Below are 288,358 nucleotides of genomic sequence, written 5' to 3'. Positions count from 1 at the left end.
ATTCATTCATTCATACATTCATACATCTTTTTCACACACTGCTTTTTGAGCATGTGCACCTCTGCTTTTCCAAACTCTTGGGATATCAGAATGAAGATTAATGAAAGGTCTGCCATTATCATTCAGTTATCAGTGCTGTGGGACCTATGTGTCCACCCACACATGCACTCATGCACAGACTGACATCAGGAGAGCTTCTTTCTAACATGGGAACGTTGGCACTCAAACCAAATTACTGTGGTCGACGCCTGCAGTGCGATTGAACTGAAAATGTCAGGTGATGTCATGTTAGATATGAAACTGCCCCGAGGAGAGTGGATGGAGTGATTTATCTGTCATTCACCTGTATATGGTGCTTCTCTCATACATACATACATGTCCACTTATCTTGTAGCCCTCAACACACGTACTCATGTGTCATTAGTGCTGATGGGACGTGGAGAGGGTCGTGAGGTAGCCGTGTGCTCGGACTAACAGGCACACTGTAGTATACGTATTAAACACAAGCGCAGATTGCTTTGCTACAAAAAACTGTAACCCAACGCTGGTTTTTCTTGGCAGGGCATCAAAGAGCAGGCTGGTAGGTATAGTGTTGGTTTGGGACAAAGGGGGTATTGTTGCAGAGTGAGCGCTGCTCTCCCACCATTGCTATGCTTTGAGCTTTCAGCCACTCTGTGCAACATTATCTAGTCAGCCGGAAAAGAGGCGAGCATGGTTAAAAACAACCTCTTTTCCCAGTTCAGTCTGATTGACTTTACTGAAGCTGAGCTTAGTGGAGCTTTTGTTGTTTGGTTTTTTCAGTTTTATTCATTCGCTCTTACATGTACTTGATGCAAGTGGCGGACAGTTGTCTGGTGCACTGCGGTTCTGTTGTGTGTTCAAGCCTCAGCTGGGGGGAGAAATTTATTATGCTGACTATAACTTTCTGCTCTGAATCCAGGCCGAGACAACCTTGAAATTAGGAGTCTCTGTGAAACCAAAATAGCTTTTACATCAGGTCAGAACTATCTTACATTACTGTCCTGCAGCCAGATGATATCCCGTTGCAATGTTTCATGATTGCAAAATTCTTGGGCTTGTTCAGATTTATATGAAAGTTGCCAGATCTTGGGGAACTATACCTGGACCTACAAAAAACACTCAGGATCTGACAAGTGAATGCCAATTTAGATACGTGCTAAAAGAGATGAATAAGCACAGTATGTGTCTGAGCGTAATGTGATGAGTGAAGTTGTTGGTGCTTTCACATTCAAAGTTACACACTGTTCTGTTACTATTTCAAGTCTGTGGTTCTGTTTGAAATGGGCCAATCCAAGGCCTCTTCAGGGGGTGCATTACAAAAGACTACTGAATGAAGTCCCAAAAGCTGTATATGTGGTAGTCGCTCCTTTTGTTAAAGCCGACGGGGCATGACTGGGGAAGCAAAATGCTTCCATATGCTGAAGGACACAGTGATGGCGGTTTTTGCCAGCTGGGCCTGGTTCCCTCTTCTGTCTCTGGTAATTTGCTTTTCAGTTATACCAGGCCAAAGAAAATGATGTGCCTCCTCTTATTCAGATCAATTATCACATACAGTACTTACTGTGCTCTCTATATAATATCAGATATTAATATCTATTGCTGAACTTTTAGTTGAGCAGTTAAGCACAAAATGTTCTATAATTTTGATAATTGTTTCATCACTTAAGTCACAAGCAGCACGGTGACTTAGTGCTTAACAAGGTTGCCTCACAGCGAGAAGGTCTTAGGTTTGCTTCCAACCTGGAATAAGTGGGTTCAGAGGAGGAACAGATGATCCAGCGCTCTGTGACCAGCCAGCATCACTTCTTACATTATTTAACAGACAAATGTTTCCAGTACTTTGACCCCCTGTCACACACAGCCAGAATCACGCAGAATGACGTCAGAATGACGAATCGACGCGCATCCGAAAAGTGTCGGATTTCAACTCAACTTTTCTCAACTTTTTTCTTATATAGCGCCAAATCACAACAAACAGTTGCCCCAAGGCGCTCCATATTGTAAGGCAAGGCCATACAATAATTATGAAAAACCCCAACGGTCAAAACGACCCCCTATGAGCAAGCACTTGGCAACAGTGGGAAGGAAAAACTCCCTTTTAACAGGAAGAAACCTCCAGCAGAACCAGGCTCAGGGAGGGGCAGTCTTCTGCTGAGACTGGTTGGGGCTGAGGGAAAAAACCAGGAAAAAGACATGCCGTGAAGGGGGGGCAGAGATCGATCACTAATGATTAAATGCAGAGTGATGCATACGGAGCAAAAGAGAAAGAAACAGTGCATCATGGGAACCCCCACACAATCTACGTCTAAAGCAGCATAACCAAGGGATGGTCCAGGGTCACCCGATCCAGCCCTAACTATAAGCCTTAGCGAAAAGGAAAGTTTTAAGCCTAATCTTAAAAGTAGAGAGGGTATCTGTCTCCCTGATCTGAATTGGGAGCTGGTTCCACAGGAGAGGAGCCTGAAAGCTGAAGGCTCTGCCTCCCATTCTACTCTTACAAACCCTAGGAACTACAAGTAAGCCCGCAGTCTGAGAGCGAAGCGCTCTAATGGGGTAATATGGTACTACGAGGTCCCTAAGATAAGATGGGACCTGATTATTCAAAACCTTATAAGTAAGAAGAAGAATTTTAAATTCTATTCTAGAATTAACAGGAAGCCAATGAAGAGAGGCCAATATGGGTGAGATATGCTCTCTCCTGCTAGTCCCCGTCAGTACTCTAGCTGCAGCATTCTGAACCAACTGAAGGCTTTTTAGGGAACTTTTAGGACAACCTGATAATAATGAATTACAATAGTCCAGCCTAGAGGAAATAAATGCATGAATTAGTTTTTCAGCATCACTCTGAGACAAGACCTTTCTGATTTTAGAGATATTGCGTAAATGCAAAAAGGCAGTCCTACATATTTGTTTAATATGCGCTTTGAATGACATATCCTGATCAAAAATGACTCCAAGATTTCTCACAGTATTACTAGAGATCAGGGAAATGCCATCCAGAGTAATGATCTGGTTAGACACCATGCTTCTAAGATTTGTGGGGCCAAGTACAATAACTTCAGCTTTATCTGAGTTTAAAAGCAGGAAATTAGAGGTCATCCATGTCTTTATGTCTGTAAGACAATCCTGCAGTTTAGCTAATTGGTGTGTATCCTCTGGCTTCATGATAGATAAGCTGGGTATCATCTGCGTAACAATGAAAATTTAAGCAATACCGTCTAATAATACTGCCTAAGGGAAGCATGTATAAAGTGGAATAAAATTGGTCCTAGCACAGAACCTTGTGGAACTCCATAATTACTTTAGTCTGTGAAGAAGATTCCCCATTTACATGAACAAACTGTAATCTATTAGACAAATATGATTCAAACCACCGCAGCGCAGTGCCTTTAATACCTATGACATGCTCTAATCTCTGTAATAAAATTTTATGGTCAACAGTATCAAAAGCAGCACTGAGGTCCAACAGAACAAGCACAGAGATAAGTCCACTGTCCGAAGCCATAAGAAGATCATTTGTAACCTTCACTAATGCTGTTTCTGTACTATGATGAATTCTAAAACCTGACTGAAACTCTTCAAATAGACCATTCCTCTGCAGGTGATCAGTTAGCTGTTTTACAACTACCCTCTCAAGAATCTTTGAGAGAAAAGGAAGGTTGGAAATTGGCCTATAATTAGCTAAGATAGCTGGGTCAAGTGATGGCTTTTTAAGTAATGGTTTAATTACTGCCACCTTAAAGGCCTGTGGTACATAACCAACTAACAAAGATAGATTGATCATATTTAAGATTGAAGCATTAAATAATGGTAGGACTTCCTTGAGCAGCCTGGCAGGAATGGGGTCCAATAAACATGCCGATGGTTTGGACGAAGCAACCAATGAAAATAACTCAGACAGAACAACCGGAGAGAAAGAGTCTAACCAAATACCGGCATCACTGAAAGCAGCCAAAGATAACGATACATCTTTGGGATGGTTATGAGTAATTTTTTCTCTTATAGTCAAAATTTTGTTAGCAAAGAAAGTCATGAAGTCATTACTAGTTAAAGTTAATGGAATACTCAGCTCAATAGAGCTCTGACTCTTTGTCAGCCTAGCTACAGTGCTGAAAAGAAACCTGAGGTTATTCTTATTTTCTTCAATTAGTGATGAGTAGAAAGATGTCCTAGCTTTACGGAGGGCTTTTTTATAGAGCAACAAACTCTTTTTCCAGGCTAAGTGAAGATCTTCTAAATTAGTGAGACGCCATTTCCTCTCCAACTTACGGGTTATCTGCTTTAAGCTACGAGTTTGTGAGTTATACCACGGAGTCAGACACTTCTGATTTAAAGCTCTCTTTTTCAGAGGAGCTACAGCATCCAAAGTTGTCTTCAAAGAGGATGTAAAACTATTGACGAGATACTCTAACTCCCTTACAGAGTTTAGGTAGCTACTCTGCTCTGTGTTGGTATATGACATTAGAGAACATAACGAAGGAATCATATCCTTAAACCTAGTTACAGCGCTTTCTGAAAGACTTCTAGTGTAATGAAACTTATTCCCCACTGCAGGGTAGTCCATCAGGGTAAATGTAAATGTTATTAAGAAATGATCAGACAGAAGGGAGTTTTCAGGGAATACTGTTAAGTCTTCTATTTCCATACCATAAGTCAGAACAAGATCTAAGATATGATTAAAGTGGTGGGTGGACTCATTTACTTTTTGAGCAAAGCCAATAGAGTCAAATAATAGATTAAATGCAGTGTTGAGGCTGTCATTCTCAGCATCTGTGTGGATATTAAAATCGCCCACTATAATTATCTTATCTGAGCTAAGCACTAAGTCAGACAAAAGGTCTGAAAATTCACAGAGAAACTCACAGTAACGACCAGGTGGACGATAGATAATAACAAATAAAACTGGTTTTTGGGGGCTTCCAATTTGGATGGACAAGACTAAGAGACAAGCTTTCAAATGAATTAAAGCTCTGTCTAGGTTTTTGATTAATTAATAAGCTGGAATGGAAGATTGCTGCTAATCCTCCGCCCCGGCCCGTGCTACGAGCATTCTGACAGTTAGTGTGACTCGGGGGTGTTGACTCATTTAAACTAACATATTCATCCTGCTGTAACCAGGTTTCTGTAAGGCAGAATAAATCAATACGTTGATCAATTATTATATCATTTACCAACAGGGACTTAGAAGAGAGAGACCTAATGTTTAATAGACCACATTTAACTGTTTTAGTCTGTGGTGCAGTAGAAGGTGCTATATTATTTTTCTTTTGAATTTTTATGCTTAAATAGATTTTTGCTGGTTATTGGTGGTCTGGGAGCAGGCACCGTCTCTACGGGGATGGGGCAACGAGGGGATGGCAGGGGGAGAGAAGCTGCAGAGAGGTGTATAAGACCACAGCTCTGCCTCCTGGTCCCAACGCTGGACAGTCACAGTTTGGAGGATCCAAGAAAATTGGCCAGATTTCTAGAAATGAGAGCTGCTCCATCTAAAGTGGGATGGATGCCGTCTCTCCTAACAAGACCAGGTTTTCCCCAGAAGCTTTGCCAATTATCAATGAAGCCCACCTCATTTTTTGGACACCACTCAGACAGCCAGCAATTCAAGGAGAACATGCGGCTAAACATGTCACTCCCGGTCTGATTGGGGAGGGGCCCAGAGAAAACAACAGAGTCCGACATTGTTTTTGCAAAGTTACACACCGATTTAATGTTAGTTTTAGTGACCTCCGATTGGCGTAACCGAGTGTCATTACTGCCGACGTGAATTACAATCTTACCAAATTTACGCTTAGCCTTAGCCAGCAATTTCAAATGTCCTTCGATGTCGCCTGCTCTGGCCCCCGGAAGACAATTGACAATGGTTGCTGGTGTCGCTAACTTCACATTTCTCAAAACAGAGTCGCCAATAACCAGAGTTTGATCCTCGGCGAGTGTGTCGCCGAGTGGGGAAAAACGGTTAGAGATGTGAACGGGTTGACGGTGTACACAGGGCTTCTGTTTAGGGCTACGCTTCCTCCTCACAGTCACCCAGTCAGCCTGCTTTCCCGACTGCCCGGGATCTGCCAGGGGGGAACTAGCAGCGGCTAAGCTACCTTGGTCCGCACCGACTACAGGGGCCTGGCTAGCTGTAGAATTTTCCACGGTGCGGAGCCGAGTCTCCAGTTCGCCCAGCCTGGCCTCCAAAGCTACGAATAAGCTGCACTTATTACAAGTACCATTACTGCTAAAGGAGGCCGAGGAATAACTAAACATTTCACACCCAGAGCAGAAAAGTACGGGAGAGACAGGAGAAGCCGCCATGCTAAATCGGCTAAGAGCTAGTAGCTACGCAACCTAGCGGATTCCTAAAAACACACAAAGTGAATAATGTGTAAATAATTTAAAGGTGATTCAGCAGAAGGAGTGCCCCAATCAAGGCACCAGACAGGCCATGAAGCAGCACAGGCAACGCACGACAACAGCGAACGCACGACAACGGTGCTAAAATAAAATAAAAATCAACTAAACACGCTGTGGAGCAGCACAGATAACGCACGACAACAGTGCTAAAAGAGAAAAAAAAATAAAATAAAAAAAATAAAAACGAAAGCGTTAGCAAGCTAGTTAGCTTGCCAACGCTGATGAAAGTTAGCTGATAAAAGTGCTCCGTCGCGATGTTTCGACCGTTAGAGGTCTTCCTTAGGCGTTGGAGCACAGTAAAAAAGTAAAAAAAAAAGTAAAAAAGTCTTGAAAAAGACTGTTAATTCAAGTCCAAAGCAGCAGGTAGCAGTCTCTGTGTAAACAGTCCCAACAGAGAGCCAAAATTCTGATGCCAACTGCACCTCATGTGCACTATCACTATAGTGAGAAGTGCTCACTCCCGGAGATGTCCTGGTGGGATCCGCGGCTTCGGTGAGAGACGTCAGCGAGCCGTTTTCGGCCTTGGAGAGCCGTCGGTGCGTGTTTTTGCCGATCTCAAAAACGTTCCAAAACGTTCTGACAGCCATCTGCAGATGTCCACACAGTGGTCAAAATCAGCTGGCGGCCTCGAGTGTGATGCACATGTTCAAAACCCTCCAGGCGCCGTCGAGATGGGACACCTATCCAACGGCGATCCATGTGGAATCTGAGGACCATCTGACCGTAATTTACATATTCTGATGGCGGCAAAACAGGTTCCGAAATGACTTGAGCTCTTTACGAGGGAGCCTCGAGATGGATCTGGCACCACGAAGCCTGCTGCTATGACCTGCCACGTATAATAATGCAGCACACAAGCCAAGTTCTTCTCAAACAGGTGAGTTTAGGCTCTGGCTGCTGACACATCACTTACTTTGATATTAATAATTGTATGAATGTTACAGAATTTTCATGCAATAGACATTTTTCCCGTAGCCAGGTATCATAGTAGTGATTAACATGTCCGTCTGTCCGTCCATTTTTGCTTGTTTGCGTGATTTCTCAAGAACCAGTTGACCACATTCATTTATATTTACCAAAAGTGTTGGGCTTCAGTTCTGTGAGGCGTCTCTGTGTTTTTTATGTATTTACTGTCTCCTGTCAGGTCTGAGTCCCCATCGTCACCTGTCTGTATCCCATTGTTTGTGGGTGTGTGTGAGAGTATGTGTGTGAATGCGTGTGTGGTTGAGTCCAGTGTGTGTGTGTGTATATATATGTATATGCGTGGATGTGTTTCTAGTTTTGTGTCCTCCTGCGTGTCCCAGTCCTGGTATGTGTGCGTGTGTTCTTGTTCTCTGGCTGTCAGCATGTGAGTGTGTGCGTGTGTGTGTTCTCCCCTGTCAGCCACTCGTGTGGTTCCTCCTGGTAGTTTTTCTGTTCTTTGTTATGTGATCAGTCCTCTGTGTGAGTTGTCATTATGTTCATCACGTCTCATGTTTGCGACATCTTCACCACAGGTGGGAATCGATCCCATGACCTTTTTGCTGTGAAGCAACAGTGCCAACCACTAATCCGCTGTACTTTTCGAATTCCATGTTGGTTTTGGTATCTTGTACTTGGATTTATATGTTGGTTTTGTTACTTCCTGTGTGTGTTTTGCTATCTTGTGTTTTATTTCCACTTACCCCTTAGATGTCTGTTTAAGCTCATTTCCTCTTTTGGTTGGTTCGTGACCTTTGACCCCATCACACACCTGCCCTCCAGTTTGGTTCATCAGTTGAGTTGGTATTTAAGTAACACCTGGTTCACTGTTCATTTGCTGGCTCTTTTGCATTGACCTTCTACTCATGTTGTGCACACTGTTTGTAAGTACATGGACTCTTGTGGTAACACCTTTTGTGGTTGTAGTTAGTTTTTGTGTTACTCTTTGTTACTACTAGCAATATCCCATTTCTCTCTTTTTTTTTCTTCCTCTTTTTGTTGTTGACTCCTGATACACGTCCTTTAGTATTGAGTGTTGTCTGATACGTAGTCTCGTAGTGATACTTTGAAAGCAAGCATTGGTGGCCTTAGTGATCATAAAGACCTAAGCTATAGAAATTTAAATAACTGACAAGCTCATTTCAAGCAGGAAGAAACCATGTGTATACTGAGAGCCTGAGACAGAGAGAAGCCTGCTTTAGCTACATTCACACACAATACTTGAGCCTCGGTCCCACCGAATAATGAGCCACACATGGGTGTGTCAGCGATTATTTGAAGAATGATCCACATTTTAAGCTGTCATGTATCCACTACTAAGGCACCTCTCTGTACCTCACATGTGCCACATATCAGCCTCTAGTGAGCCACGACTGACCTGTCATTTGAGCCCCGCCCAGCCTCAAATGACTCATGTCGCCACATATGATTCACGTCAAGCCAGATATGATCCATGTAGCGCCATGTAACGTGATGTTAGTACACGTTTAGGCATGGGTTTGGGCCAAACCTCCAGGCCTCCCACACTTGGTCCCTTTTTAAAGTGTGGGTTTTCAATTCACAGCATCCACTCAAGTTGCTGTCACATTTTTTAAACGCAGTCCAAAAAAGACGCTCCTGCACAGTCCAGCCAGTCTGCACAGGAGCCTGTGTGCCAGGCTCCAGTTCACCTGTGTTCCAGAGTAATTAAATGCGCTTCTTCTCACTGGCTTTATTTCTTCCACGGCTCACCGGTGATCCAACTTTTAACTTTGTGTTTGTCCATCACTGTCTCCAAAATCGCTCTTTTGCGAGCTGGCGTGTTGTGTAAATGCTTGGCTTAATTTTGACACTGTGATCCAACTTTTAACTTTGTGTTCGTCGGTTATATTGTCTGCAAAATCACTCTTTTGCAAGCTGGCGTTTTGTGTAAATGCTCGTCCTGAGCACAAGTCATTGCATCAGTGCACACACAACGGAGCTCGTCTGATCTATAACAAGATGTTAAATCTATCATGAACATACTTTTACAGCTGCTTATAAAGAAGGAATGAACATGCAACTGTTTTACCAGGCTACGAGGTCTGTTAGAAAAGTATCCGACCTTTTTATTTTTTTCAAAAACCTGATGGATTTGAATCACGTGTGCTTGCATGAGCCAACCTTGAACCTTCATGCACATGCGTGAATTTTTTCACGCCTGTCGATTGCATCATTTCCTGGTAAGCAGCCTTTGTGTGAGGTGTGTGTTGTGTGCTCGGCATTTTTTCATTCCAAGGAAAAAGATGGAACAACTGGAGCAGCGGGACTGCATCAAATTTTGCCAGAAACTGGACGACAGCCAGGTAGAAACCATTCGGATTATTCAGACAGCTTTTGGTGACGATGCTATGGGCATCACACAGATTAAGGAGCGGTACAACCGGTTTAAAGATGGGCGCACAACGGCGGAGAGCGAGCCGAGCTCCGGTTGGCCATCAACACGCTGAAATGACCAGATCATTTCCAAAGTGAACGCTGTGGTGATGTGGGACCGTCGTGTGACTATCCGAGAAATTGCGGAAGAGGTGGACATCAGCACTTTTTGGGCACATTCCACTGTGACAGAAGATTTTGCCATGAAAAGAGTTGCAGCGAAATTCATGCTACTGGCTTCGGCACGAAGCTGACGGAGCAAAAGCACCTTCGTGTTGAAGCCTCACAGGACATGTTGTGACATGCCCACCTCTTCACCTTTTCCACAATTTCTCGGATAGTCACACGACTGAAAAGCCACCGAAAGCCGTCTGAATCTTCCGAATGGTGGAAGAGGTGGGCATCATTTTTCGGAGTCCAACATTATATTGCAAATTATAGCAGAAAGCTGTGTTTGAATTGATGCATTCATGTAAGGGAGTAATTAACTCTGCTAAGTAAGATAATGTTTTCAGTGCTGTTTCACTGTTATCAGGATTATGCAAAATCTACAAAAGTGATTTCTTGGACCTTTGTGAAAGTGTGTGGCATAATCCCAGGAGGAAACCGTTCACTTTTTAAGCAGATATGATTAAGGGAGGGATTTGTGTTTTTTGTTTGTTTGTTTGTTTTTGTTTTCTTTATCATTATAAGATAGGACAATGTAGTGGGTTTTCATCAATTTCTCAGAAATTACATACATACAAGTGCAGATCAAAAAATGTGTATCGTGTTTTCCGGACTATAAGTCGCACCAGCCACTTTATTCATTATAAAGAAAAATAAACCATAAATAAGTCGCACTGGACTATAAGTCGCATGGACATACAGGTATATTAACATGAAAAGTTCAGATGATAATATTGTGACGGCTACCGTTTTCAGATGCATATTTCACCAGTCGTAACTTGTAATCTGCAGAGTATGATTTTCTTTTTGGTGGCATTTTTTCGGGCCTTCTCCGTTGTCTTGTTAAGTTATCAGTAATGTTGAAATTTTTATTTTTCTATGGCAGTCAGAAGTTGCAGGAACAGTCACACAAGCCTTGAGCGCCCTCTCGTGAGCTGCATTTTACCTACGGATGTGTTTGTATTTTGCGGACCACATTGCGAGCTGAACCATAACCCGCACCATTGCTGAACGGTTCTTTTCTAACATATTACCCGCTGTGGACCATAGTACACACCAGCTGCTGATGTTCGTGCAGCACCTACCTGCGTAGCTCATGACCTCCCCGTGGTGTCGACGCCAGCTCCTTCCAAGTGCAGACGCTAATCCTCCGCCGTCGCTCACCCAGTGCTCCCACGCAGCTCTCAGCGTCAACTTAAACACTCTGCTCACACTGAGATCCAAGGGTTGAAGCTGTTTTATTAGCCCTCCAGGAATAACAGCAAACACCGTGTTCGTCTGCTTCACACACTGTTTCACAATCATTGTCTGGGTGAGGTGAGGAATACGTGTCCAATGTTCTGTTCTCTGATTGGTTATCGCGACCAGCGTGAGCTATATGGGGCGGCCACCATACTACAGTGCCCATGATGCATTGCATTTCCGTTTCCGGTGGCCATTTTAAAACATAGAGCGACTCTGTTACGTAAAATTGTTTTATTACGGTAAATTAACTGAGAATCTACTGGTATATTTTTCATTTATAAGTCGCTCTGGAGTATAGGTCGCACCCCCGGCCAAAACATGTAAAAGTGCAAGTGCGACTTATAGTAGTCTGAAAAATACGGTATATTGTGCAAAAAGTTCAATATTTTTGTCACTTATTTCAGAAAGTGGAAATGTTGCATGTTCTAGACTCATTACATATAAACTAAAATGTTTCAAGCATTTTTTAAATTTTAATTTTATTAATTATGGCCTACACTAAAAAAAAAGAAAGAAGGAAAAAGAAAGTATCTCAAAATATTAGAATGTTTCATTTCAAATTTGAGTAAATCACTATTTATGCAGTATACGATGTCTATTAGAAAAGTATCCGACCTTATTATTTTTTTTAAAAACTATATGGATTTGAATCACGTGTGATTGCGTCAGACAAGCTTGAACCCTCGTGTGCATGTGTGAGTTTTTTCATGCCTGTCGGTTGCATCATTTGCCTGTGAGCAGGCTTTGTGTGAGCACTGGTCCACCCCTCTCGGCGGATTTTTATTGCAAATAAATGTCTGAACGATTTGGAGCTTTGCTGCATCAAATTTTTTCCACAAACTGTGAGAGACCTCCAGGTGGACACCGTTCGAAAAATTAATATGGCTTTCAGGGACGATTTTATGGGGATTAAAGAGATTACGGAGTGTTACTGCTGCTTTAAGGACGGCCCACAACTCCTGAGAGCGCGGCGCGCTCCCAGCCCCCATCGACAGGCTGACACCCCGCTGAAACAACCAGATCATTTCCAACGTGAAGACTTTGTTGATCCGGGACCTCGTCTGACTTTCACAAAAAGGCAGAAGATGTGGACATCAGCACTTTTTCGGCACATTCCACCGTTACAGGAGTTTTTTCATGGAAAGAAAAGCGGAGGGACGCGCCACGGCTCCGTTCATTACGCGGGACAAAACCACCTCGGTGTTGGTCTCACAGGACGGCTTTCAGGTGGATTTCAGACAGATTCCGGTTGCTTTCCAGTCGTGTGAATATCCGATTGTGATTTTGCATGAGCTGGACATGCCAGAACATGTCCCATGAGGCTTCATCACTGCGTTTCTTTGCGCCGAGCGGTTGCACCGCGACGTGCCGCTTCTCTTTCCATGACAAAAACTCCTGTAACATTGAAATGTGCCGTTCATTTTTAAACTGGACGCTGTCTTGATCCGGTATGTCATCTGACTAGCACAGGAATTGTGAAAAGATGTGGACATCAGCACTTTTTCGGCGCATTAAGACAGACGTGCGGAGGAGTTCCGCGTAAAGCCTCACGGGACATGTTCTGGCGTGTCTGGCATGTGTGTACACCTTCCAGAAATCTTTTGACTTTGCACGGGATTTTAAGCAGGGCTTCTTTTCAGTCTTGTGGTCAACATAACTTGCATTTAAATGGACCATCGGGCACTGATTATCCTGACCAAGTGGGCATGCCCTCAGAACTGTGTCACTACGTATTAATTGGCTGCACCTGTCTCTTGTCATTGGTCATAACTCAATGCTTTCTCTGGGAGATGTTACTGGGATTAAGAAGGCATTCAGCACTGTTTTTGTGCAAAAACCTGCTTGAGATAATCCAGTTTTTGGCAGCAGGATTGTGTATGTTTTTGGGCTGCCAGGTTTACGCATCTCTGGCTCACTGTAGCATGGAGTGTTTGCTGACTGGAAAATATTCCAGACAGCAATGCATGTCTAGAATGGTTTTTTTTGGGGGGGGGGGATACATTTGTGAAAACGAATGAAAAACCAGTAGAACCTCACCCAGGCTCTGATAAATGGGAATATTTGACACATTGCATGTTTGCTGTGTATTTTACTCTCAGACAGGCAGGCGCAAAAATAAATAGGTTGAATAGGAAAACTTTCAACAAAATATAAACTATTTCAGTATGAAGGCTGATATATACTTGATATTCTAGAAGACTCTTTGTTTTCTCCGATCATAAGTAACTGATAACAGCCCAAAGAATGTCTGTAATATTTGCAAATAAATGACGCCTGTTGAAAGAGGAACCTTGGTCCACTGTGGGGTAGCGTGTTCAGATCGGTCCAGATCACTCTTGCAAAGTCATGCAAATTCCTGAGTTGAGGTTGGATTCTTCCCTTCCAGCTCACAGTTCTCCTTGGCTATTGACCAAACCATTGAGCACCCCCTGAGGGAAGCTCACCCAGCCATTTTGCTATTCTAGAACATTCATCCACATCACTTGCTCAGTCATTAGTGTGGTTAGTGTGTGCAACCCTTGTGGTGTACTTATATATATATATATATATATATATATATATATATATATATATATATATATATATATATATATATATATATATATATATATAAAACACAGTTTATACCATCATGATGTTGTTTTCTTTCGATTTAAAGCATTTTAAATTCTCAATAAATACAACAAAAAAAAAATACATTTCAAATGAACATGTTTAAATTGGTCAATAAATACATATCTCCAGTCTGGTAAAAGCAAAAATATGTATGCAACAAGACATCCAAAAATTGAACTTAAGTCTTTTGTATGTTTTGGAAAATGGTAGAAGTTTTGATGAACATGCAGCTATTATTGGGCTGTTTTAAGATCGTGGAGTTATTGTTTCAGCTTCAGACTCCTGCTAGACCCTCTGGTATTAAAATTTCAAGTTCTGAATTATGAACGGGTTCTTGGTCTGCTGCCAATCTCTTCATATGCTTTCTTTATGAAAAGTCAATCATCCACAGCTCTCTGGGTTTCACTTTTATTTTTTTAATTTTCCAAGAGAGTGACAGTAAGCTGGCAGCCTCAAATAGACCAAAGCTACATACCCTTCTGGGGAGTCACTAAAAAGATTCATAATTTATGAAACAGCACCCCCGTTTTTGCTTTGTTTGTCTGGTAGCTAACAATAACACTGGAGTCCCATTTCCTTCTCTGCTTGGCACCAGCTTTGTTTTAAAATTAGTGGCAACGTCCTCTCCTGCTGGGAGGTAAAACATCTTTTTTTAAACTCATTTCACACTTTAGCAGAAAGCCATATATCCTCTTATAGGGTCCTGTTGTACACCTGGTGCAAAGCAGTGGAAAGTCCAGCACCTCATCGTTGGTTTCCCTCTGACGCAGCCATTTTTATGCCCAGGGCCTGCGTCCTCTAAATAATAACACCATTAGCGCTCCTGTAGGTGTGTTGGTTAAAAAGGGGTGTGGTCGGGCACAGAGCTGACTAATTAATTTAATATGATCCATCTTCAGAAAGTGTGTCTGAGTCCATCAAAAGACCATCACTGTCTAGCGCTCTACAAAGACCACAACACACACACATACAAAAACTCATCTCACTGCTGCATTGCTTCACCTCAGGGAGCTTTGGTGGCCGCTGTCTACTGTGAACTCTGATAGGTCAGAGTTAATCCATTAAGAAACCACAAATCCTTTCACTTGTACCAACTTTGTCCATACCACAGTGCTGTGCGCCGGGTAGAGTGCAGTTTAAATGGAAGGACACGTTTCACACTGGTTGACACCATGTTTGAACTACAAAACGCCAATCAAAAATCGACACAGTAAACCCAGCTCTTTTGAGCACAGCACCCATCATTGGGTCTGTATTTCCCACCCCTGAGATAGCAAAATGCAACTGGGCCACACTCCAAATGGACCTGTGCCCATTGTGAAAGTTTGTTTAGGAAATAGTGCCCCTAATGTTCCATTCTGTGTGTGTGGATAAAAGGTGACGTGACTGATACATCAACATTGATTTGTGTTGCTGTGTACTCCCGGCCCTCTAAAAATGAGATGGATGATTTCCATAGTGTTTGACATTGTAACGTCATAGAAAGTTAAAGTGCATTTTGAACCAATATCTTTTTCAGAGCTTAAGTTGCTGTTCTTTCTCTTTCTCCCCCTCTCCTCTCTTTGTATCCATTTTAAAGCAAAAAAATGTGCAGTCTTACTGAATTCATCAGACATTTCTTCATAGACATTTGCCATGTGACAGTTTTTATTTTATCTATTGCTCCGTCAGGACCGTAAGGAGAACTTGCAGGAAACCCGAGGACAATGTGGAGACTTTTCGTGATTTGGCGCTATATAAATTAATAAATTGGATTTTAATTTGACAAATCAGACAGGGTAAAGCTCCAGGTTTCATTTGAAATGTTTCATTGTAATTCTGAGCGACTCACGGTATTAAGTGGCTCTTAAAGTGGCAAAACTGTCTACTCTTCCTGTTTAATATCTCAACATCATCCTAAATTCCTCTTTAGCACCATTAGCATTGTCATTTGTTCTCCCCCTTGATGAAACCCATACACCTCGCCACTTAAATGTGAAGAATTTTTAATATTCTTCACTGGAAAAGTGGAAAACATCAAAAGGAATTTATCATTCCCCATGAGAGACATCTGTCTCCAATGTTTCCCCTGCCGAACTCTGCTACTTCAATCAATTACTTTAATCACCCTCAGTGAAATTGTTTCTGGCTTGAAGACTGTTGTATGAATGTCATTCTGGCTTGCTTTTTGAAAGAGACCCTTGACACAATTGGTCCTAGTATTCTTTCCATTATAAACAGCTCCCTGGTCACCTGTTAGTGTTGTATCTTGATTTAAGCATGCAGCTGTCCAGCAGGTCAGGTCTGGGAGCGTGCGCTGGTGCTACATCCACTGCTGCAGAACTGCCTCAGGCCTTAGATGGCAATAACTCAGGCAGGTGACCAGCTCATCCCCACATCTTGAAGATAACCACCTGTATGCTGCAGCCAGGTGAAAATGTGTTTGTCCCGTTGGCCTTCTCCAGCCACTGGGGCTGGAGAAATTGTTCAGAATAGTTCCAGTGTTAAAGTGATGAAGATCAGTGCCCATTTCAAATGTCCATCAGTATGTGTTTTCACTGTGTAATAGGACAGGATAAAAATACCTGAAAAACTCTGGGAATAATTGCTTTACCCCACCTCTGTGCATAAAATCAATTCCACTCGAATAGGGCTGTAGACTCTCATGTGCTTCATGCTATTGTGTGTCAGGATCATCACTGGCCCAATGGGCCTCATCACAGATATAGGACTCAGTAATAGGAAAATTACTTTAATTGATAGTGATTTTAAATTGCTCACAAAAAAATGGGTCAGGTTAGGTCTGGGATCATGCACTGGAGCTTTGCATCGGTGGTATCACGTTTAGCCTGACACCACATTTTTTAAACATTTTGCTTAATATTATAATCTAAATCAAACTACAATACAATACAAATGGGGCGAATCATGGCGGAACAGCTCATATGAGCAAATCACACAAACATCGAGCCAACGTGAGGCATGCACGATCCCACTGCAACGGTATTGTGCACACGACAGTGTCGGGCAAGCAGGAACACAGTGCGAGCAGCTGCACCACATCGCACCACTGATGTGGAGAACAATAATATAAAAACCAGCTGTACAATTAGTGAATATCATTGGGTTGATATAAATAATACATAAAAGGGGAAGCAATACAGAACCCTGGTTAAATTTTTAAAAATGCCACCCACGGGATTCAAACCTGTAAGCTCTGATTACCAGGCAGAAACTTTACCACTGTGTTACAATCACTGGCTTATAACAGGAGCGTGAAATGGCTAAAATCAACAACCAGATAAACATATGTTTTAAAAAAGAAAAAAAAAAGCAGTGATAACTGACCAAACGGTGTTTGTTACGGTTTATTTCAGCAGATATGTGACTGAAAGTGGCGTATTTGTCACACTGTTTGCTTGTCATATAGTCCTGCGCTGCTCACAGGACACATGTCGTGACGTTCAGATCACTTGCTGCGTGTCCACATGAACTGACCAGCTGGAACAGCCTGTCAATGTGCCTTCGCCAGACCGTCGCAAAAGTGATATATGATTTTATGTATTTTGACGTGAGGACAGCAAGCACACACACTCGCGTGTCCGTCAAAACACTGTGCATGTTCTGCAGCTGTGACATCCAGGACCAGAGTTGTCAACAGCTGCCACACCCCCGTCCGTTCAGCGCACAGACCAAGGTGTCACTCTGTGAGCAGATGAAAGACGCCTCACCTGCAGGGGGGGGGCATGAACCACATGGATGCACATGTTGGGGGGGGGACCGGGGGGAGCACGCAAAACATTCTCGGACACTCTAGCACGCCACATGTGCACTTGGCAATTTCACAGTTGTGGGGGCACTTAAACAGATTTCACTGCCAGCTCGACAGTGATTGTTTGCTGACTGTTGTCATGCTAAAAGTATGAATGGCCACACATTTTCTAAGTGCCAAGCGAGCGGTGTTAGATGTTCGTGTGGAATTCGGATGACACCTGCTGCAAGAGGGTTCAATGGGCTCGCACAGCGCACACTCTGTCTCTCAGCTGCTGGTGTGCGCAAATAGTGGTAGCAACAGGTGTATGAGGTGTTAGAGGCAGCTCCGATTTTACATGTAATGCATACGATTCCTGCTTCATGCACACTTCATACGCAATTCAACCAAATTCACACTATGTGTGAAGGTGCCCTAACACTTGAATCTGTAATGAACATGATTATTGTAGCATGATACCATCACATGTGGAAAGGTTTTAATTCAGTCAGACACCACTTGCAGCTAATAACTCTAATCAGTTAAAAAAAGGAAAAGTATCTCACATTTGTTGAAACAGAATAATTCCTAGTGTTAGGATTTTTGGGTTTTTACAGGAATTTGCTGGGCCTAAAGGTGCGTCTTAACAGGTGGTGTGTTTTTTTTTTCTGTACTTTTTGGTTTCTTTTCCTTTATTGGCGCTCGCACCATGGGGCCAATTGTTTCCATGTTGCTGGGATACTTTTCTTGTTTTCCCAGTGGCAACATGTCAAGGCAGGTGGATATGATCACTCAGTCCAAAGTGTTCCTGGCTGTAAAATATATGTATCAGATCTGAACACACTGTTCTGAAGAAGATTCTGCACTTTTATAACAGCAGTGCTTCTTTTTAATTGTGTGCATTTGGCTCTTTGAAGTGGACCGCTAGATGAAGGAACAGTAGAATATATGGATGTATTTACTTTACGTAAAGTAGGTGTCAAATGCAAGAAACATACAGTCTATAAAAAGACAACCTTACAGTAGTGTTCAGAATAATAGTAGTACTATGTGACTAAAAAGATGAATCCATGTTTTGAGTATATTTCTTATTGTTACATGGGAAACAAGGTACCAGTAGATTCAGTAGATTCTCACAAATCCAACAAGACCAAGCATTCATGATATGCACACTCTTAAGGCTATGAAATTGGGCTATTAGTAAAAAAAAAAAGTAGAAAAGGGGGTGTTCACAATAATAGTAGTGTGGCATTCAGTCAGTGAGTTCGTCAATTTTGTGGAACAAACAGATGTGAATCAGGTGTGATCTCCAATGCTTTAAAATGGACAAAAAAGAAAACCAGAGATGCGTGGAAGAAAACAGAAAACAACCATCAAAATGGATAGAATAATAACCAGAATGGCAAAGGCTCACCCATTGATCAGCTCCAGGATGATCAAAGACAGTCTGGAGTTACCCATCTATATCTGGCCCTGTGATTGACTGGCATCTTGTCCAGAGTGTACCCCACCTCTTGCAAGTACAGAAAATGAATGAATGAATAAATATCTATGTTTGTTGTTTGGTTGGCTGGTTAACACCTAGAATTTGAGAACTATTGGGCCTAGAAAAAAAATTCACAGCTTTGGAATCAGTACATCAGTGCTGTGGTTTTAGGCTATAAAGAAACTACGGCACTCACAGAATGCATAACACCGCCAAGGAAAAATACTTAAAACCTGGTAACTACAGGGCACAGAAAAAAAAATTTAAGCGCACGGTGGTTAAAGGCAATAAAATCAGATTCAATTACATTAGATTAGATAGAACTTTATTAATCCTTTGGGAAGACTCCCTCAGGGTAATTGAAGTTCCAGCAGTATTGTATGGCAGCACACAGGGTGAGAAGCACACAGAGTATCAGAAGTAGAAGTAGGAAATAATTTGCAAAATATAAATACAAGAAATACTGCTCACCTTCTGGTTTACTGGCTCCTACTGTTGCTCTCCTTCCTGTCCTCTGTCTTCCTGTTCCTCCTCCTCCCCCTGAGTGAGGAGTTGTACAGTCTGATGACGTGAGGACAAAGGAGTTTCTCAGTCTGTTGGTCCTGCACTTGGGAAAGCGCAGTCTGTTGCTGAAGAGGCTCCTCTGGTTGCTGATGATGGTGTGCAGAGGCTGACTGGCATTATCCGTAATGTCCAGCAGTTTGTCCAGTGGTCTCTTCTCTGCCACCGTCACCAGAGAGTCCAGCTTCATGCCAACCACAGAGCCAGCCCGCCTGATCAGTTTGTCCAGCCTGCCGATGTTCGACTGCAGATGAAGACTACTCCATGGCTGCTGTAGCTTATCTGTAAAACTACTGTGTTGATGCACTAATTCCAACATTGTGCTCACATTGTTTTTATTTTATTTTGTTTAATTTTACTGTTTTACAAAAAATAAAACATGGTAACTGTTCTTCACCCAGGTGAAGATGCTGCTAGTGTAATGTCAATCAGTGTTATCATGAAGCACTTATTTGTGGAGGAAATTTCAGGAGTTATTTCAGGTCATGGTGCTGTGAAGAAAAGATTCAGTGATGTTCCTCTTTGCTAATTTTCTTCTGTGTGGAGTTGCTGGGAGGATGCATCAGTGTTTTTGAACATGAAGCCCACCTGTGGTTTGTCACATCTGAATCATGTTAACTCTGTATAAATACATGGGTCTCAGAGAAGAGGTTTGTTGTCATTGCTTCTAAACAGTGCTGAGCAGACAGCGTCTTCACCCAAGCCCAGTCTGACAACGCCAACCACTTCTGCCCTTGGCACATCATGTGGAATTCCACTATGGGATTTCTTTTCTTCTCTTTTGGGGAAAACAGTGCTGACCAGCTGTATGTCTGACCGATTCCTCATGTGTGTCCTCGGGGGCTGCATTGAGGTGAACGTGGAAGACACATGGCATATTTGCCACAGCATTTATCACTCCATTTGACACCCCAGTGCTTTGCCGCAGGCGGTGCGGGAGAGCGAAACAAAGCGAACATGACTTTAAGAAAGCAGAAAACAAGGAGGCTTCAGATTGAAGGAAAGAAAAGGATCTAATGAATGTCAGCGGAGAGGCAGATGTAAGAAACAAAGGCAGTCATTGTTTGGTCTGGAGATGCCTCGTGTGTTTCTAGGCCACAGGCCCAGACTTTGCAGCTTACCTGTGCTTTGTGGCTTCACAAGAGAATACAACAAAAACATTGCTGTCAGGCAGCACAAAAATATTATCATTTCGTAACATAAGTGCTCTGCAACTGGCAGTTGTCTCAATATAAAGCAACAAAAGTCAGCACTGCTGGCTCTGATTCAGACTGGCCTTGGGGCTATCAGCCACAAAGGTTACAAGCTCAGGCCAGGAAAGGTGGAACAGGAACTATGGAGTATGTTTTTTTTTTTTTTTTTTTCGTCATTCTTTCTGTTACAGATAAGTATCTGTTTATCTATAATTGCCCATTCTCCTTGTGATGTAGAGTTGCATCAGGAAGGACATCCGGTGTAAAACTTGTGCCAAATCAGTATGCAGATCCAATTTGTATCTGCTGTGGTGACCCCGAGTGAAACAAGAGAGAAGCCAAAGGGACTTAACTTACTGGATGTTTATGAAATTGAAGGTCATTTACGTGCTATAATTCTGTTATAATGATATTTATTTATGTGGCACTTTCCATTCAAACATACTGTTCTTAGCAAAATAATATTGGCAAAAGGACAGATTAAAAGGAAACAATAGAATGAAAAAATTAAAATAGAAACCACATAAAAGACAAATAACACATTAAAATAAAATTTTATGACATTTCTGATTGGAGAGCAGGTAGATCAGTGGTGTAAGGATTAATTTATGCTTAAAAAAAAAAGTGCCACGCCAAAAGAATATTTACATATTATAATCATTTTAGAGAAGCAAAAAGAAAGGTCTTTTGGGGGATAATTTATGGCAAAAACAAATTTGGGATTAAAAAAGAACAGACCCATTCATGCAAATCCATCAACATTGTTCAGAGATATAGGAAAATGGAATTTTGGGTAGAAATTTGGTGGCCGTATTGGATTTTCACTGGTCTTATCACAAAATTTGAAGAATATCTCAGTGTGAATGTTTCATGCATGTCTCATCATTTGAACAATAATAATCAGAATTACTGGTCAAAACAGTTTTGTGCTCAGTTTAAAGGTCTTAAACACCCACGTCCAAACAGATTTGTAAAAATGCACCTTGGTTGTGCAATTGTAATCATGACAGCGTTTTAACAGGCTCAAAATTGCAATCTCATCTAGGGTTGGATCTCTTTGTACTGAAACACTAACAATTACTCATCTCATAACAGGAAACACATTGGTGTTTTTCATTCTTTGCATTTGTCAGACCTCAACACCCCATTTAAAGTCTGCAGACGGCGGCTACGTGACGAAGGCTCCATCAAATTTATTAGAGTGCACGAGCGTTTAATGTGCATTCCTCATTCTAGCACTTATGAAGTGTTTTATGTGCTTACGTTACTGTTCGTGTGCTCTATCCTTTAAGATGATCAGAGCAGCTATTCTTTGTTAATCAAGGTCAGCAGCAATAGGTGCACTTTTACTAAAATGTCAACTGAAGTACAATTTATGACAGGAAATTCAATAAGCTTGTCATGATTTTAAGTTTCTGACCTTCTCTGGCTCTGCAGTTTTGTCCCAGGAATGTCTAATTTGTCTTACAACTATAATGTGTGTTGGTGCCAGGTTTAAAATGTCACACCTTATTTCTGCCCGCACAGTGATGAATTACGTAAAGAAGTACGACAGTTGAAGAAGGAGCTACAGGCCATAAAACAAAGGAAAGAAGAAAGTTTGAAACCTGCTGTTGATGACGTAACAGAAGGTATGTGATTTATTGGTATTTCATCTTGTACTTGTGCCTTACCAGAACGAGCAGCTTTTAAGGTAGATTACTGAGGGCCCCTTCATACATAGTGCAAATTTGGTCGAATTGTGCATGAAGTGCACATGAAGCAGGAATCGTATGCAAAACGTGTAAAATTGTAGCTTCCTCGAACGCCTCTTACATCTGTTGCTACAACTATTTGCACACACCAGCGTCTGAAAGACAGAGTGTGCACTCCCTTACCAAAAAGTAGTATATGCAAGTATGTTTCAAGTATACTTCCAGTTTACTTTTTATATACTTATCAGTACTATTTTTTGGTAAGGGCTGTGAGAGCCCATCAAACCCTCTCACAGCAGGTGTCGGCCAAATTCCAGCTGACACACACGAACAAGTAACACTGCTTGCATGGCACTTAGAAAATGTGTGGCCATTCGCACTGTTAGCAGAAAAACAGTCAGCAGACAAATCACCATCGAGCTGGGTGTGAAATTTGTCTAGGTGCCCTACGAGTGTGGAGTTGCAAAAAGCCACAGTGCATGTGTCTCACACACATATCAGCAACATATCTGGCATGCCTGGGGAGCACACTTGCATAAAATGCTTATATGTATGTACACATCTGATCACATGGGGCTGGACAGCGAGGTCTGATCGCACACAGCACAGGGAGGGGCCTGTCAGCTGATCACAGCACACTGGCAGCTGGATGACGGCTCAGTGCTCACATTACAAACACAGACGTCACCCCCAGGACAGTTATATAAATTACAACAATACCTACATACGCATTTACATAGCAAATAATGAAAATGAATGATCACATAACACAGAGTGACACGTTGGTCTGGGCGCTGAACGGACAAGGGGGAGCATGTCCGCTCACAGCCGCGGCTGTAAAGATCTCTGCTCTTGAGCGTCCCAGCTTGAGAACACGTTCCGTGTTTGAAAGGACATGAACATACAACATTCTTCCGTGAGGTGCATGTCTCTGTCTGCTGTCCTCATGTGGAAATATATCAAACATCTTTCGCCTTTGCGCCGGGCTGCAGTGGCTGTACACAGCGTACCTCCTTCATGTCCTTGTTGATGTCAGGCATTTTTCCGCTCTGATTACAGGCCTTCAGTGGTAGCGCAATCAGAGCTTACAGGTTCGAATCCCATGAGTGCCATTTTTTTTATTTAATCTGGGTTATTTAACCACAATGTTCTGTATTGCGTCCCCTTTTATGTATTATTTATATCACCCCAATGATATTCACTATTTATATAGCTGGTTTTTATTTTATTTTCCTCCACATCAGCAGTGTGATGTGGTGCAGCTTGTCCCAGCCGCTCACACTGTGTTCCTGCTCGCACAACACCTTCGCTTGCACAACACTGTCGCACCAGGATCTTGCACACCTGCCTGTCGGCTCAGTGTTTTCGTGGTTCGCTCATACGAGCTGTTCCGCCGTAAATCGCCCAGATTTGTACTTAATCCTACTATGTGTGAAGGAGGCCTAATATTTGAAAAAGGTTGGTTGGTTGTTTGTTTTTTGTGACTAAGTGATTTTTGTCAGTTAGCCGCAGACATTGTTTTTTGGTTGTCCCAAGATTTTTAATTTTTTATTGCCATTTTCATAAATTTACATGACTAATTTATTTGCACAAGATTTTGGCCACATTCACATGCACCCCTAGATATGATACATACTGTAGCTGATCTCTGACAGTGATTAGTTACTGTTATGGTTCAGGCCCAAACCGCCTCAGGGCATTTGATGAAAATTGAGTCATTAGTTCCAGCAGACACATACCCCCCCCCAAAAAAACCCTTTCCCTGGGGAGGTGAAAGGATTAGCTAACATTTGTTGGTGTCTCTGAGTTAATGTGCTGCTGTTAGTGATATCTGTGTAGTGTTAAGCTGTTTTTCCAAAACATCCTAAGTAGCAAAAGGTGTACACTATCTCTAAGTTTGATCCAGTTCCACACACAAATAAAGAAGCACTAATGGCACAGCAGTTGGAATGAGCCTAAAGTCCCTCTGAGGATTTAAACTCTGCCAGGAACCTTTGTTTTGTGCTTTTCTTGCAGCTTGTCCAGAGGCAGGAGTTTCTCTTAAGAGTTCCTCATTATGTCTCTGTGTTGAAAGCAAAAGTTAATTCCATTAGATGGAATTCTTAGATGTCATGTGCCAGTGACCACTGCAGGGGAGAAGAATGTTTGTTCAGATGTTGCAAATCTTGAAACATGGCCCAGCCTGAGACGAGCACGGTGGTGAGGACTTGTTCCGTCTCATCCCATTGGACACGCTGTACAACAGTTAGAGTGACACACACACATACACACTGAATCTCACTTGGACACCATAGTCCTTTAAAGCTTAAATCATCCTCCAAGTTCTGCTCTGACCTCTTCATGAAGGCCAATCTGTGATCTTATTTCACTCACCCGCTGGGCATTCAGCAGGCTGGTGGCTCACCAACTGAAAAAGAGGAAGGGGCACCTACCTTTCACTGGTGGGTGATGGTTACTTTTGAGAGTTGGGGATGGCCTTGTTGTCTACCTGAGCGGTTGCCATCCAGGGTCTGTTGTTTCATTATGGTCCTTCATGTGATCACATCAACTCAGCAGCTCTTTTGGGGCCAAACAAGCAGCTGAAGGCGCTGTGTGTGAGGATGCCAGATGCAAAAAACAAGATGGTCCATGGCAACTCCCAGGCTCCTCCCATTATTCTTATAGTTTCAAAGTGTACGTTTTGAAATATTTCATTGCACAGATTTTATGTTTTGTAAGTAGTGCCTGTGTGTCCAGGAGAAAAAAAGCCCATCAGCACGGCTGTGGAAGAGTACCTGGAGGGACGAAAGAAGTATGAAGAGGTCAGAAAACAAAAACTGAAGAAGGGCACAAGCAGAGAGCAACAGGTCACATAAATCAATACATCAAATAATTTGATAATGGAGGCTCTTGTATTAAAAAAATGGCATATGCATTAACGATGTCTAATGATTGTTTTGTAGACGTTAGCTCTACTCGATCGTTTCAAATCCAAATTGTCGACAGCTATCACGGATACACCTGAAGAAGAAGAAGAGGTGGAGGAGTTGGCAGAGGATGATGACAAAGGATGGTGAGTATGTGTGCTGTGTCTTTAAGGATGCAGTTTGTTTCACAGCCATGGGTCATACAGAAACCTTCAGCTTATATGAAGCAAAGTTGTCAAATGTTAAAATCAAGTCCATCATCACAGTAGATCAGTTTATGATTATGTGCTTGGCCCTGTGGATGCACTGCTATGGTGGCACGCTCACCGAATTACGTAGCAGCTGTGGGTCAGTCCAGATGTGTGCTTGAATTGATCACAGCCAGCATATCTACTATCAGGAGGAAAATGTTTTTTGCAGTCAAAATACTGTCAGAAAAGGCAAAAACATCAAGCCAGAATCACATTTACCTCCTCCTTCCAGATACAGTAGTGTTCAGAATAATAGTAGTGCTATGTGACTAAAAAGATTAATCCAGGTTTTGAGTATATTTCTTATTGTTACATGGGAAACAAGGTACCAGTAGATTCAGTAGATTCTCACAAATCCAACAAGACCAAGCATTCATGATATGCACACTCTTAAGGCTATGAAATTGGGCTATTAGTTAAAAAAAAAAGTAGTAAAGGGGGTGTTCACAATAATAGTAGTGTGGCATTCAGTCAGTGAGTTTGTCAATTTTGTGGAACAAACAGGTGTGAATCAGGTGTCCTCTATTTAAGGATGAAGCCAGCACCTGTTGAACATGCTTTTCTCTTTGAAAGCCTGAGGAAAATGGGACGTTCAAGACATTGTTCAGAAGAACAGCGTAGTTTGATTAAAAAGTTGATTGGAGAGGGGAAAACTTATACGCAGGTGCAAAAAATTATAGGCTGTTCATCTACAATGATCTCCAATGCTTTAAAATGGACAAAAAAAAAAACAGAGACGCATGGAAGAAAATGGAAAACAACCATCAAAATGGATAGAAGAATAACTAGAATGGCAAAGGCTCACCCATTGATCAGCTCCAGAATGATCAAAGACAGTCTGGAGTTACCTGTAAGTGCTGTGACAGTTAGAAGACGCCTGTGTGAAGCTAATTTATTTACAAGAATCCCCCACAAAGTCCCTCTGTTAAATAAAAGATGTGGAAAAGAGGTTACAATTTGCCAAAGAACACATCAACTGGCCTAAAGAGAAATGGAGGAATATTTTGTGGACTGATGAGAGTAAAATTGTTCTTTTTGGGTCCAAGGGCCGCAGACAGTTTGTGAGACGACCCCCAAACTCTGAATTCAAGCCACAATTCACAGTGAAGACAGTGAAGCATGGTGGTGCAAGCATCATGATATGGGCATGTTTCTCCTACTATGGTGTTGGGCCTATATATCGCATACCAGGTATCATGGATCAGTTTGGATATGTCAAAATACTTGAAGAGGTCATGTTGCCTTATGCTGAAGAGGACATGCCCTTGAAATGGGTGTTTCAACAAGACAATGACCCCAAGCACACTAGTAAACAAGCAAAAGCTTGGTTCCAAACCAACAAAATTAATGCCTCGCAGATGTGAAGAAATCATGAAAAACTGTGGTTATACAACTAAATACTAGTTTAGTGATTCACAGGATTGCTAAAAAAGCAGTTTGAACATAATAGTTTTGAGTTTGTAGCGTCAACAGCAGATGCTACTATTATTGTGAACACCCCCTTTTCTACTTTCTTTACTAACAGCCCAATTTCATAGCCTTAAGAGTGTGCATATCATGAATGCTTGGTCTTGTTGGATTTGTGAGAATCTACTGAATCTACTGCTACCTTGTTTCCCATGTAACAATAAGAAATATACTCAAAACCTGGATTAATCTTTTTAGTCACATAGCACTACTATTATTCTGAACACTACTGTATGAGCAAAGCCTTCGATACAATGAGCCGTTCCGAACTACTTAAAGACCTCAATAAAATTCTACCAGATGATGAGTTGCACATGATGTCCATACTCATAAAAGATGTCAACCTCAAAGTGAAAGTAGGAGAAAACATCAACACTGAAATCAGCATTACTCAAGGAGACTGTCTCAGCACAGTACTTTTCATTCTCTGTCTGGCACAGTCATTAAACCCTTCACCACCAGAAAGGGAGCACAACTATGCATCCCAAGAAAAGCCAACGTTACCTACAGAACATGAAGATTATAACTTCTGTCTACCAGTCATTCATTCATTTTCTATACGTACTGTCAATTAAAGTGTCCACTTGATCTAATTTGCATGTGTTTTGTAGTGGGAGGAAGCCAGAGCACCTGAAGTGAGCAAACGCGAACGTCAGAAAAACATGCAAACTCCATAGAGAAAGGACCAGTTGGGAAGCGAACTTGCAGCCTTCTTGCTGTGAGGCAACAGTGCAAACAACTGAACCACCAACTCTCAAGAAAAGAAATTTCACCATCAATAAAACCAAAACAAAAGAATTTAAAATCACAAGAAATGGCTAAGAAGAATATACAAATCCTGAAAACTCTTAGGTGACCTACTGGACACAGAAAAAGACAAACAGAAGAAAAATTCTTGCCATCGACTCTTACCAGCCTTTCAGACATCTTTAACAGCCACGAAATCAGTAACGCCTTCAAACTGAGAGCCGTCAGTGCAAATGTTTCAAGCATTTTCTTCTACAAAAATGAGATTTGGACCCTGACATGAAACATTTACAAAACACCAGTGGTGGGCACACTTCCACTAATCACAAATTATTGAAGCTAAAGTTTTCATTAGCGGATTACCTTTCCAGATAACTTTGAAAACCATCAGCGGACCAATTAGCTTCCAATAAATTTAGTTCCAGTAACTTTTAGACCACTAACATATTTTTGTAGGCATAGTGGATAAAGCTTAACAGTTAAAAACATTTGTAAGGTCTGAAATCAAAGATTTTAGCACCTGTCTGTTACATGTTTTGTAGCAGACAGACAGCCATGAATAGTAGAGCTCTATCCTCTGCAGGCAGAAGAGAGCTGACTACCAGAGAGAAAGGAAGGAAGAGGGGGAAGAGGAAAAAAAAAAAAGAAATTTAATTTCTCTTCACACCATACAGACCTGCCAGTCATTTCACTGGAGTCTTACATAGGCAGACAGTTTTGACTTATGGTTATAATTTTAAACAAACTAATTCTGGAGAAGTTATTGAAATTAACATGTCTGTCCTTTTACAAAGTGAAAATATCAGCTATAAGGTTTAGTTTTAAAGTAATGCACTAATTTTGAAGGTTTTAGCGTCTAGACACACATGCCGCATTGCATTACGGGTACATTAGTTTCCTGACGTCAGTGGTTGGCTGGTCGGTACAACACACCGTTACTGAAATGTGTGGTGGGTTTTACAAATGAAGCGGTTGGAGAAGTCCTTGGGTCCTCTTGTGGTCTGCCTTGCCCCTGGCACAGATGGTACAGGTCTGGACGTATTCCCGGACGTCGGCCTCCATGAACGCCCACCAGAAGCGCTGCCGGACCAGTGCGACGGTTCTTTGCACCCCTGGGTGACAGGAGAGCTTGGAACCATGACAGAAGTCCAGGACTGCAGCCCTGGCTTCTGGTGGGACGTACAGCCGGTTCTTCGGGCCGTTTCCCGGGTCCGGGTTCCGTGCCAGGGTCTCCCAGACGGTCTTCTCCACGTCCCAGGTGAGGGTGGCCACGATAGTGGACTCGGGTAGGATGGGTTCCGGTGGATTTGACAGCTCGGTCTTGACTTCCTCTTCGTGAACCCGGGACAAGGCGTCAGATCTTTGATTCTTGGTCCCCTGGCGGTAGGTGATCCGGAAGTCAAAACGCCCGAAGAACAGTGACCAGCAGGCTTGCCTGGGGTTCATTCGCTTGGCGGTCCTGATATACTCCAGATTCTGATGGTCTGTGAAAACCGTAAATGGTACCGCAGCTCCCTCCAACAGATGTCTCCACTCCTCAAAAGCCTCTTTCACCGTGAGGAGTTCCCGATTGCCCACGTCATAGTTCCGTTCAGCCGGGGTCAACCTGCGTGAAAAATAGGCACATGGATGGAGAACCTTGTCGGACTCTCCGCTCTGGGACAACACGGCTCCTATCCCTGAGTCAGAGGCGTCCACTGGCTGTCCACAAACTGGCTGCTAGGATCGGGCTGCACCAGAACAGGTGCAGTCGAGAACCGGCGTTTCAAATCCCTAAACATGGCCTTGCACCGATCCGACCAGGTGAAGGGGACTTTGGAGGAGGTCAGGGCTGTCAAGGGGCTAACCACCTGACTGTACCCCTTGATGAACCTCCTGTAGAAATTTGCAAAGCCGAGGAACTGTTGCAGCTTCCTACAGCTTGTTGGTTGGGGCCAATCTTTCACCGCCGCAACCTTGGCCGGATCAGGGGTGACGGAGTTGGAGGAGATGATAAACCCCAGGAAGGACAAAGAAGTGCGGTGGAACTCGCACTTCTCGCCCTTCACAAACAGCCGGTTCTCCAACAACCGCTGCAGGACCTGACGTACATGCTGAACATGGGTCTCAGGATCCGGGGAAAAGATGAGTATATCGTCCAGATATACGAAGACGAATCAGTGCAGGAAGTCCTGCATGACGTCATTTACCAAAGCTTGGAACGTCGCAAGGGCGTTAGTGAGGCCGAACGGCATGACCAGGTACTCAAAGTGACCTAACGGGGTGTTAAATGCCGTCTTCCATTCGTCTCCCTTCTGGATCCGAACCAGGTGGTACGCATTCCTAAGATCCAGCTTTGTGAAGGTTTTGGCTCCATGCATGGGCGTGAACACTGAATCTAACAGGGGTAACGGGTATCGATTGCGAACCGTAATCTCGTTCAGCCCTCTCTAATCAGTGAATGGACGGAGTCCGCCGTCTTTCTTGCCCACAAAAAATAAACCAGTACCCATCGGGGAGGTGGAGTTTTGGATCAGCCCGGCAGCTAATGAGTCCCGGATGTAGGTTTCCTTTGATTCGCGCTCTGGACGTGAGAGGTTGTACAGCCTGCTGGACGGGTACTCAACGCCCGGGATCAAATCAATGGCGCAATCATACGGACGGTGTGGGGGAAGAGTGAGTGCCAGATCTTTGCTGAAGACGTCAACAAGATCGTGGTACTCCTTGGGCACCGCCGTCAGATTGGGGGGGACTTTAACCTCCTCATTAACCTCCATCATTACCAGTCAAACCTGGGGGAACCGAGGATCCTAAACACTCCCGGTGGCAGGTTTCGCTCCACTGAGCCACAACCCCAGACGGCCAATCAATCTGGGGATTGTGTTTTATCATCCACGGGAAGCCCAAAATCACGCGGGAGGTAGAAGGAGTCACATAAAACTCAATCTCCTCCCGATGATTCCCAGACACTACCAGAGTTACAGGCAGTGTCTTATGTGTGATTAAAGGGAGAAGGGTGCCATCTAGTGCCTGCACCTTCACTGGTGAAGGGAGTGCCACTAGAGGGAGCCCTACTTCCCTTGCCCATCTGCTGTCCAGCAGATTCCCTTCTGACCCCATGTCCACCAGTGCTGGGGCTTGAAGAGTTAAATCCCCACTCAGGATTGTAACTGGGAGATGTGCAGAAATGCATGTATGTCCCACGTGAATGTCTTGGCCCACCCTTAGCCCAGTTTCTAAGGGCGGGCATTGGTGTTTAACCGCTTGGGGCAGTCTCTCTGCTGATGCTTGCTTGAGCCGCAGACAAACCACGCCCTGCGGGCCAGTCTCCTCTGTCTGTTAGAAGTTCTTAATTTGGCCCTGCTCGTGTCCATAGCATCGTCAGCAGGGCGAGCTGTTGCCACACGGAGCGCTGAGGCCGTGGAGCGTGTGGAGGGCGGAACCTTTTTGTACCCGGAAGGGAGAGGGACGGCGCGTGCCCGGCCACGTCCTTCGTCTCGCTCCCGACGGCGTTCCTCTAACCGATTGTCTAATGGTCTAACTAGATCAATAAGCCCGTCCAAATCCCGCGGCTCATCCTTAGCCACCAGGTGCTCCTTCAGGACCGACGACAGTCCGTTTACGAAGGCAGCGCGGAGCGCTGCAGCATTCCAGCCGGACCTCGCAGCCGCGATGCGGAAGTCGACTGCATACTCAGTTGCGCTCCGACGCCCCTGTCTCATAGCACTGTTGAAGCGGTCTCGCCTCTATTTGGGTGATCAAAGACTGTTCTGAACTCCCTCACAAACCCAGTATATGTTGTTAGGAGCTGTGAATTTTGCTCCCAAAGCGCCGTAGCCCAGGCGCGTGCCTCACCTTGAAGCAAATTAACCACATAAGCCACCCGGCTAGAGTCTGACGCGTACATTACCGGACGTTGTGCAAAGACGAGCGAACACTGCATCAAGAAGTCTGCGCACGTCTCGACACAGCCTCCGTACGGCTCCGGGGGACTTATGTATGCTTCAGGGGATGGTTGGGGGGTTCGTTGAATGACCATTGGAACATCTATATTCGGCACCAGGACAGCAGGAGGAGGAGTTGCAGCAGCGCCCTGTGTGCACGCTTCCACCTGTGCGGTGAGAGCCTCCATCCTGCAATTGAGAATGATATTCTGCTCGGTCATTAGATCCAACCAACCAGTGAAGGCGGTGAGGATTTGCTGGAACTCACCTACCACGCCTCCCGCTGGCGCCTGTGCACCCTGCTCTTCTATTGGTTGTCCAACAGATGGTTGACGCCCCTCGGAATCCATGACGCTGGCCGAGATATCCTGTTGGGAAAGTGTAGTGACACGGACCCACAACAGGGGGCGTAAATGAACGGACAATGGATGAGTCAAAAAGTACAACACTTTACTGTTGTGAAACATGCACAACGGAATACAGACAGATGCAGAATTTGGATTACAGTCAAATATACGAAGGTGACGTGTGGGCAGGTTTGAGGATAGGAGACAACCGTCCAGAGAAGAGCCGGGCCCCACCTGATTTCCACTGCCACCGGATCTGGAACATGCCGGAGCCGCCAAGTCCCGAATCCCCAGGTGGCCACCATCTCCAGCTGTCAGATCTGGTACTGCTAGCAGGGCAGAAAACAGTTAATGGTGAGTGTGAGAAAACACACCCAGTAAACAGTCAGCAAATGTCCTCTTCTGTTGGTAGGTGGGCAACACACCTCCACCTCCCGATCACAGTCACATGCAGTGTGTTACTTATCCGGTGAGGAGCGAAAACCGTCGTCTCCTCCTCGGTTCCACCGACTCAGCCTCCAGCTGCGGATAATCTCACACACGCCTGCAAACAATTTCAAGAACAACATGTATCCGTGGTAATACAATTGTGCGGCTGAGAATTTACCTATAAGGTAGTCGATATCTCGGCAGCGAGGTGGAGTTGCTGCCCGGCTTTTAAGGTGATGGTGATGATGAGTGACAGCTGGTGCTTGTTGATGAGTGACAGCTGTCACTCCCGGTTGCTGCGGCGCCCTCTCGTGCCTGAAGCCTGCACTTCAGGCAGGGCACCCTCTGGTGGTGGGCCAGCAGTACCTCCTCTTCATCGGCCCACACAACAATCGGTTTAGCTTTATAAAAGTTAACTTTTTAGTTAGCGGTTAATGGTTATCAAAGCTAACATTTTTGTTACCTGTGCCCACCACTGCAAAACACCATGAAGACCTTTTAATGCAGACACCTAAGAAAAGTATTAGGATACAATGACTGAAGAAAATCACCAACAACAAACTCTATAAATACAAAACATAGAATTGTGGAGCAAAACCATCCAAAGAAGAAGATTACACTGACTTGGACATTTGATGAGAGTACACCCAGGCACACCTGCCAGAAAATCACAAGAAGAAGTCTTAAGAACAACTAAGAAACCACAAGGCAGGCCTCAGCACACATGGTTACAACAAATAAAACAAAATCTCATTAAAATAGATGTGAGAAAACCAGTAGAGCTGGTAGCTCAGTGGAGACGGAACAAGTCTGCTTGTATGAAGACCTGGATTTGAGCTTAATGTGTGTAACTGTGTTGAGGTTATTGGTGACTGGATGGCGGCCAACTATTTGTCCTTAAATATAGCAAAGACTGAGGTCCTTGTTTGTGCCCCTGACGAGTTTGTTCCCACTGTGGTTGGGAATCTTGGTTCTCTGGCCCCTTTTGTTCGCTCAGCAGTGAGGAACTTGGGTGTTACGTTCGATCACTCCCTCAATTTTGACGTGTATGTTACCCGCCTGGCACAGTCTTGTTTTTTGCATTTGCGCAATATTGCCCGTCTGCACAGCATTGTGTCTCGGGCGGAGATGGAGATGATCATTCATGCATTTGTGTCATCACGTTTGGATTACTGTAACTCTCTATTTTTTAGCCTTAGCAAGTCCTCTTTGGACCGCTTACAAACGGTTCAGAATGCGGCTGCGAGGCTGCTGACGAGGTCATCAAAGAGGTCACATATAACCCCAATCCTCTCCTCCTTGGACTGGCTCCCCATCCATTTCAGACTCCAATTTAAAATTCTAGTACTGACTTTTAGAGCTCTGCATGGTCAAATGCCATCTTATATCACCGAGCTATTACATCCATATGTGACAAGTAGGTCTCTGAGGTCTTCGGACCTGGGCCTATTGGTTGTGCCTAGGACAAGACTGAAGACCAGGGGAGACTGTGCTTTTGAGGTGGTGGCACCTAAAATGTGGAATGCACTGCCTTTGGACCTACGCTCCGTGGACTCTGTTGAAACATTTAAAGTGAAGCTAAAGACCCTTTTGTATAGGCTGGCTTTTACCTAGTTTTTATGGTTTTATGTTTCTGCTGTTTTTAATTTCTCTTTTCTTATGTGAAGCACTTTGTGATTTCTATCTTGAAAGGTGCTATATAAATAAACCTTACTTACTTACTTAATATATAAAGAATTATAAAAATGTTAATGTAATCTGTTTTATTGTTGGGAAAATATGCCCTGAGAAATTAAGTTAGAAACATTGGGAAATTAGTATGATTTAGTCTGTCACTGATAAACGCTTAGAGACGTGATCCTGTCAGAAGAGTTGACTTTCATTACATCATGTGAGGCACCACCCACTCGGTGACATTAATGTAACAAATCAAAAATATCTAAATTTTTTCCCAGCTTGAATGAAGTCTGTTTTTTTTTTGTTTTTTTTGTGGACTTTGTCGCTGAAGACATCGACATGGTGACCAGGTGTGTTTTGGGAGGGTCCGTCGTGGTGGTGATGGTGATTTTTGGATCGTATTTAGACGTATTTAACATGAGGTTTTTCTGAATACAAAAAAAGCAACCCAGGTTGACATGCTGTCATAAATCTGAGCACGAAACTAAGCGGCCGCAGTTGCAGGTGTGTGACCTTCAGCTAGCTAAATGTCAGACCCCAAGTTTACATAATGTTTATGGATAAAAATGACTATGACTTTGTCATGCATTTTTCTGACAAGGTTTAGTTTTATCAGTGCCCACACAAGTTAAAGACTTGGAATAAATGATTTATAATCTGGTATGTCATTTTTAAAAGATAGCATTGAGTGGAATGAGATGTGCCCTTTAAAATCAACACTACAAGCACATTTTGATTGTTTCTTTCAGTTCCATTCTGGGGGTGTACAGATGCAAAATTATTCAAATTGGGTCACTGTCCAACTGCCATACATACAGTAGTGTTCAGAATAATAGTAGTGCTATGTGACTAAAAAGATTAATCCAGGTTTTGAGTATATTTCTTATTGTTACATGGGAAACAAGGTACCAGTAGATTCAGTAGATTCTCACAAATCCAACAAGACCAAGCATTCATGATATGCACACTCTTAAGGCTATGAAATTGGGCTATTAGTAAAAAAAAAAAAAGTAGAAAAGGGGGTGTTCACAATAATAGTAGCATCTGCTGTTGACGCTACAAACTCAAAACTATTATGTTCAAATTGCTTTTTATCAATCCTGTGAATCACTAAACTAGTATTTAGTTGTATAACCACAGTTTTTCATGATTTCTTCACATCTGCGAGGCATTAATTTTGTTGGTTTGGAACAAAGATTTTGCTGGTTTACTAGTGTGCTTGGGGTCATTGTCTTGTTGAAACACCCATTTCAAGGGCATGTCCTCTTCAGCATAAGGCAACATGACCTCTTCAAGTATTTTGACATATCAAATCAATTTTATTTATATAGCGCCAAATCACAACAAACAGTTGCCCCAAAGATGCTTTATATTGTAAGGCAAAAGCCATACAATAATTACAGAAAAACCCCAACGGTCAAAACGACCCCCTGTGAGCAAGCACTTGGCGACAGTGGGAAGGAAAATATCATATCACATATCCAAACTGATCCATGATACCTGGTATGTGATATATAGGCCCAACACCATAGTAGGAGAAACATGCCCATATCATGATGCTTGCACCACCATGCTTCACTGTCTTCACTGTGAACTGTGGCTTGAATTCAGAGTTTGGGGTCGTCTCACAAACTGTCTGCGGCCCTTGGACCCAAAAAGAACAATTTTACTCTCATCAGTCCACAAAATATTCCTCCATTTCTCTTTAGGCCAGTTGATGTGTTCTTTGGCAAATTGTAACCTCTTCTGCACATGTCTTTTATTTAACAGAGGGACTTTGCGGGGGATTCTTGCAAATAAATTAGCTTCACACAGGTGTCTTCTAACTGTCACAGCACTTACAGGTAACTCCAGACTGTCTTTGATTATCCTGGAGCTGATCAATGGGTGAGCCTTTGCCATTCTGGTTATTCTTCTATCCATTTTGATGGTTGCTTTCCGTTTTCTTCCACGCGTCTTTTTTTTTTTGTCCATTTTAAAGCATTTGAGATCATTGTAGATGAACAACCTATCATTTTTTGCACCTGTGTATAAGTTTTCCCCTCTCCAATCAACTTTTTAATCAAACTATGCTGTTCTTCTGAACAATGTCTTGAACGTCCCATTTTCCTCAGGCTTTCAAAGAGAAAAGCATGTTCAACAGGTGCTGGCTTCATCCTTAAATAGGGGACACCTGATTCACACCTGTTTGTTCCACAAAATTGACAAACTCACTGACTGAATGCCACACTACTATTATTGTGAACACCCCCTTTTCTACTTTTTTTTTTTACTAATAGCCCAATTTCATAGCCTTAAGAGTGTGTATATCATGAATGCTTGGTCTTGTTGGATTTGTGAGAATCTACTGAATCTACTGGTACCTTGTTTCCCATGTAACAATAAGAAATATACTCAAAACCTGGATTAATCTTTTTAGTCACATAGCACTTCTGTTATTCTGAACACTACTGTATGGGGACCTAACTGTAGAATGTCTCTGAGAAAAGACCTTCAGCTGATTACCAAAAGGAAGCTGCTGGCATGGCAGTGGTCCTGCAGAGCTTTAAACCACCGACTCTATTTACTTTAGCAAAGAATACTGGCAGCACTCAGTAGCATGTGAGCGCACCGGAGTCATGCCGGCTCCTGGAGAGTTCAAAAAGCACTGTGCCGAATGGGGAAGTCCAGCATGAGGATGCCTGTTTCATTAGCTGGTTTTACATTGTGATTTGCAGGGATACGTGGGTAGAACACTGGGAGCACAAAACCATTTCTTAATGTATTAGCTGCAGCTTTTAATTATACGGTAAACTTCTAACACACTGCTGACATCCCCATTTTGTAATGGAGTAAGAAACACGACCTTTATCAGATCCAATGCTTGCTTCATATTCTGATAATGTGTGTGAAAGTTCAAACTGTGTGTGTGTGTGTGTGTGTGTGTGTGTGTGTGTGTGTGTGTGTGTGTGTGTGTGTGTGTGTGTGTGTGTGTGTGTGTGTGTGTGTGTGTGTGTGTGTATTTGGGTAAAGTTGGGATTTCAACCCGCAGCTACCAGATTGGCCATCAGGAAATCAGACTTGACGCTGTGTTTTCCTCTCATATTCTCTTTTTTTTTTCTTCTTCACCAGAGATCTCAAAGAAACAGGGCAGAGGTTTGAAATGAATACCATGTGTTTAAATTTGAGCAAAGTGTCTGTGTGAGAGAAATTTAGAATAACAAAATCTGTAGTTGCTATTAGTCTCCAGAAGCCCCCTTGAAGTTGTGTGTGTGTGTGTGTGTGTGTGTGTGTGTGTGTGTGTGTGTGTGTGTGTGTGTGTGTGTGTGTGTGTGTGTGTGTGTGTGTGTGTGTGTGTGTGTGTGTGTGTGTGTGTGTGTGTGTGTTGGGGGGTATTTGAGGAAGCCCTTGGCTGGCGTATGAAGCCATAGCCACCTCAGTGTGCCGCCCCCACCAGGTATAGTAAGAAGGGGGAGACAGGCAGGAGCATAGCAGTCCTAGAAAAACACCAGTGGGAAGTCTGTACCACTGTACGAGCACAGCGAACAGAATGTGGGTTGCAACAGGTCAGACATTGGAAGTCAAGTCTGGGCCAGAGGAGGTAAACTATTCCATCTGTGTCTGTGTCTACAAGTTCTGACTCTCACTTCAGCCCCCCAGCCCCCTCCCCAGGCTCACCGAGGCCCCACTCTCAGTACGACTTCACTCTCACCATCCCATCTGTAATTCTCACCCATTAACCAAAAAAAAAAAAAAAAAAAAAATGCAAGAAAAGCAAATAAAAGAAAGGCTTCTGTAGGCTCATGTTATGGCAGCACTGAGTGGTTCCGATAGGCAGCGAGCCCCAAATGCCTGGCTCCTTCTGCACATTTCAGACTGCAGAGCCGCGTCGCAATACGGCCGGCGGGCTGTCATCACCGAGACTGCTAGACAAATTATCAGAGGCAGCCCGCTAACGCAGCACGACTCCTCAGGGTCTGCCAGAGTCTAGCCATGACATTCTAGATGAGCTGTCACAACTCCTGCCGATTTCAAGTGAATGCAGAGGGAGAGCGCACGCACACACACACACACGTATAATTATATGAACACACATGCACAAATTCATATAACGCAGTCAGAGAAAAACAGACATCACATAACATAAAATTACATTTTTTAACATGTACCATACAAAGCAGAACGTACAGTTTCTTCTTAGAATTCCCACATCCAAAATTTACACATAAATACAGCACAGTGTCATCAGAATCAGAGTCGAATTTATTGCCAAGTAAGTTCTCACATACAGGGAATTTGATCTGGTGTCACAGGTGCATAAACAAGAATAAAAGAAAAGGAAAAAGAAAAAATATTTCTCTAAGACGTAAAAAGAGTCAGCGAGACAAATGGGCAAAACTATGTTTACTTTCAAATAAATAAATACAGTGGAATGGGGCTGTGCAGGCATGCAGATGTACAGCACCTTTCAGTCTGTACTTTGTGGGAGTGGGGGGGCAGGGTAAGTGGGGGTGTCTGGCATTATTTTTAAGTCTATGTAAAAGCATTTTAAAATTTATCTGGCAGAATAAAAACTTTAAATGACAGGTTCGTTTGTTCGAGTGTGTATGTGTGTGTGCAGTTGTGGTCAAATGTGTACATACACTCATCGTAGACGTAAATGTCATGGCAATATTGGGCTTTCAAGAATTTTTTGGAAGGGTTGTTCTTCTGGGGTAGAATGTGTGATCAGTGTACATCTGAGAGAAAATAAAGAAGTTGGTGCACAAGTTTTTATTGTGGGTTTTCTGAGCTCAACATAGGGTAAAAATTCTACAGGTCCATCTCAAAAAAATTGAATATTATGAAAAAGGTCAATTTTTTCAGATATTTCAAAAAAGTGAAAATTGTATATATTCTGGAGTCGTAATAAAAACAAAGTCCTTGCGGTTGCTCTCTTGTTTGTTTGTTTCCCCCCCCCCACTGGAGGTCACCACAGCAGATCCAAGGGGGGTCTGCATGTTGATTTGGCACAAGTTGTACACCAGATGCCCTTCTTGATGGAACTCCACATTACATGGAGAAATGTGGCAGGGGTGGGATTTGAACCAGGAACCATCTGCACTGAAATCAAGCACACGAACCACTTGCCTGTCACAGGTTCTGGTGCTGTTAGATCTCAGTGCTGCGTTTGATACAGTGGATCATCATATTCTACTCAGTAGGCTGGAAAATCACTTTGGGATTACTGGGAGTCCTCTTGCGTGGTTGACGTCATACTTGACCAGACGTTCTCGCTGTGTTTTGTACAGTAACACTACCTCTAACCTTACTGACATGAAATTTGGGGTTCCACAGGGGTCCGTCTTAAGCCCCCTGCTTTTCTCCCTTTATATAGAACCCCTTGGGCACATATTACGGTGTTGTGGGATTACCTTTCATTGGTATGCTGATGATACTCATTTATATATGCCGATAACTGCTGGTATTCCCATCCACATAAAATCCTTAGAAGATTGCTTTGTATCATTGAGAAGCTGGATATATAGCAACTTACTACTTTTTACTCTGACAAGATTAAAATGATGGTTCTTGGTCCAGTGAGACATCGGCATCAATTTGACCAGCTAATGCTTAGCCTAGGTTCATGTGTCTAAATCACACTGACAAAATGAGGAACCTTGGGGTAATTTTTGATCCTACATTGTCCTTTGACCTCCACATTAGAGACATTACGAGGACTGCTTTCTTCCACCTGCAAAATATAGCGAAGATTTGTCCCATCCTGTCTACCTTGAACATTAACACACAGGTGCTCAAAGAGAACCATGCCGACAGAGCAAATATTGCCATAATCCGATGCATTTGGGAGGAAAAGAGGTGCAGTCAGCCGTGTCAGAACACATCTACATTACCTCGTCCACACCTGCAGGATGGCATCCAAAGCGTATGTGGACAACAGGTAGGTGACACAGAGTGCTGTCAGACGCCATAAAAGGCGCTGCACACTGCCCGATGTCCAAACATCTGGATGACAAACACAGGACCAGAGTGGGAGGAAGTGCTGTGTTTGTCACGCACATGTGCGCACAAGTGCGCAGCACGCATGTATGTGATGCCCGTGTGCCCCGCATACACATGTGGGGCTGAAATGATCACTCATCTCTGTGTGTGTGTGTGTGTGTGTCTGTGTGTGTGTGTGTGTGTGTGTGTGTGTGTGTGTGTGTGTGTGTGTGTGTGTGTGTGTGTGTGTGTGTGTGTGTGTGTGTGTGTGTGTGCATAACGCTGCATGAGCCACTAAGTGCACATGCGTGCTACTGGACAGCTTTGCTGAAAGTTTGCTGGCAGTGGACCATGCTGCCCCATGCGTCAAATGCAGCCTTTCCAGGGAACTTTAATTCCTTTTTTTGTGTGTGTTTTTTGGCTCACTTCAGCAGCACAGTGCAACTCTTGACACCACGATGGTTGGTTATCACATGGGATCTATTTTTGCCGTGGCTGATTCCAGCACACAGCAGCGGGGTGAGACAATTTCAACCACAGGCTGCGGTCCTGGTTCCATGTACACAATGCACTCCTGGACTGCTGTTGGAGGTGAGATTCATGTTTATTAATACTGTCACGGCCTGGCACAACAGTTCCATGTCATATCTCCTACAGAGTTCAAAGTTGATCATGTATTACAGTGTGAGATCCGTTCAGCTCCGAGACTGACACATGCAATGACGCGTTACTGTGCACTTCAGAGAGGCGCAGCTGCCCGTGTTATATACAGTTATGACGGAGACAGTAGTTCACATTATTTACGCTGTCCATGGGAAGGAATGGACAAGTATCTGTACTGTAAGGTCTTTTGTGGATTTAACAGCCTGTTCAGATTCGCAGCGGCGTGCGCACAGTAGTGCACGGTGCTGCTTTTGGTTCAGTAGCTGCTGTTCACATTCACTGTACATGATAATAATTATGAATTATTATCATGATGAAGCGTGCCACATACATTTCAACAATTTATTTGCACTCTGTGGGGGGGGTGGACATTATTCTACATGGCATGTGCAGGTCATACGGGCAGGCTTTGCCGTGCCAGATCCATCTCGAGGTTTCCTCGTATGCGCTCAAGTCGTTTTGGATCCTGCTTTGCCCCCATCAGAATACGTAAAGTGCAGTCAGATGGTCCTTAGATTGCACATGGACTGCCGTCAGATAGGTGTCCCATCTCGATGCCTGGAGGGTTTTGAACATGTGCAACACACTCGGGGCCACTGACTGATTTTGGCCAATTGTGTGGACTCTCGCAGATGGCTGTCAGAACATTTTGAACTGAAATCCAACACTTTACGCATGTGTGCCAATTCATCATTCTGACGCCATTCTGCGTGACTGTGGCTGTGTGACGGGGGTGTTACAGGAGCACACAACAGTCACAAAGATTTTATTGCACTCAATAGATTTAAATGCCTTGATATGTGTCTGTCATACCCACGTTGTTCATTGGTCAAATTATTCAGAAGGTGCTTGGACCCCGTCAGTCGCTGCTTTTGGTGGGTTGAGGGTTAGCACTTTATCCACAAAGTGTCTGACACTGACACCTCCTGTGAGGAATGTCCCGATCCTTTAATATGTCTTCAGGGGAAGAGAAACTGACGGCGGAAATGAAAGACACGAGTGTCTTTTCCCTGGAGGCCAGAGGCCTCATTTATAAAACTGTGCATGGAGTCCACACTAAAATTTTACCAACACACAAAGCACAGTAAAGAATATGTGCCAAGAAATAATCAGATTTATAATGCTGTGTGTGTACATTTTGCTCACAATTTCTCCTTCATAAATCTCACTTGTGGCTGATTGTGTAAGAAATGTGTTTGGAAAATCCTGCTTCATTTCACAGCTCCACCATCTCCACTTTTCTATCATCTCCAAAACCTACACACACACACGGAGCTCAGAGTTTCCATACAGGTGCACACGCTCTCCTGTCAAGGTTGCTTCAATAAATCTGTTCTCTTTAAGGGACGAGTCAAATATTTCAAGTTGGGGGGGGGAGTTGGCCTGTAGTGGTGATACGATACAAACACATTCACTGGTCATTGTGGCTATCTGTGATGAGCTTTACATGTTCTGACATAACATGCCACCTTTCATTCCATCCTGCACCTTAAATCATGTTTTCAGACTGTGTTCAAAGTGCGGTCAGGCCTGGCTGACATTTTGACAAACTGTACTAATTGATTAGTAAATGGACTTTATTTTTATCGCACTTTTCAACCTGATGCAGGCACTTAGAGTGCTTTACAGTGATGCCCCACATTCAGCCACTGAGTGATGAGCCGTCAGGGACAGAAAGGCTTTCTTTGCCGGCGTAGATCGTGTCAGAATGACAAAATTTTTTTTTATAATTTTTTTTTTTCCGTTCATGTTATATGTGTCTTACAAAAATCTTTCCGATCATTTATTTACAGCAGTGAAATAATTTAATTGTTTCTGTGCTTGAACTTTGCTGATTCCAGAGCAGCTCATATTGAAGGGAGTTACAATTTATCCAATCAGATTTCTCCCTTTTGTCTCCAGGTGAAAAATCTTCTCTGAAGCCTGCAGCATTTCAAATGAATCCCTCTAATGTTAAAACCGAATGGTGATGATGTCGATCCCCATGGCTGAGATGTAAAATGTGTGACCCATTCAATTCCTCGCTCTCTCTCTCTCTCTCACACACACACACACTCACACACACACATGCACACGATAGCGTGCCGCCATGCAAGGTGTCCAGCTGTGTCCACCTTAATGACGATGCACCTTAGTGACTTCCCTGAACTGAGGATCCTTTCTTCCCAAGCTCATCTCTCTAACCTCCAAGTCTGAAGTTGGTCTGACCTGTCTGTGCGTCTCTTGATCACTTATGCTGGGTCCATGATACACAATCACACGTGGTGTCCCTCAGGATTCACTCCTGGTTTGCCTCATTTCCACATCCATAATAAAGCCACTCTCTCTGTGCTTCCGCAACCATAATGCACACTGTGCATGTGTGTGTGTGTGTCTGTGTGCATGTGTGAGTGAAACAGAAAGTTTGCACAATCCTCAAACTTTTCTCTAGTTTTCAACAGACAAACCACTCAGTCAGCAGACCACCAGGTTTTTATGTTTCCTTGATCCTTATGACAGTTTCTGTGGTGACCCCCCACCCACCACCACCACCAAAAAAAAAAAAAAAAATCCTGAGGACGGCTCCATCTACAAATAAAATCTACACAAATCTATATGATTCTTATTCTGTGTCACACCCTCTCCACTTATGTGTGTGTGAAGAGAATATATTAACAGTGGAGTCAGTACCTGTGCCTCTGTGACAGTAATGCATATTTGTAACCGGCAGTTTCAGGCGACACGGAGAGAGTTCCGCGACAGTTATACTGAGTCCGGGCTTGTGCCACACACCATGCACCTGACATGACATAACAGACAAACCACTACAAAGGCACATTTATTTTTGATTTGGTAAATGTTCAGTAAATAAATTTTCAGTTGAAATATGTTAGTTTTATTTTGTACAAAGCTGCAAGTGGCTGATTGAATTTAATTTTATGCACATGGGAGGAGGGGAGGAAATCAGTAAATCACCTGCAAAATTTTGCAAAACGCAACTTTCAAAATTTTTGTACTCATTATATGGGATGTCAGCATATCAGGCCCTTGGTGACTCATATTAGCTTTCTCACCAGGTGTATATCATAAAATGACCTCTTTAAATGGATGTGAAAAATGTTGCAAATTTCATCCAGTCTTATTTGATTCTTATTTTTCCATTTTTGCTTGTTTCTCTAGATGTAACGTTATGTTATGTAATGTAAGTTTGCTTAAGATGCACACATTCTCAGCATATGTTCCCATTTTTAAAATATTAGATTCTTTGTGGGAAATGGCATTTGCACGTTTTTTTGTTTGTTTTTGCATATGGTATATACAGCACATCTGGCCCAGAGGATGAGAATAATAACTCAGATTTCTCACATTTTAGAATTTTGGCCACTTTGATAATAATGCCATATTGAAACTGCTCAAAGCCAAAAGAGCCTTTGAGCAGAACATCTTCAGAGCAGAACTCTTCCCATCTGATTTAGGATGACCCATGTTCTGCAGTTTGACGAGCAAACCAGAAAAGTCAAGGATGCCAACATGCAGGATGAGGACACATTTGAGATCTATGACCCACGCAACCCCGTCAACAAACGAAGGCGTGAGGAGAGCAAGAAGATCATGAAGGAGAAGAAGGCCAGGAGGTGAGGGCAGAAGGTCAAAGGTCACCTTGTGCCCACAAGTATGAGTGAAGTATTGGTAACGAGACACTCAGTATTTTTCCTGTCCGCTTGTCCAGTGCATCACATTAATCTTATGGATATAATCGTGGTTATCATGTTCATATAAATGTATGTAATCTGTTAACTTTAAAAAAAAAATCAATTTATGCCTTTTGTTTCAGTGTGGATGTTTAGTTCTTTAAAATAAATAATAAAGGCTTCAAGTATTCTACATCCTCGTGTAAAAGATGTGCGTGTTTGAGGTACCTAAGACTGTCCACCGCAAAGTTAAGCAAACTTCATTTTGCTGCTACTTTTGTTTGACTGGTTTTATTTTAAAAGATAATCTAGATCATGCTAGTAAATAGATTTTAATCAATCCCAGCTTTTGAGATCAAAGCATTTTCAGAACACAAATCAATTTCTTCTTTTTGCCACTTCATGGGCGAGAAGCAGCAAGATACTTTATTTTCGAGTTTTGTCATTTTAAAATAGCAGTACTGATGCTGCAAACCTATAAATGACTGGAATCCTAATTTTTTTTAGGATCAGACACACACAAACACGTGCTTCACCTTCTCTCCAGCTGATTCACTCTGGATGAATGCATTCAGTGTTTGGATGTGTTGTCGTGCATGCACACAAAAGGACTGCCTCGTACATGATTTAGCGACTCAAACGGTCAAACGAGGGGAGGTGATGGTCTAGTGGTTAAAGCGTTGGGCTTGAGACCTTGGTTCAAATCCCAGCCTGACCAGAAAATCACTAAGGGCCATTGGGCAAGGTCCTTAATCCTCTAGTTGCTCCCGGTGTGTAGTGAGCGGCTTGTGAGGCGGCATCCTGACATCAGGGTGAATGTGGAAAGCGCTTTTAGCATCTGATGCAGATCAAATCAATTTTATTTATATAGCGCCAAATCACAACAAACAGTTGCCCGAAGGCGCTTTATATTGTAAGGCAAGGCCATACAATAATTACAGAAAAACCCCAACGGTCAAAACGACCCCCTGTGAGCAAGCACTTGGTGACAGTGGGAAGGAAAAACTCCCTTTTAACAGGAAGAAACCTCCAGCAGAACCAGGCTCAGGGAGGGGCAGTCTTCTGCTGGGACTGGTTGGGGCTAATTCCATCTGGGGCAGATGGAAAAGTTCTATATAAATGCAGTCCATTTACCATTTAAACGACTCAGACACTGGATTTTCTGTTTTCATATGTCACACCTCTGTGGATCAAAGCTGTTCACACGCAAATTTTCGCTCTTGCTGGAACTTTTTTCCATACTTGATGTTCAAGGTCACGCTTCTGTAAACTGCCGCCTGGTTTGCACAAATGGAAGCGCAGTTTGCTCTGATCACAGCAGACGACACAAAATAGCTCCACAGAAACAAACGAGGCTGATCGCGCTCCTGCTGCAAACAAATACACAGTAATCAAGGATCACTTCCACAAAACCTTTGAACTGTCAGATGCTGAAAGGGCCAGCAGGCTCTTCTCTCTGCACAGGATGGAGGACAGCAAGCCCTTCAGATTTCATGGGCAGAATGCTGTAGCTCTGGCCAGACTGTTTGTGCAGCAACTCTCTCTTCTGGTGTGCACAGCGCTGGAACAACACCACGATCACAGACTGCCGTGCGCTGGCAGAGAGGCCAACAAATTCTTCCTGGCGGGGCAGCACCACCACATGACCGTGGCAGCACTCGCCACATCACACCCAGCGGCATAAGCCACACACCAGCACCACCGCAGAGGAGTGGTAGCTCCTCCACAAAAGCGCTCACAAACCGGCTTCTGTACTGTGTGAAAATATTCAGCTGGTCAAATGAAATCAAACTAAATGCTAACATTAAAAGAACCATCAAGAACAACAGCAAAATGGAATACGGACAAATTGAGGTTTGGTGGCATTCGTTCAAATTTTTCAACAGTTTAAAAATCCAGAAGAAGCGGCAGCTGCAGAAACGAAGCTGGGTTAAACGATGCCAATGAAAGTTCAGATTTCTTGTTTCATTTGGACTTCATTGCCCTTCCTTAAGTGCTGTGTGACCGGGCCTTAAGATAACACAATCCCCTCCAAAAGTGTTGGAATAACAAGACAAATTCCTTATACCCCCGATAAACAAAAACAAGAGTTCATATATAGGAATCACTCTGTCCATCTATGTGAACGGCTCCAAATTGTCAGAATTTGTACGTTTCCAGATGCTCCACACAAATTTAATGCCCTTTGCACAAAACTCCTATAGAAAGGAAACCAAAAGAACAACCTGAAGAAACCTGTAAAAATGCTTCCATAGGGATAGGTGTAGGATAAATGCAGTATAAAACAGCAATATCCGAACCATGTTTCATCAAGAATGTTGAACATTCAGTCATTCATTAATTTTCTGCCTCTTATCCAGGTCATAGTTGTGGTGGCGGGCTGTGCCATGGCTTAGCAAGAAGGTCATGGGATCGATTTCCACCTGTGGCCATTCTGTGTGGAGTTTGCGTGTTCTCCATGTGTTTGTGTGGGTTTCCTCCAGGTACTCTGGCTTCCTCCCACATCCACAGACATGCAGGTTAGGTGGACTGGAAACTTGAAATTGCCCATAGGTGTGGGTGCAGGTGTTTCTTTGTCTATATGTGGCCCTGCGACAGACTGGCGTCCTGTCCCATCTCACGCCCTGTGACTACTGGCATAGGCTCCATCCCCTCCCGTGACCCTTGGAGTAAGCGGTTAAAGGTGAGTGAGTGAGTGAGTGAGTGAGTGAGTGAGTGAGTTGCTGTGGCAGCAGAATAAGCAATTCACCCCACACCTATATTGGCTGAGCCCTCAAACTCTTCCTTTGGATCCCGAGGTGTTCCCAAGCCAGCCTGGAATATAACTGCTGCAGCGAGTCAATTTTTCAATTTCAATTTATTTCCTTTATATAGCGCCAAATCACAACAGAGTTGCCTCAAGGCACTTCACACAGGTAAGGTCTCACCTTACCAACCCCCAGAGCAACAGTGGTAAGGAAAAACTCCCTCTGAGGAAGAAACCTCAAGCAGACCAGATTCAAAGGGGTGACCCTCTGCTTGGGCCATGATACAGACATAAATTACAGAACAATTCACGGACGAATATACAAGAATTGCTGTTGGTGCACAGGACAGGAGGATCACAAACACAACAACCATCTCTGGATGGAGCTGCACCTTAAACAGAAAAAAACAGAATCAGGCATCAGAAAGAAAAAATACTGTATAATTTGCCAGCATTAAGCAACAAGAAAAACAGAAGAAATACTAAGGTGATCGCCGGCCGCTAGACCTAAACTTCACTAAAAGACCCAGAATTTAGGTGAAGTTGAGGCCGCGGCACACTTCAATTACTAATAACATGAAATAAAAGAGTAAAAAGCATAAAACAAACTGCACCAGTATGCTAGCCATATGAAAGGGAAAATAAGTGCATCTTAAGTCTGGACTTGAAAGTCTCCACAGAATATGATTGTTTTATTGATGCAGGGAGATCATTCCACAGAACAGGGGCACGATAAGAGAAAGCTCTATGACCCGCAGATTTCTTATTCACCTTAGGGACACAAAGTAGTCCTGCACCCTGACAATGTAAAGCCCGGGCCGGTACGTAAGGTTTAATTAGGTCAGCTAGGTAGGGAAGTGCCAGTCCATGAATAATTTTATAGGTTAGTAGCAGAACCTTAAAGTCCTGCATCTAACCCCCTGCGGCCACGTCCCAGTTGGATGTGCTGAAAGAGGAATGGACCAAACTGCCCAAAGATAGGTGCACCAAGCTTGTGGCATCATATTCAAGAAGACTTGAGGCTGTAATTGCTGCCAAAGGTGCATCAACAAAGTAATGAACAAAGGCCGTGAATACTTATGGACATGGACATCTATCTGTGGTGCAAATTTTGTCAAAATCAGTTAAGTTTTAACGTAATCCTGCTAACAGGCAGACAGACAAATAAATAAACACAGATGATTTGATTACGTCCTTGGCGGATGTAATAATCCATTTATACCTCAAATGTTGTGGTTTTGGCTGAATGATTTGTCGCTGCCATGGACGTGTGTGTGACCAGGAGCAGTATTTGGCTTGCATACTGTTTCTTTAAACTGCACTTCTGGGATTGTTCCTTAAATTTTTACATGGAACAGGAAGGAAATTTAACATTATTTTATGAGTTCAGGTCAGCTTGTACTCATGCAAATGTAAAACAGCTGGTACAGTGACCGACCTCCTGGCAGTAGGTGCAGTATCTGGGTGCAGGGCCAGCTGGAATGCACCATCAAATGCATAAAAAAACTGAAATGAATTTTGCCAGATGTGTATTTCCATGAAAATGCACAGAGATGCTGGTCCAGTTGATTTTGACGAGGATGTAAGGGCATCTTAGTGGCAGATGTATTTCTGTGACGGTTTTCTATCTGACGCAGCTGCTGCAAGTGCTTTACACAGATGCCTCACATTCACCTTTTCACACATACTCGCACATGGATGTCAGCATACTGTCATGCAAGGCACTTAAATGGACACGGGGAACAGTTTGGGGTTTTAAGGACACGGACCAAGGATCCTCTGGTCACAACTGTATTATTAAAAGAGAAAATGAAGGGGAGAAGTAATTCTTCTGCAGCACCTCCAGGAGAACAGTTCTGTGTTTTCCTGTGTCCAGATCCACGCAACAGGAAAATACTGTTCTTTGCTGTTGGTGACCTGACTGCTGAGGATGGTGTGAAAAAGTAATTGGATTATCACTTTCTTGTGTCAAAACTATCTCTCTTTGTCCTTGTGGGTGAAGGCTAAATAGAGCCAGCTAATCCATCCTGTGTCTTAGCAGTTAAGTTTTTTTTTTGTTTGTTTTGTTTTTTTTAACAACAGCTTTCCAAGGTTGCCTTAAATTATTTGCACGTCACCTCCAAATGTTTATTTTTCTCTCACCTGTACGCTAATCAGTGACATGTTGTAGTAGTGGCCATGTGTCGAGTCTGCAGGTCGTTCCAGGGCTAAATGTCCGTGGTGTGATGGACAGTTTGTGTGTTAGAGGAGAGTGAGATAATGGCTTGGACAGGCACGGTACATTTTGATGGTTATTGGCTTGTTCATTTATGGATGTCCAAGGATGGAGCAGAGCGCTCAGTCGTCTCCGCTGTCTCCCAGCTTTCTGCCTCCAGTGAGCCAACAGACACTGAATCAGGTCTGAACCTTTAAGATAGTTTTATGTGGATGAATGTCTTTATAGTACATCATTGATTCTGTTTTAGAAGATTCATTCTTCCATTTTTGCCATATTCTAACCCCTCACCAATAAATAAATACAATGTGTTTTTCTTGCACTGCACCAGTTTAATATGGGCAAGCCATATATATATATATATATATATATATATATATATATATATATATATATATATATATATATATATATATATATATATATATATATATATATACGAGGTCTGTCAATAAAGCAACGGTCCTTTTTATTTTTTTCAAAAACTATATGGATTTCATTCATATGTTTTTACGTCAGACATGCTTGAACCCTCGTGCGCATGCGTGAGTTTTTCCACGCCTGTCGGTGACGTCATTCGCCCGCGAGCACCCCTCGTGGGAGGAGTCATCCAGCCCCTCGTCGGAATTCCTTTGTCTGAGAAGTTGCTGAGAGACTGGCGCGTTGTTTGATCAAAATTTTTTCTAAACCTGTGAGACACATCGAAGTGGACACGGTTCGAAAAATTAAGCTGGTTTTCAGTGAAAATTTTAACGGCTGATGAGAGATTTTGAGGTGATTCTGTCGCTTTAAGGACTTTTCATGGTGCGAGACGTCGCTCAGCGCTCTCAGCCGCCGTCATCAGCCTGTTCAAGCTGAAAACCTCCACATTTCAGGCTCTATTGATCCAGGACGTCGTGAGAGAACAGAGAAGTTTCAGAAGAAGTCGGTTTCAGCATTTTATCCGGATATTCCACTGTTAAAGGAGATTTTTTTAATGAAAGACGTGCGGACGGGTCCGCGCGTCGGGACGCAGCCGACGCGGTGCGGCGGCACAGGAAAAACACCTCCGTGTTGATAACCATTTGTAAAATCCAGGCGGATTTTGATGGCTTTCAGTGGAGTGAGTATATGAGAAATTGTTTAACAGCTGGACATGTTCCAACTTGTCCTTAAGGCTTTCAACAGAGGTGTTTTTCCTGTGGCGGACCCGTCCGCACGTCTTTCATTAAAAAAATCTCCTTTAACAGTGGAATATCCGGATAAAATGCTGAAACCGACTTCTTCTGAAACTTCTCTGTTCTCTCACGACGTCCTGGATCAATAGAGCCTGAAATGTGGAGGTTTTCAGCTTGAAACAGGCTGATGACGGCACCTGAGAGCGCTGCGCAACGTCTCGCACCGTGGGAAGTCCTTAAAGCGACAGTGTCACCTCAAAATCTCTCATCAGCCGTTAAAATTTTCACCGAAAACCAGCTTAATTTTTTGAACCGTGTCCACTTCGATGTGTCTCACAGGTTTAGAAAAAATTTTGATCAAACAACGCGCCAGTCTCTCAGCAACTTCTCAGACAAAGGAATTCCGACGAGGGGCTGGACGACTCCTCCCACAAGGAGTGCTCACAGGCGAATGACGTCACCGACAGGCGTGGAAAAACTCACGCATGCGCACGAGGGTTCAAGCATGTCTGACATAAAAACATATGAATGAAATCCATATAGTTTTTGAAAAAAATAAAAAGGACCGTTACTTTATTGACAGCCCTCGTATATATATATATATATATATATATATTCCATTACATTAATTTAGTTGGTGCTTTTATTTAACACGAGGATTCGCCATCAAACAGCATTTCAAAAGGGAACTTCAGCAAAACAATCAATACTATGTTTACAATTTAAATGAGACTTTGGCATAATGATAAATACAACCCCAATTTCAATGAAGTTGGGACGTTGTGTGAAATGTAAATAAAAACAGAATCCAATGATTTTCACATCCTCTTCCACCTATATTCAGTTGAATACACCACAAAGACAAGATATTTAATGTTCAAACTGATAAACTTTATTGTTTTTGTGCAAATATTTGCTCATTTTGAAATGGACGCCTGCAACATGTTTCAAAAAAGCTGGGACAGTGGCAACAAAAGACTGGGAAAGTTGATGAATGCTCAAAGAACACCTAACTAGAAACAGGTGAGTGTCATGATTGGGTATAAAAGGAGCATCCCCAAAAGCTCAGCCGTTCACAAGCAAAGATTGGACAAGGACCACTTTGTGAACAACTGCATGAAAAAATAGTCCAACAGTTTAAGAACAATGTTTCTCAATGTTCAATTGCAAGGAATTTAGGGATTCCATCATCTACAATCCATAATATAATCAGAAGATTCAGAGAATCTGGAGAACTTTCTACATGTAAGCGGCAAGGCTGAAAACCAACACTGAATGCCCATGACCTTCGATCCCTCAGGTGGCACTGCATTAAAAACTGACATCACTGTGTAAAGGATCTTACTGCGTGGGCTCAGGAACACTTCAGAAAACCATTGTCAGTTAACACAGTTCGTCACTACATCTACAAGTGCAAGTTAAAACTCTACCATGCAAAGTGAAAGCCAAACATCAACAACATCCAGAAACACTGCCACCTTCTCTGGGCCCGAGCTCATTTGAAATGGACAGACACAAAGTGGAAAAGTGTGCTGTGGTCTGATGAGTCCACATTTGTTTTTGGAAATCATGAACGTCGTGTCCTCCGGACAAAAGAGGAAAAAGACCACCCAGATTGTTACCAGTGCTAAGGTCAAAAGCCAGCATCTGTGATGTATGGGGGTGTGTTAGTGCCCATGGCATGGACAACTTACACATCTGTGATGGCACCATCAATGCTGAAAGGTACATCCAGGTTTTGGAGCTACACATGCTGCCATCCAAGCAACGTCTTTTTCAGGGACGTCCCTGCTTATTTCAGCAAGACAATGCCAAGCCACATTCTGCACGTGTTCCAACAGCGTGGCTTTGTAGGAAAAAGTGCGGGTACTAGACTGGCCTGCCTGCAGTCCAGACCTGTCGCCCATTGAAAATGTGTGGTGCATTATGAAGCGCAAAATACGACAACGGAGACCCCGGACTGTTGAACAACTGAAGTCGTACATCAAGCAAGAATGGGAAAGAATTCCACCTACAAAGCTTCAACAATTAGTGTCCTCAGTTCCCAAACGCTTATTGAGTGTTGTTAGAAGGAAAGGTGATGTAACAATTGAATATAGGTTGAAGAGGATTTGAAAATCATTGTATTCTGTTTTTATTTACAGTTTACACAACGTCCAACTTCATTGGAAATGGGGTTGTACTTATACAATCCACCAAGTGATGGTGCAAAAAATAAAAGGAGGAGAGAGAAAAGAAGTAGATGGTAAATGTGTGTTAGGCATGTTGGGGTTGCTGGAGATATTAGCAGAAGAAGAGTTGGGTTTTCAAGAAGTTCTTGAAGGTAGAGAGGAACAAGCTCCCCACTGTGATAACATTTGGGAGCTTGTTCCTCTGTCACCAGACTACAAACAAGAATAGTCTGAATTACTTTGTGTATATAGGGAGGCAGGGCCGGAGTGGGACTCATTTTCAGCCCTGGAGGCCTCAGACCGGCCCACGTTAGATCACCACTGTAACTAGAGACCCTCTGCAGTTTCATGCTGCTTCTTGCTGTCTTTAAATGCTGTTGTAGGCAAATTTCGTCTCCACTCAAAAGTAGAATCAACTCTAAGGCCTTGTTATGATGAGCAGAGGCCACATTTGCCAATAACCTTAATAACTGTTGTGTGGGCCGCCAGAAGAGGAGGTACTGCTGGCCCACCACCAGAGGGCGCCCTGTCTGGAGTGCGGGCTCCAGGCACCAGAGGGCGCAGCCGCCTCACAGGAGCAGCCAGGGTGACAGCTGTCACGCATCACCTGCAACAGCTGTTACCAATCATCTGATCGGCAGGGGTATATCAGCAGGACGACGTCTCCACCTCTTTGCCGAGATATCGTTCTACCTGGAAGGTAACGTACCTCAGCTGACTGATTGACAGTGCTATTTTTGTGACTTTGTGCGTTGTAGTGTGGACTACTTTTCCAACGAGAGGTGGAGGTAGTTTTTCCTGCCGTACGGATTCCTGGGTGCAAACGCGCCCTCCTTTAATTGCTTTTTGTTCCTCGCCAGCAGTACCAGGTCCGACACGCGGAGGCAGTGGCCACCTGGGAGTTCGGGACTTGGCGGCTCCAGTATTCCCGGGGTCTGGTGGCGGAGGAAATCGTGTGTGGTTCCGGTTCTGCTTTGGACAGGCGTCTCCTATCTTCGAGCCTGCCCACACGACACCTTTGTGAATTGACACCTGTCTATTGTTGTAATCTGTTGTATTTGTTGTGCACATTCACAACAGTAAAGTGTTGTTATTTGACCTACTCCATTGTCCATTCATTTGCGCCCCCTGTTGTGGGTCCGTGTACCTACACTTTACCAACAGGATATCTCGGCCAGCGTCATGGATCCCGAGGGGCGTCAACCGGCTGTTGAACGGCCAATGGAAGAACAGGGCGCACAGGCGTCCGCAGGAGGAATGATCGGTGAGTTGCAGCGGATCCTCACCGTTTTCACGGCTCGGTTGGATTTAATGACCGAGCAGAACGTCCTCCTTAACCGCAGGGTGGAGGCTCTCGCCGCGCAGGTGGAAGCGCGCCCTCAGGGCGCTGCTGCGGCTCTCCCTCCTGTCGACCCTGTGCGTAACTGACGTTCCACAGGTCGTTCAACGACCCCTCCCACCTTCCCCGGAAGCATACATAAGCCCTCCAGAGCCATACGGAGGTTGTGTGGAGACGTGCGCGGGCTTCCTTATGCAGTGTTCGCTCGTCTTCGCACAACGTCCTGTCATGTACGCAACTGATGCCAGCAAGATAGCTTATGTAATAAACCGGTGAGGCACGCGCTTGGGCTACAGCGCTCTGGGAGCAGAATTCACGGCTCCTTCAGACATATGATGGGTTTGTGAGGGAGTTCAGAACAGTGTTCGATCACCCAAATAGAGGAGAGACCGCTTCAGCCGTGCTGCTGTCAATGAGACAGGGGCGCCGGAGCGCAGCTGCCTATGCAGTCGACTTCCGCATCGCGGCTGCGAGGTCCGGCTGGAATAGCACTGCCCTCCGCACCGCCTTTGTAAACGGACTGTCGTTGGTTCTAAAGGAGCACCTGGTGGCTAAGGACGAACCGCGGGATTTAGATGGGCTTATCGATCTCGTTATACGATTAGACAATCGGTTAGAAGAACGCCGTCGGGAACGAGACGAAGGGCGTGGCCGGGCACGCGCCGTCCCTCTCCCTTCCGGTTCCGACCGCGTTCCGCCCTCCCCACGCTCCAGGGCCCCTACGCTCCGTGTGGTTACAGCTCCCCCTGCTGACGAAGCTATGGACACGAGCAGGGCCACATTTAGGGCACCAGATAGACAGAGGAGGCTGGCCCGCGGAGCGTGTTTTGTTTGTGGCTCAAAAGAGCATCAGGTAAGAGACTGCCCCGAGCGGTTAAACACCAACGCCCGCCCCTAGAAACTGGGCTAGGGGTGGGCCGAGACATTCACGTGGGACACACCCACATTGCCACACGACTCCCAGTTACAATCCTTTATGAGGATTTAACCCTGAAGGCCCCAGCACTGGTGGACACGGGCTCTGAAGGGAATCTGTTAGACAGCAGATGGGCCAGGGAGATAGGGCTCCCTCTGGTGGCGCTTACCTCGCCTGTGCAGGTGCGGGCACTAGATGGCTCCCTACTCCCTCCAATCACACATAAGACACCACCTGTAACTCTGGTGGTGTCAGGAAATCACCGGGAGGAGATCGAGTTTTTTGTGACTCCTGCTACCTCCCGTGTGATTTTAGGATTTCCCTGGATGTTAAAACACAATCCCCGGATCGATTGGCCGTCTGGGGTAGTGGTGCAGTGGAGCGAGACCTGCCATCGGGTATGCTTAGGTTCCTCGGTTCCTCCCGGTTCCAGGCTAAGGAGGAGGTCAGAGTCCCGCCCAATCTAGGGACGGTGCCGGTGGAGTACCATGACCTTGTGGATGTGTTCAGTAAGGATCTGGCGCTCACCCTTCCCCCCCACCGTCCGTATGATTGTGCCATTGATTTGGTTCCAGGCGTTGAGTTCCCGTCCAGCAGGCTGTACAACCTCTCACGACCTGAGCGCGAATCAATGGAGACCTACATCCGGGACTCTTTAGCTGCCGGGTTGATCCGGAATTCCACTTCCCCAATGGGTGCAGGTTTCTTTTTTGTGGGGAAAAAGGATGGCGGACTACGTCCATGCATCGATTACAGGGGGCTGAACGAAATCACGGTTCGCAACCGATACCCATTGCCCTTGTTGGATTCAGTGTTCACGCCCCTGCATGGAGCCCAAATTTTCACCAAGCTCGATCTCAGGAATGCGTATCACCTGGTTCGGATCCGGAAGGGAGACGAGTGGAAGACGGCATTTAACACCCCGTTAGGTCACTTTGAGTACCTGGTCATGCCGTTCGGTCTTACAAACGCCCCCGCGACGTTCCAAGCATTGGTTAATGATGTCTTGCGGGATTTCCTGCACCGATTCGTCTTCGTATATCTGGACGACATACTCATCTTTTCTCCGGATCCTGAGACCCATGTCCGGCATGTACGTCAGGTCCTGCAGCGGTTATTAGAGAACCGGCTGTTTGTGAAGGGCGAGAAGTGCGAGTTTCACCGCACTTCTTTGTCCTTCCTGGGGTTTATCATCTCCCCTAACTCTGTCGCTCCTGATCCAGCCAAGGTCGCGGCGGTGAGAGACTGGCCCCAACCCACCAGCCGTAGGAAGCTGCAACAGTTCCTCGGCTTTGCTAATTTTTACAGGAGGTTCATTAAGGGCTACAGTCAGGTAGTTAGCCCCCTGACAGCCCTGACCTCACCAAAAGTCCCCTTCACCTGGTCGGATCGTTGCGATGCCGCGTTCAAGGAGTTGAAACGGCGTTTCTCGTCTGCACCCGTTCTGGTGCAGCCCGATCCTAGCCGCCAGTTAGTGGTTGAAGTGGACGCCTCGGACTCAGGGATAGGAGCTGTGCTTTCCCAGAGCGGGAAGACCGATAAGGTCCTTCACCCGTGTGCCTATTTTTCCCGCAGGTTGACCCCGGCCGAACGGAACTATGACGTCGGCAATCGAGAACTCCTTGCGGTGAAAGAGGCTCTTGAAGAGTGGAGACATCTGTTGGAGGGAACGTCCATGCCATTCACGGTTTTCACTGACCACCGGAACCTGGAGTATATCAGGACCGCCAAGCGGCTGAACCCCAGGCAAGCCCGCTGGTCACTGTTCTTCGGCCGTTTTGACTTCCGGATCACCTACCGTCCCGGGACCAAAAACCAGAGATTGGATGCCTTGTCCCGGGTACATGAAGAAGAAGTCAAAGCGGAGTTGTCGGATCCACCGGAACCCATCATCCCGGAGTCCACTATCGTGGCCACCCTTACCTGGGACGTAGAGAGAACCGTCCGGGAGGCCCTGGCACGAAGCCCGGACCCCGGAACTGGGCCGAAGAACAGACTCTACGTCCCACCAGAAGCTAGGGCTGCAGTCCTGGACTTCTGTCACGGCTCTAAGCTCTCCTGTCATCCAGGAGTGCGAAGAACCGTGGCAGTTGTCCGGCAGCGCTTCTGGTGGGCGTCCCTAGAGGCCGACGTCCGGGATTATATCCAGGCCTGCACCACCTGTGCTAGGGGCAAGGCTGATCATCGCAGGGCTTCGGGACTGCTCCAGCCGCTGCCCGTGCCCCATCGCCCCTGGTCCCACATCGGCCTGGATTTTGTCACGGGCCTCCCGCCGTCCCAGGGCAACACCACCATCCTCACGATAGTGGACCGATTCTCCAAGGCGGCCCACTTCGTGGCCCTCCCGAAGCTCCCGACGGCCCAGGAGACAGCGGACCTCCTGGTCCACCACGTCGTCCGGCTGCATGGGATCCCAACAGACATCGTCTCCGATCGCGGTCCCCAGTTCTCCTCGCAAGTCTGGAAGAGCTTCTGCCGGGAACTGGGGGCCATGGTGAGTCTCTCATCCGGGTATCATCCCCAGACCAACGGGCAAGCAGAACGGGCCAATCAGGAGGTGGAGCAGGCCCTGCGTTACGTGACAGCCGCGCACCCGGCAGCCTGGAGTACCCATCTGGCCTGGATCGAGTATGCCCATAACAGCCAGGTGTCGTCAGCCACCGGCCTCTCCCCTTTCGAGGTGTGTTTGGGGTACCAACCTCCTTTGTTTCCGGTGGTTGAGGGAGAGGTCGGTGTGCCCTCGGTCCAGGCCCACCTACGGAAGTGCCGTCGGGTGTGGCGTGCCGCCCGTTCTGCCTTGCTGAGGGCCCGGATGAGGACGAAGGCCCATGCAGACCGTCGGCGGACCCCGGCCCCTACGTACCGGCCAGGGCAGGCAGTGTGGCTGTCTACTAAGGACATACCCCTTCAAGTGGACTCCCCTAAACTGCAGGACCGGTATATCGGTCCGTTCAAGATCATCAAGGTCATCAGTCCAGCCGCAGTGAGGCTTCAGCTTCCGGCCTCACTGCGGATCCATCCCGTTTTCCACGTGTCCCGGATCAAGCCCCATCACACCTCACCCCTCTGTACTCCCGGTCCGGCACCACCTTCTGCCCGGATCATCGATGGCGAGCCGTCTTGGACTGTGTGCCGGCTCTTAGATGTCCGTAGGATGGGCCGGGGCTTCCAGTATTTGGTGGACTGGGAGGGGTACGGACCTGAAGAACGCTCCTGGGTGAAGAGGAGCTTCATCCTGGACCCGGCCCTCCTGGCCGATTTCTACCGCCGCCACCCGGACAAGCCTGGTCGGGCGCCAGGAGGCGCCCGTTGAGGGGGGGGTCCTGTTGTGTGGGCCGCCAGAAGAGGAGGTACTGCTGGCCCACCACCAGAGGGCGCCCTGTCTGGAGTGCGGGCTCCAGGCACCAGAGGGCGCAGCCGCCTCACAGGAGCAGCCAGGGTGACAGCTGTCACGCATCACCTGCAACAGCTGTTACCAATCATCTGATCGGCAGGGGTATATCAGCAGGACGACGTCTCCACCTCTTTGCCGAGATATCGTTCTACCTGGAAGGTAACGTACCTCAGCTGACTGATTGACAGTGCTATTTTTGTGACTTTGTGCGTTGTAGTGTGGACTACTTTTCCAACGAGAGGTGGAGGTAGTTTTTCCTGCCGTACGGATTCCTGGGTGCAAACGCGCCCTCCTTTAATTGCTTTTTGTTCCTCGCCAGCAGTACCAGGTCCGACACCTGGAGGCAGTGGCCACCTGGGAGTTCGGGACTTGGCGGCTCCAGTATTCCCGGGGTCTGGTGGTGGAGGAAATCGTGTGTGGTTCCGGTTCTGCTTTGGACAGGCGTCTCCTATCTTCGAGCCTGCCCACACGACACCTTTGTGAATTGACACCTGTCTATTGTTGTAATCTGTTGTATTTGTTGTGCACATTCACAACAGTAAAGTGTTGTTATTTGACCTACTCCATTGTCCGTTCATTTGCGCCCCCTGTTGTGGGTCCGTGTACCTACACTTTCCCAACAAATAACATCCACTACGTGCTCCATCACCTGACATTTGTGTTTCACTTGCTCTGCCTTTTGTACATTCAGAAAGTAAGAATCTGGACCTTCTCTGTGTGTCTTACTTCTTTTGAGTTCCACTATCCTTTGGTAAATGTGTTTCCAGTCTTTCATGCCTACATTTATCAAAGTGCCGTCACTAACCACAGGTGCAAATGCCAGACAACCAGAACAGGACAGAGACTGAGTTTTTTCACAGTAAGTCGGCCACTCGCGGTTAGAATAGAATAGAATATAAACTTTAATGTCATTGCACATATATACATACAATAAAACTCGTCCTCTGCATTTAACCATCCTAATTACAGTTAGACACAATCCAACCACTAGGGGCAGTGTGCAGCCACAGTCCAGCAGCCGGGGACAAATTCCAGATGTAGAGACGCTGCCTTGCTCAGGGGCAGAGAAAGGAGCAGACTCTAAATAAGCAGGTTTGATTGTGGGAAGAAACCCACACAGACACGGGGAGAACATGCAGACTCCACACAGAAAGGCCACTGTCGCAAACTGAACGGTCCCCCTAACAATTGGTCCCCCCTGATGACGTTGTTCAGATTATCACCTCGTTTCTGCTTCAAACTGCCTCCAGTCATCATCTGTCTCAGCGACAGCTATCTGAAGATTTTATACAACAATCATTTCCACATAAATTCAGCATTATTTCATCATAAAAGATGAAGAAATGATCAGAGTGCCACGGCTAAACAAGCTGCTAGTTGATGCGTTCACTGCGCATTGGTCATTTCAAAGCGTCATGGAATTTCACAGAGTTTCTGCTTAAAACAGCCTCGAGTCTACTTCAAACTGACTTTAGAATAATTTAAGAGGTTTTACCTCATCATCTGATGGTTAATCAGATGATGCCTTGGGGCAACTGTTGTGATTTGGCGCTATATAAATAAAATTGATTTGATTTGATTTAATAATCACATTAATCCATTTGATTACTTTGGGTGAAGAGACTCCGTCTCACACGTGCTGCTGTGGTCCAAAATGACGTATGCACAGATGCAAAAGGTGGACCGATTTTTAGGGGCGGACTGTGCGGTCTGCGACACCGGCACCGGACCATGGCTGCACACTGCCCCTAGTGGTTGGAGTGTGTCTAACTGTAATTAATTTAATTTTATATTCTTTTTTTCTTCAATTTATAATGCACCAAATCACAAGAAAAGTTGTCTCAAGGCGCCTCACACAAAACAGTTCAAAATCAAAATTAAAATGAGTGAGTAAATTAAAAGATTTCAATACACAATTAAAAGACACAAGTAAAAGAATAAAACAGATGAAAAAATAAAAGTTATTCATAAGAAAGGGAGTGAAAATACATTTTTAGTCTAGACTTAAAAATGTTCACGGAATCTGACTGCGTCACGGTCGCAGGGAGACTGTTCCATAGAGTGGGTGCACGATTGTAGACCTGCACCAGGCTGGGAAGAGTGAATCTACAATAGTCAAGCAGGTTGGTGTGAAAAAATCAACTGTGGGAGCAATTGTAAGAAAATGGAAGACATACAAGACCATTGATAATCTCCCTCGGTCTGGGGTTCCATGCAAGATCTCATCCCGTGGGGTCAAAATGATCATGAGAACGGTGAAAAAAATCCCAGAACTACACAGAGGGACCTGATGAATGACCTGCAGAGAGCTGGGACCAAAGTAACAAAGGCTACACACTACGCAGAGAGGGACTCAAATCCTGTAGTGCCAAGTGTGTCCCCCTGCTTAAGACAGTACGTGTCCAGGCCAGTCTGAAGTTTGCCAGAGAGCATATGGATGATCCAGAAGAGGATTGGGAGAATATCGTGGTCAGATGAAACCAAAATAGAACATTGGTAAAAACTCAACTCGTCGTGTTTGGAGGAAGAAGAATGCTGAGTTGCATTCCAAGAACACCATATCTACTGTGAAGCATGGGGGTGGAAACATCATGCTTTGGGGCTGTTTTTCTGCAAAGGAGACAGGACGACTGATCTGTTAAGGGAAGAAGGAACAGGGCCATGTATTGTGAGATTTTAAGCCAAAACCTCCTTCCATCAGTGAGAGCATTGACGATGCAACGTGGCTGGGTTTCCAGCATGAAACACACCACTCAGGCAACGAAGGAGTGGCTCCATAAAAAGCATTTCAAGGTCCTGGAGTGGCCGAGCCAGTCTCCAGACCTCAACCCCATAGAAAATTTGTTGAGGGAGTTGAAAGTCCATGTTGCCCAGCAACAGCCCCAAAACATCACTGCTCTAGAGGAGATTTGCATGGAGGAATGGACCAAAATACTAGCTAGAGTGTGTGCAAACCTGGTGAAGACTTACAGGAAACATTGGACCTCTGTCATTGACAACAAAGATTATGTTACAGAGTAATGAGTTGAATTTTTGTTATTGACCATATACTTATTTTCCACCATAATTTACAAATAAATTCCTTAAAAATCCTACAGTGTGATTTCCTGGATTTTTTTCTCATTTTGTCTCTCATAGTTGAAGTGTACCTATGTTGAAAATTACAGACCTCTCTCATCTTTCTAAGTAGGAGAACTTGCACAATCAGGGACTGACTAAATACTTTTTACCCCACTGTATCTGGAATAATATGGCTTATTGTGGGGTTAGTTGTCCTATACGGATCATGTAATAAGTCTGTGCTCCAGTATTTCTGTCAAGTGAAATTTTCACGTTATTTAATTTATGGAGGTGTTGTTATCATTGTGTTAGCAGCTATTATAACTTAGCTGATGTTAGCTCCACCCCTCACTAACCCTAACACTCTACAGTGAGGCAATAAGACGGTCAAATTTTTAATACCCGAACCCTTATGAAAACCACCTCCCAGTCCACAACAATGTGCTTTAATAAAAGATCAGAACCAAGGTTAGCCTGTTAGCTTTAGCACGCTTGGACTCCGACCCATGTCATGAAGGGTTTTGCCCGTGCTCATTTATTTACCCATTTATAGGTTGGCCGGGATATACCGTATTTCCTTGATTAATCGTTAGCCATGTCAGTCACGGACAGTGAGCTTCGTCATGGATGGGTGCATGTCTCAGATAAACAGAGAGGTCAGTTTAGGTGTCATGTTGAGACATGACACACTGCAAGGTTTTAAAGAAGAGCGGTTGCAGCATCCATCTGAATTCTTGGTTCTTATTTGAAGTCATAAAGTTTCCTCCACAGTCAACGTGATCACGTGGCCATTTTTCATCAGTCCACACACTTCATGTCTTCTGTGGTACAACAATCTGGCATTCAGCTGTGGGAACAAGCATCAGGCCGTAACAGTACAGAGCCCAGACACACACACTCCCAGGAGATACCAGGTGCCAGAGGTGTGATCCTCCAAATCCCAGGCCGGCATTCCTGCCTGTCAGAGCCCTCGGAGTCCATGCATGCACTATCTCCAGCCACACTATCTTCTACATTACCGCCAACTGAAGAGTGCCTGAAACTCTTCAAGCAGTCATCGACAACACTCTCCTACCACAGTGGCTTTGATTCTGAAAGATAAACCCATGCAGCACTATGTTGTTTGTCACTGTGCTTTTCCTAACACCTCTCAACTGGAGAAACGATGCTCAAGCAGTCAGCTTCTTAAAGTTCAGATAAACAGAATGTCATTTGATCTGCACTCCAGAATACTGAAAGAATTTTGGAACAGGTGCTTTAATCGTGGAACCTTGAAGGTTAACAGGTGCACCTCCAACAAGTATCCACACTGATCGAACTAAGAGACTCGTTTACTGATAAACTGCAGCAGCAACTTCAGTGTCATTAGTTTCCATTTAAGGTGTAGAATCTGGGTGAAGAGAAGAACTCTGGTCTTCATCTTCTTCACACCTCTTAATCATTAGCAGCCCAAAAACTGCACATCTCACTGACCAAATGCACTGAGAAATGACTCTTATTCAATGAAACACACATGAACATGCTAGGATTTTTAATATCTCATTTAAAATTAAATGGCATTAGAGGGATGATCCAAGCACTATGCACTGCATGCTGGGATCATATATCCGTATCCAACCATTCTTGTTAGTTGTACATGTGAGTCGTATGAGCTTTTGTGTTTGCAATGTTTTGATTACGGAAACCCGATCCTCAAACTTGTGGCTGAAAGATAACAAAAAAGTTCTCACTCTCAAACCGGACTCATTTCTGGGCTGAGAACATAATAGCATCAAAGAGAACAAGATATCGTGAACAGTGTTTTTTTTTTTTAACAAACATGACCTCCTTGTAACATCTTCATGACATCACTTATACCAATCAATCACAAATATTTAGCTGATCAATTCTGTATCTTTTATTTATTTTTTTCTGTTCTGTATAAGTCATGATGCGGCAGACTAAAGTTGCACGATATATAGCCTGTAACGCTTTCTGAGTTATCATGGGGGTATCATATAAAACACAAGATTCAGGACATGAACCCATCATGGGCAGGAACATGACAGGGGGTCTTGGTGGCTTCCCTCACTCATCTCCTTGCATGGTGACTCAGTTTTTGAGAAGTGACTACTCCACACAGATTTACTCTGGACTACCACACTGTTTGTTTTTGTTAGTGATTGATGTAAATGAAGCCCAAAGCATATTCAGTAAGTTGGAAATGTTCTTGTAGTATGTAAGTGATGATTTGTGTTAATAATAATTCTTGTATTCAGTTTGCCCAATTACTTATGGCCTCTGAAAATGGAGGGACTATGTATGATTAATGTGATATTTTTGTTTACACTACAAGTACATCTTGATTGTTTAATTTCAACTCCTTTGTGGCAGTGTGCAGCGGCAAAATTACAGAAAAATAAATTATCACTGTTCAATTACTTATGGACCTGAGTGTCAGCTGCTGGCTGCTCATTTTTGTGCATGCACAGTATATCCAGCAGACAGCTTTTGGTTTTCGTGTATGATGTTGTATTGTGGTTTATTTATTATGAAGTACTGTATCATCTGCATACACACTGTGTATGTTTTGTATGGAGCAGGTTTGCAGCCACTTCTGGGCTGTCTGTACACATGAAAACCTTCACTGTGGGGATGACAACCCCTTTCTTCATCATCATCACACTCAGTCCTTCCAGGTACAACGTGTAATCACAGACCCCTTGGATCAGGACACTGGAGGACACAGAAGCTGGTCCAGACAGACAGGTATTTCTAAACGGGTTACATTAGACCAAACAGGCCATCTGTCTCCGGCAGTAATAGGACACTGTGGATTAGAAGGCGATGGCTGCATCTTCTAGCCAAGTGGGCTAGTTACTGTTTATTTGGAATTAATTACCAAGGAAAATGGAGACCTCACAGCACCATAAGAGCAAATCCAGACACTTGAAGCCGGGATGAGTGGAAGACGCAGGTGCATTGTTAGCAAGGCTGTGTAACATTCAGAGTCACTTTGTCACTGTGATTCAATGTAAACTGTAAAGTATACACCTTAAAAGGCGTCAAAAGCACTGCTACTATTACCATACTCATTTGAATAATTATTTTTTGCAAATATAAAATAATTAACTAAATTATTACTAATGTACAACCCCAAATTAGAAAAGTTGTGATGTATGGAAAATGCAAATTAACAAACACACGCACACAGTGGTTCTTACATTTATTTTGACTTCAATTTCATTGCAGATAATATGAACCCAAGATATTGCATGTAGAGGAGGTAAAGTTCTCTGCGCTTCTGTCAGCCACAACAATACAGTGCAACAAGGTCAGGACAAAACATGTAGAGAAAAGGAACGCACATTAAATAAATAATTTAATTACAAAGACATCTGTGTTGCACCTGTGTTCCTTTTCCCAAGATATTGCATGTTTTATGTGGTTAACTTCATTTCATTTGTTAATATACATCCATACGTACATTGCAGACCTGAAACACATTTTAACCAAATCTGGGATGGGGCAATTTAGCGCTAGTAAAGAAGATTTAAAAAAGTTATTTTAAACAGGTGATGTTAACAGGTTGTGATGACTCAAAGGGGTGATGTGAACATCCCTTTGAGTCTGGTCTGCTTGAGGTTTCTTCCTCAAATCATCAGAGGGAGTTTTTCCTTCCCACTGAGTGTGTTCTTGCTCTGGGGGTTGGTGAGGTTAGACCTTACTTGTGTGAAGCGCCTTGAGGCAACTTTGTTGTGATTTGGTGCTATATAAATGAAATAAATTGAAATTGAATTGAATTAGCAAGTGAATGTTATCATGAATGGGTACAAAAGCAGTATCCACAATAGGCTGAGTCTTTGAGGAGCAATGATGGGCTCCTCATTGCTGATTGAATGATCTCTAATTTGTCAACAGATGTGTGAGAAAATTATTAAAACATTTAAATACAATGTTCATCAAATGAAAAAATGGAAGGGAATTGCAGCATATTTCTCCCTCTACAGTGCATAATATCAATCTACAGTTCAAGCAATCTAGAGTAATTTCAGTGAGTAAAGAGCATAAAGCCTGAACTTTACCTCAGATGTCACTGCATTCAGAAACATCATTCATCAATAGCTGATATATCCACATGGGCAAGGGAGTACTTTGGGACACTTTTGTTAAGCACAACAGAGTTACATTCATAAGTGGCACTTAAAATTTTACCCTGCAAAAACAAACAGAAAAGCTTCACATTAATCTTGTCCAGAAGTGACGTTGACTTCTCTGGGCTTGTGGGCATGTGGGTGGGACCATCACACTTGGGAAAAACATGTAGTGCGGTCAGATGAATCAATACTCCAGAACATTTTTTGGAAGCAAAGGACACCATGTGGTCAAGAAAAGGACCATCCAGAGTGTTGGCAGCAAGTCCAAAAGCCAGCATCTGTCATGGTAGGAGGCAGTGTCAGTGCCCTTGGCAAAGGTAATTTACAGTTCTATGATGGCAGTATTCATGCAGAAAAGTACATTGAGATTTTAGAGCAACATATGCTGCCTTCGAGGCGACATGTTTTCCAGGGACATCCATGCATTTTTTTTTCTTTTAGCAAGACAATGCAAAACTACATTCTGCACACATTACAAAAGCATGGCTGTGGAAGAAGAGGGTACGGGTACTGGACTGGCTGGCCTGCTTTCCTGGCCTGACCTCTTCAACAGAGAATGTGGGGAGAATTTTGCAACAAAAAATGCAAAAACAACCATGCACTGTTGCACACTTTATATGTTTACAAGAAGAATTGAACAAAATAACATATTCACAATGAAAACCATTTACATTGCAGATTTGAAAATAAAAACTAACCTGTGAATGCAACCAGTTGTATCGCTGCTGTTACTTCAGACTGAGGGTTGTAGCAGTACTACTGCCAGATGTCTCAGCCACAAATTTGTCTCTCACGTCTTGCACGTTTTGACTCTTCATCCTCTTCTTCATCATATACCACCATCTGTTCTAAATCAGTGCTCTCTTGTTCCTCCTGGACGTCTGAAAAAAATCAGATCTTAGACCTTCTATGAACTGAAACGTGCTGTTGTGGCTTCAGCAAAGACAGAACTGAGGTTACTGTCAACTCAGTACCTTTGTCGTCTCTGACTACTTTTGCCATCAGTAAACAATGCTTTCAAGGAATGTTTATTTTGTCTGACGTTTTTGTTTATTTTGTCTATGAACTTCAGTGGTGTGGGGTTGTGGATCAGACATGCTGCATGTGCACAACATAGTTTGAGTTTTGTGTGAGTTCAATCAGTTGTACATGCAGTTCTTTTTTTAGTGTGTGTCTGTGTGGTTTTCACGGTGTGTCAACCTTTTCATATCTGCCGTGTCAAAAATGACCCTGAGACGATTGTTGTATTCTGGTGATGTCGTAGCTTACATGATAATATGAATGAAGGAAGTTTCAATTTTATTTTTTTTTTTGACATGGAAAAGTCTTCAATAGAACCACATAGAGACTCTGTGGGGTATTATCAAAAGGAAGACGACCCAACAATATAGACCAGCTGAAGGCCACAGTCAAAGCAAACTAAGCTTCTGTAACCGTGTCGCAAAGATGCAGCAATTTGTGCAAAAGAAGCCTCAACCAAGTACTGAATGCACAAATGAACAGCCTGTTCAGAAGGCCAACATTTCTATTTTATAAATCCTTTTCTTTTTTCTTGATCTTCTTATTGATTCTTTAATGAATATTCTAATATTGTGAGATAGTTTTTCTATTTTTACCTCTGCCAACGAAGTTGGAAGTTATGTTTTCGCTCCTGTTTGTTTGTTTGTGAACAGCCTGGAGCCCACAAATTTTCATATATTATTATGAAATCTTTCCTGAAGATTTGTATCCTGATAAGCAAGAACTGATTAAATTTTCAAGGTCATAGGTCAAAGGGCAAAGTTTTTTTCTTACCACTGTCAGCTGTATTCTTGTTCTGGGGGTTGGTAAGGTTAGACCTTACTGTGTGAAGCACCTTGAAGCAACTTTGGTGCTATATAAATGAAAATAAATTGGAAAAAAAATTAAATTGTGGACATTTGAATTTAATTTTGAAAAGCCCATTTGGTGTATATTTTGCATTATGTCTCAGTCAGAAGTGCCCCAATCACTCTCATTTGTGACAGTGAGGTGCAAACTGTCACTCTCAATGAACAGACCAAGTTTGATCCGCATCTGATCCATATTGTGGATTTAGCGGATATTTGATTCTTTTTAACATTGAAAAGCCCTTTTGATATATAGTTTATATTACATTTTAGGTTATTAAAAGCCACTTCTAACAAGACTTTTACATTGAAATTTTTTTCAAGGTAAAGATTTGTGGAATCTGAAACTAGTGTTGGCGGAGGTTTGCACTCTACGAGTGAGATGCTCTTGTCTTGGAGGTGTGATTATCAAAACAAAAAATGTAAAAGTTTGAAACATTTTAGTTTTTCATATATGTAATGTATCAAGAATGTATATAAAATTTCTACCTGCTGAAATAAGTGACAAATATCATTGAACTTTTTCATGATATTCTAATTTTTTGAGATGCACCTGTATATGGATAGCATAGTGGAAACCCAGTCAGGAGGACACACATCCAGTCAGGGTCCCAAGGCTAGACTCCCCATGCTACTCCCCCAGCCTACCTGGAACATGAGCAAGACTTATAAATAAAGCCATACCAGCTCAGACATCAGCCGGGTTAACAAGGTGAGAAACCAGGACACACTGATGGGAAATGGACTACTGGAACAAGACATACATGGGCAAGGAATATACCAAGATGGTGCCCTGTCCCCACTGCTGTTCTGCAAAGGCCTCAACCCTCTCAGCCAACTCATCACAAAGTGTAGATAGGAATATTGATTCAGAAGTGGAGTAACCATCAGCCACCTCCTGTATATGGATGACATCAAGCTGTATGTCAAGAACAAGGGAGACATTGACTCACTGATCCACCTCACCAGGATCTAAGATGAGGATATCAGGATGTCATTAGGATTGGATAAGTGTGGCTGAATGGTAGCAAAAAGGGGGAAGGTGATCCAGACTGAGGGGGTGGAGTTGCCAGAAGGCAGGATATGGGACATACAGGACAGCTACAAGTACCTGGGAATCCCACAAGCCAATGGGAACCATGATGAAGATGCAAGAAGGTCAGCCACAGACAAATACCTCCACAAGGTAAAACAGGTACTGAGAAGCCAGCTCAATGGTACAAATAAGATCTGACCCATCAATACATACACCCTACCAGTCATCAGATACCCAATTGGGATAATAAGTTGGCCACAGGAGGAGATAGATGCCACTGATGTCAAGACATGAAAACTCCTCATAAAGTATGGAGGTTTAAAGGACAGCACACAGGCTGTAATCATGGCAGCACAAGAACAAGCCCTAAGCACCAGATCCATAGAGAGAGGAGTCGACCACAGACGACAGGACTCAAGTTGCAGGTTGTGCAAATATGTCCCAGAGACAGTCCAGCACATAGTAGCAGGATGCATGATGCAAGCTGGGACAGTGTACACTGAGAGGCACAACCAAGTGTCAGGAATTGTGCACAGGAACATCCGTGCCACATACGGATTAGAAACGCTCAAGTCCCAATGGGAGACGCCAACAAAGGTGATTGAGAATGACAGAGCTCAGATCCTGTGGAACCTCAAATTGCAGACAGACAAGCAGCTGATGGCCAACCAACCAGACATAGTGGTGGTTGACAAGGGAATGAAGCGCAGTTGTGATGGATGTGGGAATCCCAGCTGACAGCAACATCAGAAAGAAGAAGCACGAGAAAATAGAGAAGTAGGAAGGGCTGAAGGAACAACTGGAGCAGATGTGGAAGGTAAAGTCCAAAGTGGTCCCAGTGGTAACAGGAGCACTAGGGGCTGTAACCCCCACAGTGGAAGAGTGGCTCCAGCAGATCCCAGAGACGACATCAAAGGTCTCTGTACAGAAGAGTGCAGTCCTAGGAAGAGCGAAGATACTGCGCAGAACCCTCAAACTCCCCAACGTCTGGTAGAGGACCTGAGCCTGAGGAACACACAGACCACCCTCCCACGGGGGGGATTTTATATATAAATTTAATACGTGGGACAAAACCATGTCAACCCCTGGTGACCAGCCACCACTGGGAAGGAGAGTTCCATGTTATGGCAAAACATTTTCAGTAATATTCATTTATAAAAGTACGGGATATTTATTTTCACTGTTTTCTCCTACTGCATTTGAATCTCAAACAAGGATGTAGATGTTGAGTTTGAGGTTCGTGAGAAGCTTTATACACAGCCTGCTTTACGTCCCTGAGTGGGTCACCTTGAAGTGGAGACGTGACTGGATGGATTTGTGCAGTGGTGTAATGAGGGTCCTGGTCCTGTGCCATTAGTCGTCCTCATGCTGTGGGTGCATTCCAAGAGCTGAGCTGCCTGAAAGCCAACTCTTAAAGCCTGTAAGAGCAGAGTGACCACCATCGCACCAGCTCTTCTTAAGTGTATGCTGAGCTGTTCCTCTGCACCATCAGTGTCGAAAGGAAACAATAAATCCACTAAGACAGAGTAGATGGAAAAGCTGCTCTTTTTATTATTATTATTATCTACAATGTAAAAGAAATAAATTTGTTGAAGGGCTGTAATTCACTGCACTATTTACCCCTCACGATGCTAAATTTCAGTTTGCATGCAGTGAAATAAATGTACAAGTGAGACAATGCAATAAATTAGCATATAATTTACATTTGAAAAAATTAGTAACAGTGTAACAACATTAATACTGAATATAAAATATATGCAGCAAGTCACCATGACTTTCATTTCTCTCGCACTTTAGACGCCGGTTTAAGCAATGTGACATTCAAACATCCGACTTCACAGCAATGAGTAACAGTTTGATTGATTTCACTTCCCGAGGCTTTGTATTCCAAAGCCAGCAGAGTTCATCTTCAGGATTTTTTGTGGAAATGGGTCATGAAGCCAAATGCTTTCAAAAAGGCTTTTTAGCTTTGACTGTCCTTTCCACTCTGCCTCGTTTGAGAGTTTGCTAAGCGATGAAATCTGCCCGATACAGTCATACTGAAGGTGGCTACAAAACGTAGCAGCAGCAAAATAGAAACTAGCGAAGTTGTTCAGAGTTCCAACGAGATCCTCGCACAAGGACTCTGAGCTCCATAACAAGTGCGTGATGGAGGCGTTTCATAGGCAGCTCCCTTTCAAAACCCCAACACCAGCAGCAATGTCACGTGGGTAATGGCTTTCATTTATACACAACGAGACAAACAAGAGGGTGAGTGTCCGTTTGCTGGTAGTACAAAAAACATAACTGGTCAACAAAGAAATACTCCCAGTGTGAGGTACAAACGGGTACAAAGGAGGCGATAACATGACGGGCATTTACCGATGGAGTGGCACCTTCAGAGTGTTCAGTGCCAACTCCTCTTTAAGCACAGTGGAACAGGTTTGATGGCAGCAGCCACTTGATAGCACCAGAAGCCTGGGAAGGCCGTGACCTCAAAGCAAAGCTGGAAACGCAGAACACAGCAAACACAGCACTCCACCGAAATAACCAAAAAAACAAGAAGCACCATTGAGTTGGCTGTTTGTCTTTCTGCTGTTCTCCTTTGTGAAGACTCAAAAATGGACAGAGGAGATGAAAAGGAAGCAAGAAAGAGGACGAGGGGGTTTAATGTTATCTGGAGGACCCCATCAGCCCCATACATTTAGTCTGGCTGTATATTTAACTCAAAATGTGATGTGTGTGTGTGTGTGTGTGTATTTAGCAGTGACCTATCAACTCCAACAGCCTTTGCTTGCGTGATGGCTAAATGTTGTTTTTGTAATTTGGTATTACGAGTCTCAAAAACCGGAACAAATAATTACCAAACTGTGATTTCAAGCATCTTAACTCGAGGAAAAAATAATTTCAGTAATTACCAGATTTACCGCTATTTATTTTCAGTCCATCGCTTGGTATGCAGGTGCTGTATGTGTCGTTTTTCAGGTTTGAAATGTCTTTGTACCTGTTTCTAAGAAGAAGAAAAAAATTTAAACCGCCTACCCTCATCACTTTTTTTCTGATTTCACGGATGATAAACTAATGTTTTTGTTTGTTTGTTTGAAATAAGTTTCTGCTTCAGCTACATTCATACAAAATCCTTCCCTCACGGTTGTGTCGACTTGTATCTGTGTTATTTGTGTTTGAGAGTGTAATCACCATCGAACAATCAGTTCTGGTCGTACATGTTCTGTCTCTCTTGAACTGAAAAGGCCCTGCGTTGGACTGGCAGCCTGTCCAGGACATACCACCCCTCTGGCTGAGTGTCTGCTGAGATAGGCTCCAGGCCCCATTATTCCATGAGCCACTCATCAATTTTACCAAATCCGTACCATTTAAGGGGTATAAACAACACTTTGAATCCAGCCTCAGTGTATCATGGCCTACACAAAAATGCACCATAGCCATCCCAGGGTGGTAGCTCTAGTCAGGTTGGGGTCAATGAAGAATTACACAGAGGTCAAACTTTAAAAATACTCCAGTCATGCTGAAAACTATATCACATTTCTTGTCTGATCATAACAATTCCAAAAAGGTATAGTTTGGACTATCTGTGATGGAATGGTCTAGAGTTATGGGGTAAAAACAGCAAAAATGGTGACAAAGGTCAATTTCAGTTTATATAAGGGTCACAAGTTAAAGTTGCTAAAATTCAATAAAACAAATGATGCAAATTATTGTTTGGGTTAATAAGGTTCTAATAAGGAATAGTTTGCACCATCTGTCATGCTTAGTTATCATGTTACAAGGCAATATATGTCACGTCATAGAATCCAATAGATGTTAAACTTGTTTGACCTTTACTTTGGAGACCAAACATTCAACACAGTCAAAACTATTCCATTTATTAATCATTTTTCTTCAACCAATAATTTGCATCATTTTGTACTGAAATTGGGGCAACTTTAACTTTTGACTCCTGTACAAACTGAAACTGACCTTTGTCATAATTTTTGCTGTTTTTACACCATAACTCCAAAACATTCCATCACAGATAGTCCAAAATATACCTTTTTGGAATCGTTATGACCAGACAAGTAATGTGATATAGTTTTCAACATGATTGGAGCATTTTTAAAGTTTGACCTCTGTGTAATTCTTCACTGACCCCACCTGGCTACAGCTACCACCCTGAGATTGCTATCATACATTTTTGTGTAGGCCATGATACACTGAGGCTGGATTCAAAGTGTTGCTTTTTCCCCTTAAGTGGTACCGAAAACCTGCTTGGCTCATGGACGACATGACCTTTAATTGGGATAAGCAGATTCAGAATTGAATGAATGGATGAATGAACTGAAAACCCTTCCAGGGGACCTTTAGTAAAGGCCAGTGTGGCAACTATTCCAAGTGGGCCATGCACCGTCTGACAACCTAAGGCACCCACTTATGAAATGGGAAACTGAAAATGTTTCTAGAAGTACCTTATGGTATTTTCAGAGACTCCTTACATACAATTGGTAAAATACATATTTTACACGTCACCATTTGTCTCAGTAAATATATTTCTAAAGGTGCTGTTGACATGATATTTTCACCAGATATCACAAGCAACCCAAGTAATATACACATATAAAGAAACCAAAACAAATAAGTACAGAAATTAAGTTATCAAGACTGAAACAGGAAGTGCCAAAATTTGAGTCCATAGTGAAACAGGAAATGTCAAACGTGTTTAACTTTGGAAAGTTTTTTTATATAATTCCCCTCTAGTTTTGATCTGCTTTTTAAAATTAACCTGTTCTTTGGTATGTTGTTTTTGCTGTTGCATTTAATCCTCTGTAAGGTTTCTGTGTAAGTTTTTGTTTGTCTCATTAAATAATAATAATTTTTAAAAAATGTTGAACACTTCCTGGTTTGACAATAAACGAGATCTTGTGGGAATTTAATGGCAAGTTGAGACTGAAACAGGAAGTGCCAAATTTTGAGTCCACAGTGAAAGCAAATGGCAAATGTGTTTAACTTTGGAAAGTTGTTTTTTTTTTTTTTTAATATAATTACACCCTAGTTTTGATCTCCTTTTTTAACTTAATCTGTTCTTTGGTATGTTGCTTTTGCTCTTGTATTTAATCCTCTGTAAGGTTTCTGTGTAACTTTTTGTTTGTCTCAGTTATTAATTTTTAAAAAGTCAAATGTTGAACATTTCCTGGTTTGACAATAAACAAGATCTTGTGGGATCTCGTGGGAATTCAATGGCATGTTGAGACTGAAATAGGAAGTGCCAAATTTTGAGCACACAGTGAAAGAGGAAATGATAAATGCTGAACACTTCCTGGCATGGGTATAGCTGGGTTGCACTGGACTCCCCTGAAATCTGATTGGACACCCCAGGTGCCACCCAGATGATTGTCATGTCACAGCACCGCACGTCTGGTTGAAAAAAGCCATTTTGAAATCGGTGACAGATATTGACTGATAGATCCCTCCTGTACAGTAGTTGGTGCTGTGTTCCACAAAAAAGTTCTAATCCACCTTAGTAGAAGAAGAAAAATGTTTGAGATTTGAAGCTGACTACATCATCTGAACCATGGACTCCTAGTTATATTGGTGAGTAATTGGCCATTTTCTAATTTTTAAAATTATCTTCCTTGAACTCAGACTGATAGCAAATCTCTACAACTTGGTATAAATTTAATTAAAAATGTAAAATACAGCTTCCTGATGGAGTGGTGTAGAGGAGTTCAGCTATAGCTTGGTCATATTGTTCAGCCCGACTGTGAACTAGCTGAAAAGTCTGCATATGAATTTATATCTACATTTAAAAAATGCTTCAAGTGGCAGGGGGTTAAGAGGGGCATAGTTGGAGTCTGAGGGGAGTAAAGCCCCCCAGAAGCTGAAATTTTTTAGCCACAATTATGTTCCCCAGAAGCATTTACTGGAAAAAAATCTGAAGGACCTAAATGACATGGTGAGATGCTAAAGCGCATTGCTTGTTCATGTCTGCGAAATATACATATTAATGTAAAATGACATGAAAAAAGTATTGAACACCTGAAGAAAGGCAAGTGTAAAAAGGCATGGAAATATAAGACACCATCTGAAATATATCAGTATTTAAAAAAACAGTCCTGCCCCTTGTCAGTGCAAATTAATATCAGTTGGTTCAGTCCCAACTGATGGCCCATAAAAAGGTGTCTCTTTACCAAGGTGTCACACAAGAAACATCTCATGATGGGTAAAAGCAAAGAGCTCTCTCAAGATTTTCAAGGGGAGGTGATGGTCTAGTGGTTAAGGTGTTGGGCTTAAGTCCAGAAGATCATGGGTTCAAATCCCCACCTGACTGGAAATTCACTAAGGGCCCTTGGGCAAGGCCTTTAATCCCCTATTGCTCCTGGTGTGTAGTGAGGACCTTGTATGGCAGCACCCTGACATCGGGGTGAATGTGAAGCATAATTGTAAAGCACTTTGAGCGTCTGATGCAGATGGAAAAGCGCTATATAAATGCAGTCCATTTACCATTTTCGCAACCTTATTTTTGCAAAACATGCTGGTGCCATCGGTTACAGAAGGATTTCTACACTAGTGATTGTTCCACTGGGCACTGTTGGGGCCATAATTTGAACATGGAAAGAGCATCATTTCACCAAGATTTCTGACAAAAGAGTGAAAAGATTTATTATAAGATTTGTCCAAGAGCCAAGTACCATTTGTAGAGAGCAACAGAACAATTGTTTCAAAGAAAACAGTAAGTAATGCGCTCAACTGCCATGACCTGTATGTGCGCTCACCACACAAGACTCCATTGTTGAAGGAAAAGGCATGTTGAAGCTCATTAAAGTTTTTAACATTTAGACAAGCCTGTGAAATCCTGTGAGAACACATTCTGGACAGATGTAACCAAAACTGAACTCTTTGGATGCCATAATACACACCATACATGTGACTGCACATCATCCCAAACCCACCACACCAACAGTGAAGTTTGGAGGTGGACCATCACGGTGTGGGGCTGTTTATCAGCAGACGACACTGGCAAAGTTCATATAACTGAAGGAAGGATGAACATTTCAGCAAGACAATGATCCCAAACACACAGACAAGGAAACTGTCTTCAGACAACGAAAATAAAGCTGCTAGAATGGTGCAGCCAATCAACTGACTGGAATCCAACAGAAAATCTATGGAAAGAACTAAAAGGTCAGAGTTTACAGAAGAGGTCCACAGATCCTTCAAGATTTGAAGACTGTGTGGAAGAATGGACCAAAATCACACCTGAGCAGTGCATGTGACTAGTTTCTACACACAGGAGGCATCTTGAAGCTTCATTACCAACAAACACTTTTATACAAAGTATTGAATTTGAGTAAGTCTGTTCAATAATTATTCCCTGTGTCATTTATATCATTTTATTACACATAACTTAATTTATGTGCAGATTTGTTTTAGTTCCTTTGCATCTATGGATTACTTGGGTTGTTATCAACATATGGTGAAAATTTCCTGTTGGTCGGACCTTTAGAAATATATTTACTGAGATAAATGGTGACATGTTCAATGCTTATTTTACAACCCCAATTCCAATGAAGTTGGGACATTGTGTAAAATGTAAGTAAAAACAGAATTCAATGATTTTCAAATCCTCTTCAACCTATATTAAATTGAATACACCACAAAGACAACATATTTAATGTTCAAACTGATAAACTGTATTGTTTTTGTGCAAATATTTGCTCATGTTGAAATGGATGCCTGCAACACGTTTCAAAAAAGCTGGGACAGTGGTATGTTTCCCACTGTGTTACATCACCTTTCCTTCTAACAACACTCAATAAGCATTTGGGAACTGAGGACACTAATTGTGAGTGTCATGACTGGGCATAAAAGGAGCATCCCAAAAAATCTCAGCCGTTCACAAGCAAAGATGGAGCGAGGATCACAACTTTGTGAACAACTGTGTGAAAAATAGTCCAACTGTTTAAGAACAATGTTTCTCAATGTTCAATTGCAGGAAATTTAGGGATTCCATCATCTACAGTTCATAATATAATCAGAAGATTCAGAGAATCTGGAGAACTTTCTACACGTAAGCGGCAAGGCTGAAAGTTTGTCGCTACATCTACAAGTGCAAGTTAAAACTCTACCATGCAAAGTGAAAGTCAAACATCAACAACATCCAGAAATGCCGCCACCTTCTCTGGGCCCGAGCTCATTTGAAATGGACAGATGCAAAGTGGAAAAGTGTGCTGTGGTCTGATGAGTCCACATTTCAAATTGTTTTTGGAAATCGTGGACGTCGTGTCCTCTGGACAAAAGAGGAAAAAGACCATCCAGATTGTTACCAACGCAAAGTTCAAAAGCCAGCATCTGTGATGGTATGGGGGTGTGTTAGTGCCCATGGCATGGACAACTTACACATCTGTGATGGCACCATCAATGCTGAAAGGTACATCCAGGTTTTGGAGCAACACATGCTGCCATCCAAGCAACGTCTTTTTCAGGTACGTCCCTGCTTATTTCAGCAAGACAATGCCAAGACACATTCTGCACGTGTTACAACAGCGTGGCTTCATAGTAAAAGAGTGCGGGTACTAGACTGGCCTGCCTGCAGTCCAGACCTGTCGCCCAGTGAAAATGTGTGGAGCATTATGAAGCGCAAAGTACGACAACGGAGACCCCGGACTGTTGAACAACTGAAGTCGTACATCAAGCAAGAATGGGAAAGAATTCCACCTACAAAGCTTCAACAATTAGTGTCCTCAGTTCCCAAATGCTTATTGAGTGTTGTTAGAAGGAAAGGTGATGTAACACAGTGTTAAACATACCACTGTCCCAGCTTTTTAGAAACCTGTTGCAGGCATCCATTTCAAAATGAGCAAATATTTGCACAAAAACAATAAAGTTTATCAATTTGAACATTAAATATCTTGTCTTTGTGGTGTATTCAATTGAATATAGGTTGAAGAGGATTTGAAAATCATTGAATTCTGTTTTTACTTACATTTTACACAACATCCCAACTTCAGTGGAATTGGGGTTGTACCTGCTGTGTGTGTGTGTGTGTGTGTGTGTTTGTGTGTGTGTATTCACATACTGTCAGGCAGCTACAATATTTACGGTATAACGTACGTTTGTAATAATTCCATTCTGGCACAGAGACAGTGAAGATAAGTTTGATCATATTAAATTCTCTTGTGTGACAGTAGGCTGTTATTATCCAACAAAAACATGATCAGATGCCAATATACTAAGTATGCTTGGGATTGTACAATAAATATACAGTACACTGACGGGATTCTCTGTCATGGAATTATTTGAGCAATAATTGGCAAAGTATTTACACAATACAAAAAGTGCACCGAAGCGAAAGCGTTCCTGCCAATAGCACCATCAGAGTCTGACAATGATCGCCATGAGCTCCTGTTGACGACTCCTCCCCTCCGCCTGTCCGTCCTCTGCGAGTGATGTGTCCAGCACTTTGGATTCATAAAACAAACAAACAAAAAAAACCCAGCAACATAGAGGAAGACAGACAATATCAATAATTATAATAACAAAAATAATATCACCAGCAACAATCGTCTGAGTTCCACTTCACAGAAGTGAACATTTTAAACGATGCTCATGTCAGCACCGCGTGCTGAGCAGTGGTTTGGATTCCACCACGATGAACAGGGAGCTCCTTCTGTCCTGAACCCGTCTGGCTCTCTGAGGTTTTGTTTTTTCTCTCTGCTGTGTTTACGTCTCCTCGTGCCGTCAGAGCCGTCTCAGCCTCCCTCCATCACTCTCTCGCTGCGCGTCACTCGTGTGCTCTGAAGGTCAGTGTCCCTGGCAGGTTTTGCAGCACATCTGTCTGAAATACGCACGGCTGCAGAACTTGAACTTCAGCACCAGCGGGCAGTACGCCACTTTGTTTACATCTTTGCATTCTGCAAGAGAGAAGAGGAGAGGAGAGGAAGGCAAACACGTCAGCAGGAGAAGAGCAGTGAAATTACACCGAGTTTCAACATGAGCATGAAACGGATCTCTTTAACGTAGCATAAAGAGCGATTCCCCCGGTGACCCGGTCGGTCTGCTGCATCTCCCTCAGGCCTCCACACAATAATACTCTGCAACTATACTTGGATGCAGAGACTCAGACGGAGAAGGATCCTGGCCTCGTTCACTCACCGGGCTTCCTGCCATCCCCGCTGTGCACACGCACTCTAACTGCCTGCTGGACGCTGGACAGGCAGCGCTCTAAATGCCCTATCACCATCAGAGTGTCTGTCCTTATTAGGCTTTGGCCCCTGCTTCTGCAGAGCCAAATGAAACGAGACGTTGCCTCACTGCTGTCCGTAAAGGAACAATTAGCCTACAGCTAATCCCATTAGCCTGCCTGTAAACGCTGCTCACGTTTTCCATTCAGGCTAATTGAAAGGCCCTTCTTCATGCATCTGAAGAGCCATCCATCATGTGTAAGAACACACAGGTGCTTTGAACTGTTTCACTTTGACCGGAAGCCAACTTCACTGGAAAGATTAATGCAGCTGGCAACGTATGGACGAGAACGTCGTCCAAGCTTGTTTAGGTCACAGCAGAACAGGCTAGATGGTGATGATGATGATGATGATGATGCTGACCGTTTAGAAGGTTTGAAGTGCTGCTTTGCACAAAGTGGCTGTACAACAGATCTTCATATTGGTGCAAAGACAAACATGAAAACTGGACTCAATCATCGTATCTAAAGCAAAAAGAAAAAATAGAGAGAGAGAGAGAGAGAGAGAGCAAAAAAGAAAACAAAACAACACAAAAAAAAAAAAACACTGGAGTAGTGACACACATATTTCTAGAATATAGTGATGTCAGTAAAATGTTACCATGATGTCACCTAGACCACGTAATACCACATGACTAGTTAGCTGATAGATATAAGTTTTAGATCAACTCCTGATTGTGCAGATGTCCTGAAAAATGTTTGTTTTTTTCCCCTGACAATTATGACATTTCATGGCATCTTTGTGATGTCATAGCATCAGTCATATAATTTGTTCAGAAATGACTTACTGGTTGTTATACACTTTACTAACCCTGTTGGCTGCAGAGATATCCTGGAAAATGTTTTTTGTTTTTTTTTCCCTGGCCACATTTTCAATAACCTTGATCTTGACATGTGACTGATCTGCTTCAACACTTAATCATCTGGAGACATTTACCCAACAGATAAATGGACCAGGTTTGGTGAAAATGCACTCAGCTGTTTCTGAGTTGTTTTGTACACATTCTCACACACAAACACACCCTGTTGGCCTACTGCACGGGGTCACGAAAAGACCAATGCACTGATGCATAACGGGGTCGGGGGGGGGGGGGGATCAATACTCACGACACTGCAATATTTAGTTTTACAACATGAAACTGATTTAACAAGTCCAAAGATGGATATAATCAATTGCTGATTGAAACAAGGTGAACATGTAGTACAATGTTTATCCAGCAGAGGGTGCAGTGAGGTGTCAAAGACCCCATCTGAGTGACTCAGTGGCTGGTCACGAAAAATTTTCTGAACATCAAATTCAGTACTGATGATTATTTACCTATAAGAGCGCCCTCTAGAAAGAGCAGAAATTAAGAATGAGACAGATAATTATTTTTAACCGCTTCTTATGAAGCCAAATCTGTGGTTAAGATACACTGGCAGGCAGGCAGGCAAAAAAAAAAAAAGTCTTGAGAAATGTATTATTTAAGATCAAATTGAATCATCTTGAGATAAGATTAGCCTCCTCTGTACCAGGCTAAAAACATAAGTTGGGTAACTTGAAACTTATGAAACCGGGTGCTGAAGGTGATACTGTGCACACTTGGATATTCATGTGACGTTGTGCAGCAAGATTACACAGGAATGTTCTGCAATAGATCCTTGAAAGTGTTCTAGTAAATTATATTGATGATTGGTTCATTCATGATCCGTCTTCATTGTGTTGTCATAGAACAGTCCTGTGAGTTGATAGGACATGGTTAAAGTTCTCTATGACAACTTTGCTTACTCTGTTCCCACGTATAGGGTTGCTCCCAAATACACCACAGTAATGACTGTTGTTGGTTAACGTTACAGTGGTTTTGAATGCTGTTGCAACCACTCTTGTAATAACTGCTATTATTACAATAATTATTACAACAGTGGGGGCCAATCCACTGCTAACTCAACCACTATCACATTAGTCAGTACTGTCACAAACGATTGTTTCCAGAAATATATAAGACTCTTAAGATTCTTAGTCAGACAACACTGATTTTCTTATTACTAATTATTAGAATAGTGAGTGAAATTGCACAGGAAAAAAACAACCAATATTGTAGTAATTATTCACACCACTAGCAGGTGTGAATGCTGTTACAACTGCTATTGTAATAACTGCCACTCTATTAATAATTATACAAAAATGTTAACCACTTTGTAATAATTCATAGCACTGTCAGTAATTCTTCTCTCCATGAATGTGAGTTGTTTTACAGATTTGTAGCCACATAACAACCACTTTCCTAATAATTATTACCAAAGCAGGCAAAATTGCACAGGAAACTCAAACCACTGATATAACAGCGGAGTACATTCTCACCACCATTCTGTCATAAGCTTTCCCAGGGAGGCTGCCATGTGGGATTCCTTTATAACTGGAGCCCTTTTTTTTAAAGAAGGGAATGACCACCCCAGTGTCCCAGACATCCATGCAAAATTAGGTAGATATGTCAGCCATGACAGCCCAACAACATCCGGAGACTTCAGCGTCTCAGAGCGAATCTCGCCCGCTCCTGACGACTTACCACTGAGGAGTTTTTTTTTTTTTACTACCTCACTGACTTCCACCACGGAGATGGTGCAGGATGCACCCGAGTCCTCATCCTTGCCTCCTGTAAGGAGGGAATGTCAGTAGAGTTGAGGAGGACACCGCCTCATTCCAGTCATTTCTCCAAACCTGTCCTGCACCCAGGTTTTTGCCTAGTTGTTGAATGCTGTTACCTGGCCACTGATTCCAGAGATCTCTGTGGCAACCAGACAGGAAAGGTCCCTGTCAGCCTGAAGGCTTCCCTCAGTGCATATGTCGTCCAGCGTGTTTTTGGGTTGCCACTGCGACAACCACCACCAACTGTCCAACCATTACCAACATCGTTCCTTCCTGCTTGCCTTCCTTTTCTGTCTGGGGATTATTTTCTTCCTTCCTTCAACTCCTTATTTTCCACAGAAGTCTAAAACAGCCTGTTTCATTCCTATATGTTGCTCCATTACTGGGGAGATTCTACATGAACAGATGTGGACTAGTGGTACTTTCAGGATGCTTAACATGACACTTCAACCATATTTAACTCTTTGCAATCAACTTTGTACAGTAAGATCCCCTTTAAAATTTTCATTATACAAGTTGTAAAAACTGGACATTGTCATGGTCGTGTCCCGGACAAACTTTGACGACAGGCCAAATGTGCCAACGAGGCAGACTGGCTGTTATGTCCAGATGTCATCATGCACTCATGCTGTGCACATGCAGAAGCATGCACGTCTCACGTATGCCATCATTTTACCGTCGCCATTGGAGATGGGTGTGGCGTCGCACTTGCTCTCACACTGCTGCATGGTGGCTGGCTGCTGGGACTCTGCACACTCGTTTGACGGCTGTCCGGTGTAAGACAGACACTGCACCGCCCTCATCTGCTGGCCCAGGCCGCACTGCGCTGAACACTGGAACACATCAACACACAAGCACATTAAAGTCATTTTCCAAGTAAAATCTGAGAATGTTTTTCCTCTGTGACCCTGAGTGTTGGGCTGAGAGTCCATCCTCCCTTTTTGCAGTCAGGCACACTCCGTAACTTGTGCACAGATGACAGTACAACTTGGTCCAATCAACCAATCATCAGGGAGTAGACAGCGCCAAAGTTACTTTCCCTTTTGTCTGTGAACTGCTTCTGCATCGACTGTTTCCCAGCTCAAAGTAACAAAGTCAACTGTTGCTCTGTTGCCCAAATAAAAAAACAACCCAAAAACAACTGTGTGCTTGCCGAAGGAAAGAAAAATAAACAGACCAAAAGTGGCTGCTTGCTTGTCCCGTAACAAGAGAGCTCGGCCCAGGTTATGAACTCAGCCCGGGTTAGTGTTAGGGTTTGGGTTCGGGTTCAACCACACTGACAACATGCAAACTTGATGCAGAAAGGAATGGTAAATGGTAAATGGACTGCATTTATATAGCGCTTTTCCATCTGCATCAGACGCTCAAAGCGCTTTACAATTATGCCTCACATTCACCCCAATGTCAGGGTGCTGCCATACAAGGCACTCACTACACACTGGGAGCAATAGGGGATTAAAGACCTTGCCCAAGGGCCCTTAGTGATTTTCCAGTCAGGTGGGGATTTGAACCGAGGATCTTCTGGTGTCAAGCCCAACACCTTAACCACTAGACCATCACCTCCCCTAAATGGAACTGGGCATGGGTGGATTTGAATCCCAGACGTTCTTGCTTTGCTAACCACTGAGCCACTGTGCCACACAGACACGTTCATATTTTTAGATTTTCATTACAAAATTCCACAAAATGCGATTTAGCTATTGAAGTAATTGCTAGTAGTAATACATGGGGGCTGTCATTTCCTGGTGGTAGCAGGTGGGTCCAAATATACATGTCATTTTGCCATTGACTTATTCTCTGTCACTTTGAGGTGCTCTCCTTTATTCAAAGGCATCTTGCACAATCGTGATCAATCTTAAAGTATCACTGTATGCTGATGATCTTTTATATATATATATATATATATATATATATATATATATATATATATATATATATATATATATATATATATATATATATATATATCAAACCTTTCATCCTCTGTTCCTGCTGTCTTAAATATTTTGGAGAATTTTAGTTCTTTTTCTGGTTATAAACTAAATTTGGGTAAGAGCTTTTCTGTTTATGAGGCATCGCTGAAATTCAATCAGTCTGATGTGCCATTTCACTTAAACAGTGGCAGATTTAGATATCTGGGTATTAATGTTACACATTATTATTTTTTTCCAGTTAATTTTACTCTCCTTATCTCAAAGATTAACTCTGATATTCAATGCTTGAGTAGCTTTCCTCTTTCAGTAATCAATAAAATCAATGTGGTTGAAATTGACATTTTGCTCAAATTTCATTTTCTGTTTCAAACCGTTCTTTTTTGTGGGGGGGGGGGGGGGGGGGGTAGTATTTTTTTATCTTTAGACAAGATGATTTGCTTTTTCATATGGGACAGAAACCCTCCAATGCTTTGCAAAACCTTGTTACAAAGATGTAAATTAACCGGTGGCCTTACTCTACCTAATTTGTCATTTTATCACTGGGATGCACACATCCAAAAACTTTATTGGGTTGGAGCCTCTAATACCTGTTGTTGCAAACTGGAATTTTCTTCCTGGAAGACATCCTTTATTTCATCATTTAACATCATTTTACATCATACATCATTTTAAGTCAGGGGCTGTCTCTCTTCTACCTCCTACTAAAAATAATAAGTTATTTCCACTGTGACTTTTGGATGTAACCTCTTCCTTTTGGTATGATAAAGGGATTAAATAATACTTGTCTAACATGTGTTTTGCTATCTTCCAAGACCACAGCAAATTTTCCTTTTGTACCCCCAAAACAGTTCTGGGAGGATTTGCTCTTCCTTAATTCATTTGAAAAAGTTGTACGGTAATCATCTACTTCCAGACAGCATGGGAAATGGACTTGGGCACACAACTAAAGGATGAACAACGCTGTAGCTGGTGTAAGATCTACACCTCTTCTGGTGTGCCTCTTGGATTCATTTAAAGTCCTACATCATTTAAAGTGCTACATAAGTTTCATTTTTCTAAATCAAGACTTTCTGAAATATATCCCGAAGTAGGAGACAAATATCATAGATGTCATGACTCTCATGACCATCTAAGTCATACGTTTTTTTTTCCTTTCCCTGAACCCACATGGGTTTTGGCTTATGTGACCTATAATAGTGGGAAAAGTGTTTCCATTGCAGTTTTGAAAAATAATACTTTTTCAAACTGTTTTGCAATATCTGAGTTTTTAAATACACATTTCTATTGTGTCCAATTCACTATTTCAAATTGTGCAGTTTGGAGGGGAATGGAAACCTGCTGTTATGTGTCGGACGCAGCCCGGAGAACCGACCAGCGTTTGAAGGACCCAGTATGAAATAAGCAGAGCACGGTACAAAGGCTAACTGAATTTAATACATAACAGTGATAATATAATAACAAAAAGGTGCGGCCTGGCGTGGTGCGCTCCCAGCAGCGCTAACGGTCCGGAGCCAGAAGCTGTTTCGGACCCAAGGACCCCGCCGACACCCCCCAGGTGGCCGCAACAACCGAGTCTGTGAAAGAAGGAACCATTATGTGAGTCCACACTCTACACACAGAACACTTAAAGGTGTACAAACAGCAAACACTTCCTGGCTTGATTACTGATCAGCTTCCCAACCTGCAGGCATGGAACATCCAGTTCACAAAACTCCACTGCAGTGGAAGCTGATACATGACTAACAAACAGCTCAATACAATAAGGTGTGAGGGACACCACATTTACTGACTGTATAACTGTTAGTCACAAAATCTAACGTACCTCAGGAAGTGTGCTGACGAGCGTGAGACCTCACCCCCTCCTCTTTCACAGACTGTGCATCAAACCTGGACGTTCTCAGCATCCGCTGCTGATGAGATGGCTCCCGAGACGACGATCTCACCCGTCTGGTCACAAGGTCGAGTCTCTGGCAACTACACACTGTGCACTCCAGTCTTAAATGCCAACATGTTCCAATCCATCCAGATGCACCACAGCTGTGAGTCCTGACGAGTCGCAGGTGATCAGGGTGAGGTCCTGACAGCCTCAGCAACACAGCCACTCAGTCCCAAACGCACGCCACCTGGGAGGAAAACCAAAAGACAGCAACAAACCGGCAGCCAGGCCCCCCCAGCCATATAACACCTGCTCACTGATAATAAATTTAGTCCAGAACAAGCAGGAAGGAAGGGGTGTATTGACTAAAATTTGTCTCTGTAACATAATGAAACAGTGTTTGGAATGGAATCCCTCACTCTCCATCCATTTCACTGATTTTAAGAAAGCATTCAACAGCATATGGAATTCCTCCAAAACTAATTCAGGAGATCTAGATTTTCTGTCTTCACTTGGAATGTAGCGTCTTCAGGGATGGTGCTCTATCCGAACGGTTCCACGTTAAATCTGCATGGGATCCATCAGGGATGTACACGTTCACCAGTGCTCTTCCTTCTTACAGTTGACTGGGTAATAAGAAACACCACAGCAGACAAACCAAGAGGCACACAGCGGCCTCATTCCTCCAGAGTTGTTGATCTGGATTTTGCAGTTTTGTCCTCAAGACATGGGGGGGCGGGGGGCATCTGCAGCACAAACAGGCTTAACTTTAAATGACAAATAAAACACAAATGATATAAATGAAGACCAGCAATCAGAACTAACTGATGAAGATACTGACTTGACATAACTGGGCAGCAAGGAGCACAGAGCAGGCAGGAGGGACATCAGTCACACCAGCACTGCCTTCGTCCAACTACGACCACTTCAGAAGTGTCATGAATACAGTCAGAAACTGAAACTCAAGATATACAAGAGGAATGTGAACATAGTCTTCCTCTGCACACATGAATGTTGGTGTTTAATAAAATCACAGAAATGATTAAGTTATTGTGCTTCCACAATGGATGTCTCACAAACATTTGTGAGACATTTTGGGATGTGATTATTATCCTTGATCTTTGCGAGAGAACCCAAAGTCAAGACATTGTGACTGAGAGTGGAGATGGTTGGGTCACATCCTTAGGATGCCACAAAACAACATTTCATAAATGGCTCCCAGATGGACACCACAAGGAAAAAAACAGTGGGAGGCCAAAAACCACATCAACAAGAACGATCACGGCTGAAGTGGAGACAGCATAACTGACCTGGACATCAGCAGAGAAGAAGGTGAAGGACGGGTGGGAAGGGTGGACTCTTAGTGGAGCCTTATGTCCCAGTGGGGATAAAGACATCTAAGTAAGTTAACTACGCAACTCATAACTGGCAGCTGTTGTGTGTGTACGTGTGAGTGACCGTGTGCGATGTGAAGCCCCACTGATGAAAGAAGAACCCAATTCTTTGTCACCTTCAATGATCCTCTGTGCCTCAGATTAGTGCGCCTGCATGTCATCCCTTCCCAATTAGAGGATCTTTATTAGGGCGCGTTGCCAGCCTTAACAGATGGTGTGGTGGACTTAAGTGGGATTTGAACCAGAAACGTTTTGGCCTAAGGGATCAGGCACTCTGTGGTTAGCAACAAACTCCCCTTTCTGACACTTTGAGAGCTACACAGCAAGGCAGCGGAGCTGCAACACTAAGGTTTGTAATTAAGGTCAAAGAGAGAAGCGGTCGAGACAGAATGAAGGCGGAACACATGCAGACTTCTCTAGTGCACGAGGAAGTGCTGTGTAACACGCCAGCTGCCGCTCTGCGAGGAGGTAACGGTGAGTCGCTGTGGTGGCACATACAGCTGATAGGAGTATATCTGAGGGACAGCTGTAACCAAGACTGCATGACTCTTAACCTTTGGCCCCGAACCTGAATGACACACAGCTCAAAGGGTGAAATACATCAAAACCACCAGCAAAACCAGGACATGACGGAGTTGAGCAACCCCTGCTGCCATAGTCTGAAAATGACAGGAAATTACACAATCGCTGGCCGGTTACATGAGCATTTCAGCTACAAAATAAAAGTTCACCCAGGGAGGCAGAATAATCACCACAGTAATTCAAGTCAACATTACTGCTGACTTCACAAGCCTGGTCACTATAAATACAAGGCCTGTTAGAAAAGTATTCAATCTTTTTATTTTTTTCAAAAACTATATGGATTTGAATCGTGCGCTTGCATCAGACAAGCTTGAACCTTCGTGCGCATGCGTGAGTTTTTTCACGCCTGTCGGTTGCGTCATTCGCCTGTGGGCAGGCTTTGAGTGAGCACTGGTCCACCCCCCTCGTCGGATTTTTATTGTTTAGGAATGACGGAGTGATTGCCGCTTTGTTCCATGAAACTTTTTTCAGAATTTCTGCCAGACAGCCAGATGGAAACCATTTGGAAGATTCAGATGGCTTTCGGTGAAGATTCTATCAGTATCACATGGATTAAGGACCATTAAAACTGGATTAAAAATGGCCCACGGCGGCGGAGGGTGCACCGCGCCCCGAGCGGCCATCAACAGGCTGGAACGAGCAGATCACTTTCAAATTTAAGGCTCTGTTGATGCAGGACGTCGTGTGACTGGCAGAGAAGTTTCAGAAGAGGTCGGAATCAGCACTTTATCGGCACATTCCACTGTTAAAGGAGATTTTGAAATGAAAGACGTGCGGACGGATTCGCGCGTCGGGACGCAGCCACTCATGGCGCGGGACAAACAACACCTCCGTGTTGGAAGTCTGACAGGACAAGTTGGAACATGCCCAGCTGTTAAACAATTTCTCGGATACTCACTCGACTGAAAAGCCACCGAAAGCCGTCTGAATCTTACGAATGGTTTCCAACCATTTAATGTTATTTATAAATCAAAACCATAAGTCAGCACTACTTTATTTCCAAGCCCTCCGCCTGACCGGAGCATGGACATAAATAAAAACATATATCGCTGTGGCGATATATGCTGTGGGATGCAGCGTGCGCGCTCCCTCACACTTAGAGTTTGTAAGAGTAGAATGGGAGGCAGAGCCTTGAGCTTTCAGGCTCCTCTCCTGTGGAACCAGCTCCCAATTCAGATCAGGGAGACAGACACCCTCTCTACTTTTAAGATTAGGCTTAAAACTTTTCTTTTTGCTAAAGCTTATAGTTAGGGCTGGATCAGGTGACCCTGAACCATCCCTTAGTTATTCTGCTATAGACTTAGACTGCTGGGGGGTTCCCATGATGCACTGAGTGTTTCTTTCTCTTTTTGCTCTGTATGCACCACTCTGCATTTAATCATTAGTGATTGATATCTGCTCTCTTCCACAGCATGTCTTTTTCCTGGTTCTCTCCCTCGGCCCCAACCAGTCCCAGCAGAAGACTGCCCCTCCCTGAGCCTGGTTCTGCTGGAGGTTTCTTCCTGTTAAAAGGGAGTTTTTCCTTCCCACTGTCGCCAAGTGCTTGCTCATAGGGGGTCATTTTGACCGTTGGGGTTTTTCCGTAATTATTGTATGGCCTTGTCTTACAATATAAAGTGCCTTGGGGCAACTGTTTGTTGTGATTTGGTGCTATATAAATAAAATTGATTTGATTTGATTAATACCGATAGAATAACTCCATTAATGTCAATTCTGTCATTTGTACAAAGTTAAAATACAACATATATCTTTTAATGTTGAATAATGCACTAATTCTGAAGTTTTGTAACAAACACAGACAGATCGCAAAAGAATTCTGGGTAAAATGTGCCTCTGCTAAACAATGACTGATTCAGTCATTCATTATGTAAACCAACACGTTAATGTGACGTGTGTCGTGTGTTGGTGTTTATAGATAAATGTGCTTTTCTAAAATAATCCATTTTTTATTTGTAAAAACAGGTATTTTTACGGAGCCCGGTAAGTGTCAATGTGCACTCATTTTATAATATTGTGCACACGTTTTATGATGTTGTGCGCACATTTTATTATATTGTGCACATGTTTTATTATATTGTAAAACGTGCACTCAATATTGTCTTGACACATAAATGTTGGCTTTACACTGTGTGAGTTTTGGCCCTTTTTCAGATGATTTTTCATTCGTGCGAGAATTTTTTGGACCAAGTTTCAGGTTAATCGCGCATCCTGCATCGTGTAGTGTACATGGAGTAACAAGCTGCGTTTAACATCTCACGACCACCTCCTGATCGCCGATCGTATGGTCGAATGAAAATCAAACCTGTTTGATATTATTCTGCTCTAACTACTGCAGAGCTGTCTTGTAATGTTTTTTTTGTTGTTGTTTTGTTTTTAAACTTTGATGTCTCCCATCGAGAGTTTTTGTAACTTAAGTTAAAAAAAAGCTTACGTTGTGCTTCTGGAAACACGAGTTCGACGTGTGGGTTTTGAACGTACAATGTGTGTGAGAACATAAATCGGGCGCTCTGAACTTTTACACCGTGCGGTTCTGTGGTACAGTCTGAACTGAAACTGAGTACAGTGATTAAAAATATCATACAGTGTCTGCCCAACTTCAGGACAAATACTGCCATGAACTGCCACGAACACTACTGGCCAGTAGATGGCAGTAGAGACAGTGAAAACCTGCCAAAACAAAATTCCAGATAATCCGTGTCTGCTACCTTTAAGATGCGTGGAATTTAACAAACCCAAATACAATAACAACGTCTATAAACCCAGAGGATATATTCACGAGAGTTTTAGGCACTAGAGTTTAATGCTGTTGTCCGTGGAGCCTGAACAGTGTGTCTCAAATGCATTTGTTCTGTCGTGAATGTACTGAGATTACCCTATCCTACCCATAGTGCACTGCTTGTTGTGAAAGTGTCGTGACACGGACCCACAACAGGGGGCGTTAATGAACGGACAATGGATAAGCCAAAAAGTAACAATTTAATGTTGTGAATCGCACAACAACGTACAGACAATAACAATATGGTAGACTGTCAATCATACACCAGGTGACGTGTGGGCAGGCTCGACGATAGAAGACGCCTGGAGAGAGAAGAGCTGGATCCCCACACAGCTTCCAACACCAACGGAGCTGAAGAACACCGGAGCCGCCAAGCCCTGCGCCCCAGGTGGCCGCTGTCTTCAGCAGCCAGACCCGGTACTGCTGGCAGAGAACAGAGACAGTCCAGATGAGTGTGAGTTCGCACACTCAGTAATCCTACAGTCTGTATTAAGTAAAGGAGGGAAAACCTCCACCTCCAATCACACACACTCGTGCAGCTCCTGGTCAACCACTTATCTGAGTTGGGGTGTGAGGCGAAGCCGTCGCTGTCACACCAAACGCCAATCCTCCAGATAAGGAAACACTCCAGGAAAACGGCTGCAAATAGAAGTTCAGGTTAAACACACAAAGTGTCAGTCAGCAGAGAAATTACCTGAATGGTAGTTGATTTCTCGGCGAGGAGGTGGAGTTGCAGTCCGGTCTTTGTAGTGGTGGTGATGGGTGACAGCTTATGTTGATTGATGACAGCTGTCACCTCCAGCAAAGCTGACGCCCTCTCGTGCTTGAAGCCCGCACTTCAAGCAGGGCGCCATCTTGTGGTGGTGGGCCAGCAGTACCTCCTCTTCAGCGGCCCACACAACACTGCTGGGCACAGCATGTGCTCACTAAAACCTTAAAAATTAGCGCATTACTTTAAAACTAAAACATATATCTGATATTTTCACTTTATAAAACTTCAGACATGACAGTAATTTGAAATAACTTGTCCGAAATTAGTTTGGTTAAAATTTGAACCATAAGTTAAAAATGTATGCCTCTGGATGACTTGGGTGATATTGCCAGTGTATCAGTATGGTGTTAAAGGAAATGATTTTTTTTTTTTTTTTTTTTTTTGTGACTGGTTCTCCTTTGCCTGCAGAGGATAGAGTGGTTTCTTCTGGAAGCAGCTCTCTTCTGTTTGAGGAGGGTAGAACTATACATCTGTTATGAAACTTTTAACAGGTAGGTGCTCAACTGATTTTAAATTTTAAAAATGTTTGTCACTGTTCAGCTTTGTTTACTACGTGATCGGTCTAAAAGTTATCACACAAAAATTTATCGGAAGATAATTAGTCTGATAATGGATTTAAAGTTATCTAAAAAGATAATCCGATAATGAAAACATTATCTTCGATAATTATCTGTTATCGGATTATCAGAACTGTGCCCACCACTGATGATTAGCCAAACAGCTAACACGGACACAACATGAACCCAACAGGAACCCACGTCTTCAAGCTTCTAGTCCCACCCATTTGTGCTGTCAATTCTTACTAAGACCGCCCACTTATCTAACTTACTAGTCATACCTATGAAACGACTTTCTCTAACGCACAATTTCTGGCATCCTGTCGCCAACATGTGAAGAGTTCAACATTCATGACACAGTTAGTCCAAGAATGCTACTGCTGGGTCTTCTTTTAAATTGGGTTCCTGGAACTGATAGAAGGATCTGGTCTGATGCCGAGATAAACTTCAAACTTCGACTGATTGCAAGGACTCACAAACCGTCTGCGCACACTCACATCACAGATGTGTGCGTGTCATCCAGGTGTAAATTATATAAACCATTTGTCAACACGTGGAGTCTACCAGTGCCTCTTTTGTCTTTTAAACATCCAGTCGTTCCTTTTAAAGGATTAACCTACAGAATGCTGTTAGTGGAAGCTGACAGTGTGGTGCAACAACGAAAACAAAAGCCGCTTTGTTCTCTAGCCATGATTTGATAAAAGTGACTTTACCTGTCCCCATTCACCAGGGATCCAACGAGGTGGAGGACAGCGTCCTAAACTGCAGCGGAGTCGGACCAGAGGTTTGTTGTGGCTTGGACAGTGGGCCGGAGGGAAGGTCTTGGTCAGATCGCTGCTTTTACACAAGGCGATGCGGTGCTTAAAACCAGGACCACATTTAGGCGTGCACTAAAGAGTAAGAAACAAGTGCAAGAAAATGATCTTGTCAGCACAACACACCCAAGAGAACAGCTTAGAGAGAAATGATGGAAAACATTCTCTTACATTCTCTTACCTCTGACCAATCAAGAGTGACCCACTTTGGAGGACAGGACTGGTTGTTGCAAGACTCTTGTTCTATAGGGCGTTGGGTCAGACAGTGGATGTCCTCCAGTGTCTCCTCCTCAGCAGGGCCAATCTTCCTGATACACAGAACTGTCCTGGTTCTTATTCCACCATCACACGTCTGTGCACATGCTGACCAGTCTCCAATAAACCACCTAAAAGAACAAAACCTTTGCTGTAAGAAAGTGCCAGGAAACGTCCAGGTGAAGCCGTCTGAGGTCTACAGAGTTCTAACTCAGTCAATTAATTAAGTCTTCTGGGTGACCTCTGTCCACGTGGATTGCTTCCATCAATTGCCAAGGCAATGTAGTCTTTCATGAGATCACCCAGTAATGGCGGTGGTGCCACATGGTGATGTTTGGCATAATGAGTTAGAGTAGAGCCCATGATAAAAAAAAAAAAACTAACAAAAAACAGACAGTTATACGAGCACATAGCGGCTGAATTTGGGGAGCAAGTTTTTTGGGGGGGGGGGTTTTTCTTTCCAAAAGGCAGAGGTGTCAAATCCAGCTTCAGAAAGTAAAAACCCTCCCATGTGTTGCTTCTACCTGTGCACCTAAAACAGGTGATCTCAATAATTAGCTCATCCACCTGCCTGAAGAGCTGAACTGATTACAATCAGCTGGTTTATTGGAAAGATGGAACAAATATGTGGCTGGACTTTTACTTTCTGAAGCTGGATTTAACACCTCTGCCTTTTGGAAACTATCATAGTGGGCCACAAGAGAAGCTGTTAATCATTACAAAATTAGTGTGTGAAAACATATGAAGGCACATAATTATTACTTTATCACACTAAAATAAAGTCAAAACGTGAAGAATTACAGTAAAACACAGAAACAAACAATGAGCAGTGATGCTTTTTTCCCTTTTCATTGTATTGGTAGAAAATCACATTTGATTTGATTCAGTTTTCATTTTGTTGACTAAAATGTAATAATTTTGTAGCTGTAGAGTGTCTTCACAAATGTAATTAAAGTGATAATGATTCATTGGTAATAAGTTTTCAAAATTTCAATAATTTCTTGAAAAAAAAATAGAACACAAAAATTGCCATAAAAATGTTTTCCTATAAACATCTAATTTAATGTGGATCCAAACAGCAGTTTAGAGAGAAAAAATTAAAATGCATCTGTGAAATATTGTTTGTAAAATCAGGTGAAGATCCAGAGAACAATTTAGATCTGGTATATCAAACTGCAAATACACATCATATTTAATTCAATTCAGTTCAACTGTATCTATACAGCACCAAATTACAACATAAGATACCCCAAGGTATTAAACACAAGTAACGTTAAACATTCTCAACCCCCTGAACATGCACACTGGCAACAGTGTTGAAGAAAAACCTTTTGATGAGAGGAAGAAACCACCAACAGAGCAGACTCAGTGGGGTGACCATCTGGTTTGGCCATACTAAAAAAACAAAATGAAATAAACACACAACCATGAATTGTTAAATAAGCAAAAAAAAAAAAAAAAAAAAACATGTTGCAGATATGTAACTATATGTACATAACAGCCCAGTGATCACAGCTACCAATGGCTCAAAAGATAAACAAGAGGTAAAACAGAGTCAAAAATAGTAAAACAGGGCACCTGTAAAATGGACAACTGGCAAGTCAATGTTTATACTGATGAGAGATCATTTAAACAGCACATTCTGTAATTTTCATCCCAACCCAGTTTTTGTCCACATGTCGGTCACCAGCTGATAGGCACACTGTGGGTCTCAAACACCTCAGGATGACCTTGATTCAGCCATTGTACAGAAACAAACAGGCCAAAACTGAAGGGGGTGTTGTGTGGGCCGCTGAAGAGGAGGTACTGCTGGCCCACCACCACCAGAGGGCACCCTGCCTGGAGTGCGGGCTCCAGGCACCAGAGGGCGCTGCCATCTCACAGGAGCAGCCGGGGTGACAGCTGTCACCTACGACAGCTGTTACCAATCATCTGATCCGCAGCGGTATATCTGCAAGACGTCATCTCCACTTCTCTGCCGAGATATCGCTCTACCAAGGAGGTAACGATCTCAGCTGACTGTGTTGATTCTCTGACAGGAATATCTATTGCTTGTGTGTGTTGGACAGCAGATATTCTGTTTCTTTTTTCGACGAGAGGTGGAGGTGGCATTCCCACCATACGTGTTGCTGGGTGCACACGCACCCACATCTAACTGTTTTTGTTCCTCTCCAGCAGTACCAGATCCGACAAGCGGAGGCAGTGGCCACCTGGGTGTTCGGGACTTGGCGGCTCCAGTATTCCCGGGGTTCGGTGGCAGAGGAAATCGTGTGGTTCCGGTTCTGCTTTGGACGGACGTCTCTTATCTTCGAGCCTGCCCACACGTCACCCTTGTAATTGACTGTCTGTTAAATTTCACATTCGCCGTGTTGGTTGTGCTTCTTCACAACAGTAAAGTGTTGTTATTTGACTTCCTTCATTGTCCGTTCATTTGCGCCCCTGTTGTGGGTCCGTGTTCCTACACTTTCACAACAGGATATCTCGGCCAGCGTCATGGACCCCGAGGGGCATCAACCGGCTGTTGAACGGCCAATGGAAGAACCGGGCGCACAGGCGTCTGCAGGAGGAATGATCGGTGAGTTGCAGCGAATCCTCACCGCCTTTACGGCTCGGTTGGATCTAATGACCGAGCAGAACATCCTCCTTAACCGCAGGGTGGAGGCTCTCGCCGCTCAGGTGGAAGCGCGCCCACAGGGCGCTGCTGCGGCTCTCCCTCCTGTCGATCCTGTGCGCAACGTTGACATTCCACAGGTCGTTCAACGACCCCTCCCACCTTCCCCTGAAGCATACATAAGCCCTCCAGAGCCGTACGGGGGTTGTGTGGAGACGTGCGCGGACTTTCTTATGCAGTGTTCGCTCGTCTTCGCACAACGTCCCGTCATGTACGCGACTGATGCTAGTAAGGTAGCTTATGTGATTAATCTGCTTCGCGGTGAGGCACGCGCTTGGGCTACAGCGCTCTGGGAGCAAAATTCACAGCTCCTTCAGACATATGATGGGTTTGTGAGGGAGTTCAGAACAGTGTTCGATCACCCAAATAGAGGAGAGACCGCTTCAGCCGTGCTTCTGTCAATGAGACAGGGGCGCCGGAGCGCAGCTGCTTATGCAGTCGACTTCCGCATCGCGGCGGCGAGGTCCGGCTGGAATAGCACTGCCCTCCGTGCCGCCTTCGTAAACAGACTGTCGTTGGTCCTGAAGGAGCTCCTGGTGGCTAAGGACGAACCGCGGGATTTAGACGGGCTTATTGATCTGGTTATACGATTAGACAATCGGTTAGAAGAACGACGTCGGGAACGAGACGAAGGGCGTGGCCGGGCACGCGCCGTCCCTCTCCCTTCCGGTTCCAACCGGGCTCCGCCCTCCCCACGCTCCACGGCCCCTACGCTCCGTGTGGTTACAGCTCCCCCTGCTAATGAAGCTATGGACACGAGCAGGGCCACATTTAAACCACCGGATAGACAGAGGAGGCTGGTCCGTGGAGCGTGCTTTGTGGCTCGATAGAGCATCAAGTGAGGGACTGCCCCGAGCGGTTAAACAACCAACGCCCGCCCCTAGAAACTGGGCTAGGGGTGGGCCAAGACATTCACGTGGGACACACCCATATTGCCACACGACTCCCGGTTACAATCGTTTATGAGGATTTAACCCTTCAGGCCCCAGCACTGGTGGACACGGGCTCAGAAGGGAATTTGCTAGACAGCAAATGGGCCAGGGAGGCAGGGCTCCCTCTGGTGGCACTTACTTCACCTGTGCAAGTACGGGCACTAGATGGCTCCCTACCCCCTTTAATCACACATAAGACACCTCCAGTAACTCTGGTGGTGTCAGGGAACCACCGGGAGGAGATCGAGTTTTTTGTGACTCCTGCCACCTCCCGTGTGATTCTAGGGTTCCCCTGGATGTTAAAACACAATCCCCGGATCGATTGGCCGTCCGGGGTAGTGGTTCAGTGGAGCGAGACCTGCCATCGGGTATGTTTAGGTTCCTCGGTTCCTCCCGGTTCCCAGGCTAAGGAGGAGGTCAGAGTCCCGCCCAATCTTGGGACAGTGCCGGTGGAGTACCATGACCTTGTGGACGTGTTCAGCAAGGATCTGGCGCTCACCCTTCCCCCGCAACGCCCGTACGATTGTGCCATTGATTTGGTTCCAGGCGTTGAGTTCCCATCCAGCAGGCTGTACAACCTCTCACGACCTGAGCGTGAATCAATGGAGACCTACATCCGGGACTCTCTAGCTCCCGGGTTGATCCGGAATTCCACCTCCCCGATGGGTGCAGGTTTCTTTTTTGTGGGGAAAAAGGATGGCGGACTATGTCCATGCATTGATTACAGGGGGCTGAACGAAATCACGGTTCGTAACCGATACCCATTGCCCTTGTTGGATTCAGTATTCACGCCCCTGCATGGAGCCCAAATGTTCACTAAGCTAGATCTTAGAAATGCGTATCACCTGGTTTGGATCCGGAAGGGAGACGAGTGGAAGACGGCATTTAACACCCCCTTATGTCATTTTGAGTACCTGGTCATGCCGTTCGGTCTTACAAACGCCCCCGTGACGTTCCAAGCATTGGTTAATGATGTCTTGCGGGATTTCCTGCACCGATTCGTCTTCGTATATCTGGACGATATACTCATCTTTTCTCCGGATCCTGAGACTCATGTCTGGCATGTACGTCAGGTCCTGCAGCAGTTGTTGGAGAACCGGCTGTTTGTGAAGGGCGAGAAGTGCGAGTTCCACCGCACTTCTTTGTCCTTCCTGGGGTTTATCATCTCCCCTAACTCCGTTGCTCCTGATCCGGCCAAGGTCGCGGCGGTGAGAGACTGGCCCCAACCCACCAGCCGTAGGAAGCTGCAACAGTTCCTCGGCTTTGCTAATTTCTACAGGAGGTTCATTAAGGGCTACAGTCAGGTAGTTAGCCCCCTGACAGCCCTGACCTCACCAAAAGTCCCCTTCACCTGGTCGGATCGTTGCGATGCCGCATTCAAGGAGTTGAAACGGCGCTTCTCGTCTGCACCCGTTCTGGTGCAGCCCGATCCTAGTCGCCAGTTAGTGGTTGAAGTGGACGCCTCGGACTCAGGGATAGGAGCTGTGCTTTCCCAGAGCGGGAAGACCGATAAGGTCCTTCACCCGTGTGCCTATTTTTCCCGCAGGTTGACCCCGGCCGAACGGAACTATGACGTCGGCAATCGAGAACTCCTTGCGGTGAAAGAGGCTCTTGAAGAGTGGAGACATCTGTTGGAGGGAACGTCTGTGCCATTCACGGTTTTCACTGACCACCGGAACCTGGAGTATATCAGGACCGCCAAGCGGCTGAACCCCAGGCAAGCCCGCTGGTCACTGTTCTTCGGCCGTTTTGACTTCCGGATCACCTACCATCCCGGGACCAAAAACCAGAGATCGGATGCCTTGTCCCGGGTACATGAAAAAGAAGTCAAAGCAGAGTTGTCGGATCCACCGGAACCCATCATCCCGGAGTCCACTATCGTGGCCACCCTTACCTGGGACGTAGAGAGAACCATCCGGGAGGCCCTGGCACGAAGCCCGGACCCCGGAACTGGGCCGAAGAACAGACTCTACGTCCCACCAGAAGCTAGGGCTGCAGTCCTGGACTTCTGTCACGGCTCTAAGCTCTCCTGTCATCCAGGGGTGCGAAGAACCGTGGCAGTTGTCCGGCAGCGCTTCTGGTGGGCGTCCCTAGAGGCCGACGTCCGGAATTATATCCAGGCCTGCACCACCTGCGCCAGGGGCAAGGCTGATCATCGCAGGGCTTCGGGACTGCTCCAGCCGCTGCCCGTGCCTCATCGCCCCTGGTCCCACATCGGCCTGGATTTTGTCACGGGCCTCCCGCCGTCCCAGGGCAACACCACCATCCTCACGATAGTGGACCGATTCTCCAAGGCGGCCCACTTCGTGGCCCTCCCGAAGCTCCTGACGGCCCAGGAGACAGCGGACCTCCTGGTCCACCACGTCGTCCGGCTGCATGGGATTCCAACAGACATTGTCTCCGATCGCGGTCCCCAGTTCTCCTCGCAAGTCTGGAGGAGCTTCTGCCGGGAACTGGGGGCCACGGTGAGTCTCTCATCCGGGTATCATCCCCAGACCAACGGGCAAGCAGAACGGGCCAATCAGGAGGTGGAACAGGCCCTGCGTTGCGTGACGGCCGCGCACCCGGCAGCCTGGAGTACTCATTTGGCCTGGATCGAGTATGCCCATAACAGCCAGGTGTCGTCAGCCACCGGCCTCTCCCCTTTCGAGGTGTGTCTGGGGTACCAGCCTCCTTTGTTTCCGGTGGTTGAGGGAGAGGTCGGTGTGCCCTCGGTCCAGGCCCACCTGCGGAAGTGCCGTTGGGTGTGGCGTGCCGCCCGTTCTGCTTTGCTGAGGGCCCGGATGAGGACGAAGGCCCATGCAGACCGTCGGCGGACCCCGGCCCCTACGTATCGGCCAGGGCAGGAAGTGTGGTTGTCAACTAAGGACATTCCCCTCCAAGTGGTCTCCCCTAAATTGCAGGATCGGTATATCGGTCCGTTTAAGATCCTCAAGGTCATCAGTCCAGCCGCAGTGAGGCTTCAGCTTCCGGCCTCACTGCGGATCCATCCCGTTTTCCATGTGTCCCGACTTAAGCCACATCACACTTCACCCCTCTGTACTCCGGGTCCGGCACCACCTCCTGCCCGGATCATCGATGGCGAGCCAGCTTGGACTGTGCGCCGGCTTTTGGATGTCCGAAGGATGGGCCGGGGCTTCCAGTATTTGGTGGACTGGGAGGGGTACGGCCCCGAAGAATGCTCCTGGGTGAAGAGGAGCTTCATCCTGGACCCGGCCTCCTGGCCGATTTCTACCGCCGCCACCCGGACAAGCCTGGTCGGGCGCCAGGAGGCGCCTGTTGAGGGGGGGGTCCTGTTGTGTGGGCCGCTGAAGAGGAGGTACTGCTGGCCCACCACCACCAGAGGGCACCCTGCCTGGAGTGCGGGCTCCAGGCACCAGAGGGCGCTGCCATCTCACAGGAGCAGCCGGGGTGACAGCTGTCACCTACGACAGCTGTTACCAATCATCTGATCCGCAGCGGTATATCTGCAAGACGTCATCTCCACTTCTCTGCCGAGATATCGCTCTACCAAGGAGGTAACGATCTCAGCTGACTGTGTTGATTCTCTGACAGGAATATCTATTGCTTGTGTGTGTTGGACAGCAGATATTCTGTTTCTTTTTTCAACGAGAGGTGGAGGTGGCATTCCCACCGTACGTGTTGCTGGGTGCACACGCACCCACATCTAACTGTTTTTGTTCCTCGCCAGCAGTACCAGATCCGACAAGCGGAGGCAGTGGCCACCTGGGTGTTCGGGACTTGGCGGCTCCAGTATTCCCGGGGTTCGGTGGCGGAGGAAATCGTGTGGTTCCGGTTCTGCTTTGGACGGACGTCTCTTATCTTCGAGCCTGCCCACACGTCACCCTTGTAATTGACTGTCTGTTAAATTTCACATTCGCCGTGTTGGTTGTGCTTCTTCACAACAGTAAAGTGTTGTTATTTGACTTCCTTCATTGTCCGTTCATTTGCGCCCCTGTTGTGGGTCCGTGTTCCTACACTTTCACAACAGGGGGAGGAGGACTAACAGGAAGACAGAGGTCAGGAATGAGAGGAACAGCAGTCGCCAGTATACCAGTATTGATCAGTATGTCTGGTATTTATATTGTGTATTTATATTTATACTGTAAAGCGTTTTTCTTTTTTACTTTCACTTTTGATACTCTGTGTGCTTCTTACCCTGTGTGCTGCTATACAATACTGCTGGAACCTCAATTTCCCCAAGGGAGTCTTCCCAAGGAATCAATAAAGTTCTATCTAATCTAATCTATTGAAGGCTCAGTGATGCACACTGGGCATATGGATATTGCCGGATGAGGACAGGACTGAACTCTGTGTGCTCTACTTTTTCAAATGATCCTTGCTTTTTGATTTTGTTTTAAAATGTCATTTTGCTGCAGATGTTTCGGTTACAGGACTTTATGTCAAATTGACACTGATCCTTGGCCTGTCAGCTCAAAGCAAATCTAACTTTGGACACTGAGACTTTCTTTAAAAATGATGCAGACAGACTACAGTGATGTGGTGATTAAAATCAGGCTATGCCAGGCCACTGAGTTTTTAAAACCTCCAGAAAGTCTCGTTCAAACCTCTAACTACAGACTTCAGTATTAACGTCATAAACCTGCCAAGACAACAGTGCTCCAAACACATCCAGCCGCTGAGATATTACATCATGACATGGAATGTATACAGACTTAACGGTGTGTTCAAACATCTGCGTCAGCTTTCATTCTTCGAGCTCATAAAATCCTGGCTATTCTAAAACAATCGTGTTTGCATGGACTCTTTGAGAGCTGCTTTCCTGCGGCTGTACAAGTGTTTGTCTTCCCCCAGACACAAAATGTCACGTGCGTGCCGTAATTCAATACATATACATGTGCCACGAAAGCCTTCAAGTCCTAATCAAAATAAATGAGATACCCGAAGTCTGGGTCCACTGAATACAGATGTTAACATAAATATCCCAAGACTGTTGTCTGGATGTATGAAAACAAATGAGTACTTAGCAGATTTACAATATTATCAATTGCTTCGGCTGAAAAGAACCAAAACTTTTACACAAACAATTGTTAGAAAGCCTGCAACTAATTAAAGAAAAAGGATTTAATCCTTTTTCTCAAGTGACTTTCTTAAGACAGGACTTTCAGTCAGTCTGGTGATGCCTTCAGCCGCAGTTGAAAGGTTACGGACATTTGGCCACTCAGCACAAGTTGAGTGGGTGCATATTCCACGTGCAAATGTGTATACGATCCCTTGAGGATTTGTATAGTCGCCAACATCATCAAACACAGGTGGTCATTTTCAAGGCTCTTATTTTTGGCGTGAGGCAAACACTGAAAATAGTTAACACATGAAGTTATAAATCACTGACATTTTACTTTATTATTTTCTTTGCATAACTAAGGCTCATTGAAGGCACATTATATGAATAGTCAAGCCTCATTTTTTATGTAAGATTCTTCTGCTGAAGCATGAGCTTTAATGCACGGCATCACTAAAGAAGATGGCAAGCAAGTGTCACATGCAAAACGTAAGGCACCACTGGAAAAAAATCTTGCTGTTAAACAATTGCCAGCAACAGGTGTGCACATAACTGGTGCTCACGCATGCTAAAAATTAATGATACGCAACAGAAAACAAGGATGGAAGTGCTTCTCACGATTAAAGCGATGAAGACAGATTATGGGAAAGGTGCACTCCTCCGTTTTCTGTTCGCGTATCATTTATGTTTTAATATGCATTGCACCAGTTATGCGCATGCCTGATGATAAATGCTTCTTCAACACACAAAGTGTATATCACATTTACCACATACCGGAGTGCAAGTCCCACCGGAACATAAGACACACCTGTCAGAAAGTGCGCCTAGAAGAGGAAAAGCATATACATATGTGGAAATCATGTTTTAAACATGCATTTCCCAGGGGATGTGTTTAACAACAGATAGGAATTCAGTGTATCAGATGTGCACACCACAGCGTGTGCTGTTGCTTAAGCCCCTTTCACACTGAGGCCAACGTAGAATTGCATATTGTAACGTACCATCTACGCTGAGTTATGCAGCTCTAGCCAAGTTTAAGCAGCTCTACTCCACGTTTTTGCTCCCTACGTAGCAGTATGCGGAGGTCTACGCGAGGAGGATGCAAAAAAATAAACCTGTTTAATATTTTTTTGCGTAGAGCTCTGAAAACAGAAAACCCAGAGTTTTTAAGCGGGTCTGCGCAACACGGTGCTACTGTACACATCCAAATACTGAATTCCAGAAATCCAAAGAACAAAATCAGGTCTTGGAAAAAAAGAGCAGAGACACAGCTCTCTCTCTCTGTCTGTCTCTGTCTCTCCCTCTGTCTCTGTCTCTCTGTCTCTGTCTATCTCTGTCTCTCTGTCTCTGTCTCGCTGTCTCTCTCTCTCTGTCTCTCTCTCTGTCTCGCTGTCTCTCTCTCTCTCTGTCTCTCTCTCTGTCTCTGTCTATCTCTTTCTCTCTCTCTCTGTCTGTCTCTGTCTCTCTGTCTCTGTCTCGCTGTCTCTCTCTCTGCCTCTCTCTCTGTCTCTGTCTATCTCTCTCTCTGTCTCTGTCTCTCTCTCTCTGTCGCTCTCTTTAGAATGCTGACAAGAAACGGGATATTTAAAGATGCTTGTGAGTTTAAATGGCAATATTTTCTACTTTTTTATCGGACACCAGACAGACTCTGAATGTTGCGATCTGTTTCCTGCACACAGACTGTTTCATTCACACACAGAGTAAATATTACCTGTTCATTTCAGTCCGATGCACCATCACAGTCTGACGAACATTGTATCCACATAAGGCTCCTGATTTTGGAAAATGACGTCTGAAAATACTTTTAATTCCTGTCGTGGCTGGAAATGTAGCGTTTTAAAGCAAGTCCCTCAGTGGTTTTTTCCTGCTTCAAGTGTGTTTTCTCACAGGATGAAGGTGTCATGCTCTGATCACCTCTGGTCAGACAGAAGAGCTGTGATGATTTAAGCTTTTAAAGCGCCAGTCGACTGCGATCAGGTCTGATGAAATGTTGCGATGACTTTTAAAGCGCTGTTGCTGTCGGTGCGATCAGGTCTTACCACACCTGACTGCGGTCGACTGGTGCTTTAAAAGTTTAAATCATCACAGCGCTTCAATATTCAGGTCATCATAGACCTGATCAGATCAGCAGACTGATCAGAAAGTAACTGGAGCTTTAAAAGTTTAAAGAGACTCATTCACGGCAGCGTTTACCACAGCCAGACTCATCAGCATTCTGTACGCAATGAAAGTGATCCACCAGGATAAAAAAATAAAATAATGTTAAATTACTCTGTCTCTGACCTGTACCATACCGTGCAGTACCGACCTGAACCACTTTGTGGAAATGGGGCTGTCGGCACTCGCTGGTCGTCAAGGTGCGACAGCTGCTTTAATTTATGCCAGCGTTTTCAATAAATGGTTTGACAGGGCTTAAAGCAACCATACGATACTATAAGCAAGTCTAGGAATGCAACGCACACACCAGCCTACCCAGGGACTACGGCAAATGTGTGCAGTTTTCCAGCGTACTCCACACGCATCACAACAGTGATTGCAGTGGACAACATAATGGATGTTATTTGATAATTTTACTCTGTCTTTGGATGACTGTGTTATTCATTGCAAAGACAAAGTTTAAAATCTTGGTGTGTTTTTTTGACAAAACACTTTCCTTTGACTCTCATCTTAAGGACACTAGAATTGCCTTCCTTGTCTTTTAAGGATGAGAGATTTTAATCCACTCCTTTGTGACTTCACAATTGGATTATTGTAACACCCTTTTATCTGGTCTACCAAAGAAGACGACTCGAGGTCTCCAAATTGTTCAAAATGCAGCAGCTCGTATCCTGACCAGAGCTGGTAAATTTGGACACATCACTCCATTGCTGGCGTCTCTTCACTGGCTCCAGTTGTTAATGGTTCTGTTGATGTATTTAAAGCCAAGTTGAAGACCCACTTATTTACTTCTACATATGAGTCATGAATTATGATGCTACAGCTAAGATTATAATTATATTAACTAATCAAATTGTAATTACATCATAATTTGATTGTGATGATAACTTGGTTGTAACTTGATTTTGAATTGTTGTTTGTGCAGTACTTTGATGGAAAGCGCTTTACAAATAAATTTATTATTATTATACAAGCTCGTCAGGAAAGCTGGCTCTGTTCTGGGGCTTGAGCTGAAGTTTGTGGTGGAGGATGCTGAGGAAACTGTGCAGCATTGTGGACAACACCTCCCACCCCCTGCGTGCCACACTGACGTCTTGTCAGAGCACCTTCAGCCAAAGACTGAAGCCACCAAGGTGCTCCACAGAACACCATAGGAGGTCTTTCCTACCGGTGGTAAAAATCTAACACTTTGAAATGTCACACCAACAAGAAGTCACAATGCTGCCTTGTGTGTCAGCATGTTCATCCTTTTCTTTAGAGTGCAATGAAACCAACAACACTGACAATCGTCAACTCAACAGTCGTCCCAGGAAGCTTCGTACCACAAGCCGAGACACACAGGCACCCACCTTCCTCTTGGCACAAACTGGCACACAGTACAACATAAGTGTTGTTGCGTGGGTCCACCCGATGCAGGTGTTAGTTTTCACTCCCAGCACACATGTTCTTGATATCACAAGTCCAAACGCACTCATGTGGGCGCATTGGTCTCAAAATGTGGTGTGGTCAGGCTTCCATATGGAAGCTGCTGCTTCCATATTGTCTGGTACCAGAAAGTGTTTTTACCACAGACTAGCAAAAATGTGGTCTAAAGTCCAGCGCAAAGTATTTCTGGTACTCAAAGAATGCAATATCTGCAGTACTTTTTTCAGCTTATGTTGTAACACAGCAGTCACAGCCTTTTAATGGCTTCCTGGACTCAGCGATCAGAAGTGTAACTGTATGCGGCAGAAGTGTTGAATTTGTGGAGACATTCACTTATCTCAGTAGTGATATTGTTGTCTCTGGGCTGTCAGACTTTGAGATTAAGAGACTCCTGGGAAGAGCTTAAGGAGTCGTTAGGTCATTGGACAGAGGCGATGTGCAGATCTCTTTGCGGCAGAAGGAAGGTCAAAGTCTTTAGGGTCCTGGTGTTTTCTGCTGTTTTCTCTGGGGCTCTGAGACCAGGACACTAACCAGTGACCTAAGATGACAATTGTATGTCTCTGGTGTAAGCTCTTTTTGGAGGATTGTTGGGGACCACTGGAATGTCTTTGGAATGTCATCTGAGGGAGACTCAGATGAAGATTATCGCTTATATTGTTCATGAATGTCAACTATTAAATTTTGGCCATGGAGCACTATGCCTGTTTAACCTCTGCGTTGTGTATGTGTTTTCCACTCCATTGCCCCATTTTGGGACGCAATCTCATGATCTGTGGCATGGGAGGCAGGTGCTCTAACCAGGGGGCCAAAACCCATGGGCCCTGGCGTCTGTGGCCAGAGGGTCTTTTGGCGTTGGAGAGTGAAGTTTACTGACTACCAAATGACCAGTGACTCCTGCTGGCCACCATCACACTTGGGTGGTGACCATCCAGGAGCCATGGAGGTTCAGCAATGTTGTGGATGCTGGATTGTGTGGCACCAGGATATGCTTCCAGACCTGACCTGTCCTGCTAATTGGTTATAGTAGAAACATGAAAAAGCACCACTCACAAAAAAATACTTTGAGATCTGAGAGGAAGCTTACAAAACGTTGATATAACGTCTGATATGATAATATCAATAATATTATATTATTATATATATATAATATTATATTATCATATCAGATGTCAGGAAAACTGTAATGAACACTACATAGGTGAGACAAAGCAACTTTTACACAAGAGGCTATACCAGCACCGCAGAGAGGTCGCCAGTGGACCTCAGTCTGCAGTTCATCTCCATCTGAAAGACACTAACCACATGTTTGAGGACAAGGAAGTTAAAATCTTAGCCAGAGAGAAGAAATGGTTTGAGAGAGGTGTCAAGGAAGCATTCTTTGTAAAACAGTTGAAACCCAGCCTTAACCGCGGAGCGGGTCTCAGACACGCTTTGTCCCCTGTTTACAATGTGGTACTCAGGTCAAAGCAGTTTCAGTCTTTTGTTCATGGTAATGAGTCATTCACGTCATCAGGAGAGAGTCGTCAAGGGAGCCATCAGGGGAGGCTTCCGTCCTGTCATTAGGAGAGTGCTAACTAGAGCACAATAGGTCAAATCAAATCAAATCAATTTTATTTATATAGCGCCAAATCATAACAAACAGTTGCCCCAAGGCACTTTATATTGTAAGGCAAAGCCATACAATAATTACGGGAAAACCCCAATGGTCAAAACGACCCCCTGTGAGCAAGCACTTGGCAACAGTGGGAAGGAAAAACTCCCTTTTAACAGGAAGAAACCTCCAGCAGAACCAGGCTCAGGGAGGGGCAGTCTTCTGCTGGGACTGGTTGGGGCTGAGGGAGAGAACCAGGAAAAAGACATGCTGTGGAGGGGAGCAGAGATCAATCACTAATGATTAAATGCAGAGTGGTGCATACAGAGCAAAAAGAGAAAGAAACACTCAGTGCATCATGGGAACCCCCCAGCAGTCTAAGTCTATAGCAGCATAACTAAGGGATGGTTCAGGGTCACCTGATCCAGCCCTAACTATAAGCTTTAGCAAAAAGGAAAGTTTTAAACCTAATCTTAAAAGTAGAGAGGGTGTCTGTCTCCCTGATCTGAATTGGGAGCTGGTTCCACAGGAGAGGAGCCTGAAAGCTGAAGGCTCTGCCTCCCATTCTACTCTTACAAACCCTAGGAACTACAAGTAAGCCTGCAGTCTGAGAGTGAAGCACAATAGGTGCTAATTAGAGCTATTGTTTAGTCACTAGCGTATAGCAGTCAGCCTCTCGGTAGGAGGGGTCTGGTTAGGTTAAAAAACTCCAGCTTTTGTTGGCTTCTGGTTTATTCTTCTCTACAAGAGTCAAGACAGAAGTCAGACTATCAGAGCAAGAATTTTAGCTGAGGAAGCTTCTGTGATTTGAAGCGAAACGTTCTCACGTCAAGCAACCCAGTCCAGTCGAAGATTCAAGCTTCTCTACTATCAAATTCAAACTTCTTTGTAATACACTCATCTGGAACATCGAGTTCGAATTCAGTGAAAATCAGATTATTTTTGTTCAAGTTATCGTGGGTACAAGAAACTGTGTCTGATACTCGCACGTGGTCCTTTCAGACCCTACAGTCAGTGGGGATACATGAGCGCTTGCATGCACACCCACACGTGCCTAAAACGTTTTGCACGGCACAGGACTAAAAAAAGCTGATCCGGCTGAGTTTGGGGGTCAGGGTTACGTACTCGGGGAGACACGGCTCAGTGTTGCAGTCTCTCTGGGTCTCTGGAGCTTTGCTGTCTGGGTCGCAGTAGCTGTTCTGGACCACTGAGTTGTCATCCAGCCGCTTACACACCACCTCCTGCCTTTGGGAGCCTTTGAAAACAAAAAACAGATCGTACGGTCTCAGATCAGTCAAGCAGCACAGATCATGAGCACGTGCACGCCGTGCACTGTGGAAGTGAGACCCGTTCACTCTGTAGTAAATCCACACGTGTAAAGTCCTGATTCTTTGCAGAATATTTTGGCAAATCACTTTTACAGAGCAGGGCGCTCTTTATTTTGGCTTCTGTTGGAGAGAGTGAGGGCTACTGTATCGTGTCACACCTCCCACCATGTGCGTGCGCACAGACGCACGGACGTGGATAGTGTTTGAACCCTCGTGGGACGTATCCCACAGCAGACTGGTCTGGCAGATGTAATGAGATATGGACATGTGTGTGTGCACCAAGTATAGAAAATCCTTCCATCTGTGCTCAAAGTGAAATAGAGTTTGGATGAAGAGTGCGATGCACCAGGGGGGTCAAAGAATTTCTGAATTTTCAGAGACTGTCAAATGATGTTTTTCAAAGACTTTATTGCTGCAGTGATATATTAAACATTTCACGATTAGCTGAGCTGTATATACTGAACGTACAACTACTGCACAATTTTGTGATTTAAACCCCGAAGCGGTGACAGACACACCATAAACACACACATTACAGCTCAACAACACAAAGGCATGTTTACCGCTCAGGGGGGCCAGTCACAGATAGAGCTGCTCCAGACGTGGAAACCATTCCTCAGAAAAACCCACATGCTTATTCAGTCGTGTTTTTACAAAATATTACCAAAGCGTCCAGAGCATGCCTGACAGCTGGGGAAAAGACACTATTTATTGTTATATGAAACCCATTGCTTTTGGGCTAAACAGTTTGGTTTAGTCATTCTTGAGGCTGTGGTCAACATTTCACTGCGGTCTCAGATTTGGAAGGTTTGTATTGCGGGTGTGCTGGAAGAGTTGCAGGATCTGCATGTGCCCGAGCAGCCTCATTCATACAGATTATTACTCCACACAATATGAAAATTACATACCATTCTTATCAAAAGTTTACATACACTCATCATTCTATGAAAATCATTTTTTAACTTAACTTATTACAGGTTTTCTGAAATCAGTACAAGGTCAAGAAATATATATACAGTGAACTTGATGTTTGACAGAATGTCCCTTAAGCAGCTTAATATTGATCAGATGTTTATGTTTGCCATCAACAAGCTTCTAGCAGAATTTTGGCTGGATATCTAACCACCTTTATTGTCAGAACAGAGTTCAATGCAACTTGAATACCCTGTGAAACGGTTTGGCAAAACGACCCCAGTGCAAAGAACCACGATGATGGAAGGTAAAAGCAAGTTTATTGTCCTGCAGACAAAAATATTAGCCTTTGAGCAGCAGGCGAACAGGTAAAAGGTCATGCACACTGCACAGAGGTGATCGGTCCAGCAAGTAACAGTCTTTCAGCAGAGGGTTGTCCAAAAACAGGCAAAAGGTCAGTAAGAGAGAGTTCTCATACCAAGAGATCAAACCAAAATGGCAGCGAAAATCAGAAACACAGGACAGCAGTACAAGAAGGAAAATATACTGGAAAAAAGCCCTGGAATTATAATGCAGGAGAGCAGGACAAATCTATACAATCTGGCAAGGAACAAATGGTCCTACAGCAGTTATAAAGATGAGTAAAGAATTAAAAGCACAGGTGCTGAGACATGTACAGAGTATTTACCACAGGAGAAAATTAAGCAAAAAACATGGAGAAAAATGCCAGAGACACAATAAGGTGGAGGAAGAATCTGAACATCAAAACGTGGCCCCTGACACACTGGTCTGACCCGGACATCATGCACAGTCCAACCATTTTCCACTAGGTTGATGCCAGAACTTTGTGAAGGCCATTCTAAACACTTAATTCTTAGTTATTCTGCTTTATTAACTGCATGGCTTTGATGTCTGTTTGAGGTGATTGCCCTGTTGGAAGACCCAACTCTGTCCATAGTTCAAACATCTAGCTGATGGTTTGAATTTTAATTTTTTTACTGTAAAATGTCCAGACTAAGCCGCGGCAAGTCTTACCTCCTGCGCAGGTGGCTGAGCATTCTGACCAGGGCAGGTGGTGCCAGGAGAAGCCCACCTCGTTGTCCCCACTTCCTGTGCGCTGGATGGGCACGTTGAACTTATAGTGTATTCCCAGGTTCTCTTCCTGAAGCAGAACCTGCCCAGGCAACAGGGAAATAACAGGATTCTGAATCTTTTAGAAAATTTTTATGTTCAGCATCAAAAGCATCATTAAAAAATGACACTGAGGTTGTTTGGGGACTGAATAAAGGTGACAGAGTGCATCAGGTGCAGCTCTGAATGCCACAAAGAAACTTCTAGTGCTGAACTGGAACACTCACAGACAGTCAGTTGACTATGTGGAATGTTCCATTTGTGCTGTGCGGTCTGTTATTTTCATCATTCATGTCAAGGTAGAAACCACTGACTTTTATGACAATAAAAACTCACACAAGCACACCCAAGCCAAATCACTGGGCCCTATTTTGACAATATATGGCACCTGGTCAAAAACACAGTGTAAATGCATCTGGTGCATCTCAAACTCATTTCTGCTATTTAATGCAGGAATGGAAGTATACTAACAAATTAAATGAAGCTGACCACATAAAACATGAAATATCTTGGGTTCATACAGTCTGCAATGAAATAGAAGTCAAAGTAACTGTAAGAATCATTGCAAGCTTTTTAAATTTACATTTTCCACATTGTCTTGATTTTTTCTCATTTGGGGATATACTTCTGTACTTTGTGAAATATGTTGTAGTAATACAGGTAAAAGTGTCGCCACAGGAGTTTTCATGCCAGTGCTTTACCACTTCACAAGCATTTATATATTGATGTCCAGCAAAATGAATACACTCTAATGAATATACCGGGATATACATTTTTGCAGTTCATGCTTCAAGTTATATCATGATAGATGTTTTAGGCTATACCCTCCAGCCCTAATTTGTCAGGTGTCCGTGAATGTCTTGAAAAGTGCTCTTGCAGCACAGATGGCAAAATTTGTTAGCATTTGTTGAAGCACACTGTGCACAGAAAAATGAGTTATTACCGTGACAACCAAGTTTTCAGAGGTCGCTCCCAGGGCCTCTAAAGATTCCGGTTCATCAGTGGGTCTCTTGTAGTGGAAGACTGTCCCTGCAATGTCAAACTTCCTGGGCCAGTCAATGGTCCACGCCCCATTGATGTAATAATCGTCCCCTTCAGATTTCAGAGCTGAGCAACAGAAACATTAAGCACATTTGAAGGCTAGAATTAAAAACAGGCGGCAACGGTAGCTGAGGCGACAGGTGGCTGCAATCATTTAGCGGTGGTGTCGTCGCTCATCCTCACTTTTCTGGCTCCCTGATGTCACTGAAAACTTTTCCATCCTGAGGACGACTCAACACAAAGACCTGATAGAAATGAAGACTTTCACGTGCACTGACATGAACAATACGTCTGACGCGAGAAGAGAAAGAAAACGCACTGCAGGTGACAGCCTGGACAAATCTCATCAATACCTCCATCTGTGGTTGCCAAAGCAAAAATCGGTCTCCAAGCACAACAGATCTGAAAATATCCACATTTTGTGCACTGAAATGGAGCCAAATTGAGGAGAAATGATCCAAACGCTTGTTATTCTGTCTCTCTGGCTCGCAGTTGCAGGTTTTCCTCCGCTGCGCTGACGCACATTCACTTATGGTTTACTCTTCTTTAGCAGTCGACAGGCAGCGTCTCTGTATTCCTGTCAGCTTCATCGTATGGTGTTCATTACTGTTTGAAAACTGTATCTTCTATAAATTGTCACAAACATTCCATATTATGATGAATCTTTTTATATGGTCTCAGTTATGTTTTAATAGTGCATCTGAAATGCAGACCTTTTTTTTTTGCAAGTCTGCAAGGACTCAGATGATGCTGCAAAGAGAAATATTTGCATTATCACTGGGGTCACACATGATATTCATAACAAAAGTTACACATTGTTTGGAAGGGAAGCTGATCGTGCACAATCGCCAAAATTGCACTCTTTTAAACTTTGATATACAGACATCATATCCTGCTAATCCGGGTGGACCAGGCAGCTGTCACCACAGCCCAATAAATCTAAGGCAGCACACTGTTTCAAAGTGTAACTTAAGCCCTCCATCCACACCATCCACGATAAATTCAACATGCTGTCACATGTCTTTCTCTTATTAATGATAAAAACACAGAACTGGCTTAATTGAATAAGTTTGTGTGATTGGTTAGATTCTGACAATGAATAGTTTTGCTGAATATGGAACAGAGTCGATTTGTCCGGTGCTGGGATGCTCTTTGCATCTGCAGGGATTCATTCAGGGAAGATATTTTTTTTCCTTACAGTTTTATGGCTCCACATAACCAACAAGAGATAAAATCGGCCGACTGTATGTTCTAATTTGTTCTTGACATAAACTCAAATAAATAATATGAATCAAATTAATGTTCCAAATTGTTTATGTCAAAGCTGTCACTTACCGATGTAATTCTTTGACAAGGCGACTTCTTTAATCTCGATATGGACCGAACCTTTGGGGATGTGCACCACCTCCATGTAGCCTGGAGGAAAAAGTGTCATTAAGGTGGTATTTCCCCAAAACCCATCATGCCCTGATTAAAATGATAAGAACAAATTTTGTGCAACACAAACATAAATAGATCTCACGCTTTGTAAGACATATAGAATAAATACAAGGGTATCTAATGTGATGCACCATAAAAGGTAAAAGTAATCCCCTCCTTTTTTTTACAGTCACAGACAGACACAAGTACACAAAGTATTTTTAGATGGTTTACTAGCCATACCATAGAAGGACAAATATGTTTTCTCTCTCCTGTTCTCTATAGCCAACGCCGAGCCCCATCTCCACTCCTGATTTCTTCACTCCATGATGTAATTAATCAGAAAAATATTAGGTCTTGATCTATATTTTGACAACATAATTCTAAATAGCTAAAAACATATGCTCTGTCAGTTGGTGACAAAAGGCACATTTCCATGAAAGATTATCTTCCTGGCTTCAGGGATCCTGGCTTTTGGAAAAACGTGGCTTTGCCAAGAGAACGATGAGTTACTTTGTTTTCAGCCTTCTCCAGTTTTATTTCCAGTGACTTCAAATATGTTTCATTTTGTCATTAGACCAAAATACACAAAGTGTTCAAACAGAACAGCCTAAAAAACTGAATGGCTGCTTGTTACTCTCACCATAAACATAATGTATAAGGATAAGGACATCTCAAATCACTCTCTGTAGGTCTCGATGACACGTTGTACACTCTACTGGTGAGCTCAGTCTGCTTCCAGATGTCATTTCTGGTGCTTTGTTTAATTTTCTACATTGGGTTAAATTACTGAATTTTGCCTGTGTAGCAAATTCAGAGATCTTACGCAACGATCCAGAAAAAAAACTCTAAATCAAAAATGCACAAAAAGAAAGCCGCTAGCCATCTCCCCATAAATGTGTTGGCCAACATTACAAACATGTCTGTGGAGATTGCCAGCCATTCAGGTCATGGCATCCAAGCAGGTTGAGTCAGATCAACTGGACTTGTTTCGTTCATCCAGATACTCTTCATCAGTTGCAGTGATGTAAAATTATTATTGAGTTGATCACAACAAATTGGAATCAAAAGAAATGAGTAGGTTAGTAAGGCCCCATAAAAAAAAAATAAAAAAAAGTTTATCATCCCCACCCGCAACCATTTTTTTGGGGTGAATTTCACTGACGGCGGTACAGCTGGTACAAGAACTGGCACTTCTGCTAGGTGGTGAGTATGCTTTCGCCGAAGACAGTCGAAGTTTACTGAGCTGGGCCTGGTATCGCCGACAGAATGGTCCCATGTAAAAACTGGTCCACCCTGCCTTCACTGCGCATGCATCCGAGTCTGACTCTCTGAGTCTGACTCACTACACCCAAAGCAATCAAAGGGATTAATGTGATTATTAATCATCAGATAACAAAGTAAAACCTCTTAAATCTTTCTAAAGTCAGTTTTAAGTAGAAACAAGGTGATAATCAGTGAATCGCTACTGACGCTCTGAACTGACGGAGCCACAGCAGCACATCAGACGTGCTGCTGCTGCGCTCTGATCACTCCCCCGTCGTTTATGATGAAATAATGATGAATTTATGTGGAAATGATTGTTGTCCAAAAGCTTCAGATATCTGTCGCTGATATACTGTAGATGATGATTGGAGGCAGTTTGAAGCAGAAACGAGGTGATAATCAGTGAAACGCAGCTAACGCTCAGAAATGACGCATGCACAGTGAAGGCAGGCGGGGATCGATTTTTAGGGGGGGCCGTTTGGTCGATGACACCGGAACTTGCTGTTTGTTGCCACTTGTTGCCATTGCTGATAAGGCCAAGAAGCTGAAGCCATGGTGAACATTCCCCCTGAGGCGACCATGAGCAATATTTACAGCCAGTATACATGTTTTATGCTGGACAATGGAGGCACCTTGGACGCTAAGTGCAATGGTTGCAAGGTGAGTTTTCTTCTTCTTCTTCTTCTTCTTCTCAGTAGTTCCAGCTGCTTGGCCCACCTCCTAGAGGAGTAGCTGGATTTCATCCCTATTTTTGTGGATTTTAATCAAATACTACTGAGGGATTTTGTGGAATATTTTAAGAATCTCTGAGTGAAACCATAATGTTGTGCTCAGAGTTCAGCAATTTGGAGTCATGATGAGTCATGAGTGACGCAGTTAAGTTTGAATGAATTTTACTGCATTTTCATTTCATCTCATCACTCATCTTCAACTTCTTATCTGGGTTCGGGTCGCGGGGGCAACAGCTCTAGCAGTGGACCCCAGACTTCTCTTTCCTGTGCCACATTGACCACCTCTGACTGGTGGATCCTGAGGCATTCCCAGGTCAGTGTGGAACTATAATCTCTCCACCTAGTCCTGGGTCTTCCCTTGGGTCTCCTCCCAGATGGACGTGCCTGGAACACCTCCCTCGGGAGGCGCCCAGGGGGCATCCTTACCAGATGCCCGAACCACCTCAGCTGGCTCCTTTCAACACGAAGGAGCAGCAACTCTACTCCGAGCTCCCCATGGATAACTGAACTTCTCACCCTATCTCTAAGGGAGACACCAGCCACCCTCCTAAGGAAGCCCATTTCGGCTGCTTGTACACACAATCTAGTTATTTCAATCATGACCCAACCCTCATGACCATAGGTGAGAGTAGGAATGAAGATTGACCAGTAGATCAAAAGCTTCACCTTTTGGCTCAGCTACCTTTTCGTCACAACAGTACGGTAGAACGAATGCAACACCATTCCTGCTGCACCGATTCTCTCACCAATCTCACGCTCCACACTTGGCTGCGAACCGATCCAGTGAGTGTTGGAGTTCACAGGCTGATGAAGCCAACAGGACTACATCATCTGCAAAAAGCAGTGATGAGATCCTGAGCCCACCAAACTGGAAACCCTCCTTCCCCCGACTACGTCTCGATATCCTGTCCATGAATATCACAAACAGGATTGGTGACAAGGCGCAGCCCTGGCGGAGGCCAACCCCCACCAGAAACAAGTCCGACTTACTGCTGAGCACCCGAACACAGGTCCATTCTGGACTCCTGTCTTTCACATGCTGCCTAACCCCTTGAAAGATTGTCACCATTAGAAACTCCGAATACTGAACTCTTACTGCACACCTCTTCTTCCACCCCAGGTTGATTACCATGTGCCTAATCTGATCCTGTTTTTGACCATTTTTCCTGCATTCTGTTGTGCTTCCAGCTATTTCTGGTCAGTTTCCTGCCTCTTGTTGAGGTTCTCCGCAGTGGGGTCGTTGCCTAGATGTACTATAATGTGTAGGCTCTTGTGCAATGCATTTTTAGTGCACGCCTTCATGATTGTGCATCAAAAATCAGGCAGAGATGTGACAATATGCTAACAACTCTATGGATCTTAAGAGCTAATTTAAGCTCCCTGGTTGTTTGTCTGTGTTGTTTCAAAGTGCTCTATTCCACTTCTGGCACTGTCGCTCTGGGGCTGGAGATATTTTACCTCCTCGGGGAAGGGAGTCGTTGAACAGCCCCTCTGTGACCTCACACGTGCTGCCGTCTCCTCCACACATACGACATCGGTCTTCTTTAGCACTGGAGCCCAGGATGTTATCGCAGCCCACGTGCTTTAAAGATGTCAGACAAATTCAGAGGACAATGGTGAGTTTCCTTTTTACTAAACACCGGACTGGAGAGAAGATCTGAGATGTGAACATGAATTTGCTGCACGTCTCCTGAGGTCAGAGGTCATAGCACTGCCCATGAACTGACTGGCCACCCTGTGGCTTTAAGAAGGGGTCTGTCAAGTCTTCACGACACAATGAGGAAAGTAACTAAGTATGTTTACGCTCACACGATGCTTATTTGTTCTCTCAGTACTGTCATCTACACGTATTGAGAAAACCAAACAGTAAAAAGTTAAAAATATGTGAATATATGTACTGAGTAAGACAAATGATAAATTGATCATTTTCATATTTTTGAACAAAATGACCTTTTCAAATCTGGGAAATTTAATTCCAAAGTGCAGTGACACTCTGGAATTTTGCTCCTTTAAAGGGGCACTGCTTCTTTTCCTTCTTTTACCTTCTTCCATTGCGGATTCTAAACAACAGAAGCATCCATCTGCACCTAACACAAATTCCTGATGGACGTCCAGTGGATTTTGGCCACGTGTGACTGTGATGAATTCTCACATTTGATTCTGAGGTTGTCATTTTTATCATTAGCGGCAAAATTACCATGAAATATCGTGATATTTTAAGCCTATGTCGTTTATCCCGATCCTGCTGCACCACATGCTCCACTGCTGTGTATAAATATGTTTGAAGTTGTAATGTTTTACTTTTTTGTGTTCAGGTTGCGGATCAGCATCCACAATCTTTGATCATGTGTATTTACGCTTTAAACAACCAAAAGTGGCCCGTGTGAGGACAGTCAGCAGCCCCTTACCTTACACTCTCCATTGATACAAATGTCCAGAGAGTCGGCTTGACATCGGGTGCCGTCTATGACTGCAGGCGAGCGCTCGGTGTAGAAGTTGTAGCCCTCTGCCAAGCAGTTCAGTGCACACGGCTTGACACCACCTGGGTTGGAGAACGTGCACAGACAGCACTCACAGTTACCCACAGTCTGGAGATAGAAAACTGACCTGAACCCCTTCAGAACAACTCAGGGATAAATCACGGTGCTGATGAAGTATTAAACGTGTTGTCCCGGGTCATTAAGTGAGCAGCTGGATCTCCTTTCTTGTTATTGGCAATAACAGTCATACGGATGAAAGCAGCGGTAAGATCAGCCTGATGTCTCTGTGACCCCGACACCAGCACAGACACACAAGTCCTCTGACACCCACGTGCAGGTTATCTGCTGTTTTTACGTCCCACAGCGTGGTGGGCACGTCAGAATGTGACGGATCTGACAAAACAGGCCTTCGTGATAACCAGGATCAAACCAAACATCTTACATCTTCAAAGCAAAGTAGCACTTTACAGCCTCAGATCTTTTATCAGCCCTTCTTTGAGCTGTTTCTGTGTGAGTGAAGATCAGCAGACAACAGGAGGAGAAACCGGAGCAGAATTGCACAAGGTTTAATCTCTTAAAGTGCTGCCAATAACTGTGATAATACAAAGGCTATGTCCAAACTGCTGCTTGAATTGATAAACATCTGATTTTATTTTGCGTGCATATAAACCATCTGATCATGTGTCCTAAATCTGACCTCTGGTGCAACAGGACAGTCACATCTGGGGCATTAGCTTTATGTTTAATAGCAAAATGCATGGTGCAAACATATTTACAGTAAATCAGGACCCATTGAAATACTAAGCGACAACTGTGTGTGAGTGTGTGTGTGTATGTCCCTCTCCTGTCCAATCAGCAGCTTGGAATTGAGCCAAACGTGGCACATGTACACTTTGACATACGGGAAGTGACATCAGCTACTGAGCACTGTAGTAGTAGTAGTAGCAGTAGTTGTTCTTGTTGTGCCAAGTGTGCCAAAAGGCTGGTGTCATACTTTTCTATTCTCTTCTTTTTCCTTTGAACTTTTGACTTCTTCTTTTTTGCAAGTAACAGTAGTAGTAGTAGTGATACTAGTAGTAGTGGCAGTAGTAGTAGTAATAGTAGCTGTCTCTCCTTGAGGCAGCTTTATTCGTGCCCTGTTTTCTACAATCCAGGATAGGTGGGAGGTGATAGAATTGTTGGTGAAGATGAAGTTTTCATTTCAGTCTTTGAATCAAACCCACCCTGAGGTGGGTAATCAGCAAGATGTCATCAAAAAGGGTGCATGCTGTTGGATCTTTAATAGGTTTATGATGACATGAACAAATCAGAATGTCACCTGTCATCCTCTTAAATACACGTGAAGAGGATCTGTTTAGCGAGGGCATTGCAGTGACTGCTGCATTAATACCCATGTGAATACTGCGTCCTTCGACCACTGTGCATGGCAAGAGTGGAAAACAGTTTGCCATGAAGGGCCAAGATAGTGCAGGTTTTCCCTGCTTCAGATAACCACAGCAGGTGGTCTATATAATTTTACAGGCTTCACAGAGAATAAGGACTGTTACTACAGCTTTAAGGACGGCTTTAAGGATGCTCAGCACGCCGCGCTCCGAGCTGCGACGACGAGGCAGAAAACGCCAGATCATTTCTAAGCTGATGGCTCTGTGGATACAAGACCGTCGTGTGCTCTTTCTCTGGTTATCACAAGAGCTGGACATCAGCCATTTTCCAGCAGATTTCACTTTTAACAAGAGATTTTGTCATGGAAAGCCGCGCGGAGGCTTCGTGCGTAACGACCGATTCACTGTTTGAGCGAGACAAAGGAACACCTCCGTTTCGGCGTGTCAGAGGACAAGTTTGGACATGTCCAGCTCTCCACAATTTCTCTGATACTTACTGGACTGGTAAGCATTGAAAGCCGAGATAGGCATGTCCCAACTTGTCCCATGACACGCCGAAACGGAGGTGTTCCTTTGTCTCGCTCAAACAGCGAATCAGTCGTGACGCGGGAAGCCTCCACGCGGCTTTCCATGACAAAATCTCTTGTTAAAAGTGAAATCTGCTGGAAAATGGCTGATGTCCAGCTCTTGTGATAACCAGAGAAAGAGCACACGACGGTCTCGTATCCACAGAGCCGTCCTTTTAGAAGTGATCTGGCCTCGTGCCTCGAGCGTGGCGCGCCGAGCATCCTTAAAGCCGTCCTTAAAGCTGTAGTAACAGTCCTTATTCTCTGTGAAGCCCGTAAAATTTTCACCGAAAGCCAGATAAATTTTTCAAATGGTTTCCAGGTGCCAGTCTCTAACAGCTTCTGAAAAAATTCTGATGGAAAAAAAGTCCAAATCATTCCGCCATTTCCAGACAATGAAAATCCGACGAGGGGGCGGGACCACTCCTTCCACAAGGCGTGCTCACAGGTGAATGACGTCACCGACAGGCATGGAAAAACTCACGCATGCGCACAAGGGTTCAAGCTTGTCTGACGTAAAAACATATGAATGAAATCCATATACAACCCCTGGCAAAAATTATGGAATCACCAGCCTCAGAGGATGTTTATTCAGTTGTTTAATTTTGTAGAAAAAAAGCAGATCACAGACATGACACAAAACTAAAGTCATTTCAAATGGCAACTTTCTGGCTTTAAGAAACACTATAAGAAATCAAGAAAAAAAGATTGTGGCAGTCAGTAACGGTTACTTTTTTAGACCAAGCAGAGGGAAAAAAATATGGAATCACTCAATTCTGAGGAAAAAATTATGGAATCACCCTGTAAATTTTCATCCCCCAAATTAACACCTGCATCAAATCAGATCTGCTCATTGACATTGACCCTATGTGTCTTTTGCAAGGAATGTTTTTGCAGTTTTTGCTCTATGTAAGGATGCATTATCATCTTGAAAAATGATTTGATCATCCCCAAACATCCTTTCAATTGTCCAAAATATCAACATAAACTTGTGCATTTATTGATGATGTAATGACAGCCATCTCCCCAGTGCCTTTACCTGACATGCAGCCCCATATCATCAATGACTGTGGAAATTTACATGTTCTCTTCAGGCAGTCATCTTTATAAATCTCATTGGAAAGGCACCAAACAAAAGTTCCAGCATCATCACCTTGCCCAATGCAGATTCGAGATTCATCACTGAATATGACTTTCATCCAGTCATCCACAGTCCACGATTGCTTTTCCTTAGCCCATTGTAACCTTGTTTTTTTCTGTTTAGGTGTTAATGATGGCTTTTGTTTAGCTTTTCTGTATGTAAATCCCATTTCCTTTAGGCGGTTTCTTACAGTTCGGTCACAGACGTTGACTCCAGTTTCCTACCATTCGTTCCTCATTTGTTTTGTTGTACATTTTTCGATTTTTGAGACATATTGCTTTAAGTTTTCTGTCTTGACGCTTTGATGTCTTCCTTGGTCTACCAGTATGTTTGCCTTTAACAACCTTCCCATGTTGTTTGTATTTGGTCCAGAGTTTAGACACAGCTGACTGTGAACAACCAACATCTTTTGCAACATTGCGTGATGATTTACCCTCTTTTAAGAGTTTGATAATCCTCTCCTTTGTTTCAATTGACATCTCTCGTGTTGGAGCCATGATTCATGTCAGTCCACTTGGTGCAACAGCTCTCCAAGGTGTGATCACTCCTTTTTAGATGCAGACTAACGAGCAGATCTGATATGATGCAGGTGTTAGTTTTGGGGATGAAAATTTACAGGGTGATTCCATAATTTTTTCCTCAGAATTGAGTGATTCCATATTTTTTTCCTCTGCTTGGTCTAAAAAAGTAACCGTTACTGACTGCCACAATCTTTTTTTCTTGATTTCTTATAGTGTTTCTTAAAGCCAGAAAGTTGCCATTTGAAATGACTTTAGTTTTGTGTCATGTCTGTGATCTGCTTTTTTTCTACAAAATTAAACAACTGAATGAACATCCTCCGAGGCCGGTGATTCCATAATTTTTGCCAGGGGTTGTAGTTTTTGAAAAAATAAAAAGGACCATTACTTTATTGACAGACCTTGTATATATATATATATATATATACACACACACACACACACACACAGTGGGGTAAAAAAGTATTTAGTCAGTCCCTGATTGTGCAAGTTCTCCTACTTAGAAAGATGAGAGAGGTCTGTAATTTTCATCATAGGTACACTTCAACTATGAGAGACAAAATGAAAAAAAAGAAATCTAGGAAATCACATTGTAGGATTTTTAAAGAATTTATTTGTAAATTATGGTGGAAAATAAGTATTTGGTCAATAATAAAAGTTCAACTCAATACTTTGTAACATAATCTTTGTTGTCAATGACAGAGGTCCAACATTTCCTGTAAGTCTTCACCAGGTTTGCACACACTGTAGCTGGTATTTTGGTCCATTCCTCCATGCAGATCTCCTCTAGAGCAGTGATGTTTTGGGCCTGTCGCTGGGCAACATGGACTTTCAACTCCCTCAACAAATGTCTATGGGGTTGAGGTCTGGAGACTGGCTTGGCCACTCCAAGACCTTGAAATGCTTTTTACGGAGCCACTCCTTCATTGCCCGAGCAGTGTGTTTGGGATCATTGTCATGCTGGAAGACCCAGCCACGCTGCATCTTCAATGCTCTCACTGATGGAAGGAGGTTTTGTCTTAAAATCACGATACATGGCCATTAATCCAGGTAACAGGTGGAGGACAGAAGAGCTTCTTAAAGAAGAAGTTACAGGTTCGTGAGAGCCAGAAATCTTGCTTGTTTGTGGGTGACCAAATATTTATTTTCCACCATAATTTACAAATAAATTCTTTAAAAATCCTACAATGTGATTTCCTGGATTTTTTTTTCTCATTTTGTCTCTCATAGTTGAAGTGAACCTATGATGAAAATTACAGACCTCTCATCTTTCTAAGTAGGAGAACTTGCACAATCAGGGACTGACTAAATACTTTTTTACCCCACTGTGTGTATGTGTGTGTGTTTATATATATATATATATATATATATATATATATATATATATATATATATATATATATATATATATATATATATATAAACACGCACACACATATGAGTCAGGTCACTTCAAATATAAATGTGAGTGTGGCTATAGTTTCATCCCTTCCACTGATTCTGGTCCAGTCTGAAAGTGCAGATCCAAAACAGACCAAGAAAGAGTCAGGTCTCCGTCCTCGGGGAGGCTGTTGACACGAGATGTGTCAGTAGGCTTGTCCAAATTGTAAAAACCCTCAAGTTGGACAAGCAGCAGAACCAAAAGTTCTGAGGGTCACTAAAACCCAGCCCATAGTCGAGGAGGGTTCTCCACCCTTCAAAGAGAAGATCATGCTGCTGGTGTCAGCCGGGTACACAGACAGGCTGGCCTGCTCACCGTCACAGGATGATGATTGGACTTATGAACGTGGCGAAAGAACGCAATGGATTGTGTGTGTGAAACTGTGAACTCACCACCAGTGTAAGGTTTCCAGTTGTAATACTTCCCTCGGAAAGGCATGCTGTCAAAATCTCCACACTGCTTCTCTCTGAAATCACGAGATCCTACAGGACAGGCCTACAAACAAACAAAAAAAGAACTTTGTTAGTGTTTAAGTGAATTCTATGCATCTGCAGTTTCTTTATTCTGGGATGCTTTTGTTTTCATGGACATCATCATGAACAACTGGACAAACTTTATATTAGCTGTCAAGTTTTAGTTTCAGACACTAAACCAGACTTGTTTTTTTGGACTTAGGAATTGTGAACCATGTGTTTTGCATTTTAAGTGGATTCTTTTATTTTCACGTGTTGATTTATGACAGCTAATGAAGCCCTTTTTGGATGGGCCAGGTAATTAGAAGCATAAATACATCCACAGGAGGTGGAAGGCACCGACGTAGACCTGGTTTTGGTTCTGGCTCTGGATCTGCATCACACTACCTGTGATGGTACTTCTCCGCATGGGTGATGCTCCAGTAAGAGGAGAGGAAAAAATGGGAAAGAAACACTTTATTGGAGCAAAAGGGCCCTTAGAAACCCCCAAAACACTGTTCCCACAAGACAAATAAAACCTCACAGGTCAAAGCTGTATTTCACATGTTGAAAGTGTTCCACGTTGGAGCGCGCCACAGGGAGACTGAGCGACTTTCATTACAACTCAAGTGTTTTGCCAACATGGCAGCTTTAAGCTTGAACTTCAAACACACAGATTGAGTCTCAAGAGAAAGACTCATATTATCACAAGTGTGTACTGAAAAGACAACACAAAGCCAAATGAGATTTGCATGTGATAATGTGTGTTCGAAAAAAGAAAACAGCTTCAAGTCTGAAGCAGTAACTTGTTATATCTGGTTACCGTGGCATCATAGGGTCTCGATCTGGTGGGTCTGGGGTCAGATGGGACAGCAGCAGTTTGTACAATTAACGGTGGGCTGCTCAATTTTTCTTGAATAGAGAGGAAAAGAGAGACTGTGTGCTTATAGTATAGACATTAAGGCAAAGTATTGTTTCTAATTTGATTTTTTTATACAGTGCCAAATCATAACACAAGTCATCTATCAAATCTGCTTTTCCTGAGATTACAGTGAAGCAATAACTCACATGGATAAATTGGCTCCTTATGCTGTCACAACCTGAACAGTGCCACTGCCACTCATAGAATTTTTAAGAAGTTATATCACTGTTTGGCCTCTCCGGCCAGAGGCCATGGAGGAGGATTATCGGTCAGCCTCGAAGGAATTCTGGCAAACCATCAGAGGCCTCAGGAGGTGGAAGCAGCTCTCCGCCAACATTGTCTATAGTGCGGGTGGGGAGCTGTTGGCACTGACTGGGGATGTTGTTGGGCGGTGGAAGGAATACTTCGAGGATCTCCTCAATCCCATCGTCACGTCTTCCGAAGAGGAAGCAGAGACTGGGGACTCAGAGGTGGGCTCGTCCATCACCCAGGCCGAAGTCACTGAGGTGGTCAGAAAGCTCCTTGGTGGCAAAGCTCCTGGGGTGGACGAAGTCCATCCTGAGTACCTTAAGTCTCTGGATGTTGTGGGACTGTCCTGGTTGACAAGTCTCTGCAACATCGCATGGCGGTCTGGAACAGTACCCCTGGATTGGCAGACTGGGATGGTGGTCCCTCTGTTTAAGAAGGGGGACCGGAGGGTATGTTCCAACTACAGGGGGACCACACTCCTCAGCCTCCCCAGTAAGGTCTATTCCAGGGTGCTGGAGAGGAGAATTCAACTGATAGTCAAACCTCAAATTCAGGAGGAGCAGTATGGTTTTCGTCCTGGTCGCGCCACACTGGACCAGCTCTACACCGTCCATCGGGTGCTCGAGGGTTCATGGGAGTTCGCCCAACCATTCCACATGTGCTTTGTGGATCTGGAGAAGGCGCTTGACCGTGTCCCTCGAGGCACCCTATGGGGGGTGCTCCGGGAGTACGAGGTCTGGGGTCCTTTGCTAAGGGCTATCCGGTCCCTGTACGACCGCAGCAGGAACTTGGTTCGCATTGCTGGTAGTAAGTCAAACCTGTTTCCAGTGCACGTTGGGCTCCGCCAGGGCTGCCCTTTGTCACCGGTTCTGTTCATTATTTTTATGGACAGAATTTCTAGGCACAGCCAGGGTGTAGAGGGGATCCGGTTTGGGAACCACAGAATCTCATCTCTGCTGTTTGCGGATGATGTGGTTCTGTTGGCTTCGTGAAACCAGGACCTTCAGCGTGCACTGGGGCGGTTTGCAGCCGAGTGTGAAGCGTCCGGGATGAAAATCAGCACCTCCAAATCCGAGGCCATGGTTCTCGACCGGAAAAAGGTGCCTTGCCCTCTTCAGGTCAGTGGGGTGTCCTTGACTCAGGTGGAGGAGTTTAAGTATCTCGGGGTCTTGTTCACGAGTGAGGGACGGATGGAGCATGAGATAGACAGACGGATCAGTGCAGCATCTGCAGTGATGCGGTCGCTGTATCAGACCATCGTGGTGAAAAGAGAGCTGAGTAGGGGGGCAAAGCTCTCGATTTACCGATCGATCTACGTTCCGATCCTCACCTATGGTCAGGAGATTTGGCTCATGACCGAAAGAACAAGATCGTGAGTACAAGCGGCCGAGATGAGTTTCCTCCGCAGGGTGGCTGGGCGCTCCCTTAGTGATAGGGTGAGGAGCTCTGTCACTCGGGAAGAGCTCAGAGTCGAGCCGCTGCTCCTCCACTTCGAAAGGAGCCAGCTGAGGTGGCTCGGGCATCTTTTCTGGATGCCCCCTGGGCGCCTCGCTGGAGAGGTGTTCTGGGCATGTCCCATCGGGAGGAGGCCCCGGGGAAGACCCAGGACATGCTGGAGGGACTACGTCTCTCAGCTGGCTTGGGAACGCCTCGGGGTTCCCCCGGAGGAGCTGGGGGAGGTGAGTGTGGATCGGGGGGGTCTGGGCGGCTTTGCTTGAGCTGCTGCCCCCGCGACCCGACCTAAGATAAAGTGGAAGAAAATGGATGGATGGATATTACTGTTTTGGTCAAGCTGGAGAAAATGATGAGAGGAGAGGCACTGTTACAGGATACAGGGGATTGGAAAGTAAGAATAATGTGGTCCACGGTTGACTTCTTGGGTGTGATGCCAGACTGTTCCTGTTGCTGAGTGGCAACTGGAATGGAATCCTTTAGGAATAATGGAATAATGCAAGCACCATTCCTGGCACAGAAAACAGTGTAATACCTCTGTATTTCATTTTCATAATAGGACAACAAGTCCTTCCTTACAGTTCATATGAATGATACGCATCTCCCAGATAGAAAGATAAAGATAAAGATCAACTTTATTTATCCCAAAGGAAATTATTTTGCCAGAGTACAGAAACAGAAAAGGGTAAACAATGGTTAGTTAAATACACAATTACAGAAAGTGTTAAATAGAAACTGATTTTTTTTTTCAGATTTATGCAAAATGACTGGAAGATGTATTGCACAAGATGTTCAACAATATTGAACATAACTCTGAATAGCAGAATAACTCTGTTCGTTATGTATTCATCCTACAGAAGGGGGAGGGGGAGGAGTTATACAGTCTGATTGCCACAGGTAGGAAAGACCTCCTATGGCGTTCTGTGGTGCACCTTGGTGGCATCAGTCTATGGCTGACGGTGATCTGACAGGATGTCAGTGCAGCACGCAGGGGGTGGGAGTCCAAGATGCTGTGCAGTTTCCTCAGCATCCTCCTCTCTGACACCTCCACCACAGACTCCAGCTCAACCCCCAGGACAGAGCCAGCTGTCTTGATGAGCTTGTTGAGTCTGTTCATGTCAGCTGCCCTCAGCCTGCTGCCTCAGCAAACTACAGTTTAGAAGATGACGCTGGAGACCACTGAGTGATAAATCATCTGCAACATATTTCTGCAGACATTGAAAGATCTGAGCCTCCTGAGGATGTACAGTCAGCTCTGACCTTTCTTATACAAAGCATCTGTGTTTACAGTCCAGTCGAGTCTGCTGTCTATGTGGACAACCACGTACTTGTAGAGGTCCACAATGTCCACCTCAGTTCCACTGATGGTAACTGAGAAAACAAAGATTGTGTGCAATGCCAGTGGAACAGCATCTCCACGCACCTGGTGGATGTCAGTTCCTATACCACAGATTAGAGTTTTCCCTGCCTCGGCTGTTTCACAGCCTTGCAGTTTCACAGCCTTGCAGTTTCACCAACTGGTTCACAGTTGAGAATCAACCACAAAAATGCTGGCATTGATGATGTCTACCATCCCAGCAGAAGGATTAGCCTGACACAAGTGGTCAAAGTGTCCGGCCCAATGGGACAGTAGAGCCGAGGCATCTGTCATGACCAAACTGCTGTGTACCAGCGATAGAGTGAGGTATAGGTCTGGAGGAATGAAGCACTGTGAATCCTCTGTCAGAAGGTCGAGGGTCACTAGACCACATATGGTGAGTTATCTGATCACAGATTCCTCTATGAAACTCCTCTTTGTCTACTCTCAGGGCCATCACAACCTGTTTTCTCAGCTCCGTATACAGCCTGGAATTTCCATCAGGTCATGCACTATGACTCCTCTGGATGATATTTAGCATGCTCTCAGATATGAAACAAATTGTAAATAAAATGACAAATGGACTGCATTTATGGTAGAAAGTGATTTTCCATCTGAAGCAGATGCTCAAGACACTTTACAATGATGCCTCACATTCCCTCACAAAAAAACGGCAGAATGCAGCCATGCAAAGCACTCAACTGTACACCAGGAGCAACTTGGGGACAAAGGGTTTTTCTTTGTGTTTGTCTAGGATTTGAGCCTCTGGTCTCAAGACCACAATTTTAATCTCTAGACCGTCACCTTCTCTAATCACCATTGCTGATGGACACTGGCAACTCCAATACAGTTCCCGGCAACTTTCAGGTTCTGTTCACGGAAAAACTCCCACATTCCATTCTGATCATCAGTTGTAAACACATCTGCAAATCCTTTAGCCAGATTGTTCCAAAGAAACAGTTTGATCTTTAAATCTCCAGATTTAATCTTGGGCACTGAGTAGACAGCAGTCTGTGAGACTTAAGTGAATCCTTAAGGAAGCCACAATAATTCTGGGGTCAGAATTCACAAAGTTGGCACTTCTATGCACTGGGGATGTGATGGTCTTGCGGTTAAAGTAGTGAGCTTGATACCAGAGGTTCTTTGGTTCAAAACCCCATCATACCATGTCCTTAATACCGACCCTGCTCCTGGTGTGCAAATGAGCACCTTGCCTGGCAGCTGTGTATGAACAGGTGAATGTGAGATGTCACTGTAAAGTGTTTTTCTGTCTACATCAGACTGAAATGCAGCCCATTAACATTTACAGACCCTTACAGTTGTGCAGAAGCCTCCAGTGTTTTGCCCACAACAACAAAATCACTGGTATTACAAGACCAGTGTTGTGGCTTGAACGCTAAAACCAAACTCCAACCACTCATACTATCTGACTTTTTGCATAGTCAAGGAGTGTTGAGATATTTTAGTTACTGTTACTGAATTCACAAGAACCAATGCACTTCTCGTAGGCAGTCCTGTTGGTACCAGTGGTCACACTGAAATCACCCATAACCAGGAGAGTGTTAACTCCGGGACGATCGTCAATCACCGATTGAAGCTATGAATAAAAAGTCTCCCTCACCAAGACATCACTCATGGCTATAAAAACATACACTGATACTACAGTCAAAATACCCAGAGAAAGCTTGAGTCTGGGCTGCATAGTATGCTAAGTGATGGGATGACATCTGACACCACATTGGTAGGGGCCAGTCTGCAGCAGCAACTGCTGAGCTCTCTTGCTGATCATTAGAGTGACCAGACCACAAGTAGGTATGTCACCTCATGGAGATCTGATCCTTTCAATGTGGAGTTTCCAAAGCTCCCTCAATAGTTGTGGAAAATGGAAGATGGTCAACCTAGCATAGAGAAAGGATGTTCCAGGTGCTCATCCACATGAGCCATGCAGAGGACAATCCCTCAGCATCGCTCCACTCACTACTGTCCAGTGACAAGACTCTTGTGCTCTGCTGTGGTTTCAAAAACAATAAAAGCTATCATTGTTTAACTCACCAACTTTAAAGCAGAAAGGTGGCTTAGTGGTTAGCACTGTTGCCTCACAGCAAGAAGGTCATGGGATCGATTCCCACCTGTGGCCTTTCTGTGTAGAGTTTGCATGTTCCCCGTGTTTGTGTGGGTTTCCTCCGGGTGCTCCGGCTTCCTCCCACATCCAAAGACATGCAGGTTAGGTGGACTGGAAACATTATAATAGTCCAGATCTCCCTTGAAAAAGAGATCTTGATCTCAGTGGGACTAACCTGGTTAAATAAAGGTTAAATTAATTCAAAAAGTGCATATAACAAGGACAAAGCTGTTCAACTTTGTCAAATTTGACACAACAACTCAATCGAAAAAGTTGTTTCTATAGATGTATCTGCCACCAGCCAAATGCTGGATTGATGATGGATTAGGAGCCGGTGTGGTTGACAGTGAGACAGACAGACCATTTCTGCACAAATATCTGCTACATCACAGAAGTAAAACTTTAGTCAAATTAACATTCAAAATCCATATCAGGTCCACTGTAGCAACCCTGAGTAAAAAGGGAGAAGAAAGAACTTACTAGTAGTGACGTAGGCTCAAAGAACTGTTTTTTATTTATTTACTGCTGGCCTACCACCACCAGAGGGCGCCCTGCTTGAAGTGCGGGCTTCAAGCACGAGAGGGCGTCGGAGCAACAGAGAGTGACAGCTGTCACTCATCAACAGCACCAGCTGTCACTCATTCTACTATCATCCACATCACCATAAAAGCAGGACTGCAACTCCACCTCCCCGCCGAGAAATCAGCTACCACTCAGGTAACCTTCTCTGCTGTGCCTTACTGTGACTAAATATTGTTCTGTGTGCAGCCGTTGTTCCTGTGGATACAGTCTTCTGCTGGATTGGCGCATAGTGTGGGTTTGCGATGTCTTCGCCTCTCACTCCATCCAGAGAAGCGACTGACAGGAGCTGCACGGGTGTTCCTATTTTGGAGGTGGAGGTTCTCCCTCCCGGAGGAACTGAGTGCTGAGAGATTACTGGGTGTGTATTCACTCACCCACCATTAACTGTTTCTGTTTCTGCCAGCAGTACCAGGTCTGACAGCTGGAGACGGTGGCCACCTGGGGACCCAGGACTTGGCAGCTCCGGTGTTCTTCAGATCCGTTGGCGGTGGAAGCCGTGTGTGATTCGGCTCTTCTCTGGACAGACGTCTTCTATCCTCGAGCCTGCCCACACGTCACCTTTTGTACGATTGACTGTACTTCTCAACTGCAATTGTCTGTATTCCGTTGTGCAATTCACAACATTAAATTGTTATTTTTGGCTTATCCATTGTCCGTTCATTTATGACCCCTGTTGTGGGTCCATGTCACTACACTTTCCCAACATATACTCAACAAAAATATAAACGCAACACTTTTGGTTTTGCTCCCATTTTGTATGAGATGAACTCAAAGATCTAAAACTTTTTCCACATACACAATATCACCATTTCCCTCAAATATTGTTCACAAACCAGTCTAAATCAATCAATCAATCAATTTTTTTTATATAGCGCCAAATCACAACAAACAGTTGCCCCAAGGCGCTTTATATTGTAAGGCAAGGCCATACAATAATTATGTAAAACCCCAACGGTCAAAACGACCCCCTGTGAGCAAGCACTTGGCTACAGTGGGAAGGAAAAACTCCCTTTTAACAGGAAGAAACCTCCAGCAGAACCAGGCTCAGGGAGGGGCAGTCTTCTGCTGGGACTGGTTGGGGCTGAGGGAGAGAACCAGGAAAAAGACATGCTGTGGAGGGGAGCAGAGATCGATCACTAATGATTAAATGCAGAGTGGTGCATACAGAGCAAAAAGAGGTGAATAAAAAGAAACAGTGCATCATGGGAACCCCCCAGCAGTCTAAGTCTATAGCAGCATAACTAAGGGATGGTTCAGGGTCACCTGATCCAGCCCTAACTATAAGCTTTAGCAAAAAGGAAAGTTTTAAGCCTAATCTTAAAAGTAGAGAGGGTGTCTGTCTCCCTGATCTGAATTGGGAGCTGGTTCCACAGGAGAGGAGCCTGAAAGCTGAAGGCTCTGCCTCCCATTCTACTCTTACAAACCCTAGGAACTACAAGTAAGCCTGCAGTCTGAGAGCGAAGCGCTCTATTGGGGTGATATGGTACTACGAGGTCCCTAAGATAAGATGGGACCTGATTATTCAAAACCTTATAAGTAAGAAGAAGAATTTTAAATTCTATTCTAGAATTAACAGGAAGCCAATGAAGAGAGGCCAATATGGGTGAGATATGCTCTCTCCTTCTAGTCCCCGTCAGTACTCTAGCTGCAGAATTTTGAATTAACTGAAGGCTTTTTAGGGAACTTTTAGGACAACCTGATAATAATGAATTACAATAGTCCAGCCTAGAGGAAATAAATGCATGAATTAGTTTTTCAGCATCACTCTGAGACAAGACCTTTCTGATTTTAGAGATATTGCGTAAATGCAAAAAAGCAGTCCTACATATTTGTTTAATATGCGCTTTGAATGACATATCCTGATCAAAAATGACTCCAAGATTTCTCACAGTATTACTAGAGGTCAGGGTAATGCCATCCAGAGTAAGGATCTGGTTAGACACCATGTTTCTAAGATTTGTGGGGCCAAGTACAATAACTTCAGTTTTATCTGAGTTTAAAAGCAGGAAATTAGAGGTCACCCATGTCTTTATGTCTGTAAGACAATCCTGCAGTTTAGCTAATTGGTGTGTGTCCTCTGGCTTCATGGATAGATAAAGCTGGGTATCATCTGCGTAACAATGAAAATTTAAGCAATACCGTCTAATAATACTGCCTAAGGGAAGCATGTATAAAGTGAATAAAATTGGTCCTAGCACAGAACCTTGTGGAACTCCATAATTAACTTTAGTCTGTGAAGAAGATTCCCCATTTACATGAACAAATTGTAATCTATTAGACAAATATGATTCAAACCACCGCAGCGCAGTGCCTTTAATACCTATGGCATGCTCTAATCTCTGTAATAAAATTTTATGGTCAACAGTATCAAAAGCAGCACTGAGGTCTAACAGAACAAGCACAGAGATGAGTCCACTGTCCGAGGCCATAAGAAGATCATTTGTAACCTTCACTAATGCTGTTTCTGTACTATGATGAATTCTAAAACCTGACTGAAACTCTTCAAATAGACCATTCCTCTGCAGATGATCAGTTAGCTGTTTTACAACTACCCTTTCAAGAATTTTTGAGAGAAAAGGAAGGTTGGAGATTGGCCTATAATTAGCTAAGATAGCTGGGTCAAGTGATGGCTTTTTAAGTAATGGTTTAATTACTGCCACCTTAAAAGCCTGTGGTACATAGCCAACTAACAAAGATAGATTGATCATATTTAAGATCGAAGCATTAAATAATGGTAGGGCTTCCTTGAGCAGCCTGGTAGGAATGGGGTCTAATAAACATGTTGATGGTTTGGATGAAGTAACTAATGAAAATAACTCAGACAGAACAATCGGAGCGAAAGAGTCTAACCAAATACCGGCATCACTGAAAGCAGCCAAAGATAACGATACGTCTTTTGGATGGTTATGAGTAACTTTTTCTCTAATAGTTAAAATTTTGTTAGCAAAGAAAGTCATGAAGTCATTACTAGTTAAAGTTAATGGAATACTCGGCTCAATAGAGCTCTGACTCTTTGTCAGCCTGGCTACAGTGCTGAAAAGAAACCTGGGGTTCTTATTTTCTTCAATTAGTGATGAGTAGAAAGATGTCCTAGCTTTACGGAGGGCTTTTTTATAGAGCAACAGACTCTTTTTCCAGGCTAAGTGAAGATCTTCTAAATTAGTGAGACGCCATTTCCTCTCCAACTTACGGGTTATCTGCTTTAAGCTACGAGTTTGTGAGTTATACCACGGAGTCAGGCACTTCTGATTTAAAGCTCTCTTTTTCAGAGGAGCTACAGCATCCAAAGTTGTCTTCAATGAGGATGTAAAACTATTGATGAGATACTCTATCTCACTTACAGAGTTTAGGTAGCTACTCTGCACTGTGTTGGTATATGGCATTAGAGAACATAAAGAAGGAATCATATCCTTAAACCTAGTTACAGCGCTTTCTGAAAGACTTCTAGTGTAATGAAACTTATTCCCCACTGCTGGGTAGTCCATCAGAGTAAATGTAAATGTTATTAAGAAATGATCAGACAGAAGGGAGTTTTCAGGGAATACTGTTAAGTCTTCTATTTCCATACCATAAGTCAGAACAAGATCTAAGATATGATTAAAGTGGTGGGTGGACTCATTTACTTTTTGAGCAAAGCCAATAGAGTCTAATAATAGATTAAATGCAGTGTTGAGGCTGTCATTCTCAGCATCTGTGTGGATGTTAAAATCGCCCACTATAATTATCTTATCTGAGCTAAGCACTAAGTCAGACAAAAAGTCTGAAAATTCACAGAGAAACTCACAGTAACGACCAGGTGGACGATAGATAATAACAAATAAAACTGGTTTTTGGGACTTCCAATTTGGATGGACAAGACTAAGAGACAAGCTTTCAAATGAATTAAAGCTCTGTCTGGGTTTTTGATTAATTAATAAGCTGGAATGGAAGATTGCTGCTAATCCTCCGCCCCGGCCCGTGCTACGAGCATTCTGACAGTTAGTGTGACTCGGGGGTGTTGACTCATTTAAACTAACATATTCATCCTGCTGTAACCAGGTTTCTGTAAGGCAGAATAAATCAATATGTTGATCAATTATTATATCATTTACCAACAGGGACTTAGAAGAGAGAGACCTAATGTTTAATAGACCACATTTAACTGTTTTAGTCTGTGGTGCAGTTGAAGGTGCTATATTATTTTTTCTTTTTGAATTTTTATGCTTAAATAGATTTTTGCTGGTTATTGGTAGTCTGGGAGCAGGCACCGTCTCTACGGGGATGGGGTAATGAGGGGATGGCAGGGGGAGAGAAGCTGCAGAGAGGTGTGTAAGACTACAACTCTGCTTCCTGGTCCCAACCCTGGATAGTCACGGTTTGGAGGATTTAAGAAAATTGGCCAGATTTCTAGAAATGAGAGCTGCTCCATCCAAAGTGGGATGGATGCCGTCTCTCCTAACAAGACCAGGTTTTCCCCAGAAGCTTTGCCAATTATCTATGAATCCCACCTCATTTTTTGGACACCACTCACACAGCCAGCAATTCAAGGAGAACATGCGGCTAAACATGTCACTCCCAGTCTGATTGGGGAGGGGCCCAGAGAAAACTACAGAGTCCGACATTGTTTTTGCAAAGTTACACACCGATTTAATGTTAATTTTAGTGACCTCCGATTGGCGTAACCGGGTGTCATTACTGCCGACGTGAATTACAATCTTACCAAATTTACGCTTAGCCTTAGCCAGCAGTTTCAAATTTCCTTCAATGTCGCCTGCTCTGGCCCCCAGAAGACAATTGACTATGGTTGCTGGTGTCGCTAACTTCACATTTCTCAAAACAGAGTCGCCAATAACCAGAGTTTGATCCTCGGCGGGTGTGTCGTCGAGTGGGGAAAAACGGTTAGAGATGTGAACGGGTTGGCGGTGTACACGGGGCTTCTGTTTAGGGCTACGCTTCCTCCTCACAGTCACCCAGTCGGCCTGCTTTCCCGGCTGCTCGGGATCTGCCAGGGGGTAACTAACGACGGCTAAGCTACCTTGGTCCACACCAACTACAGGGGCCTGGCTAGCTGTAGAATTTTCCACGGTGCGGAGCCGAGTCTCCAATTCGCCCAGCCTGGCCTCCAAAGCTACGAATAAGCTACACTTATTACAAGTACCGTTACTGCTAAAGGAGGCCGAGGAATAACTAAACATTTCACACCCAGAGCAGAAAAGTGCGGGAGAGACAGGAGAAGCCGCCATGCTAAATCGGCTAAGAGCTAGTAGCTACGCTAACCTAGCGGATTCCTAAAAACACGCAAACTGAATAATGTGTAAATAATTTAGAGGTGATTCAGCAGAAGGAGTGCTTTAGTTAAGGCACGTAAAGATTACACTGGGAAACAAATCGTAATCTAGATAACTAGATCAATCTAACTGCGCAGATTAAACAGCTAACAGATACAGAAAAACACCGCTGTGCTCCGGAACAGGAAGTGATACAATACCGCAGTGAGAGCCAACCACCAGTAGAGTAAATCTGTGATAGTGAGCACTTCTCCTTTGCTGAGATAATCCATCCCACCTCACAGGTGTGCCATATCAGGATGCTGATTAGACACCATGATTAGTGCACAGGTGTGCCTTAGACTGCCCACAATAAAAGGCCACTCTGAAAGGTGCAGTTTTGTTTTATTGGGGGGGGATACCAGTCAGTATCTGGTGTGACCACCATTTGCCTCATGCAGTGCAACACATCTCCTTCACATAGAGTTGATCAGATTGTCAATTGTGGCCTGTGGAATGTTGGTCCACTCCTCTTCAATGGCTGTGCGAAGTTCCGATGACGAACTGGAGTCAGGTCGAGACCCCGATGAGGACGACGAGCATGCAGATGAGCTTCCCTGAGACGGTTTCTGACAGTTTGTGCAGAAATTCTTTGGTTATGCAAACCGATTGTTTCAGCAGCTGTCCGAGTGGCTGGTCTCAGACAATCTTGGAGGTGAACATGCTGGATGTGGACGTCCTCTGGCTGGTGTGGTTACACGTGGTCTGCAGTTGTGAGGCTGGTTGGATGTACTGCCAAATTCTCTGAAACGCCTTTGGAGACGGCTTATGGTAGAGAAACGAACATTCAATACACGAGCAACAGCTCTGGTTGACATTCCTGCTGTCAGCATGCCAACTGCACGCTCCCTCAAATGCCGACATCTGTGGCATTGTGCTGTGTGATAAAACTGCACCTTTCAGAGTGGGCTTTTATTGTGGGCAGTCTAAGGCACACCTGTGCACTAATCATGGTGTCTAATCAGCATCTTGATATGGCACACCTGTGAGGTGGGATGGATTATCTCAGCAAAGGAGAAGTGCTCACTATCACAGATTTAGACTGGTTTGTGAACAATATTTGAGGGAAATGGTGATATTGTGTATATGGAAAAAGTTTTAGATCTTTGAGTTCATCTCATACAAAATGGGAGCAAAAACAAAAGTGTTGCATTTATATTTTTGTTGAGTGTATTTGTTTTTTTAGTGGATCCAGAACCAGAATATTATTCTAAAACGTTACCCCATTGGATGGGGTATGATATTTGTAGTGCGGAGAAAGAGAGTCACTACTGCCACTGCAGCACATTTAAAGACCAACAAGACAGAAGGTGATTCCTTGTTTAGTTCTTTCATAAAGCGTTATGCTTACGGAAACAAGTTACAGTCGACATAAAGGAACTTCCCTCAGGACACAGTGCAGCAGGAACAGGAAGGGAGGCACCATTAACAAATAATATCTGACCATCACTTTATGTCTGTGTTTGCCATTCTATCTGCATGTGGAGCTCACACACACACACACACACACACACACACACACACACACACACACACACACACACACACACACACTGAGCGAGATGCGGTTGGTGTGATGAAACAGGCGGTTAGGGATGTTTGTTTTCCAAAGAAAACACTCAGTGCTTGCTCTCAGCTGTTATTTTTAAGTCTTGTGGTTTAATGTCCGCCGGGGCACGAACGATTTCAATTTTCACCTTGTGTAAAAAAGCCACCTACAAATAGTTGAATGCAGATCTGAATCCGCAGCCATGTTAAATATTTGTTTAAAGCATTACTCCAGACCTCAAGCGGGTCTGCGAAATGCTTTTTCAAAAAATACGCCGTGAAACTGTCATCAGCCTTTGTGAAATGTTACAAACAAAATAAGAACTCTAAGTGACAAAGAAACAAATAAAGCCGCAGTTACCAGGGGAATGTTGAATCACCGCCTCAGCACTTTTACCATTGTCTGACCCGTTCCAGGAAGAAAACATGTCCGAAAGCTTAAATGATGCTCCTCACCGACGTCCTCCTTGTGAAGGTTTTCTTAAGATAACATGTTCTCCTCTTCACGCTGTGACGGGCCAAATGCAGCCTGGGTCAGAACGCCTTGACAGACCGACTACCCCGGTGCCTAACCGCTGCAGCCTTTCCAGACTACAGCATCCATCAGGACAACAGTTTAGTTTCCAAGTCACTTGTATACTCTGCTCTAAATACTGAGCAGACGGGATAAAACAGGGAGTCAAAGAAATGGAGAAGCTACCATATAAACTCACGTCAGTGTTACAGGACCTGTAGCGCTTCCTCTCGCCCAGACAGTACTTGCCTCCTCCAGAAGGACTGAGAGACACAAGAGAGATGGGAAATTAAAAACTGAGAGGACAACCTTAGAGAAACAAGCCTGCAGTTACATACAACTAAAAGCAAAAGTACAAAACTTCTGCTACACTCACATTTGGCAGAAGGCACATTAAATACTAATAATTATGCTGCGTTCCATTGAACTCAAAAGTCACAAGTCACATCTAGGAATGACGTCACACCCCAACGTAAATGTGATCCGATTTCCACACAGCCCCACGAGTTGGAAAATATGCTGGACACCTCTGAGATTTTGGGGTATATCTAATGGTGGCCAGCAGGAGGTGCTGTGCAGTGACATAAAGCTCCAATGCCAAAAGACGTTATAGTGACATGCTAGAGAGCTTAAGCCACGTTCACACTGGGCGCGACGCGAGCGACAGTGGCGACAGGTTGCCATGTAATCCCTATGGAAGGACACGTTGTGGCACGAAGCCACGCAATGCAATGCGAGGGACGCGAATGAAGTGATTTTGAGCGATTGGTGCATTTGTGGCACGATATCACGTGGCGTGGCGTTGCCCTCCTCCCCAAGTTGAAAAATCTGAAATTTTTTGTCTTGTCACACTGCGATGACCAATCAGGGACTGGCTATGTAGTGACGTGGAGATGTCTAGAGTTTGGCTGAGTTGGATGTGAACATGTCCTGTCTCTGGTAACCAGCCTGTGAGCAGGACTTATGTCCCTTTTGTCCTTTATTTAACAATTATGACAGAGTTTTTGGGGGAAGAGCGAGCAGCAGCCCCACAGCAGCAGCAGAAGACAGGTTTTTTTTTTCACGTGAGCGCGTGAGCAAATTGTCCGTGAAGATTATTTTATTTATTAACTACATAGACGTATAATAAAACAAATGGTGACTGGTTTATAAACACAATTATGACAGATTTTGTGGGGAGAGCAAGCAGCAGCACAGCAACAGCTGACAGTTTTTTTTTTTAATTGTTCACATGTGCGCGTGCGAACGGGACAGGAGTTCCTCAAACTGGGTCCTGGAGAGGTGGAAGTACCGCTGAAAGCGGCTGTCATCCAGCCGCAGCTCCTGCTGCAAATAATGAAACCCCCGAATTGGGAACATCTTATGCGGATGTTGTGAACCCAGGGACGGCACCACTGGCAATGTTTGTCAGCTTTCCACAACAATTAAGAGCAAATCAAATCAAATCAAATCAAATCAATTTTATTTATATAGCGCCAAATCACAACAAACAGTTGCCCCAAGGCGCCTTATATTGTAAGGCAAAGCCATACAATAATTACAGAAAAACTCCAACGGTCAAAACGACCCCCTGTGAGCAAGCACTTGGCAACAGTGGGAAGGAAAAACTCCATTTTAACAGGAAGAAACCTCCAGCAGAACCAGGCTCAGGGAGGGGCAGTCTTCTGCTGGGACTGGTTGGGGCTGAGGGAGAGAACCAGGAAAAAGACATGCTGTGGAGGGGAGCAGAAATCAATCACTAATGATTAAATGCAGAGTGGTGCATATAGAGCAAAAAGAGAAAGAAACACTCAGTGCATCATGGGAACCCCCCAGCAGTCTAAGTCTATAGCAGCATAACTAAGGGATGGTTCAGGGTCACCTGATCCAGCCCTAACTATAAGCTTTAGCAAAAAGGAAAGTTTTAAGCCTAATCTTAAAAGTAGAGAGGGTGTCTGTCTCCCTGATCTGAATTGGGAGCTGGTTCCACAGGAGAGGAGCCTGAAAGCTGAAGGCTCTGCCTCCCATTCTACTCTTACAAACTCTAGGAACTACAAGTAAGCCTGCAGTCTGAGAGCAAAGCGCTCTATTGGGGTGATATGGTACTATGAGGTCCCTAAGATAAGATGGGACCTGATTATTCAAAAAATTATAAGAAGAAGAATTTTAAATTCTATTCTAGAATTAACAGGAAGCCAATGAAGAGAGGCCAATATGGGTGAGATATGCTCTCTCCTTCTAGTCTTACACACCTCTCTGCAGCTTCTCTCCCCCTGCCATCCCCTCATTACCCCATCCCCGTAGAGACGGTGCCTGCTCCCAGACCACCAATAACCAGCAAAAATCTATTTAAGCATAAAAATTCAAAAAGAAAAAATAATATAGCACCTTCAACTGCACCACAGACTAAAACAGTTAAATGTGGTCTATTAAACATTAGGTCTCTCTCTTCTAAGTCCCTGTTCGTAAATTATATAATAATTGATCAACATATTGATTTATTCTGCCTTACAGAAACCTGGTTACAGCAGGATGAATATGTTAGTTTAAATGAGTCAACACCCCCGAGTCACACTAACTGTCAGAATGCTCGTAGCACGGGCCGAGGCGGAGGATTAGCAGCAATCTTCCATTCCAGCTTATTAATTAATCAAAAACCCAGACAGAGCTTTAATTCATTTGAAAGCTTGACTCTTAGTCTTGTCCATCCAAATTGGAAGTCCCAAAAACCAGTTTTATTTGTTATTATCTATCATCCACCTGGTCGTTACTGTGAGTTTCTCTGTGAATTTTCAGACCTTTTGTCTGACTTAGTGCTTAGCTCAGATAATTATAGTGGGCGATTTTAACATCCACACAGATGCTGAGAATGACAGCCTCAACACTGCATTTAATCTATTATTAGACTCAATTGGCTTTGCTCAAAATGTAAATGAGTCCACCCACAACTTTAATCATATCTTAGATCTTGTTCTGACTTATGGTATGGAAATTGAAGACTTAACAGTATTCCCTGAAAACTCCCTTCTGTCTGATCATTTCTTAATAACATTTACATTTACTCTGATGGACTACCCAGCAGTGGGGAATAAGTTTCATTACACTAGACGTCTTTCAGAAAGAGCTGTAACTAGGTTTAAGGATATGATTCCTTCTTTATGTTCTCCAATGCCATATACCAACACAGGGCAGAGTAGCTACCTAAACTCTGCGAGTGAGATAGATTATCTCGTCAATAGTTTTATATCCTCATTGAGGACAACTTTGGATGCTGTAGCTCCTCTGAAAAAGAGAGCTTTAAATCAGAAGTGCCTGACTCTGTGGTATAACTCACAAACTCACAGCTTAAAGCAGATAACCTGTAAGTTGGAGAGGAAATGACGTCTCACTAATTTAGAAGATCTTCACTTAGCCTGGAAAAAGAGTCTGTTGCTCTATAAAAAAGCCCTCCGTAAAGCTGGGACATCTTACTACTCATCACTAATTGAAGAAAATAAGAACAACCCCAGGTTTCTTTTCAGCACTGTAGCCAGGCTGACAAAGAGTCAGAGCTCTATTGAGCCGAGTATTCCTTTAACTTTAACTAGTAATGACTTCATGACTTTCTTTGCTAATAAAATTTTAACTATTAGAGAAAAAATTACTCATAACCATCCCAAAGACGTATCGTTACCTTTGGCTGCTTTCAGTGATGCCGGTAATTGGTTAGACTCTTTCTCTCCGATTGTTCTGTCTGAGTTATTTTCATTAGTTACTTCATCCAAACCATCAACATGTCTATTAGACCCCATTCCTACCAGGCTGCTCAAGGAAGCCCTACCATTATTTAATGCTTCGATCTTAAATATGATCAATCTATCTTTATTAGTTGGCTATGTACCACAGGCTTTTAAGGTGGCAGTAATTAAACCATTACTTAAAAAGCCATCACTTGACCCAGCTATCTTAGCTAATTATAGGCCAATCTCCAACCTTCCTTGTCTCTCAAAAATTCTGGAAAGGGTAGTTGTAAAACAGCTAACTGATCATCTGCAGAGGAATGGTCTATTTGAAGAGTTTCAGTCAGGTTTTAGAATTCATCATAGTACAGAAACAGCATTAGTGAAGGTTACAAATGATCTTCTTATGGCCTCAGACAGTGGACTCATCTCTGTGCTTGTTCTGTTAGACCTCAGTGCTGCTTTTGATACTGTTGACCATAAAATTTTATTACAGAGATTAGAGCATGCCATAGGTATTAAAGGCACTGCGCTGCGGTGGTTTGAATCATATTTATCTAATAGATTACAATTTGTTCATGTAAATGGGGAATCTTCTTCACAGACTAAGGTTAATTATGGAGTTCCACAAGGTTCTGTGCTAGGACCAATTTTATTCACTTTATACATGCTTCCCTTAGGCAGTATTATTAGACGGCATTGCTTAAATTTTCATTGTTACGCAGCTGATACCCAGCTTTATCTATCCATGAAGCCAGAGGACACACACCAATTAGCTAAACTGCAGGATAAACTAAACTAACTTTAACAGCTAAACTGTTAAAATCGCCCACTATAATTATCTTATCTGAGCTAAGCACTAAGTCAGACAAAAGGTCTGAAAATTCACAGAGAAACTCACAGTAATGACCAGGTGGACGATAGATAATAACAAATAAAACTGGTTTTTGGGACTTCCAATTTGGATGGACAAGACTAAGAGTCAAGCTTTCAAATGAATTAAAGCTCTGTCTGGGTTTTTGATTAATTAATAAGCTGGAATGGAAGATTGCTGCTAATCCTCCGCCTCGGCCTGTGCTACGAGTGTTCTGGCAGTTAGTGTGACTCGGGGGTGTTGACTCATTTAAACTAACATATTCATCCTGCTGTAACCAGGTTTCTGTAAGGCAGAATAAATCAATATGTTGATCAATTATTATATCATTTACTAACAGGGACTTAGAAGAGAGAGACCTAATGTTTAATAGACCACATTTAACTGTTTTAGTCTGTGGTGCAGTTGAAGGTGCTATATTATTTTTTCTTTTTGAATTTTATGCTTAAATAGATTTTTACTGGTTATTGGTGGTCTGGGAGCAGGCACCGTCTCTACGGGGATGGGGTAATGAGGGGATTACCCAAGAGCACAGCAACTTGCTCTGTGTGATCAAGGTCCACAATGTTAACTTGACTGACAACCGGAGCCAGCGAGCGGAATGGAAGCTCCTCCTATTTGATGGTGCACTGGGGTGAATTTTCTCAGCGAAAGCAGAGCGACACACCGGGTGATGGTAGAGTGTCCACTGGAAGGCAACGGATGCGAATCTGTGGTGTCGCGTCGCACAGGGTGTGAACGCGGCTTTAGGTTTTAGCCTCATGGTTAGAGCGCCTGCCTCCAGTGCTACAAAAAGCGTGTGGTCCACCAAACAGACCTTATGGAGGAGGACAGAAGTTTATGTTTGTGTTTTAATTTAGTGCACGGTGTAGACGTTACTGTTGTTAGCATCTACCAGGTTAGGTAGTATTAGAGTCACCAACTGATAAACAACACATTGCGCAGGAGGAGAGAACTGTGTGCATGAGTTAATCAACTGGATGCAAAAGGACAGAATAATGACATTTTTTCATACGGTTGCTGCTGGAAGCGGCTGGACTGTGAACTCGGAGTATGTGGGGTTCAAATGAGCTGAACGACTTTGGGTGGGGGGTGGGGGGACTCCAACCTCTGAGTACAAATAGAACGCATTCATCTGGTATATTAACGGGTGCGTGAATTTCTGCACTGCATCTATTTTTTTTTATTTTTTTTATTTAAGTTCAATTGAGGGTTGCCAACATGTCTTTGGTGTTTTACCAGTTGACGATTGTGAACAAAGTCAGTGGTGAATCCTGATACATGTGACATGACATGAGTGTGTAACATCAGTCATGTTGTGATGAGTGAAGTCAGTGAAATCAACTTCATGTTTTTAGCAGTTAAATAATAATCTAGTAATAACAGTAACTTGATAATAAATTAAATTCTTTCATTAAATGTGAAAAAACCCTTATGTTCATACTTAAGTTCATTCAAAATAACAATGTTTACCATTTTAAATCAATGCATATTTTCTGTTAACATACTCCAAAAAAAAGAACAACAACAACAACAAAAAAAACAAGTAAAAATAATTAAAGAAACTAAACACTATATTTCCACCAACATTCTAGGGTGTCTAAACTTTAGCACAGTGCTGTTTCTGTACTAAACTTTCATATGGTAAATGGACTGCATCTATATAGTGCTTTTCCATCTGCATCAGAAACTCCAAGCGCTTTACAATAATGCTTCACATTCACCCCAATGTCAGGGTGCTGCCACACAAGGTACTCACTACACACCGGGAGCAACTAGGGGATTAAGGATTTTGCCCAAGGGATCTTAGCGATTTTCCGGTCAGGCTGGGATTTGAACCAAGGATCCTCTGGTCTCAAGCCCAACACTTATCCACTAGACCATCACCTCCCCGTATGTTTAAGTGCAGCCTGTGCAGATATTCCCAAATTATAGTTTTGCAGGTTTTTACATGTCACAGCATGAGAAAAAAACATTTTTTTTTTGGTTAAGGAATTGCAACCAATTTACAAGCAATTTCCAGTTATTACTGTAAACCTGTGTCAAAGGACTAAAATTGGCTGAGAAAATTTTCTGACACAAATGGATGAGTGCACATTTCTGCCTAAATCACTCTGAACCTGCTCAAACAGCAAAAACAACAACAGGAAAAAACCCAGCATGATGTGAACCCAGGACATCATAAAGCGTGATCTTGACTTCACAGAGCACAGATTTGGATCATGTGGTAATGACTTGTTTTTACTTTAAGATCACATTGGGGTTGGCAGTCTGGCTCGAGTTGGATCCGAACTGAATCCGGTTTAGGATCTGGATATCTTTTTTTTAATCTGAACAGCTGGATTATTGTCTCCAAGAGGTGGTTGAGCTGCATTTCAGCCGGATTCACAGAGGTCTTAATTTAAATGCATCTTGAATCCATCATGCTCAGGGATCATTACATCATACTTCAGGGTTCACAGGGTCAGCATTCACATCATGTCGACAAACTCCCACCAAATTCTGAAGTTAACTTTGCTCAAACTTTGTACAGCGTGTAGTTTGTCATTGGTAGGAGTTGGTGATGACCAGGAAAGAATCCAGTTTGAGTGTGTTGTGGTCGACAGATGAGACAAAAGTCCTCATATTGTTGTTCAGAGACCAGAAAATTCAAAACAAGTTGGACGGACTATATTGAAATTTGAATATATTTATTAGAGGACATCGCTGCCGCACTGGCAACACAAGGACACACAAAGAAGGCAATCCAGTGCCGCGGCAAGATAAAGAACTTGAAGGCCGAGTGCAAAAAGGTGAAGGATCACAATGCAAGAAGCAGAAGAAACAGGAACTCTTGTTCCTTCTTCAAGGAGCCTGATCCCATCCTGCGAGACCACCCCAGCTCCCAACTGACAGTGGTCCTGGACAGCACCGGAGGTGGAGGGGTGAAGCCTCCAAGGCAGACGACAGCCGAGATGACACCAACGGCCTCGATCAGAGCAGGATGAGTGGAACCATCGAAGGTACGGAGATGCAGTTCTAAAGGCTTTTTTTCCTTTTTAAACAGGATCATTTTTTATGCTTGTATGGTTTTGGTGCAGTTTGGGTGAAAGTACAAAGAATTTGGTTTAAACCGGATTACGTTTGGATGACTGTATAGCAAGAGCCGGATTTGAAAAACATGTCTGAACACTATCCGGAAAGAAAGTAATCCAGATCAAATCAGACTCAAGTCGGACTGTTAACCCCAATCTGAACCAGGTCACAGAAACCAGATGTTCATTATTACTATTATTATTGTTATTTTATGTCAAACAGCAATAAGAAGATTCCAAATGGTAACAGGATGAGTTCTTTTTATTGGCACTTTACTGTATATTGTTCAAACTGATAATGTGCAGGTGCAGTGAGTTCATTTGATGAAGGTTGTGAAACAGACCTCGAGGTGTCTGTGTGCCGGCTCCTTCCAATGATTCATTCATGAAATCCAAGCTGCTCTAAGAGGTCTTAAGTGTGACATGACATTTAGATTTGGGACAGAAAAGACTCCTCTGTTCTTCACTCTGCAGCCTCACAAGGAATCTAATTACCGTTCTGTTTTGTTTTGTTTTTTCACTCCTTTGCCCACTTTGTCTGTTTTTAAAAGGTTCAGTTATGTTGAGTAAAAATTAAAAGTTATCACACAGAAAACTGCAGGTCACTTAGTAGAGTTGGTTGGTCATTAACCAAAGGGTGAATGGATCAAACCCTGAGTGTAACCTTAAGTAAAACAGTGTTTGATATTCCTCCCGGTGTGCAGGTCGGCACGTGCACAGAAACCTGAGTCTCTTTGCCTAAAAGCATCAGCCAAATGTATAAGTGTAAATGTAGATGATTCTCCGTTGTCTCTGTTTCTGTGAACATTTCCAGTCCGGTGGAGAAAACTGTGGCACCGCAGCGTTCCAGCCAGACGAGCGTGTTCTCGGCTCGGCTTCACCATCTGCACTGATGAATGTGTGGGACCTAACGCAGGTGTTCCACATTACGCCACTGCCTTCTCCTCTTCCCTTTCTTCCATTCCTCCTTCCCTCTGGTTCATCTCGTCTCTTCCTCATTATGTTTTTATTGTTAGCGACCACAGTACGATTCCAAAACAAACCAACACAAAAAAATGAAAGAAGAACAAAAATCCTGTTGTTTGCTTGCCAAGGATGCACCGTTAGACTCATGGGTCCGGTGAGAACGCAGGAAGCTCCAAACGTTATCGCTAAAACAAGGCTAAGCAGCACTACAATCTAAGGCACAGACTATTAGGAAACAACTGGGAACCGAACAGCAGCATTTTAACTGATTTCACATGCGGCTTTGACAACTGAGTCAAAATCAATCTGCATGAAAATGTTTCTGTGCCTTGTTTCATTAGAAAATAGTGTCGTCCAAGACAGCTTGGAAAGCACTTTTGGACACGAGCAGAGGGATTAAAGAGACAGAACTCTGAACAGACAGCGGTGGGCACAGCTAACCAAAAGGTTAATCCACTAACTGGAAAGTTATCTATCTTATAAAGCTAAACCCCTAACAAAATTTTGTGGAAGTTACAGATAAAAGCTAAACTGATAACTTTCAGTATTCGTGACACAGCACTGAGTCAGCACTTTTAAAAGTTCATAATGATATTACTCTGTCGGTGGATGCAGGGAATCCTGCTGTGCTGGTTCTGTTGGACCTCACCGCAGCCTTTGATACTGTGGATCACACAGTACTTGTTTCCCGGTTGGAACATTTTATTGGCATTCATGGTACTGCACTTGAGTGGTTTAGATCATATTTGGCTGAAAGGAGCTTTTCTGTCATGATTGGGGACCTTTCCTCATCAACTGCTCCTCTGTGCTGTGGAGTGCTGCAGGGATCTGTCCTTGGGCCGATTCTATTTTCTTTGTACATTCTGCCATTGGGGTCAATTATAACCCAGCACAATTTGTCCTTTCATTGTTATGCAGATGATCTGCAAATCTATCTGCCTGTGAGGACTAATGGGAGTGATGCTTTGTCATCATTATTTAATTGTATTCGTGATGTAAAGCAGTGGCTGTCCTGAAACTTCCTTTACCTGAATGATGGTAAAACTGAGATCATGGTGTTTGAGCGCACTGGCATACCAAATGTGGTAACACCAAATTTTGGTGCTTTGGCTAACTATGTAAAACCAGCTGTCAAGAATTTGGGAGTGATATTTGACAGCTGTTTGAGGTTCGATCAACAGATAAATTCTGTTGTCAAAGCTAGTTTTTTCCAACTTCGCCTCTTGGCTAAAATAAAGCACTTTCTCAGTAGACGTGATCTTGAGACGCCATTCATGCTTTCATCAGCTCCAGACTTGATTATTGTAATGCACTTTATTCGGGCATTAATCAGTCGTCTCTTGCACGTCTCCAGTTGGTGCAGAATGCTGCTGCTCGTCTTTTGACAAACACTTCTAGACGTGAGCATATTACTGGCTTTTAACACTTAGTGGGGAGGTGACATGTTCTGTTATTTTTATGTTCTTTTTTTTATGTGTTGTTTTAAAATTTTATTTTATATGTGTTTTATTTTGTAAATTTGTGTTTTTAATGTTAAGCACTTTGGACACCAGTCGGTGCTGTAAAGCGCTTTATAAATAAATGTTGATTGATTGATTGAGTATTGATTTCAGTACACTAGCAGCTACTGACACAACAACGAACCAGCGCTTCTGTGTCAGATTAAGCCTGCTTCACACGACAGGATTTTAAAATTATCTTTAGGTTTCCAAAACCTGAGAGACCACACACGTGAAGATGAAAAATCATGGATCTAACAGGTTTGGTGGTGCAGTGTGTGGTGTTCAGCCACACGGTGAGGACAACAACACCACACACGGACAGATTTCACACACGAACATTTACAGCTCAGACAGGAAATGTTGCAAAATCTCTTGAGATTAAACGTGACATCAGAGTAAACAAACGGAGGTACTTTGTGGACTATTTAAAAACTATACAAAAAGAAAAAGAAAAGGCGTTCTTTAAAGGAGTGGAGACAGCACGACCACCGGACTTCCTGGTAAGTCAGAACAGCTGTTTTGATTTTATTTTCTGCTCCGTGCGTCCGTCACCTCGCTTTCTGATTGGCTGAATGTCACATTCAGCAGGCTGCGTGCTCATTTGTTGTTGGGGACACAACACACGCTGCGATATCGGGGCAAAAAAATCCAACATGTTGAATATCCCAGATTTGCAATTGGAGAGCTCCTGACGTCCTTCCAAGCAGATCAGAGTGCTCTTAACACACCACACACGGCAGGAATATCTGATAAGATTATCTTTAGCATCATCACGATTGTCGGGGCGTCCTTAAGATTGTCGGAAGGGGAAGATCGGGTCCGATATCGGCCTAATTATCCTGCCGTGTGAACCCGGCATTAGTCTTCTCTCAGCAAAAGAGACCTGGTGACCAAGAAGGAGGAGGAGGAGGAGGAGGAGGAGAAGGGAGAAAAAAGACAATTTCTCTTCACATCATACAGACTCGCCGGCATATCACCCAAGTCATCCATAGGCAGACAGTTTTGATTTATGGTTAAAATTTTAAATAAACTAATTCCAGACAAGTTATTTATATTAACGTCACGTCTGGCGTTTTATAAAGTGAAAATATCAGCTATATGTTTTAGTTTTAAAGTAATGCACTAATTTTGAAAGTTTTAGTGCTTGGGCACATGCCGCAGTGCATTATGGATAAATTAGTTTCCTGACAGGAGAAATGCATTGAGACGCTCTGATCAGGCTGCACACGGACAACAGCATTAACATCCCAACATAAAACTCTTTGTATATTGCGCCTAGAACTCTTGTGAATATATTCTCTGGGTTTATAGACGTTGTTATTGTGTTTGTTTTATGTAAACATGCCAGAAGCTCAGGTTGTTTCTCCGTTATTTTCAGCGGGAGTCGCTGTGAGCTGCAATCGCTTCCTGTTCATATCGTTCTGGGGGAAAGTGAAGTTTGCTCTTTAACGTCCTGCTTATTGTCCTTTACAACACTGTTTGTCCTCTTTGTTCCAGACTGATATATATAATATGTCTGAAATTCGGTTTGTGTTTATTAAATTCCACGCAGATTAAATGTAGCAGACACAGAATATTTGGAATATTTGTTTTAGCAAGTTTTCAGGGTCTCATGCAGCCTCTTATTAACGTGATGAAAAGCATAAAAAAGTACATTTTGGTTGTATAATGTTCATTTACAATGGTCATCATGTGGATTCTGTATGCTGTTTAGACCGCAGCAACTCTCTGGCACACAAAGGATTATGGGATATCTCAATACTGGCCAGTAGATGGCAATGTTTTTCACTTTATAAAATGCCAGACATGATGTTAATTTAAATAACTTGTCCAGAATTACTTTGTTTAAAATTTTAACCATAATTCAAAACTGTATGCCTGTGGATGACTTGGGTGATATGCCGGCCAGTCAGTATGGTGTGAAGAGAAATTATCTTTTCTCTCTCTCTCTCTCTCTTCCTTTCTGTCCTACATTTAGGACAGGGGTGGGCAACTTGTTCCAAAAAGGGCCAAGAAGGTGCAGCTTTTCTTTGCAGCCACTGATTCCACCAGGTGATTTCACTGATTAATATCACTTTGAGTAGATGGAATCGGTTAATCAGTGAAATCACCTGGTGGAATCAGTGGCTGCAAAGAAAAGCTGCACCCTCTTGGCCCTTTCTGGAACAAGTTGCCCACCCCTGATTAGGATGAGTAATTCAAAGAAATGATGTTTTACCCGTCAAAGAAAACAGTTATTCCTGGAAATGTTTGTGATAATATTAGCTTTAGACACAATTTTCTATACTCCCACCCGGATACATCACAAATGGTCACACAGCATACACATGTGCACGTACACACAAACACACACATGTAGGCAGGACCTGGACGTGTGTGTTCAGCTTGCTGTGGCTTACTTTGCCTACTTACGCTGGGCTGTCACAGTGCCTCATGGAGGAGGACACACCGCCCCCACAGGTCCTGCTGCACTCCCCCCACAGTGACCAGGGCCCCCAGCCCCCGTCCACGCTCCGAGGCCAGGTACCGAACACAACACACTCCCCCTGGTAGCACCACTGCCCGAGGAGGAGCAAAAACACAGAAAGAGACACGAGGGTTATTATACAGGTGAACTGAATTATTTCTTATAACAATAACAAAGACCCCCATTAGGAACCGTCTCAGAGGCCCACTACCACAAAAAAATACAATAACCTCTAACTTATTACATCACAGAACATTTAAGTGTCACTTTTACCATTTTCACTTTAGATGAATCTTTATCTAGTCAAGTGCAGACTACACAAAACATGACCGATGAGGTTTTCCTGAAACTGCACATTCTCTCTCTCTTTCTCTTTAAATGCACCAACTCATAATTACACTATTACTCACCCTATAATTTAATTTCTGCATTAGTCCTGTTATTTTTCCTCTCATACCTGCTATTTTCTTTTTTGTTACTTCTATCCTGGTTTTCTCCTCGACCAGGTTTATTGTGACTCACTTCAGTTGTGACCTTCTACTATAAACAACTTTAACTATCAAATCTGTAGCCGCGTTCACACCATACACGACGCGAGCGGCGGCGGCGGTGGCGACTGTTTGCCATGTAATCACTATGGAAGGACGTGTTGTGGCGCCACAAAAGTTCAAGCCACACAACACGACGCAATGGACGTGAATGAAGTGATTTTGAGTGATTTTCGCGTTTGTGGCGCGATATCGCGTCGCCCTCCTCCCCAAGTTGAAACATCTGGACTTTTTCGTCTTGTCGCGCCGCGATGGCCAATCAGGGACTGGATATGTAGTGACGTGAAAATGTCTGGAGTTTATACTTGATGTGGACATGTCCTGTGTCTGGCAGCACCGCAGCAGCTAGTTTTTTTTTATTCATGTGCACGCGCAAACGAATCATCCGTGAAGATCATTTTATTAACTACACAGATGTATAATAAAACAAATGGTGACTGGTTTATAACACAATAATAAGAGTTTGATGGGAGAGCGAGCAGCACCGCAGCAGCAGCTAGTTTTTTTTTTTATTCATGTGCACGCGCAAACTAATCATCCGTGAAGATCATTTTATTAACTACACAGATGTATAATAAAACAAATGGTGACTGGTTTATAACACAATAATGAGAGTTTGATGGGAGAGCGAGCAGCACCGCAGCAGCAGCTAGTTTTTTTCACGTGCACGCGCGAAGGAATTGTCCGTGAAGATCATTTTATTAACTACACAGATGTATAATAAAACAAATGGTGACTGCTTTATAACACGATGAGAATTTGATGGGAGAGCGAGCAGCACCGCAGCAGCAGCTAGTTTTTTTCACGTGCACGCGCGAACGAATTGTCCGTGAAGATCATTTTATTAACTACACAGATGTATAATAAAACAAATGATGACTGGTTTATAACACAATAATGAGAGTTTGATGGGAGAGCGAGCAGCACCGCAGCAGCAGCTAGTTTTTTTCACGTGCACGCGCGAAGGAATTGTCCGTGAAGATCATTTTATTAACTACACAGATGTATAATAAAACAAATGGTGACTGCTTTATAACACGATGAGAATTTGAGGGGAGAGCAAGCAGCACCGCAGCAGCAGCTAGTTTTTTTCACGTGCACGCGCGAACGAATTGTCCGTGAAGATCATTTTATTAACTACACAGATGTATAATAAAACAAATGATGACTGGTTTATAACACAATAATGAGAGTTTGATGGGAGAGCGAGCAGCACCGCAGCAGCAGCTAGTTTTTTTCACGTGCACGCGCGAAGGAATTGTCCGTGAAGATCATTTTATTAACTACACAGATGTATAATAAAACAAATGGTGACTGCTTTATAACACGATGAGAATTTGAGGGGAGAGCAAACAGCACCGCAGCAGCAGCTAGTTTTTTTTTTCACGTGCACGCGCAAATGAATCGTCTGTGAAGATCATTTTATTAACTACACAGTATAATAAAACAAATGGTGACTCATTTATAACACAATGATGAGAGTTTGATGGAGAGATAGCGAGGAATGACAGCGGCAGCCAGTTTGTTTTTTCTTTGTTTGTATGTGCGCGCACGAACGGGACAGGAGGTCCTCAAACTGGGTCCTGGAGAGGCAGAAGTACCGCTTAAAGTGGCCGTCATCCAGACACAGCTCCTGCAGCAAATGATGAAACTCCCTGAATTGGGAACGTCTCATGAGGATGTTGTGAACCCAGCGACGCCGCCACTGGCGACGTTTGTCAGCTTTCCACAACAAATACAGCACAGTAACTCGCTCTGCCGTGTTGACTCAACGGCAAGCGGAATAGAAGCTCCTCCTATTTGATGACGCAGGCGAAGTTCCGCAGCGAACGTTTGTGCCCAAGCAGAGCGATACACTGGGTGATGGTGGCACGTCCATCGCCAGGTGAGGGAAGCGAATCTGTGGCGTTGGGTCGCGTGCGGTGTGGACGCGACATGTGGCCCCACGATTCTTACATTATAGATGCGCCCCCTGTCACTGGCTTTGTCTCACTGCGGGGAATTACATTCTTCACTGTAACATTCCCCTCCTATACAAACCATGTAGTGATGTGTTTATTCTTTATCCACTATCTTGAATAGCAAGAAAGGTTTGAAGCCGTTGCAACGACTGCCAAATTATTAATCCTGTTAATCAATATTCTGTCATTTTGTATTGGTGGTGTCCTGTAGAGCATGTGGCGACATGGTGGCCTAGTGGTTAGTGTCTCACAGCGAGAAGGTCCTGGGATCACTTCCCACCTGGTCCTTGATGTGTAGAGGTTGCATGTTCTCCCTGTGTTCCCATGGGTTTCCTACGGGTGCTCCAGCTTCCTCCCACATCCACAGACATGCAGATTAGGTCACTGGTGCCTATGAATTGATTGTAGGTGTCCATGAGCGTGTGAATGGCTCTGTCTGTGTATGTCTGTCTGTCCCTGCATTAGACTAGTGTCCTGTCCAGGATGTACCCCCATGACCCTTGATTGGAGTAAGAAGGTATTGAAAGTGAATGGTTTAATGTTGAGCATAAGGCTGAAGGATAGTTAGTTACATTATAAAAACATAAGCACCAATGAAACAGGTGAACTGGGAGCTGTCTGGAACATCTAGGATATACCAAATTTAAGCTAATAAAAACCCCAGGGGCATGAAATTTTCATGAAGGGGGCGTTTATTGATGATCACTTGCGTACTCATGCATCCATGCATGCTGTACACAGTACGGCTATACGGTACGTACGTACATGCATACTTCATGCAAGAGAAGCAGCGCAGACTCAAAACAAATGTTTTTTGGCATGCAGTAGCTGCTACGCAATTACATAAAATGGCTCAACGCAAACATTTTTACTTGGCAGAGTTCAAGCTAAAAGAAGCAGAACAGAAGAGCACCATGCTGCTCGGGTGTAGGATAGGAAACACATCCGGGAGTGGTGTAGGAACAAGGATAAGCTTGCAACCCTGGCCAAAACAGCAAAACAGCTACTTGGTGGGGGGGGGGGACAGCAGGCGTTTGCGTGACAGGGAAGGTCTGAAATACGAGGGACTGTGGCTGCATAAGCAACATGAGAACCAGAATAGACTTGATAAGATTTTGTGGGAAATGAGGTAGGACTATTTCATTTTCATTTTACTCTGTTCTGTCAGGAATTCACAATTTCACTACATGCAATGTGATGAAAAAAAATCATTGGGGGGAGGGCTTTATTAGAGAGGGAGCGTTTATTAGAGTAAATATGGTAGTGAGTAATGCTGAGTTGTTAATTTTTTTCAATGGCATCGTATAATGTAGGTAAATCTGGAAAGGAGAATATTTGTTATTTTACATTTCAGGTGAGTCTGCAGGATTCTACTCTTTGTGTGTGTGTGTGTGTGTGTGTGTGTGTGTGTGTGTGTGTGTGTGTGTGTGTGTGTGTGTGTGTGTGTGTGTGTGTGTGTGTGTGTGTGTGTGTGTGTGCGCGTGCGTTTCTGTGTGCTCGTGTGTATTCCAGGGGCATAGAGAGAGAAAAAAGTGCTTTTCACATCACTGGTCTTTGATAAATAATCACCTTCTTCATATGTGATCATTTGTTTTCTTTTTCTGCAATATTTGCTGATGTTGATGCTCTGATTAGGAGTCTGAATGGCTGTGATATCAAACCCATGTTTTCTTTTAATCTCTGCTGCTCATTAATGAGAAATGCATTATGTATCTACAGTCTGTGGTAATCTACCTGGTTCTGTTCTGATCCAATGGATTTCAAATTGGTTGTATTAAGGTATCAAGCCACCAAGCAAACAGTGGAGTTGAACAATCGGTCGATGAACAGAATTTGTTAAATGTCTGATAGCATGTCTCTTTCAGGGAGGTTGGTATGGACCAGTACAGCTCAGGAACGTGTCCTTAAACTCCTGCTAGTTTTGAACATGTTCATAATTTTCTGGAGCTCATTTGGACTCTGACCTACACGAGTTTAACTTGATGTAGACTTGTCACATGTCTGCATCCAGTTTCATGCAGAGCATAGAAAGAATCAGTCAGAGTTATGAGGAGCTAATGGACCTGAATGTAGTCCACAGTAACTTGCCAGAACTAGAACCAGTCATTCTCACAAAAGCAAATATCCAACAACACATCTCAAGCATGATTAGTTGGCAACTGGGCAACACCAGTACCTGACATCATCCACACAAACTGACTGAATGAGTCAACAGCACTCCATCAGCATCTGGAAGTACATGTGAATCAATGGCTAACACAGAGCAGAATAAAACTAATCATGAAGGATCCTCACAAGAGTACATCACCACTGAACTACCCTCCAATAACCCGCCTCTCCACAACATGGAGGCTCCTGTCAGGCTCATCACAACCAAGTTGAGCAGGTGCATCAGTCAGTATATGAGTGGAGCACAGAAGACATCAGAAACACATCAAAGCACCAGTTACTGGTCAACAGAACAACCACCCAGGACTCAAAGACCAGACCTTCCTCGTTTGCTGCCTGCAGTGGACTACAGTAGATACAAAGATGGACATGCTGTTATTCTTCCACTGTGTTATCTTGATATGTTATTATACAGGACTATCTGACTGTATCAATGTGTAGCGTATGACCGACTTTAGACAACAAAATATTCATGTTACATTTTTAGACAAGTCTGATTTCATTCATTAAAATCACTGATTGTTCAGCATTTCTAAATGCGGCCACTTTCTCTGGCCAGAAAATCTTAGCTACCTAAAGCATGCAGACACAGTACTGCAGAAAGATCTCTGAATGATGTGTGTGGATACAAGATGAAACCCCCATCTGCATTAAAGAGTCAGTACTCTGCCACGATGGGACCTGATCTTTAATGGCTGATGGCAGTTTGTGGCTGGTGACGTGAACTCATGTACAACAATGGATATTTGAAGCAACCGCCAGTGATGGCTTCAAGATCTGAGGGGAAATTATGCAACCCAGAAGGAGAACTATGAGACAGGCCATACTGTATTTGTAAGATAAAGTATGAAACAGGCCATAAATTACGACCTTACGGGCGCATCCAGTCCGTGGGCCGTACAGAACTCTGCTCTGCGTTCTGTCAGGGTCTGTCTATTACATCCATTTGCCCCCTCCTCCAATCTCTCTCTTGGATCCTGTTGGAAGGGCTTTCCCTTCATTGCATGCTGGGTGAGAAATGGCTGATAGACTTTTTCCTTTGAAGCTATCCTCAGCAAGGGCAGGCAGAGTATGTCACTGGCTCTCCTACTGCTGCTCCAAAGCTGTTCCAAATCCCTGCAGGCTCAACCTGGGGCCCTCTGTGTTGTCCAGGACCCTGTCCGTGGGCCCCGGTCCTCAAAGGCTCCACTGAGCTAATGGTAATCATGGGTGACAGCTCGTGACACCCCCTTATTCTTTGCTTTTAGACCTCGAACCATCACATGACAATAGCTGCCGTAATCCGTATTAAAACTATCTCTTCTAACCTGGCTGGCAACAAACAGTGAACTGATGACCTAAAGCTGGCCATGCTTGCATATGAGGGGGTGTGTGAGCATGCGTGCCCACCCGTTGCATGAAAGCAAACACATGGAACTAGACCCCAGGCCTGGGGCACAGGCAGTGGTTTAGTAGCGCATCCTGTATTTAACAGCTCAAAACACCAGCTATTCTATTGCAGACTGGGATTGTCACATGTACCATTTTAATTCAATGCATCTCAGTACAGTTTGGTTTATTTATACAGCGCCAAATTACAACACAAGTCACCCCAAAGTGCTTCACAAGTTGAAGATCTGACCTTCCCAACTCAATTCCAGTTCAGTTTGTTAACAAAGACATTGCATGTAATAAAATGTTTATTTGTTATTTTCCCACAAAACACCAACCTACAAGAAAGACGCAGTACATTTGTAAAGCCTAAAATCAAAATTCATGGTGCACAGGGGCCACTGAAGACTTGCACCTGATCAAAATCACATCCTGAACACTCAGTAGATGGTTTTCCATTATCTTCCAAACTGTGCAAATCAAAGTTTGTTGTTGTTTTCCATTCAGCTGCTCCCATTTTGTTCAGAGTCGCCACAGCAGATACAGCCAGATCCGCATTGGTATTTGGCACAAGTTTTACACCGGATGCCCTTCCTGACGCAACTCCAGTGTAACCTGGAGAAACATACACAACCGCTGGTGTTCCGAAGAGGTCTCCCATCCAAGTACTAACCAGGTCCCATACTGCTTAGCTTCTGAGATCTGACGGGATCAGACTGACACTGAGCAGACCGGCATTGAAAATATACTTAATGGAAACATGATTTCAAAACAAAAACACAAAAAAAGGGTTTTAAACTTGCATGAGGTGGTTTATTGGGCGATTTGAAAAAAGCTTTATTTTTCAAAATAGCAATGGAAACACTTTTACGCTATTATAGGTCACATGACATTCTACAATACACAACAAGGTACATGTCAATGAAACTTACTAAAGAAGACGTTACGTTAATATGGGATTAACAAAACAATGAAATGGTAATATTGAGGAACGCTGTATGCAGGAGACGTCACAGCATAGTGATAAGACACTAGCTCATAGTGTCCATCATATTCATGACTCCAGCTGGTCAGGTCAGGTCTGAAAGCGTGGGTTCGTGTCATGTGTTGCTGTATCCACTACGCTGCAGAACTTCATTGGGTGCTGGATAGCAACCACCCAGGCAGGTCACCAGTCTATCTCCACCTCATGAAAATAAACATCTGTCTGTTTACAGCCAAGTGATAACTGCTCGTCCCTTGAGCTTTCTCCAATTGCTGGGATCCTCAATACTGAAGCACCTTCACATTGGATCATGCCACACGTGTCACAATGTTCTAGCTAATGTTCAGAGTGCAAGTGGTAGACCTGAGTGTCACTAAATTATTGTTAATTTGAGACAAAGTCAATCCAGGGATCCTCCCAAGATGCTTTGTTTCAAAGTCATTGTTTTAGGTCATTGGTTAGGCAGCATTGAACTCCTCCATCCAGTGACCTCAAGACTCCATAAGCTCTTCCCAGACATCTCTCAGAGTCAAAGGCCAATGACCCAGAGAGACAAAGGTCACTGTTGAGATAATGTGAATTTCTCTACATGGGGTGTCTGGTCACTAGAAGGCACTACGGTGCTGCATCCTCAAAATATTGAGAAAAGGAAATCTATCATCTATCTATCTATCTAATTAATAAATACATATGGTAGAATAGAATAGAGCCTTGATTGTCATTGCACATATATACATACAACGAAACTTGTCCTCTGCATTTAACCATCCTTATTACATTTAGACACAATCCAACCACTAGGGGCAGTGTGCAGCCACAGTCCGGTGCCCGGGGACCAACTCCAGATGTAGAGACACTGCCTTGGTCAGGGGCAGAGGAAGGAACAGACTGTAAATAAGCATGTTTTTGATTTTGGTTTGATCAGAGTCAGAGTATGTAAGTGCCTGTCAGTGTACATTTAAATGTGTTCCAACACTTCATTTCAGTGTGTTTTATTTCATTTCAATTAGTGAGAGAAAAGCCCACTTCCTGTTGAGTCGACAGTCATATGAAAGTCTACAGAATGTCATAAACCTTTCACAATCATGTGATCTGAGGCTGGGTTTTAATTTGCGCATCAAACCTTCCCTCAGGGATGCAGCTCTGTCCATCTTGGACCAACTGGCATCATTCTTCATGTTTTTTGATCTACTTTTATTGGACAGTGGACAAATCATTCAAGGCAGGAGTTTCACTCAAGAGCAGACGCCAGAAAAAGTATTGGTACACCAACGAGCACCACAGCTGTTGAGTTCCAAGTCCAAACCCTTCCTGCTGTGAAGAAACAGTGCTAACCACTATTTAATTTAACCAGGTTAGTCCCACTAACCTGCATGTCTTTGGATGTGGGAGGAAGCTGGAGCACCCGGAGGGAACCCACACAAACACAGAAAGGCCACAGGTGGGAATTGATCCCATGACCTTCTTGCTATGAGGAAACAGTCCTAACCACTAAGACACCGTGCCACCATGACAGAACATGAGTAAGAATAACACCCAATTCAGTTTCACTGCTGTGATTTTTGCCTCAAATCTGGTTCCAGTTCAGTTTCTGCTTAGAACCCCAACAGTGCTCCAGCGGTCACGTTTGCACCGATTTAACTAAGACAAACTTACCCCTTTCTCAATGCTGCCGGTCTGGCACAGAGTCCCTTCTGCAGCGGGGATACTGTTGGTAACACAGCGGTTACTTTTGCTAAGACACCAGAGCTCTCTACACACTTCCTAGGAAAAAAGGCAAAAGCAAGTTGGTCAGAATAAATCATTTCATCACAAATTCAAGGGGACTGAATTTCCTGATCAGACACAGAACCACTGACGTGTCAGCAGCATTTTGTTGTTTTCTGTGGATATTTGTCAGTAAGACAGTTCAAAATCAAATCAGATAAGAACAGCTGATGAGAACGCATCAAGAGTATTGAGAGACGTCTAACGTCGAGGACCCATGTGCTTTGGATCATAGCTCATTTTGAGCAATAGTCAAAGGGTCATCGGCACTCTTAATGTTCTCTTATGAGAAATGAACAGTCAGCTGGATCCACACCATGACTAACATTTGCTCAGGTTCACTCCAGGACCACACGGGGCTGTGACATCAGTTCATTCAGACTCTTAGGGGAAATCAAGACTGAGCAAGAGGCCTCCACGTGTCTGCGATAAAGGCAGCCTAACAAATTTCTTTTGTGTGACTGAGTGTTCTAAATAAATATACGTCGTCGTCTCCTCCTCGCTCTGCAACATAAGGAGAATCCATTTAGATTGGTAAAGGAAGAGAGAGAGAGAGAGACAGAGAGAAGAAGAGAGAGAGACAGAGAGACAGAGCAAGAGAGTGTGTGTGAAGACAATGCTAAGTTGCCCCTTAATAAATAAAACTGTAACATGAACAAGGCCAACTCTCCGCAACTGTGCATTAGATTTCCCATTCACCCAAACTGGGTCAGCTCACATTTCAACTTCAAAGGTTTTTACAGGACAATTGTGTGTGGGAGACGAGCAGGCCCATGAAAGAGAGTTATGATCCCACGCACAGATTGTGACCCCCGTGTCAGTAAATATGCCATGGCCCTCCACCTTGGAGAGCCTATCCAGATTAAATAAAGCGGCAAACTGCCACTCTGGTTGCAACAACTTCTCTCTACCAGCTGGTTTCAATAAGCCACCCTGCTGCTCCATTCACAATCCCGGCTAAAAGGTCAGCGGGCCGGGCCTTAATGAACATAGACGTGGGCCTCCCAAATTTATGCTAAGAAAGAACAAGGTGACAATAAAAAGTGCAGGAGCACTTTGTGATGGTGTCTCGAACGCAACCATCAAAAGGTGTTTGTATTTCACACCTTCACCTTGCAGTACTGCTCAGGCCTGAAGAGAAATCCCGCGGCTCGTCCATCTGTGTTGATAGCTTTAAGCACAGACTGGTGGGCTCACCGAGCCGTACAAAGGAGTGATTGAGACCAAATTATTGGGATCAATTCCTCTTCTAGCCTCTGTGTTACATTTCACACATCTGACAGAGATTCTTTCTTGCCCTCACACTTCAAGGCCTTTAAAACCTTTAGAAGAAGATCAATAATGGAGCCAAAGTCCAAAATCATGTGTCTGTTTGTACTGGGAGGTATTCATGTGATTTTTGCAAGAACACACTTGATTTATTGGAATATAAATTGCACCAGAGTATTAGTCACACCGTTTCTTCTGTATGTGGAAATCACTTTTCATGGACCAAAACAGCCGCTGAGTGCTGTTTCTGAACGCTCTATTCAGCAACAAGTGACTCAGCTAGAAAAATTGGTACCGGACCATAAATCAGCAAGGTGTAGCAAGGTTTTTCACCTTTTTAACTAAAGACACTTCAAGTGTTTCCTGTTACTTGTCATCATAACGTCATAGCATAGCAGCATTACAAAGTCCTGGATCCACTCCTGCAGCGTTTCTCTTGGTGACAAGTTTAACAATTGGCATGAACTCAGCATCACATGTGCACACCACAGTGTGTGCTGTTATTTAGCATAAGGACCTTTAAATTCCAAAAATAAGCAAGATGGACAAATAAACACATGTTGGACATGTGTTGAAGCAGTTTGGACAAAATAAATAATTCAATGGACACGGACGGAGAGGTGAACAGTGGATTTAGGCAGGAAAACCTTAACGTGTGGTGTGTGCCTGAAAGGACTTTTAAATTCTAAAAATAAACAAGATGAAAAACAAAACAAAACATATTGTATGTATTTGATGCAGATGAACATGGACTGCTGGCAATTGGCACTGGAAATACTACAATAAAAATATCAGTCTGTGATGTCATGAAACTGCTGAACTGGGTCATATGTTAAACCACAGCCTAGCCTTCTTAAAATGTTTAAATCCCAGCCTTCTTAAGCTGAGTGTAGATAATGACTAGCTTGTCTGTCACAGAATCACTATTTATCTGCCGGCCTTACACGCGGTGTGGCTGACATACTTGCTTGTGGCAAGTCTACTGAATACCATTGGCCTGCTCAGTTGTCCGGCCATCACTATTTCTTAAAGCTCTTATAGCCTTTAACTCATCATATCCTCACTCAAATTAGCTTATTCACTTAAAAGCACAAGTGAAGGATTGTCTTAAGGGTCATCAGGTTCGCTTCACTGGGCCGAGACCACCGAGAAGGCACAAGAGCGCGTCTGACATCCCAGAACTACTCTCCAAGCTAACCATGTTAGATACCCTTAAGTGACACCACCTGAATCTACCAAACCTTATAACAAAGCTCATGCAACAGAATCAAGGCTAATGATATCTTTTCATTTGCATCAAAATTAAAAATTTTCTATCTGACTTGCTTAAGTGCTTTGGAAACCCACTGAAGTTGGAGCAAAGTTCTGACCACATCCATCTACCCTGAATTCATACAGAGCTGAAAACTGTAAAAACTGATATCTAAGAAAGTTTAAAAAAAGCCCTATTTAAACAAAAATTGACTTAATTTTGTCTAAAAAGAAAAAAATAATCTTGTCAAGCATTTTTATATTAAAAAAATGTCTATTTTAAGACAGAGGCTAATCTGAAAATAAGAATTCTGTCTAGTTTTAAGGCACATTTTGATTATTCAGTGCCAGACATTTTGCAAGTTTTGAGAATTCGAACCAAGTCAATTTTTATTACCCCACCGGTAGATTTTTTATTTTTATTTTTGCTTAATACAAGACAATTTGGCTAGATTTTGGATTATTTGTCTTATTTTGAGAGGGACAGTTTTTTCAGTGAATATGGCAGAACGTTTGAGATCAATATAAATAAGGATCAGTGGCCACCAAGACCCTACGATTAGCAACAAGGCTTCAAAAATCACATACAAACAAAAAGTCTACTTCACACGTCCCTGCCTGCGCAAGTCCAGACATGTATCACTGTGCCAATATTACTACATAAACTATACAAAAACATACTGAGAAATTATGTTAAAAGATGTCAACATTGTCCAAAAATAGGTAGCCTGGTAAATCAGACCCATCTCCTATTTGCAAACAAATTCGCTTTGCAAAAGGGTCTGGTCCCCTCCCATTTACTGCCAAAATATAGGCCAAGCCAATCTCAACCTTTGAGGAGAGCCAAAGAGTTTCTGTTTGGCTCCAGCTGATATGGAGCAATTATTTGAAACAGCTCTCACTTCTGTTTCGAACGACCTGGATAATATCAAGTCTGCAAAAGAAAGAAAGAAAAAAGATGTGTTTGCCTTACTCCCAGTTGCGTGTTTGTTGACTCTAGCCTGGTTGCCGCTCTGCCTAGGCCACAAGCTTTGTTGCCCTAACTGGTTGTATGTCTGTCCAATAGTGCCCAGGGATCTGATGGTTCTGTCCTCAGGAAATGAAATATGACAACCAAACTAATTCTCAAACTTTGTCGTGTCAGACTACGAAGTAGGAGGTTTCACTCACCCTCACCTCTGTGTACCAGAATCAGCTGAATAACCAATAGTTTTTATGTTCTTACTGATGGATGATGATTTTTGGCCATCATACATCATACTGTTGTGAGCAGATGACATTGGCACAGATATGCATTTCACACAGTCATAATTCTTTCCTTGATGAAGTCTTCAGTATTATGTAGTCACACTGTCACACTTTATCATTATCACTTTATTGTTATTCATCTACATAAACAGAAATCATAGTGAAAGGTTCTTACAAATCATAGAACATGATCAGCTAGATTTTTAAATAAATCAACAATGCAATATTATACAAATAATGAATGTTTATGAGTTCAATGGTATGACTATTTCATGATGAAATGTTCTATCTTTCACCGAATTAAATATTCCTTCCATTGAAAGCATGTAAAAACATTCATCATTTGTTTTATATCAAAATAGATCCTTGTCATTTGATATTTTATTCATTTATAAACAACAGAAAAGGGACTTACATTTTGGTGTTCCACTGCTGCTAAAGTCCAACACAAACTTTAAATACAAAAAGTCCAAAATTGTTCTCAGTCAACTTGCAACAAACAATTCTGAGGCTGTAGTCTGTGAAGCACTGACGTCATGTACAGACTGCTGTCTGCACCTTCTCACTCCAGCAAAAAATTGTATCAGAATGTGTTGAGGTTTTCATCCGAACTTCATCCTCTTCATCCTAACAGCTCTTCATTGCTGCTCTTGGTGTTTGAATTGCCCTTTGGGGACAAATAAAGCTTTTTCAATTGAATTTGAATTGAATTCATGCCTCCAGGTGGTTTACGACGTACAGGGTTTGTTTGTGTGTGTGTGTGTGTGTGTGTGTGTGTGTGTGTGCGTGTGTGTGTGTGTGTGTGTGTGTGTTAGAAAAATTAGCGCCCTCAATTAGCTCTTTCAAATCATCGTCCGTCAGCTAAACAAACATGTTTAGCTGAACACTTGTCCCCACTAGTGTGTGTGGGTGGGGTTCACAGTGTGCAATGGTACAAAAAATATGGAACCAAATTTGCACGCTAAATGTAACACAACACAAATGGGATGAATAGTCCATGTCACGTGACATACAAAGCACCAATAAAATGACAAGGATCCACTCAGCCATTACGTAATATTTGAAATTGTCGCTTTGGCTACTTTTATTTTTCAATCTGGTTCATCATGTCACAGAACTGTGGGTAAATACAAGTGGAAAATAGTCTAATCAGTACATCTGACTTCTGTACACACACCAGTGCGATATAAAGTGCACCGAGGATATTGGCTTTTGGCGATGATTATGTATGGAAGCTCACTGTGTATATGATTGTTGTGTATATAGCCTTGGCATTTTGCATGTTCTCCAAATCACAGGGAATAATCAGCTAACAGCCAAATATTGGTATTTTAATTCAGTGTAAATCAAAAGGCATTACAAATAATATAAACAGATTATATATGTAGACTGTCACTAAAATGTGTATTCCAGATGTTATGTAGACTAGATACTCATATTTAGTGATAAAGTGTCCAGTGAGTCAGGGTGGATTTAAAGAATTTGACAACTTTCTACACATTTCAAAAATTTTATGCATAAAGATTAATTACTGAACTGATAACAATTGATTGCCATGCGTGAACGTGTCAGAGGGACCAATTCAGAGAGACACATGAAAAAGCTGTCACCTATTCACCTGTTTTGGTGCAATTTTTTGTCTCTGCCGACTCTCCACCAGTCCCGCCCCAGTGAGATACTACCCTTACTGTATGGTTGTGAGACTTACAGACACTACTAGTGACCTCAGGACTAGATGTCTTTGGAATTAGGTCTCTTTGGAATAACTGAAATAACTTTGTGTCAAACAAAAGGCTGGATACTGGGAGGAGTATCACTTGCATTGTGAGCGAACGTCAGCTTTAACATTTTGGCCATGTGGCGCGTTACTGTGGGTGTGTTCCAGCACACAGGTGCTTCAGTGCTGAGAACCCCAGTGGCCGGAAAGGCTAGCTAAAGGGGTGCACATGTTTCATCTGATTGCAGCACATAGATGGTTTCTTTCGAGAAATGTAGATGGACTGGTTGTCTGCCTGGGTGGTTGCCATCCAGGACCTAAGGCGGTTCTGTACTGTTTAAGGATGTGACGTCACACCTGAATTCATCACTATTATAAATCTGATAACTGTCATGTAGAAAATAATCACAATATAGATGAAAGAAATTGAAATGGGCCCCTTTTCCAAAATTCCTTTTGTCTTATTACACAATGAGAATCTGCTCCACACATACGTTTATTCCAGGTCAATAAGGTCAGCAAACCCAGTGCAATGATCAAGTGTAAATTAAAAATTAAGGCAAGACACCAAATTTAATATGCAACATAATTTTACTCTGTTAACCAATTTCAAAGTGCCACAAAAAAAAAAAAAAGGTTTCATAGCACATAAAAGTGCTGTAAAGCACCAAAAGCATTTTCCCTCTATGACAAGTCCAAGAAACACTTTTGGCACCATTTTTGTGGTATATAACCTTTTTTCATCTGAAAACTCCACTGTTCCAGCAAAAATCTAATTTAAAACTATTTTATGAATTGTGTGTTCAGATTTATTTTTAGAATGGCTGTCAAAGTTAATGCAATAATAACTGGTTAATGCAAATTCTTTTGCTGCCACTAATCTTGTTTTGACTCACAGTTAAACTCACGCACCTCCTGTGACCCTCGGCTCGTGCCGTATCGTGGGTCATCAGGAAGCCATGCAGCAGAAACAAACCTGCAGCAGAAATGCCTGATTAAGGGGTTTTTGATTGATCTGTTTAGGATTAATTAAACCTGAGTCACCACATTAGAGCGCCTATGTTGTCTGCTTCTCTGTAAGTCCAGTGTCCGCTCTTTAAACACGCACGCCTCGCTGTTTTATTAGAGCAGTCAAAGTTAGAAAAAGCACACACACATCACTTCAAATACACCCTAAGTCTCTTTGTGATGAATAGCGAGTGTGTGATATGATGATATGACTCTCACGGCCAATCATGTAGTGAGTTCAACAAAAACAAACAAACAAAACTGAAGTTTTTCTCACCGTTATTTGTTTAACTCCAGTTTACACAGACACGGAGCCAGACAGAGGAGTGGAAGCCCCCCCCCCCCCCCCCCCCCCCCCCACTGCAGTAAAGGTCCACTTTTGAAGACATATTAAAGACATCTTTCAAAATGCAGTAGTGTTCAGAATAATAGTAGTGCTATGTGACTAAAAAGATTAATCCAGGTTTTGAGTATATTTCTTATTGTTACATGGGAAACAAGGTACCAGTAGATTCAGTAGATTCTCACAAATCCAACAAGACCAAGCATTCATGATATGCACACTCTTAAGGCTATGAAATTGGGCTATTAGTAAAAAAAAAAAAGTAGAAAAGGGGGTGTTGACAATAATAGTAGTGTGGCATTCAGTCAGTGAGTTTGTCAATTTTGTGGAACAAACAGGTGTGAATCAGGTGTCCCCTATTTAAGGATGAAGCCAGCACCTGTTGAACATGCTTTTCTCTTTGAAAGCCTGAGGAAAATGGGACGTTCAAGACATTGTTCAGAAGAACAGCGTAGTTTGATTAAAAAGTTGATTGGAGAGGGGAAAACTTATACACAGGTGCAAAAAATTATAGGCTGTTCATCTACAATGATCTCCAATGCTTTAAAATGGACAAAAAAAAAAAAGACGCGTGGAAGAAAACGGAAAGCAACCATCAAAATGGATAGAAGAATAACCAGAATGGCAAAGGCTCACCCATTGATCAGCTGCAGGATGATCAAAGACAGTCTGGAGTTACCTATAAGTGCTGTGACAGTTAGAAGACGCCTGTGTGAAGCTAATTTATTTGCAAGAATCCCCCGCAAAGTCCCTCTGTTAAATAAAAGACGTGCAGAAGAGGTTACAATTTGCCAAAGAACACATCAACTGGCCTAAAGAGAAATGGAGGAATATTTTGTGGACCGATGAGAGTAAAATTGTTCTTTTTGGGTCCAAGGGCCGCAGACGGTTTGTGAGACGACCCCCAAACTCTGAATTCAAGCCACAGTTCACAGTGTAGACAGTGAAGCATGGTGGTGCAAGCATCATGATATGGGCATGTTTCTCCTACTATGGTGTTTGGCTTATATATCACATACCAGGTATCATGGATCAGTTTGGATATGTCAAAATACTTGAAGAGGTCATGTTGCCTTATGCTGAAGAGGACATGCCCTTGAAATGGGTGTTTCAACAAGACAATGACCACAAGCACACTAGTAAACCAGAAAAATCTTGGTTCCAAACCAACAAAATTAATGTCTTGCAGATTTGAAGAAATCATGAAAAACTGTGGTTATACAACTAAATACTAGTTTAGTGATTCACAGGATTGCTAAAAAAGCAGTTTGAACATAATAGTTTTGAGTTTGTAGCGTCAACAGCAGATGCTACTATTATTGTGAACACCCCCTTTTCTACTTTTTTTTTTTTTACTAATACCCCAATTTCATAGCCTTAAGAGTGTGCATATCATGAATGCTTGGTCTTGTTGGATTTGTGAGAATCTACTGAATCTACTGGTACCTTGTTTCCCATGTAACAATAAGAAATATACTCAAAACCTGGATTAATCTTTTTAGTCACATAGCACTACTATTATTCTGAACACTACTGTACAAGAAGAGGAAGAAAAAGAAGAAGAAAAGATGGAGGAATGACTATTTTCATGAACAAAAACAGTGGAACTGATGAGACATAAAAATAAAATCTATTTGCATATATAAATACATAAATAAATAAGATTACAAACATTATGGGGCTTTTCCACAGAGCGCTGTTCATTCCCGTTACATCCCAAATAGCAAACCAGAGTGTGTTTTGAACTGTCACAGTAACGTCTTGATCCATCTTTGTTAATCTTGAACAAATTTGGTAAACATAGCAGTCACAGTCATCACAGGCACCCAATTTCATCCTGATTTGCCAAATTGTTGCTAGTGCGTGGTAACTTCCAGGTGTTCATAGTATTAACAGCTTCAGTCATGTTTGAACATCTTTAAACTGGGTAGTTCTAGTGAGTGCATCTTGAAATATGTTTGACTGTGTTCCATCGCGGTCAACGTTTGAAACAGAAGCGGCGTCAGTTGTGGTTCTGGCCGAGCGTGCAGCTCCTTACTTTTCTTTTCAGGCTGGTTGCCAGGTCTGCACTTTGTAAGCCAGCCTGTTAGGAGGCAAGCCGAAGTGAGCTGTTCCTTCCCGTTTTTGCACTTTTTTTTTGGATCGTGGGTGATCGCAGTAGGACAGCGCCCTGTGGAATAGAGGCGATAAGAAGCAGCTTGGATTGAAGATAAAATAATGTGTAATTAATTTGAGATGAATCATAATTAATTAAATGGTAAATGGACTGCATTTATATTGCGCTTTTCCATCTGCATCAGACGCTCAAAGTGCTTTACAATTATGCCTCACATTCACCCCGATGTCAGGGTGCTGCCATACAAGGCGCTCACTACACACCGGGAGCAATAGGGGATTAAAGGCCTTGCCCAAGGCCCTTAGTGATTTTCCAATCAGGTGGGGATTTGAACCCATGATCTTCTGGACTCAAGCCCAACACCTTAACCACTAGACCATCACCTCACATTAATTGCGAGTTAAATATTGGCCATTCATGCAATGAATCGCAATTCAATATTTTTATTGATAGACAGCCCTAATTTTTAGTTGTTTTCTGGGTTTTTCATTGTGTTTCATCATATTCATGTTTTTAATTTTGTTGCTAAGGGCCCCTTCACACATAACACGAAAGACACAGAAACCGGAAGAAAATCCACGAACCAAACACGAAATGGGGAACCATGAACCACATCGTGAGGGACACACGGTTGCACAGGTGTGCACGACACACCGTGTCGGGAGGACCAGTTCAGTGAGATTCCACATGAGAAAGTTATCGCCTTTTTGTCTGATGTGTCTCCTCCTACTCTCCACCAGTTGTGTGTCAGTGAGATACTACCCTTATGGTGACACTTTAAAAACAGTATCATTGTGTAAAATGTTGAAGACAAAAAAGATGACTGTGATTCTATTTAACAGTGACATAAGTTCAGATCTAATGCGTGCCTTCGACTTTTATCAGCTCCTGTGGTCACACCTCCCCGTATGTCTGCACAAAAGACACTCAGATGAAAAGCTACAACTTTCTGTGGAATCAGTGCAAATGCTGAAATCCACTCCAGTCATAAATGGCTGCCTTTCATGCAGATCTAAAGCCTTAATTATGAGCTTAAGGGCCAAAATAAGAGGGGTTGATTTAAGGCTGTTATAATCTGCTGTCAGATATTCCTTTCAATGAAATGAAATAACTCGATGATCTAAGTTAATCTCCATCTCATTTCCGTCACTGGCCTAAATATTTATGTTATACAAAACAATATCACATTATTGTTCATTAAATCTTGGAGGAGTCTTTGGGCTTCTCGTTTTACTGCGCTATTCCTCCTCTTTCACTGCCTCGGTCACTTTATCAAGGTTTCCTCATTACGAGCACAATGGCTGGAGTGTTGACTTAGAGCTTTTATTTTTGGTCCAGGAAGTTTAGAGATTAAAAAGAAGAAAAAAGGTCATGTTTGGAAAGAAACCAGCAAAGCAGCATTAGTTTCCAGGTGATGCCTGTGAGAACAGAACACCTTATATGTGCACATCACCAGATATGTTATTAGCACTGTCACATGCATTGACCTGACTCGACGTCGCCTCTGGAGACCTTCATCAACCTCGCCGGCTTTCGTGAATAACAAGAGAGTAGTTTTCTTTTGTTGAAATCCAAATTTAAGTGTGAAGCAATGCCATCGAAGATAGAACAGTTAATAAGTCCTACAAAGACCCTTGATGAATAACCTTCATTATTCTAAGACAACACATCCTTCCAGTTTTTTGATGGAAGTACCTCCTCTGTGGACCCTGAAAATCCCTTAACACGCTTTCTCTTCCAACATCAGCTCTCCCTGTCAGAGAAGCTTGAATTATGGCCTGCTGTCCCACAAAGAAAACCTTATCCCTCATCAAGAGATCCCAGCTTAACCATGTCGCTCAACGCCATATTGCAAATTCATATCCAATGTTTATTTCCACTCACACACCTGGATTGTTCAACAATTTTCAACCTGGGCTCTATTTTTACACTGCACATCAGTGAACGGGTAAGCAGGATATTAGTGTGCGTGTGTGTGTGTGTGTGTGTGTGTGAGAGAGAGAGATGAATTTACATTCTGTCCCTAATTTAGAAGTTTTTTAAAGTGATTCATTAATTTCTGGAGCTTTCTGGAATCTTCCATGTGTTTAAAGTAGAGATGGGGTGAGTACCTGACTAGCAGTGATGCCAGTAACGCGTTACTTAGTAACAGTGTAACGCGTTACTTAGTAACAGTGTAACGCGTTACTTAGTAACAGTGTAACGCGTTACTTAGTAACAGTGTAACGCGTTACTTAGTAACAGTGTAACGCGTTACTCTAATCTTTCCACTTTTCTTTTTTTTAATCTAACGCGTTAATCTTTCCAAATCAGTAATCAGATTAAAGTTACTTCTCCAAGTCACTGTGCGTTACTATTATCTTTGCATTGTGGGTTGATAGCAGCATTAAACTTGGTCCGTGGGCAGGAGGTCGGGGTTCAACTGAACTGCCCACTTTAACCAAGCTGTGAGCTTTTCATCCGTGGTTTTTTGCAACAGCTATGACTCGTCCTTACCTCTTAAAGCACGGTGATAACAGCACACCTGCGCTGAGCTTTACAAACACATTTTTATGCTTTTTTTCTCCTTTATTTAGAATTCTGAGCTGAGCCGCTCTGTATCTGCTCACTAAAAACAGCTGTAAATCTGGTCATGTTTTCTGCATAAATAAATGTTATCCATTCTTTGTGCTCAAACGCCAAAGCAGGGGTGAATCCAGATGGAATGGGGGTGTGGGGCAGGGATGTGCCCCCCCACAACACCCCTAGATTAAAGGTCCAGTTTTGAAGCATTTTTTTACTACAACTACTAATACTACTTATAATAATAATAATTTCGACAAGTAAAATGTTTAGAGAGAATTTAAATGTTAGAAAAATGTTAGAAAGAATTTAATAGTTACATTCAAATCAAATCAAATCAATTTCATTTATATAGCGCCAAATCACAACAAACAGTTGCCCCAAGGCGCTTTATATTGTAAGGCAAGGCCATACAATAATTACAGAAAAACCCCAACGGTCAAAACGACCCCCTGTGAGCAAGCACTTGGCGACAGTGGGAAGGAAAAACTCCCTTTTAACAGGAAGAAACCTCCAGCAGAACCAGGCTCAGGGAGGGGCAGTCTTCTGCTGGGACTGGTTGGGGCTGAGGGAGAGAACCAGGAAAAAGACATGCTGTGGAGGGGAGCAGAGATCAATCACTAATGATTAAATGCAGAGTGGTGCATACAGAGCAAAAAGAGAAAGAAACACTCAGTGCATCATGGGAACCCCCCAGCAGTCTAAGTCTATAGCAGCATAACTAAGGGATGGTTCAGGGTCACCTGATCCAGCCCTAACTATAACCGTTAGCAAAAAGGAAAGTTTTAAGCCTAATCTTAAAAGTAGAGAGGGTGTCTGTCTCCCTGATCTGAATTGGGAGCTGGTTCCACAGGAGAGGAGCCTGAAAGCTGAAGGCTCTGCCTCCCATTCTACTCTTACAAACCCTAGGAACTACAAGTAAGCCTGCAGTCTGAGAGCGAAGCGCTCTATTGGGGTGATATGGTACTACGAGGTCCCTAAGATAAGATGGGACCTGATTATTCAAAACCTTATAAGTAAGAAGAAGAATTTTAAATTCTATTCTAGAATTAACAGGAAGCCAATGAAGAGAGGCCAATATGGGTGAGATATGCTCTCTCCTTCTAGTCCCTGTCAGTACTCTAGCTGCAGCATTTTGAATTAACTGAAGGCTTTTCAGGGAACTTTTAGGACAACCTGATAATAATGAATTACAATAGTCCAGCCTAGAGGAAATAAATGCATGAATTAGTTTTTCATAAACAATGTAGGTTAGAAATTGCAAGTTTTACTGTTACAGTGCTGTCAACAGTTAAATATGAGATCAAGAAAGAGGTCTTTATTTTACTTTTTATAAAATAAGTATTTATTTTCACTGAAGTCAAAAAAGGGTGACTATAAAGTGAGTTTTGGCAAAACAGATATCATTGTCATGTTGAGGTGGCAGAGGGTTGTTGTCAGCAGCTGGGGAAAGTAACTAAAAAAGTAACTAGTAATCTAACTTAGTTACTTTTACAACTGAGTAATCAGTAAAGTAACTAAGTTACTTTTTCAAGGAGTAATCAGTAATTGGATTACTTTTTCAAAGTAACTGTGGCAACACTGCTGACTAGTCAACTAATTTTCTTCTAGTTGACAAGTTGTGTAATTCAGATGATTTCCTACAAATTAAGAGTAAATTGTCAACAAAAAACTAATCTGTTTCACATAATTTTCCAATTGAAATTGCCACCCACATTACCTCAGTTCAAGCACAAAGACAAGTTTTTGCTGCTGGCAACATTGTTGGCACAGACAGGACACATCTGGACCCAAATACACTGGATGAACGTCATGGCATTGTATCCTTGCATAGATTACGTCAGCGAGGACTGAGATCGAGCACGAACTGGCACAGGCCAATCTGCCAGCAGCCAGTAATCCCTTCACTTATGGGCTTTGAATAAATATCTTGCACCTAGTAGCACCACAGACAGTTTCCACGTAGTTCAGTAAGATAATGTCATGTTTTAAAATTGTAGTTCAGTCATTCATTCATTTTCTATACCTTCTTACTCCAATCAAAGGTCATGGGGTGGGGTGGGGGGGCATTGAGTATGATGCAGGGTTCACCCTGGACAGGACGCCAGTCTGTCACTGGACCACATATCGACAGACAGACACATTCACACATCTACAGTCAATTTTTAAGTTTCCAATTCACCAAACCTGCATGTCTTTGGAGGTAAGAGGGAGCCGGAGCACCTGGAGGGAACCCATGCAAACACTGGGAGAACATGCAAACTCCACACAGACAGGACCAGGTGGGAAGCAATAACCCAACTTTCTTGCTCTGAGGCAACAGTGCAAACCACTAGCCCACTGTGCTGCCCTTAGCTCAGTAGTTGTTTTTGAAAATAAAGTCAGTTTGTGGCTTCAGTGCTTAGAGTTGATCTGCTCAATTGATTAAGATTAGTCAACAAATAGACAGTTAGTTGTCTAGTCGACAACTAATGATACCCAACTAGTCAACTACTGATTTTCAATAGTCATCCTGACCCGAGTTTAATGAGGCATTCATTCTGATACAAGTAAACTACCAACCCACTGAAAATCTGATACAGAGAATAAAGTATTGCTTAAATTTTCATTGTTACGCAGATGATACCCAGCTTTATCTATCCATGAAGCCAGAGGACACACACCAATTAGCTAAACTGCAGGATTGTCTTACAGACATAAAGACATGGATGACCTCTAATTTCCTGCTTTTAAACTCAGATAAAACTGAAGTTATTGTACTTGGCCCCACAAATCTTAGAAACATGGTGTCTAACCAGATCCTTACTCTGGATGGCATTACCCTGACCTCTAGTAATACTGTGAGAAATCTTGGAGTCATTTTTGATCAGGATATGTCATTCAATGCGCATATTAAACAAATATGTAGGACTGCTTTTTTGCATTTACGCAATATCTCTAAAATCAGAAAGGTCTTGTCTCAGAGTGATGCTGAAAAACTAATTCATGCATTTATTTCCTCTAGGCTGGACTATTGTATTTCATTATTATCAGGTTGTCCTAAAAGTTCCCTGAAAAGCCTTCAGTTAATTCAAAATGCTGCAGCTAGAGTACTAACGGGGACTAGAAGGAGAGAGCATATCTCACCCATATTGGCCTCTCTTCATTGGCTTCCTGTTATTTCTAGAATAGAATTTAAAATTCTTCTTCTTACTTATAAGGTTTTGAATAATCAGGTCCCATCTTATCTTAGGGACCTCGTAGTACCATATCACCCCAATAGAGCGCTTTGCTCTTAGACTGCAGGCTTACTTGTAGTTCCTAGGGTTTGTAAGAGTAGAATGGGAGGCAGAGCCTTCAGCTTTCAGGCTCCTCTCCTGTGGAACCAGCTCCCAATTCAGATCAGGGAGACAGACACCCTCTCTACTTTTAAGATTAGGCTTAAAACTTTCCTTTTTGCTAAAGCTTATAGTTAGGGCTGGATCAAGTGACCCTGAACCATCCCTTAGTTATGCTGCTATAGACTTAGACTGCTGGGGGGTTCCCATGATGCACTGTGTGTTTCTTTCTCTTTTTGCTCTGTATGCACCACTCTGCATTTAATCATTAGTGATTGATCTCTGCTCCCCTCCACAGCATGTCTTTTTCCTGGTTCTCTCCCTCAGCCCCAACTAGTCCCAGCAGAAGACTGCCCCTCCCTGAGCCTGGTTCTGCTGGAGGTTTTTTCCTGTTAAAAGGGAGTTTTTCCTTCCCACTGTTGCCAAGTGCTTGCTCACAGGGGGTCGTTTTGACCGTTGGGGTTTTTTCCGTAATTATTGTATGGCTTTGCCTTACAATATAAAGCGCCTTGGGGCAACTGTTTGTTGTGATTTGGTGCTATATAAATAAAATTGATTTGATTTGATCTGAAAAACTGAAATAAATATACCTTTTATCAATTTTTTAAATAACTTTATATTGAAATATTGACCTATATTTTTAATCTCTCCATACAAACGGGTGTGTTTCCGGAGCAAATAAAAGTGGCTAAAGTGATCCCTATTTTTAAAAATGGAGATGAACACAAATTTAACAACTATAGTCCAGTGTCGCTGCTTTCACAGTTCTCTAAAGTTCTTGAGAAATGGTTCACACAAAAACTAACACATTTTTTGAGAAAACATAAATTAATTAGTGAAAAACAATATGGATTTAGATCTCAATGATCTACAAGCTTAGCAATCACTGAATTGATAGAAACAATTACAACTGCAGTTGAAAGAAAAGAGTACACTATGGGAGTGTTTATTGTTCTATGCAAAACATTTGATACTATAAATCATGAGTTGTTATTACTAAACTGATATAAATATGCGATTAAGGGCACAGCGCACTAGTGGCTTCAAAGTTATAGCACAAATCGTCAGTAGCATGTACATATAAAAGGACTAAATTCTGACTGTAGAGAGGTTAAATGTGGTGTTCCGCAAAGATCAGTTTTAGGACCTTTGCTTTTTCTCTTGTATATTAATGACGTATGTGAATCTTCTAAAACAGTGAGCTTTTTGTTGTTTGCCGATGATACCAGTATACAGTGGTCCCTCGTTTATCACGGGAGTTACGTTCTAAAAATAGCCCGCAATAAGCGAAATCCATGAAGTAGTCAGCGTTATTTTTTTTACAATTATAGACGTTTTAAGGCTGTAAAAGCCCTCACTACACACTTTATACACTTTTCTCAAACAGGCATTAACATTTTCTCACTTTTCTCTCGTGTGTAAACACTCTCAAAGTTCAAACCTTAGTAGAAAAATAAGACCAACCTGTTTTCAGGCCCAAACATTTTTTTTGAGAAATAAAAATAGAACATTTTCCTACAAATAATTATGATGGCTTTTAGAACTAACAAATGTAGTTTTAATGATCAACCTACGAGGTTGGACACATAAGAAATGATTAATAGTGACTGACCAGTATTTCACAGTTCCTCTGATCGCGCCTCTTCGTCCTGGTGCCGCACTTTTTCCACTGAGTGACACCTCACTGCAGGTGTCTTTTTCCGAGTGAAGAACACAGTTATGGGTAGTTGTTGGCGCTCTTTTTTCTTCTGGGCGAGAAGATTCTTATAAACAGACACACGCAGAACACAATGCGCGTACTCTCCCTTCACGGTGCCGCGACCGGCCTGCTTGATGAGGACGCAGAACACAATGCGCCGCTAAACTGTGAGGCCGCAAAAGGTGAACCGCGTTATAGCGAGGAACCACTGTATATAATTCAGGAAGTAACCTGCTGAAAAGAACAGAAGTAATGGGGAAGAAATGATAAAAGTGAGAAACTGGTTTACTGAAAATAAGTTGGCTTTAAGCTGGGATAAAACAAACTATATGATTTTTGGCAATCGAAGGAAGAATGATGATGTGAAAATTACCATTGATGGACATACACTCAACAAAAATATAAACGCAACACTTTTGGTTTTGCTCCCATTTTGTATGAGATGAACTCAAAGATCTAAAACTTTTTCCACATACACAATATCACCATTTCCCTCAAATATTGTTCACAAACCAGTCTAAATCTGTGATAGTGAGCACTTCTCCTTTGCTGAGATAATCCATCCCACCTCACAGGTGTGCCATATCAAGATGCTGATTAGACACCATGATTAGTGCACAGGTGTGCCTTAGACTGCCCACAATAAAATGCCACTCTGAAAGGTGCAGTGTGTGTATATATATATATATATATATATATATACACACACACACACACGAGGTCTGTCCAAAAAGTATCGTACCTTTTTATTTTTTTCAAAAACTATATGGATTTGATTCATATGTTTTTACGTCAGACATGCTTGGACCTTTGTGCACATGCGTGAGTTTTTCCACGCCTGTCGGTTGCATCATTCGCCTGTGGGCAGGCTTTGAGTGAGCACTGGTCCACCCCTCTCGTCGTTGTTTCATTGTGAGGAAATGGCGGAATGATTTGGGCTTTTTTTCCATCAGAATTTTTTCAGAAACTGTTAGAGACAGGCAGCTGGAAACCATTCGAAAAATTTATCTGGCTTTCGGTGAAAATTTTACGGGCTTCACAGAGAATAAGGACTGTTACTACAGCTTTAAGGATGGCCCACAATGGCGCACGGCGGACAGTTTGGACGGTGACGGTTGGGACATGCCTCTCTCGGCTTTCAGTGCTTACCAGCCCAGTAAGTATAATAGAAATTGTGGAGAGCTGGACATGTCCCAACTTGTCCTCTAACACTCCGAAACGGAGGTGTTCTTTGTCTCACTTGATCAGCGAATCGGTCGTGACGCGTGAAGCCTCCGCGCGGCTTTCCATGACAAAATCTCTTGTATATTGAAATCTGCCAGAAAATGGCTGATGTCCAGCTCTTGTTATAACCAGAGAAATTGCTCACGACGGTCCCGGCTCCACACAGCCATCCGTTTAGAAATGATGTGGTGTTTTCTGCCTCTCGATGGCAGCTCGGAGTGCGGCGCGCCATGCGCCATTGTGGGCCGTCCTTAAAGCTGTAGTAACAGTCCTTATTCTCTGTGAAGCCTGTAAAATTTTCACCCAAAGTCAGATAAATTTTTCGAATGGTTTCCAGCTGCTTGTCTCTAACAGTTTCTGAAAAAATTCTGATGGAAAAAAGTCCAAATCATTCCACCATTTCCTGCCAATGAAAATCCGACGAGGGGGCTGGACCACTCCTCCCACAAGGCGTGCTCACAGGCGAATGATGCAACCGACAGGCGTGGAAAAACTCACGCATGCGCACGAAGGTTCAAGCATGTCTGACGTAAAAACATATGAATCAAATCCATATAGTTTTTGGACAGACCTCGTATATATATATATATATATATATATATATATATATATATATATATATATATATATATATATATATATATATATATATATATATATATATATATATATATATATATATATATATATATATATATACACATACATACATATATACAGGGTGGGCCAATAAAATGTTACCACTTTTGCGATCCAAGAAGAGGAGGTGGACTGAACATGTCATCAATTATTGAACTGTGCGAAAACAAGAGACAAAGTGGGAAACCTTTGGTATCAAATGTTAATTTGATGCTTCTATTACATGTCTGTAAATAAAATTTTCGAATAAGTTCTCATTTCAAAAACTTGTGTATGATCAAAAAGGGGTAACATTTTATTGGTCCACCCTGTATATGTGTGTGTGTGTGTGTGTGTGTGTGTGTGTGTGTGTGTGTGTGTGTGTGTGTGTGTGTGTGTGTGTGTGTGTGTGTGTGTGTGTGTGTGTGTGTGTGTGTGTGTGTGTGTGTGTGTGTGTGTGTGTATACAGTAGTGTTCAGAATAAAAGTAGTGCTATGTGACTAAAAAGATTAATCCAGGTTTTGAGTATATTTCTTATTGTTACATGGGAAACAAGGTACCAGTAGATTCAGTAGATTCTCACATTGATTGCATTTTTTGAACTTGAAAAAGTTAATCAATGTGAGGACAAAGCTTCAGCTTTTAGCTCATACCTTTTTTGTTAAGAGTCCAAAAAAGAACATTTTATTCATTTAAAAAAAATATCGGCTGATTTATCAATTATCGGCATTTTTTTTTTTCATCCAAATATCGGTATCGGCCTCAAAAAATCCATATCGGTCGGGCTATAATATACACACACAGTTTTATGCAGTTCTCCCATTTTAACTCAACCATTCTTTTGTAACACTGTCTTCCCAATTTCTTTCTGCCTCCTAGACATTTATAATCACAAATGAGTCAATCTGATTCAGTGTGCTGCCCTCTTGACCTATATGAGTACAGACTGCAACATAGATCACTTTGTACAACAAAAGAATGGACCAGACGAGTGAGAGAGCAGCTGGTTTCTTACCCCATACTTGCACTGGCGGGAAGTGGCTCCGTACTGGAAGCGGCACTGCTCGTCTGCATTGTACACCTGCCCCGGGGCCACTGTTGGGTACAGGAAGTCTTGTTTCAGAGGTTCATTGTCCAGACACGTTCCTCGACCTGAGCTGTCAAAAAAACAAACCTACAATAGAATTGTTTCTCACACAAAGGATCTTTTATACACGAGGAAACCAAAAACGCCAAGATTGTACATCTACATATAACCCCCCCCATACACACACACACACACACACACACACACACACACACACACACACACACACACACACACACACACACACACACACACACACACACACACACACACACACACACACACACACAGTGTTAAGCCCTTTGCTGGCATTGTTTGACTTATTTTTACCACCATGTAGGAATCTCAAATGATATCTAATTACACATCAACACCTCTTTATCAAAGCAAGTGTGACTGGTGAAGACAACGAGAGCAGAAGGATAACAGGCTTCGTATCTTCATGTCTGAAAGGCTCTCTCTGATTATCAGGCTCTCCTTTATGTCACTGCTTCTGAACCCAAAGGAGAGCCAATAAAACGACAAGGAGGAAAGAGAAAACACCAAGTGAGCTATGGGTCATCTGTCCAGCTCTGTGATTATGTTTAGTCTGTTTCGTCACATAAAAATATGCACGCTCGCGACTATGTCAGAGTGGAAAGAAAAGCACACAGCAGTTTTGTATTCTAGTAAGCAATGTTCCACGCAAGCTGAATGTCCGCCAAGAAGCATACGGAGCAGTTTTTGTTGATGTGTGTTTATTCTAGGTTGAGATGCTGAAGTTATTTAACTGTCTATGTTGCTGTGGAGATGCTTTTCTGTCTGCGTCTATGAGGCAAGATTGTCAGCAAAGTTGTGATTCTTAGAGCGACTTTGAAAATGTATCCCCGTAAAGTTACTAATTACCTGCCAAAAGATGGAACATGCCACAGTCTGATTACGTCTTTCTATTTCTGGATCATCTTGATTTCAAATGCACATAGAGAAAAGAAATGTCAATGTGGGAGGACTCTTACTTTTGGTAGAACAGCAGAACAATGCAGGAGGACATTGGGGAAGGAACTGAAAAGTTAAGTTGCCTGTGATGTTCCTCTTATCTACATTAAAATCCAATAATGGTGAAATTTCAACACAGTGAAACCAGGTGGGTTTTTTCCCCATTAGTTTCCATACATGCCTTGCCCTTGGGCAAGGTCCTTAATCCCTAGTTGCTCCCAGTGTGTAGTGAGCACCTTGTATGGCAGCACCCTCACATCAGGGTGAATGTGAGGGATTACTGAAAAGTGCTTTGAGTGTCTGATGCAGATGGAAAAGCGCGATATAAATGCAGTCCATTCATGCCTCAGTAAGACCAACAGAAGCTCTGAGGCCCGTTGGTACCCATGCTTATCCCCAGACTGTCGCAAGAGGATGAGAGTCCACAACTCCCTCTGGAAGGAATGCCACTCCGTTAGTCTATGAGCCCAATTTTGACCTGATCTGTACCACTTATGGGGACTAAACAACACTTACAATCCAGCCTCTGAATACCGTGGCCCAGAACAAAATGTATGGTGGCCATCCCAGAGTGGAGGGGAGGGGAGAAGGATTAAACTGGGGTTGAAATTTAAAAATGTTTCAGTACTACTGAGAAGTACACCACATTATTTGCCTGATCATAAAGATTCCAAAATGGTAGTTTGGACTATCTATGACTGAATGCTATGGTGCAACAACAGCAAAAATTATGACAAAGGTCAATTTCAGTTTCTACAGGTGTCAAAAGTTAAAGTTTATCAAGTATAGATTTTTTTAAGTTGGTCAAATTAATACTTGGGATAATAGGATTAATAAATAAATAAATCTTGACTGTTGAATTCTTGGTGCCCAAAGTAAAGGGCAAAACAATGTCAGCATCCAATTGGGTCACAGAGCTTTCTCTTATCGTGTCCCTGTTCTGAGGAATGATCTCCCTGCGTCAATAAAACAGTCAGATTCTGTGGAGACTTTCAAGTCGAGACTTTAGACGCACTTATTTTCCCTTTCATATGGCTAGCATACTGGTACAGTTTTGTTTTACGCTTTTTACCCTTTTAATTCATTTATTAGTAATTGGAGCGGACCGCGGCCTCAACTTTACCTAAATTCTGTGTCTTTTAGTGAAGTTTAGGGCTAGTGGCCAGCGATCACCTTAGTATTTCTGTTTTTCTTGTTTAATGCTGACAAATTATACTGTATTTCTTGTCTTTCTGATGCCTGATTCTGTTTTTTTTTTCTGTTTAAGGTGCAGCTCCATCCAAAGATGGGAGTTGTATTCGTGTTGGCGATCCTCCTGTCCTGTGTGCCAATAGCATTTCTTGTATATTCGTCCGTGAATTGTTCTGTGAATTGTTCTGTAATTTATGTTTGTATCATGGCCCAAGCAGAGGGTCACCCCTTTGAGTCTGGTCTGCTTGAGGTTTCTTCCTCAGAGGGAGTTTTTCCTTACCACTGTTGCTCTGGGGGTTGGTAAGGTTAGACCTTATCTGTGTGAAGTGCTTTGAGGCAACTCTGTTGTGATTTGGCGCTATATAAATAAAAATAGGTTGAAATAAAGTGAAATTGGACTCTATGAGATTTGACATGTTACCCTGTAATGTGATAACTATAAATGACAGGTGGTGCAAACTATTCTTTTTTAACTATACGAGGTCTGTCCAAAAAGTAACGGACCTTTTTATTTTTTTCAAAAACTATATGGATTTGAATCACGTGTGATTGCATCAGCCAAGCTTGAACCTTCGTGCGCACGCGTGAGTTTTTTCATGCCTGTCGGTTGCGTCATTCGCCTGTGAGCAGGCTTTGATTGAGCACTGGTCCCACCCCCCTCGTCGGATTTTTATTGCGAGTAAAATGTCTGAATGATTTGGAGCTTTGCTTGCTTCAAATCTTTCCAGAAACTGTGAGAGACCTCCAGGTGGACACCATTCACTAAATTCAGATGGCTTTCAGGGATGATTTTATGGGGATCACACAGATTTGAGGAGTGTTACAGCCGGTTTAAAGACCGCCCACCGCGGCTGAGAGCGCACCGCACTCCGAGAAGCGATCGACAGACTCAAACGACCAGATCATTTCCGAACTGAACGCTGTGTTGATCTGGGACGTCGTCTGACTACCACAGAAATGGCAGAAGACGTGGACATCAAGACTTTTTTGGCACATTCCACTGTTACAGGAGTTTTTGTCATGGAAAGAGAAGCGGAGGGATGCACCACCGTGCCACGAATGGTGCGGCATAAAACCACCTCCGTGTTGGTCTCTCAGGACGGCTTTCAGGTGGCTTTCAGACAGCTTCCGGTTGCTTTTCAGTCGTGTGACTATCCGAGAAATTGTGGTTTAGCTGGACATGCCAGAACATGTCCTGTGAGGCTTCATCACGGCGTTGCTTTGCGCCATGCAGCTCCGTCCCGACGCGCGAATTCCTGTGGTTTTGTCCCGCGCCATTCGCGGCACGGTGGCGCATTCCTCCGCTCCTCTTTCCATGACAAAAACTCCTGTAACAGTGGAATGTGCCGAAAAAGTCTTGATGTCCACGTCTTCTGCCATTTCTGTGATAGTCAGACGACGTCCTGGATCAACACAGCGTTCAGTTTGGAAATGATCTGGTCGTTTGAGTCTGTTGATCGCCGCTCAGAACGCGGTGCGCTCTCAGCTGCTGTTGGCGGTCTTTAAACCGGCTGTAATACTCCTCAATCTGTGTGATCCCCATAAAATCGTCCTGAAAGCCATCTGAATTTTCCGAATGGTGTCCACCTGGCTGTCTCTCACAGTTTCTGGAAAAATTTGATGCTGCAAAGCTCCAAATCATTCAGACATTTTACTCGCAATAAAAATCCGACGAGGGGGGTGGACCAGTGCTCACTCAAAGCCTGCTCACAGGCGAATGACGCAACCGACAGGCGTGAAAAAACTCATGCATGCGCACGAAGGTTCAAGCTTGGCTGATGCAATCACACGTGATTCAAATCCATATAATATTTGAAAAAAAAATAAAAAGGTCCGATACTTTTCTGACAGACCTCGTATTAGCCCAACCAATAACTTTTATATTTCGACCCTGTGTAATCCTTCATTCACCCCTACCTAGCTATAGTTACCACGCTTGGCATGGCCATCACATTTTGTAGGGGATGGTATAATAAGGCTGGATTATAAGTGGGCAAAAACTCTGCTTGGCCCATGGATGACGTCACAGGCCACTTCTCCAGCCTAGTGGACTAGAACCCATTTACAGCTGGGTGGACTGAAACAATGCAGATGAAAAGTTTTGGTCACATACTCAGACATGTAGCATGTTGATGGAGCCAATGAATCACATACCTGTGCTGTAAACACTAACATGTTTTACAAGATAAGGTCCTACAGGAAAAGGATTTCGGACCCCATTTTCAACCCAGTGCAAAGCAAAGCACAACCTAAGTGTGATTGGAAGTTCCAACCCAAAGAGTTATTTTCACAGCAAGTGTACTTTTGTGCATTTTTCCAGTTTTCTTTTGACAAATGGATGTAAATTTCCAAGTCACTGAATACGTATGTATTGGACATCTTTTACAACAATCATTGGGAAACACATCAGTATGTTAAATCTGACTGCAGGAGGCAGTGTTCAAAAACTGAATAACTGTGCAGGGAGGAGACTCGTGTGGGAAGCCACAAAGACAGCTGTTACAACTCTGAAGGTGTTATATAGGCTTCTGTGGCTGTGACTGAACAGACTTGTACAGTGCAACAAGTTAGAGGATCCTTTCAAGACAAAACATGAAAGGTCAGGCAGCACATACTGGTGCCATGTGTTGCTGCATCCACCACACCATGGAACAACCTGGGGCACTGGATGGCAACCAATCAGGCAGACTACCAGTCCATCCCTTCTTGAAAATGTCCATCTGTCTGCTACAGCCAGGTGAAATGTGAGTGTGCCCTTTGACCTTCTCCAGCCGATGAGGTTTTCCACACTGAAGCACCTACATGCTGGCTGATGCACAGAAAAATGTGTCACATGTCCTAAATGTTGTAGCTTATATTCCCTCACAGTGTAAGTGAAACCTTTTATTTTAGTCTCCTTAAGCAACCATTCGATTGATACAAAATCATTCCAGAGGTACCCAAAGATCCTCTGAGGAGCCTGCAGCCTCATTCATAAAAGAATTGCATAGGATTCATCCTAAACGCGTACGGTGCGTCCGTAAAGTATTCACAGCACTTCACTTTTCCACATTTTGTTAGAGCCTTATTCCAAAATGGACCAAACTCAGTTTTCCCTCAAAATTCTACTCACAACACCCCATAATGACAAGATGAAAAAAGTTTTTTGTGTGTGAAATTTTTGCAAATTGTTAAAAATAAAAAAGTAAAAAAATCCCTTGTTCATAAGTATTCACAGCCTTTGCTCAATACTTTGTTGATGCACCTTTGGCAGCAATTCCAGCCTCAAGTCTTCTTGAATATGATGTCACAAGCTTGGTGCACCTATATTTGGGCAGTTTGGTCCATTCCTCTTTGCAGCACCTCTCAAGCTCCATCAGGTTGGATGTGGAGCGTCGGTGCACAGACATTTTCAGATCTCTCCAGAGATGTTCAGTCGGATTCAGGTCTGGGCTCTGGCTGGTCCACTCAAGGACATTCACAGAGTTGTCCTGAAGCCACTCCTTTGATATCTTGGCTGTGTGTTTAGGGTCATTGTCCTGCTGAAAGATGAACCGTCGCCCCAGTCTGAGGTCAAGAGCACTCTGGAGCAGGTTTTCATCCAGGATGTCTCTGTACATTGCTGCATTCATCTTTCCCTCAGTCCTGACTAGTCTCCCAGTTCCTGCTGCTGAAAAACATCCCCACAGCATGATGCTGCCACCACCATGCTTCACTGTAGGGATGGTGCCTGGTTTCCTCCAAACATGACACCAAAGAGTTCAATCTTTGTCTCAACAGACCAGAGAATTTTGTTTCTCCTGGTCTGAGAGTCCTTCAGGTGCCTTTTGTCAAACTCCAGGTGGGCTGCCATGTGCCTTTTACTAAGGAGTGGCTTCCATCTGGCCACTCTACCATACAGGCCTGATTGGTGGATTGCTGCAGGGATGGTTGTCCTTCTGGAAGGTTCTCCTCTCTCCACAGAGGAATGCTGGAGCTCTGACAGAGTGACCATCAGGTTCTTGGTCACCTCCCTGACTAATGTCCTTCTCCCCCGATTGCTCAGTTTAGACGGACGTCAAAGCAGCAGAAATGTTTCTGTACCCTTCCTCACATTTGTACCTCCAGACAATCCTGTCTTGGAGGTCTACAGACTTCATGCTTGGTTTGTGCTCTGACTGTCAACTGTAGGACCTTATATGTAGACAGGTATGTGTCTTTCCAAATCATGTCCATTCAACTGACTTTACCCCAGGTGGACTCCAATTTAGATGTAGAAACATCTCAAGGATGATCAGTGGAAACATGAGACACCTGAGCTCAATTTTGAGCTTCATAACAAAGGCTGTGAATACTTACATACATGTTATTTCTTAGTTTTTTATTTTTAATAAATACGCAAAAAAAAAAAAACAACTTTTTTTCACATTGTCATTATGGGGTATTGTGTGTAGAATTTTGATGAAAAATTTAATTTCATCCATTTTGGAATAAGGCTGTAACATAAAAAATGTGGAAAAACTGAAGTACTATGAATACTTTCCAGATGCACTGTATGTACAAACAAAAAATGGTATTGTATGCACACCTGCAAGTAAAATTATCCTTTGTGAAACAGATATCAAAGATATTTGTGTGTGGTCACAACAGATGATATAGTAAATGTAATGAGTGGCAACACTGGATAGCAAAGCCCAGAGGCATTTTTGAAACCACCCATTCACTTATGGTGCAGTGCTTCTTTTTAATGTTGGCATCACAGTCACTTAGGGATATAAGTTTAATGAGCTTTAAGAAGTATTAAAAAGCACACCACAAGAACCAGCATGAAACTGTCCAAATAATCCATTATAAAATGATGCAAATCATCACTGCACTCCAAAAATCTCCTTTAAAATATGCTGCCGTTGGGAAACAGTGATCAAATTGAAATGATCACACAGTACGTGCTGTTTGTTTCAACCCGAAGCAGCATATAAAAGAGTGTTTTAAGTGGAATCGAAACGTTCCAGACCTGGAGCAGCAAATTCTCTCTCTCTCTCTCTCTCTCACACACACACACACACACACACACACACACACACACACACACACACACACACACACACACACACACACACACACACACACACACACACACACACACACACACACACACACACACCATCTCCTGTTCTTAGTTACTGAATGGAATAATCCTGTTTGGCTCTTGTTCTTCAGAAGACCCTCTGATCAGGCAAACCAGCCTCAGAGAGCCTGAAACTCTGTGCATTAAGAGCGAGCTTCACTATTTATTGGTTTGGAGGGACAGAAAATAGTTTCAGCACTGAGGCACTTATTTGATGTCGTTGCAAGCGCTTCCTATCCAGATCAGTGAGCCAAATCCATTAAACTGAGCAGAAATATCCTCTAATAAGTGGGAGCATCACTGATCCCTGATCTCTGACAACTCTGGTTGTAGTTATCTAGTCTTTGTGGATCTAAAATGGACTGCATTTATATAGCGCTTTTCCATCTGCATCAGATACTCAAAGCGCTTTGCAATAATGCCTCACATTTCCCCCAATGTCAGGATGCTGCCATACAGGCACCCACTACACACTAGGAGCAACTAGGGCATTAAGGACCTTGCCCAATGGCCCTTAGTAATTTTCCAGTCAGGTTGGGATTTGAACAGAGGATCGTCTGGTCTAAAAGCCCAACAGTTTAACCACTAGACCATCACCTCCCCTAACTAGTATCTAACTAGTATTGGAGACACTGACACCCAAGCTGGTTATGATTAACTCAACTGCCATCAAAGGCAAGTCCAATATCAAAGTCTATGCTCCTTGAGAGTTTAATCCATCCAAAGTGCGTGCATTTTAACATTTATAACCAACTGGCTAGAATAAACTATGACTGAACTGCAAGTGTATTCACAAACCATTCCTAAAAACCCAAACAAAGCACCGCATATTGCTTTAGCAAGCCGGTGAATCGAGGCCAACACCACCGCCAAAGCTGTTTACTTGGCACACAGAAGAGTGTGTAACATCCAAAACTCTGACTGAGGGAAAGAAAGGCAGGATAATTGGAGTTTACAGACAGAACGCTTTTGTAAGAAACATAAAAGCTAAAAGTAATAAAACCAAAATTAGAAAAGAAAAGCTCAAGACACACACAGATATAAATGGAGATCCAATGAAGACTAAGCAACTGTTGAGTCTGCTGAGTAAAACTCTTTTTTTTTTCTTCAGAAGACACCCCAAGCCAGAGAGCAACAGAATTCCAAAGCAGGCTCTTTGTGTCCCCGTTTGGATTTAGGAGCTGGCATAAAAAAAGACCATCTGTTCATCAAACATCTTCGAACATCAATCATCAGAAAACCCAGTCTGACAACCATGAAGCAACATTATCTGGATTCTGGAAGGGCTTCTTGAACAAAACATGAATGCACAAACAGACACAAAGCAGGCCTGCGCCGGCACCTCACTGCATGCTTGTGTATTACAATTTGCAAGCAGGACTCAGGTCTTTGTGATGAGTAGTTGAGCTGAAGTGTCATGAAAGAAAAAAATGCCCCACAAAACGTTGGGAACAGAGGAAGAAGAGTTTCTCTGGGTATCTGAAACCATAGTTCACTTTTCTGGAATCTGGTGTCCAACGGACTTGGTGCAGAGCCTCAAGGTATAATAGACACATTTATTTGCAATCATACTCACCAGCATATTTATGCACATGATGCATGAATATACTTGTGCGTGTTCAGGTAGAAGTGTAACAACTGCAGAGACAATCAAACTGCTGGTTCAAGTTATTATGACTGGTCTTTGCTCTGCTGAAGTACAGTGATGCAAGACTGCTGGTGCATTCTGAAGCTATTATTCCATCAGTTATATGTCCTCTGGTGATCCAGAAATCAATACAGTCATCATGTAAGATGCTCTGATTGCCTTATGGAGAATGGAGGAAGCTTTCTTGTTCAGTGATTGGACACAGCATGCAGACAAAACTCCAAAACAAAACAGCACAGCTTGCACATGGGAACATATGACTAACAGAACCAGTCAAGGCATAATATTAAGTAGGAGGAGTAACAGGAAGACAGACAGACAAAATGTTTTTTGTTTTTACTTTTGATACTCTGTGTGCTTCGTACCCTGTGTGCTGCTATATAATGCTGCTGGAACCTCAATTTCCCTGAGGGAGTCTTCCCAAGGGATTAATAAAGTTCTATCAAGACATATATGTGCGCTGGGGAGAGCCGGATTTGAGTGGGATTTGCCGAGGTCTGAACGCAAATGTGGCTACAATCTGGCTTGCTAAGGGATCATGACATCATACTTCCTCACTGCGTTCATGTGTTGACAGCATCTTCTCACTGTGCCGATATTCAGTGCAGCTGCAGCAGCAAGGACACCCAAACAACCATTTTTTTTCTGGCACGTTTTCGCCAGTAGAATATGCCGGGCACATTCTGATGTCCATATAAAAAAGCACACAGTCACGTTGTTTTTTTTCTTCAGGTTGACCTTGGCTAAATGAACAGCTGCACTGCATGTTGCTATATCGAGAGAACTGTCCTCTCTTTTCATGTGCTGAATTCACACCACATACTGGAGCTTTGGCCAGTCAGAAGCCCAGTCTGAAGCATCAGACAGCCACAGGATATATGAGTACATATATGAGATACATAAGTACTGTAAAAGTAAAAAACATGTAGAGGACAAAAGAATGAACAAACATGCAGCCACGGGGAAAGCTTTCCACCTGACATCACAAACTCATTGGACATCAGCTGACAAGGAATGCATTTAGAAAATGAGAAAAGGACTTTTGCAGGAGAAAAACAAACACAAATATCCAAAATTCGTATCAGTTCGTCATATGTTTTCTTGATTTCTCATGGGGTGGCAGGTGCTTAAGGTTTCAAACATTTACCCTTTTTAATTTTTTTACACCCCTATGCAGTAGTGTAAAGTGTAAAACGTGTACCAAATCAACATGCAGATCTGCTGTTTTCTTCTTCTTGCTTATGAAACTAGGCATTATCAACCAAACATTGCCTCCAGCTCACAGAATTAATGTTTTGGGTTAGATAGATCAGTGGGTGCAGGATTGGGCACTCGAGGATGGTGTGCTGCACAATTTGTGTGTGCACCCTACAGATGGACATAAAGCCCCAGCAGTGTATGTTAGCATTAAAGACACATCTTGGAGACAAAGTCAGTAAGGTGAGAGTGAGATGGTTTGGACATGTGGAGATGACAGACTCAGAGTATATAGAGAGAAGGATGCTGAGGATGGAGCCACCACACAGGGGAACAAGAGGGAGGCCAAAGAGGAGGTTTATGGATGTGGTGAGGGAGGACAAGCAGGTTGATGGTGTGATTGACGAAGATGCAGAAGACTGACATGGAGACAGATGATCTGCTGTGGCGCCCCCTAATGAGAGTAGCTGAAAAAGAACAAAACTTGGTGTAAGGGGCAGGAGTTGAATTCCCTGAGTGCCAGTTGTGTTGTTTTTGTTGTTCATTTGATTTTGTTTGTTGTTTTTTCTCTTTGTTTCCTGTCATTACATTCAGTAAGATATATACCCCCCCCCCCCCCCCCCCCCGCTAGCCCACTGTCCTATGGCGGCATTAGACTTTTTAAAAAATGCTCTTATGTATTTATAAATACAGAGTTGCATTAAGAGGTAAAATAACAGTCATTAACATCGCTCTCCTGACTTCTTTACATCAGTTATTTAATTTAACCAGGTTAGTCCCGTTGAGATCGAGACCTCTTTAGCAAGGGAGACCTGGACAATTTGAAGTGTCCAGTCCACCTAACCTGCATGTCTTTAAATGTGGGAGGAAGCCAGAGCACCCGGAGGAAACCCACACAAACACAGGGAGAACATGCAAACGCCACACAGAAAGGCCACAGGTGGGAATCGAACCCATGACCTTCTTGCTGTGAGGCAACAGTGCTAACCGCTATCCACCGTGCTGTGATTGCTAAAGTAGATACTGTGTGTTCCAGCATACATGGACCTGGCTGTATTCCCTTAATATGATCAAACAACAATAGCTTCCACTGAGGTTCCAAACAAGCCCGTGTTTATGTGACTGTTACAGCCAATGAAGTATCTGCTCCATTTGTGCACTTCAGGACTTCGTCTTCCTCGTCCAAGTCACTAAACAGTAAAGCGGTGGGTTGAGCCCGGGTGGCTGGGCAACACATTACCACCGGGGCCCACATTAGCTCCAACATCCAGGCCCACATTAGCTCCACTGTGGCGTACATATGAAGCACCCGCTTATCATGCGCAGCCACAAGGAGCTCTGGCAGGATCCTTAGTAATGAAATAGATGTGAAGAAGTGGGGAGTAACTTTTATGCAAGGTGGCCTCGCGGATCACCACAAGGGCCGGCCCGCGGCAGAAAGTCGCAGTTGAGAAGGCGGAAAGCAGGAACATAACATTTTTCTCTACTGCTCGCTCACATTCATCAGACAAAACCATCATCCACTTACTCCAGGAAGCTGGTGATGTAGTCCTTGCTGCAGGCAGACCAGGAGAAAGGGTTGGTGTTAGCCGTTATATGAGCGGCCATCAGTTTAGCCATCTCGTGGCCTTTGGTGCCGCAGGAATTGCCGATGCCATCATGGTTCATCCCGAAACTAAAACATACAATAAATAACACAGGAGCAGGAATGAACACAGCTGATCCTCATCTGCTGGAGGTTATCTGCACAGACAAAGCAGCCCAGCTGCAGGTTTGATTCCGTCTCTGGCTCTGGCAGTGAAGACAGACAGACAGCTGTGTGGAGAAGAGCTCAGGGTCAAGGGTCAAATTCTGCCTGCATCTAAGCAGAGACAAAAAAAAACATTCTAATCACTGCTCTGATGGCTGCCTGTCAATCACTGTGGGCAGGTCTGAACAGGCCGGGGGGGGTGAGGACATGTTGGACAAATCACATCACAGAACTCCACCAAAACCCAACTGCCTTCTCTTTAAACCTCTGACACTTTTCTTTTATCTCTTGCTTTTCACTGTGAGGATTCTTTCTTAGGTCTCTTCTCAAACACACTTAGATCCTGATCGATGACCTTTGAACCTGATCACTGAGCTTTGCTCTTGACTCCTGAACATAGCTCCTCATTACTGAATGTTGAGCCTGATCACCCATCTTTGATCCTGATTGCCGAGCACTGATCTTCACCTGTGAACCTGATCACTAATCTTCGATCCCAAAAGACTAATCTGTGATCTTCAAGCAGGTGATATTTTCATTTATATTTTTCATTGATATTTTCTGACCATCTTATGTTGATCCTGTAAATGCAATACAACAAAGCAGTGTCAAACGACATGACCCCCCCTCACCTTGGTGTTGATTCCTTTGATTCTGATTACAGAATCAAAGCAAGATAAAAAAAAAAGACCAAAAAAATGGCCATGCAAAAATCACCTGTGAAGCTCAAAAGTAACATGTGGGATGAATCAGGATCACAGACACATGAACAAAAGTAGGATCAGAATCATTTTACAGGTGAAAGGGAAGATCCAGATCATTGATCCAGATCCACACCAATATTTACTCAGTTCTTCTCCATCTGAAGGCCCACTTCTCCATGTCCTTCTAAGACATCCTGCTGACAATCAAACTAACAGACAGAAAGACAGACGGATGAACGGCATCAAAACCACAACCTCCTTGGCAAAGATTCAAAACCTTATCTGTGTGGATATCATTCGAAGGAAAATCTCACATTACAGCAGGAAGTCTGCTTACTTCCCCTCACTGCACAGATCAGCTCTAATGTATATAACAAACCCGACCACATCGCACAGCCTGAACCTGGTTTTCTACGGCTGGCGTTTATGACATTTTACCCTCCTCTGGAAATAAATCAGCACCAGTGAAATCTTACTGCAGTTTTTTTTTTTTTTACATACATCCTCTAGAAGCAGAGAATATTTTTACAACTGTCCCGCAACAGAAGCAGACACGAGACATAATAAAGGAAATCGCCATCTTGCTGAACCCTCGAGAGGGGAATGCACAGACTAATACATCATCATTACTTTTCTTTATATTCAGGAAGAAAAAGCCAGAGGTATGTGTCCTCTGACCTAAACGTAAAGAAACATGCAGAGATACCGTCTGCAGGAAGACAGAAACCACACAAACGTGAGCACTAACTAATGTTTGCTTCATCAAGAGGAATTATTCGAGTGCACGCTTCGTGACGGTGACAAGAAGCCTTAAACGTGGTGTGGAAAAAGCAAAAGATGACTTTTTCCACAACATGAAACATGACTCAGCTCGATATATTTGTACCAGACCATGATTCAGTAAGGTTGTTTAGCTTTTTAGCCAAAAACAGTTCAAATGTTCTGTGTCACCATAACGTCACAGCATCTCATTCATGACTGTACAAGTTCAAATCAATAAAAAAAACAGGTTATTAAGTATCTTTGCTCTGTGACTGCATTTTGTCGTGAAATATGTACCAAAATACAAGAAATAGCACCTAAAAATTTAAAATTTGGGGGGGGAATGCCCCCAGACCCCACTACGGAAGTGGAACCAAGACACATTCATGCACCCTTCCACCCCCCCTTTACAAAATTCTGGATCTGTCCCTGAGTGTAGCAGCTGTATTTTTTTCTTGTCTACGATGTGTTTTTGTTGGTATGTGAACTCACGATCTCCAGCAGGAGAGGCGGACACTCTGACCAGTCGACTGAAACCAGGGGTTCTGGTCTGAGTGGCCAAAGAATCTTTGGGTTGTTGGGGTAGTGAGGCCTATTGACTACCATATGCACAGCGCCTCCTGCTGGCCTCCGTCACAACAGCAGCATCTAAAAATGTTTGCCGGCACTTACTTGTGGCCAATTTCATGTGCAATGGTGAAAGCAGAGCCAAGGCCGATGTCTTCATTGATGCTACAACTCCTCTCAGGCTCACACATTCCAGCCACTGAAGCCAAGCCTGATGAAGACAGACAGACAGACAGACACACACACACACACACACACACACACACACACACACACACACACACACACACACACACAAAGATACAGACACAGGGTCAAGTCAAAGGATTTTTAGGAGTCATAAAAATCAGGATGTCATGGGTGCAGTGGTAGCCTAGGGGTTAAGGTGATTAACGTGCACCACTAGTTGTGGTCTGCAATATACATGGCTCAATTCCCAAGATGAGACACTTGTGTGTGTGTTTTATATATATATATATATATATATATATATATATATATATATATATATATATATATATATATATATATATATATATATATATATATATACACACACACACACACACATCCCAAGGCATGGTGGAAATTCCACACTATACACTATAGGACTAAAGGAAGAAACACAATTATTTTCATTTGTTAGAAGAAGCTATGGCAAGGTGGCACACCATCTGCTGTGTACCTACGGAAGAATGTGTGCCTTCAAACCTTCACTTTGCCCAATCACAGGGATGGCTCCTGATCGATTTGCTATATTGTACTATTGGTTTGGCTACTTTCAGTACTTGTATCAGGCTGATAATCCTGGTGGAAATCTCGAGTGCCAGGGGTATGATCGCTGATGTGCCAGTCAGCTGTGACTTTCAACGAGACTATAAAGGTGGTGATCAAGCTGAGGGAGTGTAACGCTGTAAGGACCTGTAACATCAGGAATGAACGTCTTTAGGTGTTTGGAGACGCTGTTCTCCTGTCATTGCAAGTAATCTTTGTTTCCATTTCAGGGGGCATCGTATATCTTTCCATCAGACTGGATGAAGGGATTTGTTGTCCCTTTGTGGAACAGAAATACTGAACACATGGACTGCAACAACTACAAGGGCAATGTATTCCTGACTGTGCCAGACAAGAGTATACTGTCACTAGGATTTAGTAGCAGCTGCTTGTTGCTCAGCAACCAAGTCAGTCTGGTTTCACAGAAAGAAGTCAACCACAAACTGCATCAAATCTTGGCAAGAACTCACTGGACATAAGCATGAATGTTGACAGGGCTTCTCTGTGGCCTGTGCTGATTTTCCCGTAGTGTCTGAGTCTGTTGATCAGGCTACTTTGTGAGACATCCTGAGATTTTGCTGGAGGCAGAGTCTCAGCAAGTTGCTTGAGATCAAAGCTGACCTGTGCACAGGTACCGTGAGTGCTGTGTGCAGCAGGTGTGGAGGTGCTCTGTTCAATACTTCCATTGATTGGGTGTTGGTAGGACAGTGAAGTCCAGCAAATTAGCTGCCAATACCAGTACTGATCTTGACATTGCAGATGTTGCTGTAATGTTTGTGGACTCAATGGATGTCCCAATTGTGACATTTGAGGAGCTGAGTGAAGAGTCCCAGTATCAAGAATAGAGTAGCAATTGTGCTGGAACCAGACTAATGTCCAGGCTCTTAATGACGTCCTGGACTTAGCCACCAGAAATGTGTGGTGAAAGTACTGAACTTGTTGAGAGAATTCACTGAACTCAGCAATGGCACTCGTGTCTCCGTGGGCTCAGTGTGTGAAGGAGAGCTGATGGAGAAGATGAAGAGAGCTTACAGAGTCACAATGCTGCTGGACAGAGGTGTTAGACCTGCTGTTATCCGAATGAACATCCAGGTCTTGGTGCTTCTAGCTGTGCTGTTGTGAGAATTAGCTGGTAGCCAGTGACCTCAGGTGACGCCTCAGTGTCTTTGGTCTTAGGTCTCTCCCCAAAAACTCTTTGGGTACCACAGGAATGGCTTTGTGTCAAATGAGCAGTTACTTGGGAGGTTCAAATGAGGTGTACTACTTGTGTTGTAAGGGAACATCAGCTACATAATAGATACGTAATTGATCATTTACATTATTATTAGGACAGTTACAAATACAGACACTCGGACTCCTCCCTCAGCTTCTCCAGTGATGCAACTGAGTTATCCACTAATTCCACAAAGATCACAGCATCGTCCATGAAATCAGGGTCCATACTGATCAAGAATAACAATGATAAACAAGATCTAATGTCACCAATATCAATGTGGCCTTTTACTGACATGCCACAGAAGAAAGAAGGAGTACAGATCCAGGAGGCTTCTCCTAACTTAAATACACGCAGTGGCACAATGTGCACACTTTACAAAGAGGGCGACACAAGGTTTGATGTCGACACCACACAGGTGCATATTTACACTTGTAACTGTGTAAATTGTGACTGCGTGGTCAGAAATGTGATATTTTCTTGAATTCAGGGACACTGCAACAGCTTTGGCAAAATAAGAAACTGCCAAGGGCCCTGAAAGAGACGGGGGCTCCCAGGAATAGATGACTATATTTGTGAGGACCCCCTTAAACTCTGTTGTCAGCTGTGCACAGTCTTGGAGGGTCTGAAATGGTTCATAATTTTAGGGCAGCAACCTTCAAAGTACCATAAAGTGCACTTGTCCTTCATCTTGTCCTTGTGCACTTGACCCCCCCAAACAATGGTCTGGACGCCTGCATGGACTCTCATCAGTTGTTGTGGTGTAAACCGTTCTGGTAGAATGACCTCAACAGAGGGTCACCCCTCTGACTGGACCCGTGTGAGGCGCCTTGAGGCAGCTTTGTGTGATTTGGCGCCAAATAAACTAAATGCATTAAACTGAAATGATCCTTCAGAACAGAAAGAGAAGCAAAGGGAGGAGGAGACGTGACAATCTGTTCCACCGAATCTGTCCCAGCAACAGAAAAATGCTTTGGTTGTGAATACCAACAGCTAGTTAGTCAGCTAGTTTATTTTGTCTAAACTAGTAATAAGGTATAAACAGCATATTATATCTGGCTTTTACAAGTCTTAGAGTGTAAACAAACAGCTGTGATGTCACTGGCTGTGTGTTTAGGGGTTCATACAGATCTTAAAGCCGCTGGGAGACATAAAATTGCAAGTACGTCTCTTTGGTTGAAGACAAGGATGATGGGTTTGATGATGTAATCTTGGGGTGGGGTGGGGGGGTGTAAGGCACCCCTAATGCCGCCAACCCCAACCCCCACCCCCCTGAGTCCCTTGAAGCGCCGCTGCTTGTATTTAGTTTACAGGTGCTTTTTCTGCTAAAAGCAACATGAATTCTGCATCTTCTTTACTAAGAGACAGAGAGAGAGAGAGAGAGAGACAGAGAGAGAGACAGAGAGAGGAGAGAGACAGAGAGAGAGAGAGAGAGAGAGAGAGAGACAGAGAGAGAGAGACAGAGAGAGAGAGACAGAGAGAGAGAGACAAGAGAGAGAGAGCGAGAGAAGAGAGAGAGACAAGAGAGAGAGAGAGACAAGAGAGAGAGAGAGACAGAGAGAGAGAGACAAAGAGAGAGAGAGAGAGACACAGAGAGAGAGCTCCAAGGTGGAAACAGGAGGAGCAGAGGGAGGGGAAGGAAGAAGGCTGACTACTCTACGATTAGTCTAAGAATGTGTGTGTGTGTGTGTGTGTGTGTGTGTGTGTGTGTGTGTGTGTGTGTGTGTGTGTGTGTGTGTGTGTGTGTGTGTGTGTGTGTGTAAGTTGTTTGCTTAACACTGGGGTGGACTGTGCATTATCTCCCGCCCCGTGATTACTCGATGACCCTAAAGGTCACAGATCTGACCTGGGAGCGTGATCCCCAAGAGTGCCGGAGGGGGGCAGCGAGGAAGCCAAGCAGATGCAGGGGCAATTAAAGCGAGCGGGGAATGTGACGAATGTGGTCAATCTGTCAAACTGGCCCCGGAGTCACAATATTACCTCCAAGATATACTGTGGTGCCTGCAGGGCCTCCACACAGATAGGATGACGACAGGAGGTTCAGGGTGGGATCGGGGCTCCATCCATCTCTCCTGCATGCTCAATAACACCACCTATAATTGTGCTTTTCCTTTTCGATGACGTCATTCGTCTGTGAGCACTCCTTGTGGGAGGAGTCGTCCAGCCCCTCGTCGGAATTCCTTTGTCTGAGAAGTTGCTGAGAGACTGGCGCTTTGTTTGATCAAAATTTTTTCTAAACCTGTGAGACACATCGAAGTGGACACGGTTCGAAAAATTAAGCTGGTTTTCGGTGAAAATTTTAACAGCTGATGAGAGATTTTGAGGTGATACTGTCGCTTTAAGGACTTCCCACGGTGCGAGACGTCGCTCAGCGCTCTCAGCCGCCGTCGTCAGCCTGTTTCAAGCTGAAAACCTCCACATTTCAGGCTCTATTGATCCAGGACGTCGTGAGAGAACAGAGACGTTTCAGAAGAAGTCGGTTTCAGCATTTTATCCGGATATTCCACTGTTAAAGGAGATTTTTTTAATGAAAGACGTGCGGGCGGATTGCAGCGTCGGCTCGCAGCCGCCGCGACGCTCAGCCACAGGAAAAACACCTCTGTTGGAAGCCTTAAGGACAAGTTGGAACATGTCCAGCTGTTAAACAATTTCTCATATACTCACTCCACTGAAAGCCATCAAAAGCCGCCTGGATTTTACAAATGGTTATCAACACGGAGGTGTTTTTCCTGTGCCGCCACACCGTGCCGGCTGCGTCCCAACGCGCGGACCCGTCCGCACGTCTTTCATTAAAAAAATCTCCTTTAACAGTGGAATATCCGGATAAAATGCTGAAACCGACTTCTTCTGAAACTTCTCTGTTCTCTCACGACGTCCTGGATCAATAGAGCCTGAAATGTGGAGGTTTTCAGCTTGAAACAGGCTGACGACGGCGGCTGAGAGCGCTGCGCGACGTCTCGCACCGTGAAAAGTCCTTAAAGCGACAGAATCACCTCAAAATCTCTCATCAGACGTTAAAAATTTTCACTGAAAACCAGCTTAATTTTTCGACCCTCCCTTATGTTATTGTGGTATTAGTACATGCTGAGTGACGTAAGTGCCTAGAGGGAGGGTCCACTAGTCCTAACCTCTTTATATTATTTGATGGTGTATATTAAAACCCCAAACTGATTTTAAAGTTCACAAATAACTGTAATACTTTCAAATAGTTAACAAACCAGATACAGTTTTGTTCAATTTACAAAAATAAAACATGATTCTGTTGACATACACCATTAATCACCTTTAATTGTACTGTTGTTGTTGAATTGAAAATCAAGAAATAATGATAATTAACCACAGTTAAATGTCACACTTTTGTCACACAATCCCTCTGTGTTTTCCAAGATGATTTTTTTGTCTATAAGACTAAATTAAAAAAATCAGATCAACAGGAGTTTATGAGCATTTACTGTCTTGTTTCTGTGACCTTGTCTCAATAAGACACAGAGGGCAGAGGGCAGCCTCTCACAGGGACAGAGAGGAGACATGCCCATGGACTGGCTGTGAGTCAAAGATTGTCTAGAGTTTGAAGAAAATCTGTATCTCCAGGAAGTGGTCAAATAAAGTCTCTGTGATGTTCTCTCATTGATCTATTAATAGAAACATGACAAAAAAAACAATACACTGGGACACACCGGCACGTACATTGATCCCAGAGGGTTAACCCTTGAAGTTGAACATTTCAGTCCAGCCCACTTTGGTCAATGGAAGGCTTTGTCATTGCAATAAGTTATATATGGCACAGTGGCTCTATTCTGGGACCTCCCTACTTTCCCACTTGCCTATGAGAAAAAGTCAAAATACCTCAAGCATGGGGAAGAGAACAGGGTAGGTGTCAGTGACAACAAAATGACACTGAGCAATCTGACAAGAGACAAATAAAAACAGGAGGTGCTGGCGTGTAGGTGGGTTGCAAAATAAAGCAGTTATACACTAAGCCGCTGAGGCTGTTTAAATAGGGAGCGCCACAACGGATGTGCCAATTTAAGGTGCATGAGAGGGTAAGTAAAGCTTGACTTCATGTGGCCTGTGTGAACTACTGTTATGCTCAATTTGAATTTGACCATTTCAGTCTTCAGCTATGTTTGTTTTGTGTGAAAAAGCTGAAGACATCATCGTATCCACTGCTGTTGGACATTTTATCACTGCTGTCTTTAGAGCTGACACAAGAATAAACAGGGACCAGCTCTAAACAGTCAAAGCGTGTTCTGAGCAGTCCTTCACACAGCACAATGCAGAGGACCACCGGTTGCGTAAGTACAGTTTAGCTGAAGACAACCTGAAAGTCCACGATGTGGAGGTGAAAATCTCTCATGAATTCCTCATGTGTTCCTGCTGCTTGTTGGACACATTGTGATTTCTTGCTGTTTTGAGCCTTTGTGGTGTGTTGTGTCCTCACAGTGGGAATCCCCCCCTTTGCATTTTCCTTGTGGCTGGTTTATTTGTTTCATTGTTTTGTTTCAAATTCCATCTCCACAAAACATAACAAGGTTTTCAACACATTCAAAACTTTTGCAGATTTCAGCAAAAACCCCTAAAATGTGCTGAAAACCACAAGAACTATTCACAATGTGGACAACGCTCGTGCAGCACTGTGCAAAGAAACTAAAGGAATATCCAACTTCTGGGAACATCTGGGATCACTATAAAAGGGAAAATCCAAACAACAAGGCAAAAACAGATGCACATGAATTAATTAGTTACTGTCAAAAAAGGAGTAAGTGGAGAAGGAAGACATGTCTGTTATGTGTCCTTCCTACCAGGTTGTGTGGACTAGTGACCTCTTTATTTGGGTTTTGGAAAGTAAGTGCTGTGAAACAATTAGGAAGAAATTATCTGATTGGCTTTTCCAGAATTTCAAGCCCTAATTGGCTCTTTATTAGATTCCTCTGTACCCAAGAAATACCTTATTTGAGTTTGAAATGTATTATTGACTTTAAATCCCATTAAATGATTGGAGCAGGGCTTCTCAAAGAAACACCCTATGAAACACCCTAACATACCTATAGGGCAGGTGAATATATATGTATGATCATGTGAACACTCAGCTGGTGAGCCAAATGTCACGTCCACCACATGAGTTATGGTCCACAGGACGCGGTGTCCTTTGGCGGACCGCTCACTGGACAGCTGGACATTCCGAGCTGCTGACGTGGACATGATAAGAGCACATGGCTTCATTCATGTCAGTTCATGACTTTACGTCTATGACCATGAGTCATATATAGAGGAACAGAAGGATCAGGCTTGTCTTGTCCGCACTTTATAAGAGGGATTAAATATTAGAAATTGCGGTGTGTGTGTGTTTTTTGTTTTTGGTGTGTGTGTGTGTGTGTGTGTTCCCCTCCACAGCAGCGGTGCGATGTGGTGTCACACTTGCCAGGTGTTTGCACTGTGTTTGTGCGTGCGCAAGCATGCATGAAACCATCGACGCAGTATCATGCTTGCCCGACTGTGTGTCCCTCCTGACAGCAAGTGGAATGTTTTGTGGTTCCCCTTTTTTGTTTTTTTGTCGCAGTTTTTCTTCCGGGTCCTGCTTCTTCACCCAACTTCATATTATGTGTGAAGGCAGGGCCATTAATATTGTTCCGTTTTATCCCCATTCATATGTGGAAAGGGAAATATTAAAAGGAAGTTCTTGTTACATACACTGCTAGCCTTGCATATTTTGCAGTGTTAAATTAACACTGGAGTGAGATGATGTGGGTCCTTTCAAAATTTTGTTAAATCAACTCTACCATAGTGTATATCAACTATATTAATGTTGATCAACTCGATTTAAGACTGTAACAGAATTAACCCCCCCACTGTCTTTGTGGTATTAATATTAAAACAACCAAACAATTGCACTTTTAAATCGGAACCACGTTAAACAACTTTTACGAGGTCTGTTAGAAAAGTATCTGACCTTTTTTTTTTTTTTTTCAAAAACCTGATGGATTTGAATCACGTGTGCTTGCATGAGCAAACCTTGAACCTTCGTGCGCATGCGTGAGTTTTTTCATGCCTGTCGATTGCGTCATTTACTGGTAAGCAGCATTTGATTTGATTTGATTTGATTTGTGTGAGGACGTGTTGTGCTCTCGTCGGATTTTCATTGCAAGGAAAAAGACGGAACAACTGGAGCAGCGCTACTGCATCAAATTTTGCCAGAAACTGGCAAAATTACTCATTATTTCCTGACAGCTGTCACTCATTCTTCATCATCTCACTCCATAAAACCCAGACGTCATCTCCACCTCATCGCCGAGATATCGTACTTCTATGGAGGTAACTTTCTCTGCCAGCATTAAGTGATTCCAAGAGCTATTGTGTTGCAGCTGTCAACCAGAGGACCGGCGTGGGTCACGACTGTTTCATCCTACGTCCCGTCAGATAAGTGGTTACACAGACGCTGCACGAGTGTGTATTAGAGGTGGAGGTGATATTCCCACCGTTGTTGTTACTGGGTGTACACACACCCACACTTGACTGTCTTTGCTCTTCGCCAGCAGTACCAGATCCGACAGTCGGGGACGGTGATCACCTGGGAATTCGGGACTTGGCGGCTCCAGTATTCACCAGGTGTGGTGGCGGCGGAAATCGTGTGGTTCCGGCTCTTCTCAGGACAGACGTCTTCTATCCTCGAGCCTGCCCACACGTCACCTTTGTGGATTGACTGTTATCAGATTCTGAGATTGTCTGTATGTTCATTGTGCACCTTCACAACATTAAATTGTTACTTTTTTGGCTCATCTATTGACTGTTCATTTGCGCCCCCTGTTGTGGGTCCGTGTCACTACACTTTCACAACAATCATATCCTTAAACCTAGTTACAGCGCTTTCTGAAAGACTTCTAGTGTAATGAAACTTATTCCCCACTGCTGGGTAGTCCATCAGAGTAAATGTAAATGTTATTAAGAAATGATCAGACAAAAAGGGGTTTTCAGGGAATACTGTTAAGTCTTCAATTTCTATGCCATATGTCAGAACAAGATGTAAAGTGTGGCTAAGGTGGTGGGTGGGCTCATTTACATTTTGAGCAAAGCCAATAGAGTCTAATAATAGATTAAATGCAGTGTTGAGGCTGTCATTCTCAGCATCTGTGTGGATGTTAAAATCGCCCACTATAATTACCTTATCTGAGCTAAGCACTAAGTCAGACAAAAGGTCTGAAAATTCACAGAGAAACTCACAGTAACGACCAGGAGTACGATAGATAATAACAAATAAAACTGGTTTTTGGGACTTCCAATTTGGATGGACAAGACTAAGAGTCAAGCTTTCAAATGAATTAAAGCTCTGTCTGGGTTTTTGATTAATTAATAAGCTGGAATGGAAGATTGCTGCTAATCCTCCGCCCCGGCCCGTGCTACGAGCATTCTGACAGTTAGTGTGACTCGGGGGTGTTGACTCATTTAAACTAACATATTCATCCTGCTGTAACCAGGTTTCTGTAAGGCAGAATAAATCAATATGTTGATCAATTATTATATCATTTACTAACAGGGACTTAGAAGAGAGAGACCTAATATTTAATAGACCACATTTAACTGTTTTAGTCTGTGGTGCAGTTGAAGGTGCTATATTATTTTTTGTTTTTGAATTTTTATGCTTAAATAGATTTTTGCTGGTTATTGGTGGTCTGGGAGCAGGCACCGTCTCTACGGGGATGGGGTAATGAGGGGATGGCAGGGGGAGAGAAGCTGCAGAGAGGTGTGTAAGACTACAACTCTGCTTCCTAGTCCCAACCCTGGATAGTCACGGTTTGGAGGATTTAAGAAAACTGGCCAGGTTTCTAGAAATGAGAGCTGCTCCATCTAAAGTGGGATGGATGCCGTCTCTCCTAACAAGACCAGGTTTTCCACAGAAGTTTTGCCAATTATCTATGAAGCCCACCTCGCCTTGGTTGGTGAGGTGGGCTGGTCATGGTTTCCATCTGGCGACAGCCAGGTGGAAACCATTCGGATTATTCAGACGGCTTTCAGTGGCTTTTCAGTCGTGTGACTATCCGAGAAATTGTGGAAGAGGTGGGCATGTCACAGCATGTCCTGTGAGACTTCAACATGGAGGCACTTTTGCTCCGCCGTCAGCAGCTTCAGCATGAATTTCGCTGCAACTCTTTTCATGGCCAAATCTTGTCACAGTGGAATGTGCCGAAAACGTGCTGATCTCCACCTCTTCCGCAATTTCCGGCCTCCACTGTTGTGCGGCCGTCTTTAAACCAGTTGTACCGCTCCTTAATCTGTGTGGTGCCCAGAAAGCTGTCTGAATAATCCGAATGGTTTCCACCTGGCTGTTGCCCAGTTTCTGACAAAATTTGATGCAGTCGCGCTGCTCCAGTCGTTCCATCATTTTCCTTGCAATGAAAATCCGATGAGAGCACTAAACACATCCTCACACAAAGGCTGCTTGCCAGCAACTGACACAAAAAAATTCACGCATGCACACGAAGGTTGAAGGTTTGCTCATGCAAACACACGTGATTCAAATCCATCAGGTTTTTGCAAAAAAAAAAAAAAAGGTCCGATACTTTTCTAACAGACCTCGTATACCCAACAGACGTTCATCCATCATAAAGTAAGAAAGTTAATGTTATTAAATAGTTAATATGTTAACACAATAAAAAAATGTAATGTTAACTCAGAACCAGTGATAATTAAATAAACTTATGTGTGGTGTTAATTTTCACACTATGGGAGTTGAATTAGCACTGATGATTTTGCTGTGGACTTGGTGATACAGGATTTGGAATGGAACATGATTTGCACCAGACCGCACTGGAGAAAAGCCCCCAAAAGATGATGAAGCCACAGTTGAAACCAGATGGGGATTCAGCAGAAGGTGGCTCAGTGATATCAAGACCACTTTATTCTACAACTGCATGAATACAGGAACAAGGCCAAGAGGAAGAGGATGTGGCAAGAAAAATCACACTGTGGGTAATGGCAGCAGGCCGCAAGGTAGCACAGGAAAAGCCAGAAGAAAAAACACTGGAAAAATCTGAAGGAAAGTGCAAGGTACCACAGTCACTGTGCAATAAGCATAAACCACAAAAACATGTGGCAAAAGACTTAAATCTGACAAATCTATTTATGTTTCTCACTCACCTAGAGTGCCGCAGGGTTTGTTCTTGTAGGTGCAGATGTCGTACCTAAAGGAAAAGAAAAGCAAAAGATTTAAAAACACAAACAATTCAATTAAAACTCTGCTTTTTTAAAATGTTTTGTATCAGTGTTTTGCTCCATTCTATCCCTCACATTTTCACTCACAGGCCTGGTCATCCACAGGATTTGGCATATAATAATAATAAAGTCACAAACCTGCTTCACAGCTCCATCTATCGAAGAGACGGTTTGTGAACGTCCTCCAGCGAACGTGCAGTGCTCAGATTTGAAAATCCCGCTGAGAATAAACTGGAAGGCTCAAGTCTAACACGGCCTCCCGTAATGCACAAGCAGGCAATCCAACAGAGTAACGCGCAAAAAAAAAAAAGCCAGAGCACATCATACATTTCAAATGAATGATCCAATCACACTTAAAGCTTTTAATCTATTAAAACCAAGGGCAAAGCTAATTTAATTTCAGGCTCCTTCTCCTCTCTTCCTCTCTCTCCACTAAGTCCTTTTCTTTTTCCCTCCAAGCCAATGAGTTTTAATCCTGACCTCATTTAGAACATCTTATTTATTTTTTATTTAATTTCCATTAGTGTAATTTTTTAATGTGACAGGCCACATTCCAAAAAAACAACAGAGGCTCAAAACACCGTCCAGCACAAGGACTGACAAAGACGTAAGAGCACAGTGGACATCAGTTTAACGATGGTGGACACAAAGACTACAACAGTGCATCAGTCAGTCAGGTCTGGAAAGGTGCCGGTGCAACACATCCATATCTTCCACACCATGGAATCACTTTGGGTCCTGGATGGCAACCACTCAGGCAGACAACCGGTGTCACAGACCAAACAGCTCCTCCTCAAAATCAGTCCGCCCTGCCTCCACTGCGCATGTGTCATTTTGGAGCTCAGCAGCTCGTCTGAGACGGAGTCTCTTCACCCAAAGCGCTCAAATGGATTAATGTGATTATTAACCATCAGATGACAAAGTAAAACCTCTTAAATCATTCTGAAGTCAGTTTGAAGCAGAAATGAGGTGATACTTGGTGACACTGTGAAAGGACCGACATGCAGTGAACACATCAGCTAGCAGCTTGTGTAGCTGCGGCACTCTGATCGTTTCCTTCGTCTTTTATGATGAAATAATCCTGAATGTATGTGGAAATGTTTGTTGTACAAACCCTTCAGATATCTGTGGCTGAGACAGATGATGACTGGAGGCAGTTTGAAGCAGAAATGAGGTGATAATCGGTGAACTGCGGCTAATGGCGCATGCGCAGTGGAGACTGGGCAGACCAATTTTTAGGGGGACCGTTCGTCGGCGACACTGGTCCATCCTCAGTTCTCAAAAGTCAAGATACAGTCAGGTGAAACCCATCCGTATCCTTGGCCTTCTCCAGCCACTGCGGTCCTCAGCACTGAGACACCTACGTGTTGGATCTTGTCCAGAGAAACAACCCACATGGAGAAAATGTCGTGTTGCAGCTGATACTCCTCACAATGCAAGTCCGACTCCCCAAATGAGACCCCCAAATAAAGTAAGTAACTGACACAAAGTCATTCCAGCTGTACCCAAGGATACTCCTAAGAGACCTAATGCCAATGACATCTAGTGGTTCCTTCAGATCACTCGTGCAGCCCAACCAATACGGATTTTTTGGGGGAGCCGATACTGATATTAGGGAGCAAAAACAAAATTCCACATTAATTTATCTGTCGATATATACATTTATAAAAAATGGCAATGATTCTGAACATTTCATTATCAAACCCTTATGACAAAGAAATGTAACTGAGGCTTGATGTTTTAAACTTCAAACGTCAACTTTATTATAAATAACTCAACCCAATCTCACAGCATTGGAAGCCACACACCTTTTTCATACCAGGGCTGTCAGACAAGGTACCAAGTAACCATTTCTGCACTGGTATGACAGTGTGAAAATGTCACTTTTTGGTCACCATGACATTAGACAGTGGTGCTGCGGTGACGCAATTGTGTAGACTCTCAGCTATATTGCAGCTATGTCATGGAGCAAGGCCTTTTTTCTATTTTTTTTATTCTTATTGTGTATATATATATATATATATATATATATATATATATATATATATATATATATATACATGTTCTCCACTCAGATTGCAGATTAACCTTTCTGTCCATCATTTACCTGTATTTTGGCATGCTTGGCGCCAGAAAGTTATGTTGGATCCAAAGGGATCCAAAAAGGCTAGGACCAAAAGTTATACTGGATCAGTTCCCACTGACCAATAGCGTTAGAGCTTACTGCCAACAGCTAGCCAATCAGAGCACGGCATGCAAAGGTCAGGAACTAGCTAACAGACGCTGGTTGAAAAAAAGGCAACAAACATGTCAACAACAGCAGAAAATCGTCTGCCAGCGAGGTTTGCTGAGTTCACAGAGAAAGAACTGGTGGAGATATTGAACTCCAAGGATGCCAAAAACACTAAGAAGGTAGACAAGCATGCTACTGATGTTTTAGAAGCATTCATCTGCTGTTCACAACAAAATAAATTGATCTAATTTACTTGACTCTTTGTTGTTTGCTTAATTTGGGAGGGGGGTGGAGAACATAACAATTGATGGATGGCAAGTCATCCAACATAGAGAAATATTGGATGAAGAAAAGTTATATTGGACGAGGCGTACAATATTTCTCTATGTTGGACTCCTTACCATCCATTATTTGTATTATATATAATATCTAATGTCATCTAACCATCGTGTTTTTAATGTTGCAATTGACTGTTTTACAGGGGATTGTTAGGAGGAAAGTCAGCTTTGGTCAAAATGGCGCTGCTATTTTACAAAGTTCTCTAAAAATCTCACTTGCAAAGACAAGGATTAAAAAAATTATATTTGTCTTTGTCACACAGTGGCCTGAAGCCACATGAATCCAATTCCAGTTTGTGGTTGTGATTTATGTTAGTATGAACACAATGACCCAGTTGAAGTTAAGGACAAACTCACTGCCATTTGAAGGGTTCGTTATTTCTAAATTGTCCACCGAATTAATGCAAACAGATCCTTCGGGGTTTGATGATTGTATTCACAGCACTTCACTTTTTCCACATTTTGTTATATTACAACCTTATTCCAAAATGGATGAAATTCATTTATACTCCTCAAAATTCTACTCACAACACCCATAATGACAAAATGAAAAAAAAAAGATTTATTTTGTTTGAAATTTTTGCAAATTTACTAAAAATAAAAAAAAAATTCGGAAGATTCAGACGGCTTTCGGTGGCTTTTCAGTCGAGTGACTATCCAAGAAAATGTGTAACAGCTGGGCATGCCACAACTTGTCCTGTGAGGCTTCCAACACAGAGGTGTTTGTTGTGCGCCAATGAGCGGCTCCATCCCGACGCGCAAATTCCTCCGCACATCTTTCATTACAAAATCTCCTGTAACAGTGGAATGTGCCGCAAAAGTGCTGATGTCCACATTTTCTGTGATGTCTCTGGTAGTCACACGACATCCTGGATCAACATAGCCTTCACTTTGGAAATGATCTGGTCATTTCAGCCTGTCAATGGCCGCTCGGAGCGTGGCGCGCCCTCCGCCGCTGTGGGCCATCTTTAATCCGGTTGTAATGGTCCTTAATCTGTGTTGATGATGATGAATATCATCAATCAATCAATCAATCAACTTTTTTCTTGTATAGCGCCAAATCACAACAAACACTTGCCCCAAGGCGCTCCACATTGCAAGGCAAGGCCATACAATAATTATGAAACACAGTCTACGTCTAAAGCAACATAACCAAGGGATGGTCCAGGGTCACCCGATCCAGCCCTAACTATAAGCCTTAGCGAAAAGGAAAGTTTTAAGCCTAATCTTAAAAGTAGAGAGGGTGTCTGTCTCCCTGATCTGAATTGGGAGCTGGTTCCACAGGAGAGGAGCCTGAAAGCTGAAGGCTCTGCCTCCCATTCTACTCTTACAAACCCTAGGAACTACAAGTAAGCCCGCAGTCTGAGAGCGAAGCGCTCTAATGGGGTAATATGGTACTATGAGGTCCCTAAGATAAGATGGGACCTGATTATTCAAAACCTTATAAGTAAGAAGAAGAATTTTAAATTCTATTCTAGCATTAACAGGAAGCCAATGAAGGGAGGCCAACACGGGTGAGATATGCTCTCTCCTTCTAGTCCCCGTCAGTACTCTAGCTGCAGCATTCTGAACCAACTGAAGGCTTTTTAGGGAACTTTTAGGACAACCTGATAATAATGAATTACAATAGTCCAGCCTAGAGGAAACAAATGCATGAATTAGTTTTTCAGCATCACTCTGAGACAAGACCTTTCTGATTTTAGAGATATTGCGTAAATGCAAAAAGGCAGTCCTACATATTTGTTTAATATGCGCTTTGAATGACATATCCTGATCAAAAATGACTCCAAGATTTCTCACAGTCAGTGCATATGCCCCCACAGGTTGGTTGCAGGAAGAAGGAGAAAGAAGATTTCTGGAGTGTGTTAGATGAGGTGGTGGAGAGTGAACCCAAGCATGAAAGAGTGGTGATAGGAGCAGACTTCAATGGTCATGTTCGTGAAGGGAACAGAGGTGATGAGGAAGTAATGGGTAGATATGGTATCAAGGACAGGAATGTGGAAGGACCGATGGTGGTAGATTTTGCAAAAAGGATGGAAATGGCTGTGGTGAATACCTACTTTAAGAAAAGAGAGGAACACAGGGAACATATAAGAGTGGAGGAAGGTGCACACAGGTGGACTACATTCTGTGTAGGAGATCCAAGCTAAAAGAAATTAGGCTATAAGGTGGTAGCAGGAGAGAGCGTCGTTAGACAGCATAGGATGGTTGTTTGTAGGATGACTTTAGAGGTGAAGAAGAAGAAGAGAGTGAGAACTCAACAAAGGATCAGATGGTGAAAGCTGAAGGAGGAAGACTGTTGTGTGAAATTCAGTGAGCAGGTGAGAGAAGCACTGGATGGAGGGGAAGCAATTTTGGACAACTGGAAAAGTACTGCAGACTGTGGTGAGGGAGACAGCTAGGACAGTACTGGGTATGACATCTGGACAGTGGAAGGAAGACAAGGAGACTTGGTGGTGGAATGAAGAAGTCCAGGAAAGCATAAAGAGCAAGAAGTTGGCAAAAAAGAATTGCGAAAGTCAGAGAGATGAAGAAAGTAGACAACAGTACAAGGAGATGCGGTGTAAGATGAAAAAGAGAAGAGGCAAAAACTCAGGAAAAAACAAATAGTGAGTTGTACAATAAGTTGAATCGTAATGAAGGTGAAAAGGACTTGTACCGATTGGCCAGACAAAGTTACAGAGCTGGAAAGGATGTGGAGCAGGTAAGGGTGGTAAAAGATGCAGGTGGTAATGTGCTAAAAAGTGAGCAGAGTGCGTTGAGAAGGTGGAGGGAATATTTTGAGGAGGTGATGAATGAAAAAAATGAGAGAGAGAAAAGGCTGGATGATGTGAAGAGAGTAAATCAGGAAGTGCAAGAGATTAGTAAGGAAGAAGTAAGGACAGCTATGAAGAGAATGAAGAGTGGAAAGGTAGTTGGTCCAGAAAGCATTCCAATGGAGGCATGGAAATGTCTAGGAGAGATGGCAGTAGAGTTTCTAAGAGAGATGATGCCTGAGAAGTGTGTTGGTTCATATTTTGAAAAACAAAGGTGATGTACAGAGCTGCAATAACTACAGAGGCATAAAGTTGATCAGCCACAGCGTGAAGTTATGGGAAAGAGTAGCAGAATCTAGGCTTAGAAAACAGGTGAAGATCTGTGAGCAGCAATATGGTTTCATGCTGAGAATGAGCACTACAGATGCAATGTTTGTGCTGAGAATACTGACTGAAAAGTATAGAGAAGGCCAGAAGGAGTTACATTGTGTGTTTGTGGATTTAGAGAAAGCTTATAACAGGGTGCCAAAAGAAGACTTGTGCTATTACATGAGGAAGTCCGGAGTGGCAGAGAAGTATGTGAGGGTAGTGCAGGATATGTACAAGGATAGTATGACAGCGGTGAGATGTGTAGTAGGAATGACAGACTCATTCGATATGGAGGTGGGATTACAACAAGGATCAGCTCTGAGTCCTTTCTTGTTCACAGTGGTGATGGACAGGTTGACGGATGAGATCAGAAAGGAGTCTCCATGGACTATGGTGTTTGCAGATGGCACTGTGATTTGTCGTGAGAGTAGAGAGCAGGTTGAGTCTAGCCTGGAGAGTTGGAGATATGCTCTGGAGAGCAGGAGAATGAAAGTCAGCAGTAACAAGACTAAGTACATGTGTGTGAATGGGAGGGAGCCCAGTGGAATAGTGCAGTTAGAAGGAGTAGAAGTGGTGAAAGTAGATGAGTTTAAATAGTTGGAGTCAACTGTCCAAAGTAATGAAGAATGTATTAGAGAGGTGAAGAAGAGAGTGCAGGCAGGGTGGAGTGGGTGGAGAAAGGTGGCAGGAGTGATTTGTGACTGAAGAATATCAGCAAGCATGAAGGAGAACGTTTACAAGACAGTAGTGAGACCAGCTATGTTGTATGGTTTAGAGACCGTGACACTAACAAAAGACAGGAGACAGAATTCACACGCCCACTCATCTTCAACCGCCTAGTCCAATTAAGGGTCGCAGGGGGGCTGGAACCTATCCCAACAGTCATAGAGCACGAGGTGGGGTTCACCCTGGACAGGACGCCAGTCTGTCACAGGACCACAAACACATTCACACCCACTCGCACACCTATGGACAATTTAAAGATTCCAATCCACCTAACCCGCATGTCTTTGGATGTGGGAGGAAACCGGAGCACCCGGAGGAAACCCATGCAAACATGGGGAGAACATGCAAACTGCACACAGAAAGGCCACAGGTGGGAATCAGACCCATGACCTTCTCGCTGTGAGGCAACATTGCTAACCATTAATCCACCGTGCTGCCAGGAGACAGAATTGAAGATGCAATTTTCTTTGGGAATGACGTGGATGGATAGGAATGCCCTTACATGTTGGGGAAGACCATTGTTCTGATCATCTTCCCCAACATGTCTTGGTCAACCAAGGAAATGACATTTTGCCTGGAGGCCTGTTTTGCTAACAAATCAACAAACCATTTGGGGCATAAGTTTGAAAGAACATGACTTTTATTCAATGCAACCAAGATAACTGAAACTTTGGGGAAATGACTGTACACAGACTGAAGTTTAAGTCCAGCAAATTCCAAGAAATTTACTGGACCTGTGTAGGATTTATTACAATTTTTATGGGTTCTGGGTTTTTGGGGAGTCATCCTGTATCAACCCTTAAAACAGACTATCCGATTTGTCATTTTGCCAAATAAAGAATAAGATACAGTTTCTGCTATGCACTAAACCTCTAAGCTGTTGCACATAGATCCCACTAAATAGTCAAGTCCACATGCTGCTGCTTACTGAGTGAAAGTACGAGCAACAATAAAAACTGAAGCCAAAGGAACTGGAGAATATCAGCTGACAACAAGCAAGCAAACACTAATGATCTAATGATAGAAACGCTGTTTTTAACAAAACCCTAAAGGTCAAAAATCTTGGCAATAGCTCATGTCAATCAGAGAACCCCATCCGTTGTCTAGACTAAACCAGTGGGGGGAATTTATATGTAAGTTGCTAGGTTTTGCAGCCAAAACACTTCTGGCAACACTGAAGCCAATTTCAGGTAATAATAGAGGTTGGCTGTTTTATGGAAACGTGTGTGACAGGTCCTTCTGAGACAGCTACCTTCAACAACTGTGGCCTCTGTTCTCATCAGCTCCCACAGCTGCAGGTAGAATAAGTGACCAAAAACTGGACATTTGGAACTTTTTGTGCTGCTAGTCACCACTGTTACCAAATGCAAGCGCTCATTTACCATCTGGAGCCGAACCACAAACACACATCCTTTATGCGTCAGCGCCACAGAAAATAACCTGCAAACTATTTGCTGAAAATGAGAAAATTAGTGTTACTTACAGTTTAGAGTAAGTAAAAACTGGATGAAACAAATGTTATGCTTTGAAGTATGTGTCCATGTTGGATCACTTTACTGGTGTGTTGTAGAGCATACGCCTCAAATGCTTACCGGGTGATTAAAACGGCGTTGTCATGGTGAGCCATCCCATTTTCTGGAATACTGTTGCCATGATGAGACAGGATGGACTTCTGCCATTTACAGAAACTGTCTAGAGATTTGTCTGCATGATGATTAATCTCCAGATTAGGCTGCAAAACACCACAAAAAAGAAATACAGCATGACATTATGGTATGTTGCACTGTTTTTTCTACTTTATGATGGAATTCACTGTTGAGCACCACTTTGAGTTGCACCACAGGCAGCTCAAGGGTGGCTCTTGATGGGGTTATTGCATCCACACATACCCTCACTCCAATCAAGATTTCCATTTACCCACCTTAACAAAACAAACAAAAAAACTACCTTTGCCATTCAAAATCCTGTTATAAACCTCAATTTATCAGTGCAACCACCATTCCCTGATCCCATGAACTTCTTGCTGTGAGGCAACAGTGTTAACCAGTGGGACAGCATTTTCTGCCTTCATTACATGGAGGAGAGGCACCTGTAGGTAACAGGTGATTCATGGACTAACTGTTGGATCAGTTTGACTCATAGCAAAGGTAGGGACACCAAGAGAAAGACTTATGAGTCAGAGAGCAGAGAGTAGAAAAAAAATGTAATTTAATGAACATGTCATGCTTCATGTTGTATTCTGTTCTCTTGGATAGTGTTTCCTAGTGAATATACTCCAGCAATGTTTTTATTTAGTGTTACCTTCTTATTGTCTCTCCTAGTGAATTCTCCAGGCTCTTTTTCTCCTCACGCTCTTATTCTGTTATGTCTGTTCCTTGTGTACTTTGACTGACTTTACTTCCTGTTTACAAGCACTCAGGCTCCCGATTTCACATGCACTCTTATTTCCTGGTTTATGGAGTTACACAGTTTATCTACACACAGCCCGTCACTCTAGTGCCAAAACGTCTAGCTTTAATGCTGTCGTCCTCTGTATTTGATCTCCAGTTGCCGACCCTAACCATCTCCTTGTGTTTGCTGATATTTGCCTGTCGTCACTGAGCACCATTGCTTGGTGTGTTTCACTGTGTTTTGACTCTCTGCCTCATTTCTTGGTTTGCCTTTTTGCCTCACACTGGAATTTTTGCCATGCGGACTGCTCTCATTGTTTACCCTGACCTGTTGTGCTGCCTTGGTGTCTGCTCTGGTCCCCCTCCCTTCCTGTTTCTCTAGATGTTGCGTCACTCAGCTGATTCCTTACACCTGCCAGCAATCAACATCACCTGTATTTAAACCCCAGTCATGCCTCCCTACAATTGCCAGAAACTCAGCTTTGCCTGAGTGGTACCTGGCCTCAGTTTACTTTATCTGTAAAATATTCCTTGAATGTTCCTCTGTGATCAGTTCCTTGAATTTTTTTCACTACTCTGTTTCTTGTGCCTCCAGCTTTCTTGCCACCTGTCAGCTACATCATGGCCGCCTGGCCCTGGTTCTGATTCCACTCACCACCTGGTCTGGGAACTCAGCATCTCCCTGCCCTGGTGTCTCCTGCTTGGACTTTGCACATTTTTACTATTTTCTGTTACACAATAAATTATTTGGCTTTTTTTTCCATACTCCCTGCATTTTGGGTCTTAACTTTGTTCATTCATCTTACTATAACATTCTGTCTGCTTTTCTGGATTCCACAGTTGCCAGTGCTCTCAAATGTGCTGTGTTTTTGTGTACTGCTTCTGTGTTGCCAGTACAGGATAACTTGTGCTACAGCTACCAATAAAGACTGTTGTTTTTACCAAACACTGTTGTTCTCTGCTCTGGGGTCACCAGTCACACTAAATTCATTGCAATATGTGGCTGGAATATTACAAAGAGGATGAGCATGAGAACCTTTAGTAACTATTGCTTCAGAAGTAGTTGATGTCATATTGATATATGTCATCCTCAAATTAGTTGCTTTGCTTTGTAGTTGTTCTTTTCTGTCACCATAATGTGAATGACAGATATTTAATTGGGATTTGTTATATTCTGTTAAGTTTATCTCTTCAGTGTCATTGGTCACATTTTTGTAGTTGTTTCTTGTTTCTGCTTCTTACTCTGTGTGTGTCATTATTATCCTCCATGCTCTCTGATTCGTTTTCTCCGTGTTCTCTCTGTATAGCCTCACTTCCTGTTTCTGGCCTACTGGGTTCACACTCGTCTCCACACTTCCATCTGTAATTGTTTGATGGTTTGGTCGCCTTTGTATCCACCATGAGAGTGTTTCCTTATCCAGAGGTGTTGGGTGCCAACATGCAAGCCAAGCAGCTGTTGACAAATGCTCAGAATTTTTAAACCCCACCCAGAGCCACTCAATGCTGAGACAAATCCTAGAGAGTGTCCTACATAAGAGGAGAACTTTTTTAATTTGCACAAGTGTTTAAAACTAATATTATTTTGATACTTTACTGGAGCACTCACTATTTTTCAAAAGTATGCTCTACTGACCTTGACCTTTGACTTTTTGACCTCAAATCACGAGGCTTCTTTGGGGGCACTATGCATAATTTATATACAAAGTTTGGAGACATCTGGGCGAGTACAACTGAAGTTATCTCACTCACACTGAAATGTTGCATAACTGACTGACTGACTGACTGACTGACTGACTGACTGACTGACTGACTGACTGACTGACTGCCCACACAGTGATGTCTAACCCACTGGCTGCACCTTGGGAACAAGCCCAACTATTAGTTGAAGACTGACCTCTAGTGGCTCCGTAGATAGAGCAGCTTCTAGTTCACTTTGAGTCGATGAGTTAATAGCATCAGATCACTGAAAAAAATTGAATAATTTAAAAACTTCCATATTTTAAAAATTAAAATGTAAGCAAGTAATCTTTGACAATGTATGTAACTATAATCTGATGTAATGTAATCTGGTCTGATTATAGTTACAATTTGTTTGTAATCTGATTACATGTAATGTGTTCCTTCACATCCTGATTATGTGTGGACACTGGATGAAAGCATGAACATGGTTTTGTGGCTTCTCTCCTGCATCGAGAGCCTCTATAACGTTAGAAAAGCAGACGGTAACAAAACACTCTGTTTCTGCCATTAGTCAGTGAATGTAAATATCTTCAATGAAGCCTCCCTGAGGAAAGACGCCTGAGAACATCTTTCATCTTAAGTAGTGGCCACATGGAGAATAGTCTCTCTCTGCTGTCTACTTTTCAACCACCAGCAGTCACACAAAATGCTGCAGCCAGCGCACGGACGCTGAGCATGTCAGGTTTACAGTTACTGCAGCTTCAAAATAAAAGCCATCAGAGGGCTGATGCATACCCTGTACGCTCTACACACAGCTATACAAAGGTAGATGTAAATATACATGTGTCTGTAATGGTGTTTTTGACTATGTATGACTTCATCACATGACCTTTGTGTGACTTCATTATGAAGTCATTCATACCAGTGAATCACAAATATTTTGCTGATCAATATATGCTTTAGATATTTTAATTAATATTCCCACCAAAATTTGATCCATCTAGGCATCTTGTTTGTTGAGATATTTAAAAAAGGGGGGTCCAGCCATGTTTTTCTTGACCTTTCACCAAAGTACTCCAAAATCTCTAGATATCTATTCAAGTAATATTTCCACCAAGTTTGTAGGAATTCCATTCAGCTATTTTTGAGTTATCACCAACACACACACACACACACACACCAGTGAAAACAATACCGCGCTCTCCATTTCACTGAAACGCCGAGTATCTAGCTGAAGATAACGGCATGACCGGCTTGGTTCAAAGTCAGACATGACAGAACATATACATCTTCCTCACCTGATCTTCAGTCAGAACGATCAACCGGGTCACGATAATGTTCACAACATTTCCTAGACTGGCATCACGGTAAAGTTTGGCAACCTGACCTCCAGAAAAGAAGAAAAGACACAAAGTCAGACATCCACATGTCACAACCCACAATCTTCAACCAGTCAGTAATTAACAAAACATGACCAAAAAGTAGGCTCAAACTTACAATATTCATCACAGACAAGATGTAGTGCTCAATGTCTTTGCGTCCGTGGTAACCGACCATCATTTTATCCGCCACTACGAGGGTCTCCACAAAACGCTCAGTGCTGACAGAGCGCCTCTGCCTGTGAGTGCTGCTCGACAGCTCGCTGTCATTTTTAGGGACAACGGAAGATGAGATACTCTGGCAGGGGGCGCTGTTTTTAATGAGGTCTGTGAAGGACAGGAAGAGGAGGTGCGTTAGTCCTGATGAACTGCGTTCAACTAGGGTTGGGACAACTAGTCGTAATAGTTGACTATGACTAGCTAACATTCAACTGTTTTTTAATTAGTCGACTAGTCGAAAGCCGTGTATTAAGTTCATTTAACCCTTAAAAGAAGAGACCTGCTGGAGCTGCCACCAGTGTGTGACCCTTGGCAGGTGAGTTAGTCGGCTCAGATGGGTCATCTATACCTAGTAAATGAATGCAGGTATAGTCTTCATGGTAATGCTGTTTTTTTTATTTGTGATTTTGTGCTTATGTTTCTTCAAATAAATGTCACATTTGAGTTTCACCATGAAGATTCAAAATTGACTTAATCCATTCAAAGTCAAATTTAGTCACCGACTAGTCGACTAATGATTAGTCGCCCCAACCCTACGTTCAACCTTAAAGCTAAATCCTTTGCTTTATGACCTATGCACTCTGGGAAAAGCTCTCAGGCGTTACATGTCAGAACATGCTAGCTTCCCGGTGATGACAAGCCTTTGCATTTTCTTAAAGACATTAGCCCAAAAACCTAAATATCCACGTGGTTCTGTGCCCAATTCCGTCATATCTCAGCAAAGCGTTTGGCAGAACTGGCTTGTCTGAGCTCTGAATTCTGAACACGATTGTTGCTTCTATAAATGGATAAAAGGATTTGTGTTTCTATAAAAGTCCCACAATTTCAATGCAGCCAAGAACTCTCACTGGTTTAAAGGTGTCCAGGTTGGGGGCAACTACAGCACACAAGGGGCCTGGTTATGTCTACCAGAACCTGGGCCTAGAACCAAACCAGCACTTCCTTCAACCTGCTATGTATAGTTATTCCTTTACGTCAGTTCCACCCACACAAGTCCAACCCAGATGGAGGTTCACCAACCTGAAATGCCACAGCTGAACTCCTGGCTAGGCTCTTGCGGTGAGGGAATGGCAGACATTTTATAAATAACATGTGGCTGTGCTTGGTCCAGGTTCCGCTCACTGCTGGTTGTAGAGGATATGTTCTTTAATGGCTCTATTAAATACTGTTCTTCCTCTGTTGTTATAACACCGTGCTTTTCGGGAAAGAGGATCAATGAGAGAAACAGGTCAGAAACACAAGCAAGCACAGCTTCTAAAGGCATAAAACTTAACAACAGTGACTTGTAAAATTGTGCCAAAACTTCTGGTTTACAACTAATGTGTGACAAGAAAACAACAAAATGCATGTTTTAAGTTTCTGAAAATTTTACTTAGTTTAATCTCATATATAACTCATACGTTCTGAAATTTAACAACCTCCCCCTGGAATTTTTTTTAATCATCACATAAAAAAACAAGCTTTATTGTATTTATTTTTAATTATGCTCTTTAATCACACAGTGAAATCACTGTACGTCTACAACATGATCTAAATTAAATTAAGCTAAATAAAAAATAATGGCTTGGTTAAGTGTACACAGCTTTTAATAGAACACAACTAAATTATCACTTTTACAGCCAAGTCAGAGGATGGACACATGGACACTTGCAGGTCACTGAAAAATGTCTTGGGATTCATTTAAATCAATGATCAATAAACAAAAAGAGCATGGTACCATACGGTAAGTATGTCTAAAGCACATCAAACACAGTGTGATGGTGCACTGTGGAGACTAGTGAGGGAAGCCACCAAGACATCGCTGACAACTCTGATGCAATGCAACTGTGAGCGGCAAAGCAAGCAACAGACGTTACTCTCTGCACAGTCTCTCCAATCACAGCCAAAGAAACCTATAACTACTTCAGAGTTGTCATGGGTGTCTTGTGGGCTTCCCTCATTGGTCTCCTTATTACACAGTTACTCAGCCTGCAACAGACAGATTAAGAAGACAATACTGCCAGTTTCTATTTCTTAACAAGGTGTCAGATGATTGCAGTGCCTCATGGCTGCCAGCTAATTTTTGGAGTTTTGACTTTGCTTGATTTGATGCATTTGATAAATCCAAGCGAGCACAAATTTCTACTGAAAACTGCAGTTGAGCATCTCTTCTAGTTCCTGAGATATGGTCAATAATTTGGACTGAAATTGTTCTTTGTGAAAGCGAATGAAGACCTCTGATTTGAGCTTTACCTTTGACCTATGATGTGCTATGAGAGGACAGCCCATTGACTTTGTCCATCAAGTTTCACTGAAATTACTCTTTGCTTTTTGTAGACATCATCACAAACACGTAAACAAGCAAGCAAAGAGACAGATATGACCACAACCACAGCTTCTTTCAGCTTTGTGGTGAAGCTTATCTTCTTGTTTCGGCTGCTCCCATTAGGGGGCGCCACAGCAGATCAATCATTTACATCTCACCCTGTCCCCTGTGTCTTCCTCTGTCTCTCAAACCACCTGCATGTCCTCCCTCAGCACATCCATGAACCTCCTCTTTGTCCTCCTACTTCTCCTCCTGCCTGGTGGCTCCATCTTCAGCATCCTTCTCCCTATATACCCTGGTTCCCTCCTCTGCACATGTCCAAACCATCTCAGTCTCACCTCCAAATCCTGTCCATCATCGTCACTCCCAAAGAGAATCTCAACACCTCCAGCTCCGCCTCCTGTCTTTTTGTTAGTGCCACCGTCGCTAAGCCGTCCAACATAGCTGGTCTCACTACTGTCTTGTAAACTTTCTCCTTCACTCTTGCTGATATTCTTCGGTCACAAATCCCTCCTGCCACCTTTCTCCACCCACTCCATCCTGCCTGCACTCTCTTCTTCACGTCTTTACAACACTCTCCATTACTTTGAACAGTTGACCCCAAATATTTAAACTCATCTACTTTCACCACTTCTGCTCCTTGTAACTGTACTATTCCACTGGGCTCCCTCCCATTCACACACATGGACTCAGTCTTGCTCCGACTGACTTTCATTCCCCTTTTCTCCAGAGCATATCTCAACCTCTCCAGACTAGACCCAACTTGCTCTCTACTCTCACTACAGATCACAATGTCATCTGCAAACATCATAGTCCATGGAGACTCCAGTCTGATCTCATCTGTTAACCTGTCCATCACCACTGCAAACAAGAAAGGACTCAGAGCTGATCCTTGGTGTAATCCTACATCCACCTTGAATGAATCTCTCATTCTTACTGCACATCTTATGCTGTCATAAGCTTTCTCTAAATCCACAAACACACAATGTAACTCCTTCTGGCCTTCTCTATACTTTTCCATCAGTATTCTCAGAGCAAACATTGCATCTGTAGTGCTCGTTGTCAGTATTAAACCATATTGCTGCTCACATATCTTCACCTGTTTTCTAATCCTAGCTTTTACTACTATTATCCATATCCTCATGCTGTGGCTCATCAGCTTTATGACTCTGTAGTTGCTGCAGATCTGCACATCACCCTTGTTCTTAAAAATAGGAAACAGCGCACTTGTCTCCTCTCATTTTCCATGATTTTATTAAACAATCTGGTTAGAAACTCCACTGCTATCTTTCTTACACATTTCCATGTCTCCACTGGAATGTCATCTGGACCAACTACCTTCCCACTCTTGATCATCTTCATAGCTATCCTCACTTCATCCTTACTAATTTCTTGTACTTCCTGATTTACTCTCTCCACTTCATCCAACCTTCTGTCTCTCTCATTTTCTTCATTCATCAGCTCCTCAAAATATTCCCTCCACCTTCTCAACAGACTCTCCTTGCTTGTCAGCACTTTACCATATGTATTTTTTACCATCCTAACCTGCTGCACATCCTTTCCACTGCTGTCCCTTTGTCCGGCCAATCAGTAAATGTCCTTTTCTCCTTCCTTACTATTCAACTTCTTGTTCAGCTCACAATATGCCTTTTCCTTAGCTTTTCCCACTCCTGTTTTCATCTTTTGCATCTTTTGTACTCCTGTCTACTTTCTTCATCTCTCCGACTATCCCAGTTCTTTTTCGCCAACCTCTTTCTCCTTATGCTTTCCTGGACCTCTTCATTCCACCACCAAGTCTCCTTGTCTTCCTTCCACTGTCCAGATGTCACACCCAGTACCTTCCTAGCTGTCTCCCTCACCACATCTGCAGTAATTTTCCAGTTGTCCAAAATTGCTTCCCCTCCATCCAATGCTTCTCTCACCTGCTCACTGAATTTCACACAACAGTCTTCCTCCTTCAGCTTCCACCATCTGATCCTTTGTTGAGCTCTGACTCTCTTCCTCTTCTTCATCTCTAAAGTCATCCTACAAACCACCATCCTATGCTGTCTAGCTACACTCTCCAATTTCTTTTAGTTTGCATCCCGACACAGAATGTAGTCCACCTGTGTGCACCTTCCTCCACGCTTATATGTCACCCTGTGCTCCTCTCTTTTCTTAAAGTAGGTATTCATCACAGCCATTTCCACCCTTTTTTGCAAAATCAACTACCATCTGTCTTTCCCCATTCCTATCCTTGATACCATATCTACCCAGTACTTCCTCATCACCTCTGTTCCCTTCACCAATATAACCATTGAAGTCCGCTCCTATCACCACTCTTTCATACTTGGGTTCACTCTCCACCTCATCTAACTCACTCCAGAAATCTTCTTTCTCCTTCATTTCACAACCTACCTGTGGGGCATATGCACTGATGATATTCATCATCACTCCTTCAATTTCACACTTCACACTCATCACCCTGTCAGACACTCGCTTAACCTCCAACACACTCTTAACACAGGGGAGGAACATTTAGGGGAGTTGATGGTCTAGTGGTTAAGCGTTGGGCTTGTGACCAGAGGATCCTCAGTTCAAATCCCAGTCTGACCAGAAAATCACTAAGGGCCCTTGGGCAAGGTCCTGAGTCCTCTAGTTGCTCCCAGTGTGTAGTGCGTACCGTGTATGGCAGCACCCTCACATGGGGATTAATGTGAGGCATTATTGTGTGAAACGCTTTGAGCGTCTGATGTAGATGGAAAAGCACTATATAAATGCAGTCCATTTAACATAGTCTTCTTTTAAAATGACCCCAAAACCACATCTTCTTTGGAAGAAATTGATGCTGTGTACCCCACACCAAGGATTAAAAGGACCATCCAGACTGTTATTGGCAACAATTACAAAAGCCAGGGTCTGTCATGGTCAGTGATGCCGGTAACGCGTTACTTAGTAATGCGTTACTCTAATCTGACCACTTTTTTCAGTAACGAGTAATCTAACGCGTTAATCTTTCCAAATCAGTAATCAGATTAAAGTTACTTCTCCATGTCACTGTGCGTTACTATTATTTTTCATTGTGGGTCGATAGCAGCATTAAACTTGTTCCGTGGGCAGGAGGTCGGGGTTCGACTGAACTGCCCACTTTAAGTGAGCTGTGAGCTTTTAATCCGCGGTTTTTTGCAGCTGCTTGACTCGTCCTCACCTCTTAAAGCGCGGTGATCAGCACACCTGCACTGAGCTTTACAAAGACATTTTTATACTTTTTTTCCTCCTTTATTTAGAATTCTGATCTGAGCCGCTCCGTATCTGGTCATTAAAAACAGCTGATCCTCAGCGACACGTCAACAACTAACACTATTTTCCACTCAAATGCACCTAAACTCTCTTTCTGAGGACCACATGATGTGAAAACGCAATAAAACTTTCTTACCTGTAAATCTGGTCCTGTTTTCTGCATAAATAAATGTTATCCATTCTTTGTGCTCAAACGCCAAAGCAGGGGCGAATCCAGATGGAATGGGGGCGTGGGGGAGGGATGTGCCCCCCCCCACAACACCCCTAGATTAAAGGTGCAATTTTGAAGCCGTTTTTTACTACAACTAATATTGCTTAAAATAATAATAATTTCGACAAGTAAAATGTTTAGAGAGAATTTAAATGTTAGAAAAATGTTAGAATTTAATAGTTACCTTTATAAACAATGTAGGCTCGAAATTGCAAGTTTTACTGTTACAGTGCTGTCAACAGTTAAATATGAGGTCAAGAAAGACGTCTTTATTTTACTTTTTATAAAACAAGTATTTATTTTTCATTGAAGTCAAGAAAGGGTGACTATAAAGTGAGTTTTGGCAAAACAGGTATCATTGTCATGTTGAGGTGGCAGAGGGTTGTTGTCGGCAGCTGGGAAAAGTAACTAAAAAAGTAACTAGTAATCTAACTTAGTTACTTTTACAATTGAGTAATCAGGAAAGTAAATAAGTTACTTTTACAATTGAGTAATCAGTAAAGTAACTAAGTTACTTTTTCAAAGTAACTGTGGCAACACTGGTCATGGTGTATGATTGTGTCAGTGTCCTTTGTTGCATATGTTGTTTTAGAACAACATATGCTGCCTTCAAGGTGGCATCTTTTCCAGGAAAGTCCATGCATTTTTCATCAAGACAATGCAAAACCACATTTTGCACACATTACAAAGGCATGGTTGCAGAAGAAGAGGATATAGATACAGGACTGTCCTGCCTGGAGTCTTGACCTGTCCCCAACAGAGAATAAGTAGAGAATTTTGAAACAAAAAATGCAATAATGACAACCCCATACTGAAGCATCCCAGTTTTGGAATGTGCTGCCGTCCTAAAATGCAGGAATGGATGTACATTACCAAATGAAAATAAGTCGGTCTTAGGTTCATACTATCAGCAGTGTTACAATGAAATGAATGTCAAAGTAAATGTAAGAATCACTGTGTTCCATTCCTTTACACACACACACACACACACACACACACACACACACACACACACACACACACACACATATATATAAAATATATATATATAATAACATAATATACACGTATATATATATATATATATATATATATATATATATATATATATAAAATCTCAGTGTAAAATGTTTCATAGTTGATTTGAACTATTAAAATGTTGTTGTATTCTTTGAGAATTACATTCATTCATCATTCAGTTTCTGGCACTTGTCCGGGTCTGGATCGCAGTGGCAGCAGACTAAGCAACTCAGCCCATACTAACCCTATCCTCGGCCAAGTCCTCTAACTCTTCCTGTGGGATTACAAAGTGTTGGAAGTGTTGCTCAGTGCTGATCATATCAGTGTTTATTCAACTCTATAATTCTCTAACGAAAAATGTAACTCTGTCCAGGAGTTCAGAAATGAAAAAAGGAGTTTTTGTAACAGGAGTCTTTTTTATTGTGACACGATTTCTCAGAGCTGATCACATCAGTGTTGATTAAATTCTATACAAGCATAAATTAAGTCTCATAAGGTGCCATTTTAACAATGTCCTATGAGGTGAGAGAGAAATGACAAAAAGTCGTTCTTGTGACACTTGCTGAGCTTTCACTGGTGGTGCTCTGACCTACATCCCGTCCCACTTTGATCATCGTAAGTGATGGTACTGTCCAGTTGGGATGGCTACTTTGAGCAGCTGCATCAGGCGGCCAGGATGTAGGACATCTCTGGTGCCAGAGTTCTGGAGGCTGACTCACCATTCAGCTCAAAACCACCAAATTTCAGTGACACTGTAAAGGTGGTGAAACAGCCAATAGCAGGGAAAGCTTCAGGAAACCTGCTATCAAAGCTGAACTCCTCCACGCATGAGGAGATAAGGTTCTCTTGACATAGGAGGCAATCTTTACTTCTATCTAGGAGATGAGTATCATCCACACAGACTGGAACTTGGAAGAAAGGACTTGTTGTCCCTCTCTGGAAAGGAAAGGATTGCAGCAACTATAGGGGTATGACACCACTCCCTGTGGTGGGAAAGGTAATCACAAGGATCATTCTCAACAGGATTCCATCCCAGTTACTTGCTGCTCAGGGTCCAGGGTAATCTGGCTTCATGACCAGTAAGACAACTATTACCAGCATCCTTGCTCTGCAAGTGAATGCAAGGCTGAATATTGTCACTACTTCTGTTGAGCCTATGCTGATTTTTGCAGTGTTTCATTTACTTGGTTGGGCTGCTGCATGGGACATCCTCAGGATTAATGGGATCCCCAGTAAGTTGCTGGACCTCACAGCCAACCTAATCACAGGTAACGTGTGTGCTGCATAGCACAGGGCCATGTCTCTGACGTTGTCCCAGTGAAAACAAGTGTTCATCAGGGACGTGTTTTGGCTTTTACACTGTTCAATATTTGCATGAACTGGATGTTGGGTAGGGTTGTGGAAACCCATGGCTTAGAGTCCTCTGCAAGCAAGGAGAGCTTGACTGACCTTGGCTTTGCAGATGATGCTGTGATCTTTGAGGTATCAATGGACATTAAGATTGAGTGAGGCCTGGGAAGAGCTCCTTAGGTCCCTGGATAGAGGTGTTTAGTGATACTGGGATTTTTTAAATTAAAAAAAAAGAAAACTTTGGGTCTTAAATTCCTTATTTTTTTCTAGTCTTGCTATGTGGTTGTGAGACCTGGGCACTAACTAGTGACCAAAGTCTGGGTGACACAGAGATAAGGCTGTCTGTGATTTTAGGAGAGTCACCGACAGTCTCTGTCACACAGTCCCTCAAGAATATTGTCTCCAACTTTGTTGGAAAAAAGTTACAGTGATACACACACACACACACACATATATATATATATATACGAGGGCTGTCAATAAAGTAACGGTCCTTTTTATTTTTTTCAAAAACTATATGGATTTCATTCATATGTTTTTACGTCAGACATGCTTGAACCCTCGTGCGCATGCGTGAGTTTTTCCACGCATGTCGGTGACGTCATTCGCCTGTGAGCACTCCTTGTGGGAGGAGTCGTCCAGCCCCTTGTCGGAATTCCTTTGTCTGAGAAGTTGCTGAGAGACTGGCGCGTTGTTTGATCAAAATTTTTTCTAAACCTGTGAGACACATCGAAGTGGACACGGTTCGAAAAATTAAGATGGTTTTCAGTGAAAATTTTAACGGCTGATGAGAGATTTTGAGGTGATTCTGTCGCTTTAAGGACTTCCCACGGTGCGAGACGTCGCTCAGCGCTCTCAGCCGCCGTCGTCAGCCTGTTTCAAGCTTAAAACCTCCACATTTCAGGCTCTATTGATCCAGGACGTCGTGAGAGAACAGAGAAGTTTCAGAAGAAGTCGGTTTCAGCATTTTATCCGGATATTCCACTGTTAAAGGAGATTTTTTTAATGAAAGATGTGCGGACAGGTCCGCGCTCCGCCACAGGAAAAACACCTCTGTTGAAAGCCTTAAGGACAAGTTGGAACATGTCCTGCTGTTAAACAATTTCTCATATACTCACTCCACTGAAAGCCATCAAAAGCCGCCTGGATTTTACAAATGGTTATCAAGACAGAGGTGTTTTTCCTGTGCCGCCGCACCGCGTCGGCTGCGTCCCGACGCGCGGACCCGTCCGCACGTCTTTCATTAAAAAAATCTCCTTTAACAGTGGAATATCCGGATAAAATGCTGAAACCGACTTCTTCTGAAACTTCTCTGTTCTCTCACGACGTCCTGGATCAATAGAGCCTGAAATGTGGAGGTTTTCAGCTTGAAACAGGCTGACGACGGCGGCTGAGAGCGCTGAGCAACGTCTCGCACCGTGGGAAGTCCTTAAAGCGACAGAATCACCTCAAAATCTCTCATCAGCCGTTAAAATTTTCACTGAAAACCATCTTAATTTTTCGAACCGTGTCCACTTCGATGTGTCTCACAGGTTTAGAAAAATTTTGATCAAACAACGCGCCAGTCTCTCAGCAACTTCTCAGACAAAGGAATTCCGACGAGGGGCTGGACGACTCCTCCCACAAGGAGTGCTCACAGGCGAATGACGTCACCGACAGGCGTGGAAAAACTCACGCATGCGCACGAGGGTTCAAGCATGTCTGACGTAAAAACATATGAATGAAATCCATATAGTTTTTGAAAAAAATAAAAAGGACCGTTGCTTTATTGACAGACCTCGTATATATACACTCAACAAAAATATAAACGCAACACTTTTGGTTTTGCTCCAATTTTGTATGAGATGAACTCAAACCTCAAACACCTCTCCAATGTGCCAAACGCCAGCCAATGTGAGCATCTGCCCACTCAAGTCGGTTACGACGATGAACTGGACTCAGGTCGAGACCCCGATGAGGACGACGAGCATGCAGATGAGTTTCCCTGAGACAGTTTCTGACAGTTTGTGCAGAAATTCTTTGGTTATGCAAACCGACTGTTTCAGCAGCTGTCCGAGTGGCTGGTCTCAGACGATCTTGGAGGTGAACATGCTGGATGTGGAGGTCCTGGGGTGGTTGGTTACACGTGGTCTGCGGTTGTGAGGCTGGTTGGATGTACTGCCAAATTCTCTGAAACGCCTTTGGAGACGGCTTATGGTAGAGAAATGAACATTCAATACATGAGCAACAGCTCTGGTTGACATTCCTGCTGTCAGCATGCCAATTGCACGCTCCCTCAAATCTTGCGACATCTGTGGCATTGTGCTGTGTGATAAAACTGCACCTTTCAGAGTGGCCTTTTATTGTGGGCAGTCTAAGGCACACCTGTGCACTAATCATGGTGTCTAATCAGCATCTTGATATGGCACACCTGTGAGGTGGGATGGATTATCTCAGCAAAGGAGAAGTGCTCACTATAACAGATTTAGTCTGTTTTGTGAACAATATTTGAGGGAAATGGTGATATTGTGTATGTGGAAAAAGTTTTAGATCTTTGAGTTCATCTCATACAAAATGGGAGCAAAACCAAAAGTGTTGCGTTTATATTTTTGTTGAGTGTATATGACTTTTGCAAAAAACACTGATGCACACACATGTGCATGATGGTGGCAACACTGTTGTGTTGTGATGCACATGTGGCACCAATTTATGAGACTGCCTTCTCTTTTTGCTGTCACTCCCACTGGAGCTGTCCCTGGTGCTGAAACGTGGTGCTTTTTGTCAAAGAAGAAGGAGGATGTGCTGACAGCAAAATGTGTTTGCATCAATATGTGCATACTACAGCTGTGCATACTTGAGGACATGCTATGCTTCACTGCCTGATGCAGTTTGTCTACGATGCACCCCAACATATTTGTCTTGTAGACATGTGTTACAGTCTGAACCACACTGAGTGTGTTATGTCCACAAAGTCCAGTTTCTTTGACTAGAGTGAGTGCTCTGAGTCTTGGCCAGAGCCAGGTTGCTGGCACAGGTCTGGCCCAAGTTGCAGAGGTGTTCCCAGCTGAACTGTTCCAGAGACCAAACAGGGGAAAGATAAAATACTGATAAGTCCAGTTTTCTGTGGACTGAAGGCACATTCACTCCTGATTAAAGCAGTATTTTATATTAAGCCTCATATTTTCCAGATGTATAAATGGTAGATGGACTGCATTTATATATAGAGCTTTTCCATCTGCATCAGATGCTCACAGCCCTTTACAATGATGCCTCACATTCACCCATTCACTCAAACACATTCACACACTAATGTGAAGGTGCTACCATGCAAGGCGCTCACTACACACCGGGAGCAATGCGAGGATTAAGTTCCTTGCTGTTCCTTACTATATGATGGTCCAATTCAGATGCCTCCAAGTCCAGAGAAGTCGACACCATTTCTGGACAAGGTTAAGCTCAGGCTTCTTTTTTGCTCAGTAAAGTGCCATTTATGAATGCAAGTCTGCATTGTAGTTCTTGACAAGGTTTTCCCAAATAATCTCTAATATCAGCTGTTGATAAATGACTGTTCTTGATGCAGTGCCAGCTGAGGGCTCAGAGATCATGGATGTTCACCTTAGGCTTGTGCTATTGCACTTTACGCACTGAATTCCTCCAGATTTCTTAAATCACTGAATGATATTATGCACTATAGTGGGAGAAATATGCAAATCCCTTCTTATCCTTAATTGAGGAACATTGACTTTGAACATCACAATAATTATCTCCCACTGCAGTTGTGCTCAAACATTTACAGTGAGGAAAATCAGTATTTGAACACCCTGCGATTTTGCAAGTTCTCCCACTTAGAAATCATGGAGGGGTCTGAAATTTTCATCTTAGGTGCATGTCCACTGTGAGAGACATAATCGAAAAACAAAATCTGGAAATCACAATGTATGATTTTTTAATTATTTATTTGTATGTTACTGCTGCATATAAGTATTTGAACACCTACCAACCAGCAAGTATTCTGGCTCACACAGACCTGTTAATTTTTCTTTAAGAAGCCCTCTTATTCTGCACTCTTTACCTGTATTAATTGCACCTGTTTGAACTTGTTACCTGTATAAAAGACTCACACTCTGTCAATCACACTCCAACCTGTCCACCATAGCCAAGACCAAAGAGCTGTCTAAGGACACCAGGGACAAAACTGTAGACCTGCACAAGGCTGGGATGGACTACAGGACAACAGGCAAGCAGCTTGGTAGAAGACAACAACTGTTATGATTATTTATTAGAAAGTGGAAGAAACACAAGATGACTGTTAATCTCCCTCGGTCTGGGATTCCATGCAAGATCTCACTTTATGGGGTAAGGATGATTCTGAGAAAGCTTAGAACTACACAGGAGGACCTGGTCAATGACCTGAAGAGAGCTGGGACCACAGTCACAAAGATTACATTAGTAACACATGATGCTGTCATGGTTTAAAATCCTGCAGGGCAGCAAGGTCCCCCTGCTCAAGCCAGCACATGTCCAGGCCTGTTTGAAGTTCATCAGTGACCATCTGGATGATCCAGAGGAGGCATGGGAGAAGGTCATGTGGTCAGATGAGACCAGAATAGAGCTTTTTGGAATCAACTCCACTTACCATGTTTAGAGGATGAGAACAACCCCAAGAAAACCATCCCAACCGTGAAGCATGGGGGTGGAAACATCATACTCTGGGGGTGCTTTTCTGCAAAGGGGACAGGACGACTGCACCGTGTTGAAGGGAGGATGGATGGGGTCATGTATTGCGAGATTTTGTCAAACAACCTCCTTCCCTCAGTAAAAGCACTGAAGATGGGTCATGGCTGGGTCTTCAGCATGACAATGACCCCAAACACACAGCCAGGGCAACTAAGGAGGGGCTCTGTAAGAAGCATTTCAAGGTCCTGGAGTGGCCTGGCCAGTCTCCAGACCTGAACTCAATAGAAAATCTTTGGAGGGAGCTGAAACTCCAAACCTGAAAGATCTAGAGAAGATCTGTATGGAGGAATGAGCCAAAATCTCTGCTGCAGTGTGTGAAAACCTGGTGAAAAACTACAGAAAACGTTTGACCTCTGTAATTGCAAACAAAGGCTACTGTACCAAATATTAACATTGATTTTCACAAGTGTTCAAATACTTATTTGCAGCAATAACATACAAATAAATTATTAAAAAAAATCATACATTGTGATTTCCGGATTTTTTTTTTTTTTTTTAGATTATGTCTCTCACAGTGGACATGCACCTAAGATGAAAATTTCAGACCCCTCCATGATTTCTAAGTGGGAGAACTTGCAAAATCGCAGGGTGTTCAAATACTTATTTTCCTCACTGTATATACCCTAGCACAATTTTTGATTTTCTGGCCATTTTTCAGAGAATAACAATTATAACACAATTTTTTCTTTCACTCATGGTTAGTGGTTGTGTGAAGCCATTTATTGTGCGTTTTCTCTTTATAAATCATAATGACAACAGAAACTACCCAAATGACTCTGATCAAAAGTTTCCATCCACCTGTTTTTAAGACTGTGTATTGCCCCTTTAACATCAATAACAGCTTGGAGTCTTTTGTGGTGGTTGTGGACGAGGCTCTCTGGTGGTGAAGCTGCCACTGAATATCTCTTGGACTTTATGTACATCAGTTATGAAGAAATACAAACCGTATGACACTGTATGGTAAATCTGCATGGAGTAGACAGTTCTCAAAAACTGAGTGACTGTGCAAGAAAGAGAAGAGTGAGAAAAGCCACCAAGACACCCAGATAGCCCAGAGGTTACAAGCTTCTGTGGCTGTGACTGGAGAAACTGTGCACAGTGTAAATTTTGCATTTTGTATCCGCTAATCTGCTAACTGCTAATTATCGAAGCTAATGTCTTCATTATTGGATTAGCTTTTCAGATCATTTTGAAAACCATCAGCAGACTAATTATCTTCTGATAAATTTTGGTCCGATACTTTTTCGACTGCTAACATTTACAAAGTCTGACATCAAAGATTTGAGTATAGTAGATGGACAGTTCTATCCTCTGCAAACACAGGAGAGCTAGTTTCAGGAGAAACCGCTCTATCCTCTGCAGAGAAAGAAGTGCTCACAGAAAAAAGAAAAAAAAAACTAATTTCTTTCGACCCCATACTACACTCAACAAAAATAAAAACGCAACACTTTTGGTTTTGCTCCCATTTTGTATGAGATGAACTCAAAGATCTAAAACTTTTTCCACATACACAATATCACCATTTCCCTCAAATATTGTTCACAAACCAGTCTAAATCTGTGATAGTGAGCACTTCTCCTTTGCTGAGATAATCCATCCCACCTCACAGGTGTGCCATATCAAGATGCTGATTAGACACCATGATTAGTGCACAGGTGTGCCTTAGACTGCCCACAATAAAAGGCCACTCTGAAAGGTGCAGTTTTGTTTTATTGGGGGAGATACCAGTCAGTATCTGGTGTGACCACCATTTGCCTCATGCAGTGCAACACATCTCCTTCGCATAGAGTTGATCAGGTTGTCAGTTGTGGCCTGTGGAATGTTGGTCCACAGAGCATGCCAACTGCACGCTCCCTCAAATCTTGCGACATCTGTGGCATTGTGCTGTGTGATAAAACTACACCTTTCAGAGTGGCCTTTTATTGTGGGCAGTCTAAGGCACACCTGTGCACTAATCATGGTGTCTAATCAGCATCTTGATATGGCACACCTGTGAGGTGGGATGGATTATCTCAGCAAAGGAGAAGTGCTCACTATCACAGATTTAGACTGGTTTGTGAACAATATTTGAGGGAAATGGTGATATTGTGTATGTGGAAAAAGTTTTAGATCTTTGAGTTCATCTCATACAAAATGGGAGCAAAACCAAAAGTGTTGCGTTTATATTTTTGTTGAGTGTAGTTTGCTGGCAATATCACCCAAGTTATCCAGAGGCATTCAGTTTTAACTTATGGTTAAAATTTTAACCAAATAAATTTCAGACAAGTTATTTAAATTAATGACAAATTATTAAAATTAACAACACTTCTGAAGTTTTATAAATTGAAAATATCAGATATGTTTTATTTTTAAAGTAATGCACTAATTTTGAAGGTTTTAGTGTGGACATGCTGTGTCCAGTGCATTATGGGTAATCTCAGTACATTCACAACAGGAGAAATGTATGTGCGATGCTCTGATCAGGCTCCACACAGACAACAGCATTAAACTCTTTGTATTTTGTGCCTAAAACTCTTGTGAATATATTCTCTGGGTTTATAGACGTTGTTATTGTGTTTGTTTTATGTAAAAATGCCAGAAGAAGCTCAGGTTGCTTCTCCATTATTTTCAACTGGAAACACTGTGAGCTGCTATCGCTTTCTGTTTGTTCTTTAACGTCTTGCTTATGTCAAACACTGTCTGTCCTCTTTCTTCCAGAGTAATATATATAAGATGTCTGAAATTTGGTTTGCGTTTATTAAATTCCACGCATCTTAAATGTAGACACAGACGGATTATTTATTTGGAATATTTGTTTTAGCAAGTTTTCAGGGTCTCTACTGCTATCTCCTGACCAGTACTGTTCATGACAGTATTCACTCTAGGTACTGAGCTTCTGGGCACCAGTAGATGGCAGTGTTAAATTTATTTTGACTCCAGTTACATCAGACGATTGTCTAATCACAACTTGACTTTTGGCTTTTGCAAATGCCTTTTTTTTTTTTACAAATAAAAAAATGTCATATTTTACAAAAGCACATTTATATGTAAACACCAACACACACCTCACATTAATGTGTTGGCTTTTACATAGAATGAATGAGTCAACCAATCAGTGTTAGCGGAGGCACACTTTACCTATAATCCCTTTGGCATCTGTCTGTATTTGTTTCAAAACTTCAGAATTAGTGCTTTATTTAAAATGAAAAGAAATATGTTATATTTTAACTTTGTACAAATGACAGAATTGACATTAATGGAGTTATCCGTATTAATTTTATTTATAAATCAAAACCATAAGTCAAAACTGCTTCATTTTCCAAGACCTCCGCACTGCTGTATTCTGTAAAGGAATAATGATGTATTTTTTTGTGTGTGTGTAGAGCTGAGCTTCACTGCTCCTCTCAGCTGCTTTACTGCTGCAAGCTTTGCAGTAAACTGTAGCTTCCAGCAGTGGGTAGGGCGCACAAACACAGAATGCTGACTCATTGTTTGAGCTGATGGTTGCCTTTGACACTACCAGAAGCGACCATGGTGTTAAAACTCAAAATCAGCTTGTTAGTAGTTGCAAGTGTACCAGAGACAATACTATACAATTATACACTTTTGATTTTGGTGTACCCGTGATTATGCGGACCTGGTCAGGATGGGGTTCACCGTCCGCATAATCACGGGTACACCGAAATCGAAAGTCTATAACTGCTTTATTATATGGTAAACAAGAAAATTGGGAGTTTGTCAAACATACTAAAACTGAAAAATCAATCTCAAGTTTCAACTCTTTATTATTACTGTCATACTGCACCAACTGACATCCCATCGATCGACTGGAGACGCCTGTTAAGTCCGTGATGAAGAGTCATCAGGCTTGTTTTCCTATAAAGTTCGCCATTCGCCTGTCTAGCTTCCGCATAAAATCGACCGAGTACTCCGTCAAGCATCCTTCTGTCATAAGTGTCAAAGTTGGACGCATGTCCCTTTTCAGTGACGTACTTGTGAAACAGGTTGGCTGCTGACTGTGTATTTCTGCGGGTGTTCTTCACATCTTTTTCGTGTAAAATTTGTTTTAAGTCAGTGTCACTAACAGACGCAAACCTGTCTTCTGCCACCTTCTCAACAAACTGACAGCCAAAGTAGGCATTGTATCACGTTATCTGATTGATTGTTATCGATAGAAGGTGTCGCTCGATTAGCTAGCGCTACGCTGCACGCGAGGTGTACTCGTTTCACACGCGCGGTCTACTCGGCTCCACCAGTGGTCAACTCGGCATGTGGTACAGCTCAGAAAGTGGTGAATGGACCAATCAGAAGTTGGCAAAATCCCACCATCATATAATAATGGAAGTTATCGGTTAGCTGTAGCTTCCAATAATTTTATGGGTGGTTTATCAGTTTAGCTTCATAAAAGATAACTTTTCAGTTAGCTGATTAGCTGCTATCGAAGCTAACTTTTGGTTAGCTGTTCCCACTGCTGCCAGTTATACAGCTTCATGATGAAGTGGTATAGAGGAGGATTTTCTTAAAAAGAAGTCCTGAACATTTAGCTACAAATTGCCATAAGATCTGAGATGCAAGCCTAGATTTGATCTGTTTTGGTGACAGAATATCCTTCTTGAGTGAAAAAAGGTTTTTGTGTTACCATTCATATTCTCTGAAAAATGACCAAAAAAAAAAAAAAACCCCACAAAAAGTCTGCCAGAGTATGTAAACTTTTGAGCATAACTGTATGTTGATCAACAGGAGATCTTTTGCCCATCTTTGCTCCTTAAAGTCTCAGGCTTTTGTGACTATTGCTTTTGTTCCAAATCATGATTACTGTCACCTGTTGACGTCACCTGTTCACAATCGCATCATTATTTATTATTTATTGACCTCATTACAGGCCTTAAATTGCTCCTTTGCCAACTTTTTGTGGGATGTGTTGCAGGTCCGAAATGGGGTTGCAGATTCTAGGTTTTACCTCTAACTCAAACATAAAATTTTCTTGGCACACTCACAAATTAGATAACGTTATAAGAAGTCTTTTAATTTGCGTAGACCAAATTAAATCAAAGTGATATTGCTGATTTAATTTCCACTCAGAGTTCACCATCTATGTTGTGGAATGGTGGTGATGCAGGTGAAACCGGGATTGGCCTGTTTTGGCAAGTGTGCATCAGCAGGTTTAAATGACCGGTTACAACATTAAATAGTCAGACAACAAACATAATCACACAATGTTCTTTACTGTCTAAGATCCCCAAAGAACAAAAGAGAACGCACAAAACACTAAAACCTGCAACAAGGCCAATTAACAACTTAGCTTTCTGGCACATAGTAACAGCAAACACATTTTTGAGTAAAGCTTTAATGGTGTGTGATGTCAAGATTTCAAACTGTTCAGACATCTGATTACATTACAAGCACACGCAAGCTTTTGTCCATTTTTGGTCCTGGAAGAAAACAGGGCAAATGGTAATTCAATTTATGATACTCGTTACAGGTCTTGCCAACACGGTTAACAGATGTTTTCTCCCCGTGATTACATTTGCCAATAAGACAGGACAGGACTTTTTCCTTCTTTAGAGTTATTCTGAAGGAAGGAGGGATAACAGCCTGTTACATTTCCTTCAGTTTGCTGATCGGCAACAAAAACCTGGACAGCATGTGAATAAAAACTTGAGGATGAAAAGCTGAGACAGGATAATTAGACGCCTCGTTACTGGAGCTCAGTTTGTTTTATAATATTCATGATTACGACTTAACCCCAAGACAGCTTTGCTCATAGGCTGTTAAACACATTGTGCTGAACCTCCACCACCACCACCCCCCCACACACACACACCCTCCACCGCAAAAAAAAAAAAAAAGATCCAGCAAAGAAATGTGATTGCCGCTACCGCGGCTTTTACACTTTGGGAATAAAGCGTGATATTTAATGCACAAATGGGAGGAAAAGCCCTGATGCTTATCGCTAAGACACCACTGAGCTGCAATCCCCCACCGCTGCGAGCATCGCCTCGCACCAAGTCGCTTGCAGACTCTTTGTGCCAAGTGGAAAGACGCCAAGATACTCTGAAACTAACTCCAGTTGGTCTAATCTTTTGGCACTGCCATTAGAAGGCTGGCTGACGTGTGAGCAGCACAAGCTAAGTATGTGGTATATTAGTTTTCTGTCAGCTGTATCAGGAAAAAGGCAGTGAATAAACAACTTCCACTGGTAATAAAGAAAAAGTCCAGTTGTACTCACCAGGCCCCTGCAGTTGCTAAGCGCCACTCTGGTTGTGCCAAGCTGATTTTGCAAAAACCCAACGTAGTGACAGTTATCTACCATGTTGTGACGCCAGTCCACCCCCTCTCTGCCCCAGTACTCCACTGTGAAATGTTTTGACACCAGGTGCGGGTTGAGTGTCAGGTTCAAGTAAAAGTGTTTTCCGTAGGCCGAGAGTCTGTAGAAGAGGCGAGAGTCGGGTAGGTCTTGTTCCAGGGTGGGCGCCGTCACAGAGTCTGGTGCACCCCGTCTCCGTCGGCCCGGCCGGTGGTGCTTCAGGGTATAGCTCAGGAACTCACCGTTCTCGTCCACCCGCACCGGGACAGTCAACTGATAGTGCTGCAGGTAGGACAGGAACTCCTCTTTTACAGCAAAGGATGGCACAATCAGAAAAGAAGAGAATTTGTATTGAGATTAGAATAGTTTATGACTAACAATGATATCTGAGCCTGGTGTTATGAAGCAGAACTACAACAGACTGACATTAAGGCGTCGTACTCAAACTTTAGTCAAAGACTAACATTGGAGGTGTGCTATGGGGACAGACCAGACCAATTAAACCCAACTAACTCTTGTCCAGGCAGCACTTTGGCTTAGTGGTTAGCAATGTTGCCTCAAAGAAGAAGGTCATGGGTTCAATTCCCACCTGTGGCCTTTCTGTGTGGAGTTTGCATGTTCTCCCCGTGTTTGTGTGGGCTTCCTCCGGGTGCTCCGGCTTCCTCCTCCTTCCAAAGACATGCAGGTTAGGTGGACTGGAAACTTTAAGTTGTCTGTAGGTGTGAATGTGGGTGTGAATGTGTTTGTTTTTCTCATAGGTGTCAACCTGACTCCAGAAAGGGCAAAGACGGTGCAGGTTTCTTTGTAACCACAAACTCCATCAGGTGACTTCATTGATGATCTCATCCCATGTGCTGTTAATCAGTGAAATCACCTGGTCGAGTTGGTGGTTACAAAAAACCTGCACCATCTTTGCCCTTTCTGAAGTCAGGTTGACACCTATGTTGTCTATATGTGGCCCTGCAACAGACTGGTGTCCTGACCAGGGTGAACCCCGCCTCACATCCTATGACTGCTGAGATAGTATCCAGCTACCCCTGACCCTTAATTGGAGTAAGCGATTGAAGATGAGTGAGTGAGTAACTTGAGTCCAAAGGTATAGTGTTTTCAGGTAATCGAATATGTGCAAAGGAGAAAACAATTCAAGATATTTGCATTGAAATTGCTCAACATTAGCCTAGGACATCTCTTATTTAAAGAATCTCTAATCATGGACCTTAAAATGGCTCATAGTGCTGTATAGTGCATCCAGAAAGTATTCACAGTGCTTCACTTTTTCCACATTTTGTTATGTTACAGCTTTATACCAAAATGGATGAAATTTTTTTTTTCTTAAAATTGTACAAACAACACCCCATAATGACAATGTAAAAAGTTTTTTTTTAAGATGTTTGCTCATTTATTAAAAATAAAAACAGTACAAAATCACATGTCCATAAGTATTCACAGTCTTTGCCATGAAGCTCAAAATTGAGCTCAGGTGCCTCCTGTTTCCACTGATCATCCTTGAGATGTTTCTACAGCTTAAATGGAGTCCACCTGGGGTAAATTCAGTTGATTGGACATGATTTGGAAAGACACACACCTGTCTACATATAAGGTCCCACAGTTGACAGTCAGAGCACAAACCAAGCATGAAGTCAAAGGAATTGTCTGTAGACCTCCGAGACAGGATTGTCTGGAGGCACAAATCTTGGGAAGGGAACAGAAACATTTCTGCTGCTTTGAAGGTCCCAATGAGCACAGTGGCCTCCATCATCTGTAAATGGAAGAAGTTCAGATCCACCAGGACTCTGCCTAGAGCTGGACGCCCGTCTAAACTAAGTGATTGAAGGAGAAGGACCTTAGTCAGGGAGGTGACCAAGAACCCAATGGTCACTCTGTCAGAGTTCCAGCATTCCTCTGTGGAGAGAGGAGAACCTTCCAGAGGGACAATCATCTCTGCAGCAATCCACCAATCAGGCCTGTATGGTAGAGTGGCCAGATGGAAGCCACTCCTTAGTAAAAGGCACATGGCAGCCCACCTGGAGTTTGACATAAGGCACCTGAAGGACTCTCAGACCAGGAGAAACAAAATTCTCTGGTCTGATGAGACTAAGGGCCCTGTCCCACTGGCGTTTAGGAGGATTTGTGGATGGAATGCACACAAAAGTGGCCCACATCCGCCAAACAACCGCAATAACTGTGTAACATTCCTGTATGAGTCGGCCGCCATCCGAACACGTCCGTGATCATCCACAGAGGCACGCATGTCCGCAGCCAGGATTTTTGAGCAGCTCAAAAATCCTGCTGCGGATGAGAGCCGCATCACTGCCTGAAGACATACGCAGGACATACACAACCAACGCGCCGCATATCCTCTGTCATCCGCTGATATCCACAACCGACGGGTTGGCGCGGCTTGGCAGCGGACCGGGACAGTGTGCAAAACAGATATGACGCGTGCCCAGCATGACCACATCACGGTCGCAATTGATATGTCGCGCATGCAGACAGAGTGGGCACTGATGGAGCAAGTGCATCACGGTCGCTGTGCCCCTCATGGGGGCGCCTCTGCGGTCGCCTTCGCTTTTGTTCCCTGTTATATCCGATTTTCTTCCTCATGTATTCGCTGATCCACCGTGGGACATTTGTCATTTCCGCCCACCTTTGTTGCGGGCGCTCAGCTTTTGTCTCCTCATTTCATGCGCAAATCCTCCTAAACGCCAGTGGGACAGGGCCCAAAGATTGAACTCTTTGGCGTCATGTTTGGAGGAAACCAGGCACCATCCCTACAGTGAAGCATGGCGGTGGCAGTGTCATGCTGTGGGGATGTTTTTCAGCAGCAGGAATTGGGAGACTAGTCAGGATTGAGGGAAAGATGAATGCAGCAATGTACAGAGACATCCTGGATGAAAACCTGCTCCAGAGCGCTCTTGACCTCAGACTGGGGCGACGATTCATCTTTCAGCAGGACAATGACCCTAAACACACAGCCAAGATAACAGAGTGGCTTCAGGACAACTCTGTGAATGTCCTTGAGTGGTCCAGACAGAGCCCAGACCTGAATCCGACTGAACATCTCTGAAGAGATCTGAAAATGTCTGTGCACCGACGCTCCCCATCCAACCTGATGGAGCTTGAGAGGTGCTGCAAAGAGGAATGGACCAAACTGCCCAAACATAGGTGCACCAAGTTTGAGGCATCATATTCAAGAAGACTTGAGGCTGGAATTACTGCCAAAGGTGCATCAATGAAGTATTGAGTAAAGGATGTGAATACTTATGTACATGTGATTTCTTAGTATTTATTTGTAATAAATTTGCAAAAAAAAAAAAAACTTTTTTCATGTTGTCATTATGAGGTGTTGTGAGTAGAATTTTGAGAGGAAAATTAATTTCCTGCATTTTGGAATAAGGCTGTAACAAAATAAAATGTGGAAAAAGTGTTGGGCTGCAATACTTTCTAAATACACTGTATTTTTTTTTTTTCTGATACCAAATTTTAACCACTGGTCTCATGAGTCTCAGATGATGACTTTATAGTACTGCTTCATAAAACCCAGCTCTGGTTGCCTGAAATTGCCTGACTGGAGCACCGTCAACATCCTACCTTGAGATTTGTGTGAAAGTCTGCTGATGCTTTCCAATTCCGAAGCTCCCATTACCACCAGGCTCAACGTCCAAGTCAGCATCTTCCACAAAATTTCCATAATTCAGGGAAAGATCTGACATGGGATGTGGTGGGGCAGAGGATGCTACAAACCAGTCAAACGCATAGGAAGGGTCGGATGCTACGGTGTAACAAATCCATGGTTTCTCACTGCAAAAGCTTCTTGATGTGGTGCTCGATGGCTCATCCAGGTCTAGATCTCCCCTGAATGCCAGCACTTCCACATCTTGCTGGGAATCACCTCTGCATTCATATCATCCATCAGCCAAATCAGTTCAGGTGTAGGTCCAAGAAAGGAAGTCTATATTGGAAATTTGGCTTGGCCGATCAACCTGCGTTCCTGTAGGAGGAGGGAAGAATTTGGAGAATAACTTCAAATGTAATGCACAACTTAATGTCACACGTAGGCAGTGTTGCCACAGTTACTTTGAAAAAGTAATCCAATTACTGATTACTCCTTGAAAAAGTAACTTATTTACTTTCCTGATTACTCAATTGTAAAAGTAACTAAGTTAGGTTACTAGTTACTTTTTTAGTTACTTTCCCCAGCTGCCGACAACAACCCTCTGCCACCTCAACATGACAATGATACCTGTTTTGCCAAAACTCACTTTATAGTCACCCTTTCTTGACTTCAATGAAAATAAATACTTGTTTTATAAAAAAGTAAAATAAAGACCTCTTTCTTGACCTCATATTTAACTGTTGACAGCACTGCAACAGTAAAACTTGCAATTTCGAACCTACATTGTTTATAAATGTAACTATTAAATTCTAACATTTTTCTAACATTTAAATTCTCTCTAAACATTTTACTTGTCGAAATTATTATTATTTTAAGCAATATTAGTAGTTGTAATAAAAAACGGCTTCAAAATTGCACCTTTAATCTAGGGGTGTTGTGGGGGAGGGGGGCACATCCTTGCCCCACACCCCCATTCCATCTGGATTCGCCCCTGCTTTGGCGTTTGAGCACAAAGAATGGATAACATTTATTTATGCAGGAAAACATGACCAGATTTACAGGTAAGAAAGTTTTATTGCGTTTTCACATCATGTGGTCCTCAGAAAGAGAGTTTAGGTGCATTTGAGTGGAAAATAGTGTTAGTTGTTGACGCCTCGTGGAGGATCAGCTGTTTTTAACGACCAGATACAGAGCAGCTCAGCTCACAATTCTAAATAAAGGAGGAAAAAAAGTCTAAAAATGTTTGTAAAGCTCAGTGCTGGTGTGCTGATCACCGCGCTTTAAGAGGTGAGGACGAGCTGCTACAGAAAACCGTGGATGAAAAGCTCACAGCTCTGCTTAAAGTGGGCAGTTCAATTGAACCCCGACCTCCTGCCCACGGACCAAGTTTAATGCTGCTATCGACCCACAATGTAAAAATAATAGTAACACACAGTGACATGGAGAAGTAACTTTAATCTGATTACTGATTTGGAAAGATTAACGCGTTAGATTACTCGTTACTAAAAAAAGTGGTCAGATTAGAGTAACGCGTTACTAATTAACGCGTTACCGGCATCACTGCACGTAGGATACAGCTGATCCTCAGGCTTGATTTGGATCCTCGTGGTTCTCACTCATCACTTTTGGACTCTACGAGAAATCTTTAAATCTCATTGATGACAGTGCAAGACCCTAAAGAAGTGTTACGTGCTGACAGAACGAACTATGGTAACAAATATGCTGACTAGAAAAGTGAGCTTACAAGCAGAAAAGTGATGCCCAGTGTCCACGAAACAAATGGCATCGGAATGCAAAATTTTGCAACTTGTGAGTTTCTTTCGTGCGCATTTCTCTCCGTCAGCCCAGACAGCAGAGCTACCTACTTGGCCACTCTGACCCAGACAGTTGGCAGCTGGCCCGTATGCATTGCACCGGTGCCTCAAACACAACACTGACTTCTCACCGAGTGTCTGCGAGTCAAAATAAACCATCTGACGGCGCTTTGACGCGTTCGCTTTTGCAGCAGAAGGTGCTAAGTACGCTCTGTCGTCAAGAAGGTGATTTGTTAAGTCTGTCTGAGCGAGCAGAAAGACGGACTGCTCCTGCAGATGTGGACCTGCGTGCCTCAGCGAGCGCTCTGGAACCCTGCACACAGTGCGTAAAAAGCGCGTAAAATCGTCTCCAAAAAGATAAACAGTCCACGTTTCTGCGAGTCGTCACGTCCTAAAATATGACTCGTTTGTAAACACAGTGTGAGAGGACTTGAATGGCACCTGAAAGAGTGTTAAGAGATAGTTACCATGCTCATCTTCATGGTCAGATCCGGTCCAACTGTGCGGGGAGACCTCAAGACAAAAGACTTGCCGCTGCTTCTCAAGTTCCACGCACAAACCTCTGCTCTCCTCTTTTCAGATCCTTTAGGGTCCTTCTGCCATCCTGCAATCTGATTCTTCCCCCCTTCAGAGCAAACACACGGGCAGAATCTCAGTCCAGACACTGTCTCACCTACAAAAACCCTTATTCAGCTCTGCAAAGTCTCAGCCCTGCTCCAGCACAACGAGCGCTCTATCAGTCGCTCTCTATCATCTAGTCTCGGTCTGGTGGCTCAGAGGACTTAAAAAGTTAGTTGAGGTTGCAGATGGATTTCCGCCACAAAGTACTTTTTATTTCACTTCATTTTAAATTAAACGTGCACGCGGGCACGCATGGCTTGGTGCTGCTCCCCCTCACTACTTTTCAGACAACGGGTATGTCCCCAGCTTCAAACTGGCAGCTTTTTCACCGTGAAGATGACGTAACTGCAGATGTGCTTGCACGCGCATGTCTATCAGTGCAACGACATAATCGAAATAACCCGCAAACGTCAGAGCTTTAAAGTTTGCGCACAGGAACTGGCGAGAAATATTTGTCATGAAATAAAGGCCAGATTTGGTAAAGTCTCCAAAATCATAAAGGAAAAATATCAGCAATAAAAAAAATGTATGACATTGTAGAATAACGCGTAATAACCACATCAAAGGCTACAATAATATTTCAATAATTAGATGTGAAATGAAGGTTCTCCATGTTTTTCCATGTCAGCTGATGTCTGAGCTCACTTCTATTTTTAGTCTGTCGGAAATCGAAAATCATACCTATTCCCTGGTTGTAGTTGCAGCCGGTCATTATGTAGGAGTCTGTATCATTAGTCAGCTTGTTAGGCTTCACTGCACGCAGCCCGGCAGCTAAACTGTGGGAGGCAGCGCCACCGTGCGTCTGAGACGAGCATAGCATGGATCTAAACAAGCGCATACGTTGGTAAAAGTTTTCATTCAACCATGTACAAGAAGTAATACCTATAAACAGCAACTGGACTGATCTTCGAGAAGTTTCCCTTCACTCATCCTGGTGACTTCTTCAGTTTTAAAAATAAAAGGCGGAGCGCTGATGCACACGTTATTTTTTTTTAACTGTGTGATTTCATATTTTGACTTCTTTGTGACTTCATCATGAACTCTTGTAAACTGATCAATCAAATATTTTACTGCTCCATATGAGCTTTTGATCAAATCTCGAGGCACACTGCCAGCGGAGATGTGATGGTAAATCTAGTTTGGAGCTGTGTCTTGCTTGACCATGACCTTTGCGCAATCTTCTCCAAAAATTAATCATCTGGTGACACTAGCCCAAGTAATAGTCCCACCAAGTATGACGAAAATACATCCAGTGGTGAAAGTCTAATGAAAATTCGTCCAGCAGTTTATGGTGAATGTGTTTTCTGGGCTTTGTTTTGCTTGGGGAGGTGATGATCTAGTGGTTAAGTGGTAGGCTTGAGACCAGAGGGTCCTCAGCTCAAATGCCTTCTTGCAGGAGAATCACTAATGGCCCTTGGGCAAGGTCCTTAATCCACCAGTTTGCTCCTGGTGTGCAGTTGACCGTCTCGCATGGCAGCACAATGACACCACTGTGAGATGGGTGACTGTGAGGCATCACTGTAAAGCGCTTTGAGCTACTGATTCAGATGTAAAAGCCCTATATACATGCAGGCTATTTACTGTTTGACCTTGACCTTTGACCAGTCTGCTTGAAAAATTAATAATCTGAAGACATGGGCCTAAGAAATATTCCAAGCAAGTATGTTGAAAATCTGTCCAGTGGTATTATAGTAAATGTGGTGTAATTATTATTAAGGTTTTGTTTTTGTTGTTGTTCAGGGGGCTATTTTTTATTGGACACTGGCCTCAACCTTTGACTATCTGTTCCAGAAGGTAATCATCTGGAGAACCCAACATTATCACCAAATGTAGTAAAATGTTTCCAGCTATTTTGTTGTTGTTTTGGCACATACTTGGAGCAATGCACTTTTTACAACACACAACCACAAACTGTCAACCATTTATTCTGTTTTTGCCCCCCCGTCTGTGTTTTAGAGTGACACAGATAAATATACTGGAAATTATTTAACAATTACACTTGAATTACCCACTATTACTAAATTCAAATTCAATAATAATAAGCCTTTGATCTCATTTAAAAGACTCATAATTAGAAGTGATAAATTAAACACGCACAGAAGAACGTGTGCCAAGTTTCTCCCAAAACATGAATTAGTTTCTTGTGGAATTTGATCTGTGTATCAACACTTGGTTTTAAATGACAAAGATAAAAACGAATGAACACTGTCATATCATAAAGATTTATTTAATGAGCCCCTGATTCAAATTTGGCATTGTATCTTTTTTCTATATTTTAATGTTATTTGTTTGTTCAATTTTGATACATTTATTGTTTGTGTGATGATTTATTTTGTTTAATAAAGATGAAAATGTGAGTCTCTATTGCCAACCAGGTAAGGTCCAAACAGATTTTCAGTTGGTCTTGACTTGTTAAAGGAGCTCTAACTGAAATTTTACATATAAAAACGACAACCAAAAACTATTTTGCCTGTAAAGATTTAGTGCCTTAATGGCATCCTCTGCAGAGTATGAAGCAACACTCCCTCTGTGCCCTCAGCTTTTCTGTATCCTGTTTGTATTCCCAGTCTGGCCGTGCACACACATTCAGTGCACAGGATTTCTGCGTGTGCATGTGTTCTGCATATGAATCTCAGCCCATGAAACCAGTGCCCCTCCTTATGCTTATAAATAGACAACAACGCTGTCACTTTATGAAATAAGCACCAAAAAAGTAAAGTACTTTTTCACTTTTTGCTCCAGTCCAGATCACAAACATAGTAATTATAATAATATAACATATTGTGTCTTTTGAAAATAACACATGGACGTTTTACAGAATTCAGTGATAATCATTGCATTTTAAAAGGTTGTTTTAGGTCCATTACTTTCATATTCCTGAGTTGTTGAGAAAAGGCGTGTACGCCATATAACTCCAGTATTTATGATTCATATCATTTGCACAAGTGAAGAAGAGAGTGTGATTTATTACCTGTAGCAACCAGGACACTGTAAAAACTCTGAAGGCGTTACGGGCTTCAATGGATGTGATTGGCGAGAATGTAAACAGACACACACCTTTTGCCTGGTGCTTTACAGCTTCATGGCGAGCGTAGCATCTACCACATGTCATTGTCTAAACTAGATTAGATTTCATATGGTGTCTTTTCAACACTTTCACTCTAACATTTAGATGCATCTAGTAAAACAACAGCTTCTCTCCAATCACAGCCACTAAAACTGGTCTTCATGGTTTTCCCCACCCATCCCATCCATGCACGCTCACTCTCTTTTTGGGGAAGGACTGCTCTACACAGATTTCCTTTCAAATTAAAGCTCACAGCCTACACTTTGATGTGTTTATTATTTGTTTTCAACTCTACCAGTGATGTGAATAACTCTGGTTATCTCGTTACAAGTTGGAAGGAGTTAAAATGGGGGATGAATAAAGATTTGGATGACTTTGACAGGGGCCAGACTATCGAGCAAGACTAGTGGGCCAGAGCTCTTGTGAGATGTTCCTAGTCTGTAGAGGTCAGTAACTAAGAAAATGATCTAAGGAAGGAAAACCAGTGCCATGCTTGACAAAACAAGTCCAATCCATGGAGGTTCCACCTCGCAGCCTACATGATTTAAAGAATCTTCTGTGGAAATCTTGATGTCACATCACAACTTTAGAGATGTGGTGGAGGTCATACCTCAGTGGGTCAGGGCTGTTTGGATGTCAAAAGGGGGACCTACACAATAGTAGGCAGATGGTCACAATGTTATGGCTGATCAGTGTAGCTCCTCATCTTGTTTTGATGGTAACTGATCTTCTGTGTGCGTGCGTGCATATGGTTTCGAACACGGAGAACCTGGGGAGAGTCAACATTTGCAGTTTGATAAGCTTATCTATTTTGGGACTAAGATGAATGCTGAGAAAACTTAAAGTTGACAAAACTAATATTTTTGAGAGAAATTAGTGATATTAGCTAACAACAGTGAACAATGGAAGTTGTGCTACAATGCGCCATGGGAGTTTTGGGTTTAGACATTTAAAATGTTGTTATTGTAGTTCATGTTAATTTAACAGTGTTGTTAGTATTACTGATGCATTGCGTTTTTGTAGTTCAATTGGTTTATTCAATTAAGTGTCATGTTGCTGTTACCATGAGCGGGAAGCGTAGTGCGTTTGAAGTCTTCTGCCGTCATCTGTTTGTATGTAAAAATAAGTGTGTGCATGCACAAACTGGAGAAAGCTGACATTTACCATCTGGTATGTTTATGTATTTTTGGTCAAGGAAGAATGCTGCCAAAATGGAACATTGATCAGACTAATATTTTTGGAGAAACTACAGATATTAGCTAACAACATTGAACAATGGACATTGATATTTACATTTTGGACTCACACGCCAATCCAGGAAGGGGTGGTAAATCATCTCTATATTAAACGCATACGTGCGTGTGTGATTTTATTTATAGTAAGTTCAATTTAAGTACATAATGTACTTGTAAATATGTTAAAAATACATGGATGACACAAGAAAGTGAAAATACTTATTCCCATTATGGTCCATTCAAAAATCAAATGACAAAACAGAAGCTAAAATCTGGACCCACACATCATTCCAACTCATTATAGAAACTTTGTATAATTTATTACCACCGTTGAAAAATGTCAGCTACCTATTTTATAAACACGACCCAATCTAGAGCCCGTGGATCCCCTCAGACTAGCTAGCATTAATAATAATCAAACAAACAGTTGCCCCAAGGTGCTTTATATTGTAAGGCAAGGCCATACAATAATTATGTAAAAACCCCAACGGTCAAAACGACCCCCTGTGAGCAAGCACTTGGCTACAGTGGGAAGGAAAAACTCCCTTTTAACAGGAAGAAACCTCCAGCAGAACCAGGCTCAGGGAGGGGCAGTCTTCTGCTGGGACTGGTTGGGGCTGAGGGAGAGAACCAGGAAAAAGACATGCTGTGGAGGGGAGCAGAGATCGATCACTAATGATTAAATGCAGAGTGGTGCATACAGAGCAAAAAGAGAAAGAAACACTCAGTGCATCATGGGAACCCCCCAGCAGTCTAAGTCTATAGCAGCATAACTAAGGGATGGTTCAGGGTCACCTGATCCAGCCCTAACTATAAGCTTTAGCAAAAAGGAAAGTTTTAAGCCTAATCTTAAAAGTAGAGAGGGTGTCTGTCTCCCTGATCTGAATTGGGAGCTGGTTCCACAGGAGAGGAGCCTGAAAGCTGAAGGCTCTGCCTCCCATTCTACTCTTACAAACCCTAGGAACTACAAGTAAGCCTGCAGTCTGAGAGCGAAGCGCTCTATTGGGGTGATATGGTACTACGAGGTCCCTAAGATAAGACGGGACCTGATTATTCAAAACCTTATAAGTAAGAAGAAGAATTTTAAATTCTATTCTAGAATTAACAGGGAGCCAATGAAGAGAGGCCAATATGGGTGAGATATGCTCTCTCCTTCTAGTCCCCGTTAGTACTCTAGCTGCAGCATTTTGAATTAACTGAAGGCTTTTCAGGGAACTTTTAGGACAACCTGATAATAATGAATTACAATAGTCCAGCCTAGAGGAAATAAATGCATGAATTAGTTTTTCAGCATCACTCTGAGACAAGACCTTTCTAATTTTAGAGATATTGCGTAAATGCAAAAAAGCAGTCCTACATATTTGTTTAATATGCGCTTTGAATGACATATCCTGATCAAAAATGACTCCAAGATTTCTCACAGTATTACTAGAGGTCAGGGTAATGCCATCCAGAGTAAGGATCTGGTTAGACACCATGTTTCTAAGATTTGTGGGGCCAAGTACAATAACTTCAGTTTTATCTGAGTTTAAAAGCAGGAAATTAGAGGTCATCCATGTCTTTATGTCTGTAAGACAATCCTGCAGTTTAGCTAATTGGTGTGTGTCCTCTGGCTTCATGGATAGATAAAGCTGGGTATCATCTGCGTAACAATGAAAATTTAAGCAATACCGTCTAATAATACTGCCTAAGGGAAGCATGTATAAAGTGAATAAAATTGGTCCTAGCACAGAACCTTGTGGAACTCCATAATTAACCTTAGTCTGTGAAGAAGATTCCCCATTTACATAAACAAATTGTAATCTATTAGATAAATATGATTCAAACCACCGCAGCGCAGTGCCTTTAATACCTATGGCATGCTCTAATCTCTGTAATGAAATTTTATGGTCAACAGTATCAAAAGCAGCACTGAGGTCTAACAGAACAAGCACAGAGATGAGTCCACTGTCTGAGGCCATAAGAAGATCATTTGTAACCTTCACTAATGCTGTTTCTGTACTATAAATAATAATAATAATGTCATTACTGTTACTGGCTGATGACTTTGATTCACAGCAAAATTTAAAACCTCATATTATTGCAAATGTCACAGAGCTGAGTATTAAAAGTTATGTACCGTGGACTTTTCTGCATCTCTATTTGTGCAAACCACCAGTTTGATTGAACGCGGCTGAGTTTTCCACTGTAATAACCAAATGCAGTCAGGCTTTACTGCATTATGTGGGCGTGGCGTAGGTGTGTTTACTGGCCTGTTTCTACGCAGTCTCTGTGCACATAAAAACTGTTCCACAGTGATAAAGTCGGCAGGCGTTATCTGCTCGCACACTGCCTCCAGTCTGTCGTCCTTCAGCTCCGTCTGGTAAGATTGAGGCCTCGATGACTGCTCGACTGCACACAAACGCACCACTGCTGTTCTTTATCCACGGTGTTTGATGTTCAAAGTTATCTCCGCAGGCTACAGACAAGTGATAAGAACCAGCATCAGTGACAAACTTTTTTTTTTTTTTTAAGTTTTTCATCCTGATCATGGCTGTGACCAACCAACCGCGCTCGTACCCTGCATCTGACTTCCAGACGGGCCTGTGTGATTTCTGCAGCGACTGTGGAACTTGTAAGAACTTTCTCTCTCTGCGGGAAATTCTGTTTCTGTTCTAGTCTGCTGTAAAAACTGAAGACAATTTAGATACATATGTAGATTGTGTGTTTGTTTTCTCCTCTGCTTCAGGCTGCTATGGTTTCTGGTGCTTCCCGTGTCTGGGCTGCTCCATTGCCAGCGATATGGATGAGTGCTGCCTGTGTGGTCTATCCGTGACCATACGGAGCGTCTACAGAACCAGATACAACATCAGGGTAAGTCTTCACTGCAGTCTGAAAGCTGCACGAGTTCATAATGGAAAGAGTCGAGCGCAACCTCTGTCTTTTATCCCACTTACTGATATGTGATACAGATTACTGGCCATTGATCCATCCTGACCTGATCACTGACATCTGACATCAGGATTTCTTGTATTTGATCCTGAGCACCAACCTTTGACCTTGATTACTAATTGCTGGCCTTTGATCTTGATCACTGAACTCAATACTGGCCTGATCTCGATGGCATTTGATATCCCGATTTCTGGAATTTGATCCTGAGCAGAAACATTTGATCCCAATCAGTGAACTTTGATCCTGACTTAATTATTGAGCTTCAATTTTGATTCCAAGATCAAAGCAACCACCATTAACGAACCTCTTGATCCAGATCTGACCCAAAATTTAAAGACTTCATCTTTGGTCCACTAAAACTGATGCATTTGCTTTTTGTTTAATCCTGCTCAAAATTGAACAAACAGGCATGGAGGACGACATGACCTCCTTGGTGTGTACAATAAAATAGTAATTGTAGTAAAGAAAAAACAAGTAGAAATGAATGGTTTCAGGCTGCACACGTCATCTGTTTCATCACCATAAAGTATGAGCTACAATTTCACCTTAGAGACAGAGAACTTTGACGGTGCTTATACACTGATGCATCTCTAGAAACTTCCTCCTTGCACATTTGTTCAGACAATCAGACTGTGTATTCAGCGCTGCAACTGCTGCTGGGAAAAGGAAAGCTGATTTACATACTGCATTTGACAAACAATGTGACGGAGACAGAAATCAGCACCCAGTGGAAACTTGCACCGTTAAGTATAAAATGCAAATGATATGTTTAGCTCCACCGCCAAACCTGTTTGCTTCCAGGGTTCACTGTGTAATGATTTTATGACTATGATGTGCTGTCCGATCTGCGCCACCTGCCAACTGAAGAGAGACATCGACCGCAGGAAGGAACAGGGCGTTTTCTGATCAGGTAACAGCAATAAAAACATCAACTTCTCATAGTGGAAGTTCGCAATGTGGGTGTGACGCTGCTGAAATTTCGTTAAATGTTTTATGTCTTCTAGATGCTGTTATGTCACCAGAGAGGTTGTAAAACTCCTGGAAATTTGTAGATGTAGCACTTCAAAGCAAATTGACTTTAAGCTGGAAATTTTTAATAAAGAGTCTACGGTCTATGTAATGTAACTGGTGTTTGTTGTGAAATGATTGTGATATTTACGATTATCTCCAGAGTGAAACGTTCATGCAGTGGTCAATCATTAGTCAGCTGAAACGCACCTTTGGATGGAAATATGATTAACAGCTGCTGTCTGAAACAGAACTGTTATCTAAATTGTCTCGATGAAGTGGAGCCAGAGAACACGGCTGTTAAAGTTATGGAACACTGTCACTGGCTTTTACTTCAAAGCCTCCTTCCACTAAGACCTCCAGACATCAGCTGCACAGCGTTAATTAGCACATGCTCGCTTGTTTAGGATGGAACTTCCAACTGACACAACACAATTAATTACTTGGTTGAGATCTGACGTTTAAGAATGATCTTCAAATGATCTTCACCCAAATGATTGGCTGATCATACAAGATAATTCTGGAAACCACCTCCATTTGATTGCCAAGTTTGGTCCCAATCGGTTCGAAAAATCAATTAACTTCATTAACCTTTTAGTAAGGGCCCCTTCACTCATAGCACAAAGTTGGACGAAATCATGAAACATTCCACCTGCTGTCGGGAGGGACACACGGTGGGACAGGCATGAACGATACCGCAGCAATGGTGTAGTGCACGCTCGTGCGAGCACACGAACACAGTGCGAGCAGGTGGAATGTGTGACACCACATCGCACCGCTGCTGTGGGGAAAAAATAACCCACACACCAAAAAAAACCCCCCTCAATTTCTAATATTTAATCCCTCTTATCAAGTGGACAATGCAAGTATGATCCTTCTGTTCCTCTGTATATGACCCATGGTCACAGACGTCAAGTCATAAAATGGCATGAATGAAGCAGTGCACTCTTATATCCACATCTGCTGTCCCCACCTGTCCATCAAGCAGCATGGTGAAGGACACCGTGACACGTGGACCATAGCTGACATGATGTTCAGATCATCAGCTGACTGTACACATGATCAGAAGGTCCGTGGCACCTGGTACAGCCTGCCGATGTGCGTGGTGACACGGTTGCTCCAGCCCGGTGCAAAGGCGAAGTGTTTTTATGTATTTCCAGGTGAGGATAGTATGCCCAAGCACGCGCCTCATGGTGCAGAGTTGTCAGGTGATGCCCTTCATAACACGTGTTCTCCAGCTGTGACTTGCAGCTCAACTGATCTCAACGGAAGTGACTCAGTTCGTTCATTAAGGTGCTACTGAATGAACTCAAAGACAAAAGTGTCACTCTGTTCCTTTGTTATGCGATTAGTTATGTCATGTATTTGTTATGTAATTATGTATGCAGTTATTGTTGTGTGTATTTAATTTTCCGGTTCTCTGTTTTTAATTTAACACGTCACATGCACTGAGCCGCTGTCAGCTGACAGTGACAAGAGCATGAGAGCCCACACACATGTGCATTGAGTGGAGTGCTGTTCATGTTGTTGATGGCGCGACATGTGTCCTCCAGCTGAGTTGCGGGTACACAGCAGTCAGCTATTCCAGCTGGATATTACAGCCATCCAGATGCGTGCTGCTCTGGACGGCGGTCACACTCCAGGCACCTCAGTCGCACCTGACAATGTTGGGTCATGGTCTTGGGGGGGTACACTTGCATGACATATGCGTTTGGTAATGGCACACTCATGGGGCACTTAGACATCACGGCAGCTGGCTCGAATGTGGCCGCCTGCCCTCTACTCTCATGCCGGCTGTGCGAATAGCCTCGCCTTTTCTAAGTGCCCCGCAAATGGTGTTTGATGTTTGTGGGTGGCACCTGGACTCCAGCTGCACCTGCTCAGAGGGGGTCGAATGGGCACTTGCAGGACACTCGCCATCTTTGGGCCGCTGGTATGAAGGCTACCTCAATCATGTCATTTGGCCACGGTGTGACATGGGCAATGATGATTTCGTGTAGCTTGTCGTATCGCAGCACGATATGTCCGACCTGCGTACGACATGCCGTGTGAATGCTGCGAACATTATCAGCTGACAATGCAACCTCATCTTGCCCGCCATTGGAATGGGTTACAGGTGCGAGCAACACGTGAATGTAGAGTGCATGTGCTGTACGAGGCATTCGAGGCGGTTCTGATTTTTCACGAGTGGCATGTGATTCCTCCTTCGTGCGCCAGTCAGCTTCAAACCGTGTTATGTGTGAAGGGGCCCTAAGATTATCCCTAAGAGGGCCGTTCCAGGGTTGACCTTCATCCACTTATGAAGTTTTGCAGAAAATGGCCAAAGGACCTTGGAGGAGTAAACCAACAAAAAGACAGACATGAGTGTGAACCCAATGATTGAGCGTTGACAAATCTGACATTGTGTGGGAAATTCCAGAAGGTATCTACATATGAAAATTCACATTTTTAACTTTGACACCGACAAGCTTGGCCTGAACCAAAAAGAACCCTTGAAAGCCAATTCTGGGTTGGTTCTTCAACAATATACAGAGTTTGGTAGAAATTGGCCAATTGTTTTTCATCAATACATACATGTGTATACATTTTATGTATATTGTTGCTTTTTGCCATTTCTTGAAATAGAATAACAACCAATCACACTGTTTGTTACTTAGACCTGATTAACCACTGATGTTTCTAATGATGTAACCTTTAAATAAACACTACTCTACAATTCCTAGACTGAAAATGTTCTTGTGAAATTTTCTGAGGCTATTTTACTCAACTCCAGAACTTCAGTCTGTCAGCCTAAACTTGGTTAGTATCTAGTTTAAAAGAAGACCTTCCACCAGCAATAAACAAAACATATTTCTTTGGGTTCTCGTATTTTTGCTCGGGGTCTTCACAGTGCATCCAGTCTGGATCCGCTTGTGGGTTTGACACAAGTTTTACACCGGATGGCCATTCTAACGTAACTATAGATGTAAGTGAGAACATGGCCTTCATCTGTTTTTGATCATCATGTCAGGAAGGCAAGTGCGCTGCCAGTTTACAACACAGCAGAAAACAATCATCAGAACACTTATCAGTCCACATCTATTCCTGACCAGAGTTGGGGTAAAGCAGATGTTCCCCAACTCTCAGCCTGTGTGCACTGGAATCGACCTGGAAAACCCAGTAAATGTAGCATATATTTAGCAGACGTGATTTTCCATGAAAATACATCATTTTCAAAGTGATCAATTGAGAGAAAATATGATGCATATTTATCCTACAATGTCCAAACTGCTGTGAGCAAACCTGCAGGCAGACTTTTCAACTGGTTCTTCCCTCCTTATAGTTACTGTGGTAGCATTTCAATATCTTGTGACTGATGTTTCCTGAGATACAGCCAAACCCCCACAGACGCAAATACTGAGAGGTGGCATAAAACAGTACACAGAAAACATTTTTAGTCCCTTTTTGATCTCTGAATCAGTTGGTATGCAAGTTAGACAAGCTTAAAAAAAAATGTTTAGAAAAGCTGAAGTTAGTTGTTCCCACAGGGTGTGGAATGATTTCAGGCTTCTGCATTAGTTTGGGCCCTCAAAATGTTTGTTTAACCTGTTTGTCTTCATAAATACTGACTACAGCAGTTTAGTTCCTGATACACACTGAGGTCCAAAGTCTATGTTCCACCTGTAAAACAGCACATTTAATCTTGAAACAATAAAGCTCCATTTGATGCAGACGAGGGCATCTAGTGCACTGTGGTTCTTACGACTTAAATATGGAACATCATTTGTAAAATCAGAGGTGTCTTAAAAAAATTATATTGCACAATTTAGTGATGCTTAAATATAAATGTAAATATTAAATATCATTCGATTTAATAATTGAACTGCTAAATATTTATTTGATGAATGTAAATGTGCATAATTAAGCTATCACCCACAGCTGTCCAGCTGTGTTTGATGTTTCAGCACATCTTCAACTTGAGTCTGAGCCTGATGCTTGTTCCTGAGCGGTGGAAAACCTCATGTCTGGTCCCTGTGACCAAGAAGAACCCCAATACACTGAATGACTACAGACCTGTGGCCCTGACATCACGTTATGCAGTTACTTGCGTTATGCAGTTACTTGAGAGTTTCGTCTTGAGGCACCTCTGGGAAGTCGTGGAATCATCACTGGACCCCCTGCAGTTTGTGTACCAGGCCAACAGATGCCAAGATGCCATCATCTTCATGCTGCACAGAGCTCACTCTCACCTAGAGGAGGCAGGCAGCACTGTGAGTCATGTTCTTTGACTTCTCCAGTGCCTTCAACACCATCTGGTCTAAGCTGCTCAGCAATAAGCTACGTGACATGAAGGTGGAGGCTCCACTGGTGGCCTGGGTCACGAACTACCTCACGGCCCGCCCACAGTGGTCCTGTCTCCCTTCCTGTTTTTTTGCTATTTCACTGCATGAAATATTCTTTCTATTGCAATGAATGAAAAACCATTCATTATTTGTATAATATTTATGTTCATATTTAATATAATTATATTGAATAATATCAGTTATATTTAATGTAAAAAGAAAAAAATACACCTCTGATTTTAAAGGTGGCACCCCAAACTTGACTATTAAACATTTTGAGCCTCATTAGTGAACTAGTAAGGTCAAAATAGAGCCAAGTGAGTTAACTATTGTTTTTACCATGCCTAGTTAACATGTATGTTGTGTGTTGGGGGGTTTGGCTGGACATTTTGGTGGTGTTTTCTTTTCTTTGCTCTCCAGGTGGTATGCAAACTGGTTTTTGTCTGTGGAGAAGGTGCTGGCAGAAGAGTCCTTCACCCTCATCAGCATTATTAGCTGCACCTGTGGATGATGCTCACGTGTAAACTTAAAGACTTTCAGCTGAAGCAGATAATGAGATGACGTTCTGCATTTAAGCCATGAGTGGTTCAAGCAGAATTGCCGGGAACTCGACCTTGTGACGTTCGTTTGTGAGACGCTGAGGACCGCGCCAGGGTTTGACACATCGTGCCTGTGAAGGAGGACGGGTGAGGGACACATGCTGTCAGCACACATCAGAGAGTCAGTTTGTCGTATCCACCTGGGGGGTGTTCGGCGGTGAGTCTGGGCCCAGAAGCGCCGAGCTTTGATCCATTTGGGCGCTGGAGAGCGCGCCGTCCTTCACCTCGCCAGACAAACGCACATTTATGTTGTACACCAATTATTGCACGGGAGAAAAATAAAATTGTTTTGTTTTTGGAACCGCTTTCTGGTTATTTAGCGCTGGGTTCAGTCAGACGCTGGTCGCGCTCCTCAACTCGCGTCTGCATATAACAATGTAGGCTGTAACATGCAGTCACTCGTCAAGTAGCTGCAGTTCCTCGGGCTAAGATGCTAACTGGTGCACAACATGTAAATGAAGCATTCAACAGAACGACAATATACATCGAGTCCCGACTGCACCTCGATGCACGCATCTTCCCCACGTCCCTGTTAGTATTTACTGCAAGTAGCATTTTGGATTTCACAAGTAAACATTTTGACCCATACTGGTTAGTTTCTTTTGACCAATCCAGTTAACTAGTATGCATTTTGACCCTTGCTATATTTAACTAGTTAACATATTAGCTTTCATTAGTTTATCGAGTGAACATTTTGGACCTCACTATTTGAGTCAGTAACACAAAATGTGTTTCATTAACGTAACTAGTGGATTTTGCCCCTCCTCAGTTAATCAGTGACCATTTTTACCTTCACTAGTTAACTAGTAAGGTTAAAAAGGCTTTAATTTAACGCATGAGGATTTCAGTTCACACTAATTAACTAGTGTACAAAAATGATATCTCACTAGTTAAGCTTCCCATCAGTGTATCAAAAGCTGACCAGCTGAGACTTAGTAGCACCTGTCATCTACCTGTGGTAGTAAAGTTTATTTTGGAACCAGTTTCACAAAATTGTCTCTATTAGCAGATTTTGTTTTGTCAGTTCAACAAAATGCCAAATGAGTACCAACAACTGTCCAACAAGTGTTGACAAAGATCAAACTAGCAGAGGAAAGTGACGTCTGGTAACCAGGATATGGAATAAATGCTTTCACAGCTTTGTATACCAGCGCATTCAGGGTATAAATGGTACAACTGTGGCATAAAGTCAAAACAGGCATCGCTAAAGCAGTTCGGCCTGTAACTCTGCCGCCAGTCAAAAGGTCAGTCAGGAGAAAAATCTTTCTGTCGCCCAAGAGTCTGGTTCTTAATTTCATGTTCCTTACGGCGTTATACCATGAAGGGTGTCATCAGAAATGTAAAGCACGTGCACAGCTTTGATTCTTTGTCCCTTCTGGACATTCAGGCAGAATTAATTCTTTAAAGTTCTCCAGGGTTGGAATTTGCATTATAATTAGTCACTTAACACAGTATGACTGAAAAGTATCTTGTTTGCATAAACTCTACATTCTCATTATCATTTGACATGAGCTACAAACATGAATATGATAGGATGAGATCAGGGGGCTGATCCAGAACACTTCAAACTGTTTCAAGTGAAGACACAGATTCTGTTGTGCGGTTTATCTATAATGAATACATTTCCACTTCAGTCATAATTACTTCCTGTTTTGGATGCACCTTTGCCATCAATACAGGTATGAAAGGGGAAGACCCACACAGACTACTGGACTGTATCTTGCAATTAATTTGACTTTTAATTTAAGACAGTGCGACCGGTGGTTCCTCAGATACGACATATGAGGGCCGACTGCGAGGTTTTGAACCTGATCCAGAAAAGGTAGGGTGTGATTCTCCATCTTTTGCATTCTGAGAAACCAGCATTTCCCAACATTGCACCCAGTGAGTCAGAATGCAAAAGATGGAGAACCACGCCCTACTTTTTCTGGATCAGGCTCAAAATTTCTCCATCGGCTCCCGCAGCATTCACATTTTAAAAAATAAATACATAAAATTCATTTTCAAACGCTGAATCAGTTTCTACCTGGGCTAGACAAGCTAAATGTAGTGTGAAGAATCACTTCTCACCAATGCTGACTATTACACAAATAATGAAATTTTATGAGTACAGTGATAAGACTATTGGCGCAAGTTGGAAGGTGGAAGATACAACCCCAATTCCAATGAAGTTGGGACATTGTGTGAAATGTAAACAAAATCAGAATACGATTTGCAAATCCTCTTCAACCTATATTCAATTGAATACACCACAAAGACAAGATATTTAATGTTTAAACTTGATTGTTTTTGTGTAAATATTTGCTCATTGTGAAATGGATGCCTGCAACAGGTTTCAAAAAAGCTGGGAAAGGGGCAACAAAAGACTGGGAAAGTTGATGAATGCTCAAAGAACACCTGTTTGGAACATTCCAAAGGTGATTGGAAACAGGTGAGTGTCATGATTGGGTATAAAAGGAGCATCCCCAAAAGGCTCAGCTGTTCACAAGCAAAGATGGGGTGAGGATCACCACTTTGTGAACAACTGCATGAAAAAAATAGTCCAACAGTTTAAGAACAATGTTTCTCAGCATTCAATTAAAGGAATTTAGGGATTCCATAATCTACAGTCCATAATATAATCAGAAAATTCAGAGAATCTGGAGAACTTTCTACACGTAAGCGGCAAGGCCAAAAACCAACACTGAATGCCCGTGACCTTTCATCCCTCAGGCAGCACTGCATTAAAAACCAACATCACTGTGTAAAGGATCTTACTGCGTGGGCTCAGGAACACTACAGAAAACCATTGTCAATTAACACAGTTCATCACTACATCTACAAGTGCAAGTTAAAACTCCACCATGCAAAGTGAAAGCCAAACATCAACAACATCAAGAAACACTGCTGCCTTCTCTGGGCCTGAGCTCATTTGAAATGGACAGACACAAAGTGGAAAAGTGTGCTGTGGTCTGATGAGTCCACATTTCAAATTGTTTTTGGAAATCATGGACGTCGTGTCCTCTGGACAAAAGAGGAAAAAGACCATCCAGATTGTTACCAGTGCAAAGTTCAAAAGCCAGCATCTGTGATGGTATGGGGGTGTGTTAGTGCCCATGGCATGGACAACTTACACATCTGTGATGGCACCATCAATGCTGAAAGGTACATCCAGGTTTTGGAGCAACACATGCTGCCATCCAAGCAACGTCTTTTTCAGGGACGTCCCTGCTTATTTCAGCAAGACAATGCCAAGCCACATTCTGCCTGTGTTACAACAGCGTGGCTTCATAGTAAAAGTGTGCAGGTAGAGTGCGAGACCCCAGACTGTTGAAGAACTGAAGTCATACATCAAGCAAGAATGAGAAAGAATTCCACCTACAAAGCTTCAACAATTAGTGTCCTCAGTTCCCAAACGCTTACTGAGTGTTGTTAGAAGGAAAGGTGATGTAACACAGTGGTAAACATACCACTGTCCCAGCTTTTTTGAAACCTGTTGCAGGCATCCATTTCAAAATGAGCAAATATTTGGACAAAAACAATAAAGTTTATTAGTTTGAACATTAAATATCTTGTCTTTGTGGTGTATTCAATTGAATATAGTTTGAAGAGGTTTTGAAAATCATTGTATTCTGATTTTAGTTACGTTTTACACAATGTCCCAACTTCATTCGAACTGGGGTTGTACAAGTCAACAAGGTGTAGGAATACCACACCCAAAATCTGTGGAGGAGAAAAAAGTTCCAAGAACACACACTTTAATAGATATAGAAAGTCTGCACTCATATTACGGGGAACTCAAATAAATTGTAGAAACTTTCTACTGCAGCAGAAAATAACCTTTTTTGAATTTCACAGACACTAAGGATGTCACATCTGGAAATTTAATTCGTTGCTGAAATTTCATAAGTGCGAACTGAAAGGTTCACATGAAACAATAAATGAAGAACCACGGGACAGATACGGTTGAGTTGTTAAGTTAAACACAGAAGAATGTGACCGTAAAACTTTAAATAAACCAGGAAATCTTAATTTGGACTGTTGTATGTTATGGACATGAATAAGCACGTGGAAACTTAAAGTCACTGTGATCACATCTACGCTTGACAAATTGGAAAACAGCCCTCAAAGTACTGAACCAATGCCCACGTGGGCAAAAGAGTGTGTGTGTGTGCACGGTGGTGGTGGTGGTGGGGACATTTGAAACCAGGGACAGTAAAGGGTTTGTTGTGGGTCCATTACTGTGACTCAAGTGGTGAGATTTTTGAGCAGAAAGACAAATCTTAGAATGAGCTGTTTGAGAAATTTAGGGGGAATGACTGGAAGATGTTCACTGGGTCATCTGAGTTTCCATAGCTTGTGCTGCCCAATCCGGAGCAGCCTGTCGGATCTTCTCCAGGAGATTGTTGACTTGGAAACACAGAGACTGGATCTGTTTGTCCCATGTAGGGAGGGGCTCCCTGGCTGAGGGAGGGAAAAATAAATAAGTTAAATCATAAAAACACATGTCACAAACATTTTTAAGGTTTTATTCCTGTTTCTATGTTGTCCTTTTATAGCATGTTTAAAAACGCTGCCTCCAACTGGCCACAAATGCACATGGCACTTTTGCAAGAACTGAATTCCAGAGATATATTTTAAAAATAAATAAATAATCTAGAGACGGCACGTCGCTGACCGGCTACAGGGACAAACAGTGTGGCTGCCATCTTATGGAGGTAACAATGCATTTGGCTACATTTAAACAAAGAGACGGAAGATGTAAATAGTTTTACTCGATCACTGTGCGCCATCCAAAGTAGTAAGTGACAGAAAGGCTGCTGGATATTCCACAGGTAGAGAAGAAGTCAGACCTCCACAGGCTCCGAGACCCACTAGCGTCTGTGTTCATCTTTGGATACCGTAACATCAAGCACATGAGAGTGTATGACTTCCTCGGAACACGACGCCGTCTGTCACAGTTTACGTCTTCAGCCAAAGCAGAGTGGACTGGCATTCCACAGGCAGACCCGATACTGTCAATACGTTTAATGTGAGTGCTGAAAATAAAAAATAACCTAAAGCTAAAATACCCTCGGCCATATAAACATGTAATCAATGAAAGTCTGTGTAGAAAGAATGTGACCTTTTGACCTCTTAGAATAGGTCAAGGTTAGCCATCTTTGAACTTGTAAAAAGGTGTGTTTCAATGCCCCCCTGTGAATTTGAAGACCCTGGCAGTAATGGGACTGGAGTTATGCTGAGCACAGACAGACTGATGGACACAAAATCTTTGCAATACCCGATGGCCATATTTTGGCCTCAAGTAATGAAATGAAACTCACAAGTAACTATACAAAGCTGATATTTCTTTTTTCCTTCACTACAGCTAATCTGACAGAGACCCAAACTGGGATGTGGAACAAGTTTTACACCTGATATCCTTCTTGATGAAACTCCGATCCTACAACGGACACATCCAGTTGTTCCAAACCGCTGCGGTTCTCTTGTGCTCAACATTCTGCCAGATCAAACTGCAGCAAGAAGTCCGAAATATGGCCTGACACCTGTCGGCTAAGTGCCTCTCCCTGGATCCCTGGATTAGTATGACATGAAACAGAGTCTACGACTCCTCGGGATGCCAGTGTATCACAAGTTACTTCCTCAGCCAATGCTGGTACCCATTTTACACCTAGATGGACTATAATGCTACTTCTGTAGAGGCTGTTTTTTTCTCCCAAGGACACAGGTATATTCGTATCCTGTATATTCGTTTTGTGAATTGTTCTGTAATTTATGTCTGTATCATGGCCCAAGCAGAGGGTCACCCCTTTGAGTCTGGTCTGCTTGAGGTTTCTTCCTCAGAGGGAGTTTTTCCTTACCACTGTTGCTCTGGGGGTTAGTAAGGTTAGACCATACTTGTGTGAAGCTCCTTGAGGCAACTCTGTTGTGATTTGGCGCTATATAAATGAAAATAAATTGAAATTGAATTGAAAAACAGGTAGCCTGAAGCCAGTGATGGACAGAGTACTGAAAATCTATCCGAGTGTAAAAGTATAATTACTACCATATAAAAATGACTCAAGCAAAAGTAAAAATTCCCATTTGAGGAACCCACTCAAATAAAAGTAAAAACTCAGTCAGTAACTTACTCAAAGCAATAATTATTTTCCATTTAAATATGATCATTCTGTTCTAGGATTAGTGCTGCTGCCTCAGTTAGAAGGTCCCCTTGTGTTTGCGTGGGTTCCCTCTGGGTGCTCCTACTTCCTCCTACTTCCAAAGCCGTGCATGGTAGGTGAACTGGTGACTCTAAATTGATCGTCTGTGTGTATGTGTTTGTCTGTAGATATGTGCGAGCCCTGTGACAGAGCGGTGGCCTGCCCAGGGTGTCCTAGGATAGGCACCAGTGCCCCCCTCCCGGTGACCCTTGACTGGAATAAGCAGGTTTAGAAATCAAATGAATGAATTTGTACTATGAAACGAAAAAACAAAGTGAAAATCACTTACTCTCAAAGTGCACAATACCATCTATTTGGTCAATGAAGCCGTTCATGCGACCTTCAGTGATCATCTGGGAGGCAATCTTCTCTGCCTAAACAGAAAACAGAAACCAGGAGACCTACATTGTAACTTTCTTACAGAATCACAAACAAAAATGATATTTGTAAAGCACAAAAGATATGCAAAAAAAGGTGAAAACATTTTTTCTGACCATCACAACGTCAGCACTGCAGGGCTGAACACAACTGTGGTACATTCCAAAATAATGATTTATTTCCAAATGAATGGATATTTGACGTTACATTTCATAATTTCTGTTATTCTTTTGTTGACATCATTAAAAAGATATTTTTACCCTGCCAGCGGGGGTTTGCATTAACCTGATTTCTGACCCATGAAACACCAGCGCCATGTGTGCACATTGTCTGTCTCGATATATCAACTTTAAAAAAAAAAAAACACCTTCTGAACAAAAATTCTTTTTATTTTTACAATATTTTTATATCCGGTGGGTAACAGAGGTCTTTCAATTTAGTTGTGCAGCGTTCCGAAATGCTGAGGGCAGAAAAATGGCTTCTTGTAACCAGACAGCAGCCATTTTGAGTTTTTCAACTACTGAAAAGTTTTAAAAACAGACATTTTTGACAGCTGTGATCTTTTCGCAAGTCATAGAAAGTCCAGTACCAGGTGTTAATGACTTAAAGTTGGCAGTATGATGTCAAAATGAGTGCATATATGTCTTTTTTCTTTCTATTTTTGTTGCATGCTGCTCGCGTCGCATGAAAAACAGGTGAAGGCAGGGCGGGCCGATTTTTAGGGTGGCCTTCAGTCAGTGACACCAGCTCTATTCTCTGGGATCAAAGTTATCAAACTGTGGTACGTGTACCCCTGGTGGTACGTGAGCTCCCTCTGGTGGTAGTACGAGTTACCAAGGTTTTTGGTAACTCTTGCTTACAGAGCAGAGTCGGACCTCCTCTGTAAGCAAAAGGAAATGAAGCAATGCTTCATAAGAGCTGAACTTGACTCTGCATGAGACACAGAGTTATATCATAGAAAATCCTTTTTATAATATAACTCTAAGGAATGAGTGTCGAACTCGGCTCTGTAAGAGAAGCAAAACGAGGCAATGTTTCATAAGAGACGGACTCGGGTAATACCCGCTTCAGATACCAAGTTGCAAATCAGTTTCTGCTGCAACAGACAAACCTGATAGAGAGCAATTATGAATTGAAGGAAATCTCCCACATGCCTGTAGGCCTGTTATGTTACAAGTACAGGAGGAGTCACTGTCAATACCTGTAGGTTCGCAGCAATATAGTTTCAGTTAGAAGGTTCCGGGTTCAAATCCCACCCCTGCCACATTTCTCCATGTAATGTGGAGTTGCGTCAGGAAGGGCATCCGGCGTAAAACCTGTGCCAATTCAACATGCAGATCCACCTTGGATTTGCTGTGGCGACCCCGAGTGCTATATATATATATAAATACAAATAATGGATGGTAAGGAGTAAAACAGAGAAATATTAGATGAAGTAAAGTTATATTGGACTCGGCATATCTATGTTGGACGACTTGCCATCCATCAATTGTTATGTTCTCCACCCCCCTCCCAAATTAAGCAAACAATAAAGAGTCAAGTAAATTAGATCAATTTATTTTGTTGTGAACAGCAGATGAATGCTTCTAAAACATCAGTAGCGTGCTTGTCTACCTTCTTAGTGTTTTTGGCATCCTTGGAGTTCAATATTTCCACCAGTTCCTCCTATGTGAACTTAGCAAACCTCGCTGGCAGACGATTTTCTGCTGTTGTTGACATGTTTTCAACCAGTGGAGCAAAAAAAAAAAAAAATAATAAAAAATAAAATATATATATATATATATATATATATATACACACACACACTCAACAAAAATATAAACGCAACACTTTTGGTTTTGCTCCCATTTTGTATGAGATGAACTCAAAGATCTAAAACTTTTTCCACATACACAATATCACCATTTCCCTCAAATATTGTTCACAAACCAGTCTAAATCTGTGATAGTGAGCACTTCTCCTTTGCTGAGATAATCCATCCCACCTCACAGGTGTGCCATATCAAGATGCTGATTAGACACCATGATTAGTGCACAGGTGTGCCTTATACTGCCCACAATAAAAGGCCGCTCTACCCTACTACCCTGCTGAATTACAGACTTTTTTTTAAGTGACGATGTCATAGCCATGCCTCGTTAACCTCAGCCGCCTGTAATGAATGACATGTTGTTGTTAACAGTATAATTTAACATACGTTTTTATTTAGGTGGATCAAAGTTACTTTATTCATGAGCAGAATGCTGAAGAGACGTCGGATGGCCGCGGTAAACACTGATCATGAATAAACTGAGCGCTGACACTTTCAGTTCTGGTTGTAATGCTGGAACTCGGAAAGACAAATATTTTCTAAGGAGGTACTCATCATAAAAAGACAGAACCACTGCTTTAGAGCAATGTGGCAGCGGCGATGCACAACACACTTCTAAGATGCTTTCCTTGTGCAGACAGTGTGCAAGGTACAATCTGCTGACACAGCTGCCGAAATGAAAATCAACACACAATGTAGCCACCAAGAACACATAACAAAAGTTGGTGTGTTTCAGGGCTCACAGTCTGCAACCCATATCGTGCCACATGACCACACTGGTGATGACGATGCCACTGGTATACCACATACCCCTCACCAAAAGTACTACAAACTGCCTGAATGTGGAAGTAAAATCAATGTGTGTAAAGAAAACTAACGTATGGAATGAAATTGTTCACCTTTGCTGGTGGGATTTCCAACAACGCTCCTAGTTCTTCAAAAGTGATGTTGTTGTACAGCTTACTAGCAGACAGGAGGTTGTGCTCAATCACAGCTCTGTCAAGGATGCTGGAGCCTGAGAGAAGACGAGCACAACTTATATAATGTAGAACTGCATTCAAAATAACACTCAGAGCCAGATTCTGTTATTAAGGCTTTAAGACCATGAAAAAGGCACATAATGACATCAAATTCATTAAATGTGGTCAACTCTGATGCACCAGAAAAGAGGAAAAAAGCAACTTCTCTCGGCTTGTGTAATACCTTCCTGTATGGTTAGTGGACACTGGACTGATGACAGATTAGGAGCAGGTGTGTGGTTGTCAGTGAGACACACAGACTGTTTCTGCACTGAATCAGAGAAATAAACCATTAGTTTCTGACTGATCGCCACGTTGGTGTACTTAATCCTGTGCAGTAATGTTGGTTTCTAGCAACACATCACTGGACACAGGTTCAAGCTCACATGCTCTCAACTCACCTTCCCATAACAAACACACATAGAACCTACGTTATCAGCACACCTGCCAACATTTGAATTTACCAATGTGGGACACCCACGCGTTGGCCGTGAGCACCAAGGGCGCAAGAGTAGCTAGGGGGTCCGGGGCATGCCTGGATACACACATATGTGGGACGAATGGGCATCCTGCACACACTCGTGCAGGACGCGGGGGTACATACTGGGGCTGTTTCACCCAATGCGGGACGGCTGGCAGCTGCATATCAGGTTGGTCCGTACTACTGCTTGTTGATTAAGTCAAGTTTTGGAGCATGCACATGTGCCGCACATCACCACAGCATGAAACTTCCTTGGGTACTGGATGGCAACCACCCAGGCAGACAACCAATCCTTCCCCACCTCTCAAAACCAACCATGTATCAGCCATAGTCAGGTTAAAAGTGGGTGTGTCCTTGGCCTTCACCAGCCATTGGGTTTCTCAACACTAAGGCATCTGTGCGCAAAAGAACCACACCGCATGGCCACAATGACGTAGCTAACGTTTCCACACCATGCAAGTGAACTTTACATCACCTTTCCTTCTAACAACACTCAATAAGCGTTTGGGAACTGAGGACACTAATTGTTGAAACTTTGTAGGTGGAATTCTTTCCCATTCTTGCTTGATGTACGACTTCAGTTGTTCAACAGTCCGGGGTCTCCGTTGTCGAACTTTGGGCTTCATAATGCGCCACACATTTTCACTGGGTGACAGGTCTGGACTGCAGGCAGGCCAGTCTAGTACCCGCACTCTTTTACTACGAAGCCACGCTGTTGGAACACGTGCAGAATGTGGCTTGGCATTGTCTTGCTGAAATAAGCAGGGACGTCCCTGAAAAAGACGTTGCTTGGATGGCAGCATGTGTTGCTCCAAAACCTGGATGTACCTTTCAGCATTGATGGTGCCATCACAGATGTGTAAGTTGTCCATGCCATGGGCACTAACACACCCCCATACCATCACAGATGCTGGCTTTTGAACTTAGCACTGGTAACAATCTGGATGATCTTTTTTTCTTTTGTCCAGAGGACACAATGTCCATGATTTACAAAAACAATTTGAAACGTGGACTCATCAGACCACAGCACACTTTTCAACTTTGCGTCTGTCCACTTCAAATGAGCTCGGGCCCATACATCCAGACAGTTAGCGCCAAGAACCTAAAAACTTCAACTTTCTTTCTGCTGTACAGAGGCTGGCATCGGCAAACACTAGCGTGTTGATGCAACAGTCCACCTGAATGACTAACAGCATGCCATCATAGTCAAATGTGTGCTCAGACAAAACACCGGGACACAAAAGAAATGCATTATATTACTCTAAAAGCATCACCGTTTCCAGAGAAGGTGGTTTGAGTGCATAGCCTCCTGAGAACTGAGGGAAAAAGTACCTTTCAATTTAACTTATTTGATCCACTGCAGACATAAAAAATGGGCTGGGTCTCAGGACGATAAAACTTCTGATCTTCTCAGATTTTCACTCAAAAAGCAGAAAAAAGTCCACAAAGATTGGTGCAACAATAATAAACTCTCAGCACAAGATGGAACTACCATCACATTTTAATCTGTGTAATTAGATAACTGTTCTAACATTTACAGAGAGAACAGAACAGTAGCAGAACCCCTTCCTGCCTAATAAAATGGCCACTGAACACATGCTGTTGTTTGAAGTGGTGATGATGGCCTCGCCCCAAACCCAGCAACATCATCTTCACTCACCATCCGCTGTTGTGGCCTTCTGGTGAGGCATCAGCATGGCAGCAAACTCCTGCAGCTGGTTGCCTCTGATGATTCGGTCCAGGTACATCTTCTCCAGAATGCCGTAGGCGGCCAGTTGCTGACAGCGCTCGTCCTTGAAGAGTGTGGCCAGCATTCGCGAACGTTGCTGACCTTGGGGGGATACAGGAGATGTATGGGTTTGACAAGCACCAAAGAGCACATTTTAAAAGTGTGTTGAAGCTGAAACACGGCAGTCTTAGCAGGTACCTGCGGAAGCCAGAATAGTGCAGTTCAGGGCGTGTTTCAAAGCTTCCAGGCGTTCACTCTCATGGACAATAGATTTATAAGAGAGCTCGTTGTACCGCTGTGCAGCTTCAATGAACTTCCTCCTGAAGTCTAGAACTCTGGCATAACACACCTAAGACAAAACATGGATTCAAGGATGAGTCGCCGCTAAATTTTCCACATCCTTTGTTTTGCAGCATTTATTTGCTTTCAAGCACAAATAAAGTATAACTGTAAGTATATGTGGCCATAAAACCATTAGGGGCCGCGTACCTTGTAATGTATCTGCAGCTGTTCATTAGATGACTCATTCTGAAGCAACGAGGCTCTGTTAATGTACGCCTCTGCCTGCACTGGATCATCATCCTCCAAGTAGAGACGAGCAATTTTCAGGTATGTATCCAGCTTATAGTCAACATTGTACTGCCTGTGGGAGAGCGGAAATATAGGATTACTTTACAACAAAAACAAACAGGAATAAGTACAACTACTAGTAACTTACTTCTGTCCTGTTTCCAGAGGAATACCAACTAAAACCTGGGCAGCATTTCTCCAGTCACCTTCTTTTTCATAAATGGTTGCCAAGTGTTGTCTGATAGAAGCTACCTGTAGACATAATAGACAATATTCTACTAAATTAAAGATTAATGAATGAGATGGTTATATACAGACCCTCTTGAAAGTGCTGGAATGACAGCAGTTTAATCGTTTTTGTTACACAATGAAGAAATTTTGGTTCAAGATTGAAAGATGGATATGAGAAGAGCTGATATTTACACAATGACAATTTTTTTAAATTGCATTTTGACAAAGGTTTTTATACCTGAAAAGGGGCACCACCCACTTTACATAAAAAAGATGACAAGGAACCAAACACTTGTATTTATTTAATAAAACTATCAACACAAATTTATGGAATATCATCAGACTATATTTCAATGTAAAGGACCTTACCTTTGGACAACAAATACTCTATTTGAAAGTCAAAGGAGATGACGGCAAGGACTCTTATCAAATACTGTAAAGTACCAAAATATGCTCTAATCATAAATACACAGCATATAAAATGTACTCGGCACATACATTTCTGTGGACAACAACCTGATGTTGTTTTCACCAGTCAGACTTGGTACTGCTTCACCCAGCCAATAGAACCCGATGATTTTGGCACTGCTACTTGTCAGCAGACATGAGCTGATAACTGTTAAATATTAAGTACCTCTGAGTGTAACAGTACGGGTCAACAGCACCACAAATTACAATCTGCAAAATGACCTTTAAATCAAAAACACAGTGGTGGGCACAGTTCTGCAAATCTACTAACCTCTAATTAGCGAAGCTAACTTTTTTGTTAGCGGATTAGCTTTTTACCTAACTTCAAAAACCATCAGCAAACCAATTAGCTTCTGAAAATTTAGTTCCGATAACTTTTAGACTGCTAACGGTTTTTTTTGCATAGTTAGTAACAGTGAAAAACATTTATAAACCCTGTTAGCACCTGTCTGCTTCATATTTTGCAGCAGTGAGGCAGGTGAGAGGAGCTGAGCTCAACTCAACCCCAGTAGAAGGGGCCTGGCCGCCAGACCGCTACAAAAACAAAATAAAACAAAGAAAAAAAAGTCATTACCCCTTGACAGCATACAGCGGTCCAGCCGTGAGGCAGACATCATCATTTGTTAAAAAAAGGCATTTGCAAAACTGAAAAATCTGTTAAGTTGTGATTCAGGTCTACAACCGTGTGATATAACCGGGGTCAAAATGCATAGAACACTGCTATCTACTGCCGCCCGGTATTGCTGCATTCATCTTTCCCTCAATCCTGACTAGTCTCCTACTTCCTGCTGCTGAAAAACATCCCCAGAGCATGACGCTGCCACCACGTTTCAATGTAGGTATGGTGCCTGGTTTCCTCCAAACATGACACCTGGCATTCACACTAAAGCGTTCAGTCTTTGTCTCATCAGATCATAGAATTTTGTTTCTCATCATCTGAGAGTCCTTCATGTGCCTTTTGTTAAACTCCAGGTGGGCTGCCATGTGCCTTTTACTGAGGGGTGGCTTCTGTCTGGTCACTCTATCATACAGGCCTGATTGGTGGATTGCTGCAGAGATGGTTGTCCTTTTGGAAGGTTCTCCTCTCCTCATAGCAGAATGCTGGAGCTCTGACAGAGTGAACATTGTGTTCTTGGTGACCTCCCTGACTCTTGGAAGAGTCCTGGTGGATCTGAACTTCTTCCATTTATGGATGATGGAGGCCACTGTGGTCATTGGGACAATCCTGTCTCAGAGGTCTACAGACAATTCCTTTGATTTCATGCTTGGTTTGTGCTCTGACTGTCAACTGTGGGACCTTATATGCAGACAGGTGTGTGCATTTCCAAATCATGTCCATTTAACTGAATTTACCCCAGGTGGACTCCAATGAAGGTGTCAAAAGATCTCAAGGATGATCAGTAGAAACAGGATGCACTGAGCTCAATTGTGAGCTTCATGGCAAAGGCTGTGAATACTTACGTACACGCGATTTCTTAGATGTTTTTATTTATTTATTTTTTAAATAAATTTGCAAAAATCTAAAAAAAAAAAAAAAAAAAAAAAAAAAAAACATTTCTCACATTGTCATTATGGGGTATTGTGTGTAGAATTTTGAGTGGAAAATTTTATTTCATCCATTGTGGAATAAGGCTGAACATAAGAAAAAATGTGGAAAAGCTGCAGCGCTGTGAATACTTTCCAGATGCACCATATCTGATTATTAACAGTTAACTAATTATTATGGTCATGTAAACATGCTCACTGTCTCTTCTCTTAGTTCACGTCATTAACACCATGGAAGCACAACACACATCAACAATGGCAAATGGATTCAGAGAGTGTGTACACACTCATTCAAAAAAAGTACACAATGACCTTTACAGAGCGTGAAAGCACTCACTTGCTCCTCAAACGAGATGACTCTTGGTTGAATCTTTTCCAAGGTGAAGTGATACACTGCTTTCGCTGTTCCATCTGGCAGGTTGGGCAGGTGTGTGCAGAAGTCTGTGAGCAACTGTCTTGAGATGACAAGGCTGACATTTTCATTGACCACTGTATAAATACCAATGAAGGGATAAGAGTAAAAAAGAAATTTGTGTAAAGCTAAAAACACTGAATAAAAGTCAAAAGTCATGTGGACACAGCATACTTGCTTCAACAAAAGCCTTCAAGGATTCAAGCCGATCTGCATCTGAGAATTGGACAGCTTTCTCCAAAATTTGTCGGTATCTAGAAAAGATTTTAGTTTTGTTTTTTAATGCACATTAAAATGGTGTACACGATGTCATTCACGTGCAAGCAGCATATTAATAATATTAACGACAATAGTAACAACAGCAATAATAATTAATACTTTATTAATCCCCTTAGGGAAAATGTGTCTCTGTTGCCTCACAACAACAAGGTCGTGAGAGTTTGCATATTCTCTCCGTATTTGTGTAGGTTCCCTCCGGGTGTTCCAGCTTCCTTCCAAATCCAAAGTAATGCAGGTTAGGTGGACTGGAAACCATAAATTGTCCGCAGGTGTGAATGTGTTTGTTTGTCTGTATGTGGCCCTGCAACACACATCCTGTCCAGGGTGAACCCCAACTCATGCCCTATGACTGCTGGGATAAGCTTCAGCCCCCCGTGACCTTTAATTGGAGTAAGTGATTGAAGATGAGTGAGTGAGTGAGATAGATAAAGGAAATTGGATTCATTACCTTAAAAACAAAATATGGGTGACTTATTATGGTTTCGTGGCATAGAGCTTGGTGTGTCTTTAAAATATGGCGTAAGGATTTGGAAGTAATTGTTATATTTTGGACATTATATATATATATATATATATATATATATATATTACAACTACAGTGGATATGGATTTCATTTCAAATTGCAGCTGAGTTACAGCTATCACAGATTTTCCTTTTATCAATCAATCAATCAATTTATTTATATATAGCGCCAAATCACAACAAACAGTTTGCCCCAAGGCGCTTTATATTGTAAGGCAAGGCCATACAATAATTACGTAAAAACCCCAACGGTCAAAACGACCCCCTGTGACCAAACACTTGGCGACAGTGGGAAGGAAAAAACTCCCTTTTAACAGGAAGAAACCTCCAGCAGAACCAGGCTCAGGGAATGGCAGTCTTCTGCTGGGACTGGTTGGGGCTGAGGGAGAGAACCAGGAAAAAGACATGCTGTGGAGGGGAGCAGAGATCAATCACTAATGATTAAATGCAGAGTGGTGCATACAGAGCAAAAGAGAAAGAAACACTCAGTGCATCATGGGAACCCCCCAGCAGTCTAAGTCTATAGCAGCATAACTAAGGGATGGTTCAGGGTCACCTGATCCAGCCCTAACTATAAGCTTTAGCAAAAAGGAAAGTTTTAAGCCTAATCTTAAAAGTAGAGAGGGTGTCTGTCTCCCTGATCTGAATTGGGAGCTGGTTCCACAGGAGAGGAGCCTGAAAGCTGAAGGCTCTGCCTCCCATTCTACTCTTACAAACCCTAGGAACTACAAGTAAGCCTGCAGTCTGAGAGCGAAGCGCTCTATTGGGGTGATATGGTACTATGAGGTCCCTAAGATAAGACGGGACCTGATTATTCAAAACCTTATAAGTAAGAAGAAGAATTTTAAATTCTATTCTAGAATTAACAGGAAGCCAATGAAGAGAGGCCAATATGGGTGAAATATGCTCTCTTTACAGTTGTTCTCATGATTTCTGCTTTTATGTATCTACATGTTATACATTAATCATGAATTTTCTATAATGTATACTTATAAAATGTCTTCAAACTGTTTGCATAGATGATTTACTAAAAACCTAACAGTGCTTTTGTCAGCAACACAGATACAGGAAGCGTGGCATTAGCGTTTACGAATTTCCCTATTTATACCACTAAACATTATATTTTAGTGTAAAAATGTACTTTCTCCATTTTTTCTAACTGAAATCTTGTTTCAAAAAAGTAATGTATGGCTAAGAAGCTATGATGTAATGCAGGTTAGGTGCATATTTTTAGTATGAAGCTACTAAAAACTCGACAGCTATGTCAAAATGACAAAACGGAACATTCATTTTCGATCTTACAAATTAAATAACAGATTACAGATTAAATAAAAACTGAAATGTAAAGCAGAAAGTAGCTAACCAGCTAACGCTAGCAATTTTGGTCTAGGACAAAGCTGATATTTTTGCGCCTGAAAGCTAGAGGGGAACGTTAAGCTATAAATAGCGAGCACAGTTAATATACTGCGTGATTACATACTTAGCAGCAAGATCTTTATGAGAACCACTTGAATTCATCAGCTGTGCAAGCTCCTGCCTCACCTCTGTCGCCATTGTCACTTACCGGAAGTGTCAACAACACCGGTTTCCGGCAAAAAAAAAAAAAAATAAATAAAATAATCCGGTGTCTTTTTTAAAAGTTGATTGGAGAAAGAAAATCACAGCTTGCGCTTGTTTTGTTTTTTTTTTCTTATTTGTTTATACACACACACACACACACACAAACACACACACACACACACACACATATATATATATATATATATATATATATATATATATATATATATATATATATATATATATATATATATATATATATATATATATATATCACGTATTTAATGTCGTTCACGGTTTGGTACCTGATTACCTTAAATCTAATTTTATTTCGCATGTTCCATCTTATCAGCCATTTGTCTTTTAATGTCCCTAGAGTACAGTATTTTGGCTTATCATCTTCTACATTTACTAGGATTAAATTATGGAATAGTCTTCTTTTGTCTATTCGTGAAACTGCTTCTAGGCATGCATTCAACCCTAACCCTTAACTAGTATTGTAAATTCTAGTCAAGGAATCGTTTATTTATTTAATTATTAACGTCCTATTCTTAAGTCTTTTTATCTGTTCGGTCTGTATGTGAATTGCTTAGAGCTATTGCTCAAGAATACCCTTTTATCACTTTTACTGATTGTTATTTTGCTGTATTATTGTTTGGTTCGTGTATTTTCTTAACATATTTCGTAGAGTTTTTCTATTATTGTATTTTATTTTTGTGTATGTCTTTTTTTTTCGAGGACCACTATGTAAATAAGCATCCGTATTGGAAGCTTTCTTGTGTTATCCTCGACAGTATTTTTATGTATCCTTATGTCATTTTATTGCCGAATAGTTTCCGGTGTTATAGCTAATTTTGTGACCCTTTCTAAACTGTTCATTCGTCAGTTAATTTCTTCTTGTTCTTCAGATAAGAGATTCAAACACTGCTTTAAGGAACACTTGCACGGTATCACCACCTACTGGTTGGGAAGCTGAAGTGATGGTACGAACATGTCCGCTCGCTGCTCGCCGTTGCGCATGAGTAGGAGATAGCTGAGCTTTTGAAGTGATGCTACCGTAGCAGCTGTTGTCTAGTTGTGAATACATAAATTTTTCTTCAGGTAAACGATTGTTTTAGTTTCGTCTCGGCGGCACTAGCTAGCAGTGCTGCTAACGCTACCGTCAACTCTCCTGAAAATGGCCACTGTTTCAGTACCTGCGTGCACCTCCGCACTTTTACTAGATATTGAAGGGACGACCACACCTATTACTTTTGTAAAGGTAAGTTCACCCTAATGTGTGGGAGGTTGTTGTAGTCGGACTGTCGTTGAACTCGTACAGCAGTAGCTAACCTCAGCTAACACGGCCTTTGCTTCATTCATATCATCTGCTTTATTATCTGTAATGTATGTGTCGTAATTAAATACTACAAAATAAATACTAGAGATGGAACAATACATTAACTTTATGATACGATACATATTTTAATACACCTATGACGGTTCGATAAATATCACCATATTTAATGACGTCACTGTTAGTGTATAAAGACTTTCCAGAAAGGACCAAGCGGGTGCAGTTTTTCTGGACAACCACACCTGCTCAAAGACATGTTAACCAGTGAAATCGCCTGCTGGAGTCAGTGGTTGTAAATTAAAGGAAGTGGTACTAGCTGTATTAAGGGCCCCTTCACACATAACATGATAGACACACAACCCGGAAGAAAATCTGCAAACCTAAAACAAAATGGGGAACCATGAAACATTCCACCAGCTGTTGGGAGGGACACATGGTCAGACAGGCGTGCACGATACCGTGCTGACTTTCTTGCACGCTTTTGTTCGCGCACACAAACAGTAAAACTCGCCTAAACCTTCATCGTATAAACCGGATATTCTCATTCACCAGACAAATGCAAAATTCCCAATGTTTTTGTATGGATTTCCATGTAATAAACACTGTATATACCGGATTTTGTGTAACAAATTTTCACTCGCATCTGACAAAATGTCCCGCTCCATTGTAATGACGGTGGTGCATCTCAGGGTTGCTGCGTGGCCTTCACCCACTTGCCTCAATTCGGATAACGGACGTCTTCAAATTTAGTGCACATAAACAATGTCAAATGTGTATGTGCTGTCTTTAATTCTGATGTGCACCATTAGTACGGTAAACAAGTAATAATTGTGAACTAATTGCTGTCTGAGGCAACTGGAGTGTAAATGTAATTTCTCCACTGTGAGATCAGTAAAGTATATCTAATCTAATGTATTTTCATTAAAAACGCCTTGCATGTACTGGACAGAGCAGTCTGGACGTGCCCAGTAAAAGCGGTATGAAAGGAAGTTCAACACTGACACTCACCGATTCCAGGAAAGTGGGTACCATATGTCTGTGATTAAAAGCCCAACAGTTTTTATTTTTTATTTATTTTTCAAACCATGGGCAAATCCGGTGTAGCAGACCGAACGGTCAACCCCTAAAAATCGGTCCACCTTTTGCATCTGCGCATGCGTCATTTTGGACCATAGCAGCACGTCTGAGATGGAGTATCTTCACCCAAAGCAATCAAATTGATTAATGGGATTATTAACCATCAGATGATAAACGTAAAACCTCTTAAATCATTCTAAAGTCGGTTTTAAGCAGAAATGAGGCAAAATTCTGTGATGCTGTGAAATGTCCGATGCGCAGTCAGCGCATCAGCTAGCAGCTCGTTTAGCCGCGGCGCTTCTTTTATGATGAAATACTGCTGAATTTATGTGGAAATGATTGGTGTACAAAAGCTTCAGATATGTATCGTTGAGATAGATGATGACTGGAGGCAGTTTGAAGCAGAAACGATGTGATAATCAGTAAACCATGTCATTGGGGGGGGGTCTGATTTTTAAGGGGACCGTTCGGTCTGCAGCACCGGCGCGGCAGGGCGTAATTCAAGGCCAGTGATTATTAACGAAATGCTGCTTGCTGCCTGCACTGAAACATGTTAAGTTTGACACACATCCCTGGGTGTGGCAAAACAAAGACAAACCACTTTTGATCAGAGCCATCTGTGTTGCTGCGAACCATCCCAGAGCCTGATTCGCACCTGCTAAACGACAGAGACCTCAAAGGCTCTGATTGGTTACTTTTACATTTTCGCTCATTCCTCTTCTGTCATATTTTTAAAGTTCTGGCAGTGCGCGTGCTCATTACATTTTGATCATGTATCAAATACGTTTTGCAGAAAAGTCTGCAAATATGACCATCTTTAGAACACCGAATCAGAAAAAGACGCTCAAATGACCTGCAATTCATGGTGGAAATTGCACGTACCTTACTGTTGGTTTGGAGGTTGATATAAAGAAGTACACCTTGTTGGGGGACAAATTAACATAACTTTAAAAGGGTCATGTGCATGTCAACGTCATTGCATGGCTGCAGAGTTATGGAGTTGCAGAAGCATAATCAGGATTTAGGATTTTAAGGTACCACTCCGCAGCGGACTTAGAAAAAAGAGTGACTCAACCAAATGTAATCTTTTTAATGCACATAATGTCCGGCGCTTATTTAAGGCAGGCGTTTATTTTTTCAGATGAAGTTTTGACCCGGTCATTAAATGAAGCAGGTCCCTATTCAAGGTCAGGTGTTTAATCAAGGAAATACATAAGCCTATTTGGAGCTGGGGTTTCCCCGTAGATTGTTTGGCGCTTCCTGGCTGTAATTAATCCATTACATGCGTATAACAGATTTTGTCCGTTTTATACATACAGCAGATTTCAATTAAATTCGCTGGTCCACCTGAATCCATTATATGCGTTTTACTGTATATTAAAATCTGGGCATCCAATTCTTGATTTTTAAAATCTTTAAAAGTGTACGGCCTTTGGGTTTTTAAGATGGAAGTCGTAAAACTAATTTCTCGGTCACCACTATAATTTTATTTATAGGCCTTTGAATAAGGTATTCATAATACAGTGTTGACAATATGATCAAAATTCATGTTGTCTGGAAATATTTTATAGTTCCCCTCAAGGTAAAACATTTCAAATGAACAGATGGCCTTGAACTACATTTGGTAACAACCCATACAGTCTACGATAGCGACCATAGCGATGTCATCAAATGTGTGGGGGATGCTGGGAAGCACACAGCAACAGCCAATCACAGTAGAGAGGCACAGTGATGAGCTGGCGGCTTGTCTGAACAATATAAATCAAGATAGAAGAAATCAACACTTGTAAATCTAAAAAGGCTGTTTTTGTAAACAGATAACACCTCTGAAGTGATTTACAAGATATCTCATGGATGTAAGCACATACGCCCCGTATACCTGCATCATGTAAGGTCAAAGGTAACTTGTGGTAATTTCATATTTGAAAGGCTGTACAGCTTTAATGATGTATGCTGTACAATTATTCCACCTTTGAAAAATAACAGCTCAAAGGCATCACAAGAAGCCCAAAATAACCACAATGGGTGTATGTAAACCTCTGAGCACAACTGTACTTGTTGCCTAACTTTTACAGACACACACGCACACACACAGGCACACACACACACTCAGCTTCAACCGCTTAGTCCAATTAAGGGTCGTGGGGGGCTGGAGCCTATCCTAGCATTCATAGAGCGCGTGGCAGGGTACACCCAGGACAGGACCCCAGTCTGTCACAGCCTTTTCATGATATTCAAATTTTATTCTGTTTTGATGCACCTGTGACATAAAAAAAAAACCTTTTTGCCGTGAGGCTTTGCCTCAAAAGGTCATGGGTTCAATTCCTTTCTGTGTGGAGTTTTCGTGTTCTCCCTGTCTTTGTGTGTGTTCCCTCTGGGCTTCCTCCCAAATCCAAAGAAATGCAGGTTAGGTGGACTGGAAACTTTAAATTGACCCGAGGTGTGTGAATGTGTCCGTCTGTGACAGACTGGCATCCTGTCCAGGGTGAACCCCGCCTCACGCCCTATGATTGCCGGGATAGGTTCCAGCTCCCTGTTACCCTTAATTGGAGCAAGTGGGTATAGAAAGTGAATGATGCACCTGTATATACACTCAACAAAAATATAAACGCAACACTTTTGGTTTTGCTCCCATTTTGTATGAGATGAACTCAAAGATCTAAAACTTTTTCCACATACACAATATCACCATTTCCCTCAAATATTGTTCACAAACCAGTCTCAATCTGTGATAGTGAGCGCTTCTCCTTTGCTGAAATAATCCATCCCACCTCACAGGTGTGCCATATCAAGATGCTGATTAGACACCATGATTAGTGCACAGGTGTGCCTTAGACTGCCCACAATAAAAGGCCACTCTGAAAGGTGCAGTTTTATCACAAAGCACAATGCCACAGATGTCGCAAGATTTGAGGGAGCGTGCAATTGGCATGCTGACAGCAGGAATGTCAACCAGAGCTGTTGCTTGTGTATTGAATGTTCATTTCTCTACCATAAGCCGTCTCCAAAGGCGTTTCAGAGAATTTGGCAGTACATCCAACCAGCCTCACAACCGCAGACCACGTGTAACCACACCAGCCCAGGACCTCCACATCCAGCATGTTCACCGCCAAGATCGTCTGAGACCAGCCACTCGGACAGCTGCTGGAACAATCGGTTTGCATAACCAAAGAATTTCTGCACAAACTGTCAGAAACCGTCTCAGGGAAGCTCATCTGCATGCTCGTCGTCCTCATCGGGGTCTCAACCTGACTCCAGTTCGTCGTCGTAACTGACTTGAGTGGGCAAATACTCACATTCGCTAGCGTTTGGCACGTTGGAGAGGCGTTCTCTTCACGGATGAATCCCGGTTCACACTGTCCAGGGCAGATGGCAGACAGTGTGTGTGGGGTCGTGTGGGTGAGCGGTTTTCTGATGTCAATGTTGTGGATCGAGTGGCTCATGGTGGCGGTGGGGTTATGGTATGGGCAGGCGTCTGTTATGGACGAAGAACACAAGGGCATTTTATTGATGGCATTTTGAATGCACAGAGATACCGTGACGAGATCCTGAGGCCCATTGTTGTGCCATACATCCAAGAACATCACCTCATGTTGCAGCAGGATAATGCACGGCCCCATGTTGCAAGGATCTGTACACAATTCTTGGAAGCTGAAAATGTCCCAGTTCTTGCATGGCCGGCATACTCACCGGACATGTCACCCATTGAGCATGTTTGGGATGCTCTGGACCGGCATATATGACAGCGTGTACCAGTTCCTGCCAATATCCAGCAACTTCGCACAGCCATTGAAGAGGAGTGGACCAACATTCCACAGGCCACAATTGACAACCTGATCAACTCTATGCGAAGGAGATGTGTTGCACTGCATGAGGCAAATGGTGGTCACACCAGATACTGACTGGTATCCCCCCCCAATAAAACAAAACTGCACCTTTCAGAGTGGCCTTTTATTGTGGGCAGTCTAAGGCACACCTGTGCACTAATCATGGTGTCTAATCAGCATCTTGATATGGCACACCTGTGAGGTGGGATGGATTATCTCAGCAAAGGAGAAGTGCTCACTATCACAGATTTAGACTGGTTTGTGAACAATATTTGAGGGAAATGGTGATATTGTGTATGTGGAAAAAGTTTTAGATCTTTGAGTTCATCTCATACAAAATGGGAGCAAAACCAAAAGTGTTGCGTTTATATTTTTGTTGAGTATATTAATTTCGTGCTCCACATATTGCATATGTGCACCGGCACATATAAACCTGTCAGAAAGCATATCTAATATGCAGTAAGAACACTAATGTTGCAAATGGGAATAAATAATGATTAAAAATAAAAATAATAAAAAAAAATGGCAAAAGATTTCACACCAAATAGGGCAAAACATTTCACTGTAACTGATATTCAATTATGTAGGCACTATTGAACATCATTTGCACCATCGTTAAATTAATAATTAAAGGACATGTCGCACTGAAATCATAACAATTTAGATTTAGTCTGTTGGTGACGATCCAATGATCCACCGGGATTACTTTGTGCACTTCTGTAACCGGTTTCAAAGTATACGACATTCGCAGCAAACAGCTATGGAGATGTCCAAAAACAAAGTACTCGTGAGTACTCAAGTGTTTCCGACAGGTGACGTAGTAACGCTAAGCGTCCCAGTGTGCGCTTCAATGAACTGAGGCACAGATTAATTCTGAAGTTTACACAAGTGTGATGTTGTGTTGTGACGACTGGTTTTTAAGTGATAACTGTTCATTTTGATGCAGTCACGGTAAAAGCAGCAGCTGTGAGAAGGTTTTGTGCACCTGCACGGCCACGAGTCAGAAACACAGCCTGTTAAAAACACTAAGTGTGGTGTATATAACTGTGAAAAATCGAATAAATATATATATATATCTGTGTCATCACTGAGACATTCTACGTCCATTAAGTGGCACAAAACAGCTGACGTGGGTTAAAACAGCGTAACAGCCGTTTTACCCACATGTCAGCTGTTATTTTTTTTTCCAAAGCGATTATTCAACATTAATTCTCTTTTAAAAGTTCCTTATAGAGATTGACAGTTTTATGACATTTGAGAGTCTACAAGCTTAATACTGATTATATATTGTTCAAATTCAGCCAGAAGTCTGTATAAATTGGGGGTTAAAACAGCTGCCACACACACAGACGCTCTCAAAGTAAGTAGCTCCATTTAAAAGAACACAAAGAAAAACATGAAAAAATAACATTCCACTCACTGCAATGTAAAGATTTCCAAATTAGTCCACAACAAAAATAAGCCCCCACGCACGTGTCACATGTGCACAATTGCAAGCAATGGTATGGTACGATTGCCAGCAATGGAACGGTCTACTCGTGCTCACTCGGATCCACAGCCAAAGATCATTTTCAGGTTCCACTCGGCCAGAGAATAATGTTCAGGTCCACTCGCTCTCAGGTTCTGATCGGGCATGCGCGCATAATGGCCCCTTCACACATAGTGCGACGTTTGGACGAAAACAGTGTAACAGTTTGAAATTACTACACAAAACATTGCGCCAATGAGCAGGTGTGCACAAACCCGATGCAAGAGTTTGTGCACGCGTCTGTGTCTTTCGAGCAGGAATGGTGCCAGGTGCAGCACATGGTGCTGCTGTATAAATAAAAACCAGCCAGTACCTGTGGGACCACATCGCGCCACTTATATGGATTAATTTTTTTTTTTTTAAAAGAAAAACACTGCGCCCACTGGACATGAACTCATGCCTTTCAAAAGCTCTCATTACCAGTCAGTGACTTTACCACTGAGCTACAGAGCTGTTCTTTGAAAGCTGCAGGAATCTGCCTCATATCAGGAAGGACATGGAAGTATTACAAAAAAAAATTAAAAACACACACTATATAAAAAAACACCCACATTTATCAAGCGAGCAATAAAATATGATCCGTCTGTTCTTCTAGTGATGACCCATAATCACTAGATGATCATGATCATGAAATGACATGAATGAGATGCAGTTCATCTCCTTCATGTCCACATCTGCTGGCGCGTCTCCAACCCGGCCACACGCGCATCTTGTGGACGACGTGCCACAGGACACTGCGTCATGTAGAACAGAGCTCAGCTCATGCGGGTGACATGACAGTGAGATCACCTGCTGCGTGTTCTGATCTGATGGTCCGTTTCAACCTGGGAGCAGACTGTCCATGTGCGCGCCGTGCGCGCTCGCTCACTGCAGCACGTTACCACAGTGATATGTTTTTATTTATGTCCACTTGATAACAGCAAACAGACACACGTGCGTCACAGTGGGCAGTTGTTTGTCCATGTCCGTCCAAACACAGTACATGGTGTCCAGCTGGACTGTCCAGATCCAAAGATTTCACACATCTCCTGTCATTTCAGCGCACACACCAAAGCCACACTCATGTGGGACTTAGAGAAATTTCTCTGCGAGTATGAAGGTGACTGTCTGCAGTCTGCTGTCATGCAAAGAGTGCGACTGGCCACACATTTTCTAAGTGCCATGTGAGCGGTTTTAGATGTTCACGTGTGTCACTTGGAATTTGCCTGGCACCCGCTGCGAAAGTGTGCGATGGGTTTGCACAGCGCACACTTTGTCTTTCATGCGCAAGTGTGCACTTCGTCCAAACTTTGCACTATGTGTGAAGGGGCCCTAATGTCCAGTCACAGCTCTGCCTCCAACTCAACTTCTGTCAGGATTGTGGCACATTAGCTCCTGAAAATAGCATCTTCTGAGTTTTTCCAATACGAGACATACATCTGTGTGTCCAGGTATGTCTGCAGCAGTAAACCAGCAGCTGTGACACAAACAGCAGCAGAAAAAGTTGAGTTTTGGGGTGAAGTGTGTCATCTCCTCTGTAAATCTGAGCCGCTGCATTCAAAGAAAAGCTCTGAAGCTTCGTTATCGGGCAGAACCTCATTTGTTTCCCTCCATCTCTGTCTGGGATGTTTGTGTTTTGCTCTTAACTACGTCACATGCAGAGAAATGCTGAGAATTGCCAAGTGAGACGTTTTTTGGAAATGCACCCATTTCCTCACTTCGGGAGAGGAATAAAAAAAACATCAGAAACCGCTTATTATGAGTGCATGTGCGCAGAGAGACTTACAATCATGACCCTTTGATGTTGTGTTGCTAACTGGGACGTTAAAACACATGCAACGCGTCCTTTAAATGTGTTTATTTTGTGTCTATTGTGCTTCCAGAGTATCTTAAATTACTGTAACCTGTAACCACTGTTGTCTTTTAGGACATCTTGTTTCCATACATCAGGGAGCATCTTGAGGATTACCTGTCCAGTCACTGGGAAGAGGACGAGTGCAAACAAGATGTTCATCTTCTGAAGAAGCAGGTAAATGAGAATGGAGGCATTTTCTAAAGTGTTTCAGTGCCAGCAGAATTTAGTGCAAGCGTGAGGTTTAGCGTTGTGACGTTGTTATACTTTCAGTGCAAAACTGACTGTTGTAACTAAGAAAGACCCCTGAAGGACCGGAAAGCTAAACTTTGTAAAATACAAAATTACACAATTAAAATATTATGTTTATGAAACCGTTTTTTAAGCTGTTGACATAAATGACAGTGCTCTTTACAGTTTTCTTTCTTGGTTCCATATTCTGGGTTTTGATACTCTATATATGTTGCTAAATTAGGTGTCACTCTCTTTATTTTTCTTCTTCTTCTTCTTTTTTAAATGGACCAGTCTGAAAATTTGTAAGATAATTATTTTAGCAAATGCCCCGCCTTCAGAGCTGTTAAACTTTAAAATGGATTAAAGCTAAACCTCTTTCTGTCCTCATGCGTTCGTTCTTCACATTTGATAATCCTGGTCGTGGTTCATGGCATTTTACGTAGAAGGCAAAAACAAATAAAACTGACTTATAAAAGCACTTATTTTCTGGCAGATTGAAGAGGACATGAAGCAGAATCGGGCGTGTCCTGTCCACGCCCTGGATCAGACGGTCCACACAGACGAGGAGAAGGCCATTAGGGAAGTGGTGGATAATGTGCTGTGGCAGATGGCAGCGGACCGGAAATCGACGGCACTCAAACAGCTCCAGGGCCACATGTGGCGGGCAGCTTACGCCTGTGGGAGAATCAAAGGCGAGTAAGTAGCCTGATACTTATCCTTGACCCTGTCCCAGAGTTCACCAATCAGGTGCACCTCATCAACAGGTGTGACATCAGTCAAATGTGTTTTTTGACACTCAGAAGCAGAACCTTAATTTCACATGAAGTTGGAACTCATGTTTGTCTGTTTTCAGTGGTATGTGTTAGCATTGAATAGCTACGAGGGTCGGCTGAAAAGTTTTGCCTCCTACATGATTATTTCGATAACAAGCAAGATACTCGGGTACATAAATTGCATATGGGCCTAAAACTTGGATTTTTCTCTCCCAGGCTGTGTCATTACTTTTCCACATAGTCACCTTCTCTTTTTTGTCTAATGTTGGTGATGAGTCCTCACCAAGGTTAGGGTTGTGGGTTGGCCGGTGCTGATGGGCTCTCAGAATGTGTTTTTTAAAAAACCCTGACCTGTGCATCAGTAATCACAAAATTTGTGATGATAATCATGATGATGCAGAAAAAAATGCTGAACAGCAATCAGATGCTGACACATTTCTCTCACTTTTAGACTTGATTGGAGTTGTCATTGTGCACTCGGGAACATAAATTAAAACTTGCATGATGTGAAGTAGCAAATTGAAAACCACTTCATGGAAATGCATGTATTTAAAAAAAAACACACACACGAGTATGGGAATATTTAGCAGAACTTTCCCATCCTTCACATTAATGTCTGTTGGACTTGCAGGTTAGTACAGTTAATTACAGGCACTTTGGTGACAGTGATCTGATGTTAATGAGTCCAAAAGTAATATATCTGCTGATTGTGTCACAGAATAATGTTGTTGGTTAAGGACATCAGTCTTACAACAGTCTGGTTTCTCTGTCTGAAGGTTTTAATTTCCAGACAAATATTCCCAGCAGCCTGTGTGTTTGTGTTGGTTTCCCATCCAACTCGGGTGACTGTCTCTCTTCCTAAAGCCAGTCAGATGGACTGAGGGTGGATTTGAACTACTTGATGTATGTTTGTGGACGGCTGTGGAGGGTCTGTCACACTTTAAAACCGGTCAGCCTGGACAGGCAGTGGACTTTAAAGGCTTAGAAACTACAGTCCACTCAAATGAGGAGGGGAAGGGGAGGTGATGGTCTAGTGGTTGAGCATTGGGCTTGAGACCAGAGGAACCTCGGTTCAAACCCCAGCCAGACCGGAAAATCACTAAGGGCCCTTGGGCAAGGTCCTGAATTCCAGAGTGTCTCCTGGTGTGTAGTGGGCAGCTTGCATGGCACCCTGACATTGGGGTGAATGTGAGGCATTGATGTGTAAACCGCTTTGAGCATTTGACGCAGATGGAAAAGTGCGATATAAATGCAGTCCATCAAATGACAGCATCTCATCAAACATCACTCTGTTCAGACATCAAATCACTGTTCAGAGAAACATCTCGTCCTTGAGCTCTTACTAATTCATATGAAACTTCAACTTTTGTAATTACCTTGGGGGCATCGCGTGCTGCTGGTGGAAGCCGGAAATCAGACTGAATGTGGCGACAGCGCTCCACATGTGGGTCGTACACTTTTTGGCTAATATTTCAGAATAAAAGGTAAATGATCATGTTTGGGATCTTTCCTATGACTTCTTTTAAAAATGAACATGTCAGTGATGTGGGCCATGTTAAAATATGAATCACTGCAAACCTTAGATGATCTTCTGTCCGTTTATTTTTGTCATTTGTCTGCCATTTAAACGCCAGTACAGGTTTTATCTGCAGGGACTCGATTATACCGGCTTGCCAGTTTATCGGTCGGGCTCTTTTATTTCTGTCCATACTGAAGTAGGAACCTGCTTATGTTGGTGTTTTTGTAAACAGGGTGTACCAGGATGTAGTTCCATCCATCAAAGTATGGAGGGGATGGGGCCTGAAAGTCTACATTTACTCCTCTGGAAGCGTGGAGGCACAGAAGCTTCTGTTTGGATACTCCACTGAAGGAGATGTTTTAGAAGTAAGTTTGAAGAGCTCTTATCATCGAGATACATTTCCATTCCAGACTGGTGTGTCTCAGTTCAGATCCTGAGTACTGATTTTCCCTCATCCTCTCAGACCTGATCAGCTAATATACCGTATTTTTCGGACTATAAGTCGCACTTTTTTACGTTTTGGCCGGGGGTGCGACCTATACTCCAGAGTGACATATAAATGAAAAATATACCGGTAGATTCTCAATTAATTTACCGTAATAAAACAATTTTACGTGACAAAGTCGCTCTATGTTTTAAAATGGCCACCGGAAACGGAAATGCAATGCATCATGGGCACTGTAGTATGGTGGCCGCCCCATATAGCTCACGCTGGTTGCGATAACCAATCAGAGAACAGAACACTGGACACGTATTCCTCACCTCACCCAGACAATGATTGTGAAACAGTGTGTGAAGCAGACGAACACGGTGTTTGCTGTTATTCCTGGAGGGCTAATAAAACAGCTTCAACCCTTGGATCTCAGTGTGAGCAGAGTGTTTAAGTTGACGCTGAGAGCTGCGTGGGAGCACTGGGTGAGCGACGGCGGAGGATTAGCGTCTGCACTTGGAAGGAGCTGGCGTCGACACCACGGGGAGGTCATGAGCTACGCAGGTAGGTGCTGCACGAACATCAGCAGCTGGTGTGTACTATGGTCCACAGCGGGTAATATGTTAGAAAAGAACCGTTCAGCAATGGTGCGGGTTATGGTTCAGCTCGCAATGTGGTCCGCAAAATACAAACACATCCGTAGGTAAAATGCAGCTCACGAGAGGGCGCTCAAGGCTTGTGTGACTGTTCCTGCGACTTCTGACTGCCATAGAAAAATAACATTACTGATAACAAGACAACGGAGAAGGCCCGAAAAAATGCCACCAAAAAGAAAATCATACTCTGCAGATTACAAGTTACGACTGATGAAATATGCATCTGAAAACGGTAGCCGTCACAATATTATCATCTGAACTTCTCATGTTAACATACCTGTATGTCCATGCGACTTATAGTCCAGTGCGACTTATTTATGGTTTATTTTTCTCTATAATGGATAAAGTGGCTGGTGCGACTTATACTCCGGTGCAACTTACAGTCTGGAAAATACGGTATGTACTTTTTTTGTGTGTGTGTGTGTGTGTGTGTGTGTGTTTTTGAGGCGAGTATGAACTTCTTTTGAAGACACTTTAATTTGAGGGCAGTGACAAATTATTAGGTGGACAGTTGGTGGGTTTTCATTATCCTCCGAATTACACAGTTTGAAGTAACAAATTGAAAATACACTCAATAGAAATGCCTGTATTTCACAAAAAGGATTTTATGTTCACAAGTGGTTTTTCAGGCAAATTGGAAAAAGACATTTTTCCGCTATGACTTTCTACGTATATATATATATATATATATATATATGCAGGGGTGGTGGCCAAGTGGTTAATGTGCTTGTTTTCAGTGCAGAAGGTTCCGGGTTCAAATCCCACCCCTGCCACATTTCTCCATGTAATATGGAGTTGTGTCAGGAAGGGCATCCGGCATAAAACCTGTGCCAATTCAACATGCAGATCCTTTGCTGTGGCGACCCCGAGTGCAAACAAGGGAGCAGCTGAAGGGACGGATTCAGAAATAAACTATGCCTGTGTGTCACGCACATTTAATCTTGTATATATTGAGACTTGAATTTGTCAGACTTGAACTGAACATCTGAAATGAGTGTCCTGGATTAAATTGGTTTCCACCAAGACTCTCTAAAGACTATTGATGTGTTACTCAACAGAATACTGTATGTTTTGACATAAATTATATTACCTTCCAGCTTTAAATTTTAAAAGCATTTACCAAAATCCTAAGGTGATAGTGTTGTTAGCTCGACAACACAACTGGTTGTTTTTATTTCCAAGAACACACAAGACATTCTGTGTCCTAATTTATCTACCACAGTGATCAAGACAACACTAGGCCAAGTCTCTGTATCACTTATAGTTACCTACAAACCAACGTACTCTTATTGTCTGATTGGGCTTAGATTCAGTCGGCTGTACTTGCACATCCAGCTGTGTTGTAATATGCAGTGGACAGAAAGTCAGTCACAGTGTTCACTAAATTTTGCAATTCAGCTGACAGAAATTAGACAAAATAAGTAGTAAATATAACTCTATCCCACTGATTTTATGCCCAGCCGCCGCGGGGCATATAGCATCCAGGTTGTCCGATGGTCCGTCTGTCCGTCCCAAATTTGTTCACCGCAACGTAGCTCAACACCTATTGCTCGCAGAAACTACATATATAGTGGGTACATGCCTTGAAGGAGTACTTCGCATGGGTTCGAAGTCCAGTGACCTTGACCTACTTTTAAAAAATTACCAATAGTTGCATTTGTTCAAAGGCTACCAACTTTTTATGGTCACTGTTGGCCACATCCTCTAAATAAATATGTCAGTCTCCAATTTTTCCACTGTGTCTCCCAGTTTACATCAAACACATGAGGGTTCAACCAAATACCTGCCCCACACATGTACATATTACTGCACTTTACTTGGAAAATAGTACTGCACGTGGGGCATTTCATGACGAATGTCTCTAGTTCCTCCTAAAATGGCACACAATCACCATGTGGAGGATCTCTGCTGTCCAACACTGGTCAGGCTTCACACGCCTTCCTCTTTCGACATATTCATTGTCCCCTTTGATGCTTACATGTTCTATGAGTTTGACCTGTCAGTAAACATCCAATCGCCATCATCACATTTATGTTCTTTGATTTGTCCAGCCAGGGTCAGTAAACCAGTAAGCATTGCTAACATGAAGGGGTGGTAATTGTTAAAGTCCTGTGTCCACGCCGCTTTCCTGTTTAGATCACAAACGGAGCCGTCGGCTGTCTTCACCCACCAACGCTTCTCTCAGGCTTCTTTTTCACACTCTTCCAAAACCAGATAAACCTGTGCAGCTTTCTCTGTAAGACTCTGCAACTCCCAGTGTGGGTTTCCTGCTGCGAGGAACGCCCCTTTCATCTGGAGCTTTCTTTGTTTCAGCTGTGGTGCTGTCATATTCCTGAAACTGACATTAACAGTATTGTGATTGTCACATAACACTGGTTGAAATAAATCAGAGTTGCTAAGTGCTGCAAAGTGAAATCATTCATTGTACAAAAAGCAGCTGGGAGTTCAGCTGACTGCAAAAAAAAATATATCCCAGATGTTAATGGTGCAATGCATTCTGGGTCCATTTTTGCTGATATGTGACATGAATTGAATGTTGTGGTACAAGTTCTGAGTGCGTTGATGTTGCAGACATTGTGGCCAGTGAGATTTCTTTGAATTCTTGCAGCTCTTTGATGGGCACTTTGACACCAATATAGGGGCGAAGGTCGACCCCAAAAGCTACGAGCGAATCGCTGAGAGGATCGGCTGTCAGCCCGAGGAAATCACATTCCTAACCGATGTCACACGAGGTCAGTCTGATAACCTTGGCTCAACTGTTTATCAAAATACTGTATGCATGCAGCCTTATGTGAGTACATTTAACCAAATATGAAAGGACGTTTGTCTTGAAACAGTTTTTTTTTTAAGGACTTTTACAGCTGTGTGTTTGACGTGTAAAATATGATTGCAGAGGCTAAAGCAGCTGAAGATGCCGGTGTGAACGTGGTGCTGGTGGTCAGGCCTGGAAACCTGGAGCTGACAGATGAGGAGAGATCCCACTATAACCTGATCACATCCTTTAACCAGCTGGAGCTCAGTGGTAGCGTTTAACAGCAGAAGAGGGAGAACGTAATCTGTAACTTCCATTGCACGATATCCTGTTCCCTCACTTAGACCCCCAGCACCTGTTTTTGCAACTGTGATGTTCTTTATTTTAGCCACATTGACGTAGTTCAGACATGGAGATGCTGCAGTATTGACGTCCATACATGCCGTTCTTTCAGGATGACTCTTATTGGGGCATTTGGAATGAAAAGAGGGAAAAACACCAGCAACAAGCCTGGAAGAAACTACATGACCTGCACTGTTTATTTTTTTCTTTTTTATTATTATTATTATTTTTATTACCTTTTCAAGGAAGACTTTTTGGTTGAAAGTTCTGCACTGCCAACTTTCACCTTGCAGTTTTTGGGTTGTATTTACTACTTTGTAAACATTTTCCATTCATGTGCTGTTCTAGTATAAAAATGTGTTGCAGCTCCATGAAGGTCTATCGAAGATTGAACTGTGACAGTGTAGTATTTTGGCAAATAGAACAGCAGTGTAGATGTACGCGGCCATGGTGCTGCAGCTGCACCTAAAGTGGGTTGTCTTATTTAATCCTCTAACCTGTGATTGTATGAATTAAAATGTGCCATTTTCACTGTTAACATTTAAAGTTCATGGAAAGTCACCTAAAAGAAAATTGCCAAAATTCTGATTCATGTGTGAAATGATGTGATGATCTAAAAACCACAACTTAAATAAATGCCTTGTCTCACTTAGTCGGACTATGAGGTCTTTCAGTCTAATTCCAAATGTGTCCGTGTGCTCTTCTTTCCACTTTAAAAATAAATATAATTTTGGAAGTTTCCAAATTAAAATAATGAAAATCTAACAAATATGGTTAACTTTAATGCAAATGTGTTTTGCTTCTATAATTCACCATATACCCATCTGACATCTACTGGACATGTCTAGTATAAATCACACGCATGAAGAGAGAGCAGGTATCAAAATCCAACCCCCTGTCTGCCTCACAGCACCTAAGTAACAGATCAAGTAGGGAATTGATTGCCTGTTGGGGTGACACAGTGGGGCCCGGGTGCCCCATGGCTGCTGTGGTAACCAGCAGGAACCCTGAACACGAGACTGCTGAAGGGTAGTTTGTTGGAGAAATTATGTTATTGTTTGTTCAGCATTATATATTATCACTTGTTCAGTATTTCATTATCTCATGCTTATATTTCTGTACTGTGCTGACCGCTGAGCCCTGCAACGAGGAAAGTTCCCGTGGAAGTCAGTAAGCAACAGAACTGATGAGCACCAGTCGGTTTCACATCCTGCCTGAAGACGGGTTGTTTGATGGGAGTAGAAGGGAGAATAAGTCAACAATCCTAAAGAAAGGATTTAATTGAGCTTTGCTCAACAGCTGCATAGGATGTTGTACATGTGCCTCTACTCAAGGTAACTGACATGTTGTAGAAAATAGTCAACTTTAAGACCAGCATGTGGAATGTATGTTAATGCCGATATAACAGCACTCGGTCCATAACTATAAAAAATTATATATATACTTTCATTTTCAATCCAAAAGCAATAGTGTTGAAGACTCCCACCACGACCACCTTCAAAAAAAAAAATACCACACACAAAAAATAAAAATTACCCCCCCACAAAAAAAAAACAAAAAATGAAAATTAAGCCCCCCTCAATGGGAAAACCCAACATATACATTCCCCCTAGAAAATGTAAGACTGCATTTGTGTAAAGAAAAAGTTTTGTGCCATAACACAGCTCCTTCAAATAACTTAGAATTTTTGTGATGTGACTCAACATAATAAAAATAATTAAGGGCTCTGAAAATAGTAAAAGTTTAATACATGCGTGATTTTGAAAACAAAGTTGCATTTTTGAAGTAAAAAAACAAACATTCCCTTCATATACAGTTTATGAACTCGTGAAATTCCCTGAACGGACATGACGGCTGTTTTCCTTAATCTGATCGCCCAGTGCCAATTTTTTTTATTTTTGACAGGATTGGCTCTGTTGTACCAAACTCCAATCTGGGCCTGAACTGGAGTGTAACAGGTGGTAAATGTAGAGTTGTAGCTCATTTTCAGCTATCAGGAGAGTTTTAAACATTCCAAAAAATGTGATGTGGGACACATCATGATCCAAAAGTGTGAACACTTGAATGCAACTGTGCAGATCGGAGGTAATATTTAGCAAAAGTCAGGGCACGTGAGCGATAAGAGCCTGCATGTGGTGTGGAGCGGAGAGGACGGAGAAAGTGGCCTGAGCGGTCATGGGTGCCATACTGGGTGATTCTTAGACTATGGGCACTTATGTCCTTTGATCATATTGTATGAAAAACAGAAAAAAGGGGAAATTTCACACTTTTATAGTTATCTTTACAATGAAAGTGTGTTAAGAAATTTGTTCTAGTAGTCTATGATGACTTTTTCACCTTTTTTCAGCATCATTATATGCAAATATTGCCGTTTTGTGCTTGTCCCACACCCAGACTTTTGATCTTCAATGATAAAAATGAATGGTAAAAAAAATGTCTTTTCTAATGTTTTAAAATATCTCTGAATAAAATATCAGTAAA

At 42.9% G+C, this 288,358-nt stretch overlaps 5 protein-coding genes across 6 annotated transcripts in view; 3 read left to right on the top strand and 2 right to left on the bottom strand.

Annotated features, from left to right (window-relative positions):
• cwc27 (CWC27 spliceosome associated cyclophilin) overlaps window positions 1-44,702 on the top strand; it is a 78,020-nt gene extending 33,318 nt beyond the window's left edge. The window contains exons 11-14 of the mRNA XM_034192002.1: window positions 22,301-22,404; window positions 25,204-25,313; window positions 25,410-25,519; window positions 44,294-44,702. Of these exons, the coding sequence (XP_034047893.1) occupies window positions 22,301-22,404; window positions 25,204-25,313; window positions 25,410-25,519; window positions 44,294-44,456 (487 nt within the window). The 3' untranslated portion in view covers window positions 44,457-44,702. The remainder of the gene's footprint in view (window positions 1-22,300; window positions 22,405-25,203; window positions 25,314-25,409; window positions 25,520-44,293) is intronic.
• Window positions 44,703-70,147: 25,445 nt separating this feature from the next.
• Window positions 70,148-239,321, bottom strand: adamts6 (ADAM metallopeptidase with thrombospondin type 1 motif, 6). Its single transcript, XM_034191495.1, has 26 exons — window positions 239,076-239,321; window positions 236,770-237,169; window positions 233,101-233,483; window positions 215,032-215,206; window positions 213,911-214,119; window positions 213,712-213,795; window positions 209,936-210,075; window positions 201,847-201,890; window positions 190,833-190,938; window positions 188,473-188,619; window positions 176,776-176,917; window positions 157,278-157,385; window positions 148,533-148,678; window positions 136,206-136,269; window positions 121,895-121,997; window positions 116,383-116,516; window positions 115,433-115,556; window positions 111,894-111,974; window positions 110,461-110,624; window positions 109,422-109,560; window positions 107,272-107,401; window positions 92,274-92,478; window positions 91,991-92,167; window positions 82,063-82,219; window positions 78,072-78,431; window positions 70,148-71,032 (listed from the first exon to the last, which is right to left on the bottom strand). The coding sequence occupies exons 2-25, from the start codon at window positions 236,867-236,869 to the stop codon at window positions 78,322-78,324; spliced, it is 3,372 nt and encodes a 1,123-aa protein (XP_034047386.1). The 5' UTR covers window positions 236,870-237,169; window positions 239,076-239,321; the 3' UTR covers window positions 70,148-71,032; window positions 78,072-78,321.
• A 6,478-nt stretch (window positions 239,322-245,799) lies between these two features.
• Window positions 245,800-247,555, top strand: LOC117528883 (placenta-specific gene 8 protein-like). Its single transcript, XM_034191494.1, has 5 exons — window positions 245,800-245,893; window positions 246,046-246,145; window positions 246,260-246,384; window positions 247,264-247,372; window positions 247,467-247,555. The coding sequence occupies exons 2-4, from the start codon at window positions 246,061-246,063 to the stop codon at window positions 247,366-247,368; spliced, it is 315 nt and encodes a 104-aa protein (XP_034047385.1). The 5' UTR covers window positions 245,800-245,893; window positions 246,046-246,060; the 3' UTR covers window positions 247,369-247,372; window positions 247,467-247,555.
• An 8,685-nt stretch (window positions 247,556-256,240) lies between these two features.
• Window positions 256,241-269,618, bottom strand: cops4 (COP9 constitutive photomorphogenic homolog subunit 4 (Arabidopsis)). Of its 2 annotated transcripts, none has more exons than XM_034191490.1 (10): window positions 269,493-269,618; window positions 267,385-267,464; window positions 267,136-267,287; window positions 264,703-264,806; window positions 264,474-264,627; window positions 264,183-264,333; window positions 263,916-264,086; window positions 261,655-261,770; window positions 258,860-258,944; window positions 256,241-256,834 (listed from the first exon to the last, which is right to left on the bottom strand). In XM_034191490.1, exons 1-10 carry the CDS (start codon window positions 269,564-269,566, stop codon window positions 256,701-256,703), a joined length of 1,221 nt encoding a protein of 406 aa, XP_034047381.1. In that variant the 5' UTR covers window positions 269,567-269,618; the 3' UTR covers window positions 256,241-256,700. The 2 variants fall into 2 exon arrangements, with proteins under 2 accessions (XP_034047381.1, XP_034047382.1); XM_034191491.1 differs by having other exon boundaries at window positions 267,389-267,464; window positions 269,493-269,535.
• Window positions 269,619-270,533: 915 nt separating this feature from the next.
• Window positions 270,534-286,441, top strand: enoph1 (enolase-phosphatase 1). The gene is made up of 6 exons (XM_034191492.1): window positions 270,534-270,833; window positions 279,247-279,348; window positions 279,899-280,101; window positions 281,930-282,062; window positions 285,392-285,515; window positions 285,677-286,441. Exons 1-6 carry the CDS (start codon window positions 270,750-270,752, stop codon window positions 285,814-285,816), a joined length of 786 nt encoding a protein of 261 aa, XP_034047383.1. The 5' UTR covers window positions 270,534-270,749; the 3' UTR covers window positions 285,817-286,441.
• The last annotated feature ends 1,917 nt before the right edge of the window (window positions 286,442-288,358 follow it).

This window comes from Thalassophryne amazonica, chromosome 17, assembly GCF_902500255.1.
Source record: "Thalassophryne amazonica chromosome 17, fThaAma1.1, whole genome shotgun sequence".
In the NCBI taxonomy this organism is placed as follows: Eukaryota; Metazoa; Chordata; class Actinopteri; order Batrachoidiformes; family Batrachoididae; genus Thalassophryne; species Thalassophryne amazonica.
The sequence above is the reverse complement of the archived record's forward strand: the minus strand, read 5'-3'. Positions and strand labels throughout refer to the sequence as shown.

Bases quoted from the DNA above. Each gene is read 5' to 3' on its own strand.
- adamts6 (XM_034191495.1), bottom strand. From the start codon at position 236,869: ATGGAAATTTTGTGGAAGATGCTGACTTGGACGTTGAGCCTGGTGGTA. The intron at 210,076-213,711 runs GTGAGGAAGATG...GGTGTTTTGCAG, and splicing joins TCGTTCTGACTGAAGATCAG to CCTAATCTGGAGATTAATCA. The intron at 82,220-91,990 runs GTAAAGTCACTT...GATGTGTTCCAG, and splicing joins TCCCTGGTGAATGGGGACAG to TGTTCAGCGCAGTGCGGCCT.
- LOC117528883 (XM_034191494.1), top strand. From the start codon at position 246,061: ATGGCTGTGACCAACCAACCGCGCTCGTACCCTGCATCTGACTTCCAG. The intron at 246,146-246,259 runs GTAAGAACTTTC...CCTCTGCTTCAG, and splicing joins CTGCAGCGACTGTGGAACTT to GCTGCTATGGTTTCTGGTGC. The intron at 246,385-247,263 runs GTAAGTCTTCAC...GTTTGCTTCCAG, and splicing joins GAACCAGATACAACATCAGG to GGTTCACTGTGTAATGATTT.
- cops4 (XM_034191490.1), bottom strand. From the start codon at position 269,566: ATGGCGACAGAGGTGAGGCAGGAGCTTGCACAGCTGATGAATTCAAGT. The intron at 264,334-264,473 runs GTACGCGGCCCC...GTTTTGTCTTAG, and splicing joins AGCTGCAGATACATTACAAG to GTGTGTTATGCCAGAGTTCT. The intron at 256,835-258,859 runs GTAAGTGATTTT...TCCCTCCCTCAG, and splicing joins TGGTATTGTGCACTTTGAGA to CCAGGGAGCCCCTCCCTACA.
- enoph1 (XM_034191492.1), top strand. From the start codon at position 270,750: ATGGCCACTGTTTCAGTACCTGCGTGCACCTCCGCACTTTTACTAGAT. The intron at 279,349-279,898 runs GTAAATGAGAAT...ATTTTCTGGCAG, and splicing joins TTCATCTTCTGAAGAAGCAG to ATTGAAGAGGACATGAAGCA. The intron at 282,063-285,391 runs GTAAGTTTGAAG...GAATTCTTGCAG, and splicing joins CTGAAGGAGATGTTTTAGAA to CTCTTTGATGGGCACTTTGA.